At 43.1% G+C, this 276,245-nt stretch overlaps 1 protein-coding gene across 5 annotated transcripts; it reads right to left on the bottom strand.

The window, feature by feature from the left end:
• Window positions 1–483: 483 nt before the first annotated feature.
• On the bottom strand, window positions 484–228,612 carry LOC139352009 (interleukin-1 receptor accessory protein-like 1). 5 transcript variants are annotated; one of them, XM_070994005.1, is made up of 13 exons: window positions 228,057–228,517; window positions 211,535–211,628; window positions 209,666–209,797; window positions 144,159–144,438; window positions 127,355–127,541; window positions 124,325–124,478; window positions 89,424–89,498; window positions 29,018–29,150; window positions 18,790–18,935; window positions 15,229–15,372; window positions 8,493–8,663; window positions 5,634–5,678; window positions 484–3,074 (listed from the first exon to the last, which is right to left on the bottom strand). In XM_070994005.1, exons 2-13 carry the CDS (start codon window positions 211,614–211,616, stop codon window positions 2,347–2,349), a joined length of 2,277 nt encoding a protein of 758 aa, XP_070850106.1. In that variant the 5' UTR covers window positions 211,617–211,628; window positions 228,057–228,517; the 3' UTR covers window positions 484–2,346. The 5 variants fall into 5 exon arrangements, with proteins under 5 accessions (XP_070850106.1, XP_070850105.1, XP_070850110.1 ...); XM_070994004.1 differs by having other exon boundaries at window positions 15,229–15,375; XM_070994009.1 differs by lacking the exon at window positions 209,666–209,797 and having other exon boundaries at window positions 15,229–15,375; window positions 228,057–228,612.
• Window positions 228,613–276,245: the final 47,633 nt, after the last annotated feature.

Here is a 276,245-nt window from a genome sequence, read left to right on the forward strand (position 1 = left end):
ATTAAGAACATTTCAAGTTCACCCTGAAGTCAGCAACTGTTTTGAGGTGTTTCAGACTCATTTTGGAATTAAACTCTTTGTCCCTGTGGCGGTTATATTCTTCTGTCCCAGTGCCAGAGCGGCCAGGGCCCACTCAAAGTGTTCGCGACCGTGATGCGAAAGCCCTATTTTATAGAGAGTATCTCAACTGACAAATCATTTCCGTTGAGAAGGGGGATGGCAAAGAAATAACAGAGCTGTCATTTAGGAGGAAATGAATAACAGAGATAATGGTTTAGCCCTGGACAGCCTTGTTTGGTCCTACAGAGGAACCCAGGTACAGTAAATGCTTCAGGTGACACCGGATGTCAAGGCTCCTCCGTCTGTGCTGACATCATCGATAGTGTAGCTCCATCCTTGTGAAATAAACTGTGAATCAACGGACAGTCAGTCGTGGTGCCTTTGAAAGGTCAAAACTCCTTTTTTTGGGGGGGGGGGGGGGGCTGGAAATGATGAGAACACAAAAACTTTTGTTTTTTCTTGCAATATAAGGGTAAGACATTTAGTGAATGACCTATCGATTTTCGTGAGCTGTGCAGTTCCACGTAACAAAAACATTTTTTTTTTAGGTATATTTCCCCAATTCCTCATATCAGAAACTTTATAGGTATAACTTCTCTAAGCAAACGTCCCTCGCTTACAAAAATAGACTTTTCTTTTTTCATAAAATAATACACATAATTAATTTTCGGTGATATATTCATCTGTTAAGGTAAAGAGCAAGGCTGTTTTTTTTTTTTTTAAAGTAAATGTTACGTGAGAGAAACAGAGACATGAAGCCTAGCACCATATTCTTCATATCCCCCTTCACAGATACGATTTTTCCAGTGTTGGGGAGTAACTAGTTACATGTAACTTCCTTATGGCGTTCAATTACACAATAAATGTAATTTGTTACAGTTATTGAGAAAAATACGCAATTACATGAGAGTCAATCAAAATGTTGGTGATTACAAAGGGCTCACATCCACACGTGTTCTTCCCAGTGAAAGAACAGAACATTCATCCTGTCGCTTTGCTTCTGTCCGGCGTGTAGGAATGCTCTCCTTTGGCGTAGTTCCAGACAACGGGGCTCAGCAAAGCGGGGACAAATTTGAGTGCGACACCATCAGGGGCGGGATGGCTTCCGAGGAACCGCCTCCGTGTCCAGACGGGCTCCGTTCATTGGGCGGTACGCGCTCAAATCTCGAGCGCTGATTTGGATTGGTTCTCCTGTTTGAATTTGAACTGCCTCTCGGTTGCTAATCGTAATCACTGTTGACTATTGTTGTTTCTGTTGTTTTTAGGGCGTTTCAGCGTTATTGCCCAGTTTAAAATATTTGGTAGAAATGTAATCAAAAAGTAATCAAATATATGAAGTTACTTTAATGACGTCATTAAAATAGTTACAGTGCTTGTCACATTTTAAACAGGGTAACTAGGAACCGAGTACATTTGAGTAGTAGCCTTCCCAACACTGGACTTTTCTGAAAGCACTGGAATATGATCGGTTTGGAAAACCCCTCTTTTCCCTCGCTCTCTGGACACCATATTTTGCATATTCTGGTTCTAGTCCAGATTCTCAACCCTTACAGCAGCCGGTGGAGCTGCAACTCCCGGAAATCCCGACCGAATCGCTCTTGTCTCTCGAAGGCTGCGACTGTTACCCCGCCCCGCCCCCACCCCCCCCACCCCGAAAAAACCCAAAAGCTTTATAAACTACACCAGCCGACAAATGAACATAAAGGTAACGACGGTTTATCCGAAACGTCTCACAGGCCATCGCTTCACTTTTGTACAAACTGAAACAAAAGCAAAGAAAAAAGAAAATAAAAAGAGTCCCAACTGATGTTAAAACAGAAAAAGAAACAAGTCCCAAACACTGATGCTACAAAGAATTAGAAAAAACGTATGTACAGGACCCTGTATTCCTTGACTTTCTGGGTAAATTATCATAGGTGTTGGCTTGTGTTACGTGAGTGTTCGTACAGGCATACAAAAAAGTTCTCCTTGCTTCTTTTTTTCTTGTTCAGTTTCAATAAAAGCTCTTACTGGACCAAAACAAAACAAAACAAAACAAAAACCTGCCACCACCTCCATCACCAACATGTCCAGCGTGTCTGATGCCCCGCCCCTCCCTGCCCCGCCCCTCCCCGCCCTCCCCACCCCCCTGGTGTTTCCTGGTGCAAATTCAACAGCAGCAAGTAGCTTAGTGCCATTCGGGTCCGTCCGGCGCCGGTGCATTCAGGGTCGAGGTGCCAGTGGTGCGTCCTCCCTGCGACGGACATCGCGTAGAGCTAAAGTCTATCCCTCCCGGCACCGTCTCTGTCACCAGATGACGCTGGATATACTGGTCTCCCTGGGCAGCAGCGGCAGCATGGCGTTGTTGCCGTGGGCCTCCTCCAGGCTCTGCTGCCGCGGCGACTTGGACTGCGGCCGCTGTCCGTTGATGAGTGTCATGGGGATGTTGCAGTAGGTGTGCTGGTTGCCTAGCGAGGAGAGCGGCGGGAGCGTGCCGCCGGGCGCCAGGTCGTAGTCATAGCTACGGTAATAGTGTTTCTGCCTCATCTGGGTGTGGCAAGAGTTGTGGAAGGTCGAACGCAAGTCCGGGTGTGCCGTCGCCATGGCGGTGGAGGTGGCTGCCGCCATGGAGATTGCGGAGACGGTCTGGAGCTCGCTGAAGGGGCCCTGCTCGCTCACGTCCAGCACCTGCTCGTGGGAAATGCTCAGGGGCTCCATGCGCTTGAAGGGCATCTCGTAGAGCAGCTGCTTCCAGAACTTGGAGTTGAGCTTGTTGCTGGATGGCCCGCGCCACTTGATGACCGTCAGCATTTTGATGGTGTGTTTCAGGGCCTCCACTTCCTGGTAGTTCATGATGCCGCGTAGCTCGGCGCACTCGATCAGGATGACCTTGATCTCGCCGGTCACCAGCATGTTGCGCAGCCTCGTCTCCAGCTCAAAGATGCTCCACCCCCTCCGCACCACGTAGCTGGGCGTCATGACGATGATGAGGCGCTTGCTCTGGTCCACGCAACGCGCCACGTCCTCGATGTAAGCTGAATGCACACACAAATAGATAGATAGATGACTTGGCATAAATGGCAGTACACATGGAAAGCACGCTGTCTGTCTGTCGGACTTATTTCTACTTGCTTGAATATTTATTTACTCGATCGCTTTCACTGTACATGAAAGACTGTACGGAGCTAATGGCTGATGGAAATGTGACGAAACATCTCACACCAGCTGTTTCAAAGAACTCTCTTGGCCTCATAGTGACTGCTTACCAAACTACTCCCTTTTTATCAAAGTTTCAGACAACTAAATCCCATTAATTTTAGATGGAAAAAAAAAGATGGGAGCCCTTTAAATTAAACATCGGATGATTTATTCTACAGTCTGGCAAGATATTGACACGTAAAATGAAGATAAAGCACATATCGCATACTCTGACTTAACTCAACATCTAAAGCCTTTTATGCAACAACGTATTTGCACAGAATTCTAGACAAAGAGGATCAATCGGTTTTAAAACGACAATGAGCAGAAAACCCTCAAAAGCCAAACCTGATTCTTAACACCTGAAGATAAGATAAGCGGGAGTTTACAGTAAATACAGTATTGTGTTCTCGTCCCTAATGAGGAGCTCAGCTGCTTGTGTAATAATGAATGTGATTAACTGTTTTCCCCAGGCCTGTCCTGAGTGTCAGGAGGGGGAGGGAAGTGTGTGTGTGCGCGCGTGTTTGTGTGTGCGTGTGTGTGTGTGTGTGTGTGTGTGTGTGTGTGTGTGCGTGCTAATGCCTGCTTTTAGCCTTTCTTAACAGAGACAAAGACTGAGTGGCTCCTCAACAGCAGCTAGCCAGGATTAACTGGGCTTCAATTCACAATCAAAGCTTATGACCCTCATGTGTGTGTGTGTGTGTGTGTGTGTGTCTGTGTGTGTGTGTGTGTGTGTGTGAAGAATTGTATTTCTATTCTTCTCCGTCCTCCCCATCTCTTTAAGTCAAGAGTGTGCAAATAATATCGTGCAGGTCTTTCAGCAAACAAATGCCACATCTCCTCTCTGTCCTGCTCTCCATATCTCTGAGAACCAACTCCATCTGTCATGTCGCGCTCTGCCTGATGCTTCACTGCCACAGAGACCTGATTAGAGTGAATTCGGATTCGACGTCGCGTTTTACTTCAACGTGACCATTCAATCTCTTGGCTGTTTGGTAACTGGTCCTCATTCGTCACAATACGTCCCTGGAGCTAAAACCCCCCTGTAGGCGCAGAGCCTGCTCGGCTTAGGCCGACCCAATTGGGCAAAAACGGGTTTTGCTTTTATCTTATCGTGAATTAAACAAACGGGAATGGGTGGATTGATACTATATAATTAGCTAATGAGTCATAGTTTCATTTTATGTTTGGAACTGATTAAACTGAAAGTAAATCTGGCCTGTTGGGGTACGCTCTTGTAACACTTTATAGTTTTATGGATTAAATTCCTCCTTTCAGAGACCTCACAAGCTTCACAATCAAAGTGTTGCATGTGTAATTGATTCCGGTCTACATAAAAACAAAATCAACACTAAATTATATGAGGCAGAAAATCACTGTTGCCCTGCTCTCGGTAGTTTCTCTCAAACGTGTTAAAAGGGAAGAGCCTATTGTGACAGCTAATCGAGACTTGTTGGATGCCAGAAATTTCAGCTTCCTACTGAAAACATGAAGGCCTTGTTAGCGAAGCAGAATTAACACCCAGCATTATGCAGACATTCAGCACTGTATCATCTGAGAAGTCATTTGGATTGTAAAGTTGCATTTACAGTTCATTTCCTATGCTCGGCAACTACAATGGCCTTTGTGTCATTTCTGCCTGTCGTTCTTCCATATTTCATCTCTGGTTTTCACCACTAACCCACCGCAGTGAGGAGCCAATTAATCAGCTGGAAAATCCAGACTTCCTCCTTCCGCGCGGCAGGAATCTGCTCAAATTGAGCCTCGTTCCAACAAAGCGACGCAGCAGAGGAAGATCTGCCTTTCTTGTTGTGACATTTCACGCTCACAACTCTCCTGAGCCGCCGCACAGCAGCCTCCGAGATCCTCAGGAAATTCACACCGTCTCCGCCTTTCAGTCACGACTCACGCCTCTGTCATCCCGATTGGGTCTTCGTGTGATTTTTTGACCTGTAAAGTAGGGACCGTGCGTGGCTACGCTGGCGATTGTGAGACGCTACGAAACAATCTGACAATCTGTTTGAATAGTTCTGATTCAGTAAAGCCCTTGCATCAAATTTCCCAAACTTAATACGGTGAAAAAAGGAACAAATTATGGTAAAACATCTAGTAATTTCTTTTATCAAGGCTTTACGAGTTGTAAATAATGGCTTCATAAATGGCAGCCAAGCGACAGATTTTTCCACAACATGGCAACCCCAGACCATAACCTCATCAACCAGCAATAAAGCCATTAGTGACAACTCAGAAACCCTTACATACCCTTAACCCTATAAAGTGTTACCAAAATGACGTTCTACTTTACTGATTTTGGAGTCAATATCAGAGTGTGTGTGTGTGTGTGTGTGTGTGTGTGTGTGTCGGTACGAGAGTTCAAAATCTGGGGAAAAAAGTACCTCTAAGTAGTCTTGTGTCATCCTGGAAATGATCATTGGTGAAACCTAAACATAGATATTGGCATTCAAAGTATGATCAAAGGTTTGGCATTAAAAAAACAAAACAGTTTTGTCAATGTGGGGACATGGCTCTGGCATAAACTGTGTTTCTCCAACTGGCGTTCCACACTGGCGATTGCAAGACGGTAATCGCCCTGACCAGTTTATTCCAGTTTAATATGGGACATGTAGCATAAAAAAGACAAGGAGAAGCCTTTTACTTTGGTGGCAGGAGTTCAGCCAGGTTGCTGCTACGTATTCAAAAAATACATGGTAAATCTTCACTAGATATATGAGAAATCTATCGGCGTGGTGAGATGTTAAAAATAATCTATCACACTGTGGAATAACACATAGGAGATGGATCATCGAGACACGCTGAAACCCCAAATGGCCAAACTCTTTTTTATCTATAGCCGTGGATTATGCTTTATTGTATCGACTGTTGAGATGCTAATACGTTCCCAATGGGAACTAAATGTTTATGCGTAGACACAATAAGCCAGCGAGCTGGAATAGTGACAGACGCACTTTAGATTCCTCTTAATCCTTGCATTTTTATGCCATTTTTCCCATATTACAACAGTCCCCCCGCATCGAGCACATAATCACAGCAAGGGAGTCAGTTTATAACCTTGGCACGATGCCACTGAAGAGGAACAAAATTAGTAATGGCGGTGTGTGCGGGAAGACGGGCAGATGCATATATTCAAATCGAGTCTAATAACATAATGATATTATCAAACTCATCTGTGTGATGGGTTAATCAAAGATAAGCATGGGGCAGGTGAGACGCTCCATTAGAAATATACTGTGGCAAAACATGCATTAATATCCATGCGTAAAGAGCTTTTTTTTTTTGGATTGTAGAACTGACATCATTACACAGCAGCATGCAGAAGTACAGTTTGTATGGAGCTGGATCAGGAACATGGATTGTAATAATGGCATTCGCCCTTTATACCAATTACCCCGCATATGTAAAATGGGCAATTATGCCTCCTGCTGGCTTCGTACAGCACCATATAATGCACAGTAACTTGAGCGCATAAAGAACCAATTAAGAAGTCCAGATGTCTTCCAGCTGAGTATTTTTTAAAGTACAATGTTATATTATTCCTTATTCACCGCTGCAGGGACCAAGCAGCTGCTAAAGAGTAGCTGCCTCCTTTCTGTGAAAGTGCGGAGGTGAGTCATAATTTGACTTCACGTGCTTCTGGGGAGTTTAATCCAGAAAAATGTGCCATGTTTTATACGGTGATCAAACGCTTGATATGAAAAAATGTGGAGTTAAGAAAAGTACAATGTTCCTGCTGGTGCAACACTTGAATAAATGTACTTTAGTTACTTTCCTTTGCTTGTAAACTCTCAAGCAAATCCATAAAAAGTTACTATTGGTCAGGTATGACTGAGACTTCTTTAATCAGGTGATTGGAATAGATGAGTTTGCAATATTTCTTTTTCAGCGTCCAATTCATGAGGCATTGTTACATGTGATCGGTCGCTCTTCAGCTTCTTCTTGATATACGGCCTCCCTGCACAGCATGCGCACTACTGCAGGGAGGAGGCGTTAAAACAAAGCCGAATTAAACTTCAGGGGTTCTTCAGAGGCAAGAAAGTTGGGATACTTGAGAAGACCCAGAAATATTCTTATTATGACCTGAGGTTCCTTGAGTAGCCATATGGATGGATGCTTTGTTGCAAGCGGAACCATTGTTTGGAGACTTCCAGCAGTGGTTCCCAACCTTTTTGGTCAGATGTACCCCTACAGCCCAACGAGATTAACTTACGTCGTAGCCCAACACCACACATGTTCCGCGTGTGCTCATTTGAACTGGTTGTTATTTAACTCCATTAATTATATGAAAGTGAATGCTGACTTCAGGACTTATCTAGTCCTTCCACTCTTTTTGCTAACCATTTCTCCGTCACTTATGGCTTACTGTCTTAACTGCTTTTCCATTATCACAAGCTACCTATTTTCACGCACACTCAGTCACAACCCGCGGTGTTCAAGTTTTACGGCTGACTCGATATGTGGATATATTTTTGGAATCGGTTACTCCGCAATCTTTCCACATACCCCCCGGCGCGTGCGGAAGTATCAGCCGAGTGAAACGAGTAGCCGCACGGCGCTGTCTCGTTCCCAGGCTTCACCTTTGCGGTCGAAACGAAAGTCCATGCAGAATTCGAGAAGAGAGGGAACAAGAAAGCGTTGTGCCGATACTGTTTTGGCTTTGTTTGTGTTGCTTGCTGTTACCCAACACGTGCAAAAAATTTAGAGTTGCGTAGAAGTACCTCTGGCATAAAAGCACCTCTGGTTGGGAATCACTGCTTTTAGGACTGCAACGCTTTAAAGATGTGCATTGTCTTGGCATGTTTTTCTCACGGTCACGTGATGTCTGTTGCCATGTGCCAAGATTTCCCCCTTTAGAAATAATGCTAACAAGCAGGTCGAGATCAGTGGAGACCGTGATCAGCAGTTGCGCTCAATTAACTGCTGAAATGAAAGAAATCATGCAAAGTGATGACGCTTTTGTGACCTATTCTTGACCACAGAAATGTAAACTGAAGAACCCCTAAATGCCACCTTTCGTCAAACTGATCCAAGTCACTTCAGCCGGTGGTTAGAAAAAGCTCATTTCACAATGGTCGGATTAAAACGATGATGGTCTTACAGGTCTATTTTGCGCCACGACACAAATGCATCACAGAAAACCACAAACAAGGCACGTCACCGATGCACTGACAACACGAGCAACACCAAGAGACAAAACATTCGACACAACTTGACATCGCCGTGAGAGAGAGAGAGCTTACTTCCTGTGGGGATCAAGTCCCTGTCTGGAATGAAGAGTTTATACCCATAATGCTTCTCCAGCACGTCGGGGAGGATCTCCAGGGCAAAACGTTCCTCCTCTCGGGTCTCCTGGCTCCACTGGTCCGGGTCCACTTTGGTGTAGGACAGGTAAGCGTCGTAGTCCTTGTTATCTGCAGGCAGAGGTGGAGGGGGTGGGGGGTGGGGCAGATATGGAGATGTTTGAAATATCATAACTGCTGTTATCTAGCAGGAACGCCAGCGAGGTTTGCAAGCATAGTCTTAATGGTCCTAACATCCTTCAAACCTATCCATTTAGTTTTACAACCCCTGCTATCAAGCAGGTGCAGAGAGAGAAAATAAAGCCTCGGTCTGAACCGAATAAATGAAAGTCTGTTCCCTTGAATACTTGCATCACTTCATGTATGGGCAGTCCAAAGCTCCCAAAACCACTCCGCTTCAATTAAATGCGTATGTGTTTTATGATTTGGACATAATGTTTCCTGCTTTGGTCAGCAAAGCTATGCGCTGCTGTACCCCAGATGCTCACAATCTATTTTCATACCGTAGCCCAGAGAGCTATTCATTCACTGGGAGAGTTCATTGAGACAGGACGCCTCCATTACGCTGACCTCTGGGCACCTCTGCCCATCTGAGTGCTTTTCATTACAGCTCCGTCCCCGCTGACGAATATTACCTTGATAGCTACTTTGCCCACTGCGAGCAAAACAAATTAGACTCCAGCCTGAGCTAAATGCCCAACGCTGCCTGCTCGGCCGAATGCGCGGCACGGCTCCATCACCCATGTGAAAGCTCCGATTGATGACTGATTCGAGAGGGCTGAGCGCAGACGGAAAGTGAGAAGTGAGGGATGGACTTTAATGTTTCTTCTCAAGCCGGAGCACTTCTGGACAATGAGTCAGGAGGGTGGAAATGGAGGACGTGCTGGCGCGATATCCCAGAGCCTCCGACTACTACAACGGGAAGGAGATAAAAGCTTCTGGCTGCTGCGGCAACGGATCAGCTCCAATGTTGCGCTCGAGCCTGACTGAATGACCCAACTACTTCATCAATTAGAGTGATTTGGCCCTCGAGCTGGACTTTGAGGCTCTTTTTTTTAGACACTGCAGCTACATTTCAACACAGACGCTCTGTGGGTAAACTCAATAATTTTTCTGTTTTTTTTGCCAGTTTAAGTGTGAAAGAGGTTGATTGAGACATCCGCCTCTACTTTTAACCGGAACGACTTTTTACCGAGGAAACAGCCCCGATAAAGCTTTCCAATGCAACATTTCAATGCTTTGAGAGGCTCAAATAAAAATCAGTTCACCTCATTTGGATTTGGGTGGAGGTAAACGTTCTGGAAGGGGATGTTTCAAATTCTCTGTGCATCAAATGGAAACTATCTGCAAGCCGTACACCACAAGGTTTGACGGATGAAGTATGTTTGTTTGCTTTTTTGGGTAATTTTGCCAACCTGGCCCTTTGAAATCACAACCGCGCTGATCTGCCAGTCGTGACTGCAGTTACTCAGCCAAAAATCAGACGCAAAGTGTGTCATATTTTGGGGTCATATTCATCAAAAAACCAAAATATCAGATTCTACGCGCTTCTTTATTCACTAAAACCCTGATATCTGAACCACAGAGGGAGGAAAACATCTGAATTGGAACACTCTGAGCTGTACTGTGAACGCGGCCTTTGAGGTAGACTCAGCAGAGACACGAGCAGGGTTTGGGTCTGCGGGTCCTCGTCTTCATTAGGGCTCTGCTCCCTTCGCTTTATAGCGGCCACCTGCGGTGCAAGAGCCGCGAGGTGACGTTTAACCCGTCAAGGCGCCGGAGAAGAGGAGCGTCGAGGATGAGAGTCAGGTCAGAAAAAGAAAAGAGCAGACGGGATTCAAGAAGAGGGATTTTGGGATCAGTTCTCAGTACAGTATCTCGTTTTTGAAGCCTTTAATATCCTCTCCGTTTTACACCCCTGTCTCTGTCGGGGCTGTGAGACTGTCAACAAGATTCACTCACTTCCCGGTGGGTAATCTTGGTATTTGGCAAGTGCTCGCCACTCTTACGTGACACCATGTAATTAATCTAATTCATTTTTTGAACGCGCAATTCATTTTAAAACATCAGGGACATGTGAAAATAATTGAAACGTAACCTCACTTAGTATAACTAACTCTGAGGGCTTACAGTATATTCTTCTTCGTGGCGACATAAATCTCCCTCTCTGTTTTTCTCTGGGAGCTTTTAAATGAAGGCTGCGTGGGCAGATCAAGGGCTATTTCATTGGAGGTGATTCACTCGTCTGTGGTGAGACAAGAGAGAGGAGAGAGAGGCAGTGGGTGGATCTCGAAGGCGGAATGACCCCTTTTGCATCTCGAGGAGTCACTCCTTACAGGGGACCGGTGAGGTGAACCCGAGGGCGCAACGCACCTCTGAAACTACATTCGGAGCTCTTCCGTCCCACACGCTGACTGCAAAGGGAGTGGCTTCACTGGATGGGGGGGTGGGGGTGTGGGTTAATATATGCACGTGCATAGAGAGTCCACAGTTAGATTGTGAACTCTTGAACTTGTGGTGGAGAGCGCCATGAGAGTTGGAGGCGTAATCTCTGAGATATCTCTGGGCTCCATTGCATTTAATGGAGAGTAGATTACAGGTAACACACATACTTAACTCTGAGGCTACAGCAGCACATGGGGTGGACTGCTAATGAGCAGCTGAGCGCTAGCTTTTTTTTTTTTCTTTTCCATAATTGAATTTAGTCAGAGGAATGTGGCCTTGCATCAGACAGTAGAGTCCTGTTATGACACAGTCAGATTTTCTGTGCTCTGCGTTCGTTGTATTTAAGCATTTTCTCACACACGCTCACCTGTCGGTTCGTTCGGTGCACGTAGCTAAAATAAGCGCCATCTGCTCGGCTCTCATTGAAATAAATGAGGTACACTGAATCTTAGAAACCTCTTTCAGCGCAGCACAATCCAACCGCAGCCAACAAAATGACCATATATACCTACAATTAATAGTTTAAACAAAAAATTGAACACGGCGAGGTCGTGCTGTTGAATTGCGTTGCATTAGTTTTAGCTAAACTGCCAGCTGAGCGCATACAGGGCTGCGACTGATGATTATCTGCATTGATTCCCGGAGAGTATTTTCTGAATAAAATGTCACATTTGACTACACGCCAGCATGCAAGTCGACATTAAGCAGATCGAGTTTTCCGACAATAAATAAATGATGTCTAGTCAGGTTTAATTGGAGCTTTTCTTTCAAGGAAACTCACATGTTCTCTGTAATGAGAAGCAAATTACTAAGGTCATTTAAGAAACAGTCCAAAACCCAAAGGCGTTCAGTTTAGAGTAATATTAAACAGAGAAAAGCAGCAAATCCCCACATTTGAAGCAATAAATGCTTGGCATTTACGCTTGATAAATGCTTAAAGATCAATCGATGGATTTGACTCAATTCAATGCCAGGTATTTTCATTACCTGAAGATATGGTGTGTCTGCATGCTTATCCGTGATGATCGACGTTTCACCCTCACAGCGGCCATTTAGTGTAAACTGTGCATTCTGTCTTTTATTAAATCTGACAAAATCACTTTGCAGCAACAAGAAAGCACTTGACCTTCTGATTACAAATAAGCTACTTGGTGCATCTTAAATATGCAGATGCAACGGGCTGCATTACAGTTGCCAGACCGAGAAACTATTAATGCTCGGCATGACTAAACGATACAGAACGCAGACGGACGGAGCATCGTGATTCCACGCCGCGCCGACATTTGTATTTATGGCCCAGCGTCGATGAGTTCCCGCCGCCTTGACAAGCTCGCTCGGCTGTTGTCATCATGAAGCCTATTATTGATTCCACTGACACCCACACAATGTGACAACTGAGCGGTCTTTAACTAAATTGCGCCGCTGACAAATGGCTGACAGTCCCTCCTTTTGTTAAGTAAAGCTTACAGTTTTACATCTGGCAGAAGAGGGAGGCAGGCCTTCAATTAGTTGTTCGAGTGGCCACAATGAAACAGAAGCGCTTTTTGGCAGTCTGTGCAGATTTATGTTGGGGGGGGTGAAAAATCTCGGTGCATCCGAGACACTGGCTTAAGGGCTTTATTAATGAAAAATGTGTGTGTCTGCAACTATATCTTACATGCAGCTACTTTTCCCTGTCAGTGCAGCGGTTGCCATAGAGATGGGATCCTGGTTAACCACCTCCTGCCAATGCTGAGCGACCGTTTAGCCTCCGCTCAACTGGCAACCATTTCCAGTTTGGCTCCCGCACGTTCACCTGCAGCGCGCCGTCACTGGAAGTCAGATGACGTGTGAGGCGCAGGTGGGAGCGCGTGCACCTGCCGGCGGTGGTGGCGAAGTGATCTAATCGACCGCGCCGTGGAGGAAAGCATCAGGGGTCTCCTGAGAGCTGCAGAGGCAGCGTGCTGTGTCTTATTGAACCTGATCCCCTTATACTGGAGAACAAATTGAAAATCTGTTTCTCTCTTCAAGCACTCACTCGGGTGGCACAATTAAAGGAGACAATTGCTGTTTGGCATTAAGTTCAAGGCCCGACGTTTTTTTCTTCCCTTTTTCAACGCAACTGCCTCTGGGCCATCCATTACGGCAAAGCTCCGCTTTCCGGGGGCCCGAAGCCCAGCACAGCCAGAGGTAATGACTTTCAGTGAAATGTCTGATGTAGCTGCCATCGCAGTTAAGCAGAGCTGGAAGTGTACGAGGAGAGGAGCAGGGAACAGAAGACTTTTTACCTTTTAACGCTCATAACTCTCTTGCCGTCTCTCTCTTTCCGCTACGTACAGTCCCTCAGCCCCTCTGAACTAATCTCATTCCCCCTGAATTCACTGCTGCGCTGCTACTTTAGAGACTCATTATGGGGGAATCAAATTAAAACTTGCTCCTTGTCTCAGTTTGATGCATTCTCAAACCAAGACTCATCCACCAGACCCAATCAGAGCTGTTTTCTTTTTTTTTTTGCTACTGCTTATGGGGCCTCAGAGTTAATGTTTTCATCTGGCACAGGGACCGCATTTTGATTCGCTTTACAGAAATTGTTCAGCAGAGTATATTGTCCTTTCACTCTTGTACTGGGTGCAAAGGTAGACACACATACATACATGTTCAGAATCCCACCCCGGCCCCTCTGAACTTCATGTTTTTGCCACAATTTTGTTGAGAAAAGTTGAGAAAGTAAAAAAAAAAAAAAAAAAAAAAAAGTTACTGGATTCAGCAAAACTTCGACTGCTGTCTGCTTATGATTCTGCTGTTTACTCTTTACAATAGAGAGCAAAATAACTGTTGGCGTGAAAGCTTTCCAGGGTTGGAATATTGTGCTCAAATAGGACTTCCTTCCTCCTCGTCCGTAAACAAAAACTGGCAGCTCGTTCGGGTGCAACGAGCGGAGCAGAGGCATTCGTGCAAGGGTCTTCTCCTTTTTCAGCCCCAACTCTATTGCGGTGTAGCAGAACGGGGTTAGCGTGTGTTCTGTGAGTGGCTGCTAATGACAGCATTGTGGGCTAACTATACTGACAGTGGTCTTCAAATTTGTAGGTCTTTTGAGGCTATTGTCTGGAAAATGTCTCTCTCTAATGGATTTCCCTGAGTATGATTGAAGCCATTGCTGCTTGACTCAGAGGCGCTGACAGCAAAGCGTGATGGTTTGCAGCTATTAAACTCCATTGTTGCTGCTCTGGAAATACACAGGCGGGATGAAATAATATAAACACCTCAGAGAAAAGCACTTAAACTCTGCATTGCCTGATTTAGGATCTTGCATTTTGCGCCCGATGTGCTTCATATTGGCTCAAATGCCAGTTTGCAGATATCTGGCGATCGACACTTTGTATGTATGTATCAGACATATGTGACATACGCTCTGCAGCAAATATGGCAGCTTGTTAAGTAGAATGCATGCATGTTATTTTGTTTGCCTGTGTTTTTGCTGGTTATCCGCTAGAAAAAGACGAAGAAAAATGCACAGCAACCAAATGTAGCCTGAAGTACAAAGCACATCACCAGCAACTGCTGTATTCACAGTGGTTTACTGATCAAGGCTGCATTTTTCTTTTAAAGCTAAACTTGGCAAACTTGCCTGTTGGGGGCTATGGAACGCAGCGAGAGGGAACTGTTTGAAGAGCTGAGCTTCATTACCTAAAAGTCGTGCATTGTGATGTCAGGAAACAGCACCCAGCACGAGCAGTTTGCGAGGCTGGCTTGTGATTAGCTTTCACGAGGATGCAAATGTGACAAGAAAAGGACGCGCGTCAAAGAACGGCGAGCCTGTTGCAGCCGTTTAGGAGACAGTTTATGGAATATTTTGCATAAAATGTTTTGATTTAGCTCTTCAACCGGGTTGAGAAGATTCCCTGAAATTGACAACAGAATTTCTGAGCGAGGAACGACGGGAGGCTCTTTCTGCATCGCTGCGACTGATAAAACAGGTGCGTATTTACATAAAAATAGTGCCACGTGCAGCTTTACGGTATGAAAAATAGCCCAGGTGTTTTCTGAGTAAAAATAAATATGCATGCAGAGCAGCACTGATACTGCACAGGTTTGGAATTTGATTCCTACAGAGGACAGAAAGGATGCTTTCACAGCAGTGGAAGGCACTTTAGAAATCATCCACTAAACAGCAAACGCCGTGGTATCACAGATTTTGGAAGATTGCGACGGTGAAAAGTAAATGACGTCTTTCACCCTTATCTCATCTTACCTCCATCTATATCCTCGCTGCCAAAATGGTTCCTGTAGAAGAGCATGAGCTCGATCCTGTAGCACTTGTACAGCGTCACCAGACAGATCAACAGCAACAGGATGGCTCCCAGACCTCCAGCCAGCTCCACCGTGTACATCAGCTCTGCTAATGTGGCAAACGCAGTGAGAGGGAGACAAACAAGGAATGGTTAAAGTGGTGCCAGGGAACCTGTCAGTCAGATAAAGCACTCAGTATGAAAAAGGGTGTATTATGGGCTGGGATTTCAATATTTGGTTGAATGAATTTGTGAAAGATGACCCTTTTGTCATGTCACATTTATCACTTTTATGGCTATTTCTGGTCTCACAGCAGACATCTGATGCTGTTGGATTACATTTATTCTCTTCTTAGAATCTACAAAATGTAAAAGAGATTACACGTCACAATCTATCTCTCTATATTATATGTAAGCTCTTATGTGCATTAAAATTGACATGCATCCACAGGAGTCCGAACGCCAGATTACACCGTGAGCAAAATATGACCCCAGAACTTCAAAGCATGTGAAATAATGCACGATGCGGTCAATATGGACATGAAAAGTTGCACTGCTGTATGGGCTTACATACGTCTGACCACCGCTGTGGCTGTATCCATTCAGAGCATAGTTGAATTTTTTCAGTTTTCCTCTCAATCTTTTCATCAAACTGCCACATTTATGAAGATCAGTTACGTGTGTGCGGCTGCAGAGAGGCACAAGGCGAGGAAAAGATCCCGGCTGTTAGCCGAACGGACTGTTCGTCGACAGATCGAAACGGTCCACTCTCCCCCACCATCCGTCATCATTGTCGCCTGGCATGAACTCATAAGAACCATCAGTGGGAGCCAAATTTGAGGGACTGCAGGACTTCGCTGTTGATATTTCAGTTTTACGCCACAGATTATTCTAAATTGTGTTACTTGTGGGCCTCTCTTAAAACACCACAAGACAAAACTATTAAGTAGAGGCCAGACTAGTGGCGTTATTGAGGAGGATGAAAGGTGATATTTTACACTGCAGGACAATAGACTCAACCATTATGCCTCCATGGTCGAGTAGCCTAACTTTCTTTGAGAACCAAGTCGTTTGCTTTGTCTTTTCATGATCTTGTCTCTTCTTCAAGGCTTTTTTTGTCTTCTTCTTTTTTTTTACCGGCATTTTCTGTCGGATGTCACTCCATCTTATGCAGTTCAACATTTCCTCTTGGCTACGCCTCGCAAAATCTGGGTGGTCAGCCTTCATTGGCTGACTAATGGACGACAGTAAAAGGCTGGAATCGCTGCAATGCCGCACGCACACACATAAACGTGGACGGAGAGGACTCGTGCGCATCACCATCCATCACCGATGCACATTTAACCTCGTCGGAGTGCGCGATGCCCATTCCGTTGCAGTGGCCATCGGGCTGACAGCTCCCATGATGAAAGATGATGTTCTGTAGAGCTAACGAGCGTGGCCCGCGCCGCTTCATCACGCCTGTCTGGGCAACGACCTTCAGCCAAACCTATGGACGGACGGTCGGGCATGTACCAAAACAAAAGAGCAAACAAACTCAGGGCAGAATGAACACAGGTTTAACCATCGGGCCCCTGACCACCGCCTCCTCTCTCACTTCCTGGGAATCGTCCAGAATTAGTTTACTTTTCCGAGAGAGGTGCTGCGGCTAACGAGCCCTGCCAGAAGCTGCTTCCGAGTAACTCCCTCCCTTCCACTTCAACGTCCCGTCCACCTCTGCTCTGCCCTCTTGCCCCAGTGAACACTGCGCCTCTCCTCAGATATCTGGACAGTGTAACGAGCCAGCTGCTCCTCAAGCAGCAGAAATTACGGTGGAGGAGGCCAATTCTTCTCTGCCTGGCATCCATATTGTAGCGGCGCTGCGGTGGGACGGATTAAGACAAATTAGCTTCTGAAGACTAGAAGGCTGGATTTGATGGAGCCACATGGCATCTGGCGATTCATCGCCCCTTTCTCTCCCTCTATTTCTGTATCTCTCTCTCTCTCTTTTGTCTAAGGACGGAAATGAAAAGACAGACGAGGAAAAGGCAGAGCAGGGCACGGATGGTCAAATAAAACAGGAGAACAGCAGTGAGAATTGTGGAGGCTGAGTTTTCTTGCGGCTTCCCATGTTCACAAATCAAAAATCTTGTCTGTACTGTACAAGCAGCTGTCTCCAGACTGATGTTGCTGCTGCTGTTATGAGAGGAAAAAAAAAATCTTTGGATACGTTGCTGCTGAAAAGAAGTTGGTCACTTGGAGAACCGTAACTTCTTCAATACGAGAAGCGGAAATAAGAACGTGCTAACTTTACATAAGAGCGAAGACATATTCTGATTGACGCTGCGCTGAGACAACCGAATTCATTTGAAGTGTCATGTGCTTGTTTTCACAAGCGAGGAAGACTTTGACGCACTTTGAAAGGCAGTGTAAACACTGACTGGCCTTGTGCCGCACACCACACCACGGATGCAGCAAATAAAAAACATGGGAACTGGTTGATTTCTCGGAGACCCGCAATCCTGCGAGGACCAGGCTAATCTTCTCTGGTTTATTCTGAGATTCGACTGTGCGGCATAAACCCCTTTAATATAGCAAATTGAGGGGAACTGGGCTGCCATCAAAGCTGGATCCAAAGCCGCGAGCTTAAAAGTGAGGAAAAATATCTTACTATGTAAATGTATTCAACACTGACAACTTTAAGGATGCAGAGACCCTCCCCGCCCCCCGCCTGCTCCTCTCCCCCCAGCCTCACGAAAACATAAAAAATCTCACTTATATAACCGCACTGGAAAGTGTGCATCTCTATTTGAAATCATCACAAAATCAACTTTCAAACAGTCACCCTCAGTGAGGCGAAATCAGAGGAGAACCTCTAAAATGTTTCCTTGAATAAAAAGTGGTGGTGGAGAGGGAAAGGCAACAGTAGCCAACGATGAGTGATGAGAAAACGTCTGAGGGGGATTCGTGTGTGTGTGGACGTGTATTACTCGCTTTGCGTCACACTGTGAGGACTCGCCTTCCTTATGAGAACAAAACGCATGTCAGTCATTAAACTAAAGAAGATGTGAATGCAAGTCTATGTAATGTCTCCAAAAGCGATGACAACACAACTATGACAGCTTGCCTGCATCATAACACCAAAGGCTGCCTCTCTCTCTCCGAAAGTGCTTTTTTTCCCTCTGCAAACTAATACTTCCTCGGGCTGAGGTGGATGAATAGACTTTCTGCACTATCTACAATACTGTCCCATTTTTTTTCCCCTCCCCGAGGCAAGAAACAACTGGTCAATTCCCACAATCCCACTAGTTGTTCTTCTTTGTACTACATAAATTGCTGCGAGAGATTCACTCTGTTGTCAGAGTGAAGGCCTGCAGTATTAAATGGTGTTTTTCACCTCCAAAGCTGTAACATGCCATTATTAAATATCAAGGCTTCTATATCCATCAGTTGGATTCATGGTAAAATACTGTATATGCTTTAAACAACTGTTTTTTTTTCATCTAACAAATGAATCCCGGCGCTTGTTCGTGTGCTCGCCTCACCTTTTTTGGTGAGCTGGATGTTGGCCTGTCGCCGCCCGTTGCCGTTCTCCACGAAGCAGGAGTAGTTGCCCAGGTCACTCTCCTCCAGAGAGTCGATGGTCAGGGAGACGGAGATTTCCTGCTCCCCCAGGTGCTCCCGGATTGTCCTGCAGGGGTGGCAGAGAGCACAGAAACAGGGATGCGTGCATGCTCGTGGCAGTTGATCTATTTTCAGTGAAAGGCCAAAACCCCAATGGCTGACTAGTGAACATAATGGCGCATTTAGCAGCTAACACCTTCAAGTATATTTTGTTTACAGCTTGTTGTGCTGAACCCAAGTGGCCAAAAACCAATCAATGGAGATTAAAACTAGTAGAACAAGCAAAACCCTTTGCATTTAACATGTGTTGAGACACAGCAGACACAGCAGCCATGTTATCATCCAATCATCCAACATTATCGCGTGTTTCCGTCTGCTGAATCCAAGTCTATATTCCCTCTCTTTCTGGTCCCTCCAACCGATTTCTAAGGGAACTTTCTTGCTCTTTAGCTGCTACGTGTTCCACTTTCTTCACTTGCTAGTCTCCAACTTTGTACGTCTGCAGCTCGCTGCTGGGCAGGTAGCGTTTTCAGAGCATCAGAGCAGGTCATAAAACCAAAACAATGAGCAAAAAAAGAGGCCAGTATGCTCTAAAGACCTCGGTAGAGCTAAGTGGAAGTCGGATGTTTGGAAGTGATAAATGCTTGCGCCTGTTTCAATGTGAGGCAGCTCTGAGATAAAATAGGAAATGCATGAAGAAAGTGGTGTTACAAAGCAAGGTAGACCTTTGGAGCAACCCCCCCACTGAAGTTAAAATAATCTCCTTTTTGTGGTTTGATTTGGATGCAGACAGATCAGAAAACACTGGAAATACATGGTGTTGATGAAAGGAGGATTTACTGTTTGAGCCAAACATGTCGAACATGAAGTGTCTGATGTTGGACAGGGGCCATAAATTAATCAGCAATGGTGCATCTGCAACTGCTGCATCACTGTCTGCTCGAAGCCCTTAGAAGTTTCTGACTCTTCGTTGGTCAAACAATACTGACATACAAACAAGCATTCGGTAACAGCTGAACACAGACATGACGTCAGTTGTTGAAACAGTCCAACCTTGTCATTACTGACTGTGAGGTGTACATCAAAGTACCTTCTGACTATTTTCGTTTAAGAAGTCTGATTGGGATGAGAAAAAAACACACGTAGACGTGAACGATCACACTCCGAGCATCAGAGAACATTAGTCAATTTTGTAGCCCCAATCTTTTGGTATGCCGCGTTCCATATAACAATGTCAGATCAAATTTTCTGAATCCGTACCAAGAAATACCTGAATAAATAAATAAATAAAAACTACTGAAAACAATAACTTTAGACTACAGGCAGTCGAAAAAGTCATAAGTAGAGAGCATTGGCTCAAATAAAATATCGGTTTTTCTGACAAAAAAAAAAAGAGTTTGCCCCAAGGAAATTTATGTTATGTCTGCAGTATGCATCCAAAAATCCATAAATCATGACCCTGGGATCATCTGGGTGAAGTGCAATTCTGAGACACTGATGCTGACATGTTCTGGGTAAAACTACTTTGCACATTACGCCTTTACGCCATTCCTTTCTCCGATCATGAATATGCAGATAACTACATCAGACAGATCCTTAGTTCAAGCTCTACGATCTGCTGACATCTGTGGCAGCTTTGACTTTTCAGAGGTAACTTTTTAGCTCATCAGTTCAACAAAAGTACATTACAAAGGTAGGAGGTGACAGCCTGTGACTGACAAGACGCCAGCATCATATGAGTCATGACAGATTTACCCCATGAAAAATACTCCTTTGTTGACTCACTGAGGCTCTTGATGTCTATTGGTTGTGACATGTTGGTACAGGGATAATAGGGTAACTGTCATGATGCACTACAGCACCGACCTATCACACAACATTTTGCCATGAGGGTGAGTGAGAGGGAAAAAAAACAGCTTTGAGGTTTTTGTTTCATGGTATTCAACCATTTTCAAGAAATCGAAACTTATATGACAACAACACATGCAAAAGACACATTTGACTATCTGATCACAGTGACTGGACTGGGCGGGCACTTGCTGCTTATTTTCCTTCACTGGATACTTGGCAGGACAATGTGTTCATTAGCAAAAATGGATTTAGCTGGTTCATTATCAGTGACTTCCTCATTTAAATATGCAGGAAGAACAGCATCAAGCTGTAGCTAACTGGCTTCAATGAAATACGCTGACAGTGCTAACAAGCCATCAGGAGGAGATGGCACCCAAACCTTCAAAATGTCAAGAGTATCTCTTCAACACTTTTGAACAAACTCAGTACTTTTCAAAAAAACTTTTCCTTACAAGAGCCTGGGTACCATTAAAGAGTCTGTGGTCAAAGCTAAAGCCTTCTTCAGCTTCAAAATCAGACAGCGTGGCTTCTGTCAGACAACCAGTAAATTTTGATTAGGCTGACCCGATGGTGAATTTGTTTCAGTGTTGAAGCTCAAACGGTAAGGCTTCTGCGCAGAACAAAGCAGAAGTAAACGGAACTAAACTCTTAATGTGGAGACTGTAGAGGTGCAGATCAAAGACTACATAGTTTGCTGTTTGCCTCCAAGAAAACAGGTAATACTCAACATCCAGAACATAAAACAGGACCGGATTCTCTACACTGTGCCTGTATATGACTTCCTGTCTGGCTCAAATTGCTCTGTGAGGACGTTAGACATTAACGCCATCCGGCTGATGATTAATATTAACTATGTTAGCTTAGCATGTTAGCATGCTCAGATGAGGCTTAAGTGTGGGTATGTTATTTGGGAAAAGTAATTAATCAATAGTAGTTGACAAACTGACAAAGTCCAGTTGCGATCGATTGAATGCCCTGAAGCCCAATAGTAGTTGAAAAAAATAAATCATGAATAATGACTCAGAAGGACATAAAAGGAATGCTGCCTTTTTGAAGGTCCCAGCCGTAGCCCACTATGCCCCAGAATCAGCTAATGCTAGACAGACCCAGTCCTACTAGCTTGCTTTTGTAAGAAACCCACATGACAAAAGAAGCACAACATGAAAGCAATGACGTTTAACACAGCTGAATCTTTCCCGCTGGGTTGCTGTGCAAGAGCAGGAGTGATATATGAGCAGATAATCTTTTTCAGATTACAAAAATTGCAGCTGTTTCAAAGCCCTGTTTAATGATGCATGGGACTAATAGCGCGAAAAGGTACGAGTGCCACTTGGGCATTCGTCTGCTGCCTGCCGCGGGGCATCTGAATATGAAAACTCATCTAATTCTTGCTGATCAATGAACAGACTAAACAAAGCAGATTGTGAAGTGCTGGGCAGAAAAAGGCAAATGACAATACAACTGTGGCTGCTACGGCAATATCCTACGTTACCTTTACAAAGTGTGGCTAATAATTGGTGTCCCACATAGAAAATATCACATTCGCTGTCAAATTTCTTTCATTGACCGTGCACAATGAAGACCCATTAGAGGTAATCATTTTGTCATTATATGGACTAGCTGCCTCATAAAAACTAAATACTTTTTAAGGTGGTCTTCTGCAGGGAAGCACAGAGGTTACTTCCTGGGTTGAAGACTTGTAGACTTGTACGAATATGTATGTGAGAGGGAAATTAATTCAGCCTTTTTTCCTAATTCCTGTGATCTTTTCTAACACTCATCCTTCTCCATTGTGCTGCCCGTCATGCAGAGACACAAGGCTCTGCAAGGTTGGGATATAGATCCGTGCTGATGGCTTTTTAAAGAGGTGGCGTCCATGTGTGACTGAACATAGACTGTGGGTGTTGGCAATTGAAAAAAAAAAAAAAAAAAAAATCAATCTTTGTTTACAAAAAGAGTGATCCATCATACTTGTTAGTGGAAGTTCTGAGTGGTGGAATGCCTGTGTTTGTGCATACAAGTGAGGATTTGTGTATGTAAGAGAGATAAATATGAGCTGGAGAAAGCGTGTGTTCCTGCAAAAGAGGAACCACAAAGCGTGAACACGCCCACGCAAGCATCTGACAGGTGGTGCGCATAAAGGTCGAGGGCAGCGGTAAACTGGTGCTGCGTAGCTGGATGGAGATGAAAGTGCACCGGGATCCTTGATGCTGTACACAGCGAGGAGGCAACACAATGACTCATTGAGATGCTCAAGGAAACACACAGGCACACACCTCAGGGTAATCTCAAAAAGCATCCTGGCATTTGAGGTTGGTGTTGTGACTTCATGTGGTAAAATAACGCAAGATCCAAGATCAATTCCACTGGGAATCACCTGATGGCGGAGCTGTTTTCTAATTTGGGTAAAGTCAAGAAAATCAGACCAGGATTCTTTAGAACTATAGCAGGGATGAAGGCACCCTGCTCTGTAGGTAGTTCTAATATTACAGCATCATTGTTCACTTTAAACAGGAACAAACATCTCATGTGATCCTGAAACCTTTGATTGGCCCAAAACACCTCTCTTGAATGTGATACAGCAGGATATAGGATTAGATCACTATCTCTAAACGATGTAGTCATAGTCTCTCCAAGGAGCCTCAACGTGACACCTGAACTTCTGAACTGCACCGTGTTGTCATGCTTTGCTTTAGTTCTACATGCCTCCCTGGCTGTTGCTTGTTAAAATGTATTTGCCTGCTGTCTACACCTCTCCTGACGACACCCAAAAGATAGATTTGAGTTAGATCAGAGCAGACGCTCTTGCAAACATGCAATGTATTCGATGACAGATGACCCAGAAGGCGTCAGCTTGGAATTAGCGGCTGCATTAGTGAGTCGTTGGAGTGTTCCAGTTTTCAATACAGCTTTTCAAAGATTCGGGCCATGTGTCTGACTTGTGCAGCAGACTGCCAAAACGGTAAAGAACTCTCAGGTCCTCGAGGACTCCTGATTTTCTGATACATTTATCTTCTGACCTTCTGACCTTCCATGCACCCGGGGGACTTATTGGTTGTTGTGAATAGGGCGCAGCCCAGAAAACACTGAAGGGAATATATACACACTTCAGCCTGGAAATGCATGAACAAGCGCTTGAGGCACTGGACAAAGAAGGTTTAGAAAGGGATGTTCAGACTGCTGCGCGTATCCCTGTTGCTCCGTGACCCCGACCTGAAAGAAAGTGGATAAATGGAAAATGGGCATGCTGAGAATGCCGTGTGTTGCTCAAGGTAAAGGTCAGTGTGGGTAAACAGTGGGTAAATTGTGTGAAAACAGGCGATACGGTGGAGCTAGAGAGTTTGTTCTCACTCTCGTGTCTGTATCTAAAATATGAAGGCGGACTTAGCGTAGCTTAGCATAAATACTAAAGGGCAAAAAATCGGCCAAGTGCTAAGAACGACAGATTACATGCTACCTTTGGACAAAGTTTGTCCAGCTTTGTCTCCCTGTTCTCAGCCTTTATGCTAAGCTAAAATCAGCAGCTGCCGGCTCCACCTTCTTATATACTGCATAGGCATGAAAGTGGAAAATAAAACTGTTTGTTCCACTCCTGCAAAGAGCGTCTCCTTTCAATGCCAAATCACAAATAGGAAAACCACAGCAGTTTTACTGTGTATTGTAGATTATTTGTCATTGTGGCATCAATGTAAGACTGTAAAATGCTGAGAAGTACCGGGTTTGCAGGGCTAATAGATAGGGAAAGCATTGTTGGACTCTCTAAGTACTCTGATCTTCCATGAATATACGTGTAAGAGAATTAATTAGACTTAGAAAATGAAATTTTACACTTGAACTGCTGCTCAAAAGGGTGCTGCACGCCCATGCACCAGGGACTGAAACTTCTACTGGTTCTAAACTTCAGCAGCATGGCCTTTATGTCTGTTTTCCACGCTGCGACTTCACCTCTGAGATCCATGAAGTCTTGTTCTGCAGCCACAAAATTTTATATCAGCCCGGAATCTCAGTGGTGAAACATTGTGCCAAAAGCTCCATTTCATGTATTACAGGCGGCCCTTCAGGGAATACTCCTGTGTGATTAATTTCCATTTCAAAGCTAAAAGCTCATGGAATGATGTCAGGGAGTGGGTTTGAAGTGGTGCACATTCAAATGGGAGCAAAAAATAAAATAAATAAAAACACACGGGGAGACAGTATCACGCGGTGGCGCACAACCAAAAAATATGCACTTGAATGTGCGCGTACTGTGGGCACACCAGCCGCCTCGCTTCTGCCCCGGCACACACATAAACACACACTCTCTTTCAAAGTAGCTCAGGGTCACAGTTTTGATCTCTTGGCTTGTTACTTCATTGGACTCTCATGTGAAAGACGCATTTCTAACGGCATGTAACCCTCCTCGGCATTCTCTCTTCTCATCTTTATTACACCACCAGTCCAATGCCGCCACCTGTCGCCCCCTCAATTCCTCCACCCCCCTAAATCCTGTAGGCTCTAATTGGCCTGGTGTCCTTCACAACAGAGAGCGGTGCTGAGAGCTGGATAGAGCGCGCTAGAAGGCTAATAGAGACATCTCGAAATGCCAGGTCACTGACTGGGCTGCTAACTCTCCACCAAGCCGTGTCACGCTGCTTACAGTTAACCTTTTCATTAGACAGCATTTGTCGACAATAGGGATTTCCTGGTTCCTAGACTTCCTCGGGGTTTGTCAAAGGAAGTACAGTGGGACTGAACATGAAAGGGTGTGTGAATGTGTGTGCATTTCAGTCCACACACAAATATCTGTTTGAACAAACAATTAGTTTAATTCCTCTCTGCCAATGTTTTGGGGCATCAGGTATCTGACTAATGGACGTCCTCTAGGTGCTGGTCATTGTTAACAGTCTGATTAGCAAGCTAACGTTCAAACTCGACGACAACTTCACACTTCGGCTAATCTCTATGAGCAAATATCTGCATGTGAATGCAGAGGAATGAAAAAAAGCTAATAAAAGGCCAAATCATCATCAGACAATATCCAATGGGTTCTGAAATCCCAATTTAAGCTGTGTGTGGCAATCAGAGCCTGCTCAAACATGACTGGACAATACTACTCGGAATACAAATGGAAACCAGAATGCTTCCAATACTAAAATCTTGGACCTAAATGTTCTCAATTCTAAGTCTGTTTATAGAGATTGACTATTTCTTAACACTTAGAATGATTTGGCAAAACACTGGGTAGCTTTTAATGTGAAGGTGTCACAGGAAATTCACTGTATTTGCACTTTAAATTTATTTGTTTTATTTCTCACTAAGAAGCCGCACAATGAGTGTTTGCTGCACCAAAAACCATCAAATTAATTTATAGGTACTAATAATTTCTCTTCTCTTATAGGGTTGGTTTACTCAGTATACAAAACATCATATATTCTAACTGAGCCCTTAGGTATCGAATCATGCAAGTAACTCAGTTTTACTTGCCCAAGTTTGGAATATCTGTCCTAGAGACTTCTGCCTTCACTGGAAGACAATGGAAGTTAATGATGGAATTAAATTTGAACAGCTTAAAATGCTGAAAAATGGCATTTAAAGTTTCAAAAGCGGCATCTCTGTGCAGAAACAATGTCTTGTTACACTGGATACTACACAAACATCGCTGGGAACAGCTGGAACAACTGGACTTTCTGCCAAAATCAAAGACAAGGTCTCTGTGAGAGTGGTTGTTAGTGAGGTCTGTGGATATCCACAGTGTATTTGTTCTGGAAAAAGATATTGCTGATACATTTTTCAATGCTGTTTGCACCACAGCTGCTGAGGTGCAAACAGAACTCACACACATCTCAAAACCTGGACAAATAATGCAAAAGCTACTTGCACTGCTAGATTCCTCTAACCCCGGGACACTTTCTTATGATTTTGTTTCCTTAGTTGATAAATTTGATACCCTTCCTTCACATTATTTTCAGAAATCCCCCGGTGACAACAACAGTGCAAAAAACACATTCTTGAGGATCAAGAAATTCTCTCTTAGTGCTAAAACTCAACATTACGACATCTGAGAGGCGGTGACCGCACTGCTGCACTAATACTAATACACGGCAGCACCGTTACTTTATGTTCATTTTGAAGCGACACCTTTCCCTCGTGGATGTCTGTCAGGATATGTATTTTCATATGTTGATTCAATTTTCTAATCCTCTTTCCTTCAGGAAGTCTTTGCTTTGTTCCCATTTCACCCGAAAATCAGATCATAAGCAACCTATCTGCGTGGATCAGGGTGAAACGTAATAAACAACAGACAGTGCTTGTATGTTTTTGATCAGAGACGGTTAAGCAGTTACTATCTACCCCTAGTATGAGTATCCATTGTTTCACACACATGTGAAAACACTGAGGAGTCTTCTATTGATGATCACGATTGACTATCCCTCTGAGGAGGGGCTCATTTGAGGATGGGCACTCTACTCCGGCTTAGATTGACCTTCACTGCCTGAATATCAGCCCATCATCTAGAAACAAAATGTGGGCCAGGCACACTGTCGCTCCATTGTTCTGCTCTTGTCAGAGCACCAAACAGAGAAACTGTGACCTTTTCCAGATGGCCAATAATTATAATAAGTGAAGATCAAGGACCCTGTGTGTTTGGTAACAAATCACACGTGGTATGACCCGCCAATCATCTGGGCCAGTTAATCAATCAAGTGCAGATATCAAATAATAAAGATTGCGTTTAGTAGTGAAACGCTCTTCATATTGTGATTATATTATTAGCATTATTATATTCTATATAATAATGATAATATATCAGATATGACTGGAATGGCTCTATGGATGGCACTGCTGGTTCACCACTTCGGTATAGAGAAAAATGCCTCATCTCTTATGACAGATCAAATTTTGTACGGATATTCACGCAATTTTATATAGATATATATTTCCCATAAGGGAGAATTGTGATAACCTTGAAGGGAGAGAGAGAGAGGGAATGACACACAGCATAGGGCCCCAGGCTGGACTCAAATCCGGGCCACTGCAGCAAGAACACAGCCCTGGACCGTGGTTCAAATGCTCAGGCAGGTGAGCTACTGGGGCGCCCCAGTTTGTTCATGGTTAATTTTAATTTAATGAATAAAATTATTCTGGATGAGTTACCTATGTCAACGTTTTCAAAAAGTAAAAAAAAAACCTCACTTCGTCCTTCTCTTCTTCCACTTTTTCCAATATGACCTGAATGCAGTGTGAGCCAAAACAAAGAGCCCCCACTTTCAGAAAACATCGACTTGTCATTCAGCCAAATGCTGAATGCAAAGTTGGAATAACCTGGAGCTGTTTCCTGCACAGTCTGACTTCTCCTGATCAACATTTCTTGACTTTTCTTCACACCAAACATTGCTGTTTCAACCACAAATGAAAAATCCATGCAGCTACTGGCTGACATGAAATTATACATGAAGTTGTCATCAAAAAAGACCAACTGTATGTGAGGAAAAGGATTAATATGTGTGTTCCTGTGTGTGTCTTCCTGTTGGTGAGTTCAATAAACCGGAGATCGCATGTTTTGTATAGCAGCGGAAAGTGGAAGAAAGCAAAGTTTTCACAATATAAACTTGTGTTGTTTTTGCAATTACACCTGAACGCATCATAACCAAAAGCAACAAGAGCTCTTCTTTAAAAAAAGCAGCTTCCTACCAACCAATTAGACGGCACTGCTGGATGGTCCACCAGCTCCAGGCACTGTGTGTCTGGCCGACAGGTTTTCACCCGATTTAGGAGCACACAGACTGTTTCCAGTGATGAGGGTGAGCCAAAAGATGGAGGTCACCCAAATGGAAATGGTTTGAAAACACGGACATTCAATTGGAGTTTCCATCTGCCGTTACTGCCTCCGCTCATATTTCAGTGCAAAGTAATCGTTGATCACTGATGGAGCAATGCTTGACCTGTGCATATATATTGTGCATGATAAAGAATGCATAGCTATCTACATTATTAAACAGCCACATAAAATATTTATGAATATCATTTAAACGACAGCTTGGAAGTGAAAAGTTCCTTTTATTGTTCCGTCTGTTAACTGATGTGTGGTCACACAGTTGTGGTAACTGGGTTTAAATACGTCTGTATTAGTTTGCTGTCATTTGCTGCTTTTGAAGTACCTCATAAATTTGTTGTAATGTGTGCTCTTCTGTAAACTTAACAGGTTTCGAGAACGTGTCCATTCAGTGGATTTCGAGCATGCCATATGTTCATCTCTTAAATCACAAACGCCTTTAACAGACCCATGATCAGCTCAGGTGTGATGTCTGAAAGTCTTACTTGATGTCACTCTCCTGAACCCGCTCCTCATCCAGATCCTCAATGAACTTCTCCCCCTTCATCCAGTAGATAAGCGGACTCACTTCTCCGCTGTATCCAAAGAAAGCTCTGCACGTCAGGTTGACAGGACTTCCTGTTGAGGCAAGAGACAAGATATGAGGCAACACCTGGTGTTGTGGCTATTTTCTGATTCTCATATTTATAAATTGCCAGGTTTTTTATGCAGATATGATGAACAATTGTTGATATACAACCATCACCAAAGCCGTTCTTTAGTTCCCCCGGAAGTCGGCATCGGCCTCGTACAATGCAGCCATTGTTTTCATTGTTAGTCCGCATACCTTTGAAGATGCGTGTTAATGCATTGATATACACTGTCCTCATGTTTCCCAGCATCAATGCACATCAACTCATGGGAAAAACTGCACACTGCATTGCATTTATTTACTGTAGATGGGATATCATCTTGTGGGTTGTGCACCGCCATCAAAATCCGCCATCTTAAAAATGCTCTTTCTGAAAATGAAGAGGCAAAAGCTTCACAGTAAACGCTTTTTTCCCCGCATTATTCCAGCAAGCAGCGTTGGCTGGACGACAGGTGTTGCTTGAAACTTACCTGGCCCGCACAAGGCCAGCTGCAGCAGATCAAAAAATAAAAGATCACAACATCTGTAGTTTTCCACTGTGCCCTCAGGTGGTGGACAGCTGATGCTGAATCAGTGAGTAGCAGCCCTGAACACCAAGCCTTACATGTGCTTCTTGTTATTACATCTATTCTTTTCCAACTACAATGTTTTGCCCTTCCAAACCTCCATAACTACCTCCTTGATCGCACCACTTCCTAAAACGGTCCCTCACTCTCCAGAGGTACCATCTTGAAACATCCGAGACCCTTTTTTAATTCCCAGACGGCCTCTTAAACTTTAAAACACTCTCTTGAACCCTCTTTCACGGTAACTTCTCGGCACTGCCGTACCTTCATAAAAGCTCTTGTACTCTTCGGCAGCCTCATTCTCTGTCAGACCCTACTTTTAAATTTCAATCACTATCTTCTGCAGGAAGTACTTTGGAAAAATTTTAACATGAAAGCACGGCACAGCTTTTAAGGACAGTGATTTGTACAATTAATGAATTCCTATAGCTGATGTAGAACACTCGGTTCAAACTGATTCCTCCCTTTCCTACACACACTATGCAGTAGTTCAAATTGCACATTGTCAACTCAATTATGATTGGAAAAAGTATTTCTGGTGAAAACAGATGTCAAATGCTACAGTATGCACATAGCTTTCAGTGTACATGTGACCTCTGAATAAAAATAGATGGAGATAAAACAGTTAAATATTTGAAAAAAATATTCACATTTTGAGCATGCATGTAAAGAAGCAGGATTTGTAAAGCGGCATTCTTTTTTTTTTCCTCTTGGGGGGGAGCGGAACAAGCTCACAAAACCTCATGAAGTTGTTGAGTGTGTGAGAACACAGTTGCCATGAACAGAGCAATATTAGCATTCATTTGTTCTATTCAGTGTTTGGCAGTTGTTTGGTCTTCATTAACCTCTTAGGGAAATATCTGGCTCTTTAGCAGCTAAATGTATTCATGCCAAATGTTAACATTACAGGCTGTAAAACCAAAACAATGAGCTGAAAGAGGCTAAAAAGCTCCATTACTGAGGGGAACTGCACAGTCGAGTGATCATTTAATCAATCTGATCCATCATCAGTTGGTCATTTGATCCATTGCTTCAACAAAATTACTGATCAGTGCAGCTTTAAAGTCTGAATGAAATTTCTGTCACCCAAGTACTACACATGCTGCGGCAGTCCTCTTCGTGCAAGAGAGGAAGAGAAAAGTCATTTGAGGTCATTTTTCTGTACTAGAATGCAGTGTGATGTATAGATAGGCTTCCTGGGATGATGAGAACTATGAGAACAGAGGGGAAAAGTGCACAGACAACACATATGAACAGACCAACTCCCTGCCTGAACATCAGCGGAGGTTCTCCTCTCTGCTCGGCTCACTTTGAACACACATCCTATGTGACTGCAGACAGATAAATCTCTTCAAAACCTGCTTTCTCTCTCTGCCGTGGATTAGAGACCTCTTATTCTTATCACACGCATGCTAGAGCCGACGGCACATCCACGAGTGTGTGGCCTCTGCTGCGACGGGCTCACCGGGGGGAATAAAAGAACCATATCATCAAAGCCTGGGAATGACTCTGATCTATAAAAAAAAAAAAAAAAAAAAAAACGGCCGATGATCAAGGGAGCTCCACCAGTTGTGCGTCCAGGAAGGCAAAAAGGTGATTCAGCATCTCTTCATTAGCGCTCCTTGCTCATTGGCCCTGTGGCGAGGACTCAGAAGTCTGTGAGATGGGAGATAACTGTGCCGTATAATTGGGGACTTGCTAGTTCAAAGATAATAGGGATTTTATTTTACCAAGGCCTGCTCTAATTTTGCCCTCTAGTGCAGTCTAGCATGCTCAGATGATAGCTAAAACGTTAACAGGGAAAATCTGGTCTGGAGATTGAAAAAAGGCCCCGAGTTGGAGGACGGTTTTGCATTTTTTCTCAAGGCTGAAGCAAAATGTTGCCCACAGCTGAGAGACAAGGTGTGTGTGTGTGTGTGTGTGTGTGTGTGTGTGTGTGTGTGTGTGTGTGTGTGTGTGTGAGGGAGTAAGAGACAAAGTGTTTTGAGGATGCTGGGATCTGTCCTGGACCACACACATACACATATTGCTATACTTCCCACTTCCACCAGGGGTCTCTGTGGTGCTACAAAGCAGGAGGGCCAGTGTGCAGGAGGAGCACATAAAACAACAACAAAAAAAAAACAACAAAACACACCATTTTGACAGGTGCAGACAACAGTAAAAGGAAACACGGATCTTCTTGTGTGCCACCTTTGATGTCAGGAGGCTTCACCCATGGATCCGAACAGCATGTTGTGTTGTAGTGTTGACAGCTCCACTGCTGTGCTGAAAACAGCCGCGGTGTCACTCTCCAAGACTTATTCTGAGGGCCTCTTCGTGCATATGGCTGCGTGTTGTTCCCTTAACGACGGTGTGCTAATTTGTGCTGGCTTTACTGTGAGCAGCTAAGCATAAGCGTACAGAGGATGTGTGCTCAGTCTGGGAAATGCACCAACAGCCGTGCAGGGATTTAAGTGGAAGATTCAAATCCCAACCTCTGGTCTTGGTCAGGGGGGTAAAGTGAGTCTTAATGCGATTGTCTCCTCTCTCTTATCTCCCTTCGCCTCTAAAACATCTCTCGGTAGCTGGGGCTGCAGGACGGAGACGTCAGCAAAGATTTCCGCGGCTAAGCAGACAGGCTGGAAGCTATGAAATCACGAAACACCACAGAGGAGTGGAAAACCAGGGAAAGGGAGACAGAGAAGGACAGAGAGAGCAGGCATGCACGCATTTCTGCATCTGCGTGCATGTGGCTGAGGTGTAGGCTCGCGTGAGAGAACGAGGGCGTATGTTCATGTCAGAGTGGATGTGAATGAGAAAAGCAAGGAGGAATCACACACATGGGAGGGAACAAACCATTCCTCATGGAGAACTGAAACACTTCCCACACAAAGTGAATGGAGCATCCTATCACACTTGTGCACTGAAGATTACATAGATTACAGATCAGTACATCCGTATGCAGTTCGTGCACCATCCATGTCGAGTTAATCTACCGGCGTTTCCCAATTCAGAACCAAACAATCCAGCTCTTGAGGAGGGAAGCCTTTCTTTCTTTCTTTCTTTTTTGTTTTTTTGCTTTTAACAGCCTTGAATAAATTAAACCCTACAGTACAGCTAGCAGGAATAATACTTCAGAGGGAAGAGACTAAGCTTTTCAGAGTTTTTTGGGAAAGGGCATTTGCAATCGTAACAGGAATGAGGACACAAATAGCTTCTGTTTAATGTTTTTGGTGTAATGCAAAGCAATGGAGTTCCCAATTAATGACAAATCATGCTGCACAAGAACGGCACCCTATCTCAATTACTGGTAATCTGCAAGCAAGTTTGACTTCTCTGCAAGATGGCTTTTATACTATATTGGTATTAATGGAGGCGGACGGCTGCAAGGAAGATTGAGTAAGACAAACACATGAAAAATTAAACTTCATTCTTGCAGCTGACAAAAACAATCTCACTCCCACCTCTATTTCTGTTCTGGAGCTTACAACCATATCAAACGGATGAGAGGTCCTTTAAGTGCTCAGAAAAATATAAATTTGAATGCACAGCTCCTTGACAATTGGGCAAATCTGCTGAGGAAGATGGAAGAAGAAGGATTTGGTGAGATTTAGTCAGCTGAAAAAATGCTGGTCCATGGTAGTGTTACGTATGCTTGACTTATAGCCAATGCATTAAAACACCCTTCACAGTCACCAGATCTCAACCCAACTGTATACCAGAGAGAGACTTTGGAGTTATGTGTTGGACCGCCATCTCCACACACAAGGTGAGGTTCAGCCCTCCGTTAGAGTTCCAGAAACCAGGGCAATCTAAGCCAAGCAGCAGTGAAGCTGTCCTGGAGGCTCATGGTGGTCCAAAACCTTACTGGGACACTTTAATTTGTTCTTTCATTGAATCTGTCTGTACTCCTGATTGTATCAAGGTAGAGTGTCAAAGGTATTTCTTCAATCGTAAAAGGCCTTAGCCTTTTTGCTTTGGACAAGATAAACAACATGTGCTTTTAAAGTACAAACCAAATCTCTTTGCAAAATGCCAGAATGACATTTCTGTCACTTCTGGCATTGGTGGAAATCTCCTCTTTTCCGCCTTCATCCAGCCGAAATGATATTCCCTCTACTCTCTAATTAGTCCTTCCTTTAATGCAACAGTCTGGGCTCCACATAAAAGGACTTGAAGATTGCCCTGTAGCTTGTGATCAGCAGGATAGCGAGCGACTGATCTGGACTGAGAAGAAGGCCAGGAATTGAATCAGTAGATAATATGATTGTCGATGGCGAAAGGGGGTTTCCCAGATTCAGCGGGGCATCTGGGCAGCGTGAAGCGATTCCAGAAAACATTTTTACAAGCTCTGAGCGAGAGCGCACTTTATCTTCATCATCGGCTCCAGCGCAAGTTCCAGGCACCGAAGGGTTACACAAGCGATGAAGCAATGTAATTGCAGAGGCTGGGTTGCATCGGCATCGCCAGACGTGGAGGTTTAATTGTCTCCCTATTCAGAATTCACTTTGTTTTGTTTACTCCAGCCTCTCCAATCAAGCATTGTCAGGCAGCCATTGACTGTGCTGTGTTCAGTGTTCATTTAACTACGCCCCCCTTGAATATGGTCAGTCTCCTTTCATTCATAATTGGCTTTGCGCCTCATTATAGCTGAGCAGGCAAACTACTCCCGTGATTGATAAATGCAGGTCAAGCAGACATGAAGAGACACAATGTTTAAAATGTATTTTTGAATTGTGTAAGCATGTTAATTAACATGTGGCAATCGTACTAAGAAACGCTCAAAGATGTGTTGTGAAAATGCAACTGTCTCTGCTCCGCGTTACTCCGAGGTTGTTTCTACAACTGATATAAGGTGGTACTGCTGAATATTACAAGGCAGTAGGAAACAGGCAGGCTGGGGGTTCGGTGAATAACAAGTCCAATTTGAGCCCTGTGGAACAGAGCATGACATTTGCAAAGATCAACACCCACTCTTTGCATTGATGTTCTCATAACACAATGTTCCTCAGCACAGAAGCAGTCCCTATTATTGCCGCCCAACCCGACGGGGAATCATTACCAATGTTAAACCTTGTGTTTCTTATAATCTTGCGTGGAGAAGTCACAGTTGAATTCTCCTAATGAAAAGCTAATTGGACATTAATGAAACACTTAAAGGGTACTTCAGAAAACATTAGACAAATGCCACGCTGAATGGAGGAAACACGGTTACAGCGCAGTGTGAAAGCTTTAAGTGCTGCACCTATTGTGTCTTTACTGGTTGTTGTTCTGCATCAGTTGTTTCTAGTATTTCCTATTAGTCTCTCATCCACCCATTTCCTGATCCAAATGCATGTACTGAGACACAGACTCTCAGTCTTGAATGCAGATGCTGCTGTTAGCTGAGAATTAAAAAACAAGCTTCCCTCACAGCATGAAGACAGGGACTGGATCCCAGCAGGACCTGAACGCTTCCTGGGCTTTGGTGCAGGACTATGCAGACGGAAGAGGGGCTCCTGGAGGGCTGATTGCAGAATGACAAAGCCATTCAGAGAATCCCAAAGCGGCGCCATGTAGTTTAGCTGATGGAGGGCCAGAGAGTTGGGGGGATTTTGGTTGGGAGGCTAGCAAAAGAGACATAGACACAACCAGACAAAGACAGGCTCCTCGAGGCCTTGCTGGGTCACCTTTGAAGCGTGCCCGCACCCCCAACAGTCCTATTTCCTTGCTAAAGCTCCCCGTGGTTAGATGCTCAGCTTGGGCCCGCTTTAGCAACACTTTCAATGAGTTCTTCCCTGAAGTATTCTCTACCTCCAGCATGCTACAGGACTGCAAACTACCTCTGCTCCTGTGAAAGGTAGGTTGTCTGCTCAAGAGGTCTCCATCCAGCTTTGCTTACGTACACTGGAATTTGCTTGTTGCTGACGAAATGTTATGACTCATGGCAGGAGCGTGGCTGACTCTCAGGAGCTGCCGAAACTATCAATTGCTATTTCTAGCCCCAGTCTGGCTCGCTCGTGACAAATTACAGCAGTGTAGAATTGTGTTACTCACACCGACGCATGCTAAAACAGGCCAATGCACTCCCAGCGAAGGGAGTCACTTCATGTGCATGCACCTAAAAATCTCATCTTACATTTCAGATGCTGCATTTGGAGTTGTCTTTATGCTGAGGTCAGATGACACAATCCCTGTGGAACTGACCTGATGCATGATGCCATACTGGGTTTTGGATGTGCTACATACACGTTACATTATATGTCTTGTGCCAAAACTATGGGTGTTAATCTGCTGCCATAACAGTCTCCACTCATCTGGAAAAGCTTTCCACAAGATTTTGGAACCCGGTTGCCGTGATTTGCTCCCATTCAACCATAAAAGCATGAGTGTGCTCGGGCATGGTGGCTCATAGTTGGCGTTCTAAAATCATCCCAGCTGTGGAGAGGCCTGCAAAGTTCCTCCACGCCAAAGTTTGGAAAGCATGGCTTTCACCAAGGGGCACTATCATGTTGAAACAGGAACCAAAGGGCTGTCGCAAAGTTGGAAGAAACACAATTCACTCTGACCATCATCCCTTACACTGTATGCTCACATGTTCAGGGGTTCACAAAAGCATTGACTGGATGTACCTTATTGCAGTAGCGTGGCCCCCACCTGCTAAGCCATCAGTGAGAAGAATCTAGTCCCTAAATGGTCTAGTGGAGCAAACTCACCAGGCAAGATCAAGACAGCTTACCGAGCTCAGTGAGTGAGAGAGAGAATAAGACAGAGAGGGAGAGAGAGAGAGAGTAGTGAGTGGAGAGCAAGAGAGTGCTGCTATATCCATACTCTCTCCTGGGGAGTCCGTGTAATGAAAACAGGACACAGCAGAGTGGTTGGGTCTGTAGGTGCTTTTCCCAGCGTTTCAGCAGGGCACCGCGTTGGATATCTGCAGCGCGTGTGAGCCGAATGAACAGGGAAGTCAGGAAACCTGAGTGAGGCAGCGACGTGAAGGGAATGAGAGGAGCAGCTTTTTGAAAAAGCAGGAGGAAAAGCTACTGTAACTTATCGCCACGAATCAAGCGGGAGGAGAGAAAAAAGGGGGGAGGCGGTGTGAGCGGGTTTGGAAATCATTGCATCACATTCCTCCAGGGGGACGAAGGGAAAAGTGGAGAAGTGGGTTTACATGGTGTGACTGTGGCACTCCAGTGGTAGGAACGCATGTACTGAAATGTTCTCAGAAAAACACGTGTGGAGATGAGATGTCGAAGCCGCGGCACATTTTCCTCGAATTTTTATTTTCCCTGTTCCAGATGTGCGCGAAAGACCGAAAAACCGCTTCTCCTTCAAGCCTTTCAAGTCAGATTTGCAAATGGCTTCACATAGATTTTAAAGTAGGTACGCAGCAGCAAATGGTCCTTTAAATTATTGATAAAAGCGGCACTTATATTTTTCTCATGTTTACAAAGAATCAAATGAATGTGTAATGTGAAATGTGTCGCTGGTTGTGACAAACATAAATATCACACGACTCTGCGCTCCCCTGCTGTTTTTTTTAACCTCATCCTCAGGTCATTATTTTGGTTTTATCCGCTCATTGACCTCATATTCAGCAGCACAAGGCAGGCGCCTCTTTTAGCAAAAAGCTCTGCTAAACCCACAGCGTGCCACATGTCCAGCAGCAGACAAAATGAGCAACTAGCTGCTGAACGAAGCCAAACGTGGCGAGATGAAGGGCAAATGCTCTGCTCATGTTTCTCCATGTCTGCTGCCTGTTGGCTAACATGTTCATCATAGAAACCTCATGAGGTAATAATATGTTAGATGTTGGGTTTTCATGCTTGTTGTGCACTTTCTAACCCTTACTAACAAAAACAGTTACATCAGCTTTATTGATCAATAATGATTTTGATTCAATGTTTGACTTTTTCCTGTCGATTGACGAACTGCTTATTTGACTTGTTCTTTCAGCCCGACTTAAAATGTAGTGTTATTTATAGGTGCAGATGCTAACTGTATTGTCAAACATCAATAACAACACGTCGGCTTTTCTGGCTGCTCCATTTATTTCATTGTTCATTCTTCTCTCTGATCTCTGCTCATGCTATTCGTCTCCTCCTGCCTTTGTCTTCTCCCTCACCTTTTTTCCTTCTCTCTCGCACCTTGCAGCACGTCTTGGGAGAGCCTCGTGCATAAACAGGTTTCTGTGACGGGTGCCGAAGCAGGACAGGGACAAACAATGGGACCGCGTGACAGAGGGGCCGCGAGGAAGGAGAGACTCTGCGGGAAGGACGCTGAAGGAAAGGTTAAAGCTCTGGTGGGAGCAGGCATCATCTACACAGCGTCCTGCTGCTTTCTCCCTGTCCGTCATGTTCACAGGAAAACACAGTGTGAGATGTCTGCCTTTGTGTGTGTGTGTGTGTGTGAGCGAGTGTGTGGCGTTCTGCTGCACAGGCAGGGTGTGTGGGCTGATCTGTATTATCTCTGCTTCTGTCCTTCCAATTTGCATGAACATATGGAGGTAAATAAATTCATGTTCGCATGTTCAAAAAAGCGCATTTTGGGCCATTTGGGTGTTGTCATGCTCCAAGTCTGGCAGCAGCGCAAAACTGATAATGCGTATTTAATAAATATATGATGAGAAAACATGTTTAAAAACCCTCCATGTATCCAGCTGGATAAATTACCATGAGATTGACACGAGTGTCTGGGGACGACAAAATGTCATCATGATAGCAAATATCCGCCAAGGAAAAAAGGCGGCATGATTTCTCCTTGGGGGCCGCTGACATGACTGGTTGAATGTTCTCTTTGCAAAATAAAAGATTTTATGTTGTAAGTTCAGGAAGGTCATCGGGCCGTGATTGTTGAATGTCAGATTGCCACCGGAATAAAATCGGAGCCTTGTGAACGGCTACCTACAGCTAATAACCTTTGAGGCATACTCTCCAATGACCTGATATATGGGGAAATCACATTTAACGCCAGTCAGAGAGAATAAACCCTCGGAGTCCATAGCTCACCCACTGATTATTCAGAAATACATCTCAGCTTGGGCTGTGGATAATCGAATTGATTTGCTCCTTCCCACCCACGACTCCTTCCTGCAGTATATTTTCCTTATTAAGCACTCTGGTGGTCTGACCATTCTCTTGCAAGGTTTGTGCTGCGAGGAGTGGACGACGTGCGTGCACAGGTAGTGGAATAAAGCAACTAAAAGAGACAGTTTGAGAATTTTTAAAACTTTAAATTATCCTAATTTTTTGGAATCTTGTTTCAGAAGGCATTACTTGAAGAAATGCGGTTTGGTTTCTTCTGACAGAAGTGGTGCTGCGCTGAACCCGCTGTGACGCCATTTAATTTATAGTTCCTCTTTATCAGGGTGAGCATATCTCTAATCCAAGGCTGTTTTTGTCTTATCCTCTATGCCAGACTGAGAATACACAAGCCAGTCTGCTGGAGCCCTGAATCTGTGGTGTCCTGATGGCTGTGAAGCCTGCATGCACCGCTACCAAGCCGTCGCTTTATTATCCCCGTTCTTTCCTTCTAAAGGTGACATTTGTCTAACTGTTCAATCCCTCTCACACACAGCGCAGCAGTTTGGGACCTATTCAGCTTTACGGTCCTGCTTTACAGTAGGTGTGCACTGAATTTTGAATTCAGATAAGAAATGGCACGTCTTGGAACTGCTGGGCACTTAACCCCCCTTGCCATCCATTTAATTAAAAACAATACAATAAATTACAAGCAATGCTATCAAGAGGTGGAAGGGAGGGAGCGAGAAGAGGAAGTAACTGGAGGCAAAGTAAATTATGACCTTATACCGGAAAACATTATAAAGGGGGGAAATCGTGGTGTGTGCATAAATTTAAATGTGCAAGTGCTGATCTGTCAATCATGCAATGTTCCCTGGATGCAGCAGTAGGGGACTGGGAATTAGCATGCAGCCATATTTCATGGTTTATGACATGCTTTAAATACCACAAAAATGCAGATTTGTGCATATGTGATGAATGAGACTGAGAATGAGATTTCTAAACACATGCGGTCTGGCCCAGTGGAGTATCACACAGCGACCTTTCACTGATCGTATTGTAAGATATGAGAGGCAGAATAAGTTAAGATTAATGGTAAAGATGTGGGCCGATCCGAGAGGAAAATCAGCCCCGCAGTGTCCAAAATGGTAAAAAGCATGTCTTTCTAACACAGTGACGTGATCCACACTCGTCACTGAAAGCCCTTTATCGCTGTGTGCAGCCACCGTGTTTCACCACCAAAACAGACTGACAAACATCTGTTATAATCTGTAAACCAGCAGGCACATTAGGAGCTTTTGGGCTTATTCGCTTCATCCACTGTAAGACTAGTTGTGTCTCTACTGTACAGACTTAAGCAGTGCTCCCAAATCCACCGTGTGATCGGCGCTCAGTGATAATCCGCAAATGTATCGCAAATGCTGTATCAGCACGATTTACAATAAAATATGAAATAATGTAACATATCAGATGCTCTGTTCGAGCCCACGTAATCAGTTTGGATGATGCTTTGAGGGCAGAATGAAATGAGTCAAAATGAGTTATTTGAATTAAAGGGGTACTGCACTGCTTTCACACATAAATCTCATTTTGTAAATCATCAACAGTAGTGCTTGAGTTGCATTATGGGAGTTGTAGGATCCAGGATTTTTGGAGCTTGATCCATACTAGGGAACAAAAGTCTGGCTTGGCCTCTGCAGCATCAATGATGGCAAATGTTAAAAAAGTAATATCAGTGCTAATACAATTCCCGACGTCTAGTACCAAAACAATACTTTTTGGATATCTTAGTTTGTGGAACATAAACAAATTTGAAGCTGTTTTTCTAAAGAAAAACATGCAAAAGTGATAACGCTCGGCCCAAAGAATAAATGAAAAGCAAGAAGTGTGCAAGTAGACATGAGAATAACTGGAACGAGTGTTGATGAGTATTAGGACAAAAGTGTGCGTGTGCATATGTGTGTGTGTGTGTGTGACTGGGAATGCTGAATCAGTAGCTTGATGAGCATGACGGAGTGACTGCATGATTACATTAGTCTCTTGCTCGCCTATCCTGACTGCCACCCTTGTGTAACTCGTGCACGCATGTGTGTGTTTGTGTGTGCAGGGAGGGGCGGGGGGCATACACGAGCAGCATACTGACGAGTTCCCGGCATGCGCCTATCAAATTACACTGCCTGCTTGTCTTTCCCCTCGCTTGTCTTGCAGTCAATCTGCCTGTTGGCCCTCCTTTGCCGTGCGTCTCTCTCTGCAGGTAAACAAATGCACTATTCCACAGAGTGATGCTTCTGACCGGCTCCTGCCACAGTAGTGGAATTCCTGATGACCTCAGAGCCCCGTCTGGTCTAGAGGACAGCTATCAGATGCACCTTGGCGTATGTTCCTCAATCAGAGATACAGCTGCTTAAAAATACACCCAACTTTTTTTATATGCTATATTCCTCTTTGCCAGAATCTGATGCACACCTGTATCCTCCTGTAGAGTTAATCTGGCTTTATGTGTCTGGAAGCTTCTGGATCGCAACTTTACTCCTCTACAATAACAATGCTCTGCAGTCAATGAGCTAACAGTTAATGCAAACTCTGCCAGAATGAAACACTGCTGTTATTTTAGGAAACTTGGCAGTACTTGCTCCCATTATGTTGTTTTTCATTGTATCATTTCTGGGCACCACTCACTCTGGGCACTTTATTTTCATCTTTGTCATCTCTGTGTTGATATGTAATATAACTAAACGTGTTCGATATTAAGAAATTAAGATATGACGAAATAAAAAAAAGTCATTGGGATAAATAAATATATAATATGACCGTTAATTAATGTAATAATCCAAGATCTTCCTGCAAGTCAGTCCTTTTCCCACAGTTTCTTCCCTCAATATAAGAACATACTGTATTACTTTGCATTGCTGAAAAGGAGCCCCTGCAGAAGCTCCAGACCCCCCTGCCTCGCTGAGGCTGCAGGGGTATATACTTTTAAAACCCAGCTCCGAGTGCCACTGGCACACCTCATTCACATCACTTAGACAAAGTGACTCGGGGATGATGTCAATTAAAACTCGTAAAGAGAAGAAAGTAAAGTAAGACGAAGGGAGATAAAACGAGACTAAGAGTGCACAGCTATGCTCGCGGCTCCGTGAGGCTGTACTTGAGGCACAGCAGCGCTTTCAGCTCACATAAGAATACCATCATTCTCACAATGACAATGAGAAAATTCTGATGTTTGCAGGTACATTGTTTACAATGTTTATTATCTCAGTTTAATGTGTTATGTTCCTAATTAGCACTTAACACAAAGTTCGTAGAACGTCCTCGTGAAGGCTCTGTGTCGAAAGTCAAATGGGGAGAATCTTCTCTGCCTTTACTTGAAAACTTGCCTTGCGCTACCTTTTTTTATTTTTGAAAATGCTCACAAAGTTAGGAGGATTTATCATGAGGGAACCATCTGTACCATCTGTATCTTGTAGATGTTGAGATATTTCACTGGATAAACAAACATTTTGACCTTCTGTTGGCACCCGATGAAAAGCCAGGGGATCAGTAAAATCAGGATACTTAATCCTCTGGATACTGACTGTTTGTACAAAAATTCATGGTAAACCATCCAGTAGTTTTTGGGATATTGTGGTCTGAACCAAAGCGGTGGACCGACCGAGCGACCGACCGATGTTGCCGTCCCTTGAGCCAGAGTGGCTGACGAAAAAGACTCTGCTCTCCTCCTCTAAAAGAGAAGTGAGAGAAGGAGGGATAGAGCAAGAGAGACTGAGTTAAAGCAATCGATCGATAGCAGGGAGTGAGACAGCCAGAGTGAGAGAAGAAAAGAGAATCCATAAAACACAGATTATGCTTCCTAAACCGCTCAAAAAAAGAATCTTCAATATCAGTTCCTGTGCAGTAACACTGACGTGCAGAGTGGAGGTAGACTCCTGCCGGGTCTCTTCACGCACTGCGAGCTGGGATACCGAGCGCTTGCTTAGAATCGGTGCGCACCGGCAGACGAGATGTTGTTCCGAGTGCCGATTGGCTCAGAGCAGGGCTGGACACCGGGTCTAGGTCAAACGCTTTCAGCGCAGTGAGGCGCAGCAGGGCTGGTTGACCAGGACGTTGAGAGTGGAGGCAGAGGCGAGGTGGAGTCAGAGCATGGGAGGAAAGTAAGCGGGAACAGCTGTCCTACTGGCTGCACTGTGGGAATTTTTAGAAATGGAGCGAGGCCCCTCTGCGGGGGTCCGCTGCATGTATGACTTCAACCAACAATTTGAATTCATTTCTCTAGTCTGTAAAGTGTCAGCGGCGACGTCCTCTAAATATTGACTTTATAGCGCTACTGAAAAGCCCATTTGTCGAGCTGGAACCAGTGAATATTTGCCATCTTTGCTTTCTAATTGACTAAACAACAAATTATCAAAACAAATTTTCTGACAAGTGATTAACTAATGAATCCTCAAGTTGTTTCAGCACTAATTGCATGTCAGGCGGGCACCTCTGTTGCTTCAGCAAATGATTATAAAGGTTACTAAAAACACGGGAGTGCTTCTAATGTTAGGAGGGACGTTGTGAAATTAAAATAATGCTAATAATGAAAACAAACAAACCTGCCAGCACCCAATATGTAACAACACTGTTACTGGACGGTGACCTTTCAATGCTACGAGCTAATAAGTTGCACGTGAAAAGAAGAGGCACCTTTGAAGACATCAAGAGGACAATGTACAAGCATTGAAATCAAGAGGCTAAACAAGCATGGTGAAGCCCTGAGCTGAGGCAGGGGGGTGGGTGGATGAATGGAAGGGAGGGGGGGTTGAGGGTTAATCTGACGCTGGGCAGTGAGGCAGTAATGCCAGAGCTCATGGGGAATTACTGGAGAGATTTGGAGGAAATCTGCTGGCAGCAATTTCCCTGTCGCTTTTATTAGCCTAGATGTGCAATTTGCTGCTGGCTGCTTTAATATGACAGGCTACGTCTTGCTTGTTTTTTTAAACACGCGCACACACACACACACACACACACACACACACACACACACACACACACACACACACACACACACACACACACACACACACACGCTAAGCTGGGTGATGAGTCAAGTTCAGAGTTGCACAGAGAGAGAAAAGAAAATGTGTCACTGTATGTTTGTTATGTAATACAATATGATACTGTACAACCCCCCCACAGGGCACTTCCTCATTTGCTCACCCTCTTTGAATAAGTTCACAGGTCAGACCCTGGTATTAAGTGTCTTGCTCAAGGGCACTTCAGCAGGGTGAATCCTTGAACTTAGCCTGCGTGATCATAACAAGGCCTCTCTGCTTTGTTTCTAGGCCACCCTGCTGCCATACATCACAACCAGTTTGTGTGTGTGCGTGCGTGGCAACAAACCGTATCTGCACCGACCCATATGCCCCCCCATAGGATGCATGCACACATCAAAGCATCCCCCTGGCAACATGCTATACATGCACCTGAGCACATATTGTCTTTGCTGTCACACTCACATTGTCCGGGCCCACAGGCAGTCTGCTGTTTAGTATGTAAAGGATAAAGAGGTGACCGATGCTGAATGCCCGCAGAGGAGCGCTGACAACATACAGTAACTCTCACAGCTAATTGTAACACATAATGGCCTAAATGGAGGGTAAAAAGCAGCAGACTGGCAGCAGGGTAACCAGGTGTGAATGTTTCTGAAATAATATTCAGGATCTGCTGACTTGCTTAAACATTACTTGTGGGAAAGTCAACAGCTTCAGATAGAGAAGCATGCTGGAGCTTAATCACTAAGTATTGTATCTTGCTGAGCCTTTCAAATTAAGTTTGTTTCATTCAAAGCAAACACTGAGTGCAGCAAATGATTAGCTATGTGCAAAGATGTGAACGCACAGAGGGTACAAAGCACATGTGCGGAGTCCTCGTTCTGATTGCCGCCTCTCATTAAACTCGCAGATAAACAGCAACAAGATTTCACTCCCGACAAAACTCGGAAAGCAAAGCTGACGACGGCGGTGAAGCCAGAGACGCCAGAGACAGAACTGCAGGGGATGATGCGCAGGAGCTGCGCCAGGACTAGTGGGAGTGAAGGTGGGAGGAAAGAGGAGCCGCAGCTCATAGCATCGCTGCGTTTCTATCAACAGCGGCTTTGGGTTCTGATCCTGAGTCGGAGTCGGTATGAGTAAGTGCAGACATGGAAGACGGAGAACAGTGAAGACTATACACATGACGGTTATAGGTGGCTCACGTATTTGTATTCTCTATTCGCAGGCATTCAAATACTACAAAGTCTTTGCTGACTTTGTGTGTAACTCTTCACATTTGGGGTTAAATTGGTTGGATTTTGTCAAAATAAGTAACTGGCGTGCAAAACTGCATGATGTTCACTGTTGTGTAAGTTATATGAGACATAATACATCCAGTGGAGCACATCCCACATGGTCATGACGTCACATCCAATCAGGTAATAAGTGAAGCTCTGACCATGATGCCGATCGATCCTTTCATCACAAAACTCCTGCTTCTGGTGTATGCAGAGGCAATAGCATGCACATTCATGTGTGGCTCTGCGATAAAGCCAAACCTCATGGCCAAACGTCCCAACCGGCCCCCAGCATCGGGCCCCTGGCGACAGCATTCAGGCCTCGCTCCAACAGCTTTCACAAGGACGCCTCCGACATCTCCAACGACGCGCGTTTGTCGCTGCATTCGCACGCATCCTGCCCAATTCTGGCTCTTTATGACCGTGCCGCTCCGTCAGGCGCTGTTTGATGCGACCACACGTCTTTGGCTCTCAACAAAACATTCAACAAGCGAGTTGTCTAAATTAGAGGGGGCCAATTAAGAAAGCAATGGGTGGTAAACACAGTCAAAGGCAACATGTCTGCCATCTAAACCCATCTTCAAGGCATAATTCTTGAATACCTAAAAAAGATTTTGCTGTTTATTTTGTTGCAACAAGAGATGAGAGAAATCCCAGTGTGCACGCGTGTGTGTCATCACACTGGAGGAAGTATCCAACTGGATTTTAACAAACAGCAGTTGCTGAGAGGATGTTTCCCGCTGTGACGAGTCTCTTATTTTTTTTGTGCAGATTTCACAAACGCCGGTCGTGAAATCTGAATATATATGAGGAGGCAAGCTGGATTCCAGCAGAGTGAGAGAGAGACACACACACACGTACACACACGCACACACACACACAGCTGCATGCATGATTCACCTTTTCTCGGCAGACAAGGCGAACTGAAAAATCTGAATTTGGGGTTTTTCCTCAGGTGTGTATTGCACTGAGTTTAATAACAGAAATTCCATTTTTGCCAAATACTTTGTTTAATGTACAGACTGCTGTACTGGTGCGTGAAAAATAATACCTCTAATAACTACCTCTGCTAAAGAGATGATTTTGCCATTCTCTATTCACACAATGGAGTTTTTTCACATGCTCAGTCACGCAGATCCAGCTATTCACTCTCCCCTATGGATAGTATTTTCTATTCTGATGTAAAGGCCCTGAGGGACATTGCACTGGAAACTGTCTGTGTGGCATTCTTTGGTCAAAAATGTGATGTTAGAGGCGAGAAAAAAAAAGAGAGAACCACAGAAAGGTGCCATACCTTGAGGGACAGAACTAATGAAGCAGATAATGAATGAACCTGCTTCCTAAAACATCAGCTAGCACAGCTGGAGTGTAATGGACTGCAAAAACAAATGAGTCACTTATCAGGTAGGCTGCGTCTCGCCCACTGATGTTGTTGGCGTAAAATACCAGAAACTATTAGTGTCCAACTCATTATAAAAGAAGACAAATAACTCTTTGATAAACAGAAGCAAAGGGGTGGCTGATTATGGAGCGATTGAAGATTACAAATGGAAAAATTAGTCATTTTTGCGATAATGTTCTTGGAGAAAGTGGCTGAACTGAGTCTCGACACGAGCTGTCATCCAGGAACCTGATCTGCTTTAACTGTCGCCACTGTGAATACTAAGTTCGTAGTTTAAGGCCAAGAAGTTAAAATCGGTAAAATTCCCACAATGCAACTCTACAGCAGCTTTTGTTGGACCCTGGTAAATCTTCATCTTTCAAACTCCACGGCTCTGCCATTGCAGTCTCCAAGCTCAAAACTGATAATTATTAATTAAAATTTATTTCCTCTGGCTTAACAAAGCTCCTCCAGAGCTATAAAAGACATTTTCCAACAGTTTTCTTCTCAAGATGAAGAACACTGTATGTAGAATACAAACATGCAATGCACGTATCTGAATACGTGCAGTCTACTCGCTGAGCAGCCATCGGAATGAAGCCTGAAACTCCCAACAGAAACGAGGCAAAGAGGAAAGAAACCAGGCCGATTCATCACGGGTGATATGGAGTGGCAGGTGGCCTCCCTGCTGGCCCAGTCCCATTGTCCTCTGGTGTCCCGCTGTCCCCCTCTTGGCCTGATACGGCTCACCCGTCTGCTGCCCTTCTGGCCTCAGTTATGCCCCATCGAGCTGGGGAGCCACAGAGAGGGGCCTGGACCTCCAACACCCCTGCCTGAAGGATATATGTATGTGTATGTGTGTGTGTGTGTGTGTGTGGGGCTGTGGACCATAAGGGCGTTTCCACGTCTATCAACACAGCCCCCGCTGAGGGTGACACCTGCGAATAACAGTTTAATAGCTGAGTAATGTCTCTGGCCTCCTCCCCAACTGTGCTGGGGCAGCCTGGTGGGGCATGAGGCAACTGAAAAGCCTTTTCTCTCTTTAGTGTAATCACGCGGACATGTCCCCACACACACACACACATGCACACACACACACACGCACACACACGCACACACACACACACACACTGTATATGTTTTTTTGGATGTATAATCACAATGATGCGAGCTGATAAACCAGTCAGGAGGCTGTAAAACTGGGGTAGTGGGGTATTGCTAGCAGCCGGCCAGCGAATGGGCGTATGCGTCATATATCTTCAAACTCCTCCTGCTCCTGATGCTAATGCTTCTCCCTCCATGACGTGTGTCCATGGTGGTGGGAATTATACTGTGCAGTACAGTGCAGTCTCAAGATGTGCAATGTCTGCAGACGAAACAGCTTTGTTGTGGTGGTGAACATCCCAGCTTCACAGTTTTTTTTCTCATATTAAATCCATACTTTTTGCAGAATGGGACTGTCACAGAAAAATGCTCCTGCCTGCGCTGAATATTGATTCTGCAATCTGATGAAGTATTTCTATTCATAGAGCCCTCTGATTATTCACCCAATGAGATTATCAAACAGCCAAAGTCAACTGTACACAAATTCAAGGGATGCTGTTGGATAAATATTTAAAAGTATGAAATTAAAGATTTTCAATGGTAAATTGCCCACAGAGGCATGCGAGGCTGAGCAGAAGCAGGTTTGCTCCTATTCGGGTTCTGTTTGCGTCCAAGGCTGCATCTGCCTCTCCAACTGCGCCGATGAAGCTGAATTCATAAGTAAGCATTTTATCCCTTGCCCTGCACATGCAGCAGATATTTTATCTTAGAGTACACAAAGTTTAAATTGCCCTTTCTGTCAGCATGTGAAACTTGGTTGGGGGATTTTAACTGCGTCCTGGCAGACCAAAACTAAAAAGATACGGAGCACCGAGCGCTCCTCGGAGACATTGGGGATAAGTGAAGATGTCACAGAGAACCTGCCAAATGAAAGTAATGCAAGAGTTCCTGCCTTTAAGAAAAAGAAAAGGCATCTGCCACCTCTTTAGCACATAAAATCTCTCCCATTACAGAGACAGTATTCAACTTGATTGATCCAGTCTCTCTCCCCACACATCAATACATACTGTTTGTAATTCTCCTCATTAACTCCCGTGATCCTGAGGTCATTCCCCTGAACTAAGAGGAGCTTTCACTGCATTTCAAACTAAACATGCTGTGATAAAGGTGCAACTTCGGGCGCAGCGGCCACTGGACGTCCCAACACTTTCTGCACCGACAGCCTGAGAGTCTGGGATCGTGCGATTAAGGCTCAGAGGCAGGAGATCAATTCCTATTTGGGTTCCCCCTCTCTTAAACAAAGTAAGCAGGTTAGAAACCTTGGGTGTTTTTATGAATCATTAAGCGTCAAAATCGTGGCATTTATCTTAACATCTACAGACAACCTGTTCTCACTCCCAGTGTGTCAAATGACAACGAGTATAAAGAGTGACAAAACTCTGCATTTGGAGGAAGGTGGGGTGGCTGGATGGACACAGGACCTTCACCCACGAGACCCGGCGTTGCACATTTATCATTGCTAACTTGACCCTGCGCATTGAAAAATGATGCTTAAGGCATCCAGAGTGACACCAAGGGGTCCTGATCAATCGTCTGAATGTGATGAGTTTTTATAGAGTGAAAATGCTGCAGAAGTTCCTGAGACTCAAACTGATATACAGGACAAGAAAATGTGTGCATATTACTCCTGCCATAAGATAACAATGGGGAACTGGGCATTTGATAATGGAGAAGTAGAAGAAATAATAGGAATAATAATAATAATATAATAATGATAATAATGATAAAAAAAACACTCAAGAACAATGCATCATCAGTGTTAAAATATTACTGCCTCAATCAATCAGTGGCTACAAACCCCTCAGCTCATCAGGCATCAGGTGTCATGACTGTACTTACAAGAAAAGCTGGATCTGATAAAGATGCATTTAACCACTACAGTCCTACTTTCTGGAAAAAAACTGCATGATGATATAATGATGTCTTGCACAGCAAATGCAAGACTTTCTCATTTTGTGCATCTTTGTGTGTCTGCTGTGCATATAGCTTTGCTGTTTTCTGCGTGGGTCAAAAGGAGCTTTCATGCCAAAACCTTTTGCGTGGTTCAAACTAGCTCTGGTGCCATTTGCTATTTGGTTCAGTTTGTTAAAGAGGAAGTCTGGCGGCGTGGACTTAGGAAGATGTGAGCTCACTGGACCTCTGGAGCCTGCTCCTTATCTTGCGGCTTGAGGTGACATTACCCGCTACAAACATAACAGAACTGCATGGAAGTGCACTGTTGCCGGTCGAGTTGCATCATGCAGGCAGTGGGTTTTGACAATGAAGAAGAACGCATGGAACAGAAAAGAAATGAAAGGAAATGTCTGGTTCTGTCGCATCAATTTTCATACTTAAAAAGAGCTGTCCATCGCAATCTGACAATGTTAGAGGAGTGCAATGTGCAAGTGACGGAGGACTCTGTTAAAGCTGGTCTGAAAGCTTTAACTCTGGGCCGGACCAAACAACCACATCACAGCTGCCTGTGAAGCGAGGGCACAGGCTTGGTCTCAGCATTGGCAAAAATTTAAAAAAAAAAAAAAAAAGTGTTGATTTAACTATGCAGTGACCTCAGAAAGGCTAAATAACAACTGCATCAGGGTGCATGTCCATATAACGTTTTTCTCTGGCGTCGGCAGAGAGCTGGGATGAAGTGCAGAGAGAGAGAGAGACAAAAGAAAATGCTATATGAACAAAAGCTCTGAGGCTACTGTTTCAACATCAAACAATATTAATCGGAGCACTCACATAAGAAAGTAGCACCAGCAGAGCTAAATATCCTTTGAATTCATGCAGGATCCTCTGTACAAATCAGCAAGCAGAAACAGCTGCTTGCAGCTCGCAACACTGTCTCTCTTAGCGCTGTCCATGGTGCTGAAACAACAGCAGTGCTGTCCATTGTTCTGAAATACCAACTAAGCAACGGTCACATGCATTTCCGCCATTTTATTTTTCAACAGCTATCACTGATAACATCTGAAGGATGAGGTTTTGGCCAGTGCTTGAGGTTTAGACTGACAGCCCTGATAACTCGCTGGTGTCGGGACATGAGGTCTCACCTCCGCCATGTTTGCCACTTGATAACATCAAATAGCATATGACGAGAGCCTTCAAGCCCCCCTCCCTTTCAGCCAATTAAAAGCTAGCATAGCATGCCTCCATTGGTCGTCTTGGAGATGTATCCTGTGGCAGATATCTAATGAGACTTCACTTCAAACATAATTTTATGGACACGTCTCTCCCATCCATCTGCAAACCTCCACCCTTCCAGAAATGGTGGATTTCCGTCATACTCTGGAAATTGGGTTGCACACAAATGGGGTCCAGTTCCAATCATAATCCCTCATCAACTTCCACTGACTGTGGAAGGCGGAAAAAAACGCTACAAGTTGTCCTAAACAGTCTGTGGGATGTGACGAATGATTGACTTGTTAGTGCATTTGTCCTAAGCCGCGCTCCTCCCTGCCCCATATGTTGATCTGTGAGGATTTATCCCTGAAGTCCAGCTTTGTGACGAGGATTAACTTGAATTAATAATAATGAGAATGTGACTCATCTTACTGCACGCAGGATAATGGGCTCTCTGGCATTTGCCTGCATAATTTCTGCTTTCTCAAGCAGTCAGACAGACATCAGCGTTTAGACTAAAGAGACAAAATGCTGGGCTCACCCATCTTGCGCTTTGCACAGAAAGAATATCCATCCAGCAGCCTAATTATTACTGACAGATGGATGGCAGGGTCACAGCAGATGCACCCACTTAGTACTAAAACCACCACTGCACCAATTGATCTTGATGTTCTTGTAATGTTAAAACCTTAGAGGACTGAAATGAGAATGGCAGCAGTGAATAATGGTGGAGAGAGAGAGAGAGAGAGAGAGAGAGAGAGAGAGAGAGAGAGAGAGAGAGAGAGAGGAGAGCAGATAACGTACTGACCGAGCAGACTAATTAGCAGAGAGAGAATGAGTAAACTGGAGGAATGAAATGGGTTTGATAGCTAATCACAAAATCTTGTGATTTCCAGCGAGTGATAATAACCCTTGGTAATTTCTCCAAGCTGCATGTTCCTTCAAAGCGCCGCGGAGAAAGCAAAAAGACAGAGAGAGGCAGCGGGAGCGCTTCTTTACATCTGTCAGCCGTGAGAGCTGAGTGGCATTCATCCTCCTCTCTGCTTTCACCGGCCTGGTCCGTAAATCACAGTTTTTTAAGCCTTTCCTGCCTTCTGCTGAGGTCAGCTCAGAGTGGTCCAGACGGAAGGAGGAGGCATCCATCACCTTTTTATACGTCCAAAGCCTCGGCCGCTTAATGCAGCCTGAGATAGAGCGAAAGACAATCCAATCAGCCGGCTGAGATTCAGTCCTGCCACATTCCCGTGATTCCGCTATTTTAGGACGGAAAAATGCAGGGAGTTGCAGAAAAGGGCTTTTGAAAAAAAAAAAAAAAGATGCAGAGACAAAAACAGTAGCTACGCAATGCTTGAGTCGATACATCTGGGATAGACAGAGGTAAGTATGGCCAAGCTGAACACAATGTTTGTTGAGAGGGAAATAATTTCCCAGGAGAGCTTGCTTTAAAGTGACTGTGATTCAAAATAAACACAAAACTGATGAGCGCTCTCATCATGTCTTGGTAAAGAATTCCCCCTTGCATCAGGAAGTGGAGCAAGATAAATTTGGAGCCATTTTCTGGAAACAGCCTCTCGAGACTAATAAGACGTTCTCAGAAAGAGAATTAATGTCCACTGCATCGTGCCCCTCATTCTTCAGACGTGTGCGTATTGTCAAAACAGGGAACAAGAGAGTCGGTATAAACAGATTAGGCCTGCTGGAGACAATGGCGGATAGCCGACGTTATGCCCCAGTGCCGAAAAGAGCCTATTAACCTCCGTTTGGATGCCAGGAAAGCGGGAGATAATCTAGTGCCTCACCAATTTTAAATCCTCAAATCCTCACAGCTGATAGCTACCTTACCTCCGCTTGGTTGTCCAACACTGGGTGGTGGTGGAGGTGGCAGCTCCAGCCTGATCCCAGAGAAAAGGACAAGATCTGGGAGGATAAACTGGTCCAGGGCAGCCCCCTTCGAAACCCTGCTCTAAACGCCACCTGTGTTACCGGCCATTAAGTTGTTGCCAAGGTATAACACAAGCTATAAAGGTTGTTGTAGATGCCATTATAAATTCATCAGCCTTAGTGCTCTGAACTGGGACCACTGGGATGCAGAGCTGTGAAGCAGGCTGGTAACGAAATGTCGCATCATGATACATTTGCCAGAAGACCCGGTTAACAAACATCTGCATTGTTTTGTCTGACGCTGCCATTTTCAAAGTCCATCTCTGTTCACATTTTCAAGTCTGCAGACCACTTAATGTTTGCAGTGTCATGCAGATCGGCCTCAATTATGACGGCCTTCAGTGTTTCAGTTTGTTTTCCTCCTGGTTTTGCAGCTCTGCCCTTTCATTACAGCCACCTGTTGGTTTGCAAAGGGTGGTGAAAAAGTGCCATCCGTGCCTGAATCACACGTTCTCCGCAATGGTTAGTAAGCAACATTTATAAAAGTATCGAGCAGGGTTATCTAAGATCAAACTGCACTGCTGCTCCTCTCACTGAATCACCATCCATTCTCCAACTCTGACTTTCAGAGAGTAGGAGTCGAGGAGTGGAGTGTTTGGGGGCTGGCTCTGCATCCATAATGAAAGGCTCCAGAAACAAACCAACACAACAAAGCTGATATGATAATCAACATCATTTTTGATTTTTGTTTGTCCTTTCATCTTAAAAATGGAGTATGCGCACGCACTGAGAGGCAGCGTTTGCCCGCATGCACTTGTTTGTATTCTGCCGCAAGGACATATTAAGATTCAAATCATGTCAGCCTCCCATCTTGATAAATGGAAAGAGTCTGCAAAAACTTCCCTAAATGGCCCTCTGGCATGGCTGGGGAATAAATTGAGCTAATCAAGGGTGGCCTCACAATCACTGCATCCACAAAGTAATCAAAGAGCTGAAAAGGAAACACACTGCGCATGTAGATGTAGGGGTGTGAGTGGATGTGTGTCAGAGTTAGTTTCAACATATCTCCTCATCTGGGCACCAAAAGCCAGTTTGAAGCATTGGGGCCATAATTGGTGTTTTCCCTCCATTCATTGTACATGTGCGTTGTCATGGCGCATAACAGCCGCCGTGTCAGAGCCTTACGGACGTGGTAAGCACACAGGCAAGTGTCTACATTAATAACCGCCTCATTCAGTTGACAGGCTGCTCGGGGCGACCCCGGAGATGTAGATGTACGCAGCCGCGGCAGAGACGCATGGTAAACTAAATGTTGACACTCAATAAAAACGAGCTCTTCTGCTCAAATGGCTTCTTCATGTCAGGATCCAAACCTCGGCGGACGCAAACAAATGACTGAAAGGGTTGATGACTTTGCAAAGTCCCTGTTAGCTTAACCCTCCTCCCCCCTTCCCCGCATGGTTTTTATTCAGAAATGAAACAAGGCCAAATAACAATCTATTCCTCTGGGCCTGATGACCGTGGAATAAATCCTGGGATTTGGGCAAAACAGTGCACCTGCTTTCCTTGCTAATGGGCACGCTCGCACTCCCTCCAAAAAGTGTTTCCTGCAGCCAATTTAGTCACTGGCAAGGATATTCTCAGAGGTGGCTATCGCAGCAAACAAACAGCGTGTGTGTGTGTGTGTGTGTGTGTGTGTGTTTCTTTGACCGGCTCCCCCTGTGGAGATAGACTGAAGCCTGATGGATAACCACTCGGCGAGCTGCTGTTCTTTTCTACGGGCCCGGGTCCAGTCCCGGGGGTGTTGCTACATAAAACTAGGCTGGAAAGGCAAATTCCACACAGATTCCACCTGATCATCTCATACATTTTGAGCTTGTGGCTCTGAGTGGCGCTTCAGTTCTAAAGTCTACTTTATCTGCAGGCACAGACTCACTTTTAACACTGTGACAGCTCCTGCTTGTTTTTAAAACGCCACTTATTAACCTTGTGTCAGTGTCTATGCAAATCTTTGTTATTTATGCTCATTTCCTCCAAACAGGGCCTTTTTCTAACATGCACAAAAAGCAACAGCCTGAAGCTAGAGCACTCCGTAAAGGTGAATCGGGTCTAAAGACACATGAGAACATATTAAAACTGTGAGCAGACATTTCACACAGAACCAGAGGCAACACTGTCCATTATCATTCAAAGGTTAGGGTGCTCTTAAGTGCCTGCTTTTGCCAGCATTACAATTTCGCACGCTCACTCCGACGCATTTCAATGCCCTTACTTACCACCAATGTTAAGCATCGACTAAATATGTAAGTCACCTTCTCAACTGTCATCAAAAAACAATCAGTTCCACTAAACCAACAGGCAGTGCTCAGCTGCCGCATAATGAAAACGTGACATTGAAGTCTGACGTGGGAAAAGTCACAGAAAACTGAAGCAAATCGTACTGTCTATAGGAAGGACAAATGCTAATGTCTCATTTGAAATGGAAAGTATGTTTCACCTGCAACCTCCAAATCTAACTCGCCGAAGGAAGGCGAATGTTTAACAGCTTTCCCTTAACCGTTCTTTATCAAATACTCTTAACATCCCAGCAGGATCCTGTGACTCGCGCCGCTGTGCTACCAAAGGGCACGCGTGGATCGGGTCAAGTTGACATCCTGTGAGACGCAAGGACACGAGTTTCTGCAGGTGGCGCAACAACCTGCCTTTCTCACGCTACACGCAGCGGCCTAAGTGCTCAGTCAGTCTGTGGAAACAGCCGCTGGTGAGCTGGTGTAATGGCTCCATGATGGGAACATTACTGAGGGGACAGAAAGAGAGAGGGCTTTTTCAAAAGGCAATGGTCCATAATCCCTCTGTTTGCAACAACAAGAGGGTATATCAAGAATACGTCAGACGTCCCGAAACAACTCTCTCGTCTTGTCCGCCTCTCTGTGAAGAGCTCTTGTAAGAGGCCTGCTGGATGGAGGGAGCTGAAGCGAGGGAAATAGACTACCATTTGGAAAGGAATTACGCAGATATCCTTGTGGATATCCAGAGCTCAGAGGGCAACCGAAACTATGTTTGGATTAAACGCGACATACCTTCACAAATCTCCTTTGAATTTAGCAGGGCTCCAGATATTTTCTCATTTCTTTTCAAATGCAGATGGATAATTTGCCTGTTTGGGACATTACATATTGTGTTTTCATCCCCGGGTGCAATCATAGATGGCCACTGGCAGACTTCAGGAAATACAATTTCCTGTCTGTTACTCAGCATTACCCAGCCAGGAAAATGAACACGGTATTAGATGCCTTTGATTTACAATGAAAAGACGAGACAGTGATCGGCACGGCGCTCACACAGAGGTGCCCTCGCCGCTCACCGACCATGTTCGATTGTTCGCGCTCCTCGCCTCGTCCCCCTCCCTCCACTCCATCCTCCCTTTCACCAGTGCCCGGTGCATCTTATCTCTGTCGACCCATGCCTCCCCAGCTCGCGCGCCGCTGCCTCTCCGGTTAAGAGGTGGGACGGCTGTGAGTGAACAGGCCCTTCCTCTGCGCGACGCTGATAGAGCCTTAATCTGACGACTGATGCTCGGGAAGAGTCTGATTAAAGGGGAGGGATGAGAAAGAGGCAGGGCCTTATCACGGTGAGTGAAAGCATCTTAACTCTCTGGGCTAATTGGCCGGGGAGCGAGTGGCCAGCTGCTGGGCAGAGATTGGGTCACCTGATGGCTCTCCCTTCACACTGTCACTGGGTGTACTTTTACGCACTCTCTCCCTCGAGTTTGCTCCCGTTTAATGAACTCGGCCCTGTGATCCGCTGAGCTCTCTCCAAGCTGGGCTGCTCCGGTGAACCACCACACGGGGAGAACCTGGGAAGCCTGAAGTCATTTTTTTGAAACCCCAACTCAAGCGGGGGGGAGAATGCAAGTTAAAAGGATTAATTGAGCTCAACAAAAGGTGCCGGTGAATGACTCAGAGGATCACTGGTACAAATGCCTTGTTTACACAGGAACATTTCCTCACGACACCCCCTTGATACAGGCAAAACTGCTGAGATAATTCAAAACATGTCCAAACCTTCAGGTCTCAGGATAGTTGACTTGGACAAGAACTAGGGCAAGAAATTAATTACTTCTTTTGGGTTGGGGGGGCTCCAAGCATCCTAGAAGAAAGGCCTCGATGCAGTAGCAAGAATTGAGCATGAGAGAAGTAAGAAATAATACGTTTTCACAAGGATACACAAGTACGAGTGCATTGTTTTTCATTTTATACACGTGTGCTCATGAAGGTAGAAGGCACTGCACACAGTGCACTTCTGTCTTTGTCCATTTTAGTCAGAGGGAAGGTCAAATTTGCACAAAAGTCCTGTTTGAAAAAAGTCAACCTGACTTGACTAATAGGTTATGTTAATTGGTATTTATGGTAATTGGACTCCTTCTGTGTTCCTTAATCTATGTAAATTTCACTGAGATATGGGGAAAGACAGGGAGCACATTCCTTACAATCTCTCCAACCCTTGTACTTTACATTGTTACTTTCTGGCAGCTCGTGTATAATTAGGCCTTAAAAGGAGCGTTTTGGACATAAAATGAAATAGCTTAAACCTCAAATGAGGCGAAGAGCTCTGCTCTACATGCTACCAGTACAAGATGTCTGTTGGATAAATCCTGGTCCCCTTGTCATCACCCCTCTCCGCCTCCCCCCGCCATCTTCAAACTGCTGGCATTTGCATAAAACTCTTGTCAGACAGCGTGCAGGATTTCAGCAGAAGTGTGATCAGAGAAAGAGGGCTTCTCAAAAAATATTAAAAAAAGTGAAAAAAGTAAGATTGCCAGACTAGCATCGGCTCGGGGGGGGGGGGGGGACTCATTTCCCCAACCCAGATCTGCACCACAAGCAGAATGAATGTGAAGCCCCTTAAACGTTCATGCCCATTTCAATATTCGCTCTTCAGCAAATCTAATACCTGTGACATTAAAATAAAGCAGCTTTCGCCGGATTTGTGCTCCAGCTTCGCTGATAAGATCAACAGGGCAAGGCAACACTTGAATACTGACAAAGAAAATTGGCTGCGAGTGCACTTCAAATCCACATGAAAGCGAGACCAGAAACTCAGTCCCCTTGTACACGCAATTTTGAGCATAAAATCATTGTAAAAGTCTTGAACTGAGAACTGATTACTAAGATTTTGCTTTATCAGAGGTGAAATGAAAGCACTTGTCAGCTGTTCCACAAAACAGTGAGATACAGGAATATGATGATAAATGTATGAGGCGACTATAGCTGGGATCATTACTGACATATGAGAGTCTCTGAGGTACGAAGCTACATGTGCTGCATCCAGTCAGGGTTACATCTCTCGCTCCATAGCCTTACAGTAGGTGATGTGCGGTGTCGTGCTCAGTACGGATAAGAAAATGAAAGGAGTGCTTTACATTACATCTGCTGACGTGGTGTTATTCTTACGGTGTGTGCTAAGACAAACCCCAACAATTCCCCGGTCGAAGTCGAAAAGTGCGACTCGGCAGAAAAACCCAGAAGAAGATATCAAAGATGAAACCGTCAAATTTCTGTGATTTAACAAGCGCACTGCTGCACGGAGCCCCTCGCCAAACCTGACTGATAGCTGGTGAATAAAAATTATGAAAGGCATGGGGGTATCCACAGAGGTTTACACGGCCGTTCTGTATGCACAGAGGCACTCAGTGCTCACAAGGAGGATCATCCCACATCGCACTCACATTGAACAGTGTATTTATGCGCCAGCCTGCAGAGCTTCCTTTACGCTAAAGATAACTGAGTCTGCAAAGAGAAATGCATCACCTGACAGGTAAACATTTGCACACAAGCATGCTTGTTATCAATCTATAGGTGAGTCACAACACTGCCCTCCCTCTGTATCGCAGTCAGTGTTATGAACCTTGAGTGATTTCTGATGAACATATTCAAAAATGACACCACTGTGATTAAAGAGAACAAATAATATCGGATCCTTTCAAGGCCCGGAGCTTTAGTTGAGGTGACAGAGAGCGAGAGGCGCTCTCTAAAATGTCTCTCTGAACTCGGCTGTTTCAAGTTTGCAGTTTTTCTACCCCGAGGCGAACTGAATCACTACACTGGAAGGTCACAACATCTGCCAGTGCCAGGTAAAAGGTTGCCGTCAGATTCAAAGTTTTCATCCTCAAAATGTCAACTTTTTCAGGATTCGAGAAAAGAAAAAGAAGGAAAAAAACAAGACAAAACCTGACACCAAAGGAGATGTGGAATGACGTTATTTGCTATACATAGTTTCAATGGGACCTTCAGCTGCAGCACATCCTGAGGACATGAAAAGAATATCTAAAAAGTCAGTTAAAGGAATTGTAACATATGCATTGCCATTTCTGTAATAACTCAAGAATTTATCTACTGCATGTATTTCATGTTTTTAGCCAAGGACACTTCATTGGTGTGAGCACCTGCAACGACAAGACAGGAACTGATGATATATTTTAGTTATCGCTACTTATTCATCAGGAGGATCCATATTTGGTCTGAGAATTGAGAGCTTGCTGCCAAAGCTAGCTACTAAATTTGCAATATTATTTTCACCTGTGCTTGTTTTTGGTCTTTGGGTTTGCCATAACATAACAGAGAGAGGCAAGAACGCCAAGGCTGGAGATTCCCAGCAGCACGTGAACACACCGCGCCAGAAAACATGTCAAATTGGTTTGCGCATGTATCTGCAGAGCAATAATGGAACAGGGGCAAAAACAGAAGGCGTCTCTCTGTGGCCAGCTGTGTTCCATTATGCATATTGGTGTGCGACTTGTAGGTTTTGTCCGTGCTACAGGAGAATCACTTTCTTCCACTGCACGTGCCTCTGGTCAGCCTCTGCTCTGCTGGAGGCACCCGCCTGTTAAAAAGGACTTTTTCCTTGCCATTGTCGCCATGAGCGCTTGCTCATTGTTGGGTCTCTGTAAATAATATTATCAAGAATACGGTTGAGATGTGCTCTGTATGAAAAGAGATAACATCCGTTATGATTTGGGGCTACATAAATAAAACTGACATGACTTGGGCATCTTGAAAGATACCAAACATATTCAGGTTCTTTCTTGCCTTAAAATAAAATGACATACCAGACCCTGGCGACATAACCAATCACCCTGGCTGACTCTTAACAAATGACATTGTGACTCCTTGGCGCGTTCGCGGCAGCATGTTGATCCACCATGACATTAAATGATGGTTTATGCAACAGCGAGTGAGGAACCGGCCGCGGTCAAACGCGCGTGTTTTTGTGTTTCACGAGACGAGGGGAGACAAGCTGCGAGAATTACAGGGGCAGAGACGCTGAAAGAGACAGACATTAAGAATTAGAGGTACACAGAAGCTGAGTGAGACAGAGAGGGAGAGCGAGCGAGGCTTTGCGTGGTGTAAATCACTGGGCCTGAAGCGTGGTGCCAGGCCTGCCAAGCAGCTGTTTGGTATGCAGTGTGTAAAGCCTGTTCTCTATCGGAGCTGACATCCCGGGCAGAGGAATTATGATGAGAGATGATTGTATCATGACTGTAATTGTAAATGTAAATCCTGCAGCGCGGCCACCCTCTTTTTGTGCATAACGATGAGTTGCCCAAACAAAATTTACATTCCACTTCATATCGTGCGGCGACTGCATTACTTTGACAAACAATAACCATTGACAAATGAATAACATAAAAGGAGATGATTAACTCCAGAAAAGCAATCTGGGCGGATAATTTACGCTGTGCGCACGTGCTGAAGCTTCCCCAGGCGGCACTTGTTTTTTCTGTGGCTGTATGTGTATTGCTATGGCAGCAGAGATTTATATTGTGCATGGTTGACGTGCAGGAGGCCCACACATTCAGTTATCTCTGTCATTAGAGCACTTTGAGCTTCGGCCTCAAATTAACAAATGCTACACTGTAGCTGGTAAACTTCAAATGTTGAAGTTTTAGTCTATTTAAAATGCCACATGTGTGATGGAACAGCTGCTGATTTCTCTCATTATCTAAAAACCCCCCCCCCAGCAAATATGTGCCACAGTAATTAGAGCGGTGTAATCACTGGTCTGTGGTGATTATACACACCCACAGACAGAATAGAAGGTGTATGGTCTATCGCCTTCTCTATAGGACTCCAGAGGCATCCGTCTCATGCAGGCAGCGCAAAGAGACTCAACGCTGCATTGATACAACAACCGCAATTAGCATACACAAATAGCCTCTGCTACTCGTTTTTCATCAGCCAAAGAGGTAAACGAGCTAACAAAGTTAGTCAAATTAGCCTAATTAAAGAAGCTAATTGATGCTACCTCTCTTTACACTGGTCTTCCTGTCTGTGGATGTTTGCGCACAGCTCGACATACAGGCTGGACTTCACAAACAATGCTGGGAACTGTGTGTTAAAAGGTGAGTGCGCAGTGTCAAACCATGGAGGTAGCTTCTGTTTTATCCTCTCTCTCTTTTGCCTGACAGAAACCCAACACAGTGGAGGCACAGGGACTTTAATTCAAGCTGCTCACAGTATAAAAAAAAAAAAGACATTTAAAACATTTCCCCTAGAAACAAGGTGTGTTTCTTTAATACCACAAACAAAATTGGTTCATTGTATTGGGGTGGCATCAGAAATTTCAGGGACAAATATCTGGAAACCTCCACAAAGAAGACCTGAACTATGTTCACGGACACAAAGAGCAGGTGGGAATATAAGTCAGCTTCAGTGTAATCAGCTTTGGTGCAAGTTAATCTCTGTCGGTGTGTCACATTATTGAGGAAAAACTGTGAGTGTACACAGCTCCTACTGTACACTGCTATATAGAATTATATACTGCGATCAAACCAAAAAATAAATAAAAAAAATAAACTGGGTGATCATCCTACAAAGGATTATGGCCACTAAGAGCACACCATGACATGCAACATCTACAAGCAGGTACAAATAATGTAGAGTATCTGCAAACTGCCATTTGCCAGTGTGAATACGGCTTATGGCTTGAGTGCGCTCAGTTAACCGAAAACACTCCTTTTTCCTTTTCTTGACTCTAGCTAACTAATTAGCCAGTATTCTAATTGATGAAACTGCTACTACCAAAAGTGTAGCCGGAAAATGATCGACTGCTGTGAAAAACATTTAACCCAGAATTTTCATTTTGGCTTTGATGACTAAGTTGCACATTTGAGGGGGGGGGGGGGGGACAACTCCAGAAAACTCTCTCTGTGTTACTTGAAACCTGCTACCTATCAGACACCACAGTCCAGGCAAAAAGAGACCCCTTCCATTTCTCCACTTTACTTTCTGCCCATATCCCCTCCCAATGACGTGATTGGCACCTCTGGTTTAATCTGCGACGCAGAGTCCAATTACATGGAAGGGGTGTGAAGTATATGAGTCCGATTACGGGCCCATCTTCCCCGAAATAAGGACTCTGTCACCGGGGAGCTGTGGGCCTCACAGAACCAGCCAAGCCTGGCTGCAAACGAGAGTGGTATTCTCTCCTCTGTCACTTTTCATTGTTGTGAAGCAGCTGCTCCACATGCGAGCAAAGTAACCTGCAAAGGGGCAGCGTAGCAGAAAATGCAAAGACATAGTCTGGTATTTACACCGATCAAACACACACGCATGCGCACTGACCTGCACAAGCAAAAACACACACCACGAACACCGTTTTTTTCTCTCTTCCTCGAGTGAAGTGCATGATTGCACATCAATGCATATTTGGACATTAAGCAGCCTATTTTTAAACATTAATAAACTGAATTCCAGAGGAGCTCCGTCTCACATCCCCAAACACAACACTAACATCAATAATGCAGATCCCATCACAGTGGTTAGTCTTATCTACTTATAGAAAGCGAAGCTCATAGCATATTGCACCAAGAATGCTAAAAAGCAATTATTGCTCTCAGCTGTGGTGAGCATCAAATTAATGAGGGAGAGTGAGACAACGGAGGTTTGGGTAAAAAATCTGCAGTTGCATTTGTTTAGAGCGCTTAGAAAAAAAAAGTTCCAAGAGTCTAGTTAATTGTATTCTTCTAGTAAAGTTGGGAAAGTGCAAAGGTAAGAGTGCCCCTGGTAGAGAGGGACCCAAATCTAAACGTGTGCAGCTCTTTTTAAGACCGCAACATTCATTCTCTTTAGAATTTGCATACAAATGATACTGTTGCACTCAATTACGCAAGCAGGTTCTTATCTTTCTGCAGAGATGCCAGATGAGGCAGCAAAATATGTCTTCATTTGAGAGGTTGCAAGGAGAAAAAAAAATATGGTTCTGGACTTAAATGTGCCAACAAGTTTGCATGTTCTGCTGCAGTGTTTGGGAACATTTTCTTCTCCTCTGCATGACCAGATAACGATTGCTCTCCCCTTCTTGCTGACACAGGAGTCAACCTCTCAGCAGTGAGAGTAGCTCCCATACTGTGCTACCACTGGGGCCAGAGGAGGCTGACTTTCAAGAGGGGGCATCAAGTCAGGGCTAAAGCCTTCTTCGAGTCCCCTGGCTCTGAAGCTTAGGCTGCACACGCATATCTGTGCATGAGTGAGTGAGTGTTTATGTGGGAGGGGTGTGCATTGAAAGGTCAAGAATCAGCCCACATCCTCCCTCAGAAGGAGGAGAGGAGAACAGAGGAGAAGCTGGGTGCTGGGCGTGGGTGGGCAACTGTATAAATACTGTAAACAGCATGACTGTTCTCTAACTTATTTATCTGCAATGAACCTGTATATATTGTCAATGTGTCTTCATTGGTTTTCAGAGACAGAACAAGAAACTGACATTTGACACGGTTGCATGTAAGAGCAATAAGCAAAATGTGTGTCCTCCCACCGTTAGAATGAAAACTGCAGAGATTGTACTTTAATGAGGACCGCATGTATCAATAATGGAACATGGGAGTCCATTCTTACACTCATTTGTGATGCAGTAATGTCACATAAATAAACAGCAACCTCAAAAATAAATGAATACATAAAATAATGCAATTCAAGGCCCACATAGTAGCACCCTTTTATAGAGCCTACGAATGCATCTTTATCAGCGGATGGAGCTAGTGGGAGAATCCATGTCAACAGAGCAAGCTGCATCCATTGATGAACACCATCAGATAATAACATTTTTTTCCAATACTTATCGTTCACACTTGACACTTATAAGAAGCTTACATGCGACAAATTAATGTTTGAGGGATAATTCTGGTGATATTCTGTATTTATTTACATTGACCAACAGTGCTTTTTTACTGCTACTACAGTAAGTATTGTCCGTATCACCAAACCTTAACATAGCTCATTCCTGGGTGCCACAGAGCTCCCCTGAAAAACCATTAAACACACCATTCTACTGCTGCAACAGACAAAGCCAAAGGCCTGCTGTAGCTTTCATTTTTGGAAAATCACAATAATCTGCATTGTATTGGGGTTATCTTAAGTCAACTATCAACGCTGCTCGATTTCTGTGATTTTGTGATATGAAAACTCACATTTCCACTTCCGTTCAAAAGGGCATCTTCCATCGACAGTTGCACTTCCCAGTAAAACGGCTCAGCAGGCATGTTGCGTTACTCTGCCTCCCGTCTCAAAGCTGCCATTACAATAATCTACTTTCTTTGGAGCAACTTTGTTTTCTCGACTGCGTCATAATCTCTGCAAAGCAGACTCCTACTGTATATCAATGCCACCCTGCATTACGCCTAACGCTCAATGGTGCTGTGGTAAAACATGAAGTATTGCCTCATAAAGGTCTTATCAGCCAGACAAGTGGACCTTAGAGTTCCAGACGAGTGCGCTTAAAGGCTCATGGTGAGTTTAAAGGATTTAATGATGTCTGGCCTTAGAATAATTTTAGCTGGATGCAGGCTACAAGACTCTTTGGTAAGCAATTAAACACTTGGGCTTGCCCTCCGGTACAGTTGCTCGGTAACACGTATTAATAAATGTGAACCAAATACAAAAAACATGTAACCAGATTTTTAGGGTTTTCTATACTTGTGCTGGATGGGATAATTCGGTTTAATGTGAATCCAGATAAGCTTCTCTCATGAGATCAATGCTTGAGTCAACAGCAGATTAAAATTAGGGTGCTTCTTTATTTTAACTCATCTATTTAAATCCGGGCTGTAATGATGAGAAGCCTCAGCTGCCATCTCACTTAGCACATGAGACAGCTTTCAAGTGGCAGAATTCAGTCTCATTAAACAGTGGACGCAAGCTCGGCTCCTGCTGTCCGACTGTTTGCTGTTTACCTGTCCTCTAAATCAACTTTTATTCATGTGGACTTTTCCAATAATCACTAATGCTTGTTTATCCCATGCCTTACCTCCCACTTCCCCACTCAACAGGCACTATTCAATCAATTCACCATGAGGCAAATTAAAAAAGAAACACAATTACTACTCACTGGGGCAATGTTCTCCTCTGCTAATGGTTTGCTTTAATCCTGCACGTATCTGCTCGTGACAGCTACGCCATAAAGTTTTCTCTCTCTCACACCAGTAGTCTTTACTGACTAAAACGCCTCAGCAGTGACGTTAAAGTTGCGATGCTGCAAGGTGAGTGAAATTACAAAAGCAGCATTGAAATCGTCTCCTGTATTGCATAATTAAGACTGACACAGCAGCCTTTGTGTTCCCTTTTGTAAAGAGAAAACAAGTTCTGCTCCAGCTCTGGCCTCGGGCTGCCAACATCAACAGTGTGACAGAAGAATTCGTGCTGATAAGCAGGTTGACAATCCTTGGTACTACAAAGCATCATTAAATGAAACCTTGATCAGTTTTTAACGCTGCTGAAACTCCTATCACAGGCAAGGTGCTCTTAGTTAAGGAAATGATGGAGCGGGAAGAAAGTTGGCTCTGCTATCACTGTCTTATCACACTTATGCTGCCTTCCAAAGCAAACACCATTTGTTTGTAGTCACTTAAAGCGACTAGGAGTAAGTTCTGCCCAACAGCGGCGACTGTGTTCACACGTGGGACCAACAAGACTTAAAGCATGTTTCATTTCCCTTCATTTCCCAAGACTCTCTCTAGCCTGCTGTTTGAAGCACATCACCGTTAGACGGCTTGACCAGCAAGTGGACCACAAGCAGGAAAGAAGAAGCATGTCTCCTGAACAGGTACAGTGTGTTAACTCTGACTTGATACTAGTTCCAACAGTTAGCCGTGACATGCTAAAATGTGGTTTAACAGCAGCACAAACAGAAAAGTCATGCAACAAATACAGTAGCTGACTGCAGGTTGTGTATCAATCGATTGCATTATAGTCAACATTCCCCCTTTTAAATAGAATATTCATTTTTTTCCTTTAAAAGTTGCACAGTCTTGCTTTAAGCCATGGTTTGGTTTAGTATATACATTTAAACAGACACAGACGTCTCCCATGTCCATACAGAATTACTCCCCATGAGCATTCTTTGTATACATATTTGCACTCCCACAGTCATTTTCATGGCATGACAGCAAAGTTAAAATCCATTTCACGTTCACAGTAGTCCATTGTTGTTGTTTTTTTTTTTTTTTGAGCTGAATAGACACAGTGTGCAATGTCCGCACATCAGCTCAAAAGCTTCCAAAATTGCTTGACCCACAACCTAGTGAAAATTCAAACAAACTCCCATCTGCACACATGCCGTCTGCAGGCTACAGTTGCAACACCTATAGTATAATCTGTTAATTGGAAATACTTTTGTTTGCGCCCTATCTCCAGAAAAGGTTATTACAACAAGTGTGGGCTAAATTATTGGTCTGGTCGAACCCATTGAGCCCTTTGCATGCTTTATTGTTTGAGAGACCGCTGTGTAATCAGTGCCTGTGAGGAATTATTCATTGTCACTGAGTCTGTGCTCCATAATAAGAACTTTGGCCAAATTTCACTGTGCTGCAGCAGCGTTTATGAAGAAACCAAAAGGGGCTATCCAAAAAACTGGGTCACTTTGAAGTTCCACATTTCCAAAGCACTAACAATCTACTTAGGCCATAACTTCAACTCCCCCCCCTCCATGCCTAAAAGCAACCACTGCTGACCAAATGCATTCCTATCAATATGGATTTCCTCCAAGCACCTCGGGTGTTGAAAAAGAGAGGAAGTCAAAAATGGACAGTGGGGGACTTCTGATGGGGACAAGACTGAGAAACATTCAGTGTGGGTTTCAATACAATATTCAACAAAGGCTCTAGTGGCCACTTCATAGTGTTGATTTGATAAATAATGATGATAGAGTGGTCTACCTCATTAATATTGTGAAAGGAAGGCTCATATATCTTTTTGATTAGAAAGCAGGGCCAGTTGCTGAATACTCCAAAAGTATCAAAATACTCACACCACTGAAAAATGCAAACAGCCCGTACTCAGAAACTGCCTTTAAATGAGCCGTCAGACTTTCTGTAAAGTTGCAAAAATGTGGCCGTAGTTGCAAAAACACCAGCAGAGCTGATGTAGTAATACAGTGCAGTACTGCACAGTATTAAAAAAAGTGTTATTTGGACATTAGGCATGCAAACATCTACGAGTAGATGCACAAAATAAAAATACGAACCAGAAAATAAGCATAATATGGGACCTTTAAATGGAGATTGCACTGCTGTCGAACCATTTAATGAGGGAAACAGTCTCCCAGCCCTCATCCACTATTGCACAGGACCCTTGAACATGCTGCATGTCCCTCAACTGCTGCAGTGGGGTAAATGGAAAACACTGTAGAAGACTTTGCTTGTAAAAGTCAGTTCCCAGGTGTGAAGGTGTATAACAATGAATATGAAGCAGGATGCTCCGACAAAGGACAGGCTGAATACAGAACTGCAAGCTGGCCTCAAGAATCAATGACGCACTTCTGGCCTTGCTGTTAAATAGAATACAAGAAATAATATGGGCCTGAGGAAAACTTTTGAAACTTCTTGTGGTCTTTCTCCTGGTGGTAAGTGACAGGGTAATGGATTAGTCAAATCTGAGGAAGAAAATTGGGAAAATTTCCACCATATATTATTGGATCATCATTTGGTGGAATACACCTCATAACCTACTGTGAGGCAAACATTTATTTGAGTCAATCCTTTGTACTTTTATTTCTTAAAACGAGAGCAGAGTATCAGATCAAATTACTCATGGCTCATACAGCTGGCAGACCGACCTCAGGCACTACTTCACCCTTATCACTATGAATTACTGCTGTACTGTAATGCAACTGTAAAGTGTGGACTGCATTAGAAGGGGAAGCCATGAATGAGCCATTCCCCCTAGGGCTGAAAGATTATAACCCCGTTGCTAAACCCAGGGATAATCAGAATTTTCTGTCCTTGGGTGTTCTCTGCTCGATAGAAAAGTCCTTCAAATCCCGTCAATCTCTACCTGTGGCTATAGAAAATTCAACAAAGTTGTCACAGCCCACTATAATTGCTGCCGCTGAACCACACTGTGGCATGTGTGTTTCTGATTTTGAGGTTTGGCAGGGAAGAAGGAACTTGTATGCAAGAAGAAACTTGAAGATAAAGATGCCAACCATGTTAGCAACATGTCAGCATTCAGCTGCGTGGGTGTGAATTTGGGTCTTACATGTGGCCAGAAACACTCCAGACGAATGCTGGGGTCTCTGTATGTCTGCTGGATATGGAAATATGACAATTGTTTGCTAACATGGTAGCTGTCACAACGTCATTTGTTCAAGTGTTGTGTTTTCAGCTTGTTATGTGTTTGGATTTGTAAACCCATTGATTCTTTGTTTGTGCTAGAAAAGGGTCGACTTTTCCCCAAGTTGCAGTTGTTGTTGACTCTCCTGCTTGTATATTTATGTTTTATATATTATGGTCAGTGAGTTATGACCTTGATCCAAGGCTGAGCTCCATCTCTCTTGGCCTCGTAGGAGGAGGATGCGCAGAGCATGTGACTGACCTGGATGCTAAACGGAGCACTAAATCTGAAATGATGTACATTTAAAAAAAACAACAAACTGATGTATCAAGAGGCCCACTGACATGCGTTAAAAGAGAGGGAGACTGAGAATAAGCGATGAAAATGGAACCGCCTTTCGTCCCAGGTTAGTGGATGATTTACGCGGCACGCCTAACAGTGACAGCTGAAACCTCGATCTTACAAGATCACACACATGTCCCACTGGGTCCTGGTGTGTATCATAACAACACTGATGACCAGATTAATCTCAATCAATACCCATAACGAGCCTCCTCAAGATCATTTAATCGTTGTCCATATTCATCTTCGACGTGAACCCATAACCACAAGTTTTCTTGCGTGCTTGATGAATGCTGAACGCCCTCCCTCCTATCACTCTCTAAATCAGTCGCTATTGTGTCCTTGTGATGCACGCACCCGCCCGAACACCTTGAATCGATAACCTTGCCTGTGTTTTAGCAAAAGGCACGGAGACTGTAATGATGCTTAACAGCCCATTAAGGTGATGGAGACCTCCAGTGTGGCGTGGGTGACATGTCAGGGATGAGCCGTGGCTCTGAACAGCAAAGGGAGGTCATGTTCACAGAGGCAAAATGAACTTTACTTTAGATACATTTGTAATTTGAAAGGAGTCACTTCTAACCTCTTTTATTTACACTTGATTTCACAGCCTTTAGGTCAAGTAGGAGAGTTATGTCTTTAAAGACAAAATTGGCAAAATGGCAATTTTGGCAATGGCAAGTTTAATTGCAGAGAAAATAGGTAATGCCTTCTCGGCATACACACAAGGTAGTGATGATCTATATTTAGTAACTCATAAAAGAACTCTGTTTCCCTAGAAACTAAGTTTCTTTTGTCTTTGCTCTATTGTTTCGTGACCTCACTTGTATAAGAGGCTCGTTCTCCCTTGTTTGCCTATGCGGTGAAATTGATTAACACTGAGCTATAATTGCAGCAAAGATTTGGAGACAAACATTGGGCACCATTATCTTTCGCGCTGTGTGACAAAATGGAGCCTTAATTGCTATCAACCATTTCAGAGAACAGCGCGTCTAAATCCGGCTGAAGCGGTGTCCATTAGGTTGTACACTTATTTGCACTTGCATGCGTAATTGTTGATTACCCCATGCTGATCAAAAGGGACTTATTGTTGCAGCAGACGGCAATGACAGAGGAGGTAGAAGAGGCGGTGTGTGAGCCACGCTGCGTAAAAGCCAGAGAAAGAGCACGAGAGTGTAAATATAAGGTTAAGAGCAGGCATAGTCCAAAGTGAATATTCGTGTATGTGAAACAATACGTTTTGTTGCCTCATTGTGAATGAATAGGCGCTTCTTTTAAACTAAATCGCTTCAGTTTAGGCTACACTCATGCATGCGTCCAGATGCGCGCACGCACACACACACATGTACATATGTACATTAATATATACAACGCACACACTTTATGAGATTACACAACACAACATTCAACTAATCCCACATGACACGAATACATCTGGCCGACAGGCAGATTTCACAGCCTTCAAAAGCCTCACTGACGGGGGGGGGCGACACGACAGCACGCAGACCTTGGATGTTCCTTTGAGTGTTAGCAGCCAAGTAACACATACTGTAAATAGCACCCATTTATTTCCAGTCAGCACGCTGTGTGGGTCAAGACTCGTATAGCATAAACCAGATGTTTCAAAACTGGCTGTCGACTGTCAGCAAGGTGAGGTGAAGGGGGGGCTGAGTGCAGAAATGTCTCAAAAGTGCACATGCATTTCTGCACACAAACACACACAGATATACAAAGACAAAGAGACTCAAGCAGTCTACTGTGCCACTCTATGCCTTTATGCAGGTTGACACACTCGTTTCGCTGCTTCAGGCCCTGACCGCATTTCACTACTGGGAGAAAAAAAACACAAAAAACTATCTCCATGGCAACAGCTTCTGCAGTTTGTAGGTTGTAATGCGTGTGATGACATCATCCAGACATCATCCAGCAACGCAGATCAAACGTACCTGCTGAGGCGCATCCCCACGCCAGTCAATCAAAACCTCACGTGCCTTCAGACAAAAAAAGACGGTGAGCAAATCCACTGCAAAAAGAGATATCAGCCCTCTGAAACAAAAGCTGATATTTTTGCCAGATGAATCATGCAATGAGGCATTTAGTGTGGTGTGCCAGATGTTAAAAGAAGCTCCTCTTTTCATGCAAACATTTGCCATCAAAAGGGGTATTAAGTGAATGTCAACACTCGGCACAGAGGCATGCCAATGCTCGGCCTTAGGTTCTTAAAAGGGAGCGCTACCAGGCAAAATACGTTTTCATACAAACAGCCCGTACCTTCTGCATTGAAAGCTCCACTAAGGAATGTCTGACCACTCGTGGGCAGAAGGACTCCACAGCAAACTCCACAATTGTGTCTACATATCCAGCAGACACAGAAAAACATGCATACCTGGTCAACCTCATTAACAAGAAGCCAGAGTTTTTCCACTTTGATGCAATGGAAAGAAGCTGTAAATACAGACATACTGACATATGGCATATCATTGCCTCCTTTTAGAAATGGCAAAATTATTAGCAAGAACAGTTGTCTCAATAAGAGGCAAGAAGTAATTCATCTGCTTTGTAACCACATCATTTCCTGTTAATTATGCATGAATGAACAAGATATTCTGGATGTTTTCCAGTGTAAGAAGCACTGGACCCTACAACAGGTACACTCATTCATTTTACCTGAAGGAAATCATCACTCCCAGGAGGACAACAGGCACATTACAGGCACACATGGAGAGTAATGGTTGTCAAATGCTACTGGAGACAATGAAAGAGAAACTATGAATGCCTGTGAGAAAGGAGCCACAAAGGCTGTTAATGATTTGATACAAACATGGGAAAGGCAGCAAAGGGAACACTGCACAAAAGGGAGCAAGGATAAAATGCTGGGAGAGTTGAGATGAGAAGAGTGAAATATGGCAGGGAGGGAAGACAGATAGAGAGATGCCACAAGCATGAACAGATGGCTGAGGAAGGAGTCGGAAAGAGAGAGAAAGGGAGAGAGGGAGCGAGAGAACGACAGGCAGGCAGACAGAGAGAGAGAGAGAGAGAGAGGATCTGGATCAGGCTGAAAAAGGCCTCGAGTTCACTTTGGGGAATGCAGTAAGTAGGACAGGCAAAACTTAAATTCCAAAAAATGAGACCCAAAAATAACCCAAAGGAGAACAAACCACTGAAGCCTGGGAGCTATGTTAGATGGTCAGTCAAAACAGAGCTGCCTCTCCGCTTTGAAGAACCATCCTCTCTTTAGGATTCATAATCTACCTGAGGATGAGCACAAAAGGGGGCTGGAATCTTAATGGTAATCTATGCAATTTCAGCTATGATGGAAAAATGATAAACAGGGACAGTGCAGATGCAAATTAAGTCTCCTAAAGGAGGCAGACTCATCCATATGGATTTGACAGGTGCAGCTATAGCGTTCTCCTTAAGGGACCCCTCACTAAGTGACACATTTTTTGGATATTTCACGCTATATTCAATGCAGTACAATAATACTATAGAGCAATTGATAAACACTACACTTAACCCAAATGGTGAATGGAATAACTGTAGGAAGTTTATGTAAAATGAGGAATTTTGAGCAGATTATTTCCTGTCATGTCTTCTGTAGAGGAAGGAGAGACTGGGGACTCGGAGGTCGATTCATCCATCACCTGGGCTGAAGTCACTGAGGTAGTTTGCAAGCTCCTCAGTGGCAAAGTACCTCAAGTCTCTGGATGTTGTAGGGCTGTCCTGGTTGACATGCCTCTGCAACATCGCGTGGCAGTCGGGGAGGGATGGATGGATGGATGGATGGATGGATGGATGGATGGATGGATGGATGGATGGATGGATGGATGGACGGATGGATGAATGGATGGATATTTCCTGTGAATATCAAAAAAGTTTTCCAGATATTTTTTAACTCTTTATACAATTCTCTTTTCTTCTCCCTGACACTTGTTCTAAGAGGTCATTGCTTGTTTTAACTGCGTGCTTTTCTAATTCAGGACCAGGCTGTTGATGAAATGAATGTAATACTGAGATATAGTCCTACTGCACACAGGGGGTTGCTCTACTGTGAAGCATTGGCAATCCTGAGAATGGGGTTGCAAGGTTGGGAACCAGTGCTGTATAAAACTTAAGAATAGAAAGAGTCTGAAGAAATGATTCAGAGTTGAGTTGGACTTCTTGCTGCATTGTCTGCAAACCAGAGCTTTAGCTTTGTCTCTGCTCCACCTTTTTGCATTCAGCCAGTAAAGGAACAATCTCTATCCTCTTTCCCTCATGCTCAAGGCAATGGCAACACACAGTAAGAGCTAGTCATTAACTCAAGAATTCCTTTATATCGTTTAATTCCTGAGAACCCCATTTGAGCATATGGAATGATGTGACTCATTAAGTGGGTTGAACCAATACCATTATATTGTAATATGAAACCAACCCCCATGGCCGATATAAAGCAGGCCTGTGGCGGTCGTCTACCCTTCTCCACTAAACTCTTTTCCTATCTCTTCTGAGAGTGCTCCACACTGCTCCATTACGCAATGTCTAACCCAGTGATCTCACTCAGGCACACACACACACACACACACACACACACACACACACACACACACACACACACACACACACACACACACACACACACACACAGCACCCCAGGAGGTAGCATGCATTGGTATTCTCCACCAGAAGTGGGATGAGAGTGGAGAGGCTGGCAGATTGACAGCTGTTGGATGAGTGTAGATACACTGCATGCACGACATGGAGATGTGAACATGTGACGCTGCCATGTACTTAGGCAGCCGTCTCAATTAAGGCGGAAACCCTGCAGAACGCAGCGAACGTGTGCACACACCGACGGCACGATGCAATTTGATTCTGTGTTTGCCGTCCGTGCCTTTGGCGATGTGCTGGCTCTGCCTTTCACCTGATGAGTCATCCACTTCTGTGGATAGAAAATAAAAAATGACGTCGTGTTTGAGCGCAATATGATGTATGCCCTTGATTTGTATGCCCTCCAGAGAAGATATACTTGTTTTAAGATGGGTTTCTTTGATGTGTGCAGGATGTGAAGGTTTCGCTTTGTTCGTTTCGGTGCTTTATTCTCAACAAAAGTTCAAAATGTCAGGTCACTACAGACGCATGTTGATATTAAAGTGGCTTGCCCTGATCTTTGTCCAAAGTCCACCTTAAATTAGGATTCTTTCAGTCAGTCTTTATGAATGGGAACAGCTCTTATCCAAGGCCAAACGGCGACCAGCCAATCCACAAGCCTGTGTCAAATTTACATGTGCTGATTCATTGCTATTTAACTGCTGTATAGATAAGTTTTTATTTTAATTTTGCAACCAGTTCTGGTGCAGGTCTATGCTTACGAACATGACCATGAAAGCATGTTAATATGTAAAGCCAATGAAGCATTTGGACTGGGCTGCCTTCACCCCGACAAAACCTTCTACCCTTACTCCAACCCTTCTTTTTTCAGCATGACTGACGTTTAGCTGACATTATTGCCCACCTTTGGAAAATGAGCAGGAACATTAGCTGGTAAAGGCCAAGTTCAGATGGTAACAATCATGACAGCCCGTCAGAATGTGTCTACTGGACATCCTGTCTGACAGGGAAAAATCAATACAGCAAAAGCCATAACCTATTGTCAGATTTTGACAAATTCTGAGGAGAGAGAGAGAGAGAGAGAGAGAGAGAGAGAGAGAGAGAGAGAGAGAGAGAGAGATTTGGCTACCTCTCAGTCAGCTGTCAGACATGCTACCTTCAGGTTATGTTGGAAATACAGGAAGTGAGAATATATGAACACCTAACACAAAAGTAAGACTTAAAAACATATCTAAATCAACAGCAAGCGGCACATCATTAAACCACTCTCTGTTCGATGGTATGCAGCCTACTTTTCAGGTCAGATTAGATGTCATTTTCGATAGCTTGCGAATAATGACAAAGACATCACAGCACCTTTTCTGTTGGAACCAATGAATGCAGAACATGCTAGAAACGACTGTACCATGCTGTGAAAATGACAACATATGTTTTTGACTACTTTTTACAATTAAGCCTTCAGTGGACACTAATGCACTTGGAGCTCAGTGCCGCAGCCAGTGAGAAAATATTGAGAGCCAGACGAACGCATTGTTGGTTTTCTCACAGGATATGTTGACAGTATGAAAAAATATTGAATCATGCCAGCCTTTTCTTCTTACTAAAACTGCTGTTGGTTCCAATCTGCAGCTGTGGTCCATACTGGACTAAATACTACAGGGTACTATACAAAATGCTATATGAAACCATAAAAGGAAACCTGTGATGCAGGTTATACTAGCAGTTCCAGTATATAGCTTAAGCACGCACTGAACAGCTGCCTCATTTAAGGGAAAAATACAAAATAATGCAGAATAAAAATAGATCAGACCCCCCTCAGGTCCCTGTGCCCAGTTCTCCTTGCTCAATGATCCATCCATGTGTATACATGACATTTTATTTTCTTGCTGCAAAGGCCATCAATACAGGTTGCCACAATCATCATCATTTCCAGTGGTGTAAACTGGCACTAACTGGCGTTGCGTCCGCACCAATAAAGCCATCATTTTTTGAAATATCTGACCCTTCATAGCAAAGTGCGTCTCTATTAATGTCCAAATAATGAGGGTGAGGCCATTTCAGACTGATGCTACACACACGAACATCCCATAGCAACAGGAAATACATTCAATTAAGCATGTTAAGATACTACTTCATCCTCATTGTGTCAACAACTGATGCTGAAAGCGATGCATTCTGTTGTTGTTTATCATTATGGCTAAGTAGCTAAATATAGCATTCCTCTATTATCTTGAATTCCATGCTGGAATGAGTCCAATGTGCAGAAATTGGATTCCATTATATTTAATGGAGTTTTCTGCAGGACACTGATAATAATGTAAACTGTATTTAATGGTGACTAATGAACGATAAGCCCTGACTCAACAAACACTTAGAGCAGAAATTAACATAAATTATTGTCCCTGTTGCTCCTGTGGCAGCCATGTATGTAGCATCAACATCAAAGCATCAAACGGAACGAGCGTGAACATCAGTTGGCAAATCCGCAGCCGCTCATCACATCGCAGCTCCGGCACAGCCACGGACATTTTTGTCAGGAGAGATGTGACGGCTGAGGACTGCTGAGGTTACACGATTTACATTTGTGACAAAGGATAAGTGGAAGCTATACTGTTCGAGTGTTTATCTGAATGCATTTGCTGCATCAATTAATGGTGTGTGTGTATATGTGTGTGTGTTTACAAGGGCACCAGGTACAGTAGTTAAAACAGTAACACAACTGCCCCCATGGTTCCTCGTCACTCTTGCTGTGCTTCATTTTCCCCTTTTCACACACATCAAAAAGAGTGCGCACGCACCAAAATCCTGAACACATAGTGGCACAGAGAGTCATGCAGGCATGTTGTCTCTCTCTCACACACATTCTCTCTCTCTTTCACACACACACTCACTCCCCCTTTGCCTCCTGCTTTATTAGTTGATGAGTCATAGCTGTGGGTCTTCTAAACTGGGACAATCCACACACTGAACACACACACAGCTTATACAATACAGCACCGCAGACACACCTACATGCACATGCAGAATGCGCTCCCTAACACACACACACACACACACACACACACACATACAAAAGGGTGACTTGGCAGCTACCAGCTTCACAGCCCGGGGACTCTGAAGCTGCCTGGTGTTGATAGGTTAGTGCTGTTTTCCTTCCACACATCCAAAAAACTGAGAGCGCTAAATATCAGCGCCACCTGCTTCTTCCATGAAATGGGCTAATTAAGTTTATCCAGGGAAAGCCTCACTTATCTACTCGACCCACCGCTGAGTGGAGACATGTGATTGATTGCGCAAATGGACTACAACTCCGCATTAGGAAGCGGACCCAAAATTTAGGTGTGAATGTCATGCAAAAATACATTTCCCCAGTGGCATCAATACAGTCCAAATTTTGCTTCAGTGATGCTTTTCCTCTCGAATTTGATTTATTTATGATACTTTGATGCCGCTTTGAATTTATAATCTGTTCGTCTGTACAAAAGCAAGACCACAGTGAGACAGCTCGGCCAAGTTCTGCTTTTAGTTGCCAGATAAACTAGACATTCGCTGGAGTAACTTTGGAGCGCTGACTTTCACGCTTTTTAGTAAAGCTGCGCTGGGCACTTTTGCACTTTGACAGCCCCAAGTGGCAGCGAGAGATAACTGTTTGAATCTCTGAAAGCTGGATGGACTTCATTACCAGGAAAAAATGCATGTGGTGTCAGGAAAGATGCACATTCTTAAATCTTTAAGTTTTCTCTTCTTCGTGGCTGCTAGGGGAAGAGACGGAGAAGAAAAAGTGTTTGGCAGCGCGCTAAGCCATTGTTCTGGTGAGTTTGGTGTATTCGCTCTTTGACTGCCGGATTGGGGGAATGTTTTGTATTTTGTTCCATAGTTCTGATCTATCAAATCCTGTGTGCAGATTTCCTGACAGCACCCCTACTCAACAGCCAAGTGTTGATCCAAATAGATAAATAAACCAAGTTTACTGCAACAATGGGAAAAGCGGTGACTAATAAACCTTTTACATCAAGAATTACAACAAGCACCATTGAGCAAGTAGGAAATCAGAGGATACCGGTGTGAGTGACAGCACTGGATCTGGACGATAATGGCTGCATGGGGAACAATTTGCCTTTTTCTGGATATTATAAGCGTCAGAGAAGGTAGGAGATAAAAAACAAGAGATGGTAAAAGTGCTGAACAAGCACATGAAGAAGTAGAGAGAATGAGTTGCTTGTATGACTGTCCTTCTGTGTGTTTTTAGGTCTCTGTGTCCATGTGCAAGGATGTAAAACTTCCCCAGTCATAAAAACACTACACTGATCCTCGGTAAAGCAGTTCATGGCTGCAAACTGGCAGAAAAAGAGTGAATACTTGGATGAACCTCATGGGGAATCATGCAACTGTCACCATGAAAACGACCTTATGCCTAACCTTTACCGAGCAGCTTTATTTGCCTACAGTATACTCACCCATACCGCCAAGAGGGAGCGTTCTTATGACTTCTGCGTGGTTTAACATTTTACAGTGGATCTGTCAGGGGCATGTTCAAAACCTGAAGACACGACATGTGGTGGACAATAGAAAAAAAAGCCCAATCCAGTCCTGTTAGGGGACAATTCAATGGAAACGAAAAAGAACATTTTGAAAAATCTCTTGATGCCTTTCCAATAGCTGCAGCAACTAAAGGACCAGGGACCCAATGATGCACAAGACCTCTCAAAAACACTCTGTCTTAACTATGTCAGTGTCATAATTGAAATCAATATCAACCCTCTGTCGCAGCATGGAAGGATGCTCAATATCTTCTGTCTAGCCTGTGGTTGGCAGGGAGAATAAGTAGTCTGGAGTGTTTGCTAAAGGAGAGAGGGAGGCCTTCATGTTCTGGTTAGCCTGAGTCTCAGAGATTAAACCCGAGTGCTGCCAAGACAGCTGGCACGGTGGCTGTGGTTTCTCTCAGTAGGCACCAGGAAAAGAAATTAAATCTTTCTACAATAAAATATTTTCTGGGCACTTTGGTTTCATTGTTGGGAACATTTAGGTCCCATCCAAAAGCAATAGGTTGAACTGTAAAGTAACAATTTTTGAGTTCATGTTGGCAAGCACATCCTGTGACTCTCACCCAGAATGCTCGGGGAGGAACTGCCTGTTCGTAAGCTTTGTCCCGACTGCACACGACTCCGTGTGGTGAACGTGTTCAGCTGTGTGCTAATCGTGAAAAATGACAAAACTGAGTACCCCTAACAATTCCGGTGAGCATGCAGAGGAGTGATGATGGAATCTTTCCTCCAACGACGCAACTTGCAACCGCAAAAAACAAAGAAACAAAAAAAGTAATTTATAACATAATTCTTATTAATACTTACACCACTCATCACATATATTACAATTATCATTTGTATGACTCTGATGCCAGTCAGTGCTGCTAGTGTGTGGAACTTGGGTACAGTGATAATGTGGTGACTGTGAAATAATGCATTTGTTGTGTTGTTGCTATGGTGGAGGTGGCTTACACTTTACAGTTCCACAATATACCTTTGTAATAAATATAAATGGGACTTGGATACAAGTCTAACATCATACCTGTGCCTGTTCTTTTGGGAAATGTCCACGTTAAACCTGCCACTTCTGATCCCAGATTTTAAATAAGTGGACAGCCCTCCACATTTAAAAGAGCTCCAAATAAGGAATTTAATTGCAAAACACAGCATGACTCTTGAAATAAATCATAGATCTTGAAATAGTTTCTCTTCCTTTCCTATCCTTTTTTCACTATAACTTTCTCACAGCCACCATTCATCAGAAAGTATCAGACGAGCCTTGAATGACAATACCAGAGAAGAAGTGCAAGTTGTAATCATTAGCTGCAGCTTCAAATATTTATAATGCAAGTAGTTATCGAGAACCTGTATTGCTCCAACTACACCAGTTTGTATTTCTGATGTGCATGTATAAGAACAGAATCAATTAACTGGCTAAAAACCATGAATGAATGAATGAAATGAGAGTCAAATACAGGAAGTCTTCATTCCTGGCGCATTAAGAACAAGGGCACAATAATTACAAATAAACAGCAGAAACGTCATCATGTTGCATATCAGGAGGCTGCACAGATGGTATGAGGACAGCACTTCTCTCTACTGTATCGTGTCTGTTCTATTTTATTCTATTCTGGTCTGCAGAGGTCAGCGCCTATCTGAGCGTGTCGTAATCCCTCCCACTGCAGAGGAAAAAATACCTACCTAAGGTATAGGAACAAGGTGTTGCCTGACTCATAGCGGTTATGAGACAATATCCACAACATTTCATCTGACACTTTCATATTCCCTGTTACACGTCCGCCCACGGACCACGCACAAGACCACAACTGTAGATACAACGGGCCGGCGCAAAGTGGACGAACACTGTATCTGTGTGGAGAAAGACAAATATGACCATATCAGATTGCTTTAGCACATACAAATCCCTGGAGGTGACAGTGTGAGGTGGTAAAAGCTGCATAAGACCTTTTGTGCATGTGAATGTGCGGCCGCATGTGCGAATGCTGAGCGTTTGTTGGTGTTTCTGCTTGTTTGAAGAATATTGCATTTTGCCTGTATGTGCACTAATCTGTGTGTGTGTGTGTGTGTGTGTGTGTAGCAGCTGTATCATGACATCATAGAGTAGATCTGTACTCTCATGTGTTCTTATGTGTCACTTCCCAAAGTTTGTTGCCACTGCCATCTCCCTCCCCTTTCGACCGTGATCCTGGCCCGCTAGCTCTCTGGCTAGACATCAGAGGCCGCTCTATCTCTCCGTGTCTCAAACACACACATGCAAACGCACACACACACACGGCGTGTGCACAATCAGAAGTTGGCCCAAAAGACCACTGTGAGACCAAAGACAGTGCAGACGGAGCAACGCCAAACCAAGGTCACGCTCCGGGCGGAGAGGAGACACTGTCATCTCCGTCCAACCTGGATGCACAGTCACATGAATGCAGCCAGAAGGAAACCAATATAGCCACCTGTTTGGCTGGAAATTAAAAAAAGGGCAATTAGTTCAACCAGGCAACACACAAACGCTGCCAAGGGGATGACGAGGAGGAGAAAGTTTGCAGGGTTTGCATTTTGGCTGTGGGTTCAGCTGCGGAGTTGGCTCTGCGGGAGATGCGGATGAATTCTTGAAAAATAAAAATTCAAGCTACAGCGCTGCTCTCGTAGCATTCAGGGGCAAAAAGCTCAACACAATCCAGCCACTAAAAAGAGAAATGCCTCAAACAACTGAAGAAATTAGACAGAGAAGATTTTCTTTGAGTCACAAGAGCAAATTAATGTCTCCTCTGCCTGCTAGCAGTAGAAGTTTGTGAATAGCGGCTCACAAAAGAGCAAGGTGACACCGCCATCTTCAGGTTAAACTGAGGGCTAATCTAATGGCTGTAAAAGTTGCACTGCTTAACTGCCACACTAAAAGGTGAGTTTAATTCTAAAGCAGGTGGCTCTTGGGTTCCAAGCTGTCACACAGTGCCGAATGAGTTGTCGAACGAGGCTTCCTGCTGTTGGTAGTCCATATGCCAGTATTTGAGTCAAGTTGACTATCAGACGGTGTGCATCGCCGCTACAGTGCAGAGCTACTGATACATGACAGGATTGGAAGGAGCACAAGAAAATAGAAACGAGGCAGTGTGAGTGTGTGTGGCGGAGGAGGAGGTTTTTCGATTTTAAAGCACACAGCTGGTGATGGAGAAACAGCTGGATGGATGCAGCACAGACAGCGCGCCGTTAATATGTGTGCTGTGGGAACCGTGGAGATGGGGGTCAGAGACAGGCTAAATAAGGCAAAAAATCAAATGCTAAACTTTAAAGTTACGCTGAAACAAACCCAACAGCACCAGAGTAACAATCACAGAACAAGCGGCTGAAGAGGCTGTTGTACTGAAACGTAAGGTCCAGCAGACACCACCACTGCAGTTCTGACAGCCTGACAGCCCACAGATGTTAAATCTTTGAATGTGGTGAACAGTAATTTATAGTGTAATCCAAAGAAGGAGGCAGAAGTCAAAATGCCACCAGGACTGTGGTAGTATCTCACTTATACACTGAACCCTGCAGCTGTGCAGTTTTCACATTCACCATTTAATTTGAACTTTTTTGCAGCTTTTGCCAAGAAATGAGTCCATAATATCTTGTAACACCTGCAGCATTTTGTCATTGTAATGCTGCTGAAACAACAATAAAGCAACAAAGCATATTTATCTGATTTAATTGGACACCTAAATATCTTTGAACTCGCCAAGAGCACATTGGACTCCCCTTTATCGGCTTACCATTGGGCTGTCCAGTATCCCAATGAGCAAACCTATATTCATATTGCAGTGCACAGTTTAGGTCCAGTGCCAATGTTCAGTGTGGGTATGTAGCAAAACACAATATCTTGTTCTCTGTCCAACAATCCAAAAGTTTCATTTTTTTTAAACTATAACCACAATCTTTCCGTAACTTTAATCACATTTTAGTTGCTATGCACAAACAATGCAGAAAGTAAGTATCGTCATTGAAAGTAATCCAGGGATTTGCAGAATTCGGTCCACACCCTCTGTGGAGATCCACATTCTAACTTCAATTAGCACTGTCGCATCCATTTTTTTTTTTTAAATAATACCCACTTTTACACTAATCTTGTAAGTAGAATGATGATGAATCTACATTCACTACATTCATCCATTAGAGCAATCTTATTTGCAGACAATCAGTGCATCCATCCTCGCTTTCAATCGGTAAAAATAAGACAACACAACTGCAGTCACGGTGATGTCAGGAGGCAACGCAAATCAGCTTGCAGGCTAACCTACAGTCAAAAGAGGTCATCAAGTGTCTTTCTGAATTATCCACATCACTTGATTTGCACAGCCTGTGCTTGTGTCAGGTGGCTGGTAGCCTTCCGTAGACAGTTTCATAATCTATTGATTTGTTAAGCGATACAAGTCTGACAAAGGCAGAAGGTCTTGTGACCTTCCCGAGGGTGCGTGCAGGTGCAAGGCAGGAATGCTTTATCCCTTAAACATAAAAATAGAAAACAACAAACCAGACTTTCTCTAAACTACATGCCAAAGCCCAATTTATGATTAATAGGTCTACCCAGAGACGGGAAGCATTGCTGGCACAGACGAGAGGCAGTATATCTTAATACTCAAGTGCCTTGGCCGGTTCTTGATGCTATTTTCTGCGAAGGAGAGCAAATGCCTTCAGCCATTTTTCCTCTCAGTTTGCAGAGACAGGCACAAGGCTGCAGGTGGGAGCCGCTGACAGGAAGCACAGCGGGGGAACGGTCAGTGTGGGATGATAGCTTGACTTTTCAGGTCAATCTCCATCTAAAACGTGAACCTGGTATCAGCCCTGCGGTCACACACTGGCGAGCTTCCTCAACTGTTGGGTAAAATGATCCCCCTTTGGTCCAGTGGGCCAATCAGGCATCATGAAGCACTTGTACAGACTCTTCCCCTCATTACAGTACTTATGTAAAACACTAATGGGAGCATTTCTTTACCAGGAATCCCTTCCAATCACCACCTCCAACCCCCCCACACACTCTAATATGACAGTCAGGATTTATGGCTCGGCACTGCAGGGCATATTAACCATTTGGGACGGTGCGCTGTCTTGTATCCACTTTCATCTGTAATAACTCAAGGTAAGACGCCATCGTATTTCATCCCCTCTGTGAATCTTGAATGATCTTGCTCACTTTTTCTCCCCTGCTCCAACTCTTCGTCCAAATTCCCTCTACCTTCATTTCTCTCTCATTCTCTTCCCTCCTCTCTCTTCATCTTTATCACACTCTGTCTTCCTCTCCCTCCAGGGCCTTGGTGCTTGGTGGAGGCTTGCCAGGAATGCAGATAGGATCACTCGCAGATGTACAATAACTTGAGGGGAATAAATAATGCCCTAATTGAGAGAAATGATGTAATATTGATCCAAGGGCCTCTCAACCTTTGGCATCGTTGAAGCGTTCTGCCAAGCCTGTGACATTTAGAGGGATGAATGGTGTGCGTGTGATATTCGAGATAGGTGTTGCTGAGGCTGTGCTTTGTGAGATGAAAATGTATATTGTGGTTTGATGAGAACTCTCCGGCTCAAAAGCACGAAACGACCTGAGTGCGAGCTAGATGGTGACGCTTCCCTGTACCAGCTATAACAGCGAGCTGCCGCACCGTACGGAGTGATGCTTTGAAGATGCGTTTAATTGCAAACTTGAGTGGGAAAGTATCAGCGTGTGGCGCCTGTACCTGTGCCATAAAGGCTGGTGAGTGGCTTTAACACTCGCGTCTGGTTCCAGGCTGCCTTTGGGGTTGAAGTGAAAACAAACACAAGAAGCCTCATTTAAATTCTGCACGCATCCAAGCCAAATTGTGTGGGCTTGAGGTTCAAATGTTTTATGTTTTCATTTCAAAGTTATTTTTATTGTACCATTATGTAAATGAGGCCCAATAATTCTAATCCATGTCCTTAGCTGCAGACATGAACTTGACTGAAACCCTTGGATACCTTCACACCCATCCTGTCGGTTCCTGCTTTGGTTGTATTTGTTTAGGCCGATAGAAGAACCGTCACTCAAGCGCTGGTGCAGAGCAAATCGCCTGAATGAGATGGCTTGAGGAACGCTGTCTCTGTTCGGTTCCAAACAAACATGTGGCTCTAAAACTAAACAAAGCAAACACAGGATTTCATGAGTGTATGGCATTTTTGCATCTCCTCAAAAGCGAAATCACTACTATACCCCTCTGTCAGAAAGCAATCCTCACAACTGTATAAGGACTGTTCATATTAATGCTAGATTATTTGGTTACCATGGTAACCAAATATGCATTAGCACAAGTACTCCCTGATCAGAGAGTGAAAAGGGAAAAAGGGGGAAACTACTGGCATACAGAAACCTTAAGCACTTCCAGGAAGTACGAGGGTCAATATCTGGTATCTGTCAATTCCACTGTCAGCTCTGCCGTCCATGTCAAAATATGTCAGGGCTTTTGCATTTTGACATATGTTATATTTATTTCTCTTTTTTCTATTTAATCTCTTCTAAAATCTGTTCATCCTCATCATATGCTTAATGTTTAATGCTGTTTAATGCATTACGTAGAGCTCTTTCAATTGTCTGTTTGAAATGTGCTTTATAAGTTGAGCTACACAGTGGGTAGTTGTCATCTGAAGACCGTACATGATGTAACAAGTGAGAAAAACAAAAAAAATCAATAAACCCTCATGTGATCATTATGTCTTCCCGGCGCTTCGACGTTTACATCCTTTCTCCGGGGCCTCTTGGTATTTACCTTGAACATGATCCATCACACATGTCTCCTTATCTGTGGCACGGTGGGCCTTTATCCCACAGCAGATTGTCAGCAGGACAACCAAGGCATCGATACTAATTGTTAAATATTGAAAATGGTGCCTGGATCAATGCGACAAGATCCTAAACATCACGCCATCAGGAAATCGAATCCATACAGCTACAGGAAGAAATCTGCTCCAGGATAATGGGAAGATCGACATTCATAGACTGATAAAGTCAAGTAAAGGTTATTCATTTCAAGACCATCTGTTGGACTGACTTTCAACCACATTCTAACAGGCTGAACAGGGGTCGGGTGAAAGTTGACATTTTGCCTGTTGCTGAAGTGCAGTTCATCATTTCTTCGTAATGGTGCTCTGCAGAAAGCAGAAACATATTTACAGCAGCATCTGAATTCATCACGTCTCTGTTTAGATTTTGAGCTTAATGTGAGGGTTTCAACGTCAGCATAGAGGAAATTGGAGTCTTGCAGCAGCCTGACCTGCGCCAGAATAAGAGTATACTGATGTGGCTAACCTCATCATTACCAAAGGACTGCAAATTATAATTTGTTGTGCCTACCGACTCCAAGCCAATTCTGGATAATGACGGTTTTGTTCAGAGGTGTCCTCAGTTCATTTCATTCCACAATGTAACTCCTTCCAATGAGTGACTGAAGAACAATTTCCCGTTTATACTGTTATTATTCACCAACCAACAAAGGAGGAAGCTCAACCTCTGAGAGGACAGCAGATTGTTGCAGAGAGGCAGTGTGGAACAATGAGCCATTCTGAGAGGAAGTGATACTGATTTTCAAACTATGTAATTAAAAGAATGCCTTTTGTATTGCTTGGTAGCTGTTCAAAATCCATCAGAAACATATTTGTCAGCATGTGTGTATCACCAACATGATATGAAATCATCATTTCTTTGCTAATTTGTTTGTAATACTACCCCTAATCTCCACTAATTCTGTTCTCATAATCTCAAAGTAGGATGATACTAGAATGATGACCAAAAGCATACTGACACCCTAATATTATACCCATTTTTGACTGTTGAACATCTCATTTCAAAATCCAAAACATGCTGTAATAACAGCCCAAACACTTGCAGGAACCTGCAGGGATTTGCTCCCAATTAGCCACAACAAGATTAGTGAGTTTGGCGAAAAAGACGGCTTTCAAATTCACACAGACACAGAAACAGGGAGCACGCTTTTGTCCAAGATATCATGGCAGCATTTAGAATTCACTTCACTGGAAACCAAGCTGTGTCCACATGGCACCTGAAGCAAATTTTACATGTGATGTGATTGCACACAACAAACAATGGAAAGAGGCTAGTGGGCGTGAACAGACGCAAGCAGTTCAGGGCGACACAAACGCTTAACTGAAAACAGGTGCAACAAGTTCATTCTAAGAGAAGCAGAGATAATTTGTCCCTGGACAGCAACCCAAACGGAGGAGACGGCTGCGCTTTGAGGTCGGGGTGTATGTGCGACCTTTGACCACTTACTATGTTCACAACTTGTTGCTGAGCTAGTGCCCATTTTTGACTGAAAACATCAAATTCACTCCCTTCCCCTACAGGGTCCCATGAGGCATTGTGGTAAACAAAGCAAATCACAAACTGAGGCACAAGAAGATAAAGACAAAGACAAAGCCATTAAGTTAAAGTAATTAAGTTAAAGTGAGCGTTCTAAATAAATAAATAAATAAATAAATAAATAAATAAATAAATAAATAATAATAATAAAAAAATATCAATGCAATTAGTCTGACACAAATAAACTCTTTGGATGATGCATAACAGTATGACAGAAAGGTGTACTATATGGCCTCTTGAGGTAAAGCATGCATACAAGAGCTGAAAAGTGAATTGTGGAGGAATCTGACACCACCACCTTGTTGTCTCTCCACTGCAATTTCAGAAAACTCGCTGCGGTGTCGTAATGTCAAGTGTCAGGGGATGAAGTGTGGAAGGAGGCAGTTGGGAGGGCTTGAAGTTTTAACAGCCAATCAAGATCACAGGGGAACTTGCTTGGTGCTCCCAGAATGAACATCACAAACAGAGCGCCACAACGGTCGCAAATTCAATCTAACAGGAAATAAAATGTCAAGATAGGCAGACAAGGAGGGCCGCGAGTGGCACGTCAGCTCTGCATAGAAAACAGCATTAAAACAAATCAAATCTGGCAGCAGAATAAAGGTTAAAGAAGCAGGTTTTTGTCTGGAAGTTGGTCTGAATCCCTGGTTGGGTTGCGTTCAAGAGCACAGAAGGTTCTTTTTGTGCATTCATTCATTCACCGGGGAAAACACAAAAATGTGCTCATGCATTAAGGAACGAATCACCCCGCTGTCAAACTGTTTACAAATCGCACACATTAGCACTCGGCTAGAAACAGACTTGCGCTGCAGTTAGTCTGCTTACCGTAGTCAATTATTCTCCATCTGCACAAGACAGAGTGAAGGCAGTGCGCATTCAACTGCCAGACTGAATTACAGACCCAAACTGTATCTGATCTGTCCCACGGAGAAAGCAGTGGAAAGACATGCCCGCTGAGAAGTGCATGTTTTAATCAAGCATTTTTAATGTAATCAGTTATAACTGAGCAGCCACATCCATTAGAAGACAAATAAGGGAGGGGGCCTTGGACGTTGAATAACTGGGACCACCCATTTACAGATCCCTCTGTTCTGTCTGTTCATCCCTTGAATTCCACAACAAGAGCTTGAAGAGTGTCTCTCCACGTTTGCCTTTCCCCACTCCTCTAGTTTTCTCCCTCTCACCTGCCTAATTAACTGTCAGCCCGTGCCATTTGTGCTTCTATATTTCGCGTGAGAATGAATATTAAAATTCAGGTAAAACTGCCACAACCCTCAAAGGATATGTTGCGTTTGACTGGGCTCTCTGCGGATGACAAGAGCATGCTCGCCAAACACTGAGAGGAAGTGATAGGGGCTTGTACAGGCAGAGAATCAAATAGATGTTCATATATTATGTACACAGAGCTGCTGACTCCGTGTGGAATATCAATGGGCGCAGAGGTGGAGGGAGGAGTGTAAAAAACACAGTTCCTACTAATCCTCGTGCACTGAAAATCAAAATGAAGATGAAAATTCAATCTGATAGAGTTACTGAAGCTAAGGGGATGAATGTCTAGAAAGCTCAACAGACTGAAAATCCCAGACAATGGAAAAAAAAAAAAATCCAGCAAAAAATCCAGTTAAAAAACAATCAAAATAAACACTGAATCAAGAAAAGTAACATTCTTTTTCTTTTATTTGTACCATTATGTCATGTTCTCTCAGCTTTCAGTAATGGGTTTTGAAAATCACCATCATCCACAATGAAACGCTTAATCAGATGAAAAAAAAGCCAGAACAGCTTTTACCCATCATCAATTTAAAGCTACAATGATTTGCGCCTATTTTCTGATTGCCACCTTTTACCTCTGCAAGCCAGTTGTGTTCATCGTCCATGACAAATTTACTTCAAAGGAAGCCTTCATCATGACCCATTTTCCATTCCACCAACAGCTGAGCTCTCGCCCAATAAGGCACAAAGCGGGAATTTTCCCATGAGCCCCTGTGCATCAAAAGCTGGTAAGGCAAACGAAAGACGGGCGTTCTGAGGCAGCCACATGAGGCAGGAACGCAGGCGACCATTTGAAGTAATGCTAACATCATAAACTTGAGGGTAATGTGAGGGACAGATGTATGGTTTCTCAGAAGTGCCACTTCGATTCATTACGGACTCATTACCTCGCTGCAAGATAACCAAGATAGACGTGATCAGTGTGATTATAATGGAAAGGCACTTCATAGGATAGGAGGAGAGGAGGCAGCAGGCATGGCTTTCATACCCACTGAAAGGCTTACTTCTTCATACACAAATGTGTCGAGTGACTCATTCTGTCTTTCTTCTATCATAATGAAACCTCAAGGTACATTCACATAAAAGGGCAGACTTAATTGAAAACCCTGGACTGAACGCTGTTTCGTTACTTTAAGTCAGATCTGAAACACAGGTGAAACTCATCAGAAGGTGTAGGACATGAGTACGGTCCAAAGCTATGTATTACAAGGTTTGTGATACAAGAAGTCCATTCACTTCCACTGTTTTGGGGTGGAAGCATAAATCTAACCTCTCAAGACCCGTGCAAGTGAAAACGATACAGTGTGAAAGAAGATACAGGATGTTTCTTGAACTGAACTTTTCTGCCTAAAAAACTAACATTTTAAAATTCAGCGTTGCAGAAAAAGCAACCAGTCTGAATAGTGTTGTCTGACAGCATTTGCAGAATTTGCATTCCAGTACCAACGACCAGGGGTATCACATAGCAAGGTCAAAGCTTGTATTCACGGAATATGCAAGTCACGTGGCACATTCAACATAATCTGTAATTCTATAGCAATAATTCCATTAGCACAACAACAGAGCCATGTTAACCAATCTGCCTTTGTAACAGAAATACGGTTTTCACCACATTATTTTCTTTCGCCTCTACTTTGTCATTGTTTCACTTGGATTTCAGCCACTCAGTGGAACTCAACACTTCCGGCAGATGTCTCGCATTAAAGACCTGCTAGGAGAGGAAGTATTACTCAACTTAGGCTGCTGAAAGCCTTTTATATGAGATATTGGTGCAGGAAATGTTTAAGCTTAATGGTGATAAGAAAAACATCAAAGTAGAAGCCATTAAGCAGTCCTCAGAATCAATACGTCTTCCAAAAAAGACACGAGAAGCAGCAGAGGGGGTGAGCATGACACGAGTATGTTGTTGTGCTGATAGAATTTGTGCGATTATCTTGAAATTATCAAGGAGATCTGCACATCTGCACATCTGAAACTCTCTTGCTGAAACACTGTATAAAGATTTCCACCATGTATGCACAGCAAGGAACAAACTGACATATATCGGTAAAAACAAATCCACATTTAAGTAGAACAGGACGTACTTTGAAATGGCTTTGATCAGCTAATCTAGAAATTTGAAGCAGTGCCATTGTGACAAGCAGGCATACGCCACAAGTATGGCGGCATCCATTGACGGACAGAAAATAAAGCCATCAACGCAGGGAAGGAAACATGTTCCCTTACCTATTGCCATCTCGATGACGTTCATTTGGCTCTCTGTAGGGAAAAGGATTTTTGGCGGCTTGTCTGTCAGGGGAGCTGTGAAAAGACAAACAGAGAGAAAGGAAGAGAACATTAAATTCCACATCTGTCTCCGCCATGGACAGTGGGAGTATGATTTATTCATTAAAGACCCCAATAAAGGCTGCATTAAAGTGGGAACAAATGCATGGAAATATAATATTTAAAGAGTGGACAGAGAAAACATGGATAAATTACTGTGACTCTGAATTACCCAGTCAAAGCTTGAAACATCAATGCACATGCTTTCAAAGCAGCAGCTGTTTCAATGCTAATGCTATTCATTCCTTGTAAAAATGACTGTGTTAAATGATGATATGGCTTTGACATGGACCGCAATGCAAATGGCACTGTATATACAGCAGCTGTGTAACTAGTCAACCATTTCTGAATATACAGTATACCCTAAGGTAAAAATCTTTCACAGCTGCAGTGGGCATGGGAAGGTTAAGAGCTGCTGCAGGAGATGCACCATTTTCAGCCATGTATGGCTAATATGACAGGAAAATGTGAGTTTCTTGAAATCTTTTAGAATAGCAATAAAAACAACCCTGAAACAAAAACCTCCGCAGAATATATATTGTCAAAATGGGCAGCCACAAGTGAGTTATTGATTGGAAAGGGTATCACTGTTACATTAGAACAGCCTTCGTCCCAACTCCCTTTGAAAATACACCAACTCCAATTAGACAGCTGCTGCGTAACAAAGACGTGCACTTAGAGGCTCCTCATTATAATGACTCCCTAATTGGTTCTAGTCTTCAAAGTGGCATCAGAGAGGGTTTTCTATCTGTGCACACTTGGAAATATTCGGAGGGATGAGGCTTGTTTCATTACAAATGACTTGTGGTTTGACTGGAGCAGTGATCGATGAGCTGAACCTCAAAAAAAAAAAAAAAAAGGGCCAAGTTACAGTGAGAGGAGCGACACTGTTCGGAGGGAGGTTTTCCAAGTTCACAATGAGCTAGGCTCCTCCACACTCCAGCTCTCTTTTGATGTGACTCACCACAGAAGCGAGCGCTAGCTACAGTTGCATGTTGATAATTGACTGTTTTGCTAAAAAAGCCTTCCAGCTAGTTATCATCCCAACAGCTGCAGATTAGCAGAGCAGACTTCAGTGTTCCTGAATCTCTCTTTTCCTAGTCTTCCATTTAGATATTCGTTATGATTGTGCAATACATGGCGGCTGAGAGTTTTATGATGCGACAGCAAGACCCTTAAAATTCACTTTTCTGGCACTGAGCTGGATTTTGTAGTGGAGATTCTCTCTTGACAAGGCCAGTTAAATGCAGTAAAAAAGTCAGCCGTTTTGGCATCAATTGTGTTTTTCCAATACCAGCTAAATTTTGTGCACATGAAGCCTCCTTATTGCTCTCTCAATCTTTGCAAGGACTACCTTGCAAGGACTACCTGCACTACATTTGCACTTCCACTTGCACAACAAGTCCACCAAACTAAATGACAAGTGGGGGTAATAAGTGTCCAACACGCATTTCCAATGTAGCTATTCACATGAAATTGAGACCAGAGATTTGTATTAATATTATAAAACTACAAATATAAACAAATGGTAACATTCTAATCAATAAAAAAGTAATAAATTGGAATGATACAGGAAAAATGGAGTACAGTAAGAAAAAACACTAAACCAGCTGATTCCACTTGTTTTTTTTTCTTTTTTTTCCAACATTATCTTTATTGGGTTTTCAAAATGCTTCCAATAGTATACAAAAATAAGAGTGCTCTCACACCAAAGGAAACATCAAGAGCAGCTAAATTATTGTCCAGCATTCAAATCATCTTTCCTTACAAGTCAGATATCTACGAGTTAACAGAGCAACACTTTGCTGAAAGTACAAAGTTTATGAAAAAAGGAAAGAGAAAAAGAAAAAACAAACAAACAAACAAACAAACAAACAAACAAACAAACAAACAAACAAGGAAAACAAAAAACAAACCCAAAACAAGGTTTCTCTATTTTATCAAGGGTTAGCCCAAATTATTTCACAATTGTGCATGGTTCAGAAATACAAACTCAAATTCACAATTCACACAGATTAAAAAAAATCAAATATTAATTCCTTTTATGGAATATATGGAGAGTGTGGATTTAAGGGGTGTGGGGAGTGGGGCGGATGAGGCGGATGAGGCGTAGTTACCAGTGATCCTCTGCAGTGTCCTAAAACAATTTCTTTTCTTTTAATATTTGATTCCACTTGTTAGTTCTCCTTCCTGTGCTAATTAGGATCAACTGGTAGGCTACTCCTTCCACTCTCTGAAAAAGGGTTACCCACCTCGGAATGCAACAAAACAAATCATTTGTTACGAAGACGTCATGTAAGAAGCATCTTGTGATGGGCACAGCCAAAGACCATTGTTCAGCAACATAGCAATGACACAGGTGACTGGCAGTTTTCTCAACTCCTTAATGTTTCTATAAGCACCAGAGGCTTCCATGCAAGTGGAAGGAATCTCACTCCATCATCAACCAACCACCAGGAGCTCCTTGCTCGATCTCAGGTTGGGCAGTCAGAAAGTTAGTGAGAAGGGCAGCACAAAGAGCCAAGGGCCACTCAAAAAGAGCTCCAGAAAGACCTGAAGCAGCTGGTACAGTCCATCCATCCATCCATCCATCCATCCATCCATCCATCCATCCATCCATCCATCCATTTTCTATACCGCGTATCCCTTTCAGTGTTGCGGGGGGTGCTGGAGCCTATCCCAGCCGTCAACAGGTGAGAGGCAGGGTACACCCTGGACCGGTCGCCAGTCGATCGCAGGGCGCTGATACAGTCGTCAAAGAAAAAACATTAGGCAACGCTCTCCAATGCCACAGTGTCCATGCACAATCACCCCGGAAGACACAATAACTGAAGTGAATCCATGTTGAACCTCTTGTAATCTTGGCAACAAAACCTTTGGAGAAGACTGTGAAGTACTGGGGGAACGTAGATTGGATAGATAAGACAAAAATGCAACTTTTTGGCAACAACACAACACATCATGTTTGGAGGAGTTTGGAATTCAGAGGTGGAAGCATCATGGTATGGGGCTGTTTCTCTTCTCATGGTACTAACAGAATCCAAATTATCAAAGGGAAAATGAACTGAGCCATGTACTGGGACACTAAGAACAATCTGCTGCTTCCACCAGGATGATGAGGATGAGACAGGAGGAGACCTTCCAGCAGGATAATGATCCAAACATACCGCAAAGGAAACTATCAGTTGGTTCCAGAGGAAGAAAATAAAATTGCTGAAATGGCCTGGTTAATCACCAGACTTTAGCTGAAGAGAGCACTTGAGAAAGGAACTTCTGGGCCCCCAGAACCTTCAAGATTTAAACACTGTGTGTGGAAAAATGGGGCAAAAGCCACACCGGAACAATGTGAAAGATGTTTCTTCTGCTGCCGTTGCAGGCACAGACTTCTCCACTGCTTTTCTGCGTCAATACACTTGATTTCACATAATTTTTTTATGAATTGAAATGTAATGATTTCTTAATTTGTTTAGTTTTATTGAGTGAATACCAATGTCTGGTCTAGATTTCATATGAATAGCGCCATTGGACATATGCCAAAGGAAATAAATACTGTCATGAATGCTTATTTTCTTCACTGTACTGAGTGTACTTGGTTGAGGTGAGGGAAAGATTACAGTCATGGTGAAAAGGAACTGACATTGCTGCTGGTAGGAAATGGGATGGGAGTGACAGCTGGGTCAAAGTCACGTGATTTGTTGACCCATCCATCGTGGTTACACTGCTTCTGACTTTGTTCCTCACATAATTTACATGATTCGCATGGTCTCTAGAAGTTCTTGGCAGGTAAATCTACACATAGGCCAATTCAGGCATTTGAACAACATTTTTTGAAGCTCTGCTTGTAATGAAGAAGCACAAATGACTTGATTGGCTTGATTTATTTTTAGACACCATGTAATCAGGGGAAGATGTCGAGATTTTCAGCTTTGCAGACAAACAAGTACTTTTTAAAAGCATCACAGAGAAACACCGAGCAGACGTGTCTGATGAGCAAATCAACTCAAAATGTCAAACGCTGTTGGTGAAATATTGCAAAACACTTGGACCATGTACAGTGTGTGGATATTCTGCCCCCAGTTTTCCTCTGTTGGCACCAGCTCTTGGCTCATTTACATCTACTTCTCATTTCAAAAGGTATTCAGCCAGAGATACAACTTTCCTTCCATGGTGTCTTCTCAATTGTGCTAGTGAATAATGGTGATATTGTGTTCAAGTAAGACTCCTACAAAAAGTGCACCCCTATGCTAGAGAAGTGGTTACAATGGAGGGAGATGAAAGAGGTGAACAGATTTAAGGCGTTGAGTATTTCTTGATCTTTTCATCTAATAGCTGCACTATATTTACTAAAAAGAGGGTAACGCAGTCAATACGAGTTTCACTCTTTTAAATCTAAATTGTTAAATCTTACATGTGACGTTACCTGTCGCATGTTGGTATGGGCAAATGTTCTGTTGCCTCTCAAGGGACATGTATGATAGCTAGGTGTTGCACATTAAATTATTGTTAAACGCATAAGGTGAGCTGGGATGTAGGCTATATAATGTGTATTAAGCGTAAGACAACAGATCTGTGTAAGCTGTGTAGTTTGTAGCATTGTACTATTTGAAATACAGCAAGGTTTGTGACCGCCATTCAGAGATCTGGTTAAATTTATGTTGGCGTATGAGACAGTATTGAATGTACATATGTTCCTGCACTGTGCTTAACCTGCCATGTGAATGAGGATTATGGGAAGAGCCTTAGTGGGTTGCATCTGGTGCATTCTCAGAGAGGAAGCTGTTCATGTGAGGGTGGATTGATGTTCATTGCCCTGTTGTGTGCTGTGATTACAGGTATGTTGATATTACTCACTGTTTCTGAGTTATTCAGTTATTTCTTACCATGCTTCTTTAGTGTACCTAAAAAATACATATAATGTAAAATACACAGACTGAGCCTGGATATCAATTAGTAAAACACTGAAGGAGAGCTGCGTGTCCTTCGGGTTCTTTATCAAACCACAACAGCATCGGTGGCAACACTAATGAAAGAGCACTTCCATCATTCTTATGTCCAATCAATTGACAGAAAAGGCCATGATGTGGTCTCAAATAAAGGATTGTGAAATTTATGAAGAGGTGCAGGCTGAAAGCAGGGAAAATAAATGCCAATGTGCGCTCATTAATTACAAATTCATAAAAAAAGAATCACAGCGAATTATGCCCTTCCCTGTGCCTGCCATGTTTCAATGCTGTGCAAAGAAATCTCATTACCTTAATTACCTTTTTCTTGATGAAATATGCTTAGATTATTTTGTTTCATTAGGACTTGAAAAGGAAAATAAGTTTTTCCACTCTGATGGTTTGGTTTACACAAGACAATGGTGAATTTGAAGGGAGAAAATGATGCACGGGCAGGGATGTGGCTGCATGTATTTATAGTAACATGAAGAGAGAACTCAGATGGGGATACTAGCATCAAACATGGAGCTGCAGCACGTTGCTTATACTGTTTAAGTCAACATTATATATTTGCAGTGGAGCAATGAAATTAAAATAGAGCAATTGTGATCCACCTATATGAACAACTGCATTTTCTCAGTGTTGAAGGGACATTTTAATCACTCCCTCTGTTCAACTGTTGAGATTTGATCGACCAATATTATAGAGAAGCATTCCGAGCAACTGCCTTCAGTAGCACCTGAAGATAAGAAAGCATGATAGTGTTTGAAGTCACACAATCGACTGCCAGGATGTTAAAAACAGGAAAATGGAAAATGTGGCACAGGTTGAAAATAACCTGAAAGCTTTAAAGCTGTTCTTTGCATCTACTAAACACCGAATACCAATAAATGTAGTCATATGCTATCATACAAGACAAATGACCAGCACTTTTGTACTGACCAAGCTAACTGGCCTCTGATAATTTGTATATAAGGGAACAGAGAAAAATAAGGAATGAAAGAAATCTATGATTAATTTGTTTGTTTCGACATGTAGATTTCGAACTTGAGCCTTGCAGAGTACAGGCTGGATGGATGACAGTGGCATTAAAACCAGCAGTAAAACAACACAAAGGTGAAGCTATCAGGATCTGCACAAACAAATCATATTTACCAACTGGAGAAACTTAAGGAAAATGTATCCATCATATTAAAAATAGGCATCTCCTTCACAGTCAGTCTTATCTGATCTCACTCTCACTCAATTTCGTTTGGAAAAAATAACATTGCCCGGAGATGAAAATTGTTCTTTTTTTTTTTTTAACTCTTCTATGTCTCATGTGAGCAGCAGATGTGTTATATAGTCTGTCTGAACTGCATGTAAAAGTGCATGCATGAGGGAAAAACCATCGACTACATCAAATAAACGTGCAACACGCTGAGTGCGCAGATTAAATCTTGACACTGGGAACACATCCAGTCTATGTAATATATATGATACGAATAATATTTATATATTCGCAAATTAAGGATTTTCAATGAGGGAGAAGGATATGATGTAAGTTTAAGAATTTTTAAATGACATCAGACACAAATTATTATTCAAAGCAGAGTATTTGCATATGTCTGAGGGGTTAGTTAGTACAGGCACAATGGAAATGAGGGTAGAGCAACAAGTATGACACGCAGCCAAGGTCCTTGGCCAGAATCAAACCACAGACTCCACTATTCAGCTACCAGGGCGACTGCAGTTTTATCCCTAAATGGTAACAAATCATACTATAAAGTAACATGCAACTCAACAGTGGGTTCATGATTATCAGTATTTTCTCATACAGTTTGTGCACCCTGCCTAAAGACTCTCCAGGCATCACATCCAGTTTTCATTAAAACAAGAGGGAACACACACTACTGCTGAGTATCTGCTCGTTCTGCCATTTTGCCATCCTTGAAACTGGCCTCGGCCTCCCGTGTCCTTTGCCTGTGACAATTTCCACCTCCAGAAATTCATCTGAGGGAACAGGATTACTCTATTGAGTCTCAATTAAAAGGGCATGACACAATGTTCGCTGAGCTCACCTCACTTTGCAATCTAAGCAGAGTGTATTTCAATAAGAAAAAAAAAGAAAAGAAAAAACAGCCATACCTGGACAGGTACCAAGAACATGAAGGCTCTCCCTCATTCAAATGTGAATCCTTGCTTTGATTTGCAGGTTGCACTGAGCCAGATGAAGGTGAAATCCCAAAGTTAGGAGGTAATCAAAGTTCTGGCACATTTTTTAAAAAGCTCATTTTGAAGCCTCACGTTACAACACAGGAGAAAGCTGTCTAACTCTGGTAGAAATACTGCCCTTCATCCAAATCAAGGGCACGCTGCTGATATGCTGTTCATCAGTGGGATCCCAATATGCTGGAAGGCGTGCAAACACACACATTCACAGACTGACACACACATTTGAGATGCATTAGTGATGCTGGCTGGTTTTCAACTACAAAACCATAATTCTGTGATGGGTTATTATGAGTGGGAGTGGGCAGGCTTTTCGCTGAGGGGCTAGCAACACATCCAGCCTGACCTGCTTCCCTACACATGAACACACAGAGAGTATAAGCACTTCACACACACATACAAACACACATTCTTGCACACATAAAGATCGAAAAGCCTGATGTTGGTATCAGCTGGGGAGAAAAATCTTTAAAGTGTCCCTCATAGGCCCTGTGATCTGCTCTCACTGTGATCACATGATGATGGATGGGGAGATGGAGTAATGAAATAGAAAAAAAGACCTCGTTCTCTCCCATTAACTCCACCATCGCCTTCTCTCTCCCCACCCCAATCTGTCTGTCCCTGGCTGTACGTCTTTGTCGCTCTGTCCGTCTGTTCCTGACACTCTCAGGGGTGAGGGAGAGGGAAGATGAAAAGGGCGAGAGAGGAGGAGGGAGGGAGGGAGAGGGTTGTGGTCCTCTGTTCACACCTCATTAAAGACCACTTCAGCAGACATAGATTAAGAGGAGTAGTGTGTGCGCCTCTGTGTGTGGGAGCATGAGATCGTTAAAGGAAAGATGCAGTGTAAGTTCCATGGGAGGAAATAAATGAAAGCTGTTTTAGAGCAACTTGAGAGGCAAACCTTGTTAGTCATACTTATGCAAAAAAAAAAAACAAAAAAAAAACCTATTTGGTGCAGGCTGCTGCTATCTTACAAGGAACATATTCAACCCCGTTTAGTTTCTGATTCAGTTTCTTCAGATCAGAAATCACAATCAGACTGATCCTCATGGCTCATACAAAGCTAATTATCATTAATGCATATACAACATATATGTGATCAACTGGAGCCATGGCTGGATTAACCTTAGGGGCCAAGTGCAAATTGTTTTGCAAGGCCACTGCTGACCTAAACTGAATTTGGGGTTGTTTGGGCTCCTAGGGAGCTGGGATCCAAGGGCAATGCATCATGAACAAAATCAAAAATTTACCAGATGCTGAATATTGAGATAGTTCAGCTTGGACCAAAGGGGCAGGTCAATATTGGCACCCGCAGAGGCATGAAAATCAGACAATACGTACCTAAATGATTGAAAATAGGCTTATTACCAACAACCCCCAAAACGACACAAGTCATCAATGGAGAGCTCCAGGCACACTGGACCTACTCATACGGGACCTTCATCCTCATCTGGTTAACATGCGAACATGTGAAACAGTCACAGCTTACTTAGTTTTAGGCACTAAAACTGTTAGTGACATCATGAGTTCAAATAGGTTTGTTACTGTTAGAAATGTCACATAGGTTAGAATGGGTCGGCCTTGAATCTTGCTCTTTAAAGTATGTGACCTGACTTCTTCCTTTCCTCCAGTCATAATGAGGACAGCCACTAGTGGCCACAACCTGACAATGATGCAAAAATGCTGATCTCACTTCAAACCTATGGCCTTTAAAAGTGTCTTTTTTCAAACAGAATTTGTCATGCAGTAAAAGTGCAGAAACCAACCCAGCTGAGACCTGATATATTAGCAGATATGTCATTAAAGTGAATCCGACAGACAGTGTAGGGCTCCAGGACTTTAATGTGTTGGATAAGTTGGCAAGAATGTTCTTAAACTGGACGTAAGCCGAAGGGAGCTCCTGAGCACTGGGAAGGAAAGGAAATTTGTCAGTAGCTGTCAGGGACTGTGAAAGTTTCGAAAACGTAACTGGCTTCCTCGGGGCATCGGGGATAAATAGACCACGATTCCGGATAACCAGCAAATTAAACTCACTAAGTCACTTCGTCAAATAGTTTCCACTGGTAGATAATATAACCTCTTGATAATCAAAAGGAGGGTAAATGACTATAAAAAAACAATAACTGAGTCAGTTTCTCAAATTAAATACTATCAGTTATTGAACATTACAACATTCTGTACTTACTGTGCTGTTTTGGAAGTCGATTGTGTTTTTGAGAGGCTGTCATCAAGTACTCACAAGCTTTTACTGTGCACTTTTCTTTTTCACGGCTAAATATACAGGTCAATAGACTGGAAAAATGCCATTGTAAATTCTTAATGTGACCTCAGCTGAAGGAAAAGTGCTTTCATTACCATACAACATAAGCGGTGCTATGTTCATTTGGCGAACAGATTTCATGAACAGCAGTGTCTGCATAAAACGTGCAGAACATGTCCATGAGATCAGTGATAGTGCTGGTGCCTGTGATGACACTGTGTAAATTTGACATTTTATAGCAAAATAACTGTTATTTTAGTGGGAGGATCTTGCTGCCGTGAAACATCTGTCTGAGGTTGGCGGCTGAAATGCAGCAGTGGGTATGAATGCAGTCTCTGATGAGCTCTCTGATGAAACTGATGGCGTTATACTACTTCAAGAGGGAAAGTTATACAGGATATACACTGTGCTAGAAAGATGGATTTAGATTCCTTCAGAATCCCAACAATTGCTGTGATAGCAGCATCACAGATGGGGCGACAGTCAGTGGCAAGCCTTACTGGTCTTCAGCTTTGAGGCAACAATAGCAGCAATCAGCTGACCAAATCTCTGAACATGCAACTCAACATTGTAGAATCATCAGGGAATACTGTATATTAGAAGCAGGTTGGTGTGCTGCCAGAGAGCCTTGGTTGAAGACAGAAAGTGCTCAGGGCATTCGATGTGCTTGTGAGGCAGCTGGATTTGCAGGATCACAAGATCACATCAGATCAGGCGAGCTGGGAATCCATCTTGCCAGGCTTCAAGTTACATGCCTGTGGACAAATGACGGTCGTTTGGACCAATCAGCATCCTATGAAGAACTACTCTGACTACCTTCGACAAGGGGAGCAGCTGAGCAGCTCCTAAAGAGGCAAGCATAGATGCTGATATAGCATCAGTTATATCAGAACAGTAGAGTATTTCTTCATTGAAGGAAGCGCATTGAAGAACTGCACTCAAGGCTTTTCTCAATGGAAATGATGTTTTTGCTCTTCTCCCAACTGGCTTGATCAACATTATAAAGTAAATCCATTTGATTGGTTGAAGTTAGCCCTTAATTAACGTCGATAGACCTATCTGTAGACCTATCTAGTCATATTCACTTGCTTGTAGCCCTTTGTTACTATCACTAAGGCAACATGCTGCACAGGGGAAATACCATGATGACCAAAACTCTCAAAAGGTCAGACCTGTACAGACACGGCACAAAATGCTTTGGCTCAGGTTGCCGGATTCATTGCTTGTCACCTGCCTTTCCACCTCCCCTCAAACCCCCTGGTCCACCTCCTGCCAACGCTGTATTGGCTTTAGATCTGTACACTGTTTAAGTTACTGGGGGTAAACTGGATATGCTGTCATGTTCCTGGAGCCGTCCAGAGATGATGAGTGCTTTGTGACATGGCAGGTTGTACTGCTGGAAGTATCCATTTCCTGTGCCCACAAACACAGTGAGCAATATTATGAGTAAGCTGTGGCTTTCAAATATGGCTCAGCGGGCTTTGAGGTGTCTAACGTTGGCCCGGAAAAGTCTCTTCGCATTATTACACTGCAACCATGAGCTGGTGCACAATGCAGGATACTTGCACAGATTTCTGCTTTTTATGACAGCCTACAATCCACATAAATTGCAACAAAATTTGTCCTACAATGCTGTGTTTTCTTAAATTCAATTGTCCAATTGTGGTAATGGTTTGCCCACATGTTCCTCTGCACACCACTATTATACTGTGCACTCATTTTAATATTTTAATGCCTGGCCGAACACCTCTGACCTTGGTTTCACCCACAGGACTGCTTCCAGACACTGAACACACCATAGCTGTTCCAGAGATGGTGCAACCACCATGTCTGGCGCCAACAGTCTATAGCGTGTAGATCAAATTCAGTCTTGCCCATTCTAATATGTAGTCTAAAATGTAACTGAGCCGTTCTGTGCTTTTGTTGAGCTGCAGCCACTTGTTATGATAGATATCTTTGAGCTGCAAAGGATAAATCTTGCAACTGAAAGAGGATGCCGCTTGTTAAAAATGAGCTAGATGCTCCAGGAGACTACCGGAAAGCACTGGAAAATAAACTATTGGAAAAAAATGAACCCTAAAGAAATGACAATGCAACACTCTCTGAGGACACTTGTTGAAAAATACCAATATAGAAACCCTGAACAGAACACAATAATGGTATATTTTCTTATTGAAAAAGGTGTTGTTTTAGAAGATCCATCAAAACAATTGAATATAAGATGGGGCGATACATTCAGGGGAAATCATATAAATCATATAACTGCAGGCATTGGGAATAGCTGTGACTTCCCTCTCCAGTTGAAAAATAAAGGCACACCACATAATTACTCAAAATAGTCATACACTGCATGACGCAATGAGGTTTTTGCTGTAATGAGATCTCTCTTTGAATCTTTTGAACCTTAAGCACCTGTAAACATTGGCAGTGCTGAGCAGAAACTGTCCACACGTGGATCATGTGCGACTAATCATGCACGGTTGACAAAGAGTTGCTTGTTAATTAGAGAGGCCTCTACTCATTGCTCACCTGTTTGCTCAGTGGGGGCCACCCGCCTCAGAAACGTGTTGTTAGCTTGGTGATAAGGAGGGTGGGAGGTGGGGGAGGAGGGAAGGAGGGTGATTTGTTTCGAGCTGCCTGGCCTAAAATATCCCTGAGGGGAGGAGTTGAGGATGAGTCAGAGAGGAAGGAGATGGTACTGGAAAAGAAGAGGAGCTGCAAGAAGGCTTGGGGTGCGGATGGAGTGGGAGAACGAGCTGAGAAGCGAAAAACGGACACGAAACATCAACATGTAGAGACACTAATTGCTGCTTCTTGAACAACAGGGGAAAACGTGCGTGTGTGTGCGCGTTGGGGTGAAGTTTGGGTCATTGAGTGTGAATGAGTCAAAGGGGCTGGTTTAACATGTGTACATGCATCTTGCTGACAGCTTCCTTGCTGATTGGCGTCCTGTCATAACCACAAGCTGCATCTGAAGCGATCAGTTCAAAGCAGGGTGAGGGTAAAGGTCGGCGGTCTTCAGCTGACTTTGCTTTGTCACACTGTCTAAAAGGAATGTTTTCACATTTAAAACAGGTTGTGAATGTTTGGGGGTGCGAAAGAAAATAATGATAGTGATTAAGATGATTAAAAAGTGCCTGTGGAGCGAGCACGGTATGGAATAACAAGAAAAATATATGGGGTCAAAAAAGTGTCTGTGCTCGGGAAATGCTTTGCAAAACTGATTTATAGCCTACATTTTAGTGCGCACATGATGCTATGTGAATCATTTGCCCCCTGATTGGATCATACAATCTGACACACCATAACTAGACTGTAAAGCTTTCTAATTGGCTGTTCATAAAACAGCATTCTCATCGATTGACACTGATTTGCCAAGGTTAAGGTTAGACCTTGTCTGACACAAATTAGTCTTTAGTTTAAATCGCAAGAAACACTGTTGCTTTGAATCTTTACATATATATTTAAAAGAACCATCTCCTCTGAAAGAATATAATTAAATACAAAGTTGTTACACATAAACCTTCGATTGCTGCATTGCACAAACTCATGTTCTACCTTGATGCATGCCTCCGCTTGTGTCCCTGGTTTGAAAAAGACATGCTAGTTTGAGAGGAGTCCTTGCAGGAGTCATAAATCACATGCGATTACATGACACCTGGTTGAGCGCTGTCCTTTGTGGCGTCACACATCACTTGCGAGAACGTGTGACTTTTGACTGAGGGCTTAAATGCCAGCTGGCCTTCATGAATGATGACGAAGCAGCAGGAGTGATGTTGAACTCTACATGCAGGTTATCAAACATTCCGGATGATTCATGCTCTTTATACGAAATCCGACATTTTCACTTGAAATAGATTCCTGCAGATGGAAGTTGAAGTCCGTGCTTTAACAGACCACATTACACTCAGGAGATTTTCGCCTCATGCTCCGCAGCACTTAACTGTGTTAACACGCAGGTTTCTGCTTTTTGCGCAGCCTACAAAATACATTGACATTCTGGAGAGCTTTTTCCTCTGCAGGGGAATTGTATTCCTACTGCATGAAAACAACAGACAACCAAGATAATTATTATTATTATTTTTTTTAAAAGACAGAATGGAAATTATGTACAGTAACAGAAAACACATGAAGGGGTTGGTGTACGGAATAGTCAGCTTGACAGCTTATGGGACGGATTCATACAAGGCAAAAAAGGGAAAAATGGAGTTAAACCACACGCAGAAAGCAGTTCTCTCTCCAACTTCCATTGAGCACGAATATGCTTCGGAACCTAATACAGACGCCGGCAATTTCTATGAGGCAGAGTCGAGGAAAAATGTACTATTGATTCATACACTTTCTTCCATATACTGCGTTCTCAGCAAGCATTGCTTGCCGTTTGTCTTAGCTTTAAATTTAACCACTTGACAGGCAATACCTATGTACTTCCCTGTAATTAAAAAGTGAATTAATCTTGAGCGCTGGCTGTCATAAATTCCCCCATTTTTCCCCCAGCCTGCTTTCCGGTTCCCCTCAATAAATATATTCAGAGCAATCAATAGAGGTATTACTATGTATATATCGCTGTGGGAATCAGCTTGGCAGGTTGCCTTTGGCAGTGCTACACATCCTGCTTTGCCCATGTTATCCTTCAAAATGGCCGTTCTATATGAGGAGTTTGCTGCCGTTGAGGGGATGGTGGGAGAAACAAGCGTGGGAGCGTTTGAGCAAAAAGGGCTGTTTGGCTGGAATTTGCTTGAAAACTGTTTGAGAAAAAAGTTGAAGAAACAAAACTGCAAAAAATAGACTTTCAGTGCCTGTCTGGGCAGGAACCCACCAGAGGAAAAGAGAGGAGAGAAGAAACACCACTAATGTGACAAGTTCTGCTTACTTAAACATTTGAAATAAAGTGAAAGAAAGTTGCAATTAGGCAGATGTGTAAACCGTGGCTGTGTGCTGTAATTAATCATGATTGCGTTAATTACACTTTGTTTTTGCCGTAATGAGGACAAAAAAGAGATGAACAGCAGAGGAAAATATAGAAAATGAAGGATCTTATGCCAAATGACACTGCCGCCTCACAGTTGCTATATTGAGATTTCATTGCTGTGGATATTAAAAATGCCAATTCTCTCCCCGCGGCAAATAAGTTCTCTCTCATTCCAGCTACCCCAGCATAGTGAATTATTTCTCTGCTCTGTCTGTAAAAACTTGTCTTTTAAGTCCATTATTTCTCTATTTTCCATAAGCAAAGCCATGTCTGATACAATCTTTTAATTAAGATTTTACAAGTTGCTTCCACCAGCTCAAAAAATGATTTTTTTTTTTACTGCTACAGCACGCTTCCCAAGGACAAATTATAACATCTTTGTTTAGCTTGGCAGATCACTCATCTTGCAGATCTCATCTGCAACGAGGACTACTTTTTTTATTTACACTGTGCTGCAGAAAGTTCACACTGCACAGAGAGTATAATGAGCATCCCTATAACCCGCCATTGTTTAGAGGGACAGTGCTTCATAAAGTTGTTATCAGTGTCATCGTACATTCCAACTGTGATTACAGATACAAGCTTGGCTGAGGTCGTTTTTTTGAGCAGTCTGCATTACGCCCAGCTTCAAACATAATAAGCGACGATCCAAATATCATAACGCTGAACAACTTTCACATCAATTGTTCCATTCATTCACAGACCAATCAAAGTGATAGTGAAAGTGAAAGTTAATTGTGCTCTTAGAAATCAACAGAATAATTTACAGAGTCACAGAATTCATTTTGTGACTTAATTAGAAGAGCTGTGCAAAACACTGACTCTATTTGGTATTCGGATGCAATTGCCACTAATTCACCATGCACCGTCAAGTCAATACCATGTGTTCAGGCTATATCTTACAGTATTATTTGCATGTTCAGTACAATTTGGTCCTCAAACATATGTATACATGTTTCTTTTTTTATACTTAGTGCTCTAAATGTTCCAAATTTCTATTTTTCAATCTTCACATATACCTTCTTATAAAACACCTTTGCACTGTTACAGCTGAAGAGATAAAAACACACACATATAAATAAAATAGTAACACTTTCACAGCACAATTAGACCACTTCTATTTCTCCTTTTACTAACAATTAATAACAAAAAGATGTGGAACAAGAAGAAAGACATCTTCTTGGAAAATCATTTAAATGCAACTTGATGTTTTTTGTGTGATCATGAGAACTATGAGACAGAGCCACTGCTGTACCTGAAAAGGAAATGGCTTTGAGAATAATAAACTGGCAACAAAACTGTATTCATTAATAAAGCATGAAGCACATGGAAAATTATTCATGGCACAAGTGTACAAGTTATTGCTAATGCCAAGTTAGCTTCAACTATTCATCAGACTACTGTGCTAATCTGTTGCAATGCCACATCTTTTCCCTCTGCACATGCTATACTGTTTATCTATAGTTCATATATTTCACTTGTCAGTGATTGCATAAATCACCTTCAGTATGTTAACCTAAGTGTCAGCTATCAGTATGTGTCAGCTTAGCTGGCAGTCACCACTGTTGTGAGCTTTAAAAGCAAACCTGATAAAAAATGCATTTCATGTGGCAGAGGGAGTAGTCCGCAAACTCATTGCAGTAAACACTCTAACATGGACAAACAGCAGCCATGGGGGAAAAAAACAACAACTGAATAACAGGTGGAAAGAAAAGGTGGAAATGTATTGTCTAAGCCAAGTTCCAACCGTGGCAGGTGAATGTTGAAGTCAGTAGGGGAGATGCTATCAGATGCAATTCCTATAGAGACTGCTAAAAAGCCCATTGAAATGACTGGAAAAAAACCCCATAATTTGTATCCATTTTGATGGTGCTTAGTTGTTGGAAACAAACCAACATTTTATCCACATGATTTAGACCACTTCATTTGGGGGCCAAACCAAGTGAGACCTTCCAAAATCAGTATTAACATCTCAGCAATTAACTCGGTGTATGCAATGTTTTTACTACAATAACAGACACACATTTTAACAAGGCAGAATAATTGTCTCACGTCTGTCAGCTGTTAATCTAAAGTCTTCTTGGTGGCACTATCAAAACATTTTATTTCATTAAGGGCAAATTAAGACTGGGGTGGTATTGTCTCCCACTGGAATCTGACTGTCCAACCTTAGTGCCCTTGTACCAGATTCATATTATGTTAGGTAATTGGCTTGTCATCGTTAATGGAGGAAAAACATGTTGGCCCAGTGAGAAATGACCTAAGTTCAAAGTTGGTTGTCAGCCTTCAATAAAAGCAATTACTTTGGAACATTTGCAGGATACTGTGCATTGCAAAAAGCAAAATAGGTCCCAGTCATATTCAACCCTTGAAAAAAGTGGTCCAATATCTCTCTCAGCGCAGTTTAGACTTTGATTACAGCAATCTATCTACCTCTTGTGTGTTAGTGACCACTGTATAAAATCCATATTACGCTTCAGGGCATGCTTAAATGTGATGGTGATGCAATAGCTACTCGGTGCAGATAAGTGTTATTGCTATAATAGTCTGTACCTTTTGTAATACAACACAGTCGGTAACAGCCTCTTTCTCTGCAGTCCACTGAGCAAATCCAACCAAACTGGACCGAAACAAACATATTTCCCTCCCAATGTTCAACAAACTGGGTTGATCAAATATTGGCATTTGACTTTAACCACTGCGAGGTTTGATTGCTGATGCCTGAAATGATTTGAGCCAAAGTCTTTGGCACTCAGCTCAGCGCTCAAACATCCCTTGGAATGTGCACTGAGTATAGCACAAACCCTCTGCATTATTCATCAAAGCTGCCTCCAACATACCTCTGGAAAGAAAAATATGATTAAACCAGTGGGCTTAAGCACTTCCATAAACAAGGATATGATCGTCTTTAATAATAAAAAGCTCTCAAATGGATGTTACATAAGCAAAAAAGAAATTCTTGGCCAGGCGACCAGTGAGGAGGCTTGCATCTCAGAGGTGGCATGACATCATCTATTGAAAAGAAACCAAACCCTGCTGGTCCCATCAGTAGCTATTGTATAGTGATTGATACAGTACTACATTCATTATTCAGTTTTTGAATACAAAGCTGATAACTGTGCAGCTGAATTTACATACTGACCTTCCTCCTCACAGAATATTCTAACAACCTTGTGCAATATGACTGATAAACTTGACAGAATCATTGCGATCTGTGCAGTGTGAGTTGAGCAGATAGCACCTCTCCAACAGTCTCTTTCATCTCTCTCTCAGCCTTGTACCCTCGCTCTAGTTCGACCTTTCTCATCACAAACACAAACATCTGACCTTCCATATAGCCCTCTGGCTGAGGACCGTCATATGAACCTGGGCTGTCATTGACATTCTCCTGCATCATCATCGTGAGCTCAAAATGACACTGCGACCCGGCAGGTACATGATTGTGATCAAGAAACATCACAAGGAAAGGCTATGACCGTGAGATAACAATGAGTTTACCTCCTATTCATTCCGTCACTGCCAATGCACAGTGTGCTGCAAGGTCGAGGTCTTAATAGTTCCACTTGCTTCCTAGTGACCAAGATCTGGTCATTTCCGCTCGATACAAAGCCCACTCATCTGACAATCCAAGCTCTAACTCTGCCCCTGAGATACCCCAACTCCACCTCCAGCCTCCAGCCACTTGTCCCTCTCAACCTCTTGCCAGTGACAGCTTAGTTTTGGTTAAACCCCTGCTGCAAGCTACTAAGTGCTCCCTTGTGTAAGTCAGTAACCTCCCTCACCCCTAACACACAGCCTAAAGCCCCCAGAAACACAGCGCCTCCTTTCTTCTTGATGAAAACAAAACAGTTGACATAGAGGCTTCTCAACGATCTATTTATTATTTGTCCTGATCACCCATTCATTGCAGTCGCCAACCAGAGTGACCCCCTTAACTGGTCAGCCCCCAATTAAAAAGTGTGTCTATTTGACTTGAACTCTATTCCAACCTCCTCCTCAGCTTGTTGCCAGTGGCCTGTTTAATTCCTGCTCAGTGCCATTTCTGCACAGTGGTCCCCTATTGCTGAGCTATGAATCCCTTCTCCCAGCTCTGCCACCATGCCTCCCATCCCCCTTTCTTCTCCCCTCCCCCACCATCTCCCCCTCTTCCTTCCTCTCAACCCCTTTGCCAGTGGCCCTGCAAATCTCCGGAGGCAGTCAGTGCCAAACGTTCCAGCTGTTTAAACAGGTCAGTGGTTGGTGTTGTGTGCCAGCAGGGGTAGCTTTGCCATTGTGGTGCCCTACATCGCTGGTTTGTGCTAACCCCCCCCCCCCCGAATCTGTTGTCCCCAAGGGAGCTGCAGGGCCCAAACTGTACCAGTGTTCAGCTGGGAGATGCTGGATTATCTTGCATTTTATTGCCTCAGTCCTCTTTTATGTTTCCGACTTTTGCATTGTTGAAAAGAAAAAGGTTTTAAGGCTTGATGAAGACAATCAGAGCTTTGTGTGAACACTAATTTAAGCAGGCGGCGTAAAACCACTGAGTGTGCAAAATGTTAGGTCAGCACGCTCTTTCCATGAACTAGAATGATCCAGGTGAAAGCTATGAACTTTCATTGATTTCACCTTTTAAATCTACTACAGTCATTCAGTGAAGATGTGCTACGCATAGATGAGGGGAAGAGGGAAAGACATTTATGCAAGATTCAAGCCTGTGGAAAACTGAGACTTGGGTTCTGCAGAAAAAAATAATGGAGAACAACTCATTACAGTACAAGCAAGGCATTTCTGACATTTTTCTTCACAAAATCACATTGTTATTCCACCACGACATGCAGTCAGAACAGTGAAAGACTGGGGAATCTCTGCAGACTGCATTTATTCCACTTTCCGTTTCATTTAGTTTAAAATTTTTAAGATCCCCTCAAATGTGGAGTTGACAAAAAAAACCTCCTGCACACCATTCTGAGGCTTTCGAAAATATTTTTTTTTCTCTGTCACATGACAGCCCGACAGAGCACTTATTTGCAACACTGATGGACAATTATTTTTTTCTTTACATTTGTGATAAAAAAGGGACAGTTTTTTGCTGGCTCTGTGGAGCTTACCAACTTCGCAAAATTGGACACTAAAATATCATAAAGGTAAAAGTAAGGGTCACTTTTTATGTTTGAATTAGAAAGTAATGTACTGTGAGGCTGTGCAATGAAAGGCCTTAATAATGTATAGTATTAGAGTTCATGGCAAAGTCAGAGTAGCCTGCACATGCAGGCAGACCGCACATTGATTCTGCAAATGTAATGTTGGTGGAGAGCTAATGAATGCTAACTAAAACATATTCTTTACATGTATATAAGATGGGCCTATTGAGATGCTATTTGCTCAATCTTCTCATTTCGGAGATGACTTGATGACCGCAGAGGCTCTGATTGCTTTTCTTTTTCAAACACAAATGTTAAAAAAACAAAACAAAACAAAACTGTTGAACTGGCATAAATAGGGCTAAAAGCTATACATGGCCTCGAAGGGAATTACATACAAGGATTGTACAGCCAACATGTTTTTCAGTGGAGATATTCAGCAACCCCTGCGGGCTAATTAGCACGGAACACTACTGCATTCATGCTGGGGGACAAAAGAAAATCAGTGTTTTTTACTGAACATACTAAGATCTTTCATTTTTATTGTGGCATCTCTTTCCAATGAAATCTTTTTTGTTATATCAAGACTCTTTGCCCTAATGAACATCTCAGGTGAACTTTTATCACTGCAAGTTCTTCTCATTCTTCTTGCTTTAATTTTTCCAGCATTTTTTTTTTAAGCTAATTTGTTACAGCTCCTTGTTGATAATTTTCCTGTGATATTACTTTTGTTGATATGAGAACTTCTTGTGTTGTAAAGTTTATCTTGTAAGAAGAAAATAAGAAAAGAAAGTGAAGGAATATGTTACACAATGAGCGAACTATTTGACATCTCTTTTGTATTCTTTTTTTTTTTTACATTTGTATTTTTACTGAAAAATAAATAAAATAAAACCTGCTTTATTCTTTAACCAAGTACTTCCAGAGCCAAAACCAGACTTCAAAGCTGCACTGACTGTTTTTAGCCACTTGGGGGCAGCAGGAAAAGCTAATAACACATCATTTGCGTTGGCGTGTTAGCAAACAATTGCCTGCTTAGGTAGCTGCAGTAGGTTTTAATGGAGCGTTTTTCACTGAAAACAAGGCTGATGAGCGCTGAATTTGTAGACCACAAAACCAAAACAGTGAGGAAGAAGAGGCTAAAAAATTCCACAGAGCTAACTCTAAGTGGGCTTATCACTCAGAGGGACCCCTGTCACGCTACAGATATTCATTCAATAAATTGCTAGTGTAAAAAATATTGACAAGTGCAGCGATAACCACAGAAATGGCACAAAAAGTTAGTCACTGACAAATTGAAGAAAACAAAAGAAGGACAAGAGCAGCTTTCTAATGTCACCAAGGGGGGCACTTAGAGCTAATGATAGGTCTACCCTTGTATATATTGCAAGAGATAGTTCATTGAAATTACCATCTCATTTAGACATGCTCCAGATCTGTCACAGAGGGAGCTGAGATGTATTAAAGCTAGCTCTATAAGCCCACAATTCCATTTGAGTTGAAAATGAATTAAGGATATTTGAAGAAGACGAGTGACTCCTCATTGAGTGTATGGGGGTGGCTTCTTTCGCTCTCTCTCTCTCTATCTCTCTCACACACACTCCTCCTCTCTCTTACTCTCTTTCATATCTCTGCATGTGGCAAACACATTTCGCCCACAGAAGCAGCTGACCAGCCACCTCTTTCCCCCTCGCGGACCTGAGCCACTCGCCCGCAGACATTCCACATCAAAGTTAATTTCCGGACTTGTTCAGATGATCAAGCAGTGTGTGAGCGAGGTCTTGGCTCTGCTGACCCATGTGATGAGGCTGACCGCTGCTCACGGTGGACCCTGACACCCCTGCGCACGAATGCTTGTGTTTGCGATTTTGCTCAAAACCTGACTTGATGCCATCGTCAATGCCGAGCACCACAGCGCCACTCCTTGGGGCCAAAGCACAAGATCGGGTTTTCACAATCTCAATCAATATGCCGCCTGCACATTCCGCCCAGCTCATATATGTGGTAATGATCACTCATGGTGGGTGTTGATGGCAGTTTCAGCCTGGGCACGGGATTTTAATTGGCTGCTTTAGCTGTCAAGGAGTGCAGGGACCTTTGATTTGGCCAGACTGTCACGCAGCGAGCCTTAATTGGCCTGCGGACAAAACATGAGGGGAACACATTACTTGAAGTGCTCATGCATGAGCCATTGTAATTTATTACTGAGACATTGCAATCTGAAATGCCATTAAACTCAAAATGCCATTAAACTTTAAAATAAATTAGGAACTGATTGTGTTATGAAGCTCTTAAGTACTCATCGCTAACTCCTGAATGTTGCTTGCTAAAAAGTCATTTTGTTTATCGTACAGCAACTGAAGAGTGGGAAGAGGAAAAAGCTGTGGGGAAAAAAAAACAGAGGAGAAAACAGGATGGAGAAGTGAAAGTAAACAGCTTCTGCAGACGTTTGCCAATGGCAAAGAACAGCAAAGTCTCCTCCAATAATACAAATGCACACGTCAGCGAGCCACAGACGACCTCCGCTCGGAGTTACCTGAATGCAACTTGTTGACAGGACATGACCTCACCTGTGGAACAAACAGCACTTCAGAGATGGCAGCAGGCTGCGGCCTCCATCTGTATTATTTTTGGGTATTTTTTAAGTCTACACAGGGAAGGGAAGAAAAGCTGCAGGCACAAAGAGAACCTGAAAAGTTCCGTCTCTCACACGTCCTGTGTTGCAACCATTACCTGTGTGAGGCCAATAAACAACAGATTCCATCTCTGCAGAAAATTTCTTTCCTCCATGCTTGGCTGGTTACTGCCGGGATAAATGGGCATATACAGTATATGGCCTGTATGTACTACACTGTACCGTCACAGAACTGACACCTGAATGTGCAGTGAAAAGCATAAATCATTCTTTAATTATAACTTTTGCGGCTCACTACAGCCACTGCAACCACTTCTGAGGTGCTAACTCTCACGCTGGCAGGAAAATAGCTCTGAACCGTCACCCCCGTCACCCGTCCACCCCCATAATTTTCTTCTCACTCTGTCATTGTAAACTCCTGGTCTTTATTTTTTCTTGAGAGACACTGTGCTATCTCATAAATAAATAAAACGCCTCGCAATGCTGCAAATATGCCCCGAGTCATTGTTCTGCCACCGCCCCCCTCTTTTTAAACTTCAACATAAGCCCGCTTTAGTGCCATTAAAATAACTTGTCATGACAGCGTAGCCTGGGAGCAGTGCAATCAATTTCCATTATATCAAAGCCCAACTGGGCATCGCCACTGAACTAAGTGCTGGTAAGCAATCTCCCCGACCGAGGGCTTGTGTGGTGGCGTGTCTGTGAGTGTGTGTATGCAGTATAGAGGGTGTGTGTCACGATGTGAAGGGAGCAAGGGGATTTGCTTGACTAACACAGGCTTTCATTTTCCTTCATAAGTTCCATGCCTTACCAGCAGAGGGACAGATTTTTCTTTCCTTCTATTCAGAGGGACCATTTTGTCTTTGGAAAACATTTTAGTCACATTCTAAATGAGGAAACAAGCCTAATTTTCCATCATAACATCTTGTGAAATTATCACCAGCCGAACAATTCGGTCTCGCCTCGGCGCAGCGAGTCTTTCCCTGAAGTGATTTAGAATGCACCTTTTGTAAAAGACCAATCTGCAACTAATTAACATCAGAGTAATTTATGCCACAAAATTGATTTTTGCTCACTATAAATTATGCAAGAGTCCCATCCAGCGTCCCTCCCCACCGTCTTATCTCTCTGGTGGAATCAGTGGAGTGACACGTGGCTGAAGTGTCCTTGATGGGGCATTTCTACAAACTGTCAGAGATAGCGAAGGCAGGAAAAGAGGTATCTTCACGGCTACAGACACATGTACCCGTGGCCTTGACGGGAGCTATAAATCATTCAAAATCAACATAACAGTCAGAACAGATACTTAAACACAGCATTTAAGTCAAAGAAACACTTTAATGTGTGTCTGGAAAATGCAGATACTCCAAAAATCTGACAGCAATCAGAAATTCTGATTTTCCACACCTCTTACTTTCACCCCTCCATCCCACCGTGGTGTGGAATTACATTTAGCACAGATTTTCACATCTCCAAAGCAAAGGCACTAAGTGAGTGCTAATTAGTAGAGCGAAGGCATTAATTATGTAACACGTCATCTTAATTAGCAATCCCAGATGTACGGCGTGTCAGAGGAGCATTTGTAAGCACAGTTTGCTAATTGATAGATATTTGACAAGATGTATGACAGCAGCCTGCTGCAAAGGTGACAATCGGTTTGGGGAACCTGAATCAGCAGGAATAATAATGAACTTCTTTGTTGGCAAATCATTTTAAGCTGCTGTTGAGAAGATTTTTTTTTTCTTTCTCTATTACTTATGTTGGTATTTTTTTTATTTGCAATGCAGGAGCAATGCAGTGCATCACTATAGTAAGTGCATTTATTTCCATTTCAGACTTTTAGTTCATTTTCAGCTATCTGAGAAAGCAACATTCATCACAAGCATGAGTATACCTGTCAGGCCATGAGGAAATAGCTGCCCACTGTTAGTAATTAGGGCCTATAAGCTCTTGATCCCACTTTCATGCAGGGGGATTATTGTGAGGGATTCTGTCTTTCTTAAAAGAAAAAAAAAAAACCCAATCAATGTGCTGCAGTCACAGCACAGGCACCAGACCACCTGACCTTTTTGCATTTTTGAACCATCTGTTCAAACCAGCATCACATCTGTTGCTCGGTTTCACCTGCTCCACAAAGACCCCGTCTCTTAGGGAAAGAGGTTTTTGTAAATATTCACTCAGAACAGCCCTGGCATCAGATTTCTATCTAAGGCCTGATTTAATCACACCGTTCACAAATACCAGCACGAGCAATGTGTCAGGAGGACGCAAACAATGAGGGCTAACCAGGCGCGCCCGCATCCACGAGCACCGGGGGCAAAAGAATTTGGCAAATGTTAATCATACATGATGAAAATGGCTCAATATACGAAGAGAACCAGGTTGACACCAAGTAAAAGGTGGTCAAAGTTAACATTCCTCCAGAATGCAACCCACGTTCTGCTAAATCCAACGTTGTATTTCATGCTTGTGTTTTTTGCTGTCATCACACATTTGTGGCGTCAACACACATGCACCCATTGCTCTTTACTGTATGTTAAGCCACACACCAGTTGATGGACGTCACTCCTCGTTAGGATTCTGTTCTCCTTCCCAGAGCTGACAAAAAGCACTCATTTTTAAATCCTCACTATTGCACCCTGACAACCACTTCTTTCTGTATGGCTTGACACGCTCACTATGTGTTGCACTTTACTTTCTGCCTCATCACATAAAGGGCTCACTGCTTCCTACACTGCAAGTGGGGACCGCCACTGGATGTTAATCGTGCACTGCTGAATTGCCCGACAAGTTTCAAGGGATCCCGGGTGTCGTTATGTGCCGTGTACTCAAGTGATAAGAAACATGGTGTTCAGTCCACTTGTGTTGCTTCCACAGTACATGCAATAATGACGCCACTATTACCAAAACTGTGTGAGTGAACAAAGGAAGTCAGTCAATTTACTGTAAATGACTAATTCACCAACTTCGTGGTATCTCTATTTAGTGCAAACACCAACAAAAAAACGCCAACCAATCATGCAAAATGCATGTCAATACAGAAAACTCCAGCGTGTGCGGGATGAGGCAATCTTTGCAAAAACAATACCTTGTTTTCCCATTCCTGGCAGTGATTTGTACAGCTGCACAACTCTAACTGTCCAGATATTAAGCACTAAAAATGCATTAAATCCTCCACTCCACCCTTGCTAGCCCTGTGTCCTAAATCTTGTGACAAAACGCCAAGGGAGATAGTCCTTTGTTTGCTTAAAACAGCATTTGTGCCCAGAAAGTGCCACCTCATCAAACAAGGGGACACTGATCAAAGTCATCTCACCTTGTGGAAAGCTAGCCAAGTCAAACTAATTCCTGGAGCTCTTCCTCGGCTGTTTGTTCACAGGGCTCGGATCTGCAGGGCCGAGCCAGAAAAACAAGCAAAACAAAAACACACACACACACACACACACACACACACACACACACACACACACACACACACACACACACACACACACACACACACACACACACACACACACACACACACACACACACACACACACACACACACACACACACACACAGGCATCCAGGAAAAAATGTTGCCAATTACCTGTCACTTTCACAGGAGCAAACAATATCACACAAACACTGTGGATGACCACAGGATGCAGAGGGAGACAGCTGGAGGGAGGCAGCTTTCCCAAAGCTAGAATCCATTCATTCTTTATCTCAGGGATTCACAACTAAATCATCAAGCTAAAACCTCCTTTTCTGTCTGTCACTTTTATGAACATACATTTCAGTAAAATTACAGCCTGTGCTGATATACAGTAACTAAGTAACCACTCCAGCCTGAGAGCGCTGTGCTCTGCGCATGCTTCATGCTCAGATATTTTCCCTCCTGCTTCGCCCACATCCTCCCCGGCTGTAAGCTCCGCAATCACATCTCCTGTGTGCTGCTCCTTTGATGGCGCCAGCAGGTAGAAACCCACCGGGATGCTGAGTGTGCACTACAGTGCGCACACGCCGCCGCCGCTGCTGGATTGATCAGAGCGCTGGGTTGAGTTGACTCGCCGGGTTGGGTAGCGATGGCAGGGGAACGCATAACAAACAGCCCGCCAAATCACAGCGGGGGGGGGGGGGGCATCGCTGAAAGCATGGGAGTTATGGCAAACAGCTGGACACAGTGGAGAAGTACAGCATGGATGGGGAGAACTGTAATATGTGGAAAATCTCCAGAGTGAAGGCATCCTTATTTAAACCAACTTGATATAAGGTTTGTAAATTCAAATTAGCTGAACTAACCCCCTATGACTGAAACTTCTGTTGACAAGGTTAATATATGTATGAAAAAAGACGAATAAGTGCAATTGGAAGACATCACCATCAGCTCTGGGAACAAGACTCTCTGATATTTACAGACACATGTAATGTTATTTGGAAAAAAGTTCCTATCATCATAAGAAATGAGTGTTTGAGCAAAAAGCTAAAAAATGAAAGATGCACAATGGGACAGGGAACATTTCAGTGATCATCCTCAAAGCAGTTTTGTTAAAAGATTTCTCCGGCTGAGGTGCCTTCAGCAAATTAAAGCAGCACCAGAAACGTTTTATCTAAAAATACGCCTGCTTCATCAACCTAAATCACAAATAAGAGCTGCAGCAGCGAAGAGTCCTCATTCCCCACCGTAAATGAGACCCAATTATGTCATAAACCCAAATTAAAATTCTGACATGTGGTGTGGTCAGTGGTGGGAAATCTTCGCCGGAGCGCAGCGAGCAATAAATTGAAGCTGAGTGAAAATGCAAAACTTCCTTGTTAATGGCGGTGAATGAGTGAGCTGGTGCGTGACGCCTCTGTGAAAATAATTTGTTCATAACCTCTGGCCTTTGCAGCCATTAAGAAAATAAAATGTCAGTCATGTGACCTTTAGGTGATTCCCACACATTGTTTCAAGGATAGCACTCGCTGCCATTTGGGCTTTCTAAAGAGCAAAGTGGCCCAACAACGGTCTCAGCAAAGTGGAAAGCTTTCACTGTTTTCTTACACTGCTCTTAGTTGTGCCAAAGACCATCTCTACAAGGTAAGAGTCCTCTACTAAAGTTGTCTCTGTTGACCTCTGCTGTTTGTCTCTGTCTCAGAGGAGGTCAAGGACAGTTTATTCAAGGGAAGTAAGATGAGGAAGAGGTTGCTTGGAAAAATATCCTCTTGCATTGTGCAGATTTAAGGACTTTTTTTTCAGTCTATATCTGGTTCAGTGCCAAAAGCTGAGAACTTTCAGCATCTTAAAGCCAAAAGAACAGGAAATCCTGAATGATGTTATCATGGTTCTGTCCTTTCTCAATGAGGCCTTCAATTTGGTGCAATACTCAACTGCAATTTAGATTGTGGAAGAAGAAGAAGAAAGAAAAGGCCACTGTCGAAGCCCTCTTTGAGACTTTTCATTATTGGCTGTAAAGGAAAGCCTCGGGTTCTGCCTCTCACCTGATTGATATTTGGTCTTGGCTGGGGTATGAGAGTATGGCAGGGGCGGGGTGTGACAAATGGCGAGACAAAACAGAAAAAGGAAGTGATAAAAAAGACGTTTTTAGATTTGGTAATTTATGTCTTTTGCACATTCTTGCTGTTTATTTTGGTGATTTAGAGCATTTTTTTTTTCTAAGACAGACAAGCACCCTTATCCAGCACTCCATTTAAAAGAATAAGCAGAAGGGCACATGAAAAAAAAAAAAAAAATCCAATTGATCAAAAAGCCATCCAACATGCTTTAAGAGCTCTTCACTTAGTTTGAAGTACATTTCGTAACAGGCTTCCTCCTAGCAGAGATTCTGCACGCTGACAGTACACACTATACATCTCGCTGGTGACCGTTCTCCCTCCTTTCCATCCAGCTTCATCATTTATCGCTCTGTCGCTCATTTTTTTGTTTCAAGAAAAGCTCACGTTTTATGTCAGGTGTCATATGTATGCTGCGTGACAACATAATTTCAACTAAACTCCCCGTTTTCCAGCTTTAAATCTTCTGCCAATTGGGACAGTTGTGCAGAACTCATGTAACAATAGTGGTCGTATGCGGGTAGAAAGCTCTCTAACAGCTGGTAAAGACAAGATAAGTGCATTCAATATAAAGGTGCTGTCTATGCATGACTGAATATTTGCCTTTTCTTTTGAGGTTAAACATAATGCTATAATCAATATTTTATGTTAACAATGGATCAAGTGATTACGTGTCAAGGTTGCTCAGTGACCTGCAGAGCTTTTCAGCATCTTTCAACTAATTGTTTTGGTTTTATGGCCCATGACTTCACTGTTGTAGTTAACTCTCACTGCTCTTATCATTCTTCCCACGCACAGCGCAAAGTTGCTTTCAGCCAAAAAGCTTGATAAAACCCACTGGATGCTTGTGAATGCTGGATGTGTAAATAAAAGGTGATAACATGCCAGCGTGGGGTTTATAGGTTGTTTCTGCTGCCCTCAAGTGGCCGTAAAATTAATGTTCATGCAGATACTGTATTTTCACAGGTGCCCATTTTCATGTACTTTTCCTTTTGGAAAGCATATTCGTGGCATATTTTAAATGCAGCACAATAACCTTTTATCAGTTGGCAAATGCTGTAGTTATAGTCATGCAAGACACTTCTTTTTCTGCAAATTACTTAGCAAATGTAATTATGGAAATACCATTTAAAAAGCCAAATAATTCTAACAGCTCCATCACCCACACTGTTAAAATAGGTCTGCCCGTTCAATATGCTTTAGTAACTGCAGTGTGAGCTTTACAGTCTGGCAGGCATGCACTCTTCACACAAACATATTGTGTCATTGAATCCCTTCCTCCTCCTCCTCATTTTCCCATCATGCTATTCTATGTCTCATCAAGAGAGATAAAAACAAGCCAGGGTCCAAGCAGCCATGGAAAAGGTTCAAAAAGTACTCTAAGGTGCCAGTGCTACCGCTCCAGAAAAGTGAACCAACCACTGAGATCCGCCAGATTTCTTTGAGGCAACTTAGGCACAAACTTACATCTAATGGCTACGACACAAACAGTAAACACAGAAGAAGCTTTAAGTTTTGCAAGTTAACCATGCCCTGCTGCAGTGAATAATTCTCACTCTGGAGGATTCACAGTCGAAATGCACCACCAGCCACAGCAGGAGGCGATGAATTCGAATCACAGCAGACTTACAGAATAATGACAAGCTTCATATTTATTTATGAGGGCGTTCTCTAATAAACTGACAAAATATCAAAGGTAATGACAAAATGTATAAACCTCATCAAACACCTACTGATTACACGGTGCCTGAAAGTCAAAAGAAAAGATTTCTTTTTGAATCCACTCGCCGTCTTCACTTTTCCACCGGCACCTTGGCCAGATTAATTATCTTCCATCAATTAAAGGACCAATTATATTCCAACCTCCTTCATATGCTAACGAGTCAACTCTGGGATGAGACTGGAAATTGATAATGGCGACCAAATGGTGCTGGCAGAAGAAACGCAGAATGGAGGCATAAGAGAGGCGGTGGTGTCATATTGAGCTGAAGAGGTAAACAGTTTATTAGGATTAACAAGGACATAGAGGCCCTGTTAACATTTTAGTGTTCACCAAATGAGTTCATACTGTGCACGATTTAATACTGGAGATCTGGAGTGATTTAACTCTACTGCTGGTGTTGTTTTGCCACAAGCTGTCTGTGTTGCTCTCACTGCCACCACCAAAACAAATGCCACATTTATTTTTACTCAGCAAAGCTGAAGTCATTTAGCAGCTCCTGGGGAACAATAGACTAGACGGAAGCATGAAAAGATCAATATGTTTCAGCTTTAACAGCATTCATCAAGGCGTATATTATTGGCAATGACATCCCAGATGTGACGGGTCAGGATGCAAAAAACAATGACTCCAAAGAAAACAAAGAAGAGTTTACTCGAAAGTCTGTGCTGTTCATATTGGAGGGATGTTTGTTGAGAGAGGCTGGTTGAGTTTCTAAATGATGACTTACTCTGCGTCACTGTCTTTTGATAATTCCAGCTTGTTAACTCGCTGACATGGTAAGCTTGGTCATGGCAGCCGAGGAATCACTGCCATCACTTTTCCCAAAGATCCTATTTTCCCTCCATATTAACATAAAGCGCCTGGATATATGATCTTGTATTCTTGTTGTCTAGTTTCTATTCAAACTGTAATTGCATCCCAAAACGCAAATTAGACTAGCAGAACAAACGATGTCTCTCAGGTCAAAATACTCTCATGGAAAGTCCAAAATATAAAAAAGTAAAAAGGGAATCAGTGCTAAAGAAGCTTTTTAGCACTTGTACTAGCTTAGCTTAGCAATTGCCATCAATCACATGACCCTTGTCCTGCAATTTGTAGGGTCCCTCGAGAATCACCTGAAGTGTAACCGCTCAATAATCTTTCTGTTCTATCTGTGGAGCTGCTTTTTGACAAGTGACTGCCAGCCAGACCCCCTCCTGGTGTGGTCTGGGTGATCTGATCGCATTACCATTACAAAGCACTGTGCATGCCTTTAAACCTTGCATTAACATGTCTTTTTTTTTCTGATTCAGATGAGATATTCAGGTACAGAGCACGTTAATACCACATCAGTGTGGGGTCAGTGTGCCATGATAGCGCCCAACCATAACTGAACATTATCTCACCCAAACATGTTGAAATGAGTTTTCTGATCCTAATTTATCATGATGACTAAATGCTGTGTTATTTAAAGTCCCCAGTTTGTCCTTATCCTTGTAATGTTCCTGAAAACTCAACATGAAAGCCACAGTCGTGTTCTACCCTTGAAATCCATGTTCTATACTTGTACTGCGTTTCTGTTATTCTTTATTGTCTACATTCGCAGAAAATAGCCTCTAGCGTACAAATGCACAGCAGAAAACACATATCAAGGGAAAGGTTCCAACATCATTCAAGAGCAGCGGTTGAGCTGAGGAAGCAAAACACTTTCCCTTTCATTTCCAACCAGTCGAGTCGCTGTGCAATAATATTCAGTGGTAAGCAAGACGCTAGAAATAGAATAGTGCTATCCAGCAAGAAGCCACTGTTCACTTTTGACTGTGGCAGACTGAAAGACTGTCGGAATGAGTTTTGCAACGAGAATGACTTGAAGCCACAAAGCTACTGGAGTATCATATCTGTCTATTTAAAACGCTCAGTCTCAAAGGACGTGACAAATATCAGTTGAGTGCATCAGCCAGTTGAAAGAGGAGAGCAGAGACGTTTTATGTGGAGAGATATTTTCACGATTGTTTTCCTCCTCTCAGGCTTTGCGCTTATTTACATACTCATGCTACATGCCCTCCTCTTCCAAACACACCTCATTGTGCGCTGGTTCAAAATAAGAAAAGCAGGTTAACAGCATCAGTCCCAGCTCATTAGCTGCACTGACAGTCTATTTTACACACCAAAGTTGCTGCTCCCCTGTATATCTATTTCATCGCTTCTCCTTTATTCTGTGGCGTTTAATCTGAGACATCAAACGGCGCGCCGCACAAAGAAATCGTAAAACTCCAAATTTCATTTAAAAATGAATGTCGCTTCCAATTACCCAGCGAGGGAGCTCATTATGATTTTAGCGGTGCTCATTATAATCAAATGGAATCTGACCTTTTGTCCCATTGCACTGCTGCGAGAGGGCCTGTAGGCTGTTGATAAAGACGGGAGTGACAAGGGTTGGGACGGTGAGCTGGGTTCATCTGTGGGAGGTTGATGAAAATATTACATAAAGGTTCATGTATACTTAGTCCACAATCTAAAAAAGACAGTATCCCACATAGAAAGGTCAGGCCTGAACCACAGATCTCTATTCCTTTCCCCTGCAGGAATGTGATTACTGTCATATAAAGTATTGTGTAGGATTTATCACAGGTTCTGCTTCCATTTCTACTCTTCTCCATCTTCTTTAGCAACAAGTTCCTGAAACTAAACTTTTTCTCAAGTGCAGCTTGTGATTGGTCAAGCGGCCCCTTCATATCACAATATAGATGACTATAACAAACACGACTTAAACACCATTTTATGACTGCTTCTGTGTCGACAAGCACAGCCAACAACTCAAACGGCCAGCGCTTGTCGGACAAACAAAAATGTACCGGACCCTGTGTGGTTTTCAGGGAGAGAAGAAAAATATGTTCTGTCATTTTCAATGGCATATACGCCAAATTTCCCACCTCACAAGTTCCCAAGCATTGTGTTTAGTATATTATGGTATTAGGGGTAACGGCTCACTCTTAGTTAGTAGAGCTTTTTTTTTTTTTTTGCTTTTGTGATGTTGTGCTTTACTCCTTTTTAATTGCATACTTAATCTATGTAATGGAAATACATGTTGGACAATTTCCTAAACAAGTGAACCCTAGAAGGCTTGTTATGCTTAATTGAGAAAATTAGACAGACTTGAGTGTTTTGCAAACACACAGGTAGTGAGTGCGTAGTGAAGATCACTGAAACTGTAATCCTGCAGACTGACCGGGTCACGTGTCTTTAATTGTTGATAACAAAACCAAGTTCAAGGTGTTTAATTCAAGAGCGATTTGCCAGTTCGTGAAGGACACCATGCGGAGGAGTTCTTTCCAAGAGTGAAATCTCCTTCTTTGCAGGGCGTGATGTGCTTAGTGTGTACTGAGGTGGCAACAGCGGACAGAAATAGAACAGATCAAAGGAACTAGGTAGTTAGCATGATGAGTACAGCTACCGCGGCGGCACAAAAGAAAACACCACGCACAAAAAACTCCAAACTTCCTCACCAGAAAACAGAAAAATAAAAGCATAAACCCAAAACTCAGAGGCCGTTCTGCCTAAAAGGAAAGCAACCAAGCCAAGTGAACACTGGCACTGGTCTCCAAAGATAAAAAGCACTCCAAGTTCACAAAGAACAATGAGAACTTTCAAACAAACTTCTCTTACCTCGAGCCAAAATTGCACCTTGTAACTTACAGTTTAAGTCAATTTTGGTTGAAACTATATATTTGCATCTGTGCATCATAAAAGGTACAAAGCATACTAATAAAGTACTGTACCACTATGTAACCAAAGACTCATTGCATTATTTTAAAGTGCCATTTTCTCTATAAAAGTAAAAGAAATTATAAGACTGAAATTCTGCCCACAACGAGCAATCGCTTCCTTTCCTTCACACAAACTGACTTCATCTAAAATCAGGCCATCAAATGCACTCACATCTGCCCATCCATTTTCTGGACTGTTTAAGGATTCTGAGGGCTGAGGACTGGAGCCTGTCCCAGCATGCACTGGGAGAGAGACAGGAAACATCCTGGAAAGGTTTCTGGTCGATGAAAAAGCTAAAAAAGAGACGCCTTCACACCTGCAGGCAGGCGGGATGTGGGAGACAACCCACACAGACACAGGTGGAAGAGTATATTTCTGTCTAAAAAATGATAAATGTCGCCTCTACCGCCGTTGCCAATCATCAGTCATCTTTTGCCACCTGTTTTAAAATGCTGAATGTCTCCAAAGTAGATAGAGAGATTATGACGATTCCCCCAGGATGACATTTTCAGGCTGGTGAGAATATGATTTACGGCTTCGCACGGCCTTCACCGGAGTCTGTCTTTGTGTCTTTAAAGGGACTATAAAGTGTAATCAGGTAGCAGTTAACAGCAAACACTTTGTCTGAACCTCACACCCACAACGTGCGCTGGCAGCTGCGCTGAAAAATAACAGCCCCGCTATCCGTCCATAACCTCTCCACTTCTGCTTCAGCCTGCGTCCGCTGCCGACGTGAGCCACCACAGGAAATGTGAGGCCCGACAGAGAAGTCTAAGAGAGGAGGAGCTGTCATGTGAACTTGTCGGAAGCAGCAGAACACTTTCACTCCAAAGAGCCTGAGCTCCACTTTAAAATGACCTTTTAAAAACAGCATATAATGGAGGAGATTGGTACTGTAATATATAGGATCATTTTAAACTGTCCCTGGTGCTGTTACTATTTAAAGCTGGGTAAAGTTTAACTAACTAGAAGCATTTTGACATCAATCAGGTCAACACTGAGAACTAACTCCAATCAGATACCCTCAAAAAAGGTAAAGTTGCTGCTAATTAGAGGTATATTTTGGGTTCTCCCTGCCCCCAGTGCCTGTTGTGTGAACCTTGGCTGTGACAGCATCAGTAGCAAGCAATCTGTCACCCACTTAGGATTCAGCCTTAAATATTTCAACAGCCTTAAGAAAAAGTGGCTCTGTGTGAGTTCCTCTACTTAGCAATTAAAGCAGCCCCGACGTCACAGAGACAACAACGCTATTGACTGCGACACTTTGGTGAAAGGTGCCGTGAGCAGCTTTAAAAAGCTGACTTAAAAAACACAACAACAACCTGAAGCCACATTTCTTTTGCCAGCTCACCATGTAAGAAACGCAATCTGCGGAAAACAATCAGACGGCCAATGGTGCACATGAGCAGCAACGACGATACCAGCCTTTTTTGGAAATGCCTTTGTTTTGAAAGGGATTAAATATAAATGTATTTGCACTGAGGCTTTCGGTGCACGCTTACTGACATTCCTTTCTGCTGTCGCAAGCACCGCGGAGGTTCAGGCTCTCTGTGCCTCTTCCTGCAAATGCCAGCGTTTTAACAATTCAACACAAGCAAGCAGAGATGATGGTGCCATCATTTGCATCATCGAAGAAGTGTAGGTTTTGTTCTTTACCTGTGACGGAGAGTTCAGTCGTCCTCCGTACCACGAAGTTCCCAAACTGTAGTTCGCAGGTATAATTCCCAATGTCATCTTCCCGTACTTCCTTGATGGACAGAGTGTCCCTTCTCCTTTCTATGGTTTGTCTCCACTGCTTTGGCTTGCATTCCTTTATTTCAAAAACAGAAAAAGACCACAAGGGTATGGAATGTTAGAATAAACTGTAGTGTCACTGTCAGCGTTCAAGTGTAACCATTGCTTCAAATCAACAAGAAACATGCTTCTACTTGCACATCTCTAATCATTACCAACAGAGAGGAGACTTTATACTTTGTCTTATCTTTGAACATATTGAATGAAAACAAGCTAAATCCATAGAGAGCCTCTTGTTACTGAACATCCTTTGAAAGAACTACAGCAGCTTTCCACACAGTTACATCAATACACAAACTCTCAAATTATGCCAGATTTCAGACAGGGGTTTGGTGCGTCCCTGTTGCACAGACACAAACGCTGTTTTAAACTGTGATTTATGGGATTGGATGACTGTGGTCACAAACAAAAAGCACTTTGGTTAATGAGAGATTGTGATCGCTGCTGACTTTTTCTGTATTACAACAGACTATGATCTTTCCCTAACATTAACCAAGTGCTGCCAGTGCATAAACATGACCATAAAAAGTTGAATTGTGCAGTATATTTACAGTACAGTATTTGCTGTTGTTAATTAGTTGCATATAAACACAACTTCTAGGAGGCATGGCTTAAACAGGAAGTTACTTTAGCATCAAAAGCTGTCACATAACTTCCAAAAGAAACAGTTTTAAGAGGTCGAATCATGTATTAGATTTTTTAATCCTCTGGAAAACTGAGCTTGTTTCATCTTTGCATACATGGAGAAAGATCTGTGTCAGAGTTAAATATATAGCAACAATCCATCTCTTTTCAATAAGAGTATAAGCTAATGAGACAAATCACATCTGTGTGGACAAAGAGCAGAGGTGGACAGAAGGAAAAAGAGCTGTGCAGCGGTCGTATGCGGTATTTTCCAATCTTGAAAGGTATTTTTGGCTTTGCAGATCACGTGTAGAAGCTGTCCTCATGTGTGTGATGAGGTGCAGTTTCATAAACTGAACACCAGCTGAGAGGCTGTCGGTCGTTTCATTCATGCTTCAGTATCTGTGCCTTGGCTGTTTTGAGGAGGGCTGATTCGACGTCGTCCTCAACATAGCTATCGTATTTCTAATGCCTGTAGTCTCTTTCAAAACTCCTGTCATGTCTTTGGGGCTGAAAGCTTGTGTGTTGTAAACCGGCGTGTGTGTCAGCATAGCTGTTGTGAGTACTTGCAGGCCTTAATATATTTGTCATTAGGTATGAGAGTTTATCTGTTTAAAGTTACATATATATTATTTTTGGAAATCTTAAACAGATTTTAACCCTTTTGGGAAGGTTTTGGATAGGTTTGGTACACATTAGGATGCCGTTTACCATTTCAACCTTTGTATTTTTACATACTTATCTGAAATGTGGTACACTTGTGGGAACCAGGAAATATAAAAGAGAAAAGAAATGGTGTCTTCTGTGGCCTATATTTTCTATATATATATGAACAGATGATTCCCATTTTTTCATTACCCCTCTGTCTCTGTTGAGGTACCTAACACACTGATCTGATATCTAAAGGTGGAGCTAGAAACACTGCAGTTCGTTAATCGGAGCAACCGGAGACATCTCATCGTCTGCTGTCGGATGTCAGATTTCCCAGTTCTCCTGTCGTTCAGCAGTCTTTTGTCTCGCTGCCTGCAGCCTCTTCTCAAACAAAGCTTGCCTATTTGTTGTATTAAACAAACACATGTGGAAAACAAAAGAACACGAAACATTAAGTGTCCTCCATTGTGTTTGTGTGGTTGCAAGAGTAGCTTAGCTCAGTGCTTCGTGCGTGTGTGTGTGTGTGTGTGTGCGTGTGTGTGTGGCAAGCTGTCAATCTGGCAGTAAATGTACAGCATATGCTGTAGGCTGCATGCCACTGAAGATCAAGGAAAGTTTTTTCTGTTGTTTCCCAACAACCCTCCGTACATTTAAGAGTATTGTGTGCGGTGGAAATGCAAAACAGATCCAGGGTTTGGTACATGTAGGTATGGGATAGGTACAGGTTTCCATACCAAATACTTGGAAAGCTTTTGCTGACAACTGCTGATGTATTCTGAAATGTTTCAAGGGAAGGTTGTGAAAAGTTTAGATTAAAACATCACAAAGATTCACATGAACTTCCACCTGCACTCAGGGGACTCTTGGGTGGAGACTCATATTCTATGTTTCCACAGCATACTGTCATGTAGGTGGTGAATATGAAGAACTGTAAGCATAGAATTCTAGAAACAGCCAAGTCCTTTCAGCTTTTGGGCCACAGAACACCTGAGGGAAAGGAAACTGGGGCACTGTGGGTTTGGTTTGTGGTCCAAGACAGGCCTCCAAGAATTCAATCAGCCCCCACTGACAAAGCAAGAGCCAATAACTGGAGGGTGTGGAGCCCACAGTCATTATCTGCTATTTTAATTTGATTCAGTGGGAAACCGAAGACGCATTGTGGCCACCTAATCCGGCACACTTTCCCATTTGATGAATTGGCCCCCAAGCGTCGCCTAACAGCTCTGTCAAAGTGGCCTGTCAGGCGCCGGAGGTCTGACTGGGTCGGTTACACTGTGGGCATCACAACTCTCCACGAGGGGGAAGAGAAAGTTTGAATTCCAAATCAATTTATTTTCGCTTGTTATATGTTTATTTAGTTGATGCTAGTTTCACAAGTTTAATTAAATCTGAATATAGCTGACCTTAATTCAGATATTCTTCAAATACATGAAAGAACTTCCTGTGAAGAGGCTTTTCAATTTTAACTGAAAGGTTCCATTTCTAGAAATGTGCATGATGGGTTTCAGGTGTCAGACAAAAGTCTTTGTGTAGACTACATCTTGGACCTCTTCATTTAAAAAGATATTAAATCAGTGACTTTTTGTGCGGACAGCAAATAAAAAAAGTGTTTCTCACCTTGTACCACACAATATCAGGCTCCACTCCCGTCTGTATATAATCCTCAATGCCTGGACAGGTGATGTCTTTGCTTTTGCTTAGTTCTGCCTTCTCGAAGAACCTCATTTTGGAGTTGTAGCAGAGGTCCGTGTCATTCTCCGCCACCGTGAGAGACATGGACACCTTCATGCAGTATGTGGAGTTCCTGCAAAAATACAAATTTAATGAATCAGTCGCAGAAATAAATGAGTTTGGATCATAATGAAGTCTTGCCAGATGCAGCACAGCAGTCCATCTCCAGCTTCGCATTGGATTCCATGCAGCAGCGGGAGACGGAAAGAAACATCCCTTCCAATGGAATAATAAAAGTGCGTATGTATATGTAATGTTGTGTGTAGAGACACGGGCAGTAATATGGAGCAATAGCTCTGAATGTCAACACCACTTGAAGATTGATTGAGCCTTTTGTTTTCATCTGTTAAGCAGATACAGTTGGAGCTAGCAGAAAATTACTTGCTACAATTGATGTACTGTAGCTGCTCAGGTCATACACATAAAGAAGAGAATTTATAATGCAAGTGAGAGGGGGCGTAAAATGCTAGATTACTTGTGATGTTTGGAGACTACATGCTTGCCTGGGCTCACAGATACTGGTGAATATTCATCCACGGTGGAATAAACATTTCTTTTTACTGCTTGGTATTGCAGGATACAGGATTCAGTGGATTTGTGTTGCCCTGAACTCTTGTCTCGTAAATACTGAACCAATCGAGCGCTGTTGTGTGCGTGCAGAACCATGCAGGGATCCTGATCAGATCTACTCCTGCCCATACACGAGAGCCATGCTCCACAGCCACAGGAGAGAAAAAGATACAGCTGCTATGCATGTGCAGCTGCTTAGTAATAATAGAGTAATTCTTAACAGAACATGGGAATCAATGAAAACATTGATTGAGTGCGAACGTTGTGCAATTGAAGGAGGGAAACAGAAGCAAAGGTCCTTGATGATCAATTAATTCAATGAGAGCACCTTTTCTTTGCCCAAACTGGCTAATAAGACTGTCAACAATTGACAAGTCCTCTGGCCTGACTGCAGCAAATCCCTCCTGGTTAAAAGACCAAACAAACTGGCAGTGTTTAGGAAAATCTCATTGCTAATTTTCCAACTAAAGCTGGTTACACAAATTGAGCTGAACCAACAAACAATTACAAACATGTTAAATCCTTACATAATTGCACGGCATTAACTGCCTCGTGGATTAGCACAACACAGACTGGTCTTTGCTACAGTGTCGGCAAACAATCCCTCGGCCCCTCGAAATGGCCAGTGCAGCGCACTCCGCTAGCGGCAAGTGTGCCATTTTCATGAAGCCCGGATGCAAATGTGACATGATGTGGAGATTATCCCAGACAACTTCTACCAGATGGACACCTGTGCAAATGAGATCCCACGGGTGCGCTCTCTTCCCTGTTAAATATTCTGGGCAGCGCTGATAAACTCGCCCGCTGGTGGAGAGAGAGGGAGACGGAGAATTGTGTCATCTGCTCCGCATGAGTGATCGATGGTGTGGGCCAACACTTTGTCCTACGATGTCTTTCCAACATTTCACATCCATCACGCTGCCTTTTGAGCCTGAGGAGCCGGGTGATCTTTTGACTATTCACTCAGCAGGTATAATATTCATAAAGCCTATCCAAAGAATTAAGCAGGAAAATTATCCTGCTTCTGCACGCTCCAGAGGTTAGACAGTATTCTACGCACTGAGCATTCATCGTTGAACCCTCTGCGTACTGCAGATACAGTGATAACAAGCTAGGAGCGACTATGGCATTAATGGGCGAGAGTGTCTGTCAAAAGTGTCAAACTGAAGGGGATATGCAATGTCGTGGCAATGATAGATAGCATCCTTAATACATCATATGAGAGAAGTGCCAGGCTGACAACTACAGTATACAGCTGGAGGGCAGGCAGAGGACTTGAGCTGCAATATGCAACAAACGCAGTGAAATTATGTGCAATGGTCAGTTAGGAGTTAAGCACCTTGCTGAAAGGACCATGATTGGCATATTGTGGAGAAACAGCAGTTTCTACTTATTACAAGATACTCATGGGATTTTGCGTTGGTTATATTCGCTGGTTAATTTGGAGATGTATTTTTGCAGCACTTGCTGTTTTCAGATTTAGTGCTCTCCAAACCAAATCCATCCACTGTCTAATCCATGTTTTTCTGTTATTGCATCGTCTGTCAATGAATCTACCCCACTAGGGGTTGAAACCAGACGGAATCTGCCCTTTAAATCGCCAACTGTTCGCTCTGATATTAAATAATCAGCAGCAGAATTGATTTGAAATTCTCCCGAGTATTCATGACACCTGGGGGAAATTAATGAACTCACTTAATGAATCTCTTAATTAAAATAACTCCCCTCTAATAGAAACTGGATGATGAAATAATTGCTGATCACTCATTACAGCTTACTTTTGGTGGACAATGACGTTCTACAATGCACGTACTACAAGGCCAGAGGTCCAAAGGTTGATTTGACGGTAACCTCGGCGTAATGTCATGAGAGGGCAGTGAAATAAACCCACCACAGGGATTAACCCTGCAGAGAGTTAATACAGCATGCTGACCTGCGCGTGTTAACTCAGAACATTATGAGCATTTCAAAAGGGGTGACTGAGCGCTACGTGAATGCAGGTGTCATACTATGCTCGTCATTTTGTAATAAACAATTTACAATAACTTTAGCAATAGCTGGAAAACTAGCCTATTTCGAAGAAGGCAAAACATCCCAATTTCTCCATCCAAGCAGCCATCTTTTCAAAAACGTCCCTGCAAATGTCCTCCTCTGATCAGGGCATCAGGCTCAGAAAAGATGTTGCTAGCATCTGCCAATTCATAACAGTGTCCCTCAGCAGAACACTGGATGTGAAAATTTTTGTATGTGTCTACAGTATACAGCATTGCAGCTGACTGTAAGTCAATTCTAAAGCTTCAAGGCCATGTTACACTGAGCTGCAGCTAAAGGAAGGAGTTCAAACTACCACCAAAACAGGCCTTTCACGACATATTATGAAATATGGGTAGAAATAGAAGCTTTGAAGGAGATTTTGTGCTCAGATGTACCGGAACAAACAAGAAGTCTGGCTGCCCAGAAACAAACAACTATCTGACCAGACAGGCTAGTTGGGCATAATTATTACCACCTAGACTGAGGACTAATCTCCTCAAATGGGCTGTAATTTACAGAGCCATGCAACTCGAACCGAATGCAACTCTTTACCAAATCGTGTTATTATTCTATAAAGGAGTGTTTAATACAAGGAATACATAAATAAACAGTGGATGACTCATGTTGCTTGCACACAGGATGAATCTTTGTGAGTAATGTGTTGTCAATGTATATAATGTGTATACTTGTATGTTAAGCAAGTGATTTCTGTGTCAGGCTTGCTGACATCATGGCCTTAGGTAATGGAGATCCTAGTTTAGAAAGCATATGATTCACATTGCCTCCCTATTGAAACCATTGAGTCCTAATGCACGGCATGGAAGCATCTGAATTTGTTTCTCAAATCATTAACCAGGTTTTCTACTTTCATTTGTCACCTAATGACTAGATCCATTTAATCTTTATATGAAGTTTTCTAAAGTGTGTGCTGTGCTCTAAAAACCCATCACTTGTTTCCATTCCTTTCCATTAGGCTTCACATTGTACCAGCTAAATGGAAACATATCAGCCCGAGCATATGAGTGACATCATGCGTACTATCCATCTTGTAGCCCCTTGCGTCAGCGTTTACCTGAGATGAGCTCCGAATGTCAACCAAGCTTACGTCAGGATGTGGAGGGCAGATTTAGAGCCGGCCAAGAGCTTTCCTGAGAGAGCACATACGCAGCAGTTAATGCAGCCTGGCATGATTGGATGTGCCACATCCCTTTAGTGACGGATGTAACAATGGCTTTAGACAGGCAGGAAAAAGTCTGGTCAACGTCAAATAGTGGCTGAGAGCAAGACAGGTCCAAGTCCGAACTGGCACCAGGCTGAGAAACGTCAGAGGGGTCAGAAAAGTGGTCTTGACGCAGAGCTGGAGACGGAGATACGACGCAGGTATGAACCTACATCAGACCCCAGCACTACCTCACCTGTCCTCCGAACCAAGATTAACCCAGATCAGGATAGGGTCGGCCCAGTTATCCTAAATCGGTACTTTATTGTCCCTGCATTATTTATGGAGAGAGCGAAGGTCATAGTGAGCAGTGGGAAGAGTGGGGCTCCCACTTGTAGCGCCCGCTCATAACTCACCTGTCAACTCTTATGCCGAGCCCGGGATGATTAAGCACCCCAGCAACCTAAATCTGACTGTGGGCCAACTTGCACCTACTTAGCCTCTGTCTAAGAGTGTGGCACTTGTCTGCCATGCTGGAACAATCGACTCCTGCCTCAATTATAACCCATCCACCTCTTCTCTCTCCCTGTCTCTGCTTGTGGTTTGTCTTTGTCCCTGCCTCCACTTGCCCTTTTCTCTCTTGTCTTGTAGTGCACAATTTCTCAGGGAGTAACACACACACCTCTGTGGTTAATTTAGTTTTGCCACACTGTGTCCTCAAATACGAGCATGCACCTGCAAATGCTAAATAAAGACAGAAAAGCAGTACCTCTGCCTTGTGTCGTGTGTAATCCTTACAAGCCCAGCTACAAAGAAAGAAACAGCCTGAACTTCACACATTCACACACTAGTTTTTATGAAAAAATGAAGTAATGGAAAGTAATATCAGACAAATATGACTATGACTAATATGATTCTAAAGCTTGCTTCACATTGTACACATTGGCTTTTTTCGATCAAGAAATTCAGTCACAACTTTGCAGGAGATTAAAATATATCTCATTGTGCAGCAAACAGACTCTTTTTTTTTTTTTTTTTTTTTAACCAGATGGTTAGAGGAAGATGGAGGATTCAGATAAACAGGGGTAAATGTTGTTTAACAATCTGGGTTTGGATCTGCAGGTTTACTTTTCAGAAAAAAACAGATGCTTAGCTTTGTGACTTAAATGTAATGTAACACATGAGAGACAAAAATTAGGGCTGGCGCTATTGTTGAATTTAAAGGCATCTAACAAAGCTGAATTGTTTTGTATTCTGTATTTTCATTGCAATTGTTAGAAACCAATGGAAACCCCTGGAAGACCCCACACTGTTAAAACTACCATTCTACAAAAGCACAATGCAGTACATACATGTACCGCTCCAAAAGCAATCATCTCATCCCAAAAACCTACATTAACCCAAGAACTTATTTCCTATCAAGTCTCAGAGTTCCTCCAAGCCTTCCCTTGAGCTGCGCGTCTCAAACTGACAGCAGCACTTCTCGTGTGCAAACGCATTAGTCAGTCATTTCCCTGCCGATGCCTTCAGGGAACTCATTTTCCATTCTGCGACACCCTCAACTCATCGTTATGCTAGCAACCTGATTTCATAACAAGCATAAACAATTTGTCTCCACTGTATTCTCTTCTAACTCCGTCATGACCTTATTCATTGGTCCCCAGGCCATCTGGGTGTAATGTATGAGCAGCCATACCGCTATGCATATCAAATACAAAGCATCTCATGGAAGCGATGCTGCTGCTGGAACGGGCTGTGACACTGAGGGTCAAACAGCCTTCCAGAAGCTGTAGTGGTGTAGCTTTACCAGTGGCTAAGAGCTAGTGAAGAAGATACAACATGTAAATAAAGCACGCTTTTCGTTACATTTTAGAGTTTTGCTGAAAATGACGCCATGGGAGCAGTAAAGCTGCAGCTGGACAGCTAAACAATGAGCTGAAACTCACCATGAAGCTCTGCAAAGCCAAGGGAAGCTGATAATTCAGGTGATCATCGCCACAGATGACCCCTTTCACACTGTCACACTTTTTTCTCACTGTTAAAAAATATCAATTATGACCATTGCAAAGGGTGCTGTGTATGCTTATCAGGCAGCAGTTTGCTCATATTTTGCAGCAAAAGGTTGCTCAAAGCATTATCAGAGAATCTTCATGGGTGCAGAACTTTTGGACTTCATGGAGTTTATAGCGTAATTTGCTTTTGAAAAATAAACGAAAAGCCAGTCCAAAGGTGATGATTCCTCTTTGAATGCTTTTCAATATACAGAATCAGCTCTAAATAAATGAGCTTTTTCAGTTTTATGAAATTCTGGTGAAGTTTCTGTCCCAGCCACTTTCCTATTCTACCCTCACCCTTAGGATTCAGGCGAGCTGTGAGTTCTCTCCTGTATGGCAGTTTGACTGATAGCTGCGGTATTGCAGATGTCTCGCTTGGAGCTCCGGCGTTCACAGTCCACAGGGAACGGGGAGGGACGGCAGCGTGGGAGGGGGAGGAAAAGTTGGCTGTGGTGCCAAAATGATTGTGCTTGGGGAATGGTATTTCTGACATTTGTCTGGCAGATAAAAACCACCATCAGATATGAGGAAGAGAAGGTCAGTGTCCCTGCTATCAGATAGCAATGGTTTGGCATCTTGTTTGATGACTTCCTCCACTCAGTGTGGACCAGGAGAGCCAAGAGGCTGGATATATGGGGAGGCGACACTGAGGATATGACTGAATAAAATCTGTGGAAATATTTAACCTGGATGTTATTTTGCACTCCCTGGTGTGTTAAAAAAAATGAACTGAAATGAATAAAAATCTTCGAAATACCGCATGAGTGTCTAAAATAAACAGAAGATGCTGAAAATAAATAAAATTGGCCATATGTGACTTTCTGCTCAGTTGTCCTGGTCAGTCATGCAGATTGCGATCTCAGACTCAAGGTTTCCCAGAAGAAAATATAAAAACCTCCACAGCCAACCTTCTCCCTCTTTGCTCCCTGTAGCCAGGAGCCATTTGAGCTCGGCTTAATCAAATGGAATCGAGCATGGGACAAATGTCCAATCAGAGGAAGCGTGAAGGGCATGCACTCCAACTGGGTGAGGCCATTATGCAGGCACATGGCGGATTACACTTACATTCCAATTTCTCCAAAGAGCACCCAACGAACATGAAAATTGCTGAGCAATTGAATAAATACGGCCAGTATCGATTCAGTATATTTGAGTATTATATATTTTGAGTTTTTGACTTGATCCATAAAAATCCCCTTTTACATATTGACACATGTGTAATGTACAAATATTTCTTGCATGTTTTGTAGTGTTTAAAGAGACCAATAGCACCAATTCTGTATTTTCCTTTGGACTATACATCATATTTGTAATTGGCACATAAAGGAGAACATAGATTTGTCTTCCAGACTGTGATTATAACCAGAAAAGGGACCATTATTCAAAATACTACATGCATCTAAGCACAGCAAGTAACACAACTTTGCAGTTTGGGCTTCACCTCCTGTATCTTGTTAAGCCAAAAAAACAAAAAAACAAAAAAAACCCTAAACAAAACAGGTTTTTGCTGCCAACTCTAAATGATCTGCCTGGAAATGAAAGAAGAGGAAGCACCAATGTTGATCTTGTCCTTCACTTTGAATAATTCAGTGTTGTGTCTTCTTCACATTGACAGTGCAAGCCAATATGCTTGCCTGGGTCTTCTAGAATATATTAAGTGTCAGTCAATGTTATGGAACAGAATTGCTCCTCTGTGGCATGCTAAACATCTGCAGTTTCTGGTTAATTCAAATGCTGAAATGTCCACATTAAGGGGAAACAAGCACTACGGTTCGAGCATGAGGCCTTAAATACACTGGAGCTGCCATTATACAAGCAATGAATGTGGGTTACTGAGCACCCCGTGGAGAAATGAAACAAAAACAGAGAATGGTTTTTTTTTGTGGCTATAGTGTACTTCCTGTTATAAGGTGCAATCGTTCTGGCACTAAAAGCACACATTAATGGGGGGAGCATCAAAGACTGGGGTGGAGAAATGAATTGATTGTGGCTGAATGCAGCAGGGCAAACATTCAATGTATAATTGCAAAAAACTCTGAATGCATGTAGGCAAAATTATTGTTAGGCAAATGAATATGAATCCAGCCCATTAACTGCACGTATGGTACAATAGGACTATCCACTCACTGAATCAGCTTCCTCTTATTATAGCCTGTATTTGTTACATCTGTTGGCAATACAGCAGTTCATGTGTTGATGACACTGATGTACTATAATGCACACATGAAAGAGTTTGAATGCGGATCAGCGAAAAATAAAGAAAAAAACTTTGGATTCACTAATGAACAAATTAACAGCATTACAAATGCATTCAATTCCCATTTGAGTGCTAGATGAAAGTCTGTAACCATCCAGCACCTGGCCCCAAAACAGTTCCATGTGCACCCTCTTCTTTGACACTGCCATTGTAGCGTCACACGTCCAGAGAGAATATCTGGCCAAGTTCACACCGCCACATCACACGGCAGAATAAAGCATGGTGTGAAAGGTGGACTGAGCCCAAACAGCAGCCCATACATCAACAGACAATGGCTGCTGGAAAACAGCTTCTACTAAACCGCATAGAGCCAGCTAAAAGGCTGTCCAAACACTGTGTCGACAGAGCAGTCTCTCCATACAGGTGTAAAGAATACTGAATATAGGGGAACATCATCAATAACCCCTGGCTTGTGGATGAAGCAGCTTGGCAAATCCATATCACACAATTATCTAAAACCCCACCTGGGCACTGTGAATAACTGCTGCCAGAGATTTGGCACCAACTCTCTCGTAACCTCTTAAAGCAGTAATGTGAGGGATGCTCTTTTCTCTCATCACTCACTGCTGTGGTGAATCTGTGCTGTACTACTTTTTTTTGGATGATCTGTTGAGGAAGTTTATGCAGCTCAGGCATCATGGCTGTCACAGCACAGATCTTGTAGATGTATAAAAAGCAGTACCTTTATAGGTTAGCAGTGATGCTCCAGGGACACCACTTTGGTTCAGACTGATCTGTTTGACTGTCACGATTTTTTGCGTAGTCCACAGAAATCAAATTCTAATGTCTTTATTGATATTTGTTGAACCCTTCAATTACTTTACTGTTATGGCACCATGAGGTTAAAGCTTTCAGTTATCCATTAAAATATTTCTACATCCACTTGATGGATGAAATTTGGTGTAAACATACCTTCACCTTAACCTAACACTTTGATGTAAATACATTTATCATCGTGAAAATTATGTTCAGACAATTTGCTGTGGTTATGTGTAATCCAATCCAAGTCCTGAAAGTCTCACGGAAATGCCATTTCCTCTATGTTTTCATAACTTCCCATTTCTTGGTGAAACTGGTCAAAAGTTGGAAAGAAATTCTAGATTAAGCCAAAAGGTAAATTGGGGGCAGGGTATGTCTTAAATCTGGTGAGATTATTGGATGAAAAAGTCTTCCTTCCTTTCATTGTGACTTTAAAAACTCATCAATATGTGCACCAGCACTGCACGGCACTTAGAAATAAACTCCATTAATAAACATCCATCAGGGTGCCATTGTTATAGCCCTCTTCGCCGAAGCCATTCCACAGAGCAACAGCTAACTGATTGTCTCCTGCCAGGTAGCTTATAACACAAACACCATTCTTATATTATACATCATCCATAACCCCTGGCAGCACAAACCGTCCCTGCCGCTCCTTAGTCTAGCGTCTCTCATTGGCTTTGACAGCTGGGCTGGATCAATTGGACAGGCCCTGACTCAGGCTGAATGACAGAGTGTTCCAGACGGCCCATTCTGACTGTCACTTCCCTGAGAGATCACCAGCCACTCCTGCCCACGAATACTAACACAGTCAACATGGCTGCGGTCTGGGACGGGTGGGAAGCGCTTTTTAATGTGTGTGTGTTCCCCGTTCGAGTTCTTGGTGTGTGTGCGTGCAAAGGTGCCAGACGAGGTGCAGGTTCGTTATCTTCCCCTTCCCGTTGTCCTTTGCTTGTGACAGCCGCGGCATTGCAGGACATGCAGGAAACCCATTAATAAGACCAGGACAGTGGCAGCATACCAACGTTGGTGAAAAGGGTCAAAGGTGAAACATTAGCTACCTGCCAAGAAATGGGATCCTCCCTGTGCTGCTACATCTGTCCTTAATCTGACACTGTAATCCCTGCTCTTTCCACTGCAATCGATGCGCTGTGGATGTCTGTTTTGCCATTTGTATGCCTATAACTGCTGAATGTGTGTGCGGCGCGTGCTTAGGTCTGTGCTCGTTTCTGCTCGAGTGAGAGGGAAGGTCTCTTTATGTGCTGATGCAGCTGCTCAGAGCGTGTTAACTGTTGTGAAGCTAAGCCTCATTTGACCTGCTGCTGTCATCTTATTTTGGAAACTAACAACTCAGAATTCAATATATATTGAACAGTCCATGAGTGAACAGCTAAAGATTCCAGAGGAGCAACAACTAACAAGCATCAAATCAGCAAAGCTATGCTGCGTTTGAGCATGAAAGGTGTAGCAATGGTGAAAACGTGCCACATTGGGATCAGAAGGTGGATGGAAAGATCACGCACAGAGCGGCCAGTGAAGGGACTTCATAAGCTTGAGGTGAAGGTCAGGTGAGCTGTGGCTCTGCACTGAAAATCACGATGAACTTGGTTCTAAAATAATATGCAGTCACTTGCAGCACATTGCACCATTTGAGCGCTGACACACGTCACACGTCGACACACTTAGGATCTATCCAAATCACATACTTTGAGATCACTGGTGAACCATTTCCAAACATCTACTCCATGTTTTTCCTTTATCTTTTCATGATTATTAACCAGACCAGCTTTTACTTGGCTGTCTCTGCTGTCAGTGAGGTATAACATAGCAGGAATTAGGAACTTTGTAATGCAAATAGGCTTACAGAGACACTTGCAGCAGCGCTGGGGACTTAGCGGTGTCCTCTCAACACCCGGATGGCCTGCGCGCGAGTGTGTATGTGTGTGTGTTTTCTGTCTCCCTACAGTAAGTGACACACTCCGCGACTGCAGATGTTTTCGCTCTGCATACGGCAGAGGTCCTTGGGGTATAACATCTGAGACACCTCGATTTGACACACACCGCTGCTCATCTTCTCCTCTCCACTCCCTTACGATACAGCATGCGATGATCCCTCCGTTATATGTTCGTAACGCATGTGGGTCTGTGTGTGTGCACATATGTGTTTGTGTGTGCGTGTGTGTTTGCGCTCTGCAAGAGAGCAGGAGAGACAGGCAGGCATGCTCAGAATGTTGAGTGTGTGTGTGTGTGCACGTGTTGAAGTTGGCCTGCTTTTACATACGCATTGGAGTTCCTGTCAACAGCAATGACTTTCAGTGGAGTAGAGAACTGTCACGCTGGTGTTTGTGTGTGTGTGTGTGTGTGTGTGTGTGTGTGTGTGTGTGTGTGTACGCTCCCATATGACGATGCCCTCCGACTCCCTTAAGTGCAACCAAGCAAATACACAAAGATGCAAGAAGTGTAGGCACACTGCTGTATGCGTGTTACGAGAGGTAGGACGGCCACAAGTGTAGGTCATAATGCAAAACATGAAACAAGGGAAAAGAGCGCTTGCATTTGCTTGTGTGACAGAGTAACATGCAGAATGAAAGAACTGAAAAACAGTGGGAAAAAAATCCACCCTATGAGCAATTTCATGTCATATTTAATCTGCTGTTTTAAACAAATGACAAACTGTACCGCTCTGAGATCGCTCTACTTCACAGCGCTCGCACAAAGTCTTCAAACAAGCAACAAACAAGGCAAGTCGACTCAGACGCTTTTAATAACATGCCTCTTGATTAAGATAGCACTTGCAAGTACATGATTTGAATTGGAAATAATTGTGTTTATCTGCACCCTGTTAGCACATTCCCCCAGCTGCTTTTCAGGCTCAGAAACTTCTTCACTAACTGCAAAACTTATGAATATGTTTCCGCTTTTTGTTTTTTTTCGCAGTGCAGATGCGACTCTGTCATCTGTATCATGCCAAACGGTGTTCAAGCTGCTCACAAAGCCTACTTCCATTATACTTCACAGGGTTTTCTGTCACAGGGGCAGCGCGCACTGACATAGATGCCTGTAGCTGTGTTGCTCATGTGACATTTGCTGTGTCTTTACATTTGTCAGCCTGGCATTAATAATGGTTCAGGCAGAACAATGCAGTTCCTTGGCTGAAAAGACTGAAATTGTATTAATGTGAAGATTTTTCTAGAGATTTTTCTATAGCATATAATGCTGTTATGTATTTAATTACAGTTACCAATGAAAATGTTGCCGATTACAAAGGGGTTACATGCAAACATATAATTTTTGCTAAAAAGCTAGAGTATAGCAACATTCATGTTGTTGCTTTGCATCCTTTAGCTGTGCAGGAATGCTTTCTTTTGGCATATTTCGGGTCCATGGAGTCACCATCAAGGTAAGGATGGCTTACATGGAGCTGTCTCTACATCCAGAAAGGCTGCAGCTACTGGGCAGCATGCGGCCTTGAGCCTTGTTTTTGACTGGGTCTCATCTTCCAATCTGCACTGCCACACATCCAATCAAATCAGTGCCACTTGACTCTGCCATGTCTTTGGACAACAACACCTTTCAGTCCTGGAAACTCGACAAACACTGAAATGCTTGATTTTTTTTAAAATTCCAGTTTACTTTGAATCATCAACAGAATTTCACTCAACAATAACACACTGGCCTCCAAGTGTCATGGTAAACTGGCAGAAGCGCTGCAGCAGTGTGTGTTGACTGGCTGCTGTGGGTGTATTATGAATATTCTGCCTAGTGCAATAGTACCTGCGACAGACAACTGGCAGACAAATGTTTTCCCTGGTATCTGCAGAGCCTGCAGACATGACTGCCAGTCCTTGTAACACTGATACCACATGAGAGTCATATCAGAAGGTCACGGTTCACTGGCTGCAGCAGAATGTATGTTTATAAATGATATGATATTGGTATTGTTGGCACTGCATGTTTACTTATGATATTCTGTTCTACACAACCCTCACTAGACTGTATGATAGTGGGAATAAAGCCACAAGGCCACAAAGAAAATACTGCAATATTTCAAAATGTTATAGTGTTAGAAATTAAATTACATTAAATCCATAAGATGTTAATTAAAGTCACCAAACAAACCAGATGTGTTTCAGGTCCCTATAGGGGTATTGTGGAATTATTAATCAAGGCTTGAAATGAGGAAATCTGGAACATTAGTCATCTTACCACACTGTATTTCTTTCTATTCATTAATGAGTATTTGTTGACAGCGTTTCCCACCTGCATGCATTTTTAATGCAGTCTGTTTAACACATCCCCTGCCGCTTCGTGACGGAGGAACATAGTCTATGCCAAATTTTACTTTTGTATGTGCAGGAAAAAAGAACGTTTAAGTACTGCCTGGCTTTAATCCACACACACCACAGTGATTCTTGAATAGGAAATGGTAAATGATGACAAATGCAACGACAAAAGAGAGTGAAAAGATCCTTTCTAGATGTTGTTTGAGGACAAGAACTTCAACACTCATGCGTAACATTCTTGGGTACACTAAACTCTATCAATAGTTGCCTTGAGACAATAATGTCATGGGAGCCCATAGTGACTGGGATTGAATTGTTGTAACATGCTCAAGTATGAAATGCATCCAGTGAGAGATGATTTATTGTTGTGCTGTGATTCATTCGTTCCACCGCTGAGCGCTCTAATTCCCTCGGTCCCTTCATGTTTCAAAAAGGGTGAGGATCCTCAAGTAAACACACTGCCAAGAGCATAATCCAAATGTGATATGTTAACATATGCAAGCGCCGATCATCTATAGGACCCACACTGCTGAGAGAAAAGAGCGGAGCAATCCTCTGATTTGGCTGCAGGGACTGGAAATTGAAATGAGTCACGTTGCCGCTATGTGGTTGAATCCGTTCCTGCAATTTTGAACACGGTGTCAGCACTCAGGCGAAAAATGGGCAGAGTAGGACAAAAGCAAATGCGGTCGCAAACGTCATACTGTAGTCAATTCCAGGTTAATAGCTCAGACTTTAAAAGCAATATTTCAGCCGTACTTTGGAGTGGCTCTCTTTATTGGCTGGCCTTTGAATTACATCCGGTGATGTGCACAGGTATATAACGCATTTTCTACCATGAATAGATTCAGTTTTGGTCCATAGGTGGTACGGGAAAGCAATCAGAAGTCTGTTACCTTGAAACCATTGCTCTGTCAGTCATCTGAACTGAGCACTGGCCTTATTATTGTGGCTCCACTCAACGGAACTTGCAGTATATGCTAATACAGGGCTATAAATCATAGTAATTTGATGGTCCCATGTGGTCAGTTCTGATGCATTGCTATGCACTTCGGAACGCTGCATTAAACTAAACATGTGGCACACACACACACACTCACACACACGCGCACTATCCAATAACCTAATCCTCCCAAGCCTTTTAAGCACGCCCATCCCCCTGTTAAAAGCTACCGTATGTTGCTGTATAGAGTTGACTAATGAGCCAGTCAAGGGAAAACGCCCTTTACCTACAAGGTTAATAAGTTATTACTATATAATAAAGCATGTGAAATTCACATTATTCACATTACCGAGCTTTTTTCTTCAACTCAACTGATGTAAAACTGACAATAAACACCTTGTGACAAATGGATGTTTTCCCCTTTATTTTTTGGACTTTTGGTGAAATTATCTTAAAGGAAATCCAATGTACATTTAGTGAGGCTTGATTGATTAAAAATTAAAAATCGCTTTTTAAGATGCAGCAATCAATATTTACATATGAACAACTGGCCGAATGGCAGCGCGCAATGTGAAAGGTGTCATTTTTAAAACAGTTTTGGTGTATTTCAGCTCTGATGAAGCCACTATTCGCTAGCTGCCCAGCACCAAAGACTGAAAGACAAGGTTAGCAACTAGAGAGTCAACACAGTGGAGCACCTAGCCAGCTAAAAAGCTAAATATTTCCCTCAGGAGTTGGTGGAGACCAAAACAGAGCTGAAAGGAGAGTCCAATCTGTCAGGTGGCCGGAAACACGACTCCAAATGAATGCGACTTTTGCTCCATGTCTCCTGGGTGTGCAAACAAGCCACAGCCAGCAAGCATCTTTGACAAGATCAACTATAGAATAAGCAAAATAAAATAAAAAGTAAACTGAATATCTTAAGTTTTGATGGACAAATCAAGCTCTTTGAAGATGTCATCGAGGGATTTTGTTCCCCCTGTATTTCCTCATTAATTGACAACTAGTGATGGTAAACATGGTGGTATTTAACAACAATTCATCCACATGCAATCACATCATGGTCTTACTGCGTGTGTGTGTTTCTATAACACTGTGTAGGTCTGAAGACCCCCTGCTGAGTCGGATGCCCTGATTAGTTCTGAAAATCAGAGGAGCTGATTGTAGAGTCAGTGCTGGCATTGTAAATAAAGGTCAGAGCTGTAAATATTCCGTTTGAGTGGCAAATATTTAAAGTTGGAAGTTGAGCATTGAAAGTAAACATGCCCGTCCTAACTCTACAGGGTGAAAACAACTATGAGCAACAATAGGCCAAAGAAAAGCCCGCAGAGAGAAATCCTGTGCGATTGAAAGAAACTCTGCATTTGGAACTATTGTTATTTCTCTCCATGATGGGCAAATAAGTGTTGCCCCTTAATTTGGTTCTGAATGATGGAAACTGGCGACAAAGCAACACCACTCGTCCAAATCAAACCTCATGGCTCTACTTTCTGCATGATTACACAATAACTCTGAGCTGACTGATTGTCTACCTCCAGAAAACGCTGCCAACGTCGTTGAATAGAGCCATGAGAATTGCTGGACTGGTGCTGCCCGCTTCTATTCATGGTGGCCGCCACAGCAAAGGGGAGGCTGCTAATGGTGATGAATAGTAATGGCCAAAACCTCTTAGAACTGAGCTTGTGAAACACAAGGAAACCTGTGCTGAATGCAACTGCTCAAGAGTACATTATTCACCCTTTTCTGTCAGTGAAACAAGTGTCCTAAATCGTTTGTGTTTAGGCTGAAATACGCGGGGTTCAGTGGAATTTCCTGAATTCTGGAAAGATTATGCTCATATCTATCAGGACGATTTGTTTCAAAGTTCCCCTCATCCTGTGAAAAAGAAATTGTTATGGGCTCTCAGACAGCGGCTTTGCCTTTTCTTTCTGACTGGCCACAGACAACCTCCACATTAATGAAAGCCTCTGCCAGTATGAGCGAGGAAGCCAGAAATTTCACCACATTATAGAACTCATAAATCAAACAATTGTCTACCTCCACCATCAGGCAAGTGGAAAAGGGAGATAGTATGAGTCTTCTGCTTTTCTCTTTTTATCTTACCTGCCTATTCCCTTTCCTCAATCTTCCCGTGCTGAATTACTGGCCATTCTCTTTCATCTCACTGCTCGCTCTTTGGTGTTTTCTGAAAGACGGACTTGTGAGGGCTGAAGAATTATGGATTTACCAATCGCACCTAATGGCTTACTGTCCCCCAGAGGAGAATAAAGAAATAATTTAGCATATAAAGGGAAGCAAAGGGGCCTTACACTGTAAAGACGATGCTCTGAGGACCAAGGACCAGTGCTCTTTTGGCCAGAGATGAGAGGCTTCATTAGAAATCAACAGGGGAGGACTTAAACATAGCTTTCCTCATGCCCGCAGGGCTACAGAAAATGTTATTTACCCCGCTATTTTACAGACACACTGCTGCCAAACAGCTCCAAAACGTTGGAAAAGTTTATGATGGATGCTTGCTCCAGTTGAAGGCAAAAACAATAAAAACAACAATTTGCATTTGATAGCAGTGAAGACAGCAGTTTACAGTATGTCTCCAGGTAATGCCTTTCTATAAAAACGAGAGGAACTTACCTTAATACGCAGGAATAGTACCCCACATCGTCCAACTCTGCTGGTCGGAACCATATGGCATCTTCCTCCTTGCTCATTCTTGTGCCGTCAAAACTGATGGGTTCCTCAAAGTCCCCGTGTCCTGCACTTTTGTACCACATAAGGCTAAGTCCGGCGCTCTGTGCATGGGTGTAGTTGGCCCGTATGTATCCATAGAATAAAGCACACTTAATCCGTACAGGTTCCCCCACAAGCACCTTGTATTTCAGGTAGTCCACTGACCAATCTGTGCAGCCTTCCACTGAAAGAAAAAGAGGAGAGAAAAGGCAAATTAAGAAGGAGTTACGAGAAAAAAGGCCAAGGGGAGGAAATTTGCAATCATGAAAAAGGGTGTGTGGCGACCAGGACAAGGCCACTTTCAGCGCTGGCATCAGTCTGTCTGTTCATGTGTTTTGCCAGCAATGCCACAATCAATCAAGATGCTTGTTTCTTCCATGCAGCACTGATCTCTAAAATGTCTCCGTTTTGTGTTTCGCAAGAACGTGCAAACCAAATGAGGCCATTGGTAGCAAGGATGGGCGCAAGGCCGGGCTCAAGTTGCCCGAGCAACAGCCCATTTGCCCTGGTTGGCTGAAAAAAAACAATTTCTTTTAGTTCTGCTGCATTGTTTAAATTGTCTGCATTGCATTGTGGCTGCATGAATAAGAGTTGAGCTACCACATAGGGAGCACGGTTAAGGTTATTTTTTTCTGGTGCATATACACACCTATGACATATAGCTTTCAATATGTATTCACTGCAAAGTTAAACTGAGCTCTCAACATATCAATTATTGCCTGGCCTGGCCTTCATCTGCAAACATTACTGTGTTTGGATTTGACCTGTGTGTCACCTTCTCATACATACATTTACAGTCTACTGCAAATAAACTGTCCATAAGCACCATCACTATACTTTCAAATGGCAGCGATCATTGACATTGTACCTAAGAAAACTGGAATGTGCTGTGAGTCTGCATTTATAAATGGAAAAAGCGACTCGTCTCATATTGCACCGCTGCACGCGACAAGGCTGAGCAATCGGGCTCTTCCTGTTAAAACATCTAATAAAGCCCACAAACTGTCAGTCAAACAAGTTTCAAAGATCGAATAATAACTGCATTATTCATGCACTGCAGGCAAAGGAATGGTTCAGACTTTTTTTCCCATCTTTGGGTGCATGTATATGAAATGGATGAGAAATAGCAAATATTAAATTGACACTTAATCCTTATCAAATTCTCACACACCAGTGAAAACTCACAAAGGCAACACAAAACTCCAGCGTTCCTGATTGAGACTTTAACACAGAGTGACTTGTGTAAAGAGGCAGAGGCACAGTCAGCAACACATCTGGGTTTTTTTTTTTTTTTTTTTAAGAACAGCATTCTCACAGAAATGGAAAGAAAGTGACTGACATTCAGGTGACGTATCGGGAAGCAAGACTCAGGTTTTCTGTTTCATGAGACTGGCTCAAATCGCCATGGTAGACAAAGCTGCAACACTAACCTGCAGGCTCCATTCAGCGGATCTGATCAGCGCCTCCTCAGACTGACAGCTTTACAGTAAGGTTTGCAATAAAATGGCAAATGACTTCACAGGCACAGTTGGCCATGATGACAGTGACTGGTGATTATATCTGCATACAGTAATTGCCCTCACTTTCATCCCCAACTGGATTCCTCACAGTGATTCTTCAGTACAGATAGCTTTCGTACTCTTTTTCCACCACAGCTCAGAATAACACAACATGATTTTGTGATTCAATGACTTGATTATTGTGAATGAAAAACAAATACGGACACTGCATTAAAAGAAAAAATCAACTCCTATCCACGTCAAGCTTTAGAAGCTTTATTTCAGTTATACTGTCTTTCTGTTAGAATATCCACTCTAAGCATATCTCTTGAATCTTAAAGAGCTTAAAGAGGCTTTTGCTACCACTTATTATCCAACATGCGTCTCTACCAAATCAAAAACAACCTCTGCTCTATCTTCCTTTATCCACTTTTTCCCTTCCTGTTCCTAACATCCTCTTTTCCCTCGCTTCACCTCGCCGCATCACTCTTCCTTTAAAAACAGCTGGCGAGCACAGCTGCCACGGACTCAACAGGCTTCGCTAATTGAGCCTCTATAAATGTTTTATTTACCAAAGAAGCAACTTGGCCGCCAATCAGCGAGGTGCGGTGCACGCTGCGGTCGCTGGGGCTAACCAGGGGAGGGGTGTTGGCGGGGAATTGATTTAAACATGCTGATTTGTGTTATTGTACTGCATTGTGTGGAACTGTAAGGGTCATGCTGGGAGCGGCGGCAACAGCGCTCGTGTGGGTGCTTTAGGAGCCGGAGAAAAGATGAAAAAATGGAAAAGCACACTCAATCACTTGAGCAGTGAAAAATGAGGACGATATAATGTCACAGTGAGATGCTTTCAGGGCAGCTGCAGTGGAGTTTAACAGCAAAAGATTTGGCGGCTACCAAAAAAGTGGTGTCAATCCATCAGAAACAATGATAAAAGTTTAATTGTCAGAAATTGTGTGGAAAAATCCATCGCTGAAGACAAGAAAAAGAAGCCTCAATAGACCAGATTTCAACGCAGTAACATGACATGGTGCCAGGTATGTGGTCTATTTTGATACATGTGATTCATTCCACTGTGTACCGGGACAAGGAGCCGATTGGTTCACTACTACTGGCTCCAGCTGGTGATTGGCTCCCTGAAGATGGCAGCTGACTGTCTGTAGTGAGCTGCTGTAGATGGTGCTGCTGCTGCTGCATGAGGGCTGCACTTATGTAGTTATAGCTATATAATCATGTGTTCACATGTTAGCACATGATCACACTGTATTTCATTTAGATTTTAAAGCGTCCCGACTTTTTTTTTTTTCAACCCTCACTTTCACATGTAGCCGTACTGAAGGCGAATCCTCACATTCATTTGGAGCTTTTGCTTGATAAACAACAGTTGGTGATTACTTTTCTGTTTAGTAACTAATCATTTTAATCTATTATCTTGAGGTTGTCGAAAGGTTTTCTGGGTAATACAGGAAATCAGTTTATCGGATGAAGTAGGTCAGAGAAAAACTGGCATAACTACAGATAAAGTGCAGCACTTCAACATAAAACTGGGACAGGAATCTTCCAAAAATGTAAAAATATACAAACTGGTAGTACTTGAGGGTGAACGTCTCCTTTGAGTGTACTGAATGTGCCATTAGGTAGCGCCTTTCCTGATCCAAACTGATCCGGAATCAGCAACAATAAGTCGCTGTCTCCATTTAATGAGACTTCGAATGCTGCGTTCAGATGCAACGCTCTTACATCACCCTCTAAACCTCTTTTTCATTCCTTCAATTAAGCGGGTCCTCCCAGGGGCAAGACAAAACAAAAAAAACAACCTAATTTATAGAAAGAATGAATAACTACAAACAAAATGAAGCAAACACACACGCTGGAGAAGGCAGTGCAGTGCGCTAACCAATGCTACAGTCCTGTCACTGCCACCAAGTCAAGCTGTTGCTATAGCAACAAAGGGTCAAACCTCGCTTATCGAGAACTTGCTAATTAGTTTGTGGACGATAATAACTTGAAGGCTTAAGGTAAGACAGCCAGGATGGTTTCACTTCTAATCATGTGTCCTAATTGAGACTCTGTGAGTGTTTTACTCTCACCACTAAAAAAAGCAGCAGTGGAGTGGAAAAGGTCATGGAAGCAGGCGGCGGCACAAACGGAACAAGATCGGTTTGGCAAAAAGTATGCATGAAGTAACGACTGATCTGTCTCCTCTCCGAGGTCAAAGACATTCAAAGACAGACCCCACCTGACCAAGCTACTGTCGGTCAGATGAACTATATAACTCTGGTTCTATGAATTCTGGATCAACACCAGAGCGGATGCAATAAAATGGACAAACTTTCTCTAAATTCTCTCTGGAAAAAGGCAAAAAATGCCAAAACAAAACTATTATTGCAGGAAAAACAAGACTGGGAGCAGAATCAGCTAGTGTGGTAAAGTACATGTTAGGTCATGGAGCACAAATTCACAGCTGAGCCCCTGCTGGCCCCCCTGCCTGCCTCAAAGTCCAGTCCAGCCAGTTGCTGCAGTCATAGTGTGCTTGAAGTGAAGTAGTTGGAGTATTTCACACTGTGATGTAGGTATGTTTACTTCAGTAAAGGATCTGAATGCTGAGGATGATGTATCAAAAGGTATATATGCCCCACTAAATCACTCTTAGCACCCTTAACATATTCTGGCGGCCCAGAGAGAAAAGAAAGAGACAAATTTCCTCACAAGTGGTTTTCACTATGGCCCCACAGACTGGTTTTGCTACCAGAAAAAAACACAGTGAATGCATCACCGCCCAGCATCAGACAGCCTCGCTCTGTCACTGCCTTTCCCATGAGCACTGCAAATAAACACTCGTCTATGTTTTTTGCTTTGTTTTTTCTAGTTTACAGCAGAACATTTCCCCTCTTAGTGAGGAGTTATTCTTACGTTGTTCGAGGACCACTGCTACTACAGTACAGTATATTGTATCATGCAAAATAGCACAAATGCATCTGCATATGCTTAAATGTGGATATTACAATCTCTGGGCTATATAATTAAATTACATACATATTAGTATGCATCTGATTAAAAAAAAAAAAGACAAATAGAAAAAATGAAAAGTGATAAAAAGTGAAATGGATGATTCCTGCTGAAAACATATGCAACATGGAAGAGTGGGTCTCTTCAACAGCGAAATTACTGTCAGATAAAAGATGCTTTTTAAACCACCCGGAGGCATTCGGTTATTGCACAGAACTTTGAAAATATCCTCAGTTTAACAGAGAAGTTAAAGAAAAAATAATAATAAAAGCGCCTTAATTAATTTCCCTTTAATGGTGAACTCCAGCCTGGCTGTTTCAAAGGGCCTGCTGCATTTATCTCCAATACCGCCATGAGGAGCTTGCCAGCGCCAATATCTGTTATCTTCCACCTATTCACAAATTGCCCGTTTCAGACTTTTGACAGAGGGTTATCGTTCATTTCAGCAAGTGAGGGTGGGGATTCTGCATAATCCGTTGGCAGGAAACAAACATGGTACAAAGCCTAATTGAACTCGATTAACATTTCCCTGCTCACCAGATTTCCATTCTGCTGGATCACAATTGGTGAGGGAATTGGCCAATCTGCTGAGTGATAATAACAACTCCGGCAGCTCTTCAGCGCCTGGGACCATCAAGCATAAGCAGCGTTCGCGGCTCCGCTACACATGACCCGTAAGTAAGAAGTGGAGACTCCCCTGAGGGCGTCCAGCGTCCAACAATTCTGTTTGTCAGCTGGGAAAATGACAACCGGTGACTGTCAGCTGTCATGGTTTGCCAAATGATCACAGAACAAATGTTTGCGCGTCACTTCGCATGGAAAGCGGGATTTAATAGAGGCACATTCGCTGACACCACATCGAAATGGGGTCCTCGAGCCACATCTCGATTTAACCACGCCATTAAACAAAGGCCAGGCCATTTGTCAGGCCTGCCTTGTTTTTATGTTTGTCATGTTTGTCTCATTTGTCCAACTGTGTAAAAGACGGAGCTCTCGTTTATAAAAAGGCTCTTATCCTCACGTTTTATGATTGTCACACAAGTAAAGCAAGGATGTGATCTATGTGAGGATGGAAAAAAAAGGGTTGTGATGCTGAAGGTAATTAACTGCATGGGTGTTGTTTTTTTCTGTATTAAAATGCATTTGTGAAAGTTATCACCCAAGGTTTAAATGCAAATATAGACCACAGTGCACACTGAAATCAAGGTCAAAGAGGTCTTTGGAGTCTTAAAGCTAATTATACTTTCAAAATGGAAACCTATACCATTATTCAAAGCGTTCCCTCTCACTGAAATTCTTGTTTTAATTTTACCTCCTCTCTTAAAAGAAACAAGGCCTCAAGGCGTTTCCCACTTATCGACCGAAGTAGTTTTTTCTGAATTTAAAACGCACTCCGATGCATTTCCTTTTTTTTTTAATTCCTTTCCTCTTTATGTGCAGCTTCTTCATATTGAATATGTAGGGCAGGTTATGCTGAAATATATTCAAAAAATAAATCTCGTGCGCAGCTGACTGATGAAACGATGCAGCACAGAAGCGATGATGCATTGGGGAAAAAAAGAAGAAAAAAAAAAAAACAGCACGATGAATTTCTGGTTGAAAGGGCACCACAATAAAGCTAAACAAATGTTATGTCATCGTGTTCCCGCTACGTTTTACTGTCAATCGGCAACGAGCATGTGCTCGTCCTGCAGAGAAGGTGATCAGCTCATAAATTGGGTTACAGGTCTGCTGAGGGGTAATCGTATGCAGATTGAGTCAGGTCGCGACTGAGACTCCCACAAAGTGTATATTCACCCATAAGCACTCAAGGAGATGGTTCACTAGCATTTTTCTCTATAAAAGCTCCAGTGTAATTCAATCAGAAAGGCGTGCATGCATTAGGCCGGGGCTGATTGGATAAACACGCAAGCATTCATACACACACCTACAGACGCACACAATCTATGAGGGGACGCAACATCAACCTTTACTTGCCCTCATGAAGTGTAGTGTCCCAGCTGGCCTCGCTCCAGGGTCACTAAAGGAACTTATCAACTTCACAGCCACTTTTGCCCAGGGAGGGAGGCAGGGGAGAAGAAGTCTTGAAATCTTGACCTGCCATTTTCCACCTTGTGAAAATGCTGTCGCAGCAGAGTGGGTCTCAATTAAGGGGAATATAGCTCTGATGTGTGGGAAAGGTAACCTCTCGGCTGCCGGCGTGCGGGAGGAGATAACCTACTGTACGTGATTGAAGTACCTCCAGCAGGTTGAAGAGTGAGTCATCAGCCAATAAAGCACTCAGTCATGGTAATCTCCATGTGAGAGCATGTTCTCACACACACACACAAAAGAGAGAGACTCAGGTCTTGAGCTTGAGCAGAAAGCTTCAGCTGAGGGAGGGAAGTAAAGGGCCGTATGCTGTGGGTGTAATGGCACTGCAACAATAAGGAACTACAAATGCTCAAACTGGAGTTATGAGCCATACGGTGACATAAAGGAGAATCTAGAACCACCTGGATGTGAACAGTAGTCCATAAATACAGTATATGGAGAGGCAGTGAATGTTAAGGGAATAGGCCTCACTTTCTTTCTGAGACTGAAGTAAAACGCTCAACCAAATGTCCCCACATTATCTGTGGAGCTGGGCTAAGTACGTGTTTAGCTTAGCTTAGCATAAAAACAGGCGGCGGGGCAAACAGCTGATCTGGCGCTGTCCAAAGTGATAAAACATGCCGGCAAACTCCTCTAAAGCTGGCTGATTCACTGAATGCTGCACTCACTGGCTGCGTTGAGCAACCTGAGCTGCAGCTGAATGCACGGACGGCGAAACTGAACCCAAAACCACAACTTTTCTTTTGAGATTAGGGATCCTCAGCGGCATTTGCCCAAAGGCCAGAATGTTTCTAAGCAGACCAAATGAGCCCATTATTGTTTCATATTTTCACATTTTTACAAAAACTGTCATCTGTATGTAACCTATTAGTGTGACAAACATGACAACTAATGATATCTATATTTAACTAGAAAATGCAATCATATCTCCACCAAGCAGGCAGTTCACTGAGGAGTTAAAACATTTTTCTTTTTTTGAGAAGTTATGAGTCACACGCGGCCACCGACTCTCACACAACTGATTTTCATTTTCTCAAGCAGTGAAAAAATAATAACTGCTAACAACACGAAAAGAAGACACCGGCAGTGCGTGGATGGGCGAGAGTGAGCCGCTCTTCTGGCAGCAGCCGCCTCTTAATGTGCACCGTGCGAAGGCAGGCAGGAGTGAAAGTGAGCAACATTTCAGTTTAGTTTGAGACTCAGCGTTGGCAAAATTGTTGCATTAGCTATTCTGTAACAACACCCACTGCAGAGGTCAGGGTCATAATAATTGTGTCAAGTCAGTAATCATGGTCGATGATGAATAAGTATGGTTGATCAGCACACTCGCCGACCTCTAGACAAATCCCCAGGTACCTCATCAGCGTATCAGGGGATCCTCCAAATTAGATTCATGATTTTGCAAACTACAACCTGATTGCAGCTCCGAAGTTAAAGGAAAACGACGGCTCATGTAATAACCGTAGACATCCAAGTTTACTGACTGACTTCCTGACTCAGCTTTGACTTACCATATAAAACCATGCATTCAGTTTTTGTGTGTTTACTGCAAAAGCAACCACATAAGTTAAGTCATGAGTTTGTTTATTTCATCTGGCAAAGCTGTCGGCTTGTTTGCATGTTTGTCTGACTCCTCATGCCTGTCGCCCTCGTCGGACCGATTCTCTCGTCTTCTGCGGAAATCGAAAACAACTCTTCCTTGAGATTCAAAACAAAAGGAACTCTACCTTGGCATAATTTTGCCTTGTTTTCAGAGATGACAAAAATGTAGGATTTAATGGAGATGACAAGATTGATATTTTTGCAGGGTGACTCCAGCTGCCCCGCTTATTTCATGATTGCAGTGACATTTACCTCCCATCCTCCTACCCGCTCCTCACAAGCAGATAAAACAGCTCTATCTCTCAGCCTCGCCTGCACTTTACTCTCATGACACTTCATCTTCATTTGTCATTTGTCTCTCTGTGCCCAACACCCCTCTTCCTTAACAGCCACCGAGCTGTCATTTATATGCAAATACTCATATGTGATTGGGGGAAAAAAGGAAAAAAAAAACAGCTTTTCTTCCTCTCGCAAAATAAACATTGCCCGCAATCTTGTCTTGCTTCCCCCCTCTGTATCAGATTCAGCTCCCCTGATTGGACACGGTCTCCAGAGAGGCCGACGCCCGCTGTCTACAATCATGGGTTAAATGCTGACGGGGAACGGGAGCACAGAGAGGTGGCTGATGGGAAAAGGGAAAAGTTGACTTCGCCAGGATGGACCCTTGCAGGGAAGAGAATAGGGAAAGAGGTGGAGGGGAAAGTAAACACACACACATGCACGCACGCACGCACACGCACAGGCAGGTCAGATTTGTTTGGCAGAATTATTCAGTTTCTCACTTCCTTACAGTTTATGAGGGCAGTTTTTGTGGACATTTGCAGCTAAAATGCACCAGAAAAAGCAAGACAGACACTGAATTTAACTTCCAATTCCAAAAACAAGACCCTGCTGTGTTCGCAGAGGCAAAACGCAACAAAATAGGACATGGATCTATGTATTTCACGCGCAGGTTTCTGCAAATAACGCTTCACAGACATCAACTTCTGGGATGTCTTTGTCCCATTTACACTTGGGAGGGTAGCGCTCTTTGCTCAGCGACAGTGGCTGTCACTGCTCTGGCTAACCTAAATCTTCCGCTTGTTTAAAAAGGGAAATGCAAAACACATTTCGTGAGAGGACTATTTAATGGGAAGCATTTAAAACAGGAAATGGACAAGCTTTCATTGAGTGCTTATCGACTGAAGCCCTGTTGCGCAAACTGGCAACAGAGCAGGAAAACATTACACATGAAACATTCTGTAAATATGACTTTAAAAGCCAATAGATGTTTCACTAATTTCATTCCATTCAGTGCATTACGAGGGTGCAGAATAGTAAGCGACCTCCTAAACTGCATGTGAGTAGAACTGCAGCCAACTGCACAGACACATTTCTCTTCAAAGCAGTATGGAAATCAGCCTGTTTGACTCTATATAGGTGATTAGGCCTGTTTTTCCTTTCATGCTCAACAGCACCTGCACCAAATTTGTCACCTGGCACTCGTCTACGTCCAAATCTGACAAAGTGTCTTATGGTCCCATCGGCGTGAGGATCGGTGATGACTTCTAGTCTGACTTTAAAGGGGTGATTATGTGTCGGGAACAGCTTTTTGATTCTCCTGGGCAATCAAACCATGAAAATGTTCTTGTATCCATATGTTTGCTCCCAGTTCCTGCCTATTTCAGGGGAACATTTGACAAGGAGCAGATGTAAAAGTGATCCTATTATGGCTGGGGTGTCTTCTCCAGAGAGAGCAGTATATAATCAGAGAATCATCCTTCTGTTCCCCACGGTGCCAGTAATCCTCTCATCTAACAAACAGACAAACAGCCTTGGGAGGCGTGGAGACACACAACATAAACAATACTGACTCATGAAAAAACACCCGAGTGCTGCATTGCAGACATGACTGCGCACATACTGTAGGACAAGAGTGTGGATAAGATGTTTTTTTGTTTTTTTTTTTTCCCCACAAACTCTCACCCACCCACACAGGTACAAAATACACAGCGAGAACACACACAGAGAACGGGCCACACAATCCACGCTGCCTCCGCTGGCAGCCTTGTCAGCCTGTTATTCTGTGCTGTATCATGGCGGTGTGGGCGCACTAAGCCGGTGACTCAGACCCTCGCCGGTCCACTACAGACACCGACACACCATTTGGGCGTTGTGCTCCGGTGCCCCCGCGAAATGAGCGTCGGTGAAAATAGAGCGTGCCCAGATGGATAGAGAGCCTTGTCACATCAGCCTCTGCGCCAGCCGTCTGTGAAATGATAAGATGGCAAGAATATGTAACAAAGCAAGCAGCGGGCACCATCCTGATGGGCGCTGGTGTCAGCTCCCATACGTCAACTCTGACCTTATTTTCTGTCTCTCATTTTTTCCCACACTGTTAACTACCAGGGCATCGTCTCTCTCTCGTTTTGCCTTTGTGCTCCTCTGTCTCTCTTGCCTCCTCCTCCTCCGTCTCTCAGTCTTACCCTTCCTCTATCTCTGAGCTATTCAGTTCTTGCACATAGGAGTGGGAGGGTGAGGGGAGGTTATGTCGGCAGTTCAAAGAGAGAAGGAGAAAATTATGATGGAGAAATGACTCAAACTGCAGATCAGCATGGACAGTAAGGTCCCCCAAAAGCCACGCAAGGGCGCCGGGGGTTGTAAATCACAACGCGATCGGCAATCGCCAATAATTCAGCAAGAGTGGACAGTGGCTCTGTTCTTCTGTTCACTTTGTCAAGGTCGAGCGTATTGTGAGGAATAATGAAAGGAATTCAAATGTGAGGCGGCAGAATGAACCGTATCTGCCTGGCAACCACAAGCTGCACATTTGCACACGCTTAAAGAACACACAAACATGGCAGCGTATCTAAATTGCACAGCATCGCGCACACACACATGCACGCACGGTAAGTCACACACTCACGCAGGCAGCTAGGGATCCAGGGAAACCTAGTGGCCTGGAACAAGAGTAGAGCCAGAGCTTCCCATTAGAGGACATTACTGTCAAACACTGGAACGAAAACTACCTGCTGTACACTGATTACCAACCTACCTCCCGCTACAATTCAATTACAAACTAGATAATATGATGCACTGCAGTCATTCTCTGTGACAGTGACATGAGGAAGCGAGGACAGCTGGCTGAGAGGATTCCTGAAAATGCTTATGCCTGTTTCTTTCACATTTCTGCACCAGAGGGGGCATTTTTGGCTTTGTCTTGCTGGCATGTCTATTTCCTCTGATTGAATTTGTCTTGTCTCCCAGCCCATGATGGTGGCTAACAAGATTTCCACCTTAAGTAATGTAAAAGGTGAAAAAAACAGGATATTAAAATTTGTCATTTTGCTTGCTTGTTAAGCCCCGGAAAAGCTGGACCAAGGTCACGTTTTATTCGTCAGACTGAAGCGTCATGAAATGGGCAAAACTAAAAAAGAAATAGCAAGAGCTGAATTGTCATCAGCAGCAACATTGCAAGCCTTTTTTTCTGAAAAGCTTCCCATCTTGCCCAATAAATCCAGCATGTAGAAGGTATATTAGTATTGAGTGACGCAACATTCGTTTTCCATAAAAAGAGCCAAGAAACAAAATGTCAGTGGGGGCTTCGAGATCATTTCAATTAAAAGTCAGAGGCAATTAAAAGCCTGTTGACACTTTAAATGAATGTGTTGAACTGAAAACAAGTGAAGCTTTCTCCCAAAAGGCAATTTCAACAAAAATCTAATTTCAAATGATTAGTTGAAGTGAATGTTGTTCGCAGCAGCCTTCGTATTAACGGTTTCAGGGCACCTACTGATGCAGGATGCTGTCAAAGCCCTCTGCAGGAAGCCAGTGAGGGATCATGTCCTCGTCACGACATTGGTGGGCTGCGTATATGGTGGTGGGTGGAACCTGGAGAAGAACGCGTTGACTTCTGGGCTTCTCACGGCAGGCCAGCAGCGTGAGGAGGTCCAGTCATTCCAAATCGGCAGTAATTGATAGAGAGGCCATTAGCAGACCTGCACAGGCTGTGCCACAAGTCAATCATTTCCAATTTTCTCTCCACACAGAAGATGACTAACAGTCTGAAACGAGCCTTTTTCAAACAATTCTACCTTAGGGAGGAGATTCTCCTGACATTATAGCTCCAATTATAGAGCAGACTGTGGAAGAAAGCAAATCACATATTAACTGATTCATACTGTAAATCCAGAGAGGCAAGCCAGTCATTTATTGTACCAGTCAAGCTGCCAGCCTTCAGATAATGAATTATTAAGTTGGTCTCAAAGTAAACTGTTTCAAAACAGTGACCAACCTAAAGCAAGTACAATACAGTAGAGGGAATAAAACAGAATATGATTTAAATTTTTCCTTCATGAAGGAAATTATAAATGAGAAATATGAAAACACTGCAAATCATGAGGACTAGTATTTAGGTCAGAAATAGCTAGGAAACTAATTAAATAAGAGATAATGGCCATTTAGAGCAACTTTTTATTCATATAAGGCTTACTTTAGGCCACACACACACACAGCTATATGTTTTGCTCAATACACAAACAAAAACAACTCCCTCAACACACAAACTGCAGTTCCCTTATCCCTCAGCCAGCTGGCTGATAACAAGCAGTTCATTTTCCTGATTCGAAATAAGCCACCCTCTTCTGCTCCAATTAGAAGCTTAGGAAGATTTCCATTACCACGTGCCGCACCCCATCTCCTCCAACCAAATGCACCCAACAGTTCAGGCATGGGTGGAGGGAGAGCAGTTGAGGGTGCTGAGGGGGATAACAGTTTTAAAAAAATGTATTCATCCACGGTGTCAGCAAATTAGAACCTTAATGCAAATTGAATTTACAATAAATCCACCTGGAGTCGCCTTGAAGGAAGAAGAAGGAAGAGAAAAAAAAAAGGAAAGAAGAGCCAGAGGAAGGAAAAAAGCCAAGAAAATGAAAATGGAGATCCTGGCACTACGAGCACACATTTGCATATACATAATTAATTAAACCGGGGTTCACTGCTTTAGATGGATGACCGTCTGAGGGGAAACCGGGGAGCTACAGAAAGTAGAACAGTAATAAAAAGGTGAAAGAAAAGGTGATTCTTCTTTCAGGCAAGGGAATAATCCGCAAAATTCAACTCACTGACTCATCAGTGTTGATGTTTACACACGCATGCTGTATTATCTGTACTCTAGGTTTGTATGACCCCCGCCTCCAAAGACATAGATGAACGTCAATTAGTGCCACTCACTCACTCAGTTGGCTTGACAAGCAGCAAAACAAACCTCAAGCCTCGTCTGCCGCCCTCCAGTGAAAACTCGTTGGGCTTGTTAGCGAGAAATCCCAAATTCGGGCAAGGTAACAGTGGGGTAATTCAATATAAACAAACTATCCGCAGAGGTGGTTGAGTACACTAAATTAATGCAATTGTTCGTCGGCTGTTCAGATCGGCTCTCTCATTTGGTAAGTGCTCCCACTGCAGCCGCTGAGTGTGGGCATGCAGAGAAGTGAGGCCTTTGAAGGTGTCACCAGCTTCCAAAAAAGAAAAACAAGAGCAGAGGGGTAAAAAAGACTAATTTTTTTTCAGACTTCCTTCCAAATGTGCTGGTTTATATTACAGCTGCAGGAAAAATGCTGCGGTGTTGGCAAGAACTACGAGACTCCTCCAAACAAGCTCCATTTAAAATTCACTTGCTTCAGATGTGAAAGCCAAAACAGGAGATGCAGCATTGAATAAAGGTGATGAGTTAATGTGGAAGGGGTTTGTACATTTGAAGCACTTCGAAGAACATACAGAGCGACTTACCATCTGCCAAAGAGGGCCGATTTTTAACGCGACAGCATCAAATCAGGATCAAGCATCTTCTGATCTAAACATCACTCTTATCACAAACTGTTAAAAATGCTGAAATATGGCAGCTCTGCAGGAGCTGGAAGAAAGGGCTCCCCTTCAGAGGAAAAAGCTTTGAAAAACAGCAGATAAGTGCAGCAGATTTTAGACACCATGAAATAAATAATGTGCTGGATACATACACACAAAATATAATCATGAAGTTGTGAAAAAAATCAATTCAAACTCATTATTACAACTGTTATGGCATGAAAATTCACCCCTCTCTTGCAGGTCATTTTTATTTCATTCTGCAGTTTTTAATTTCAACGCGTCCTTTTACCTACCCCCCCCCCCCCCACCCCCCGCCCCGATGCATTCCTTTCCGATGAAATCTTAGATATCCCGCCTGTATTTCATCATACAATCATTTCATTTATTTCAATGCCTTGTTTTAACAATTCTGGGTGCCCGCAGTTGGCTGGCTGCGATGGCATACTGTAGATGTGTTAACATGACTTGATAGAAAGTGCTGGTTGTGGCTGAACTGTTTTTTAAGAAACAAAATATGATTAAATTCACTTATGTTGTTATTTACTTTACAAAAGGCTCAATTTTGATGGAGTCTTCACCCTCTTTTTTTTTTCTTTCTTTGCACTCAGTCCTCATTTTCGAAAAAAATAAAAAAAAACTATTGGCCATGAAACACCAACATGGATGACTGCACAAACATCCTCTGACCTTGCTGTACAATGAAGCTGTGTACATCTACAAAAGAAACGTGGGAGGGAGAAATTGCACTTTCCTTCTCTGGCTAATAAAGACAGATCATTCGAAATCTAGCTGCTCAGACCTGGAGAACTCCCTCTTTGCACCCTTTGGCTGATAATGCTGGAGAGGCTCAAGGGAGGGGGTCGAAGTAAAACAACTACAACTACAGTATATCTGTGCAATAGCTGCAATTGGATAAAAAGCAGCAGCCAAGACATGGCATCTCCAGTATATCAATCAAACCAGCCCAGCTCTGCTGTAAAGCCATCAGGGTCAGGGTTAGGGTTAGGTTGTTAGGGTTAGGGTTAGGGTTATGCCTACCTGGATTGCAACTCCAACACATTTTAGTCCTTTTTGATATCCCTGGCAATATGAAGAGTCTATTTTTTTCCCCTTTTTTAATCTGCTTCTGTCTCATTTATCCTCCCTTGGCTGTCCCTCTGCCAGTAATCAAGGAAAATCAAGGAGGCAATGCCCTTGGTTGGACTTTCGACAAAGGAAGGAAAAAAACATGATAAAGGCTTTAAGCTGTAAGAGACCTATGAAAAAAAACCTAATTCCCCTGCTGAGATGAAGGGGATGTCATAAAGAAATTGAATTAGATTTTTCTTGCCATTAAAAGGCTAAAGAGGTCTGATGTAATGAAAAAAGATGGTCATTGTTAACATTTTGACAAAGCATGAGGCGAGCACTCACTCAAACTTGGACAGAGAAAGCCATCATTTCACAAACTGCATTGATGTTGAGAGTTGGCTTTCATTAGAAATGAATCTATGCTGCAAACAGTGAACACGCATTCACCGATAAAACAACTTCCAAACAGCGTCTTTCATATGAACGGGAACTTTTGAACTTCAAAGGACTAAAACTTAATCAGGATTCAAACAAAAGCGCTCGCTGGAAGATTACTGCAGATGTCAGTCACACCCTCATCATTCCTTTTTTCCTGTCAATCTATTCGAGTTAAAAGTCCGTGCAAATGAATTGTGGTGGCAAGTTGTCATGTCCCTTTTCCCCTGCAGAGAACATTAGAATATGATGTGCAGCATCAGTGCGTTTTTGCCAGAAAGTTGCAGCTCGCAAACCGCTGTCACGTCCGCCTGAAAGCCGTCTGTTTTCCCACCGTGTGTGTCGAGCAGTGTTGTCGCGTGGCAAGTGAAAACATCAAACGATTCTCAATTCCAGTCTTATTTCCTGCTTTGGAGTCCTTGAGCGAGACTACGGCGCTGATGCATTGTGGCTAGCCCTGACCTCTGACCTCGCTTTGACAGGATGCTGGCAAATCAAGGAGTCTGACCGCGAGGCATCAGGAGCGCAGCGAGAAGAAAAATGAACATCAAAGTTTGTTATTTGACAAAAGGCCGCTGTCATTCGTCATTCCTCCCGTCCTTCTATCTCCCTCTGTCTCTGCCATCTTGCTCAGCTGCACGTTATCTAATAAAGCAGAAATGCCATAAAAATAACCTTAAAAACCCTTCAGCCTGCCAAATTCTGACACTGGCGCAATTGAGATGCCATCATAAATTCTGAAGTCTGTGATTCTTTTATAGACAGTATGGGAAGAGGTGAGCTAAATGGATGAGACAGATGGTTGCCAGTAATGTATGAAAAAGGGAGGAAGGAAGGAGAGGAAAGGCACAAATGCAGAGCGAGGGAAGAGTGTGCGTGTGTGTGTGTGTGTGTGTGTGTGTGTGTGTGTGGAGGGGGGGTTACAAAGAGACAGACGAAAACAGACTCAAAGGCTGAGAGCCCATCTCCTAACTGTGTGCATATTAATGCAGCACTGCGGAAATCCAGCCAGCCAGGCGGCAGCCAAGGTCACCAAAGATTACCAGGACCATGACTAAACCGGCTGGCCGCCGATTACCTCCTGCACCCTCCTCTCCACTTCCCATCATGGCCCTCTGTCCCCGGCACCTCTCTTGCCCTGCGCTCTGTCCGGATCTGGGTTCAACCCGACGGCCAGACGCTGATAAACCAGCAAGTCGCCTCTTTTCTTGGTGATCCTCGGGAATAGGAGGCGGGCTGAATGCATGAATTTTGATCAGGGTGCACATAATGCCAGGGGTTGCGATGATGTAACAAGACAGACTTTCTTGCTTCTTCTCCACCGTCTCTCCTGCCGCCACCCTCTCCCTCCCTTCCGAATGCTTCCCAGCAGTGTGGGTGGGAATGACAGAGCGGAAGGAGGTGGCAGCGGGGGGGCGGCGTCGAGTGATTGCTTTTGCCACCAATCGTGGATGAGCGGCCGTCCACCCACCCAAAGCCACGCTTCCATCACCTCCATTAAACAAGCTGTGTCATTAATGGGCTATTTTAGGCCGAGGAGTTCCATTAAGCGCTCACTGTGCCCGCTCGTCTGAAGAAGCAGGTTTGGATAATATACACATACATATCACAAAGCATTGTGGGGAAGAGATGCTGGCAACAGATGGGTGGTCACACGCCATATGTGAGCCTTCAGAGAGGCTCTGGGATTGAACACACACACGCACAGTTACAGATGTACTGTGCAACTCAAAAAAACCTGATATGCTCACATGTAGACACTGATTGGAGTGGTGCTACAAAACGGCTAAATGTCCACTGACACACACACACACACACACACACACACACGCTTCCAGTTTCTTCAGACACCCTCGGCACACGACTCCCTTTCGATTAACAACCAAAGTTTCGCGCAGAGGCTGGACATACGGCTCCTAGCTGAGCAGCTGCTACACAACCGATGCTACACTTTGGTGATCTTCTAATGAAAGCAGTTTTTTTGAATGCAGATTAGAGACCGTCACTAGCCTTTTCTAAATGTCTTTCCTCCTCCCACTTTACCTGCAGTCCACTATTTAGGAAACCAACAGCAATAACAGATTCCACACTAAATTATATCATTTGTCAGCGGCAGGAAACTCATTTCTGGCTTATTTATCTTTTTAATATTATGCTGGAAACTAAAGAAACAATGTCAGACTAGTTACTGCTGATATACTATCATATGCCCGTTAACCAGTGCTGTTTGCTTCATCAGGGCCTTCTGACCCAATTAATGACACATCACTTTTAAAGCACACATGGAACACACAGGGAAGAGGAATTTAACCAGCGACACTGCACAGCCAATTTTCTATGCAAATGAAACCGGTTTTGTGCTCACTCACTGTTATTTCAAGGTTGGAACCATTAATAGGAATCTTCCTGAGACAGAGCCAAAAAAAGGCATGTGAAACAGCACTCATGTCGACTCATTGATGGTACAAATTCATTCACTTAATGGTTTGGGCGAAGCAACAATCGAAAAGGAACGTTGGACTGAATGAAGTGAAATTAAACAGCATTTTAGCAGTAGTGGAAAATACTCAGGTCCAGTATCAAGAGCAATTTTGAGGTAGTTTGCATGAGTATTTCTATTTTTATGCATCTTTTATGATGGGTGTATCTGTAACTAGCTGCACATTAGCATGTAAATTAGCATCTTATTGGCTTTTTTTTGGCACTTGATCTGAATGACCAACTACGGGGCCAGTAACTAAAGGTTTTCCCTCGATGACCTCCTAATTACTACTTATTGATATTAAGTAAGGATGCCAGTGTATATGATCTGGCCCTTAATGACCCTGACCCATTAAAAAGTGCTTTATAATGACTGAGAGAGCTAACATGCTACTAATATACATGCCAATGAGCAGCTAGTTAATGGAGAATATGTGTAGCTCAATACACAGTGTTGCCGTTCTTCTGTGCACTACAGTGGGAGCTTGTTGAAACTTTCGGCACAGCGGCACCATTATTGTGCACAATATAAGCCAGTGGCCAGGTGTCACATTTTCAGGTCAGTATGCCAATTTCCACTGGGATGACCAATTTTATTGCATTCAAATTTAGCACCACACCATTTTTTTTCCCCCAAATAAGTTTCCCACTGGGGTATGATGACTATAACGAGGTCCTGCAGTACATTTCAATTTCATTTCTTATCCCTTGAACCTTGTAAACAGCTTTTCAGATCAACACATTGACAAGTCGAGCTGGCGGTAATGACTTCTCTCTATTTTTTTTTTTTGGAATTAATCTGTCTTGCAGAAAGTTGGAGGAGATAATTAACTGGCGCTTTCATCTTCATTTTAAGTGGCATGTTCATTAACGTATTTGCCGTATCCGTTAAGAAAAGAGACCTAATGTTTCTGTTAATGAAAATAATCAAATAAATTACTTGGACCAGAGGCAATCAAGTTGAGGCAAGGTTTTGGCGGGGTGACAGGTATCAAGGCGCGCTGAGCCAGCTTCATTAGCTGGAATAGGGCAATCATGTAAGGATCATGGGTGGCACGGATGTAATGATCATGATAATGTCAGCAGGCGAATAACAAAATAAACAGGTCCCCAAGGCTGGGCTGCTAACACTTTATCATTTAATCCTGTCTTCATTACTTCCTGTATATGCTGACATGGAATGATGATCAGAAAATGATCGCTTTTCACAGCATTATTTCCAGTGGCTACTGTACTGACACTGCGCAGCCGAAATAGCTCGACATTTCAGGAAAACAGGAACTGCGTTTTCACATTAAATATTCCTGAGAGAAGATTTACAACCCGTGAGGAAACGACAGGACTCTTGGGCCCTGAAATACACCTGAAAAAAGTCAAACTGACTCTGTGACATACCTCGTCAGATGACTTATCTACCCTCGGTGCTTGCCCAAAACCCAATATTGGGTAATGGAGCCCAGCTGTCAAAGATGCTTAATCTTTCTGTCAAGAAGGTGAATATATTCTAAGGAAGGAGAACACATTTTCCTTATCTATCTCCCGAGTAGCTCCTATATCTCTGCTCAGGCAGTCAGAACCATATTTGAAATATCATATTAAAATAATAAGGACGGTTAGATCGTTAGATGGATGGCTGGGCAGAATTTTGAAAAACAGCACACAGAATGGATGCGACTCCTTTAATTTCTTCTTATCATGCTGTTCATACTGATTTTTGTTTTGGACTTAATGTTCTCACATGTCAAACTTGAGCTTGTTTTTCCGCTGCGAGAGGGCAATTCACTGCAGCTTACAGCAAACATGGTCCTCTTATGATGAGGAGGCTCAAGAGATGCTTCGAATAGAAATGCAAAAAAAAAAAAAAAAAAAAAGGTGCTAATTATGCAGCCGGAGTTCAACACAACAAAAAAGAACAAAAGCTAAAGAAGCTCTAGATATGTTTATGCACAGTAAGTAATAGTTTCGTAAGGACAGTGAAGCTATTTTAACTATTTTTCTTTTAATGTTTAACTTTACATATATGGCTGGCATGATTTGATGTTTTCCTTCTCGTCACTGAATTCCATAAAAAGACCAACAAACAAGGCGCTAGTCCGCCTTTCAATACATTTCTGACTTCCCTACCCAGGCTCTGGCACTCAGCCCCAAGCCTATTCCTTCCCACTGATGGCATAAATCTTTAAAAGTGGCTCACAAATATAAAGAAAGAAAAGGCTCAGTTACTTCCTAAACCAGCTGGGCACTGTAGTATTTAGCTAACATCACTCAGGCAAGAGCAAACGGTGCATTTGTCAGGAACTTTTCCAGCTGCGGATTAATACACATTTGGTGCCCTATTAGCATTTACTGCAGCAGCATGGTGTATGTGGGATTGACTGAAAATAAACTACAGTGCCCATGGTCATTGTAATGAAGGAACATGTCACCCTGTGGAACAGTGTGGCTCACTGATGTGTTTTTAATAGCTTTTGGACAACAATGGAGCTCTCCGGCACAGAGGAATAAGCCATATTAGGCTTTGATGCTCAACAACACGACCATTTATTCCTGAAAAGGATTTGAGCGCGAGGAAATCCCACAGACAGGAACTTCAGTCTCTCTATAAGCAAAATCTTAAATCTGAGGTCCTGAAATGTCTTACTTGAACATGTACCACAGGTGCTCAATGGCGATACCCAATACATCACACGCTATTTTTGCTGCATATACAATCAGAGTTACATGAAAGAAAGCATTTGCATATTGACTTGTCCAACCTGCAAAAGCTCTTAGCGCAAACTGAAAAGTTGGTGTGCTGCTTGGTAGGTTCCCTGTCGCACTTTGAGATAGCTTTTCATACAATGGTACGGGCTTATCGCCTCATCCTCTCTTCCTCCCTCCCTTTCCCTCAATCCCTCTCCTCCTTTGACTCGCCTTGCGTCCCTCCCTCCTCTCCTCTCTGTAGCTGTACACATTATTTGTATATCAGTCGCTGAGGAGCTGTTTCTCTGGTGGCAGCGGTTGTCGCCCTAGAGTATTCTTGTCTGGCATCACGACACAACTCGGAGATCAGAGCGCCGAGCACTGTGCCTCTTAATGGGAAGATCTCCCCCCACAGGCTCCTCTACCGCATGCATTCTCTCCTGCTTTCATTTAATCCTCTCTCCTCGCCTGCTCCTCTTAGTCTTCCCTCCTCTCCCTTCCGCTCTCCCTTCTGCAATCCTCTCTCTGTCGTTCCTTCTCCTCCTCCTCTCCAGTCCCCTCCATCTCTCTGAAACCTCTCTTAACTTTTACCCCCCCCCACCCCCTTCTATCTCTTTTCTGCTCTCTTCCTCTCGTGTACTTGTTTTGAACACACCAGATCCAGGACATGGGTCTCTGGGGGTCCCGGGGCTTCTTATATAACATTCTAAAAAATTCACACATTGCATGTTCTTATTACGGAGAAGATGAAGAAAAAAGAGGGAGGAGAACATGGTTGATGGGGGGGCGGGGGGTGGGGGCTGCAACCACAAATTAAAAATAACTTAGGAGTGTTGAGAAGAGGGGTGGGGGAAGGGGAGAGGGGGTACAAGTACAAAACAGCCTTCAGTGCCATTTTGGCAGGCGGGATGTTGAATCCTGCCACCACGCATGATCAAAAACAAGCTAGCCAGCCTATAAACCGCCTGTGAATTACAGCACAGGAGGGAAGAAATGCTGCACAATTCCTTTTCATATCCACCACATCTACATAATGCGCACTGCGTTGCACGGCCTAAACTCATTTCTTCCCTATATTACTTCTCCGATGGAGGTTTCCTCATGAAAAAACAATACAATTACCTTTAAATTGACGCCTGTCATGCCACGGCCTTCTTTCCACATGATCAATCATCAACGGGGAGTTATTGGGAAGCGGCGAGGATTCTGGTGCCTAATGGTGCACCACTTACAATTTTCCCCTCGTCGACAGAAATGAAAGGCATTCCAAACAAATATCAAAACAAAGTCGAGCTCCCCACTCGTGAGGCGACTCATTTTTTTTTGCTCGCCACAACAAGCTGAATCGAAATTGCACCAACAATGGAGTCATTGGTCATTTTCTTTTTTGTGCAGGCATGTAATATAGCTGATTTAAAAGCCATAAAAGCCTGTTTACCACTGCTATTCACAGATCATCTGCAGAGCATGAATTATTAATCGACCAGAGTGTCTCTTTCTCCCTTTTCCCTCTTCCTCTCTCGCTGTTTAAAACACCATTTCGTAATGTCACGAGGAGGCATTAGTCATTACTCAACTACCTGCTGGGGAGCGGAGGACTCTGGGTAGGAACGTTCAGCGTGAACCAGTGCTGCCAAATCATTTGACTCTAATGAACATCTGCAAGGTCAAGTCAAATAAGATGGAGAGAGAAAAAGAGAAGACAGGCAGGCCTAATGTTGAATTGTTTTCTTTCTCTGTCCCTTCGCTGTATCTGCCTTTGGCTCACACCATCGCATCACCTCCCCCTCTCGTTCTCATAGTTTTCCTCAATCCCTGGATTTTTTTGTCCCTTGGGTACAGTTAAAACTCTGCCTTGCTCTAAATGTGGCCTAGCATGGTTGTTTCTTAGCAATGGAGCCCTTATGTCTGCAATGTTAATGAGGAATTATCAGAAATTAATTAAGATTAAAAAAGGTCCCAAGGTGAAGGACTTGCTTATTACAGTGCCATGTAAATCTTCTATAATCCGCGAGCACAAGAGTGAGCCAAATGCTGCGAAAACTGTGAAAATGCGCTGCTCGACTGCATTGGTCCCTCCAATGCAGACTGGTATGTTGTGCATGAAAAAGCCATTCAGCCCATGCATCCAGTCAGCAGTGCAGGACAGTATATCTGCATATACTTTACAAATAAGCCCAGCTGTTGCTTCCTGCACTCACCACACAGGCTCACAGCAGTGAGACGTGCAGCTGAGAAAAAGGAGAAGCAGCTATGGGAAGATGGGACACGCCGCCGTCTTCTGCTAATGAACAGGTGAGGAAAACAGCGCCGGCACTGGATTACACGGTGTCACGCAGGGCCACAAATCCCGCATTAGCGATCCATCCTGCGCTGTGTGCTGATTTGTTGACTCGTGGACGGGCGCCAATGACACGTTTCGCAGTCGCCTCCCCGCTTGTATCATTTGCTGCTTCGGGCGCTGCTGCTTTCGCCGAGCCAAAAAAAAAAAAGGTCACCGCATTACAGTTAGACTGACGACCGCCTCGTGCAGGGCTTTTTAACTAAACAAATGCACGCTGGGCTTCATGGCGAGGGCTTTCCTTCCAAAGTACGGTTGTCATTATTCAAAGGTGAAGAAACCTGCTGTGTTGCCACAATGGACGGCAGCTCAAGGTTAATCAGCAGATGAGAAAAAGTGGCCCTCCCATGGAATAAGGGATATGCTTATTTCTACCCGACTGGTGGCGCATTATGTGGTAGTCACCAGCGGAGCGATGTGACAGTTTACATCAAACATCTCTGTCTCACCCATTATGCATCTCTGGGGTACGGGCCAAGTCCTCGTTGAGATCTGGATGCCCGACATGGAGTCGACAGCAGCTCGGGCTCCAATCGCACAACAGAGTCATCTCTCACAGACGCATGCACACACTGACACAGCAGTATTCTCCGTAATAAATAAGAAATGAAAGCATGAACTGCTGGCTGGCTGGCCTCTAAAAAGTTCAGCATCAAAGTCATCTACTTCTGTTTTTTTTTTTACAGCCTTTCTTCACTCTTGTTTCTCGGGAGGAAGACGTTTTATTGATGCTGACAACATGCTGCAATGTAGGAGGAGTGTCCCAGCAGGTAGATGAAGGAAGTTTAATACCCAGGATCTGTCCAGTGGCGTGCACCGATGAAAGGCTCCAGCGTGAAGGATGTGATGTCAGCACGACAAAGTTTCTGACGGTGTCCCGGGAGCATCTCAGTTCAAAAGATGTTGGCCGCATCAGAGATTTGGGTGACATCTCAAAACCCACAAAACAACACAAAAAACACCATAATCCAGAACTTTATATGGGGGTTACAGTGTTTTAGTGTGATTACACTAACACAAGGACTGTACAGTTGCTCTTACTGGCAGCAATTAGTCATGGAAAACAGCCTTCCATGACGTTACTGTTCTTGTCCACAAAATATTTGACCTTCCTGATGCTTTTTTTTTTTCTTTATGAGGCTGAATGGCCCACATAACAAAGCAATGATGTCAAAGTGCAACAAACAGGAAGTTGCGAAACTTCATTGCACTGCATGGCACAAATCCTGCAGCTTTTTCCACATGCTACTCCTCCACTCCAACACCCCAAAGCCAATAAGGCTTCCATTATGAAGAGAAGGCATTCAGTGGAACTGGGTAATACCAGAGCAAGGCATGTTAAGCCTGTTTCTAAAATGGCTGAAAGAAATGTTCTTTTTTTTTTTTTTTTGTGCTATCTCAGTCCTGTTTTAGGAAGCAATCTAGCGTTTGGAAATTTGCATTTCTTTGCAGGAGAGACTCATTAATTCGGAATGATTGTGGAAACTGTGTCATTTGTTCCACTCTTGTGACTTTTAATGCACCAGAGAAACAGGGTTGTAGCACAGGGGAATGATAATCTGAAACCACACTGTAATTCTCTGGTTCAAACAAAAAAATTCAAGCTGCTGCACACCGGCAAATGTGCACGCATGCCTGCCTACCTGATAAGAGCAACACACCTCATTAATGCATTTACAAGGCCACTTATTAATTATTTCCCCGAGATCAAACGCTTGAAATACATTTCAATGACTTACGGAAATAAGTGATATGTTTACTTTGTATTTACCAATCACCATTCCAGGGAATTGATCTTTTAATAGGCAGAAAAATTATCAAATGAAACCTAATCAACCAAGCCTAATGAAGACTAACATGATTTGAGTTTTGACAACATTAACTGAGCTCCAATATACAGAACAGGCTGCAGAAAGGAAATCCATACAATGGACTTGGCTCCAGGAACGCATTGAGCTGTGCTTAACAAGACAATCAAATATATGCATAGTTCATGTCCTGAACTTGAAATTCATGGCAACAGAACATCAAGCTTCTTTTTGGGGAGAGCACCAGTGGAAAGTGGATCAGCAATGAAATATAAGTGTACAAAAGTCATTATAAGTAAACATTTAATTTCTCACACATGGGTGATAAAATACAACTGTATTGCAAGTGTGTTTTGAATGTTCATGAATGATTTTCACTGGTGTACTTCAGTGCACTGAAAGCTTGTAAAAACATGACAATTTAGCATATTATTTCCACTTCGGTGGACTCAAGTAGTCTTTGAGAAGTACTTAAGTATACTTGAAGGCAACAGAAATGGTGTACTTACTGCAATTTCAGCTCTTTTTATATGTAGTTCACCACTTATAGGAGAGAGGAAGTAATTGGCTGAGTGAACCAAAACTCAAATAATTCTAATGTTTAATATTTGAGATAACATCAGCAGACACCTGGTACCTTCCACGGCGTTCTCTTCATACTTGTTTCTGGCTCCTTTTTGCTTTTAGTCTGGTCTTCGGCAGTAAAACTCATCAAGAGCTGGACTCAAAATCACCACCTTCACCATGGAGTCATTGTTTCATGGAGTCCACAGCCAAAACGACATCACCATCTTAATACTTTCTGCTTGGATTGCACAGTATATGCGTCTTAATGAGAGAAACACAAATAGAAGAAACTTGGCCAAAAGCAACATAGTGTGTCATATACAGCAGGTATGCACGTCATATAGTCCCCAAACTGCAGAGCTTTGAATTTCAGCCAACAGAAACCATTTAATCTTTGGTGTCATCAAAGCAAAGCAAGGAACCGGAGAGGCCACACAGCGTCTGTGTCCAACCAATTTACCCACAAAGCTACCTGAGCTGAAAATAGCCCAGTGAAGCAGATTTTGCTGCTTAACTACACAAAATAGAATATTCAACATATCACTTTTTTGATATAGGTGGCAAGTTATCAAATTACCCTGCCAGCCTCACTGTATTTTAAGTCACTGAATATTATACAGCGAGGCAAATTGAATAATGTGTCCGTTTATATTCAAGTCAAGGGGAGCAAAAGCAATTTATTCACACGGCATGAAAGCAACCCCAAAGTCTCTTTGAATAGAGGGCGCTTTTCATAAGGACAAGGATGCTTTTTTGAAAGCTGTAAAAATAGCTGTGTACTAAGTTAGGCATTTGAGAAGTCTATGAAAACATAATGTGTTGAAAAAAAAAAAAAAGCACTCCAGTCACTGGGCCTTGAAAAGGCTCGAAAACACAACAATACAGAGCCATTCTCCCTTCATGATCCATCCAAAAGTTACTGAATTACAGTTACGTTCAAACAAGAAGCACTGCTTTACCCTCCATAATGAGTAAATGCCAAAGTAAAGGTTAAAAAAAAAACACAAAAACCCCTCAGCCTTGCACACCCCAATGAAGCCGAAAAAGAAATGGGGGGAAAAAAAGAAAACAAAAAACGGGGTCAAGCTTGTACAGTCAGCTTTCTTCTGCACGGAAATCTTTTCAGTCTGGTATTCTAACTAGATACAGTTTGAATACACAGTAGGATTTCAGCACTCTGTCTTGGCCCTGATCCATAATTTAACTAAGAGCCGATTCAGAGCGCAACTTAAGAACTCTGTATAAACTTTTATTATTGGAACACAGAATAAAAGGCTGTTTTCTCCCTTATGTTCAAAACGCTGAATAAAGTTTTGCTCGGTCGTTAAAATTCTGTTTCGAGGAGTCGACAAAACGGCCTCGCTCTCAGACGCCTCTTATTTTCTTGCCAGCCGATGTTGCCTGCCATGTTGTTGGGTAGAGAAGGACTCTGTGTGTGGCGGTGACGGATACGGCTCTGAATATAATCATCGCTGACAAAAATCAACCGAACCACACCACAGCCATAACGCGGCGCATTAAAACAGTAAACAAACCTTTGCACCATCTTGAGATAAAAATGCTGATTCAATACACCCTTCCAGAATTGTTTTCTGCCAACTCTGCAGGTGTGTGAAAGATTCTCATTTTTTTTCTAGGCCATTTAAATGAATCAGTGTCATGCATGGCTGGCGCCATCAAGACTCGATGAATACTTTTTGCACATGAAAAGCGAAGGTGGGGAAGAGGCGGCGGTGAATCCATTAGCCTTGCTATGTCTCACTGACTCCATTGTTTTATTCTGTTTCCTGGCAGCAGAGGATTCACCTCCGCGATGCTGCCGCAAAGAGAAGAGTGGAGGCGATGAAAAGCATGAGCCCGGGCCACACACAGATCCAAGCGGGAGGGCAGGCAACACGGCGAGGAATTGAGTGTTGGTTGTGTGTGTGGGTGTGAGTATGCGTTGGGAGGGTTTAGGATGTATGCATTGTAAGCTGTAATTCACCAGTGGGGATTTAGCTCACTGTGACCTGAGACCAAGCAAAAAACCTAAAAAAAAAAAAAAAAGAACAAACAAACTAATTTTCATCTATTATGAATGAGCACAAGCTTCCTATAGCTTTCCAAAACGGTTCTATTTAATCTAAATCATTTCAAACATTTGTCTGTGCAGCCCAGCGTCACTGAGAATCACTGTGCATTCATGCCGGACGATTCTGCGGCGCATAATTTAAATCCGGTGCCAACGTTCTGTGCCAGTGCAGAACGTGGCGTGACCTTTATGTAGTTAAGCGGAAAGCGAGGCCGGTGGCGGTCGGGGTGGTGGAGGGGCATGTCGTCCGCCCAGCTATCGTGCAGCACACCAGATGCTGCATCCTGTCACTCTCTAAATAAACATCGAGAAAAACAGCTCATGTTTGCTTATATGACAATAACCAAAATCTTTCCCCTGCCAGCAACCATCTGTTTAAGCATAGTGTATTTCCTACAATGTTCCCTAACCTGCTGCATGTGTTCTACCGCAGTTTCAAAGCACAAATATTGGAGAGGGAAATCATTTTAAAGACATTGTTGGGAGAAGACTCAGGGCTCTATTTCCGATTCTGCTGCCGGCGGCGTAGGTGCGGCGCAGTCAGGTCTGCTTCACAGATGGGGCGTAGCGGCGCAGACTTTGGTATTTTCATGCACTGCGCTGCCGGCGCATCTACTCCCCCTTCTTATCTCAGTCCCACCCAGCGGCGCAACTCAGAAGGAGGAAGGGGAGAAGGCGTGGAGTGAGTTTGACGCAGCCGAGTCCAATCTTCACCAATCACAGCAGCTCCTTGCCTCACCTTTAAAAACGCCGCTGGCGAGGCGCATGGCAAGTTTCAAGGATGACTGAGCCCACGCAGGAAAGTGTCCGACGCCCAAACTTCTCCCAGGAGGAGACTGACGTCACTCATGTCTAAATATGAGGTCCTTAGATGGTAAATCCTCAGCCTCCTCCTCCTCATCCCCCTCAAAGCAATGACGTACTCCATCTTAGTAGATAACGTTAAGCATTACAATGATTACATTTGTATTTGGAATGAAATAACGTGAGTAATAGCGGACAACGATCATCACTTTACGTCTCTCTCTGTCTCTCGAGTGCTCTGAGATAGATGCAGTATATAAGCTCTGTAGGATGCCACGGCTGTTTCTGGTTAGCACAGCGACGTTAATTGATTAGTTCGCATCCTGTTTCACCTGTGCACATTCGGTCAGGTTGACTGACCATTACACATGCTGAACATGCTTGCGATGTGGTCAGATGAGATACTGATCAAAATATATAAATTTAGGTCTGACTTTATGTGCTGACTAGTGACTGACTAGTTGCATTGAATCGCGGCTGTTGCTAATTATTGATCGCAGTGAAATGTCAGACACTGTGGAAACCTGCCTGTGAGGTATTTGTGACGTTGGCGCACAACTCCACCGGTTTACGAAAATCCACTTGCCCAGCAGTGCGTCGCCGGCACACAGAGTTGACCAGGTCTGGGGTAGTGAGCTTTCAACGCACTTTTACGCCACCGGCATGGACTGAAATGGAACAAAAATCCAAATCTGGCGGCTGATTATGCCGACACCTCCCCCTACTGCGCCGCAACGCCCATCCTGTCGCACCTCTGTGCGCCTCAGTTTACCAAAATACCAAGTGCGCTAGTGCGCCTGCCTGCGCTGCACAAAAATACCACTGCACGGGGTGTGCACCCTGCGCCTCGCCAGCAGCGGAATGGAAAATAGAGCCCATAGTGTCATTCATTGTAATCTGGGGATTCTACAGAATTGATATATCAGCATTGTTTTCAAGTGATACAGTTGATGCTCGGGTCCGGTTGAGCAGTACTGGAGCTTTGGAAAGCAGTAGGAAGCTTGCACAGTTGCAACCCAGGTTGACAAATACTGGAATTTTCCTTCGAGCACAAACTGATCCTAAGATTTCCAGAAGTTCTGTCTGTTTATCTGAAACCAAACTGCACCTTCATGTATTTATTTTCATCTTATCTTTCCTTTAGAATACAATTAAAATGATTCACTTGATTCAGAATGAAAACTAAAACTAATAGTCAAAATTATACAGAAAACAGTTTTCAAAATTTGCTTTCCTCAATTTGATATAGACCCACTTTAAGCCTGTGACACCTCGGTCTGATCAGCCTTGATATCATCAGCTGCTCAAAAGTGAAGGCCTCAGATCAGGATCCAAATCAAGGGCGGGGGGATCCCTGATTTTCAAATGACACCTATCAACTTCTTTGGTGAGCTGAATTCATCCGGCAACAGGGAGATTTCTCTTGAGGCAAAATTAAACAGCCCACTCGCCTCTAATCTGCAGCAGTGGAACACCTCTGAGTGAATATGTGCTTCAACACCAACCGCATTTACACCGCATTTGCCCTCCGACTGCGATTGCCGCCATTAAGAGGAAAATTGGTAAGAAAACTCCAGAATGATGCATCGGGGCAGCTTTGTTCTCGCACCCACTGTGACAGGTTTTAAGGAGGTCCTCTTGACATTTATACTCAACTGAAACACTGATTGCAAATAATGGCATTAGAGTCACACGCAGATCCGAGTTGGACAAAGTTAATGATAGCAATGTGGGGTAGTGTATGCTCGTGGAATGCCGAGGACTTCAAAATGTCAGCGAATCAGAGAAGAAAGAGGCTGGTTATAAATATCAGAAAAAAGTCAAAGAGATAATGAAAAATATTCAGATTAACACACTTTCACAAAGATGACACTTGTAGCAATTCATTTGATTATGAAATTAATGTGAGACCAGACAATCAAAGCCATTCATCATTAAAGATGTGTGATTAAATGAATTTTTCCGTCAAAAGCTGTACGAGGAGTGATGGTGTTATGTAGTTCTTCATTTGAGCGATGTCCTCTTGCGCTGCGCTCACTAATCTATTCAGTGGCTTGCCGGGGACAGATGTAACAAAATGAAGGCCTGATGAGAGCGAGCAGTCGTGATGCGTGACTTGTGGAGCGAGGGAAAGGTCGGCCAGAGTGATGAACTCTTCGGGTCAGGTGGCATCAAAGTGAGCATTGATCACTGCCGTATGGATCCGTGTAATCAAGCTGGTGTCTTTGCTTAATACACCTATTTGTCTACACAACATTGCTGATGTCTATAAAAAGGCAGGAAGTAATAAGCTATTCTGCAATGTTGTATGCACATGCACACACACACACACACGCACGCACGCACGCACACACACACACACACACACAGGCCATTGTCCAACCTTTAATGAGGCCTGCAATCTGACACACTAGGCTTTACTGCTGAAGACTGCAGCTACAGGATGGGTGTCGCAGTCCTAAATGAGTCCAAGTGCCCAAATGGGAAAACTGTGGATCCTAAATGAGGCATTACTAAAAGAATTTGGATTCCTCCCACTGCACACACAGAGGCTGGAAAATAATATTTTATTTAGAGTTTAATTGCAGCTTGTGGCCCTCAGTGCCCCATCAGACAAACTATAATGGAATCTAATATGATCGTAATGGTTACTGTCTTCACTCTGCTTCTCTGCATGATCCTGGAGCATATGGCACCGCAAGCATTTGTCCTTTTCTCTTACAGAAAAACACGACGGCTTGCACGCCAGTGAGTGGGGCACTAACAAGACAGATGCATTGTTAAGTCTTTTAGATTATCTCGGGCTCATACCCAAAGCAGCACACAGCAGAGTATCGGTTAATGCAAGATAAAGGACTTCAAATACTTTACTGGCTTGAATCCGGCTGTGATGCGGCCGCCGGAGCCGATCTGAGCCATTCCGGACAACTCTTGCGATTCCACCAGAAGCGCCCCAGCATGTTTCAGAAGCATCCAAGAAGCAGATGTCCATTTAAAGTACGCGCCAAGTCTATTTTTGCTGAGAGCCACGTCAAGATGCACAGAGCAGACTGAGCCGGGCAGGAAGTCAAACACAAGAACGGCATCGAAAATCCAGTCAATTTTCAAAATAAAACATCCTGTGCAGACACATGATGGGAAATCAACAATAAAAACAATTAAAACAACAAGCCATCCAACTGCATAGCCCACTTAATCATGGTAGAAGCACAAACACTGAGTAAAAATGACCAAATCAATAAAATCTGAGCAAGTCAACAAAATCGGGCAGGCAAAATGCTCTGTATCTGAAATGCTCACTCTGGGGTATGAAGGCATGACGATGGAACCAAATCCCATCGCAGTGGACCATGAAGGGCAAAGTGTCATGTCAACAGCAGTAATGTCTGTCAAAGTGAAACATTTTCTTGGGAATGCAAATAAAAATAAGTGAATTAGCATTGAACCCTTTGTATTCGCACATAGGTCAAAGATGGAGTCGTATTCTGCAGTCATGCTTTCTTTGGAGAATAACATAGGCATTTTTTTTATCTTATGGAAAGTATAACATGCCAGCCACTTTTCAAATTATTAGGAAGTGAAATGATGAGGAAATATGCTAGATTAAGACCCGTTACAATTTTAATAACTTTTAAAAATGCATTGAGGCACCATTTGACCATTTGTACCTGCATTTATATCCCTTGGTCACTGCTTCTATTGACTGGCTGATGGAACCATGAGCCTATGGTGACAGGTAAGTCTATCCTGCAAATAAATGGCCAAAATTGCTCCAGCACCACGAAAAACCAACTGCCTTCTCAGCTCATTATAGTATGTCTGACTGTGAAGCCCTCAAGTTTCACTCACAGCAGGATTTGTCATGGGGCTGGTGTCCGCTTGCTTCATTTCCTGCTACAGTTGTGAAGAATTCATCACAAGAGTAGCCTTTGACTTCACCCTTTGTTAGCATGGAAAGAGTTGGGATAAAAAGGAAAAAAAAAGGGTAAGCGCATCCAGGACCTTGAGGGTCTAGTCAGGATCCCGGCAAAAGGATCCCGAACGCATCAAAAGGTCAACGTTGCAAACGTAACATGAAAAGAGTGTTGTTTTGACATCACCCTTTTTAAAGTGAGTCTCATCCATTTTATTCACAGAGGAAAAGATAACAATGCCAAGAGACAAGACCGCCCGAGAAGTGATTGTCAGGGGGAGGGAGGCATGTGGCAAATGATATGACACACTTCCAAAGGCATGCTGGCGGAGACAACAAATCCACCCACATCTTTATCTGTGATCAAAGAAAAGATTTATGGTTCTCTGCATTTGTAGTGCACCCTCCTTCCCCACATCTCCCTGCCTCCTCGCACATTATCTCTCCAAGTTAGGGCTATCAGAATGAATTTGCCAGCTGACATTTTTGACCCTCCACCAATGCGAGGACGAAATTTCCCCAGAGTGACACTTTCATCGGGCCACTTACTGTCTTGACCTTCTGCAACTTTGCCCTTTCTGTGGTATAAACATGGCTAATGCGCGTTAGCCTCAGAGTCTCAGGGCTATCTAAAGATGCATGGGAACACAGGGCATATGTCGGAGTCACAGCTCGTCTCGCTCTCTTCTCTGGACTGACAGCCAGCCAGCAGGCCGAATGGATGCTAGCATTGGCTGAGAGAGTGACGGGTTCACTCGGATGGTGATACTCAAAGGAACAGCTGTGTGGAGCATATGGAGCTAGCTGACATTCTTGATCTGTCCGTTTTTTCCCTGAACACCATGATGGACGCTGGATTTGCCCAGAGAGTATGGGAATGAGCTGGTATCAGAAATCCTCAGGCGATGACACACAGATACAAATACTAGCTCAGCTCAAATACAGCTCAGCCAAGGGATGACCTGCCCAAGTTGTCTCATTTGGATATCAGACGCTTCAAAATATTGGATTAAAAAAAACAAAAAAAAACAGACATGATACTAAGTTTTCTGCTCCATTGATCATCATCTGAGTCTCATGAGCCCCTTGAATGTTCCAACCTTTAATTAAGAACATAACAAAGCACCTTACCAAAAAACAGAATAGGTTGTCAGTAGTTTCCAAAACACATTCTCCTCTTGGGATACTTCTATTTTGCCCCACAAAACTGTCACTTACGCTTTCCCATGCAGTCACAGTTCCAGCCATTCACAATTCTCATACCACAATGTCTGGCCAATCTCCATTCTGCCCATCTTCCTTGTAGCTCTTTAAACACCACTGCAGTCCTATCATCCTGCCTTTCAGACACTACTAGTCTGCAACCCATCCCCTCCTCCATCGCCACAACGATCTTCCGGATGTTCAGCATCAGAGGGGGGTCCATCTTTCACCTGCTGACTCTACCCCACCACGCCTATCTTCTAGACTGCAGGAGAGAATCCAGTCTTCTCTCTTATCTTCATGGGGCGACGTGTAACGATTATGCTTCATACTGATGCAGTCCAAAGGCCAAAATCTTTCAATGCTGGTCCCCTCAATAAATATTGGTAATCACTTATCATTTCTCACTGCTTATTTGTAATACCCATATGACCATTATAGATGACTCATATGAGCTTGTTCTTATCTGCCATCCCTGTTCTTAAGGTCTGGTTAAGTTTAGGCAATTAAACCTGCCTGATTGGGGTTAGAAAAAGGTTGTAGTCATGGTTAAAAAAAGAGGTCAAAGTTGACTGTTCGAGGAAGGCAAAATGCAAACCACAGTCTCTGATGCTGAAGTCATGAACCCCCCTCATTGACCTCCTCCCCACTCACACTTTTTCAGCATTTCATTAAATGATGAAAGTCATTGTTTTTCTGTCAAGCACGATCTTTGTATATTAAATATGCTTAAATCTGTCTGCATTTGTTTGCACTGATGGTTATGTCCATAAAAACAGATTATCAGGATTAAACATGAAAGCCAAAGAAATACATTCATAAGTAGCACATTACCCTAAACAGAGTTCTTTAAACCCACTTCGCCTGAACACCTCCCCAACACACAGTGTATTACCACTGTTGTTTGAGAGCTGCCCTTTTCCCTGGTGGACAGAATAGCTTATCAGCAAGAAATGCATTAGCGCAGCTAATAAACTACTCGCCTGTAAGAAACTTGGAGTGACACTCCGCTGCCACTTTCTAAACTTTATTTAAGCGGGCAGGTTGACTAACAACACACCTTCATTCACTGTGACAGCCTGGCTGAGCTTCCATAGAGAGAGCAAGGCGTCCACTACTGCTCCAGCTTCGGCCACTGGTACCACTGGGGTTAAATGCCTTGCCCAAGAGCGGTTTGGAGGTATAACTGTCTGAGGTATGAAGGGAGCGTGCAGCATGAATTTCAGTTCTTGCTTGCAGACTTTGCCTCCTGCTTTGGGGATTTGAAAAAGCTACTCTTTTAACCACAAATACACTTCCCTTTCCATTAGACTATCGCTGCCCCAAAACTTCATATTGGTTTTCTAGCAGACTGGAACCAATCTGCACGACAGGAAGCCTTCCCCAAAGCTAGTGCCAGACTATCTCTGTCTCACAAACAGCTCAACAGGCCTCTATATGTGCCTCTATTTCTGTTCTGCTGCTGCAATTGCATGTTTCTTTAAGCAGGTGATACATGATGTATACACATATGGAAAATAAATTCACAGCAGGCATCTGTAAGGATTGCAGACCAAATTGTGGGATTGTACAGTAAATACAAGAGCATACATTTATGGAAGAAAATTATAGCACTTTTTTTTTTTTTTTTTTTTAACCTACGTGGCCCTCAGTGTAGCTCTCCCTGAATGAACAGCCTCTGAGGCAGGTAAACCCGATTCTGACAGTGATGGCTTTGTTCAAAAGGAGGCCTGGGCCCAATGTTTACGGGGCTATCCTCCAAAAATGGAGTATGCCATGTGCTGCAGAAATAACAATCTCTCCCTGAATGTGGGGAAAACAAAGGAGATTGTTATTGACTTCTGAAGAATCCACACCCAGCAGCCCCCACTTAGCATACACGGCTCTGCTGTGGAGAGGGTAGGCAGCACCAAATTTCTCAGTGTGCACATCACAGAGGACCTCTCCAGGACATCTGCAACACCCGCCTTACCCACAAAGCAATCAGCACTGTGGGCGACTCAACCCATTCCTCACGCAGCCCCCTCAACCATCTGGGAGAAGATGCTGGGGCCTATCCCGCCCCCTCCTCCTCATCACACACACACACACACACACACACACACACACACACACACACACACACACACACACACACACACACACACACACACAGCACCAGCCACTTTATATAAAGAAACTATAAAATACATACATACATAAATCTGCCGCTATCTGTGCCTCCACTATGGACACACTGTATTTGCACTCTTTATCCAGACACTTTTTATGTGTCTTCTGCACCTCTGTATTTAGTTTTCAGCACTTGTTGTCCTGTTTTTATCTTTAGTGTTGCATTGTTCTTGTTTTTTTTTACCTTTATATTTTTGCACTCACTGTGGGACTGTGAAACACATTACTTTGATCGCTCTGTATGTCCTTTGCAGATGGTGTAATCAGCAATAAAGTTGACTTGAAGTCACATTTGTATTATTCAATTAAAGTTTAAATCTGTATGTATTACGGTTATTTTAAACCATCCTGCCCATTTGTCCCTTTTCCTCCAAAGACAACAAGATGAATGTAAATAGGATGCAAGCGTTCTCGTGTAGTACACAGCACATGCCTATTATGTAATGCTTCAATGCAGAACAGAGATGTTGCATAGGTTAATTTCCCCTCTGGCTGATGAATAAAGGATTATCTTCATGGATACGGAATGTGTGTGAGAACCAACAAACACTATGTGGTGGCTCAGGGTATGATCAAATCAAAAAACATATGACAAGAGCAAAAATGAGATCCAAAGATTGAAGCATAAAAGAGGTTTGCAAGTTAATACTGATGTTGCTGAGTTCGCTAGATGTACTGGCTGTGTCGAGGCAACTACTCTGCAGCTCAGAGAGTACACTGCACACATTTCTTGCAGAGAGGTAACAGTGAGTTACTTTAAATCAGCAGTGCAGATTGTCAGTGTGTCTGGTGCTGCAAGGATGAACCGGTGAATGGAAAGAAACTCAAGCGCAGAGGAAGGGACTGAGGCTTGGTGGCTGTACTTCAAAATAAACATTTGACAGATTGGACTTTGAGTTATTTCAACATTTCTCAGAGGCAGGGCTGCTGTGGAGGATGAAATGATCTGAATGCATTTGTTGAACCTTGCTGAGAAAAAGGAAGCTCAGAGTCAGCTCACCGGCAAACACGAATGTCCAAGAAAGGACAGGTAAATTAACGTTAGGGGGACAAAATCAAAACAGTAGTTTTAAGGCTTTGCTGCATTTTGGCTTTTCCAGCTGAAGCTTTCATCAGTCAGGCTGACGGAGGTGAGAAAAGCTGCGGCAGATCAATTGAGGTTTACCACTAAAAGCCACAGAATGGTTACTACAGAACAAAGGAAAGAGATTAGCCAGCAGCAGACACCGGCTTCCCCCTTTAGTCTCAATGCTCCACCTGCAGTTGCACAGCATTCACTTTAAAGCAATCATTCCTCTACAGGTCTGTCAAGAATTCATTATAGACATGGGCATCACAGAAAGTGTTAACAGTCTTTTGATTTGGTTCATGTGGGCAGTTGATAACCCTGCAAATTGAGCCTGTGTGATGCTGAATGACCATGTTCACAGGTTTGATTTCCAGCAACCTTTTGCAGTGCATGTAACAAACGCCGCCAGTGAGAAAGCTCTCTGGTGAAGAAGCCTGAGGAAGAGAAGAGTGCCGCACGTCATGTTTGAGACCTCCAGTATATCCATGGTGACGTCTTGACTATGCAGAGCATGAGGATGCCTCTTGAAGTGAAAATGTGAAATCCAAAACAATAGGGAACGAGCCTGAGATGCAAGTTAGGAGCTGCTCGTGCTGTTTTAGCACAGGCAGAGTGGAGCTGCAGCCAGCTCAAACATAGACTTCGGTATCCCGTCAGACCACGTTCATTCCTTTCATAGAATGCATTACAGCCACATCACCATGCCAACAAAGGTCAAAGGTCTGTAGATAATAAGAAAAAACTCTTCCCACAGAGCAGTATATATATATATATATATATATATATACGTGTGAAAGGGTTAATGTGACTGAGAGCTGTGGGTGAGCTGTGGTTTAAAGTGGCCTATGGAGAGCTAAGTGCTGAAGGGAGAGCTTAGTGCGAGCATATCAGGTCAAGATGGCTAACTGAGACTGTCAGCGGAGTGACTGCGCATGTCCCGTCTGTGTTCATGGATGTATCAGTGCAACTCAGATTGCATTAAGCGTGTGACTGCCACAGCAAAGCAAATGTGTGACTGTCATTTGGACAGCTGAGACCCGCCGCGTCCTGATGTTTGCACAGCCGCCCACTCAAATATGTCTGCGGAGCCGTGTGGAAGCTGCTCAAAGCGCGCAGAGAAAATATTCAAGGAAGATGTCTTCCACGGGTAATGATCCCTGCTTGTTTAGCAGCTCAAAAGCTCAGAAAGACACACTCGTGCACATTTACAAATATATATGTTTTTAGGAGGACATAAAAAAAGCACAAACGGATATAAGGACGCAACAAGTGAGCCTTTGCTCACCTAAAGTACGGCTTTGAAGCATTCGCAGCCAGTTTAGGAGAGGTTATCATTTTCCTCCAGCACGCCGCAAGCAAGAAGTCCTGTGTTTTCACTCTTCTCGTCTTATCTGACATCAATATACTTTATTATCTGACACCTGCAGCTGCTCACCGCCTTGAAGAAAGTGAGCCGTTCAAGAAAATGAACATTTCTGACTCGCGGCCATTTAGGAAGCAATCACAGTGAGCATAAATGGACCACTGACCCCTTTAGCTTAATCCAAAGAGGTTAATGCATTTAAGATGGAACATTTCCAAGCACTAAAATGCAAGGGCATTTTACTGAAGATTTACTTTTACTTTGAACACTTAAATACACTATCCCCAACACCTCAAGACGTACTTGTCCAAATTTTGAAAAGAGAGCTGTAGCCACAGGATAATTCCACCAGAAAACTTTTCAAAGAGTCTGAGCTTTGACTTCCTACTTAAATATTACACATGCACTCACACTCAAAACATCAAATATCTTTTATGCCATTTCCAGCCGAATCAAAGATAAATCAAAGAATAACCTGAATACAGCGGTGGGAAACGAAATGAACATGCGACATGGACAAGGAGGCTCAATTGATGTTGATTTTCGATCAAAATGGCTGGAGGAAAGATCAAAGTGCTGGCTAACGGGCCAGTGTAACATGCGGCTGAACCAGGAGGGACAAGCCATTTCTAACTGAAAGGTGAGGGCTCCAGAGATTTCTGGAAAATTTGAGGAAGTCAATAAAATTCTGGTTGGCAAAATGCGCCGCTTCGGAAAGCTGTACAGAGAATGGAACAAATCTGTGTTACAGATGTGACGCCATAGAGCCCTGCCCATGGGAATCAGGCGATTCCTGAGACACTTAATGTTGGTTTTTCCTTTCATTTGCCACCAATTTGTACATCTCTGATGTATACTGGTAAGAACTCACTCAAACATTATGTTAATGTGCAGCTGACTTCACTAGTTCATCTCACCAGTCTCATTGCTTTGTGTTCGGCCAAAACAGGCATCTGAAAGACAACTGTATGCAGCATGACTCCAAATAAATGCCATAACAAATTGACAGCTAATAATATGTCAGCGTTATGTTCAGAACTTCTTTCCGCTGCCCTCAAGTGGCCAAAACAATCATATATTTCAGGTTTAAGGAAAACAAAAATTAATTTACATTAATCAGCAAAGTTCATCGTCGGCGCTAACTTGTAAGAGGGTAAAATGAACAATGAAGTAGTCTTTCAGGCTGTCAACAACTTTGCTGACACATCAAGTGTATGTTCAGAGTGAGTTTAAGCCTCCATCCACAGCAGCCTTGGAAGACCACTCAAGAAACATTTCCATTACCGGAGAGAGCAGCAGGGCACGCTGGGGGAGGATCGCTGAGGCAGGAATGTATATTGAATCAATATAAGTCTGCACAGTGCAGCTCTGCAGGGTCTGTGACAAGCAGCGAGCACATAACCACAATGGTCTCTGATGTTTAACCTGCAGGAACAGGGTGGGCAGCGGATGCAGTCAGATGGAAAGGAGTGTGTGTATCGGATGGGGTCACAGGGAAGGCCAGGTGCCACAAACTACACGACACGCAAAGGGTGTCGGGACAGGAGACACATACAAAGATATACAGGATAGAGAGCAGACAGGGCTGCGCGTGAAGCCTTGCTGTGATTGGTTGAGAGAGGAACAAACGTATGCCCTGTCCCTGGAAGCAGGGTGGCTTTGGTGACTGGAGCCAGCGGCAGCAGATGAAGGAGCAGGGGGCGCTGGAGCTGTCAGGCACATATACAGCCCTTTGTGCTGCTGGGAAAGCCCTATTTGTCACTAGAAAACAAGGCTGTGTACAAGATTCCAGTTTTGAATGCGCAAATGTACAAAACGTTCACAGAATGCACTATGTTAGAGCCTTGAAAGGCCCATAGAAAAGCTATTTCCCTTTCAGTTTCGTGTTTATTTCACCGGCTGCTGTCAAATTTGCCAGAAGATATTGCTCTCCTCGTGTTCAGGCTCACGGGCTTTTCTTTAGGGGAAGATGTCAAGTATTATCTTTCACACTGTGGCGATCATTTGAGTTGTGCTGCGATGAGTCATCTCCATGTACAACGGTATCTTCGCATATTTTAGGGCACTCCAGTATTGTATTTGTTGACTTTGCCTGCATTTCCAACTATACTTATGAGTGTATGGCCAAATTATGAGAGGTCTGAATGCTGATTTTAGCAAAAAATACGGATGCATGTCATCACTTACTTCAATTGTTTCCTGCAGCATAAGCAAGTCCAGATTCTTAAATTTACAAATATTGTTTTAATTTAGGTAGTTTAGCCCTTCAGCCTTAGACTGCTGGATATTAGAAGTAATGTTTAATACATTCTAGGATTGTACTGTAATTTCTCTATATCTCTGACACTTAAAGATTTAGCTTGACTGTCTTGTGTTCAGCTGTGGAGTTTTACTTCGCATGTGGGTGGACGGAGCAGCAGTGGTAGCAGAAGTGGGGGAGGAAGTGAAGGCTCTGCTTGGGAAAAGGTGAGGGGTGGCCACGCCGCCGCATTCTCAAGTTTTCAGCCTGCTGTCAGTGGAGAAACCGGTGCCACATCTGCCATGGAGTTCTCCCTGCATGATGACCGAGTGTTAGTGCAAAATGCTGAGACGCCTCTTTTGGAATCTGAGCCAAAAACGCTTCTGCTGTCAATTGCTGTTGTGGCTTCGCTGGATGTATTTGGTCATAATGTCATGTTGCCTGTTGTGGCCACTTATCTACAGACAGAAGAAAACTACACAGCTGCCAAAATCAGAGGTGCAGGGGACATCAACAGTTATTTTGTAACAGTTTGAGGTGAAGCACTACATCTGCTCCGCCAAGATGTCACTGAAGTACTCCTTCATTAAACCTGTTGGAGACGGTGTTGCAGAGCTATTTTGGGTCCACAGAAGTTTTCCAGTCACTCCAGAGCCAAAAGTCTTGCTGCTATTCATTATTCAACGACTTATGGCCAAAACCCACAAAGCAATATTATTAATCCTGAGGAGGAGGCTAATTTATTTTCTCTGGCATGTAAAGATAATTAAGCAGGGGGGTGGATGGGATTTTGAGCGCGCTCACTTGTTGCCGCCTCACATGTCTTGGCATCATTCCCAACACTTTGAGTTAATGTCAAAATACAGTTACTCACTCAATAAACCACCTTCTGCTCCTGTGGGAAGCTCTAATCTGCATTATGCAATATCACAGCTAAGATGCATTTGAGTGAGCGCAGTATGGACATTTGTGTGCAGTTAAAAAGCAATGAGGCGTCTTGTAAAACCAATGCCTCCATGGAGTTTCTAGGAAAATCTCCCATTTTTGGACATCAGTACTCACAGTTCACAACAGTGTGTACAGGATATGAATCCGCCTGTGCTCCCATGTTAAGCTTCCATGTAATTCCGCTTAAACTAACCTTCAAATTTCATTCAAGCGATGAAGAGTCCCTCTTACAGAATGAAGAGAAAATGAAACCTTTACTTTTTTAAGATCATACTGGACACTCGCAACTGAAAAGGGTTCAAATCCCACTTCTGATAAAACCTTTCGCCTCACAGCTAGAAGGTCCCAGGTTCGATTCTTGCCTGGGGCACTGGGGGCGTGTCCTCCACCATGCCCTCGGTGCCTGCTGCTCGAGGAAATGGGCCTTTCTGTGTGGAGTTTGCATGTTCTCCCCATGTTCACCTGGTGTTTCCTCCATAAAATACCCCCATCAAAAACATGCAGGAACATGCATCCCCACCTGACCAATGGTGACGGAAAGGAACTGGGTCCCCGGGCGCCGCTGTCGGCTGGCAGCCCACCGCTCCTGGTCTGCCGCGGAGGAAGACTTACCAGGATGGGTTAAATGCGGAGAAAATAATTTCACGAAGCATGCCGTGTGTGCGGTCTCCTCCCTGTAGCGTGTGTGTGCAGTGATCAAAAAGTAATCTTAATCTTAATCTTACACATGAGCACACAAAAAATAGGGCAAGATTTCAAACTTCAAACCAATAAAAAATTTAAATACGTGTGTGTCGTTACATGACATACGCGCTGCATTACAACTGCGAAAGCTTCAGTAAAATGAGCCCAGCCAACAGACAAGGCATCATACAGCGTGACTGAGCCCAAAACCAAGGAGGCCCGCTATTGGCTGATGGCGGTGACATTACCATAGATCATACTTTGCAAGATATTTGGATGTCAGCGTTTGAGAATCATACTCAGACCTTGCCAAAAGTTATCCTCTTTATACAAAGTGTCTGACTTTCTGCTGTTGGAGATGAAGACGTTTCAAATGTGCTGGCCCTGATTTTCGCGTCAGAGATTTGATTTTCGTGAGAAAACATGGGCTAATTTCTCCTTTAATAAAGACAGCAAGTGGGTGAGCGAGCACAGTGCTGCGCCGTTCAATACTATCTGATAACAGTGTCTGTTGAGAAAACACCGCCAACATCCTTCACAACAGCTTGAAGGTTTGCACTGTGCCTTTGTTTCCCATGCTGAGGTATCATAGGAATCCTATCACTGTCAGCGGACATGCTGGCAGTGTGTCGGGTGCACTGTGGCCCGCCTGGGGGGACACTGACTTCCCTGCAGCCGTTCCCTGTCACAGTATCCCATAATTGGCCCCCTGCTTTTCCACAGAGATTGCGTTCGTGTGCGGCATGTGTGTGTGTGTTGGTGCGCGTACTCGCAGGCGCCTGCGCACTCGCCTGTCAAAACTCTGGGATGACGCACGGATCCATGGGCGCCGAGGAGCCCTGAACTGCTATGAAGACATTCTGTCAGCTTAGAGATGCTGGGAACTGCTGAGATAGTTCAATCTGCAAGCCTTTTCACAAGGTTAAAGTTGGGGATTTTCGGGAGGGATGGGCCATATCTGATCGCAGCGGAATAGTGCAGAAATAATAGATGTATGCTGTGGAAATGCACCGCAGGGAGCAAGATTTGGCCACAATGGTGGAAATGTGATACAGAGGAACAATCCTTTGCTATCAGTAGGAAATGTGAGGCTGTGATGCTGAATGAAACAGCTCGTGCTAAAGTCGTGACTTTAATTTGAGGCGGGTTTTCGAGCGGAACGTAGCAGGGATGTGAAGGGCAGGACTTTGCTTCCATGTAGACGGGCCTGTACGGGAGCTTGTATGCAACACGGGAGATAAGAAAACACAGCGGGCGGAATTCAGGCTGGATTCAAAAGTGTGTTTTCTGAAAACACAAACAGCCCATTAAGCTCCAACCAAGAAAAATACTCTGGCACATTAAGGTCTCCAAAGCGGCTCAGAGACTCAGCACTAAATCCACACAAGCCCGATACACGACACAACCGCATGACTCCAGCACAACTACACTCAGCCAACGGGGGCGGGAATCAGAGGGTCGCTCGCCGTGTGATGTTAGCACGACAAGTTAATGCCTTTTTAGGACTTTTCTCACGTCTCTATTCTTGTCAAATACTAAACACGTCTATCCTCTCAGCCCTGCAAAACATTTTCAAATGAAGAAAGAAGGAAAATACTCTTTGGTTGACTGATATGCAACCTGTGGCAGGAGATTGTAATTTCGACTCGTCAAAGGCAGAAGAGGTTGGAACTTCAAGATGCAGGTGAAACAACGTAGAAAAGAGAATCATTTTACCCAGCTGGTTAGTAATTAGCAAAAATACCAAATCCTGCGGTTGCTAATGAACTCTCTCTCTGTATCTACCTCATCCAATATGACATTTTCTGGCTTTTAGAGTATCTGTGATCCATGATTGTCACTAAAACTAAAGCGAAGACACAAGTCTTTTTAATTAGCTCTGACCACATCAGTGTCTACTGCATGAGGTTAATGGCTGATTATGGAGATGAGATAGCTAGCAGGGACGTCTGTAGTTCTTAAAGCCTATTAAACATAGCGACAGATGAGAGGAATGTGTATTAGCTCACCTCCCACCAGCTCTCTGGTAGCTATTCGGTGAGCGGCCAAGATTTACTCCTTGAATCAAAACACAGCAGAGCATGATGTTGCTAATAAAACCACAATCTTATTTTAGAGAGACACTTTTGGCCTATTCCTTCCTGTCTCCCTACACTCATCGACTCAATCCCACATCCCTCTCCTCTCGCCAGCTCCCTTGGGGTCAAACAGTGGAGGTGCTGGTCCTGTTGACAAGTGAGGCCTGGGGGAGATGGTGGGAGCTAGTGAAGACCTGTGATGTGTCTGTCCTCCAGAGAGGTGAGCCTGACAGTGAGAGGACCTATAAGCGGAGGTGCTGTCAGATTATGCAGCAGCCCTGAGGTGCAATGCATTGAGTTGGGGGGGGGGGGGGGGGGGGTACATGCTCAATGATAACTGTTTGAAAAGCTGACATTTGTGCTGAGCTTCTGAAAAAAAGGGTGATTTTGAGCATATAGGCATACAGAGTGTGTTTGGTATCAAAATCTGAACTTTTTTTGGCAAAAAAAAAAGTTTTCTGTGGGGGGGGTGGGGGTCACATCAAGTCACCTGTTGAGTAATATGCTTGTGTGTGCAACAAGGAGAGCCAAGGACAATGAAAAACCTTGGAGAATGCAAGCCAGAGGGGGAGATGGGAGCAAGACAGGAAGACAAGAGTGAGTCATCACAACACTAAAACTTTACAATACCTCAATCTGTCCCAGTAAGCACATCAAGTCATAATTTTAACAGGACTGTCAGCGCGGCAGCATCAGGTTAGTGAGGTTGAAACAAAATTTAATTAAGAAGAGCGTCACCGTTATGAAGAACGCTGCTCCGCTCGGTGTCAGAGGGCTGCAGAATGCGAATTGTAATCTTTTTTGATTGCAGTGACTTACATTAAGATGATAAAGACGGGCGGCTTGTTTTCCTAATTTCAGGACGTGAGCAAGAAACCATTAAACGATGAGCGCTTCAGCTGCCGCGCATGCCTCTACATTGTAATGCGGGACTGTGTTAAGAGCGGAGTTTGAAATAATACAAAGCAAGTGGGAGAATTACACATTTCTGGTGTGTGGGAAGGCCACAAACTGGCACAAAGCGTCAATAAACACCATGCTTCTCGAACAACAAATCATGGTGGCTTGATTCAGAGATGATCAATGGAAAAAAAAAAAAAAAACAGAACTATAAATTCTAAGATAAGCCATCAATAATTCACTGAGTTACATCAGTTATTCCCATTTCTAGGCTTCAAAAGTTTCTGGATGCTGCTGACCTTATTCAACTTTTTCAGACAGCTGATGTTTGGAACAGTTAAAAAGAGCTATTCTAAAGGGATGAAAGTTTTATTGAAGTGTTTTTTTATGTCTTATCGGCAGTGGCCATATCCATTGCCTGCTGGTGCACTCCTGTGGGCAGCTCCTGAAGGTTCACAGGCTAATCTCTCTCACCCAAAAGTGCCATTGCACCGCCAAACCTGCCACTGAGCACTCCCACAACTCTCCAATCACACAGCAGACGCAGCATTCGACGGAGGCAAAGAACCCCCCACCTGAATAGATACAGGATTCAATTTGTCAAGTGGTGTTTTAATGTCATACATATCTGTAATTCACCGCAGACTTTGCTGCAGGGGTTTGCGGAGGGTGAACCCTCAGCTCACTTCTGAGGAAAGGGGATAAAGTCATCATTTTCTGATATTGTATGCTGTTACAAAGTTTGTTTGTATGCATTTTCACAAACAGCACCAGGCTGATTAAAGCTGAAATGCAGTGTTTTTGATCAAAATATATTTGATCGCAGGCTGGATTTCATGGCCTAGCTGCCTCTTTTTCTCAGCTTTACTGCAAGACCAGAATAAGGAAGACTTCTAATTAGCTAATGCAGTTTAAGAGGAATGATTTATATGATCTTTAATGCACTGTCAATCATCAGTGATAGTGTTAGGAGTGCGCAGGAGACAGATGGGGATGAAGTGGGGAGTAGGCGTACAGAGGGGTGGAGGCAGGATGTGTCAAAACAAGCTGAGAAAGTGTGGAAGGTAAAGGGGACAGGAATGGAGGCTCTGAGAGGCAACACGAAGAGTGGAAGCGATGGGGCGAGAGTATAAGGAATAAAATGGGGAGGGGGAGAAGAGCCATAGCAGAGATTACAGATTCGCACGCAACCACTCTTTTCAGCTGACACAGGAGAAAAGCTACACTGTAGATTCGCATAACGAGACCACTGGACCATCATTAAAATCCAGAGGCCGCAAGACAAACCGAGCCCCACCTGACTGTCGGCTGTTGTTGCCCCCCAGAGAAACGCGCCTTGTTGAACCTGCTCCTCTTCTGTCAGCACTTTCATAAATAATTCACCGAGCACTCTGGGGCAAGAGAGCCATAGAGTGCACAGTGCTTCTCCCCTGTCTTCCTCCGCATTATTTTATCGCCCTGTGTTTGCACCACACAAACAAGATGCGCTCATTTGCATAGTTTGAGTGGACCGCAGGCTGCAGGTCATCGGAACCGTCCATTCAGAGGGAATCTAAAGCGGGTCACGTTGGAACGACGACGCTGCGTCTGTGCTGCAGGAAGTTTGTGAGATGGGTTTTTTTTTTTAACGCAGAGTTGAGAGACGTCCAGCTGTGCTTCAATATCCTCATCACTAGATTTGATATTTTTAACAGCAGAACAGAGTCAGACACCAGGAGAGAGCGTAAACAGTCGGGAGATATTTTAGAATACCCATGAGTCCTCCCCACCATTACCTCCGTCTCTCACACTTCCTCACTGGTTGCACAGAGGTCCCTGCTCGCTGCCTCATCTACATAATCAGCCCTTAACAGTGGCATCAGACACTTGTTAAAGTGACACCGAGGCAGTTGCGACAACCTCTGCTGCTTCAGGAAGTGCTAAAAGGGGCCTTGTTGAATGAGGGGAAAAAAAGCAGTGTGGATATTAACGATGGCAAATTTTAACGTGTGCTGTTAAACGCATTTCTCTTGTTCTTATACTTCGGTGCCATTTTGACAAATTTAACAAAACTATTAGGTATAAGTGTGGAAGGAGGATGCATTCGGGGAGTGAGTGTTTTCACGGCATCTTGAGAGCCATGAAGATTAGACACATTAGACGGTATTTATCTGTGATGTGACAAGACAACAACAGAGTCGTTCTGATCCTTTTTCCAATCTGTTGTCGTGCAGCCGTGATGCTTCAGTGCATGCTGAAACAGAGATGCGCAGAGGAGGAGAGGGAGCCGGAAACAATGGCTCATGCACTCACTCACAACCACGAGTGTCGTTCAGTTCTGCAAAGTCCACGCAAGGTAGAGCAGCGCCTGGGCCAGGCTCCTGCAAAAAGTTCTTAGAGTTGAAGAATTTTTGCAAATATACGTAGAAGACAAAATGTAGCACCTGATGTGGTGAAGAAGTCAAATCTAAAACACACACACAGAAATTCCCTGTAAACTCTGTGTAAATTGCCACTCGCTGCCAAACAAATATTAGCTTCCTCGCCTGTTAAATGTGCTTCACATCTGCTTGTCTTTTCATCCGCAGAGAGTAAAATGATTGAATGGCTTTCCAATGCAGCAGTCCAAAAGATAAACTGGCTGTCTCTCTGCACAGCATGTATATATATTTTACCTCTCGCTGGTACAACGCCATCTCAGAATCAGTTCTCAGTGATTTCGAGAACGCTGACGGCCTTGAGAGGGAGCAAAGGAAGACGTGCACTCGACAAGCATGCGGATTCTGCTTTGAATGTGCGCTTCCACAGCGTGATGCGTTCAAGTTGCTGCATAGTGAATGCTTCTTTCATAAAATCTACAGTATAACCCAAACAGCAGTACACACTATAAGCTATGATTGAGGTTTGTCTTGCACCTCAAGTAACATTAGAGCCTGCTGAGAATGACACTCCCATTATTGTCACATGATACTATGTGAGCAGACAAATTCATGAGGGCGTTAAGAGAGTGAAATGGAATCTCTTGCCAGGTATCAGCATCTGTAATGTCATTTCTCACCATGGAACTGGTTTTATTTCTTGCAACGAGGCCTGCATCAGAAACGCCGGATTCACCAGTGCGCATTAACACGCATATAAACGCCGCGTCGCCATTCCAGGTAAGAATTTTGCAAGCTGTTTACCCGGAACATTTTAGGCACTTCAGTTCTGCAGCAAGCGCATGTCAGTTTTAGTTCTATCATTTACCAATCTGCTCTGAAACTGGGTCATGTGGAGCAAGAATGGCTTTATCAGATGAGAAAGTTACTGAACCGTCCGTCCTCCCTGTCCTTTTTCCTCCCAGAATGCACCTCTCTCGTTTCTTTTTTTCACATCTCATCAGCCTCTGCACACATCCTTCAATCTCTCCTCCCCACTGACCCGCCCACTGCCACCCCGCTCCCCTCTTATCTTCTTCACTCCCTCGCCCACCGCCTTTATTCTGACGGTTTGAAGGAAAAAAATCAGTTTCAGTTCAGACATTTTTACAACTGTGGAACTCTGCAGAGGTTCAGGATTCAAAACTGTTTAGAGTCGCCATAATTATATCAAACATGTCTGATCTGAACATGATCCTGGTTAGTGAGGTTTATCTTATCACATTGATTGTCTCCTGCTTTAGTTGTTGAAAGAAAGACAGTTGTTAATAAAATGTCTGATGTCTGAAGTGGTTTTTTTGCAGTAAACCGACAGATAAATTTAACCCAGCAGGAAATGGGAAGTCGAGCCCAGTAGACAATCTTCTCCATGTTCCAAAATAGTTGGACATTGTGCAAAATGCAAATGAACTGTGTATTCCGACAATGGTTTCACTTAGTAATATTTCTATGCAATCATGTGAGGCTAAAAGTGTGTGTGGACACCTTGTCATTCCACCCATAGTGGTGGCTGGACATCCCATTCGAAAGCCTTGGGCATTCATTTGCTGCTAACAACCTCTACTGGGAAAGCTTTCCTCAAGAGTTTACAGCCTGGTTGCAGGGATTTGCTGTCATTCAGCCACAAGACCTTTACCGAGGCTGGCTGCTGATGTTTGCAGTTAAAACCTGGCTCACGGTCGGCGTTCCAGTTCATCGCAAAGATGCTGGATGGGGGTTGAGGTCAGTGCTCTGTGCAGACCAGTCAATTTGTTCAACATCAAACCGGTAAAAAGCAATCCACACCTTTCCAAAATTATTGCCAGAAAGTTGGAGGCTTGCTGATAGCTTAAATGTCACCACACAACCATGAAAAACAGCCCGAGCCACATTTACACAAAAGAATGTGCGTCCTGCAGTATCAACTAGCATCTGAAAATGGTTGTTTTCTGTGATGACTCATCAAGGTCTTGTTGAAATCATCATACAATGCATTTAACATTAGGAAAGAGAAGTAAATCATGTCTAATTTTCTGTGTTGTCTAATATCTGGAACAATAGAAGGCCCATTAGGCCCAACGCAGACTCATTTAATCACAGCATATGATGAAGTGAGACACCATTTAAGACAGAGGAGATGGAAATTATGAGCATTTACATCTATTTCAGCCGAAGAATCAAATTTGCCCGCTCCTCTGGCACTGCTTCAGCGCACTTACAAAAGAAATAAAAAGCCCTCGGTGTAATCAAAACCGACTTATTTCTACATGAGAAACTTTATGTTTGCGTGTTCTCCAATCACCAAGTGTGAGGTGCACTGTGATGTTTAAACGCTGACATTTGCATATTCTGAGCAGCTCTCCTTGATAATCTTTCATCAAACTGATGAATGGTTGTCATAGTATGCGTGATTTGTACAGACGCTACACAAACGCCTGACTGCAACACATTCTTTACAGCAGCGACCGCTCAATGAGAAGAACCAAAGAAACCAAAGCCTTACTGGTGACTGAAAGGTAATTAGGATCTTGGTGTTCTGTGTATTACAAGGGTAAACTATGCTTCAGCTGGTAATGATGAGCTGCTGAGTGAAGACGACACAATTCCTTTGCTGAGCTGCTAATAAGCCGGAAAACAAAGAAGAGAATTAAACCAAAAAGTCAGGAATGAGAGGAGTCAGACCACCGGTGTTTCTGCCCTGGAGAGTAATTCAAGAAGTTAATACTAACAAGGTCAAAACGCAGATACACAGCACCACTCCCCCTTCCAGGTCTTATTACAGTAATGCATTTAGACAACTAGCCTCGTTTCTCCAATATGAGCTCATATATCCCTGTAGCTGAAGCCCCAGAGAGCCATTGCAGTTTACCATGTAGGGTTCAATTCCTTCAAAGAACCACACAGTGTCCTCTCTTATCAGCCTCATATTTTTCGTACTATAGCGTCACCCATTCCTGGTTCTTTTACAAGCGCGAGCAAACTGTCCTGTTTGTTATCAGGTCAGAGGTCTGCAGAGACGCCGAAACAGCTCCGCGGCGAAACCCAGACAAACGGCAACTGGGATTTGGTCTGATTTCATGGTAGAGCAGAGGTGACTGACAACTTGTAAGATTCATCCCCGCCGCATGCTAATGGAGGCTTGGAATATGGCAAAAGAAATGAATTGGGTCTCACAGGGCTCATGTTTTTTTTTTTTTTTTGGTGAATTGCTTTGAACTATTCTTAAAAGAAAATCCCTCAAGTCATGCTGTGAATATTTGCTGTGGCATCAATGGTCTTACTCAAGTGCACTATAAGTGTGTTTCCATACGCCTGTTTTGATGTGCTTTTTGAATTTGCGAGGAAGGGGGCATGCCAGGATTTTGTAGCTCACAATTGAATGTAAATTCATTTGCTCAATACTGCAAAAATGTTCTCTTTTTGTGCTTGACAGTTCACTCCTGACCTCAAAAAGTAGCAGCTGACAAAACACCTTTTAGTTTGTACTAAAAGGCCCCCTGACTGTCTTATTCTGGAGCTTTTGACCACACGGTCTGCGTCAGCGGATTAAGCTGGTCACTTTTAAAATAACATGGATCAAAAGTCCCAGAGGTGCTCAGAATCATTGAACGTCTGAACACCTCATTTCCATTAATTTCCATGCAAACTCAAAGAGTCAGAAGCTCAGCAACAAGCGAGGAAAGCCGACCTTGAGTTGGGATTGTTCATTCATGGAAGCATGTTAAAATAAATGTATTTCACGGAGGATTCAACAATGAATTGACCCGTTGTTGCAGTTTTGCATCAGATGTACGGGCATTCTTGTGAGTGTGTAATCTCATGCTCTCTTAAGAATATCCACATCCTTTAATTTGGCACTTGTTCAGAAATTCAAGCCGGAACAGCAACACTGAAAGGAAACATAACAGCAGCCCAAGTGCGTTTGCTCGGAGAACATTTTGAGATGGCTTAATAGATAAAACCTCCAGTTCACCCACTGCCACTGCTCTCAAATGCCTCTGTCAAAACAGTTCCATTAGTTCAGCAAAGGAAAAAAAACAACAACGACCACTTCAGGGCAGCATCAAACTTTAGATTATTTCTGGACAACTGGACTGTTTTTGCCCAAGGGGTGGAAAATCCTTCAGGTGAATCCCTGATCCTCCTTATCTCTTCTTTTAGCCTCTCCAACCAGGTCTTATCGCCTCGTGGACAGTAATTAACAGGAATTACACAGAGCTCCTATCTGCTGAGCCCACGTCGTTACCGCAAAGAGCCCTTTCCCATTTCGGGCCTGTCCGCTGGGAGATTACCGCTGGAAGAGGGGCTCCTCGATCAGGAGGCGCCACACGAAGACACACACTGCTGCGCATCCGTGCCGAGCTCGGTCACAGCTTCGGTCACTTGTGCAGATAAAGGCCAAGGTGGGTGGATGGCTAATTCCAGTAATGTCTTGCGAGTGGTGCTCACACACACACACACACAATAACAAACCCTAATAAGACATTGTGCAATGGATCTTTTCCTGAATTCTCTAATAAGCCATTGTTAGGACTGAAAGTAGCACCAATACTATTTATATTCTATGTGATGTACACCTCACCCCTACTTCGGTATTAAGGAGATACTGGCAGAGTTAGCAAATGTAAAAATGATGGCTTTTGGGAAAACGGAGGTTTGTGAGCTGTAATTTCAGAACTTCCATTTTTGTTGCTCCGTTAGTAGAAACGGAACCTTAAACTCAAAACCACATCGTGTAAATTCACCCACATCACCGATTACACGTGTAATTGAAGGACGAAAAAGAATACAGATGAAAAGATGGACAATGGTCCACAGCACATTTCTTCCACTGTCTCATTTCTCTCTCGCACTCTGAAAAGAAGAAGAAAAAAAAAAATCCCTTCACACTCTAAATGTTTAACAGGATCCTTGAGAAAAGCCTCTCCACTTCTGTTTCCGTGGCAACTGGCATGCATTGGATTTGATGACATCTCCTGATCGCCCACTTACTTTGCACTAAAAACGCTCTGCCAGTGAACTTCACTGATGCCACTTGCCTCGCAGAAAGATGACGCCGCTTTTCCCACAGCAGAGGAGCGATGGAAGGGAAACTGGGGGTGGGTGAGGGGGTGGGGGGGGGGCTTTCTGCAATACATTTCCATCCTATCTGTACGCACCAGCGAGGTTGAAAGAGGACATTATTTCAAAGTACAAGTGACCAGTTCTTTAAATAATGTGTAAGGAGATGGATTTAGGGAATGAGACTGGTCAATCTGTCTAACTTTAAAGGACTCAACATGACAAGCCTAACAGGGCCTTAATAATTCATGTTCTGCTGAGTGCCTGTGGTGAGATTTGTATACCTCACTTACCTATGTGAATCAGGGGCGCGGCTGATGAATTGCCGTCCATTTAGCTCAACCTCAAAGCTGCGAACTCATTTGAGAGAAGTAGCGAAACTCTGTCCATATCCAGACCATCTAGTTAAATGTTTTTGTCTAACAATGTCCCCATATCTCACACTTTCATTCTCTCCCTTAATTAACATAGACGGGCAGCCAGACAGCTCCGGAGGCCAGAACCCGTAGCAGGACCGCTCACTGTCACCTTGTTACCACCTTAATGGGTTCAGACGAGGTCCCCGTGACACAGGAGAGGAGGGGAAATGAATTCATGAAGAGCCCGGCCTTGCGTTGCCTTTGTCTCCCTCTGCCCTTCCTCCCCGCCCACTCGCCCACCGCCACAGCTTTTTGTTTTTAAACTGTTGGCACCATGCGACAGAGAGAACATATTCAACATAATCACGCCGCACGCACCAGCAACTCGATGCACAATTCATTCAGCTTCATTAAAACCACACACACGTGCGCTGACAGCAAATTAACAAACACATTCCTAGAGTGTCCATTAAAGTCTATTCATTAACTCTGAGCCACATTTCATCCGCTATTGGTTTTGTTTATGTTTACAACTCGACAATAAAAATGCAAATACTCAAAAAGCGGCCGGGAAAGTCAACAGCGGTCGAGGCGCCTATGATCGCTTGTTTCAACATCCGCTCAAGTGATACCGCCTTCGACGGCCAAAGGACTGTGGAGGCAGGCCGCTCTGTCAAAGAGCTGGATGTCATGCATGTGAGCAAGAGGCAAGACACTGTGCCGTCAACCCAATTAGGTTGCTCGGGCACACACTGACTCCATTCTATAGGCTTGAAAGAGGTCAAGGAACATATAAAACCCAGGCATTTCCCCAGCTCCGCAAGACTGAAAGGCAAGAATGTTCTTTATGCTTAAATCATTACGGGTGGTTGTACACACAAAACCTCTGAGGGGAAAAATGTCTCCATACTGGCCAATTAGGAGAGGGAACGCCATTTGTGAAAAGAGATAATTGTCATGTCTTCCTTTCAGTTAAAAACATCTCGACAACTTCTCAAGGCCACTGCCGGGGCGCTAAACTAATTTTGTCTAAATTAGTTTTAAGACCTGAAATGCAAACAGCTCGTCCTTCAGCGGCACAAACCGAGGAAGTGTTGCGGGCGCCTCATTGTTCAGCACGCTAATTTGTTTGTTTAATCCAATTGTTTGGTGACTCCATTCTGCAGATTTCTCTATTTCCTTCATCCCAGTCAATAATCCTTAACCCCCCTCTGAGCCAGTCAGAGAAGCCATTAATACCCACAGGGTTGTCAGTCCCGAGCAAATGTACTCTGATCAATTGTACACGGTCAGCATGCATGTTTGATTGGATAATCTGCGCCTCACTGTCTCACACGTGTCTGTGTGCGTGTATGTGTGTGTGTGCGCACAGAATCAATAATTCCAAACAACAGATGTGTACGTAGCTTGAGTGCTGATTTAATAAGCGTGGTGAGCTTTCAATCTAAATTGAATTTACTTCATTTCAGAATAAACAAATAGCTGCGCTGACCGACTTCGTTCTGAAGAGCGCTGAGCGCCTGCGAGCAGGGGTTCCGTAGCATGTAGCGAGGGGGGCTCGCCGGGTCATCATGAGTGAGCCCAGTTTAGGGTCACTGAGCAAACATGCCTAGAGGAGGTTGAGACCCTCGAGATGGTGCTCAAGATGTGTGCTTGGATCCATCACGAGCTCCCCCAAGAGCATTCTGAACACTCTGACGCAGCAACAACCGCAGAGGCACCCCACACGCCAAAATTAGGTCATTTAAATCACTCAATTATAGATGTTGACATTGCACGCGCATTGTATAGCTCTAATGCCGGGATCACAATTCCATGATATAAAATGTTTCCTAATCCTTCCTCCTCCCCTCTGCACTGGAGATCAAAAGAAATGCTGGAATTGCTTCCCATGGCACATTTGAAATGGTTTTCTGACAGCGTAATACCAAAGTCATTTACCCAGCTGTGTTTGGCTTTTGCTATGAATTGCAGAGATGTAGTTTTCCTATTTTGTTTGGTGTGCCTGAGCCATGCATAGAGAGTCATTTAAATTCCCGAGCAGCTCAAATGAAATACTGACACATGCCTTTGACTTAAATTAATAATACTGAGTCATGTCACTGGAACGCTGTATTTTTCCTGCATGGAGCTGCTGGAATCTGGTCTGGAAGCTGGAAGTCTTTACGCTACATGTTCCCTGCCGCCATGCATAGCTCCCTTTCTTGCTGAAATGGTTAAGTCAGATCCTGAGAAGGGGGGTGTGGGGGGGGGTGTCAACGGTTAGAATCACCTCCTGGTAGAAATAACCCCCATGCCAAACAGTTTCCTTCCAAAGCTAATCTCCCATTTGCATATTAAAGGCTATGAAAGACACATACAGAACCATAATCCTTAGCTGTCCTTGTGTTTTTCAAGACCAGGCACTTGGTGCACAAAAAAAAGTGACAGAGAGCCTTAGAGAGCATTGCGAACAGCAAAAGGAGGCCCTGTAAAAGCCTATATCACACGATTAAAAAAAAAAAAAAAAAAAAAAACGCTGAGGGTGGCACGCACATTAAACATTATAATCAGGCCATATTTGAATTTCAATGCCGAGCAAATGAATGGTGCTGGAATGGGATTTGGATACTTCTTTTTTGGAGCTGCACTGAGTGTTTAAGGGCTGCAACTCGGAAGGGGATGACTTGTCAAAAAACGAAAATGGCATTACCATAAACTGCCTTGCTTTGTTATCCTTCACCGAGCTGCACCGTCATTAAACCTGGAGCGATAAACAAGCCGCAGGTTGCAAGCAAATTCAACAGCTTAATGATTACCCATAATTAATCACCACCATCTCTTGTTAATGAAAGGTACGGAGAAAATTGAAAGGTCCGTGCCCTTGTAAAAAGGGGTGTTAAGACTTCATCAAGCCATTTGATCTGTATCATTTGACTTGATGGGAAACGATAGCATCTCCACCACTCATTTGTGTCCATGTGAATGGGGAAGAAAATGCATCTTTTGTCAAAGTGCAGCCAGTAGACTTTACAGTTAAGCCCTAATTACAACACTTTACGAATCAAACTTAATTAGCTGCCTGAACATTGCGTTTTTATACAGCCATTTACTTCAAGTGTTTTTGAGTCCAGTTGATATGGGGGGGGGGGGGGGGGGGGGGTGAACAGAGCAAAAGCAGTTTAATTGCTCTGTGGCAGGGTCACACGCACAACACAGGAAAAGGTTGTGGGAATTTTTGGCCGCATTTGGAGGACGGCGGCGTGTGAGGGGATGCGCTGAGAGCGCAGAAACAGTCAATTTTGCGATGTGTCGTGTTACTTGGCTACTGGCGGGATGCAGAGATGCAATGCCTGCAAACATCTGTAGTTCCTCTCTGTTAGCGGAGGATGCTAACAGAGCCTTTACGCTGTTCGGACGCTGCAGTGTCTGCCCTGTAACAATGACGACAAATTCCATAGTACCTCAGCACCCTCCAACCAGAAATCTCACGTCGTTTTGACATAAGAGGCTCCTTCTGTCATGACAGCCACCCTCTCCACATGTCTCTTATCTTTTTAACACCTCTTTTCAGCTCGAAGAAAAAGGCATCAGAAGCAAACCGTGTGCGTCCTCACGACTGAATTGTTCCATGTTTGCGATGTCTTTTATATATGTTTTACAGGTTAATAGAATCTAATCGTTTCAGAGGGCCACCAGGGCCGTAAAAGCATTTCATGGCTGTTTGATCTGCAGCTGAGAACTTTCCGCATTTACTGTAGGTCATATAAAAAGAAATAAATGAAAGACACTTATTATAAATTACAGATGATGATGCTCCCTCATGCCTCACTGAGAAATATGCACTTTTAATGCAGCACCTCTGCACGTGCACATGTTTGTTGCATGAGTGCAGGGGAGCTGTGGGGGAGGCTGTGCAGCCACGCGCTACACTGCGATTGGCCAATAAGAGAGCGGAGAGTGGCTTCTCCCTGGGAAGAGGCCTTGGAGATGACAGTGGAACTTAATTGATATGTAGAATTTATTGATCATTGCACTGCAGGGAAATCAGCTGCCATCTTCTGCCATTTTTTGGGCCCTGGAGGATCATAAATATGAGGTCTTAAATATTTCAACCACGCAACACATCAAACGCAAGCAATAAACATGACAGGAAATATGTGACGGAGTTCTGCGGTAAATTATGCCAAATGAAATTACAAGGCGTGTTTAGAGGGAATAGTTACAGCGGATTTTCAAAAGCAAATTTGGTGCATCTTAATTAAACTAGCATTTCTCTCCCCAAACAATAGGCAATTTAGCTTTGGATAAAATGACAGTTTCCTGAGGGGGGAATACCAGGTAATTCCCTGCTAATTATAATAAAAATGCTAAGCAGTAGGATTTGAATGGGACCTGCTTGTATCTTCAGAACAGTGGTAAGAAAAGCAACCAGGGCCTGGAGAATAGACTCTACCTGGTTTCTTTCCAAAACTCCTGCAGTGCGTCAGTCTCCTGCAACCAACAAAGGCGCACTCCTCAGCAAGCGAGCTTACATCCTTTTTTCCCTTGCAAACAAAATAAATAAATAAATAAATAAAACTGAAAAGCCCCAAACTTGGCAAGATTCCCTTGAGACCTGCAAAGATTCCCTGTGCCTCTGCTTGTTGCAGAAATAGGTTGACTGTGCTTTGACCAATCCCAGTTTGACCGAAACAAAGAAAGGAAAGAAAATGTAGAAAGGGAACAAGAGAGTAGTGTTTTTTGTTTTCAGCTGTCATTGAGCGATGGGGAGACTGTTGAACACAGCGAGAGAGGATGTGTTCAAACTTTCCAATAAAGGAGCATTGAAAAAGGCCACACGCTGAGTGCCTGGCTGACGCGACAGAGCCTGACAGCCTCATCAAATGCTACGTTGTTGGGAGACTTCCTGCATTCACAAAACTTCACCTCTCAAGCCGCCACGGACTCATTGTGCAGAAAGGGCTAATTAAAAATCGCAATTCACGCTGTTTCTTTCACCACGGCAACACTGAAGGCTGGAAAAGGCCACAAACTTCCCATCTTGTGACATTATCAGCTGTCTGAGTTTTTCTACTCCGCTCCTAACAAGCAAATAATTTGTTTACAAGGTCAAACAGGAGGAATCGTACAGTTTTTCTGCTTTTCTTTATGTTGGCTGACAACACATGTTCATGAGATCCGACTTACGCCGGAAATTCTGTCTGCGTCTGGATACGTCTTCTTAATAAGCATTCTCGTTATCTGGCGTCTGCCCCCATTGTGATCAGATCTGAATTCGGCAGAGAGAGACTTGTGGAAAAAACATGGGAAACACTTGATATGCTATGACATGAAGTGTGAGGGTCACCTAACAGAGACAGCCCAACGGGCTATACTGGGAGCCAGCGAAGATGTTTGCTGTCCCTCAGCGGCAAGCTCTTGAAAAAACAGATTCAAACTGGATGAATAAATTTAAATCTCTCCACGGGAGCTTATTAATCACAAGTAATCAAAGAATTGAGTGAAGGTTGGCTTTGAGGATCCTTCTTGATGTGTCCACATTTGAATGAGGTGATATTTCTAGGAAGGAAAATGTCCCACAAGCCATTTAATTATATAATACAGGCACTTTAAGGGCAAATCCACTCCCTCACTCTCAGTTTGTGGACGTCCTCATGACTGTATTGAACAGTTGCCTGCAATCCACATCCCTGCCCAGTGTATGAGTAAGACTGCATTAGAAAGCTATCGTCCCTGCAGTATAAATCTTTCAATTGATTCACTTATCTTTCATCACACATCATTCCAGCACATGGACAGAACCTCCTCAAACTGATATATATCTTATTGTCATGGCACAAAGCAACGCATATTAACTATCGTACGTGCAGCAGTGACAGTTGCATGGGAGAATGAGGGAAAAAAAAGAAAATCTCATCGTTCATCCCGAGCCATCAATCAAAAGAAATGATCCCTGAGTAAAGCTATAAGTCATTGGTTATACAATGCAGTCTGCTGAACACAGACGGCTAAAACAGTAACGCTCTTCATACCGCAGGAGGAATACATTTCAAATATAACAGTAGATGCTTTTTTTCTTGAAAGTTATGTACCTGAAATGTAATTTTGCATGCAAATATCAGTAGTGATGTATGAGAAATGTGTTTTTTATGCTATAGGCTGGTTGTGCTTCTGAAATTCCCCTATGGCAAGTTGGGACAGCAGCAGGTGAAGCGCGAGGCCATTAATGCAGGCTGATAAAGTTGGAAAATGACAAGGGACAGTGTTGCCATGCAAATCAATGATCTCCCCTCAGAAATCAAACTTAACTGAGTTGCTTCGGCTCAAAACAAAGTTAGCGCTTCAATCGATGGAAAACCAATGTACTCTCGGAGTCTCAACACTGGGAAGGAAAAAAAGAAGAATCGAACGTCTCAGAGATTGCAGAGGCTGAGACAAGTGGAAATCAAATTACCTGTTTGTCTGATTTCCACAAATGACGGGGGGAAAAAACCCTCAATGGTTGTCTTTTTTCAGAGTGGGAGCGCCTGCTCTCATTTCTCCAGCTAGACCTTTTATCGAGGAGGGATGTGAGCTATCATTTTGCACCATCCTACCCCACTCAAACAGATACTGCAGGTGTGTAATTTAAAGCAAAGCATAGAATCTGGTCCCCACTCTACATATTAGGAGAGGTGGCATTTTCAAATTAGATGCACAAACTGAAATCACAGATGCCGCCGCTGCAAAAACGTGTTCTTAGATGAATCAAAGCAATCAGGTTTTTGGTCCAACAGCCTCTCAGTTCGAACCAGTTAAAATCTAATGATGATTATGGGATTAGGCATCGGTGTATTGCTTTAATTATTCTGCGAGACATCTATCAGACCCCTCTGTGATCCCGTCTGGCCTGCAGGAGAGAGTGGGCGATCAATAGAGGCATTAACCATCACTTTCTATGCGCAGGAGGTTGAGGGGAGATGTTAGGTGAAATGTAAAGACAGGCGAGGTAACCGAGAGGAACGGCGGAGCGATTGCGAGCACCGCTGAGATGAAGGAGCTTTTTTTCTATTTTTGACATCTCAACTGTGACAGAAGCAGGCAATGGCAGACATAAACAACTGCATGAAAATTGTGCTAAGATTGCTAGATAGACATACAGGCAAAGAGCGACGCGCAGTGAGGGGGAGTACCCACAAGGATTAATCATGCAGGCGCAGCCCCAGGTTGCGACGTGTGATATTTTTGGTTACAGTCCCATCACCGCCTCCAGGCCATTTGCATAGCGCTGAGAAACTCCAGCTTCATTTCTCCCCGTTGATGAGCTTCGTGAGAGCCAAGCAGTCCAAAGGAATCAAAATCCACGACCTGTGTTTATGTCTAAATTGCCCTAACCATCCCACAAATGTTACTTATTTACTCTCCATTTTTCTTTTCTTCGGGGAGTTTCTTTTTCCTCTGAAGTCCTCTTCTCCCGACCTGAGAGCCAGATTTTCTTAAATTAAGCAGTGGCCAGCCTTCTCTGTGTTTAAATCCTCTTTCGGACTAAAGCTCATTATCATCCACACATATAATCTCTCAAATTGGTACCAAATGCCCCAGCTGGTAAAGTGGGCTGCATAATTTGCTAAGGGAGCCCGAAATGAACGCATTATCTTTCAGAGAGAAATATTAAAAGTGGAGATAGGAGCAAAATATTGTATTTAATGCTGAAGGCCTGCAGACAGTTGAGGTTCCAGGACAATGAACAGATAGAGGAAAGCACAACCAAAGGAGGCAGGAAGAAAACTTGTACATATTTCCCATCTCAGCCCTTTAGTTTTCAGCTTAAAGTTTAAGAGTGTTCCATTTTCTAGCTTTAAAAAACGACCACAGCGTTCTTACTTGTTTACAGCAACAATTACGATTACTGGGAGCAAATAAATCTGAATTCTTTCAAAGAGGCAGACAAAATATACATTTTTTGGAAGCTGCCAGCGTGAAAGTGCCAATAGTAAACATGGTGTGTCATTCAAAACACGATCAAATGTGACAGTGGCAGACCAAAACAGAGCAAAACTGTTTTTGTTGCATCCGAGTCTGAAATAAAAGCTTTTTTTGAATGGTGACAAATAGAAAGCTTTTACAGCAAAGGGAGCATCATGGTGCTGCAAAATCAATAAAAATGCAACCGAAAACATCCTGCCCTGCTCATACTTGTACATGTTAAAAGCATCAGATGAGAGTGTTTCTGTCAGATTACCATAACCACATCAACACCGATTGTACATCCTTGATTAGCCATGTGTATGTAACATAACATCCAATGAGTGAAGCTTTAAAAACAGTCTTAGCAGCAATCGCTGTAGCTGACACGAACATTTAAAGAGTAACTCAAGCGTAAATCCACATTTTTGAGTTCAATCAGGTGTACGTATACTTCATTATGAACTGACGCTCCAGTGAGTGTTAACTTTGTCCTCCAGACCAAAAAGCAAATCAGTGTTCTGTTGCTCTGAAGTGCCTGAAGATGCAGTTCCTCTATTGGCCACAACATGCAGATCTCAATCTTGTATTTGACTTGATGTCTTTTGTAATTTTATAAATGATCACTACTAAATTACATACATATCATACCTAAGAGAAAAGCATGCTCGCAGGCATAGCTGCTTGATCGACAGGTGTCTGAACGTATTAGTCTCACTCACACTTCCACCCCACTTGCCAAATCTGGATTTCAGTAAACCCAAATCCAATCATCCCACAGGCTTTCACACGCCTGACATTTTTCTACAGTCATCGCCTTGAAATGTGTCAAATAAATCGAAACAGCTGTAATCGGCTGCATCTCGGATCCACGCACAGGAGCACTGACAGCGCACTTGATCTTCCTACATCTCAACCTATAGCTACACACCCGCTGCAGCCCTCTACACCCTTTCCTGGCATTTCTCTCAATTGCTGTGGTGTTGTAACATGATTACAGGTCAGGAAGCAGGCCACAGAGAGACTATTCCGCTCATAAATCAGGTGATTGATTGTTACCCATCTCGCACAGGCGACTGTGGCATGTGTCCGCAACCTGGAACACATATCCATAGTACTCCAGTTGTCAAGAGGCCTCACACTTGTTGCGCCTCTTCTCTCTCCTTCTCCCTCTCTCTCATCCTCCAAGCAGCGGGAGGGAAAACAACTCTTAGTGGCGAGCCATTTCATTTCTAATATCATGTGTGTGATCAATCTCCTCCCGCAATGAACGGGCGGTGCAGTGGAGGCAATCATTCAACATTTGTGGCAGGTACGTGGTATTGACTGAGGGAAGATGAACCGCGGGTATTCACGCATGTGTGCCTCTGTGCGTGTGTGTGTGTGTGTGTGTGTGTGTGTGTGAGACAGAGAGGGAGGCAGAGAGAGAGAGAGAGACAGAGAGAGAGAGGAAGCATACATTTCAGCGTTCGGTTTTCAATCTCAGCTCAAGGTTCCTGAATTCGTCGGGGAAAGATTTTTAAACTTCATTTGGAGTCTTTGCATCCGAGGCTGCTATCACTGACCACCTCAAAGCGATGTCCAATCATACGATCTGTATGAATATTCAAGCGATGTTGCTTTTTTTTTACCTTTGCAAGAATTATCTCCGTTCAGTCATTTCCCCGTCTGATAAAGTGACACAGCGGCTCGCTTTGAGGGAGGGAAGGGTCGCTGCTGCTGCGCCCCTTCCCTCCCTCAAACTTCTCGCTGACAGCTTCCTGCCATATTTAACGTCCTTTAATATCAATTACAAAGTCAAGTGGCTCTCCGTAATTGAATTTGTGCCGCACGCTGACGTCCCCTGTTAGGAATCACTGTCTTGTCCAATTAAGAGAAGCCTTATTATTGGCCAAATTGCGAGTAGCCCCGTTAATGCGGGGGGAAGATTCCATCCTTTAACTGACGTATTAATGTTGACATCCTCTCAGAGTTGTGCGTCGCGATGGGTGTGAGGACTGTAAATTTTACTGACTGTCAGGATGTCCTTGATTCTTCCTCCTGCAATAGCAGAAAGAAGTCGGTGAGGAGATAGGAAAATATATGTTGTGGACCTACTGTAGCGGCAGTAGATAAATACACGGAGAGAGACGGATGATGAGCGGCTGCTCTCTAATAGGAACCAAGGTCTTGTTGCAATGGCATGTTTTATTTACAGCTACTCTTCATCAGAGTGACACAGGGCCCTCGGACCATCCTTAATAGAAACTACAGGCAGAGAAGAGATGCTGTACTCCATTCTCAAATGGGAACACATGTCGGAGACCAGCTCTTCCCACATGCATGAGTAACAGAATGATGCGTTCACTGTGAGTGAGGGTTATGGGTAAAATATTGCTGGAATTACTGGGAGACTGTGGAAAGGTAAGCATCATTCGTCTGTGGACTCATCAATGTCTGGCGAAGAAATGGGGACTAATGACTGTACAGCAGAGGGGAGGACAGAGGCTAAATTTGTCTCAATCAATGTCAAGGAATGCGATTGTGAATCTACGACTGTCATCAGTGTTCACTGAGGGGGGGCATGTGTTAACAGTTTTGTTAAGGGGTGACTTTTAGGGAATATAAAACAGAAATGTTTCCCACACTGCAGCAAGGAAATCTGAAATGCCGAGGCGAGCGATTGGTGGACAAAAACGCTGAAAAGCTGCCTGTTTTCTGAAAAAAACCTGCGATTGTTCTGAATGGATGGAGCCATTGTCCCCACTGTGTCCACAGGGTAAACAGCCAGTGGCTGACGGCGATGCTGTCCCCGCGTTGCCTCATTTTAAATCAACCATGAACAATAAAAACTCCTCTCAGCCCATTTAAAATGCTTTTCTAACTGCTGTGTTGATCTGGGACATAAAACAGAATCTTTTGGTTTTCTCACAAATCCGATGAAAATCAGTGGAAATTCACTGAATATTATTGAAAGTTTGGCCAAAAAATACAGAAAGCCAGTTCATTGGAGAGCTTAAATGCTGGCCTTTTGACCCCCCCAAGGAAAGACAGCAGGCCCAATCCTCAACACAGCAAGTGTGTCATCAACAGACATGCTGTAAAACTGCTCCTAAGCGAGAGGCATCACAGTAAATCCCTGGGGATAACAGAATCTCCTGATGCCTGGGAAATACGGGAAGCTGCATGGAGTACAACTGAATACCAGAGATAAGAAGACATAGCAGAGTTCACGGTGCATTGCAGATGAATGGTAACGAAACATTTCCGAAAACTGTTACAGTATTTCGGGAATGTTCTGTTTGGTTGCTTTTACAACGTGTGTGTGCCCTTTTTATTCTATTCTGTATTCAGTGCTGCCAAAAATCATCCTCAGTAACCTCTGAAGCTCCTTCTCACTCTGATTGTAATCCATGTTCAGAGGTGAGAAAAGGAATAAATGCATAGTTATTACATCAGAGGGTCGAAAGCGAGCCCTTACATGAACTTGTGAGTTTCTATTTCATATCAAATAAATTGCAGCTGTGTGGTGCACAGAAAGAGGATTCTGTTCTTTTCAGCTCACTGCCAAGTAACCAAACAGGCATATTTAGAGATTTCTCGCACGGCTCCTCCAAGCATCTATTGTGCAGTGTGTGGCACAAGTGGCTAACAAGGGAGCCGATTGTGGGTTTAATACAATAATATAATAATAGCACCACAACCCATTTTGAGTGAAAAGGACTTTTTTTTAATAACCAAGGATAGCAAGTTTAATAGAAATAGACAATGAGAGCAAGACGTTGTCAGTGGATCACTCCAATTGAAAAAGAAGATAGAATTAAGTTTTGATAATGCCGAATCCAAAGTTTTGCTAATTAGTATAATTTTTCTAGCAGGCTTTAAAAGTAAGTATTAAAGCACTCATGTGATGATTGATGAGGTGAGGGCGAACCAAAGACATCAGCAGCTGATGACCCTGCAGTTTAATTAGTCAGTGGTGCGTCCATAAATATTTGAAGTGTGAAAATATCTTCAAAACATCAGATTCACACCGTCTTTCAGTACACGTTCATATATGTAGGAGCTGCCGTGGACAAGCTAAGGGCTCTAGTGTTGCTCGACAGAAAGAAGCAAATCATCGTTAAGCGTGAAGGTCAGTTTGAAAGCATTTGTGTCACTCGTTCACATTTCCCATCCATGCAAGATTAAAACTATGCACGAGCCGTCTTTGCATTTCTGGGAGCATTGTGATGCGAGCATTGTAAATACATTGTGATGTATTTACAGACAGCTCGTCATATAGCAACCATAGCATCACGCAGACTCATGCAGAGCCCCTCAAGAGGAAATCTCTTGGAGTTCCAGTAAATCAGATCCATTTCAGTGTCAGTCACATCATAAAGCAAAGAGCAAGGAGATTATTTCTCCATTTATTTGATCATAAACAACAATTCCTACATGGACAATAGCATCAATAAAACAAAACGCAATGCCAGCCTCGCGACGCCTCGCGTCAAATAAACGGCATGGAGCTCAAATGCAAAATAACTCCTGGAATTATCATGGACTGAGCATCATCGGCTGATAGTACACAACAATGTAAGGACATCCAAGAGAGGGGTTTTTCTTCCACATCTGACTTGATGTGCTGTATTAAGCAGAAATATACTCAATTATTCTGTTCGCCCAACCATTCAGGCCGTATCAGCATTCTAACAAAGAGGAACCACGGCAGAGGACAAATGGATAGATTCTCCTACTTATGCATGCCGAGGATTAGTATGGCAGATATGCATTGTATGTTTTTGCACTGTTCCACCCCGAGTACAAATGCAGACAAAGCATTACTCACAGACAGGTGTTTTGAATTTAATCATCTCCTGATAAGAGCAGTGCGCATGCAGCAGGGGGGCGCAGGGGCTCCTGGAGTTTGTTTGTGTGCCCAGTGAAAGGGAAAGGCGGTGAGATAGTGGCTCCATTGTCCCTGTGGGAGTCAATCAAGTCATTTAATTTCCTTTAATGGGTTGACACTCACAGGTTTGATTGTCTACAGTGAGTTTCTCTGAACAAAGGTATGAGAGAAAAACACTACAGTTTGGAGCAGCTCAGTTTGTCTTATTAGAGATTCAATTGGTAATTTGTTTAATCAATTTCAATTGGATCCAAACAGATTTTTAAGATTTTAAAATGGAAATAATGTTGAGGTATTTGGTGCTGATAAGGAAAATACAAACATTATGAGTACAACCTTCATAGCTATATGACCCAACTAAAACACAGTGGAGAATATCACTTGGAAGTAGCGCCAGGTGAGAGCTTTCTGAGACAAAGCCACACTGCAAAATTAAATGAGACAGCAACACGGGTTTTATCCAATCTGCAGGAAAATATGACCAAATGAACCGCAAAAGGCTTATCACATAAACAAAGGAACCTTAAACCTCGAAAATCGCTTCTTTGAAAATATACCTGCTCTGACACTGGGATACTCACCTTCCCATCCCCGTCATTTCTTTCCATTCCATAAAAATGAAAGCAGTGCAGTTTCAAACTGGCTTTCATTGCCCTGAATCCCTTTTACAATGGCGCTCTAACTTGCAACCAGCGTGGCTTCTAATAAAGCCGTACAAGCCAAAACGGAGGGAACAAAGGACGGAGGCCTGGCTCAGATGGGGTGTTCATTTATCAGTGGACACGTTTCAAATCCTTGCCCCAGGCAATGGCTCATGAAGCATCGGAGGAGATAACCCGCAGGGACTTCTGCTGGAAAAGCAAAAACCCTCTGATGAGCCGCGGGCCATTTCCCGCACCTGTGTCTAATAGCATGGGTAAAAACCCAGATGCAAGCAGCCGCTGGGTAATAATAATAAAAAAAAAAAAATCATTTAAAAAACAGATTGGCAAAAGACTTACTTTATGTTTCATGTTAGCCAATGTGGATTATTCCTCTGGCTTGCATCTGCTGCATCCTTTTGTAGAAAGTCATTATTTTTGAGTCTGGAGAGCAACGCAGTATGAGTGCCAGGACCGAGCAAATACTTAAATTCTAACAAAAGCCACAGCTGCATCCTTAAATGAAAGAAAATCACTCCCATACTGAGTTTATTTGTTCACTCACCCAGTATGTTAACCTTTGCATGTGGCAGGTCGAACAGGCATGGGAATGTTGATACACATCCGTGACACACATTAACAGATCAACCAGGAGAACAACTTCACACACGAACCATCCGAGCATGCACACCATAGACGGGATTCACAAAGTTTATGTCATCTCACGTTATTGGATTAAAACAACGCGATTGATCTGCAGAGATCAACAATGAAATATTCCATCATCACTCACAGAATCTCAAATTGGATAACTGAGTGTTTGTTGAGCTGGAAATAAAGCTGTTAAAACACTGGACACCCCTGTTGTTCATCGTGACTGGTTGGAGTCTCCGAGCACAACAGCACGAGGCCATGCGATCCCCTCACTGTTGACTGAAACATGGTTTGTGCTTTCAAGCAAGAAAAAAAAAAAAGCAAAAAAGAAAGCCCTGAAATCTCGGCAGGTTCCAGGGAATCGAAAATGTACCAACAATGGAGTGGTAGGTGTTAATTTGCCAGACAGTAAAATATGTTTCTGTGGAGGATTTTTCCCCATCGGTTTTCCAGGGCTGTCCATCATCAGAACAAAAGACAGAAACAGCAGTTGAGGTAAAAACACAAGACTTACCTGAGCCTCTCTTAGACACCACTTTCAGGCAATGGACCACAACAGCATGAAGCAGGATCACAAGAGGAATGGGAGCTTTCATTTTTCACGAGTCCTACAAGGAAACAAAACCTTGAGTTATTTTTTCCGTATGGACACATGCTGTGGATACACTGAATCCATCCAAAACATCAAAAAAAAAAAAAGAAAAAAAAAAGCAGAGCTAATGATTTTGGCGGGAGATACCTGATCAAAACTCACATATAAAAAAAAAAAAAACCCTGCAAGTTCTGAGCCAATAATTGCACAACTTTTACAAGACCTAAGGTCAGCTGGAAACAATCCAACGCCCCTATGTGCAAATACTGTTCTCCAAAGTGTTTGTCTGCCTCTGCTTTATTTATACCAGTGACCCTTGAGGGACAGACTGTATAATCAGGAGGGGGCTGTTGATGATACTAATGTCGAGACAGATCTCTGTCAAGGCAAACCTGGCTCTGCAGCTTTGTCAACTTCCTACAACGCTAATACAATTTCCCAACCAACTTGACATAATCAGGTGCCCACTTATATCAGGATGTATCTCTGTTAACGTGCACAGTGACGATAATGGGAATAACATCTCTTCGACACTGATGTCAGTCAAACGCAGTGAGTTTAAAGTGATGAACACAAAAAAATCGTATTTTGGGATACTTTCAAGAGCAATTTGTGATCAAATAGGAAAAAACAGACTGGCCTGTGAATGGGTTGATCAATATAATCTGATTACACATTATTGGCTAATATGATGGCTGTTAATAAGAAGAAACTGCAGTGTAGAAATACCAAAGAAAGAAATGCATTTTAGAAAAAGTATCACCAGTAAATAGTTTCTCCATCAGAGAGCACTCACTACATTATTTTTCTATCCTGCTCAGTATACATCTTAGTCAGAATTCCTCAAAAATACAATTAAGATATCCATATTTGTTTTTGTAATGTGTAAAAAGAGTCGGCCAAACTCAAGTGTTGGTCAGACAGAAGTAAAAGCTTGTTTTAAACACATTTGTTTTTATCTCTAAATGTTATTCCATGACAAGTCGAGCAGTTATTGAAAATGAATGTGTTGTCATGCGTTATATGTCATAACAGCATAGGTTGAAGTGGTTTATCTAGACTTGCATTATAGCCACAAGACAGTATCTTTGTTTGCCTCAGAATAAATATTAGTTTCTGCACCAACAAGGTGAGGCCATATCCTAGCAACAGCTGAAACTGTTTCTAGCTACGTGCAGCTATTAAGAAAAGTAATGAAGATGCAACTTGAGAATCATGTGCTGCATCTGATAATAATGCACACCCTCTAGTCAATCAGAAGTATCTGTTAAATGCACTAGGACAAAAAATGCTCACTGGAGTCAAACCTTAGCTAATATAAACTAGGACTAGTCTAAAGTTCATTAAAGGAGATGTTTATTCAGAATTTGCCCACAGCTAACAGCACTTATTAAACCCATGTGACTGTATAATTCTTTTTGTTGCTCTTTTCCTTGCTGGAGGCAAAAGTGCCATCACTGCTATGGCGCGACAAGAAGTCCATGTACGTAGGCTACAAGAGTGCTTCCATTGGCATTTCAGTCACGACAAAGATGCTTCACATAGATTCCACAAAGCTGCATCAGAAAGCCTTTGAGGGGAAACCCTGAAAAGCCACAATAACCCTTGAGACACTCACAGAGGCATGCGAAACTGGCCAGCAGCCAAAGATGGCGACATTGCCGTGTTCTCCTCGTCAAAGGCCTATTGTTGTCAGCCCTTGCTGCCTGCAACCAATGCCACCTCAGAAAAGCTACACGCCACCACACAAAAATCTTATCTTTTTAATTAGTTTTCCATGTTGGGCGACAACGTGCAACATTCACACAAAAGCTATGGTCTCTTTCTTTGGTTCGAACAGCGAGGAAACGAATGAATCGCCAGTTCTGCTCGGTCTCTGTCTGGCTCACAGTGATATCCTGGACTACTAGACATCAAAGCAAACACTTATTATCATTGAAAAGGTTAAAAAACGTGCTCTGGCAATGCAGGGTAATTCATTTTTTTTGTTGGTACCAACTATACTGATGAGCAAATACAGTAAGTCATCTTCTTTTGGGTACATTGATCATGCACTATTGCTTGCATATGTTCAGAGAGCTAAAATAGTGGATTATGGGATTAAATATATTCAAGAGTGACAACTGAAAACATGACATAGTGCTTTGCTATAAGCAGCTGCTGAGAGGAGAGCGATTTCCAAGGACAGTGCTCTCAGTGCTATTTTTTTTTCTTGCACCAAGGTTAAATATGATATTTGCTTTTGAAATATACATACATCATGGGTTATAGATAAATATAGCTAAATAATAGAAAAAACTAATCAACTTTAAATTTAGGCTGCAGATGCTCAGTGACCTTTATTGGCTAGCTACAATCATGTAAAATGCCACTCAGTTCATTACAGTGGCACATGGCTGTATACAATATATTATGGGATATATCAAAAGGAGCAAGACAATATTGGTTATGACGAAGAATAAGGGAAAGAAAATGTTGTTTAATGCTTAATTGTGATTTGAAAAGAGGAATTACCTGGAGCAACATTCAGATACATGGAACTAATAATTATTTTCATTATTGATGGATCTGCAGAACCTGCAGAAATTTATCAAATAATATTTGATCTATAAAATGTCACATAATAATAGAAATTGCCCATCTCACTCTGCTAAAGCCCAATGCAATGTCTTCAAATTAAGATTAATTTTCTGGCATTTGACTACTTGTTTCAGCTCAAGTTCAGTATTGTCTGTTACCAGATGTGAGAGCAGAGGTAGGTGAGATGAGTGGTGTGTGGGAGGGGGTCTTAAAGCCGAAGGGGAAGAAGATGCCTTGTGTATCACCTGCCAGACAAGCAGGAGGGTGAACAGATGCAGACTCGACGAGATGATGTCCTTAACTGTTCTGTGGGCTCTGCACATGCACCTCAAATCACCAATGCTGGAAACGATGATTTTCAGGGTGGATTTCAACATCCTCTCATGTGTGTGGTGCCAGGTTGTCATCTGAGGAGTCAGGATACTTTCAATTACCCCTCAGTGGAAGTTTGAGGGAACCCGCACTACCCAGTACTTGTATTTAGGAGTATTTTGTGGAGGTGAGCCAACCAATCCAAACTGTCAGTGGCCTGCAAGTGAGGAAGTCCAGAATCCAATTACAGTGGGGAGAATTCAAAAGAATGCTGAGCTTGTCAAACAAGATTCAGACATCGGTGCTGTTATTTTTAAGGTGTGAGAGCTGAGTGGAGATGCTATCCTGTGGAGCCTCTTGCGATGCAGTTGAGGATCTCTGACATGCTGCACAACAAGCTTCATGAAGCACTTCATAACGATGGTGGTGAGTACCACAGGTGGGTGATCGTCAAGGCAGGATGTTACAGACTTCTTTGAGAGAATGGTTGGTGTTTGGAGCTTTCCCCACAAGAGTGATGTATCGAGACATCAGCTAAATGTTGAACACATGTTATTAGTAAAGCCTCACATTCACACTCCTCCTCGCGTTCAATGTATACACCAGTGCCAGGTCATCTGAGGGAAGGGGAGACTGCTTTAATGGCAGGCTCTATTCATGAGATCAAAGGGAGCGTAAAAGGTGTTGAGCTAATCTGGCAGCCATGCACGTATTGATGCAGGCATTCTTGCCTTTGTAGTACATGACTGCCCACCACATGTCCATTTTGCTGTTATTGTCGTTGAAGAGCTCTACTTGAGGCCACTTTGTGTCCATGATGGCTGCGTTCCATCTTGCTCCTGTGTTGTGATACACTGCTACCAACTCAAATGAGAGCGACTGTTTTGGCTCTGGATAAGACCCCCACCCCAATGACTTTATTGTCTTTGTCATCGCAGCATGATCAGCTGATTAATGATGACGCTGTTGATGCATATTCCCTGTGTTTGGAATGATTTTCTTGGCAACTGCATATCAGTCCCTGTGCTCAATCTGGAGTGCTGCTTCAGTTCCATCAGTATGGAATTTCACAACTGAGTTTACTGATGACTTGAATCTCTTAATCAGCCAAGAGTAAACTGGGCAGAAAAGAAAGGGAAAACGGTCTGATTGTTCAAGATGGAAGCGGAGGGGGCTTGTAGCCAACAGGAATGTTTGAAGACACATTGCAGAAATCTTTCCCCAAATACAATCAATATTATGGTTAAATCTGAGTATACATTTCATTTTTGATTGCCTGCTTCTGCTGCTGATGGCATGCATATAAGAAGATGGCCACCTGTCTAGAGAAGCAAGCCACTCAAGGGTTTATCAAGGTCAAACACTCAATTTGTTATCAGTAATCATGAAAAGGGTATCGATGTATTATTGTCGCTATCATCTTACTTCTTGGCACATGGTTATTAGCTAGTGAGAAGTGAAAGATTCAGAGCGGCTGTCAAACTGTCAGAGATATGATCAGGAACACAATAGAGCAGAGAAAAGCAAGAAGAGTGATCCCCTTTCAACAAATGAACGGATGCTGGATGTCCAAAGAAATATGAAATCTTGGGAGAAAAAAAAAAAAACATCCTCCCTTAAAAAAAAATCCCACAATGAAAGCTGATCCTGTCAAGCATCTCATTGTGCGCCATTCTTTAAAGAAAAGCTCATCCGAAAGGTGCTGTCACCTGCCTCTCATTCTTTGATTGTTTTTTCCTCAAGCACTCACTTTCTCCCCTCCCTGACAGTGTTTCCTCCTCAGCGGATTCATCCAAAATTCAATTACTTTCGAGGAGGGTTTCGGCAAGAGAAATGGGGCACTCTCTCGACGCTCTCGGGGCTCGGAGTTGGCCCTGAGGAATGCATCTTCCTCTCACATGCACACACAAGCAATTTCAGCAATCGGCGACTGAGCCTTCCGTGCTTCACTCCAGCTCGCCAGGTGGATATTGAGATGATGATTTACACAGATCTCTCATTTCAAGTCTCTCTTGCTCTGCCGCGCACTTTTTCGGACCGTTCACACTGATGACCCCCCGTGTTCAATCCTGAAACGCTGATTATATCTGATGTTTCTGGATGACTGTTCATATCTTTGGAGGATGTTGCCCCTATCAGATACCAATGGAAACAGACAGCAAGAAGCAATAACAGACATCCGTTCTGGTGCCTATACTTGTCCCACGTGTTGAGAAAAGGTTTCAGTTCTAACCCTGGGTGTTTTGATTGGTATAAAACATGGACATTTTGCTTCTTTTCATTAGCATTGAGTCTTGGATCTCTAGCTAGGCCCCTGATCTTGACAAGTTCTGGTCTCAGCTCTATCTGTTACATGCCTTGAATCACACATGCAAACTGCGACACTCTCAGTTGCTGTATGAATGCACGCCTTCCCTGTGTCTACCCCCCCAAACCACCCCTCTGCCCCCTTCCTCCTACCGGAAAATTGATATGTACTCTGCTTGGTGAGTTATTAACATTTCTATTTGTGAGGAACACTTTTCAAGCCCTTACACCCTTGGCTGACGCACACACACGCCCACACGAGTCTGTGCTCTCCTCGCAGAATTATTCCATTTTAGATTATCTAATAACGCTGCAACCACAAGCCTCCATGTTCTTGACATGCACGCAGGAAGTGAGAGAGGGATGAGGATGCTTCGGGTGCAATCGCCATCTCTACACAGGTTTAACACCAGCAAATGTCTTCAAAGAAATGTTTCATCTGTGTTTTAGTGCGAAAATGTGCACACAGTCCACTTCCTCCCCGGCTGATGAATAAGGAACAATGAAAGGCACATGTTTTGTGGGGCAACATTACGCAATAGTGTATTTTCAGTTGCTAATTCACAGGGAGGGTGAAACAAAAGATATGTCCATGTCATTTCAGAAACTGTTTCAGGAACAGCTTTTAGAATTTAGGATATTTTAACTACTGGCTATGACCTTCATTTAAAATGTGATATTCTTGGTATTTACCCATCCAGCTACACTGTGTGCCACATTTCTCCTCTGCAGCTGCAGAATTATTAATTATAGTAGTCATAGCTGTGACAAAGCAAATCCCTACACCATGGACAAAATGCTGATTCAAAGCCACAATTGTTGGTAAGTATTGGATGTCAAAATTTGAGAATGACTGCAAAACCTGATCAGGATCAGACTTAATTATGGCAATGCTGACGACAACAAACAACCAAACGAACAGCTTGTCTTTGACTTAAACTGAGCTATTAGCTTGCCACTGACCCCAACAGTAAGTAAGCCATGCAGAGGTGACAAAAACTGCTCTCTGTAGGTGATATATGGCAGATACAGTTTATAATGTATGATTTATATTTTTGGCCTTGGAAGCTAACAACTAAAAAATCCATTTTTAATGAATTCAGTGGATGAACACAAAGGTGCACACGCAGACCCGTGAACACACATAAACTGTCTTTGCAGTCACGTCCACTTCTTGGTCCCATTACCTGAGCTGCCTGCTAACTAGATTCTTCATCCTGCCTGGCTGTCAGGGAAATAAGGATGACATTAAATGAACGGAGCTCTCTCTTTGGAAATTCCACGCCAGGGCTCTGAGAGGACCAGCTGAAATCACTGAGAGGAAGGGGTGAAAGGGGAGGAGAGGATGAATGAACGCTGGAATGCAGAGAAGAGGAGATGGGGAAAATGAGGCAGCATCATGAGATGGTGCCAAGCAGCACAGCACTGAAACACTCAGAGAGGCTTATAATTGGGGGATAGCTTGGTGCCTGTACATTTCTATGTAAACTATCCATATGTTGACATCCGAGTAATTAACATCTCAGTTTCACTGAGTTGACTGTCCCCATAAAAATGAATTGATGTGATTTAAAAGATGAAAACCAATTTTTAGCCTCTCCAGAGCAAATTTTCAAGTGTTAATAGATGTTGATTTTTCCAAAACACAGACAATTATTGGGGTTGTCAAAGAGTTTGTTCACTCACAGCTGCTATGGGCACTAAAGCTGCTCTTCAAACTGTCTAGAAGTTTTAAATTATCTCCAGTGAATATGGATTTATAGCAAAAGAGCAGAGTGATGATTCACACGCTGTTAAATATTGCTACATCGCAGATCATTTAGCGCCCTCTGAAAGGGTGCTATCAGCTTCAAAACACATTTCTTCGAAACATAAGCAATCAATTTCCTAGATCCATGTAGCTGGGATTTTTTTTTTTTCACCTCTTTATACAATTATCAGAACAGCCAGGTAAAAAGAAATATCTGACTCATCCAGCAACTTACAGTAGCTATGTGAGGAGATCTGTTTCGATTGATTTGGATTAGCTCTTTCTCGAAGTTACTTGTGTAACAGAATCCAGGAAGTCGGTTAAGCGCATGTCCTCCCCCCGCCCTCCTTCCCAGGCTTCATCTGTACTGCCGGCGTCAATCAAAGTCTCAAACATGATCATAGCTCAAGGTATGAAATAGGATTCACCTCGAGAGGAAGCATGCTCCACCAGCTGCTGAATGGCACTTGTAAAACCTCGTGCTGCAGGGTTATCTGAAGTCTAACATTAGCTACATCTAACTATAGCAGCAGTAGGTGTTCTTCAGAGAAGCATCCCCAACGCAAAACAAAATGAAAATTCATCAAGCCGAGGCAGCAGCTCGGAGAAGCGTTTCTCTCTGTGTCGCTTTGGCACACAAACTCCAGCGCACATTTTTGCTCAGCACCTAAATTTAAATCTGTGACACTGAAGACTGATCTCCTGCTGAACCGACGAGTCTCGAGCTAACTCTACAGTATGCTAATGCTATTCATTGGAGAGCATCAAAGTCTTCAAGGAGCTCTGACTTTAAGAATGTAAAAAACACTGCATAATTTACAGTACAAGAGTGGGAAAAGATTGCATTGAATGGGTCTTTTTGGGGGGGCTTAAAGCGGTGGTTCTCAAATTGGGGGGCAGGGCCCCCTAGGGGTGGCATAGAGCCACTGCAGGGGGGCATGTGGATGACCAGGGGAAAAACATGTTCAATTCATATATTTATGAAGGGAAAATAAACAAACCTTTATTTCACTGGAATTCACCTTGGGTCCCATTTTATTATTTGCTTCCCCGACAGTCCTTAATAAAACTGTGGGGTGTGTGGGCATGAACCTTTTTCGGCTTCTGAATGCCAGAAAAAAATCTGAGAACCGCTGGCGTAAAGGAAGCAGGATGGTTGGGATCCTCCACAGAGCAGCTTTTTATGGATGACACTGACAAAATAAGGGACCAATAAAACGTCAAGCATAAATGTTCTTCAACCATAAAAATGTTAAAAGTTAAAGGAATACGAAAATGAGAAATAATGCCTTGGCAGTTTCTGTGGTTTGCCAGATCACATCAGCTGAATGTGCCGCCTTGTCTTAGCAGCAGAACTGTGGGCTGATTTAAGGCGGAATGAAAGCGGATTGTCAGATTATTAACACAAGTTAATAAACGCCTACCCTACAGCGACTATCATCATTAAGGCTGCTAAACATTTATCTTGCTGATTTTTCCTTATCAAATCAACCACTAGAAAGAATCAGCTTGAGCCAAACGCAGAGCACTGTAGAGCAAAAAGCAACAAAACAAACAAACAAGCCTTTGAATGAATAAAGTCTTTCTTCTAACAGACAATGTGATTATAGTTGTACGGTCAAATTATCTGACTGTCTGTTGAGGCTGTACACTGCTTGAAAGCACTTCTGCTTTTATTACTGATGAATGCACCATTCTGACCATAATGATGGATGTACCGCATGCTTTCAAATTATTTGATTGGAATAAACAATATTGTGCAACGGCAGGCAGTCTGTGTCTTTCTGATGAAATTTAAACCAGAGCAAAGCATACATCTCCTCATAGGACAAGTGCACAAACAGCACTTGGCAAATAATTGTCTACATTTTACATATATTCAAGGGTTCTGAAGTACATTGCAAAAGTAGACAAACACAAGCCTGTCAATGCGGAAGCTATTTGTCTTCACTGCACCTTTTCTCTGTAAGCGTTCCTTACATGTTTGAACCGAACAGCCCCGCAAGCAAAAATAAACTTAAGTGCTAAGGTGAGCAGACACGCTGTAGTTACCACTGAGAGCTTAACGGCGCAATGCAAATAAGCTTTCACACAATAACAGACGACCCACATCTCCATGCTAGGCAGCCGAGATTCAATATCGTAGGACAAGGAGTGCGGCGTCCCCAGGCCCTTCTTGTAAAGTGGCCCATAAATCAAGAACCCTGTTGAGAGCTGGTCTCTGTTGGTCTGGTCCGGCAGGGGGGAGACAGAGCCGCGCTCTGGCTGGGAAAACGGCGCACCAGGAAGCCCCTCGGCGGTGATGCAAAGCATGTCTCAGCAGCATAAAATTATCACCGGTATTATCAGACCTGGGGGTTGGATAATTACTGGACTTGTTGTGTTTGAATATATAGATCACGCTGAGGCTGAGTGTTCAGCCATGCATGTAACTCAACTGGATCAAACTACATATACTTATTAATGTTGGTTTATATTTCACACAAGGAACTCTAGAAATGGGGCTAATGGGAAAAAAAAAGGATTTGAAAGTCAATTTGGTTACATTTTCTAAACTATCACTACAATACCAATGAGATCCCCCCAGAAAACCACAGAGCTGTCCGGCCAAAATTCCTGGCTCCACCTTGGCAGCGATGCACTGGATCATCATCTGGCAAAGCGCTGCATCAGCGAATCAAAACTGCGCATTCCAGGCACTTCGTAGCAGGCGTGAGATGAACTTTCAAGTTACACTGAAATGCAATGGCGTGATGTAAATCTAGTGCACTAGGGGGCAAATGGGGAGTCACTCTGGACACTGTCTCAGACCCATGCTGTAGCAGAAGCAGGTTGACTGTTAGCTGTAAATACAACGTCGCCCCAGGTCTCATGCGCAGCAGCTTATGACAAATGAACTGTTAATGAAGCGCTGCTTGATTTCACTCGCTATTAATCACTTGACGTCATTCTATTTAAGATCCTGCCTGGCTCAGATTAGGGGATATGAAATTAGGGGTAGGGGTAGGAAAAGGTTTGAATGATCTATTTATAGTCTGTGTTCATGGATATGTGCAGGGTTCCCATTGAAGCAGATGCTGTATGTAACACAATGAGCACTTCTCTCTCAGTGAATACTTAAAATCCTTTGCTGAGGCCACACCATCTCACATTGGCTTGTAAAACGCTATGCTGAATTACCTGAATATCTCAACACCAGCCACTTAGAATACAGGTCAAAATGTGAATAGAGATTGGTCGTTGTGATGTTGTTTTGATAAGAGCTGTGCTCTCTGTGCCGCTAACCTGGAAAAGCATTTGCCTGCCCAATAATGTATTCTGGGTCTCCTCTTTTTTTCACCCCCCACCAAATAGCAATTGTGCATTTTACAACAACATATGGAATGTCACAACAAAGCCTTCATGAATGAGTAAGCACAGATCCGATGAAGAGAGGAGGGGAAATGGGAGGAAAAATAGCTCATTTTGCTTCCCCTGGCATGCAATTTCCATCCTCTATCCACATCTCTCTAAAAGCTATCTAAAACACATCAACTTCATCTTTCTAGGCTGGATGGGCCTCAGAGGATCACCTCCAGACATGTCGCGATGATAGTGGGGCTGAAAAAGAAAGGCTGAAAATGATAATTCTGCCCTCTTGCTTATAGCAATGGGCTTCTCATTTTACTGCTGATTAAAAAGGGGAAAAAATTCATTTTCAACGTCGCTTGCCCCAAGCAAAGAAAAATATTGTATATTGAGGTAATTGATCATGCCTCAGATGGCCGTTTCATCAGAGGAAGTGCAACACGAGTATTTCATCACCTCATTCTTCATTTTAGCCGCGTTGCAATTGACCAGCGCAACTTTTAAGCTCCGGGGCGTCCTACACTGTGGCTGACCTCGAGTCCCTTTATTTTCGGCTGTAACAAATGGGAAAATAATGCGCTTTTAAATTGCATTTGATTCTGGTCAACTTTGTGCTTTGATCCCCTCAGAGGCTCAAACACACACACACACACACACACACACACACACACACACACGGAACAGCTCTCGTATGTTTTTTTTTCCAAGGGCAATGTAAAGAGACAGTTGGAAATGATGCCATTACCACCTTTTATTGTGGACAGCAATGCCATCACATGCAGAAAGTAAATAAAGCCAGCATAACAGCACACTCGGCTCACTTCCTATCCATACATGAAGGCATTAAGATCAAAGTCTGAAAAATAAGTGGCCCATGAAAATGATTTGCATGGAGGACCAGTCTTTTTGATACCTCTCCAGTGGATGGCAATGGGGAAGAGTGCACAGAGAGCTCAAGGGCCACGGACTGAATGGGTGGGTGGGGGGCATTTTGAAGGCCAATTATTTTTCAGTCCAGCCTGCTCTCAAATCAGTGAGTGATCGTGGTTGCTGTGGTTCTCTGAAAGGGACACAATGCTTGAGTTTCCTATTTCTGCAGGGAAAAAAATTAGAGAACAAAGCCAGCTTTCCCTGTTGAACTCCTGATCTGAGTGGTTGACCGATATGGGTTTTTCAGTAGCCGATATTGAGAGAGCAAGCCGGTTGATGGCTGATATATAATGCTGATATCATGTTGGTTTGTTAGAATAAAACTATTCAATAATACTAACAAATGAAACTTTGCAACATTAACGCTATTGTCTGCATTCTCTCAGTTTCAGCACACTTATTTTGAATTTAAAAAATGCATCAGCTGCATTAATGTCCACAGATAATTAAAAACGGAAACTTTGCAAAACAAAAAAAAATAGTTTTAGTGCACTTAACAACAGCATTCATCAGCAGATCCTTGTTTCTGAGAGACAATGAAAATGTGGAAACTAAGAAATAAATAAAAAATGTTAATGCACACAGGAGCACCCAGCAGTGTCTCTTTGTTTTGGTCCCAATGAGCATTTATTTAACACTGATGAATTATTCACTCGAATGCTTGAGAAAAAAAAAAAAAAAGCGCATTATTTCTGTCATGAGTTTTTTTGGGTTTCTTTTAAGCTTGTTTTGCAACATGAGCCACAATGAGCCAGTCTAGCCAGAGATATTGAAGAGACAGATCCCACGGTCTAAACAGTAAGGCAGACCTCAGGTCTGCAGACAAGTTATATGGTCATATCACCTACCCGTGTAGAATTCATGAAAATGAACAAAATAAATTTACAACTGCACCGGTCAAAGTGGACATGATCCCAAAAAACAAATAAAATAAAGCTTCAATTTTCATCATCAGGTGGCCTGTCCATTTTGATTTTTACTAAAAGGTTAAAAAAAATGTGAAAAATGCTCATCACAACTTCTGAGAAACCCAAGGTAATGTCCTCAAAAACTGTTTTGTCCAAGCAACAGTCCAAAAGTGGAGTGAAAGTTGGACCTTTTTGCTCCACTCAAAACATCCAATGTCAAATTAGTAACATTCCTCACTAGATTTCTGTCCAATGAGCCATTCTTTAAATCAGTTAACCTTCTTATTCTAGCACAACATCATCAAACACAAATATTTAGAGCTGTATCTCCATAAAGTGTCAGAACTGCTGCTCCTACTAGCTACTGCTCTGCTGATTCTAATCATTATTAAGAATATTTTTCCATGTTGGGCCACACATTTGCTTTATTCTTGGGATGAACTGATTCTGATATTGGTATCGGTCCCGATATTGAAGAAAATTCTAGATCGGTTATCGGTGTCAATGGACCCGATACATACAGGCCAATCTATTCAGTAATGCTATGCTATGCTATAGGTGCTGTGACTGGCGTCATGCACAAGCAACACACAGTGCTGAAGCGCACATAATGTAGACTGCATTGTTTCCAAAATAGAGCGAGCAAACTTTTTCAAACTATCTGAGCCTACAAACTCGATGGCTACTGTCAATACCTGTGCAGTAAATGTTCCGAGAGGCGATGGCAAAACGTCAAGTTATAACACGACCACCTCCAGAGATTTCATGACAGGGAGCACGCTGAGTTCACTGAACTGAATAAACAAAAAGGAGGCAGCATGACGCAGCTAACTTTGAAGGAGATGAAGGAAAGAGGTGAAAAATTTAGACCTAACAGTGTGCAGGCAACAAAAATCACGGAGAGGATGTCCCGTGTCACTTTTAAGTTGAACTGCACGCTGGCTGGATGAGAGGTACTTGCCACACAGTGCAATGCTCAATGCTACAAACTTCCGTGGGTCACACACCAGCGACGCGATCGCAGCTACCCTGAAGGAAATGTTTGACGTACATTGAGTAAAGTCCACGTGATTCTGAGGGAGCAGCATGCGAAAGGCGATGGACAGCATGAGAGTGCGCAGTTTAAGTTGCGTTGCACATACAGTGCAGCTGGTTGTCAATGAGGGACTTTTATCACAGCACTGTGAATGATGCTGCTGCAAGTGGGAGACAGATTGTTGCACACTTTATATTCCTTTTATATTCCTAGTTGCTCTAACTGAACCAGTTACACTTATTCTATTTTTTTACATGTTGTTTGACCAAGCTAGAGAAGCAATTGTTTTAAGATTGTTGTACTGGTGCATAGTTATTAAATAAATAACTCAGTACATTTATATCTGTTTGTTTTTTGTTTTGTTTTTTTTTTAAAAAACAAAACAAAACAGGAAAGAAATGTTTAAGTCAAGTCTGATGCACAAAAGAATGATCCCAGTCTTTTCCACACAATGAAACAAACCATTTGTCAGTTAATTCAGCGCTATCTTTCTGGATCTGTATCGGATCGATATGGGCTGATTACTAAACCTTAGATATCGGTATCGGAGGTGAAAAAAGAGAAGTGGTTCCCTAAATCTTATGGCAAGGCACAAGCAGACGCTGCTTCTCTTTAAAGCTGAAACAATGGATGGAAAGCTGAGAAGACTTTTTAAGTAAAGCCTGAAAACGCACAGATAGATTGAAATTTTGGTATTCACCCAGAGTAGTCATGATTCCTCTTTGTATGGGTGAGGCTACATGCCCAGACATATTGTAATCTACCTGATCTACCATACTTGTCAATTCATGACATGATGGCTGCAACAAAAATAAATAGCTTTGAATCAGATCGATGCCCGATGATTGCAATGGAAAATGGAACAAGGCATGGGGAAAGAGGAATCTCATCTTCACGGGAATTGGATTTTGAGAAGATTTAACTGAGAGCGCGTCTGTTGTGCACGTAAGTCCGCCGCTTCTAATGCTCAGACTTCACAACACAGTCGATATGTCAGCAAATCGGTGACGGGAGGGAATGGAAGGCGCTCGAGATGAAGTGCCATTTTTTTTTTTTTTGCACACATGCACATGGTCTCACGCACACATGCACATACCATAAACTCACATGCTGGATCACCTCTCAGTATTTCCATTTCCCCTTGAGTCTTATAATGTAATCTAATAGACATGATTAAGGTGGCCGCCTCTCAACTTCCTCTCCAACATTCCTCCTCACAAATCCTCATCAATTGCTCCAATCACTCCTCACACAGAGCCAATATTCCATGGTGAGACAGCCCTGATTTCCCACCGTATTAATGAACTCTTGCATTTGAAAGTCTCTGACTGCGTGCCCCTTGATTGCAAAGCCAAGGCCAATAGGCCTTGGTGACAGCTCCTTGAAAATTAAACATATCAATCAAGGAGAAACGCTAGTGGTGTCTTCAGATCTCTCCATTTACCCAAGAGAGTGCGCTGAATGGGGTCAAGCCGGCTTTGCAAATTCTTGTCATGCTGTGTTTTAGTAGCAGCTGAGTGCCTCGTGAGATAGAAAAACAATATTATTAATATTAAAATTATTAGCATTTTCTGGCTGTCAGTACATTCTATGACACATCATATTGTTGCAAGTGCCATATATGACAAGTTACTCATTGTGCTCAGGTGCAAAAATTGTCGAAAAAATTCAATGATTGGGTTTTTTCAGAAAGGCAGGCATTCAAATATGCCTAATATATGATGATATATGATGAAGTACTCTAAAATAAACCCGCCATTGAAACAGTGACTTTACTGGTGCATTAACATGCCCTTTAAACCTATACAATTCATCACGGCGCAGAGGAGGAACGCAATGCCTGGGGGGTAAACTTGACCAGCATGTAAAATAAAGTGCCAATGCTGAATGACATAATCTCTGTCTAAATCAATTTCTGTGTGAGAGCACTCGACTCAGCTCAATATGTAGCCGCAGGGCTTCTGTTAAGTGGCCACTGCCACTTACCTATTAATTCATGTGCCGCTTTTTTGCTCCTGTAGCAAAATCTTAACCCCAGATTTTGGAGATGAAGCAAAGTTAGAAAATAAACAGCATAAACTGAGAAGATATCACCTCCAGCAGAGAGTGTCAAGAAGAAATTGGAGTGGAAAGATTTAGAGCAGAGCATGATGCAAGTAGGATGTGGAGCAGTTGAAATAAGGAGCAAATCTCACTGTTGACAAACTTAGGAAATCATATGTGATTAATGAGGTGTTGGCTGGTTGTCAGGCTTACAGTACTTGTGGGCCTTGGCCTCAGGAGGTTATAGTCTGTCACAGATTTACAAAAAGGCATCACGAAAGAAGCATCTCTGCAGCAGCCTTTGCTTGACAAAATGGTGAGATGCAACTTTCAAGGCTACAGTACCTTCTGTAACTCATCTGAAGCAAGCCGGGAAGATTTTTTCCCTCATATTTTAAAGCCAGCATCTGATCTAACTTTACATCACTAACACTGCCTGATTCCCAAGTATGTTGGACTGGCAATCCCCTGTCTGCTCAGGGCCAGAGTGGAGCTCTAAGATCCATCTGGGCAATCAAAGGCCATCATCCATCCAAGCAGGGGAAGGACGCCGGAGAGAGGAGAGGAAAGATACTGAGGAGAGGCACACAGAGAGCTGACTCGCCGCGCAATCGCTCAGCAGAAATAATTTGAAATAACTAAGCTCGGATTCTCCTCGTCTCCCCTACTCTGACGCGCGCGCTCTGGGGGGTGGTGCGCGCACAAGGCGACACGCACATGTGCATCAATTCATACACCCACTGTCGCACGCATTCGCGCTTTCCGCGCGCGCACATGCACAAACCCACACTGCTGACGCACCGGAGCGACGTGCAAATACGCACAGTGTTACACAATTAACGTCGAGAGAAAATAATGCGTAAAACGAGCGGCTCGTGTCCTGTGGCGCGCTGCAAACGCTCTGCTTGGATAATTAGGTTTTACTAAAGAATATAGAGGACTACAACAGTCCGCTTCAATGTCGTACTGCAGCCGTGGACACTTCGTCCGCAACTCAAGAGCGATGAGGAGACAGGTTCGGTCCAAATGCGCATTTAAGCGCCGCATATTTGGCGATCATGGATTCGTTTGGTAAAGCGCGTCGATATATGATACGAATCTGTGCAGACGAAACGGCAGCGTGATCCAGATGAATCAAACTGGCTCAAACATGCCTGCAGAAGGCAGCGTGAGCGGCTAACCAACTTTGGAGACGCTGAGGTGAAAAAAAAAAACATGAATGTAACTTACCCACAAGCAGTTTCCAAATGATAGCGTGCACTCTGCTGTCAGTTCTGATAGCCCCACACCATCACGGTGTATCAGAATCTGTTCGGGTCGTAAAAGCAGTAACGTTTTTCAAAACCAAGGAATCCCAGCTGTGAAATAGTCCACTTCTCCCGAACAAAAACAAAGAGGAATAAAAAAAAAAAAAAAAAACCCGCAGCGTCTATCCCCAAATTACATATTGCCAGCACTGACTGGCGCAAATCAGAGCACAAAAAACACCTGCAGCCGGTCACTTTGAAACAGCAGGAGAGAAGAAAATGAAGAAAATCCTGATGGTCATTAGGGAAATGGTCGACAGAATCAATGGGGGGCTATATCAGAGGAGGCAATTAGTCTGATTATCCTGTTAAATCAGTTGCTTGGCCGCTCGCAACCGCGCAGCCCAGCCAGGTGAGCGCCGCGTTCAGCAGGACTACACGAGAGCAAATTTCCAAAGTGATATGCACAAATAGACACATCGGACGCCGTCTCTCTCTCTCTCTCTCTCTCTCTCTCTCTCTCTCTCTCTCTCTCTCTCTCTCTCTCTCTCTCTCTCTCTCTCTCTCTCTCTCTCTCTCTCTGAGTGCCGCTGTGTCAGCGCGAGATGCGTCAAGTGCGCACAAGTGGACCAAGAAAGCACAGGACATAGGGGGATTTCACGTCAAAATAAAAGCAGACCATTTGCCATCAAACTGAAAGGTCTTGTTAAAGGCAGCATCACTTGTTTGTACAATAAATCTGCACAACGCTGGTGTGTTCTCTTGCCAAATGCGTTCATATTTCATGGGTTCCTTTTTGACTCGTTGGGATTCGTCGCTGTATTTTCCCGGAGGGCTTTTATTCTGAAGAAAACACCACACGCGTGGTTTTCTTATTCTGTCTAGCTTGGCAGCGGTGACGGTGCGAACGCGCACACCACAGTCTGCGTTCCTCAGGAGTCTACATGGCGCACTGACTGAAACCTTCCCGACAAGCGCACATGAGGAAGCCATCCCTCTCGTGCGCATGTTTCGGGAAAATAATTTGCGACGTGGGAATGACTTTCACTGGCTCGAGAGAATCGGGTGCTGGAGAGAGTGCAGGCAACACAGTGCAGCTTAAGTTTGAGGAAAGACGCACTGCCGCCCAATGGAAATAACAGAAAAGGTCTGAAATGCTGGAGTCAACGCATGTTTCCTTAAAGTGAAATTAAAAAAAAAAAAAAAAAAAATCAACAAATTCCACACAGGACATGGAGGAAAATACATTTTTTTGTTTTTGTTTTCTCTTCTGAAGGTCACGAACACTTACTGTGTGCTTCCAAGGAATCACAGCGCGTATTTTCCAAACAAATAATGAACAATCAGTTGGTGACATAGCCCCGTTTTGCCTGGTTTCAATATAGTAGCTAGCGTGGAAAAATGCTTTGGAATCAAGATAAATGACTTCAGTTTGCAAATTCTGCTTGGTTTTTAAGGCTGATCGGAGAATAAATGACTTGTGACTGTGCATGAACAAAAATGATTTTGAAGATCTTAACTCATATAAATCTGGTGTGTTTTATGGGTATTTAGAAGAACAAATATAAGATTAATACTGTGGAGCTATACTTAAGTGCTGCAACAAGGCAGCTTGACCAAATCCCATTTAATTTTCAATCAGAGCTATGTGTGCACGTGCACAAACCAGACATTTTGAGCAAAAAATGGTCCAAATTCTATGCTGCATTCTCACAAAATTGTCTACTTCTAGTAAGCTTATGAAAACAATCATGCTTTTATTTTGTAACGCAAAAACATGGATGCTGTACTGACAGAGAGATCTCTATTGAGAAATGCACTTTTTTTTTGTATTCAAAACACACCGTACAGTGAGTGGGCATAGTTCACGTCACTATGCAGTATATCCACATCTGACACCAGCGTTCATGCCACTGAATCAACATTTATCACCATCTTTCTCCCATTCAATATCAACTGTGCACACAAAGATGAATGTGACCAGTGCAGTGAAATGCCTGAATGGATTTCAGTCTGCACATACCAGGTATTGCCAGTATTTATGAGTAGCCTAACCAAGGACTCTCATCCACTAGGCAGGAGACGAACTCCTGAATGGCTAAAGATGATGAATGGATAGTAAGGCTGCCTTCCCCTTTCCCTCAGCTGGAAAGGTGTGATACAGATTAAGGACTGGTAGGTAAGCGGGCCCCTCCGTCGGTCGTCCAGGCCGTTAAAAAAAAAAAAGGGAATCGTTTAATTTCCCTCTCACTGGGCTACCCCTGTCAGGACTTTGGCCTCTGGCAGAGCATCTCTGTGCTGCGAATGTCGATGAGGGGAGGGCTTTGAGGAGGAGAAAAAACACCCTCCTCGGACTGAAAATGTGCACTTGTGAGCTTCCTTTGTTGTATGCAGACCCTGACGTGAATAGAGGTTCCTTAATGAGCAAAGAAGTGGACAAACAGGCATTGATTCCCCCTTCTCTCTGGTGTTGTCGTCCGCAAATGGCCTCAACTCAATCAACCGGTTAGTGTGCAACTTTGAGGACAGCTGTCTCGTGATGGTTGATTGTTTTACGGGGGGGGCATTTTTGAAGGATTTGGGTGCGTGCCTGGAAAAGCAGCGGTTTGGTGTTAGCATAAATCCTCTGGCATGATGTAACGTTCAAAATTCATGGGCATATATTTCATATCTCACATGAGCTGGGATTTAAAATCCTGCAGCTGCTTTGTAGTAGATTTTGGATTGTTCAGTTGTGCTCCCCCGTGTGTTAATGATTTTATGAATCACTCTGAAAACCCAATTTCTAAACTCGAAAAGACATCAAAACAAGGCTGTTTTCTAACCTTCTGAAAAGCTGACAATTTAGGAGTGCATTTCCACTTGAAAGCAGTGGTATGCAGCTTTATACTATTCCAATTAAAAATGACACACTTACTGATGTGCTGTGTGGAAAACATGTCATCCGTTCTTGCAAAATGATTAAGTGCATGACGGTGAAACCCAGTTTTGTGAAATGTGGATTTTTTTAAAAACTGGAATGATAAACTGTTTTGATACTTTGAAAGATTCATTTGAGATGAACATTGTCTTGCACATGTGGAGAATTGCTTCATTAAGTTGTGGTAAAAACAGTATCTCCAACTTTTACTTGAAGTAAAATCTTTGGGGAAAGTTAAAAAAGAGCACAACATTATTTGCAACAATTAATAAAGCGGAGAATCTCAGCCAGATCTTGAAGCAGAGCATCTTAAAAGGACAACCTGCAGACAGTTAAATCTGCTCAGAGCAGCGCATGATGGTGTTCTCTCTGGAGCGATGGAGAGAAATGAGCGAGAAATGTTCTTAAAGCATCTGATTTAATGACTCAAAATGAATCCCAAACCACAAACTGGGCTTTTCAAAACATCTGCAGGACTGAGAATCTTTAACTGCAAGAACAAAAAGTATTGAATGGTGCAATCGCGCTCTGAGAAACGACAGCGTACACAAAACGGACTGTAAACGACGGTGAAATATCGTTGTTGCTATTGTGTAAGATGACTGTTGCATGCTAATCCTCAGAGTCATGTAAAAAGTTACTATAAAACACCGTCCTCATCCCTTCACGCTCTCAGTGTAGCAGACTCTAGATGACATATGGAAGCCTCTAATGGTCACATTTTAACAGTGGGGTAAGCAATTGAAAAGCTTCTTGCGTGTTTGCTAAATGGTTCAAAATGACATTTCGACAAAAGCAGCCTCATCATTTGGCCTCCATCTGACATTTCTTATAAAGAATTAAACAAGCCACCACTTTCCCCCTGTTTTTACAGTACAGGTGTGACAAACTACAAGTTGTGAGTATTTTATTGAAGCAATCCTGGACTCACTTGTTTAAATATTAACACGGCAGCAAGATAATGACACAGGACTCACACCAGAATTTATGCTGTGTATAATGACAGTGCTGAATGGCAATTTAAGGCTTTCACTGGTGAGCAAGAAACAACATGCCATTCAAACATCTCCTGAACAGCTCTATTCTTTTTGACTTTTCAACACTTATTTCAACTGGAATGATATTCTTTTTGGTTTACTGAGCGAAGGGAGAAGCCACTGCGGCAAACAGCCATATGTTCTTTGCCCGCACCCTCAGCTGCATATCTCAACCTCAGGAGTGATAATCAGACATCGCTTTGTGAGACGGACTGTTTTCGGAGAAGGCTACAAATTTAATTGGGGTAATGAGGTCACTGGAGGAAGCCTGGAAGCCCATCTCCAATTACTGCCTACCAAACAGAGAGTAACAACAGGGCTGAGTGGAAAACATCTCAACGTGACAAAGTTATTATAGTGTACCATGCAGATTAACAAAGCGTGACCCTTCCTATTAAACCAATAATGCATGTTTTAATTTGCTCCTGTGCTTGAATAATGGCCCAGGATGCAGTGGGAGCAAAGACATCAAACAAAAACGCCATTTTAACCTGAACCTTTCACAGAACTTGCACACATGCAAACATGCACGCACACACACACACACACACACACACACACACACACACACACACACACACACACACACACACACACACACTACACTGTCAGAACCTCCTACAACTGGGTTGTATGATTCGCAGCCAAAACGTTTTCAAGTGGATAATTTCTGACAATCCGAGGGCATAACCTCTCTGGAGGAAATGGTGTATGTGCGTGTGTTTTTGGGGTGATGTCATCGCACAGTTGATGCATAATTCACTGCTCACCTCCACTTCAGTTCAGCTCCCCGGAGGAGACTTAATGGGATATGACTTGACGTTAACGTTGATAAACGCAGGCCGAAGCGGAGGTGCGTGTTTTGGAAATTCACGGGGGGGGGGGGGGGGGGGGCACCGCTTTAAAGCGCTGAAAAAATTATTCATATTAAAGGCCTTTATTTTGCAACTTCAATGCAGCCGCACATTAATGCATAAACATATTCTTTCCAGGACAACAATGCAAATGTGAGTAAGCGATTTTCATCAGTGAAATGACAGCTCTTGGATGTGACAGCAGTGTACTCCCACTTTCACTCTGCTGCGCACAGATCAGATTTAAGTACAGCTGGAGCACCAAGTGGGGAGCATCTCCTGTCTGTGTGTCACGCCACTTTCAGCATGTGAGGGGAAAGCAACGCACTGGATGTTACATGTGTCACAATGAGCCCCCGCTGTGTCAACCAAAAAGGGACCAGACAATTTGTGCGTGATGGACATTGATTTCTATGATGGCACAAACCTCCGTGACATGTCAGCTGTGTGAGTTTTGTTAAGGCTTTTGTGGCGCTTGCTGACTATCAGAAGGAAAACGTTAGTCTGGTTTGCCTCTGTTATGTCAGGCCGTAGCAAATATCTTAAAAATCACGATAAGACGCACATTCAGTGGTCTACAGCGAAATCCCACCTGGACCTTTTTCCCCCTATCTAACAGCATTCTTCCCAGCCTTATGCAAGTAAGAAAAAGTCTCTGAAGTGACTACCTGCTTTCCTAAAATAAACAGTTGCACGCTCTGGCAGAGGTAAGTCTGGTTCCAGGTACTTTTATAGCTCTTCTGGCCTAAATCTGACAGCTCAAAACGGTTATTCTTGTCAGGGAGCCACTATTTACTCTTACTGCGTTTTTTTCCTTTTGAGCTTGTCTCAAAGGCCTTGTCTCACCTGCCCATAAAAATATCTATCTATCTATCTATCTATCTATCTATCTATCTATCTATCTATCTATCTATCTATCTATCTATACACAAATACAAAAGGAAGGAATTTGGGGCAAAATGCCCGTCTTGTACTGCACCAGATAACTACATTGAAATGTAGGTCTCTGTTTTCTTCAAAGTAAACTGCAGAGATGTTCAGAAGGAGGGAGAATACACTCTGAACCAAAAAGAGAAAAGCTATTTTGCAGGTACAAGGCAGCTGTAGTCACACGTGCAAAGTGTGGCACAACAGAATGAACCAATGACACATTTAGTGCTCGTAGTTAGCTTTTCTGACAGTCCCTTCACGGGTATGGCTTTTCATGCTTTGCCCAAGATACAGACACTTAAATCCAATTTGCTTTTACCCAAACTCCAATGCGACTTTTGTTTACAAGCTGAGGTACACTTCTAATTGGGCTGCATGAACCTAATGAAACTAATTACAGAAATGAGAGCAAAGAAATCTTTTACATCACGGTTCAAACTAAAGAAAACAAACCGTAGCGTCGGCAGAGCCCCGCTGGGCCCTCCAACCCTACCCACATCCCACCAACCTCAACCCGTCTCTGCATGGCGACATGAAAGGTCTACGAGTGGCTGAGAGATAGCTGCTATGCTTAGCTGGAAAATGATGAAAGCGCTTTCTTTGACTGCAAGTGTTTGAAGATCTCTCTACAGTTTTTTACTTCATACAGAAGCGTACAAGCTTTAGAGTAAAGGGATGAGATAAAGAGAGCAAGCAGTGTGAGCGACCTGCTAACCTTAAAAAACCTCAGAACCTCACGCTGAAAAGTGTGTTAAAGGACTGGCCCTTTTGTCTGGCATGTTACATAATTGGCTTCAGTTGCCTGACCTTATCCACACTTTAAAACTAGTCACTATTTTGCAGATAGGTTGAATATAAATATTTTGTCTGCTGTGTTGAAGAAATAAGCAATTCAGCACTATGCCATAGATACATTTTAAAAGAACTTGAAGCTCTCTATGATAATGGAATTCACTTTTCAAAATAGAGTTACAAAGTACTTTAGAAAATTAGACATGAGGGTCAGAGGCTGTGCCCTGACTCATAGGGCAGCAGCAGTTCACCAATGTAGCTGGGAGCTAAATCATGAAGCGCTTTAAAGGTAATCAGTGAAATATTAAAATCAACTCTCAAACTGACTGGCAACTAGTAAAAAGAGGATAAAACAGTGCTGACCTTGTCCTCAAGCATTTATTATAAGCTGAGTGGCTGTACTTTGTCCTAGCTGAGGGAATTACAACAATCTAACCAAGATGAAATAAAGCATGGATGACCTTCTCGAGATCAGGCCAAGAGAGAACAGACGTGATCTTTGCAATGCTCCTTAATCGAGAGAAACATGATGGAGGAACATTTGTAATTTGTTTTTCAAAATAAAGATCACTGTCAAATATTACACACAGGTTTCTGGCTGCAGATTTCATATTTAAAGACAAGGATCTGTCAAATGGGGATGCTTGGGGGGGAACAAAGAGTTATTACTGATTTGTTTGTGTTTAACTGCACTGCACTTTATTTCTGACAGGTAGAATAAAGGATGATTAAAACTGCATTCTTCACAGATTTTTAGGAACATAAATCTGTGTGTCATCCGCATGACAATAGTACTGGTTTATGTTGTTTACGATATGTCCCTGTGGCAGCATGTATGTCCTGAACAACATGGGGCCAAGGATAGAGCCTTGGCTGCTGAGACGGTCTTCATAAAGGTATTCATAAAAAACAGCAGCTCTGGGTGAACAATCTTCTCCAAATCTTCTGATGAATAATCTTGAATATTCTTTGGGGTCTAAGTTTTTGAAAAATTGGTAGGGTCAAGGCTATGTTTCTGAAGGTTGCACTGCTGCATGAGGCAGGAGGGAGCACAGCCAGAGGACAGAGTGCAATTTCCAATTGATAAAATAGTTGGATCAACACTGTTGAAGGGCCGAAAGTTATTGAACAGAACAGATTCAATAGTTTTGAGGAGCATTCAGGGGTTATGGCAGTTTGTTGTAATGATGTTAGAGGAAAGGAGGACCAGGCTTCTTTTTCTGCTTTCTGGGAGGTCGACATAGTTATTTCATAATTTGATATGAAACCACCTGACGGTCCTTTTTCTATAGCTGCTCTGCTTGTCTGCATCTTCTCTTTATTTCTCTGGTGTTATTATTAAGCCACGGTGTGCCAGCGGTTGTTTGGATCTTCTGGATTTTCACAGGTGCTACAGAGTTGTGTACAGATTTACATGTCAAGCTGAAATTTGAAGAAACCAGATTCTGCTGCTAAAGAGTTGCATAGAAACAGAATTCATGGATGTTTGCAGCCCTGTAATCATATTTTGATGATGCAGCTCAAGAAGAAAATCAGGCCCCACATACATATTCACTGGGGAGGGAGGAATGAGCAGCACGTTATCTGAGGCAAGTTGAGATATGTGCTTAACATCCTTATTCAAAGAGTATGTGCGACTTGCCGTGTTGGTTTTGTTGTTTAATCCTGTCCAGATGTAGGCAGCAGTGCAGCACAGATTTCCGTGCCCTGTGCAAAAGCAGTCTCTGTGGACTCCATCACATCTCTTTAAAATAAAAAAAATAGGTTATATAACATAATAATAATAATGTAATATTATATAGTTAACGTAAAGAAGACAGACAAATTCAGGTTTTAAATTGTTCATGAGATCAGTTGTTAACTTAAATTTTAAATTTTAAAATTTTAAGGCCGTTTTAGTTTTTGGTGTACAGTACCACTTCTGCCATTTCGTCTGCATTTCAAGTGGGGCTCATCAAGCAGACTTACAATCAATATTAAAATGCAGAATATGTTCATTCTTGATGGTTGCACAGAAACAATGCAGGCCATCAGGCACTGGAGCATTTAATCAGAGTTATTGTAACTGGTTTCTCAAAACCTGTGTCAAAAACAAGAGACAAAAGTCCAATTTTAAAACGGATGGACTTGTTTAAGGACATATCATTTATCAATGCCTCTACAATTTGGTTCACAACTGTGGCATTTGTGTGTTTAAGGGAATGTGGACGCACCAGGTCTGATCCACACACAATGTCCTGCATGTTTCCCCGAAATGTTTCGGGGGTAATTGAATGATATGAATAATAAGTGATTCCCGGGGAGCTCTGTTTGGCTTTGTAGTGGTAACCAGGCTATCCAGGCTTTGCACTTTGATTTGTGAATGATGCGTCAAGAGGTCCAATCAAAATATTCAGTACCCTGGAACGAAAAGGCTCTGTGCATTCATTTGGACACCACGCTTCACTTAATTAATGGACAAGACACCTAGGTGGTCCACATGTGCTTGATGTCAAACCTTAGATCATATTTGAAATGCGGACCTCAAGATGAAACAAGGAATATTCATTAATACTGACGAGGAACGAACGAGCTGCAAGTGGAGTGCTTAATATGGATTCGAGTTCATTTGGGGGCATAATGAATGGGCAACGCTCCCAGCAACAAACAATAAAAGCCCTGTTGGTACAGGATTAGAATAATGTGGGCATCTCATGTTACTACTAAATGACCATTTAACTGCTGTTTCCTAAAATGCATAATGCCTCCCACACAGCTGGCAGGAGAGCTTGATCTTACCACATCGCTTGCTACTGCTCAATGGGCCTCAATATGGAGGAGTGCCATGCTCTCATCCAAGGGTGTGAGGTATAGGATTATCCAATTTAAGATATTATGCAGGGCATCTATGAGCTCCGGTGAGACTGTCGGAGATGAGTAAGAGCCACTGGTTTGCGTTGGCATAAGAATGGGCAGGCTGGTGCATTACTTCATTTATTTTGGGAATGCCTTGCTGTAAAATTATTCTGCTCTGAAGTGGCATCTAAAACGTAAGCGGTTCTTGTCTTCAGAGCCAAAATTCTGTATATAAATGCTGTTAATCAGCTATGGACACCGGCCACTCTGAAGTGACTCTTCTTAAGTGGAAGGCAGAAAGCTAATTTTTCCAAAGACATGCGATGGATGACCGTTTGGTCTTGATAGATACAAAGATCACAGCCAGCCTTCTGAAAGGAACTTACTGGGATTGCAAGGAAATACTTTAATTGTGGTGTCTGCTTGGCTTTGATTATTTTTGATTTACTAATGATCCTATAACCTGATTTATGCCACCACTCTCAACTCTCAACTCCCCAGTCTCTCAAAGTAATGAAAAGAAACCCACCAAAGAAGCCGAAGAACAGAGGAGATGTCAATATTTGGAAGCGTCTTGTGAGGAACCGGGAAACAGTCGAGTCAGTCTGACTGACTTCAATGATATAATCCTTTTCATTTTAGTACTGCTTGATTTGGTGACACCTGTGGCTGTGGTGTTAACCGTAAGTACAATTTAATACTACAATGCACACACTCCATAAAACAACCTATTTCATAGAACATCTTCACCAGACAAATGGCCATGGAAATCATCTGCGCATGTAGGTTAATATGACCCATATTCACTTGTACTGTTAGGCTGCACCCTCTTGTGATTGCAGTAACTATGACGACGCAAAGGAGGAAGTCAGGTGATGTAGTATAAAGCGTAAGAAAGCCTACATTTGGAGGAGGTGGGAATGGCAGACTCTGCCCCCAACTATGAAAACTACTCAATATAAAGGTACAAGACTTGATTTCATGACAACTTATAACTTTAAACTAGTCAGAGTGCCTTGCATCCTAATTGCTCCACTTGATCTATTCTGTCACCCTAAACCAAAACCCCCAAAAGATGGAAAAAGATGCAGAACAACATGTACGGCAACAATGATGTCCCAGCACATTTTAACACCTGACACCAGGAAGTGGACTGAAGTCCTTGAAGCATTAGTAGAACGCAAACTCCACTAAGAGCCACATTAGAATTTGGTTATGAAATACACTACCTTTGTGAGTGTCCAGAGAAAAGTGCTACTTCCAATTGACTCAGGTACAGTTGTTTTGGAGCTGCTATGTAACAGGCATTCAAGCAAGTGTATGTCTCTGAACATATTTACTTTAGCACTCAGACCTCGTGTTGGCAAAGAGCAGGCACCACCATTTATTTAAGAGCTAGTCAGAAAGCCTTCCTATACTCGACAATGAGTAAACCCACAACCTGTGCCTTGTCTCCATTAATTACAGCTTACACAATGCAGCAAATGATAAAACATTATTCTAAAATTATTCTGCAAGGTTGAGCACAAAACATTCTTTCCTCTGAACTACGCGGCTGTGTTTTTGTTCTTTCTTTAATGGGGTCTCGGTTCATTTGGACTTTAAGCTCATACATTTCTAATGGGAGCTTTTTATGTTGCTTGCAAACCCTCGACTAAAACAGAATGCATCTACGCTAAAAAAAAAAAACGCTTTTGAAAAGTTCTACAAACTAGTGAAGTCACTTTAGGCTCAAATGTTGTGTTCACAACTGGATTTGAGGGGAAAACGTAAATTTTGAATGCCATTATTTTTTCTCGGTCTTACCATATTATTGATTCAAAGGAATGAATGATTCAACTCTGAAGCCAAAGTGATTAATAATCATAAGAGGAATTACTTTAATTTGATTCAGACAAAAAATTCAAAATGCGAATTTGGAGGGAATGGCCTCGGAGAGGAATCCTTGCCAGCACAACATTATCGTTTCAACCAGCTGCCCTTGAAATAGGCAGATCGAGCCTTCAATAGTAGAACAAAGCTTTTTACCACAATTCCCAGGGCTATGATTACAGATAAGACTTCCCTCAGGCAATTCCGAGTGAAGGGCAGATGAGGAATAGAAACCTAGCATGTGGTCTAACTGTGGGCCAACTAATTGGTTACAAAGCCAGATCCAAAAGGATGATATCTCTGTATACATATGGTAAGATACATTAAAACACAAACACACAGAAAGATGGACAGGTTGCGTTTGCAGGGCTTGCGCCTATTCTCTGCATCAAGATCGACTCTATTCATCACTTCGTGGCAGCTCTTGGCAGAAAATGGCGATCGGTCTCTGATGGCATGTAACATAGCTTTGGAGAGCCATCACGCTAAAGGCCAGGTTTGTTTGAAGTTCGCTTTGCAATGCATCAGTGGGGATGACCTAGATTTCCTATCTCCCGTTCCTCCAAGAGTGCAGGGAGAGACAGCCTCGTTTCAGCCCTTTCCGTCTTCTAACTATGTCAGCTCGCCTGTAAACATTTGGCACAGAGTCACATCACTGCGTCTCCCTGCTTCCCTGCAGACGACTCCCTGTTCCTGGTGTCAACTCTTGACTCCCCTCGTGTTTGTCCCCTAGGATGGAGGTAGAAGGCTGAGCTGCAGCTAAGCTAAATGTGCTGGGTGATATAAAACAAACACATCATGACAAATGCGTACATCAAACTCTCCTGTGGGTGTGCGCCATCATTTGTCTGATCTCATAACATTTTTTTGTCTCTTTAAAACATGTCTCCCAAGATTGTGTAAAGCAAAATGAATCTCCTGGAATAATTCTGTGGAGATTTAGGTCATCCTGTTCCGGTTTTCTGGCTGCAATCATGCACCATCCCTGAACTTCTTGCTAGAAGATCATACGAGTTCTGACCCACAGAACTCAACACAGGCGGAACCCCAGATGCCCCCTGTGCTCAGCAACATTGCCTGCCTGCATGTCTTCCACTCCATCTTCCCACTCTCCCATCCATCTGCTTTCTTTTGACTCACTGCCTGACAACAAAAATAAAAACAAATGAACAAATGGCAAAAAAAAAAGATACTAACACAGTTGGGAGTTGGCTTAGTGCCTTTGAGGGACGATGTTTATTTTGATCGTATCTAAAAGCGGCAGCCGAGAAAGCGGCAGGCATTAGCCCGCCATTTCTCCCTCCTTTCCTCGCGTCCCTTCTTCCCCTCCTCTCTCCTCCCCATACACCCACAGGGGACAGTCATCAGTGCTGAGCACACTGGAGTGAAGGCACAAGAACAACGCTAAAAACTGCTTCAGCTCGACAGCGGACTCAACAAGCCAGAAAGAGTGTGTGGCACGTTTTTAATTATGCATGCTGCGCAGCATTACATAGCCCTGCCAGTCAGGGAAATTGCACCTTCTTTGCTATTTCTGCTCAAGTCTTATATTGGTTTCCTAGGTGACCGTGTAATCTGACATCATTAGACAAGTACTTTATGATAGCCAGTTGCAGGTGCCTCGTTCCAAAACACCCACCCTGCTCCTGCCTAATCCTGTCACGCCAACCGCCACTGCTACCTCTCGCCGTGCGGTAATTTTCATGAGAAACCTCGTTTGAACAACTCTGTCAGACCTCGGGATGCCAGTGAAAAACAGAGTCTCTGGAGTGGAGCGAATTAATGTTCTTTCATGGAAAATCAAGCGCACACTGTAGCCTTGTGTGTGGGTTTGGATTTTGGCTCGGGTCCTGGCTATTTCGCTCGATCGGCTCTGCTTCTTAATATCCTCTGTGTGCAATAGCAGCAGGTGCAAATATGAAAGAACAGTGGAAGATGATGGATTACTCAGCTTCCTCACAGCAAATGAAGAAGCACTAATAAAAAATTCTGTAAAGTAATAAAGTCCGGCTTATAATCTGTACGGATTCTTTACGCTGAACGCTCCGAAGTCAACGTGGACTCAGCGGTTCTGTTTGCTTTTTCCTGTTTGGTGCTGTAAAGAATTTTCTCTGAAATCTGAACCTGTGGCACATGTTTCAATCAATTTTTCATGTTAAGACTTTTTACAGCCCGGGCTCCCCGGGAAAAACACTCTTATTGGACAATTCTGCAGCACGAGTCATGTTGAAAGCCAAAGTTTCTGTGCCAGTGAATGAAGCAGCACAGGAGGTGTAAATTTAAGTTACACTGCTGTCGGGTTTTTTTCTGTTTAACAACCACTGTAGAGTTTTGGCTTGACTTGTTTTACAACAAAAATGGCTGTCACAAGACTGCATCAAACTATGTGAACCCAGTGCATATTTCTGGTGGATGGTGCTCTAGTTACCATAATTTGTAACTTGGTGCCAAATGCATATTCAGGGTCAGTAATCACATTTCTCCCCTACACCCTACCTCACTTTGGAGGCATGCTTTCCTCATTTTAACTGAGTCAAGACATTCCCTCCTGACATTGTGTAAATATAAGGATGCACCGCTATGTGTAATTACCCCTTTTTCCCGCTGCTGTCACAGCAATATTTTGCTGTCGGAAGTGTCTTTCTTGCACATGTGTGTGCATAAAAAAGCAGATTAGAGGCCTGGTTATGCATATACATGGCCAGCAAATCTAGCTGGGAAAATCAGGTTTTCCTAATCCGTGGCTGCAATTATGGAAGCCAGGTTTCTTGTTTGCGTGGCATTTAAGCTTTTTTTCCTGATCTGCCACCCTTATGGTTAAGATTTGGTGAACTGTAGCCAAACACACTTGTTTAGGGTCAGGAAAAGGTCATGGTCATGGTGAAAGTAACCCATCATGTACAGTAGGCTCTGTTGGTACATTAGGTGACAGAATTTGATGTTTTGTGGCACTGTAACAATGTCACACTCCCTCCACCAGAAGTTGGTCACTTTAAACTTGACAAAGACTCACCTTCGTCCAGTATTTAGCGAACAATGGAGCATAAAATGAGCAATAAGCAGGAGAAAGTGATGGAATCTTTCACCAGCTCTGGTGGCTATCATCAGAAAAGCCTGCACAACACTGACCTTTCGCTTCCAAACATGATTGTCAGGCTGAGGGGGAGATGAAACACTGCAAATGTTTTGAAGTGTTTTCTACGCTTGTGCCCGTTTGGCGAAGCAGACCTTCAGCATTGGTGGGAAAGGCCTTTGATAAAAAAGGAAGAAAGAAAAAATCCTCTGGATGAAAAGGTGATGATGAAAAATGGCTTTTGGAATCGGTAATCCACGATTATGGCTAAAAATCTTTGTAGTGCTAGTTCTTTTGTAATAAAGAAAAGCTCAATACCAGTATACCCAAGATTTCAATTTGCAATGTCTATTTTAGAACAAATATAATGTTTTATCCATCTGTTCGTGAAAACGCATTTATTGTGGATACGCCAGCAAGATATGAGTCAGTCTGAGGATTATGGGCATGTCTTCAAAAAATGTGAGAGTTTGTTGAAGGTCTGGCTGAGTTTGTCAAAATTATCCTCCTACAGTATTTATTATTAATGGAAACCAATGCTCGTTTCTGTCACTTCACTGTAATTATCAACACAAAATCATCAAATGTAAAAAAGATGATCACATGAGTCAGGCTACAGCTCCTTTCAGTTTTAATGGGTATCGGACTTTCAGGCTCTCTGATAAAAGCTCAGGGAGAGGAAGGCCATGTTTTATCTGGGCTTGATTATGACACGTTTTCTGTTGAAAGATTCAGCCTTTGCTGCATGAACATCATCTGACTCTGGCACAAACTGGAATGAAATATTTAACTGGATCTCTCTACAGAGTTTCCTCCCTCACTTAACAAGCTACATCACCGCGCAGCAGCTTCTCTCTGGCAAAATTTGCACTGACCAGTTCAAAAGCAACAATGCTCGAGACTTTGAAAAATGTTCCGGCTTGCGATTCTGCAGAATAATTATTTCTCTTTCGAGCCACGGTTATTTTGACAGCTGTGGGGTGGAGCTATCAGCAATGCAGAGCGCGCAGCTGCGTTAGACCCTCGGGCCTCTAGCAGACCCTCTGATATCACCTCACCTTTGAAACATAACGGCACTGGTGGATCAGTGCAAGAGTTACTGCGCTGAAGGACAGCTGAATTTGATTCCTGTCAACACAACAGTGCCTTCAATCTTCACTACAACACACCAGAATAACAGGTTTATGTGATCCAGATCTGTTTTATGTGCAACCCCTTTATGTACGAGGAGAGGGCAAACCAACAGGAAGCAACAAAGCCAAACACAGCTTAAAAAAAAATTAGATTTGAATTATATATTGAGCATAACGCAGTCTGCCCTACAGGAAACACTACCTACAAAAGGATTACCAGTACTACCATAAATAATACACATTGCAACTACAATAGCTGATAAAATATGGATGAAGCAGGTATCTAAAACCGCTGGTTAAGATGAGGGGAAAATGGTTAAAGAGGCAAATGTTAATTACAGGTCTGTGAAGGGATATAAACTCTGTGAAAACCAGACATGCCTGCACGCCCATACATCACCCTCACCTCCGCATCTTTACTGCCTCGCTACATAAAGGGCACCCCACCTCCTGCGCTGGCACTTGAAGCACATCGTGAGCTGCAGAACCACCCAACATGGCCATAAATCCTCTCTGGATTTTAAGAGTCATCTCTGAATGTTCATATTTCAATCAAAGCCACAGAGCGTCACATTTGGCAAAAGCTGTGACACGTTCTTTCTCTCGCAAAGGTTGAGAAAGAATCACGTCCTTGCTTCATTCAGCCTCACATGGCCTGGTCTGACCATTAGCTTGGAGGGTCTGATGTAAGTTAATGCAACAACGTGCAAAAGTAACTTAACTTCATTCAATTTAGCATACAATAGCACCCTTCATTATCTTTAAGCATATGTAACCATTACTTAAACTGTACATTTGAAGCTGCATTGAATGATGTATTCCAAAATCATCCACTAAATGTATGCATGTAGAAAATATGTGCAAAGCTTTAAGCACCTGCACGTAATTGGTTATGATCACCTAAAGTTTGCTTGCAAGCAGCTCAGTTTGTTACAACCCAGTGGGTAGAATGGTCTTAAAATTCGCTGTGCTCATAAAAACTCCTGAGAAGTAGAAACCGAGTGATTTTTATGTCCCCATGACATTTCATTAGCACCACTATCAAGTCAAACCTCATGTCTTTATATACTGTAGCTCCTCCGTACGTCACCCAGTTAGTAAAAAGTAATTTCTAAGTGGCCTCGGCCAAACTGAAATCTGCTGGGACCTCTCTCAACAAAAGGGTCACCCCACATCATACCTTCGTGTCATGTTTTTGTTTAATTGTACCCAATAAAAAGTGTCTGAGGATTTATGCTAGAGTCCTTTTTCAGTCAGCATGCAGTCCTGCATTTTATACAGATGAGTGGAACAAAAACCTCCAGCACTGCAGATCCTATTAACACCTGTCATTTGATTCAGACAAATGTGTTTAAGGCCACAGTACCTCCAGCAGCTCTTTTTAACCTTTGAAAAAGCTTTCAGTTGGCTCTGCTGCCATCCATCAAAGGCGATTTTCTATTCCTGAAATTAAATACTTGTAAATGCCCGGCGCTTTTTAAATGAAGCAGCAGAATGTCTAAATGAGTCCCTAAATGAGTGCGCTGGCTGACTGACATGCAGTGGAGAGTGAAAAATGTCTCACTGGCCTTAAATCACATGACAGACGGGGTTAGCGCTTTGTTTCCAAGCAGACAAAATCAATACTCCATGAGCAGAAACTGCATTTCATAGAGTAATTGGAGCCACCTTTAATATAGTGGACACTGAGCCAGACACAGCTGAGAAATGTTTTGGTTGTTGATATCATGACACCTCGGCTGCTGCATGCTCCCAACATGTTTGCAGGCTTTGGGAATGAACTCATTCTGTCTGGTGTTCCATTAGAGCCGACGTCTTGGCTCTGCTCTAAATAAAAAATCTCTAAGAATTTGTCCAAAATTGTGATTATCTGTGTGCAGGGGTACTGCAGCTACCTGTGGAGCATGTAGATTAGGTGCTCTACCTTTCTGAGGGTAATAAAGTGACACAAATACTGTGTAATATATATAGGAATGTGGAAAATAACATAGAAAAAAGCCTCAGCTCTTTGGCACAGCCTCAGTGTAACATGGGCAGTGGGCCACAGACGAAGGAGAACTGAAAAAGTCACTTATGTTAACAGTTCAGTAATGTGATGAGTAAAAAATAACCTCATACAATTTCTGCAAGCGAGACACTTTCAAGCTATTAATATGGCCCGTAATGAGCTATCTTCCCCAGAATAACATCTTCAATGTGATTAAGCTCAATGAAAATTGATCAAATACAGGTTATTCCACATTGCTTGGGATCCTTGGAGAATCGCGGTCTTGGTTCGAAGCCAAGTCGTTGCACATGGAGCCTACTTTCAGCAGAATCTCGGTTGGAGCTTCCTGAAGCTTTTGTTATCTTTATTGTCATTTTGCTGACACAATTCCCAACTCAGCACAGGTACACAGATACGGCCCTGGATTTGCGGATAACAAAGATTCCTTACAAAGCAATACCGGCTACAGGAGTTCACAGGGGGCGGCTCTCTAATGATTTAGTATCGGAAAAGTTTTTCAGACCTATTTTGGAGGGAACTCAATTAAATTTTCAATTCAAACCAATGACCTTAATTTATCCCAGCAGGGCAATATTCATGTCAGGTATAACCCTACATCTAATACATAAACACACAGCGCTACAAGCAATTACTTTATTTTAGAGAGAGCATTACTTAATCTGGAAGGAATAGCAGTATTTGTGATCTTCCTTGATTCAATACTGAGTGTGTGCTGTCATCTTCTCACACACGCCCACACCCACTCTGCATGCGTTTGCCTGCAGGCTGGTTAAGGTGATGCTGAAGCGGTCTTTGAATGGAGGAATTAAAAGGAGGAGAATGGCCAAATTCTCAAGAGCCGTGCCTCTTCTGTGGATTATAATGAGAGCAATTTGCAGAAAATTGCCTTCTTTTTTTTAAATTAGGAGTGTTGATTTCAGTCAAAGGTTTCTGTGCATTGATCGCTGCAGCTCCCGAGACATACTGCTGTGTCACATACTGTCAGCTTTGTATACACAGTCGCAGAGCATAATACAACTAAACACTCACAGGCGATGCATGCAGAAGGCGTAGCAGCACTGAGAAAAAACAAGCATACTAAAATCTAAATAAAGCTGACATTATACTTCGAAGGGCCCAAGGATCTGTGTGGCGTATCGTTATTTACCGCAGGGATCCTGTCTCTTTTCCTAATGAACCACTCTAAAGACAGGAACTATCGGTCAGTGTTTTCTATGCTGAAGTAGTTGACTGAGCAACAGAGCAGCTTTTGATCTGAAGTTTTCCAGCTCTCATTAACAAACGGTGATTTCATGACTCTCAGCATGTGGAGTTCTTTTTTCTTTATCCTCATGTTTTTTTGGGGTGGAGGGGGGTGGAAGCCAAACAAAAAGCTTGTGGAGGAGAAGGCTGGAGACACTGGCACCAGTGCGGTATGATGAAGAGGACAGTGCCATGGGTCTTTGAGCCAGATGATTTATGGGACAATACTTGAATGTGAAGTCCCGAGATCCAGACTGAAAGGGGTCTTTTTTTTTTTCCAAAGTGTTTGTCAGGGGCACCGTGATGAAGAGTGAGCACACGTTTAATGGTGGAATATTTGTGCTCTTTGTTCCCTTACTGTACCTCTGGAAATCATATCGGAAGATAGTTTTCACTTCATCTGTTTCTGTGAAATTTGTTCTAATTTTTTGTTTGCCATCAATATGTATGTGATATATATATATATATGCTGTCAATCGATTAGTCGATATTTATATATATGCTGTCAATTGATTAAAATATTTAATCACGGTTAATCTCATGAATGTCGCGATTAATCTCAAATTAATCGCACATTTTTATCTATTCTAAATGTCCCTTGAATTATCATTTTAATGCTCTCATCAACATGGAAAAGTGGATAGGCTTGCTTTGTGCAAATGATTTTTAATTGAACAAAAACAACGTGTAGTGTTATATTTCACACTAACATTGTCACTTTGAGCAGTCATTCACATTTGAATGAATCAAATCTCACAATTTAACACTGTCAATAAACAGATGACAAAAAATAAATACTTGGTTACAAAAAAAAACCCTTAAACAACCCTTTCTAAGGGATCAAAACAGGGTGATACAAGATAAAGTTACTAAGTGCACATTATCGCTATTATTGATAAACTAGGACTCAGGCTATAGTGCATTTAAAACATGGCTTAAACTTTCCTTTCTTAAGTTTCCTTAGAACATAACAGCATCCATATGCCTCTGTCCAAAGCCATCCATTGTCACCTGGTTATGATGAGGAGGCGGCGGAGAATTTGCATTCACTGTGTGTTTGGCCATCAAGTGGTATTTCAGACTGGATGTACTACAGTGATAACTCAGTTCATACCAACAATACACACAGATAACTTTGGTCTTGTCAGTCAACCCATCCGGCAACTTTTTGACACTAAACTTTCCATTCAGAATCTTGTTTGCATCCATTTCCGCGTTTCGCGCTGACATCCACACAAACCGGTAGCCTACTTTTTAACAGCTAGCAAGCAAAGACCAAACACGTGCGTGGGGCGTGCCTATTGTTTTGTTTCCGGTTTATAACCGGATCCTGTGGTTTTTCTTACGTTACTAGCAGTGGCCACAGCTTATAAAAAACTACAAGTTCACTAGGTCACAAAGAGCGTTAATCTCACGATAAAAAAAATTACACCGTTAAAATTGATTTGCGTTAACGCGTTAATAACACAATATTTTTGACAGCACTAATATATATGTATATATGCCAAACATCGATGTGTTGTTGAGAACAACAACGCTGATTCCAAAAAAAGTTGGGACTCTGTGTAAGACAGAAATAAAAATGTGTGTACCCACAATGGTTTTTCAAAGTGTTCCTGAGTCCATGTAGTAATATCCTTTTATGCAATCACTTGTTCACAAAGTGGTGAACCTCACTCCATCCTCGCATGTGAACGACTGAGCCTCTCCAGGATGCCCCTTCCATCCCCAATCATGCTACTATCATGCTACCAATGAGCCTCTTTACCTGTGGAATGTTCCAAACAGGTGTTTTTGGAGGATTCCACACATTTCCCAGTCTTTTCAATGAAGGTCAGATGTAAAATATATTGTCTTTGTAGTGTTTTCAATTAAGGACATGTCAAGAATTAGTAAATAATCACATCCTGTATGATTTCTTTTACACAGCGTTCCAACTTTCTAGGAAGCAGGGTTGTAAATCTGGAAGGAAAACAGTGAGGTTTTAACTCCAGCAGGTGTCTTCTGGTGTTTGATGCTAATTCTGAGCCGGCAAGCAGAGCTCTGCGTTTCTCTCTGTTTGATACTTCAAGCAACACTAAAACTCTTTTCAGCATATTCCGTGGGCAGTTCAGGGAAACTGAGACATTGTCTCTGGAAAGAGGTGCTTTAATTGTCCTTTTTCAACGCTGTGAAGGTGGAAAACAAAAGTCGGCTCATCTACATTGCAGAGTGGCAGCAGAAATGTCAGAAGCAGATATCTCAAAACCTAAACCAATAAAACCAACATTCTCTTCAGTGTTCTGAAAGGAAACTGTGTTTTGATTGCTCTTTTTGTGTTTTTTTTTTTTTTTTTCATGCCTATCACCTCAAAATGAAGATGCTAATTGGAAGAAATGTCCATCCTGTGGTTTAAAGTGCACACTGCTGATATGTAGAACCAATTATTGGCAATATAAGCAACTTGTGTGTGAGAAATACAGCAACAAGGCAAACGCGTCGATACCGACTTCAAAGTGCGAAGCATGCAACCTTGAGACCTTTACCCATGATGAGCATCTGATGTCCTCTGTGATACAAGATGAGAGCTTCCATGAAAACCTCTGTCAGATAAAAACAGGGCATGAGTGCGTCTCAGAATATCAGGAGGGCACCTAACAAGCTCCATTATTCCTCATAATGTAGGACTGAGGCTTGACTATAGCCATGAAAAATGAAGGAACATTACAGCGGTAATCTTGCAGATTACCACTTAAATGTGGACTCCAGTGAAAAATATTAACCTTTGAGCTGTATGAAACCGTAGTCTTAATGGATGTTATTACAGAGCTCCTTAAAATGCAGTTTAATTTGCACTCCCTCATATTCTAATCAGCAGAATAATCACAAATCTATGCAGATGTTCTCGCTTATTAAAAGCATTTTTCAGTGCGGTTCAGTTTGACCTGCTATTAACGGCTACCTGTTCTTCATGAAATTCCATGGAAAGGACGTGTGTTAGTCACACAGGTCAGGGCGGGGAAAATATCTAATCAATAAAATATCTAATCATTAATTCACTCGAAAGCTATGCGCTCCCGCTGATGGCCTAACAGGCGACTGAGTGAGGTGGAAAATAGGGGAATGTTACATCAGAGCTGAAGTTGAAAAGGGGGAAAAAAAACTGAGTGGGTGGGAAATCACATAGATCACTGCGGATGAATGAGGAGAAACCATGAAGGTGGAAAACGGATTGCACAACACCTTCGAATGAAATATGTCTTCTACATGCTTTATCAAAGCACCTCCAGGTATCTGACAGGTGGCACTATCTCGGTTGTTACTGGGAAATATTGTTGCACATGTTACCGTCCACTACAAAAAAAATGTCCATCTTACGTAGTTTATACATGATATTGTGAAAAACTGCAGATGATAGTGGCGATGCCCACAACCCATTATCAGCTGGAAAAAAGATAAAAGATAGAATAAAGTCGATGCAGCTGGAAGCACAAAATGCCTCAGATACAATAAACAAATGCGCAACCTAAACAACGAATGCCAGTGCCTTCTAAACCACAAAAATAATTCATGACAGCCTACTGATCTGCCACCTCTGTAGTTATGATATGGTTTGGTTCAGCTTCAATATTTAAAACGACTCGGTAAAGGTCAGGAAAGATCTGAGTTGTGCTTTAAAGGCTGCTGCTAGGAAACGTGATGCAAACCAGTGGTAAAGTCAAACCAGGAAGAGCTTTTGTGACTCTATAACATCCAACCATTTCTACCACAACCACAAGAGGTCACTTTGAGCATTTAAACAAATGACCCGTGCTATTTTTCTGGTGAGGCCTATCTCCAAATGAGAGCTAACTTATTTGCACGTACAACCTCCATGCATGGACCTCCTTTGTTCTGAGAAGAGCTAGCCTGTTGGCTATACTGTGCAGCAGCAAGACTGCATGCACATCTGCACTTCAAAGTGCTCTGCAGATGAAAGAACACAGAAAAAATGAAATGAAAAAGTTTACAACAGAAAGTGGAGTTCATGTGATCGATGAACAAAAAGCGTCTGAGAACAGTTTTAAGTCTAGATTTGATGCTGGCTACAGCTGGAGCACCATTGATACAATCAGGAAGTTGGTTACAAAGCTGCTTCCATCCTTAATTCTGACAGTCAGTGTGACCATTTCTCTCCATTGACCTGAGAGGTCGAGCGCGTTTGTACTGCTCAAACATATCAGGAATTTTGGTCCTGCTTATAAAGAAGCAGCAGCGCTCTCAAGTCACTTCTGTGAGTTACCTGAAGCCAGTGTAAGGACATAAGTATCAGAGTACTGTGGTCAATTCTTTAGATTTTCTAAAGAGCTCTAGCAGCTGCATTTTGGACAAGCTGAAGCTGTTAAAAGTCTTTTTTGAAGGCCTGTGAAAAGACCATTACAGGAGTCAACCCTGCTGGAAATAAAAGCATGTTTTCAATTCAGGCCTCTGAGTTTGGCGATGCTTTAGAGCTGCTAAAAGGCTGATTCGTTGATTGCTCTCACACGTTTTTTGAAATACCAAGGCTTCCCTTTCAGCTGTTTTGTGTCAATACAAATGGCAATCCTAAGTCTCTCCTCTGACTGAAATTTTGAGGCATTGAGATGTTGAGTTGATGGATGCAATGACAATGTCTTCAGCATAGCTGTGATAAATCTCATTGTCTTTAATGATTTGCCCAGCCGGGAGGTTGCAAAATAGAAGCCCTAAAATCAAATTCAGGTAATAACAAGCAAATTATAGCAATGACTAACTGATTAACTTCAGTGTTGCACTGAAAACTGAGTCGTACAATAGCCACTGTTATCTTACCTACAGACATCATAGCTGGTTCTAAAATCAATCAGCCCTGCATGACTTGATATAGTTGCGGTGTGTCATGTTCATGCGCATTTAACAAGTAGCCTTGAGACACATTTAATGCATTTACGTGCGCTAAAATCACTGAAACATCACAAAAAGAAATCATTTCCTTGGTTAGTTATGTTTGTCCTTGATTTCAGCAGCACCTGGTGGTGCTTGCAGTCCAATTAGAACATAATATGTTTTATTTTAGCCAAAACATATGAAAGCCCCATGTTTAAGAAGAGCTCACACATGAGTTACTATTGCCAGTGTTACTGTGTTTGGTAATCTGCACAAATTGTAGACTGCTACCATTAAGCAGGCAGCACTCAAGCGGGAAATGTGAGCACTTTGGGATTTTGGGAGTTCAGCGCAATACCATCAATTCATCTGCATACGGCATAATATATGTGGGAGCTGATGCTCTTTATTTTCTGATCTGATTAACTTCTCTGTCAAAGTCTTGTTGACCTTACTGGAAAACAATACTCAAAAGTGGACATTCAGCCTGCTAAATGCAGTATGTACAGGGGCATCTATTACATGGATTTTCCCTCCATCCCAGCAACCTCCATGAAGGGCAGATTTACTCTTCATTTCCTCTTTCCAGATATCATTCAGATAAAGTCTCTGTTAGAAGTGTCCAAGGGCGAAGTGGAAATACGTGACCCTCTCTCCTCTTCTTCAATGGAGGGTTGAGCTCCAGCACTGCTGCCAGTGTCAGATGCCAGCATTGATAAAGCCAGAGGCAAGATGGCAACTGTCCACCCTGGAGCCTGCATTTTAAAACTGCTCCTGCCTGCAGCTCTCAGATGGGCACGGACTGCATAGAAGAACACTGTCTGAGCGAGCCTTCCAGTCTGTTTTTTCTTGGGGTTCAAAAGGATTTATTTTACCTAATTTTCAAAATACTACAATAATACTGTGTTGTGATGAGTTACATTATAGATCAATATGACGCCTTACATGTGGAAAAAGTCTAAATGCAGATTTTTTTGAATCCTCATATTAATTTTTCTCAGTCTTATCAGGGCTGCTTTGAAGCTAGGTACAAACTGTCAAAGCAAACATTTACAGCGCAACAAATAAAGCCATTAGATGTCACAGACCTCAGCACCAATCCAGTCACACGAGTCACTCAGTAAACACCCCGAACGCGCCCACCAGCCGTGTTTCATGGTCTTTACCAACATCAAGATTGCAGATTCTTTATCTGCACAGAAACACCTGGGACTGTGCCTCAGACGAACTGCAGCAGCTGAGACTATTTTCTAAGTTTGCCTCTGAAGTGCCTCACATGTAATTCAGTGGCAGGATTAAAAGACAATGCTGCTGGAAGAAAGCGATGCCATGCTTTCCTGATGCTTAAACACACCTGCAGAAAATGAGAGCTGGAGTGGTATTCAGCCGAACTCAGCCTCCCAGCATGTGAGGCTGAAGTGTGTAGGAAAAGCACTCACAGAGGCCAGCACTAATTATCAGTGAGGTCACTGAAACGTCGTCCAAACAGGCTGCTGTTTCACCTTGTGTAGCTCAACCTGTGCTTCTCTCGCCGCGCAAATCATTTTCCTTCAACGTGATTTTAAAGCACTGACCTCAAAACTCACAACCCGCATTCAAAGAAACTTTTTCTTACTTTGAGGACTTGCTGTAATAACATTAATGTGGGAGTCCCCTCTGGCACTGTGCCATCTGCTGTTGAAACAGTAGCAATTAAATTCCAACTACTAATCCCACACCAGAGGTTTGAAAGTTAGCCATTAATGATCAGCTTGCTGTTAATTCTGATACAAGCTTTACAAAAGTCACTGCAAACCATAAACATGGAAACTTCAATTCTGTAAACATCTGCCAAGTAAAACCTTATCCACTACCAGTCACTCTTTGTACTGTCACTGCGAGCTGCAATGCTGATGTTTAGCAGGTATAATGTTTACCATGTGTCCCATCTTACTTTAGCATGATAGTGTGCTAGAATTTGCTCAATAGTGCCAAATACAATGTACAGCTGAGGCATTAGTTTTGCAGACACCTTGTTATGAACCAAAGCATTGGACATATTCAAATTTAAACTGGAGAGTCTAAGTGAAAAGTTATAATCCTGAAGGGAACATGAATGTGTCTACCAAATTTCATGGCAATCCAAGACATTTTACTTATATCCAGAAAAGCCAAACCTATGGTGGCCTAAAGGGACCTCAGGATTTTTTTATGGTTGAAAATCTGTGGTGTCACAAACTAAGTGGAGTCTCCTGCAACAACGCTGTTGCTGAGCGCACACTTTAGCTGTGGTCTGTGAAAGCAGCCAATGAAGACGCTAATGTGGCAAAGGAGACGCACATTCTGTCCTCTGTTTTCCTTCAGCTCTTTTCATCTGGTCCTCCCACGCTTGCATTCGCTGTGCAGAAAACATTCTCTTTTCTGCTCAATGCAACTTTTTCCCCTGTCATATAGGTCTCTAGCTACAAGGAGTGTCTCTTTATGTGTGTGTGTGTGTGTGTGTGGGGGGGGGGGGTTGGGGGGGTAGGAAAGTACAGTATTGCTTCCACTTTGAACTCCTCACAACGATGGCCAACCTAAGCTCTGATCTATAATTTATCTGCCATGAGACCTGTGTGTGCGAAGAGAGTGCAAGTGCATGCTGTGTGTGTGTGTGTGTGTGTGTGTGTGTGTGTGTGCGTGTGCGTGTGCGTGTGTGTGTGTGTGTGTGTGTGTGTGCGTGTGCGTGTGCGTGTGCGTGTGCGTGTGCGCGTGTGCGCGTGACGTGCCTTGTAAGCCATGCCAGTTGTGACTGATGAGAAGAAACTAAACTCAGCCCCATTGTTAAGTGACAAGCCGAAATACAATTTTTTTTATGCAGAGGATCTCGCAGCTGTGTTACGGCAGCCTTGAAACAAGAAAAAAAAAAGAAAAGAAAACACACTGTTCCGTCCATAGCATGTGGGCGGTGTGTGTGTGTGTGTGTGTGTGTGTGTGTGCATGTGTCTGTGTGAGTTCAATGGAAACGAAAGGAACACTTTACAGAATTCCTTTGAGATTAAAGCTGGACATTAGCAAGGGGGAAAACTAATTAATCCCAGTTTAAAATTGGAAATTTAGGACAGAGAGAAGTCAGAATTAATCAGTCGGAAATAGGTCTAAATTAATTTCAAATCTGAGAGGCAAATCTGGATGGACTGCGTGTATAAACTGGGTGAGGAGGTCTAATAAAGGATGCCATCAAGCTGCATTATGGGAAGTGCCAGAGCCACTATTTTTGAAGCTTGGCCCTCACTAGGGACCGATACATCTTAACGTCTGCTGCATCAATATTTGACAGTTCTTTCTGTTTTAAATGTGTCTCTTTTAAGTCCTTAAACTTGATGGAATTAGATCAAATTGCTTTAATTCTCGTTTCATGCTTCAGGAAAAAAATCCATGCAATATTAAGTAAACATTACTTTCAGAGGACATGATTGCAGAGGGTATTATGGATAGATCAGGCACACCGGAGGTTTTAGGGGTGAGACCCAGCTGCATGCATGTGATTGTCTTTGCACCACTTGATAATAATGAGCTGACTTCTGTTCCAGTAGCTCAAAACAAGCTGATCGCTGTACTGATATTTAATAACTTTAAAATTAAATTATCCCCATGCCCCTTCTCGAAAAAGCCAGATATCCAAACTCGTGAAGTGAGATTTTTTTTCCCACTCCCATGGTTGTGATTTTACTCTTCAAGAGAGAGAATCTCTCCGTTTAATTTTTGTACTTCCTCTCCTTCCTCCATGCCCAGCACGGCCCGATACGGCGCGTAATTAAGAGACGAAAACATGAAGCCAGCTTTGATCGCGTGGTGAAACTTTAAAAAAGCTGTTCTGGACAAGATTACACACAGAAATGTTATCATCCTGCATCAAAAAGCGCGGCTTCCTTGAGGCCGGCCGATTCTCTCTTTCCCCCCCAAATGAATTTCTGGTCCCAGAGATAATCTGATCTCTGCCCACAGGAGGTGGTAAATTGAAACTTCGTCAAAACTAAACTCTTAAGCAAAAGAAAGCTGCTGAGTCCAGCAACACCACATCCAGGCCGACCGGTCTATAGTTTACTGTCATGCTATTGAATTTCTAGGTATTAAAAGTTCCATTTTTATGCAGTGGAGATGCCAAATTATGAAATTGCTTTGCACACACATCTGAGTATTCAGCAGGGCAGTGAAAGGTGTGACAAATTAAACAGATTAGTTGTAACGACAACATATATTGTTTAATGCAATTTGTTCTGCATAAATTTGTTTGAGATGTGTTTGAGTGTCTTTTGTCTCTTTTCTCTTATCTCCGACTCGCAGACTTAATTACCCGTGTGAGTCCATGTGGAGCGTGCAACACTGAGAGGTGGTGCAGCACTTGTGCTGGTAATTATTTTGTACTTCACCGAGCTTGTAGACAACCCACTGAAAATGTAAGCAGCATCCACGATGACAAAGCGTCAGCAACGGGCTGCTCAGGGCTGATTACAGAGTCGTAGACTGTAAGATGGATTAAGCAGAGAGGGGGAACATTAGCCATCTTGACATAAAGGTCAACTTTGTGCTTACAGTCGGATGAGTCACATTTTCTTTCAACTGGCTGTGTGTTTGACTTTAATCAAGCAATTCCATCAGTTCAAATGAGAATGTTTGGATAAGGAATAAAGCAGCAGCACTTGAATAACTCTCATTTACACTGGAGGATGCTACATATACAGTGGCTGTGCATTAGAAGATCTGAAAGTAATGACGAGAGAGTACAACTGGATTTTTCCCCTGAGAGCTTATACTTGGTTTAGAGAATGGTAGTGACATTTTCTTCAAGTAAATATAGTGATTTTGCTTGTTATGTTCCAAGGTAAGTCGGGAAAAGAGTAGTATGTTTAAGTATGTGACTGCCACTTGTCTTTTTTCCCCTCCAAGGTTTTCACATAAATATTAATTCTGCAAAGGAACCAGAGGGAAGTGAATAGTTGGCTATTGTGTAAAGACATTGTGTAAATGTTCAAATTTGCATTAAAAGTGCAGAAATGTGTAGGATTAAATCAGCGCGTCAGTAAAATGCCTCTATGGTGATTACAGTTATTAGCATGCATGTAGGTTAACTCGCCGCTTGGTTGTGTGTAGTGTTGTTTTTGACGGCCTGTTTTAATTTTAGTCTTAGTCTAGTCTTTGTGTGAAGCTGTCATTTTAGTTTTTATTAGTTTTAGTCACGTTCATACTCTTTTTAGTCAAGTTTCAGTCGACTAAAAGTCTGAGCATTTTAATCTTATTTTAGTCAAAATTATCCGTGACTATTTTCGTCAACGATACTGCATTATATATTTAATTGTAATCGTCACATGACCAGCATTTACGTTGCGTCTCGTTTTCGTCAAGTGATAAAGGTTCGTTGACGACGATATTTAGTCATAATTTTCGTTGACGAAAGCAACTATAGTTGTGTGTCCAGTGCTGTGACACATTTCCACTTCACGTTGACTGTGTTTTCACTGTTACTGATATGGTGGCTGAGGCTGCTAATGCTAATTGTTAAGTTCTTTATCATCTATAAAAAAAGGCTCCTGCCACCCAGAGTGGTTGAGTCACACAAGGGAGAGGTTTCATGAGGCACTTGTTATTTTTCTGACTGTATGGAAATTTAATGAAATCGTTAAAAAGCGAGTCTCACAGGTGGAGCGTGCTACACTGCACTGTACCTCGGCGGAGGCCGTGAATAATATATTTCTCATAACTGCAGTGAGGGAAGAAAACTGACCACCCACACAGCCGAAGCGCTAGCACTGCTAAAAACTGCCATCAAAACTCATTTATGGTGTAACCACTGAGCAAAATTTCACTGTTTCTCTATTACCACCAAGCAGACTGAACATAACTTTGAACACCATGCACAATTCAGCTGACTATTTCCCTTCCCAGATATATTTCTTTCCAATCACAAAGCTATCAGAATGAAGGAACGCTCCGCTGAAGGTCATTCAACGATACAAGTCATGTTCTTAAATCAAGCTACTGCGTGAAATATTTCAGCACACAAGGTACATTTCCATCCATCTGGTTTTACACACATTTTCAGTAGAAATGCCAAAATTGAAAGAAAAAAAAAAAAAAGTTGCAAAAGTTCACATCTCAACAAAACATGTGACTAAAACATCCGCCGATGCCACATCAGACCTGATTCCCCGCAGTGGATGGAAACATTGTACTTTGCAGACCTACTTGAAATTCGATTAAAATTTGCGCCCCATTCGTCTATCTTGTTTTCTCTGTAACAATCCATGCTCCTCATTATGAGGTGCTTTACTTAGGCAACGGTTTCAGAACTGGCTGGTCATGCTGAGCTCTGCGTGGAGGCCAGGTGTCATCGCTTTACACTAGCATTCAGAGACAAGACCCCTCACTGTCACCAGCTGCTGTCCTCTACTCTCCATCCTTCTTGTCTTCCTCCTCCTTCTATTCTCTATCCTTCATCTCCTTTCGTCTCACTTGCTTCCCCTGCTCTTTTTCATTGCCTCTAATCTTTACCTCCCACTGTTTCCATGTGTTTGTACCTTGCCCGGCTGCTGTTGAGGATTGCAAACTTGCTCGGTAAACTGCTGTGGAAATAAAAAAAAAAAAAAAAAAAAAATGTGTGATGGGGTTGGATTTAAACAAACGCCTCCAGCATTTGCTCGAACATTCAGCGTGGTGGGCTAAAGGTCGGGCCTGACGCGTTTTAAAAGTTTTCTTGGGTGACTGAAAACCTGTAAGAACTTTTTTAGACTAGTTGATGCGAATAATTATTAATTGCGAGCTGTCACTGTCACATGTCCATGGGGTGGTAAAATTATTAGGTAATGAGGTATTGTCAACATCGAAAAGAGGATACTAGATAAAACACGGGGCTCTTCTTGACAACTGATGAGGGTAATTTGAAGAAACTGCACAAGGTTTCCTTAAAACAAAAGCAAACTGTTGCACCCATTCAAGCTCTAGAATCCCTCTTTTATGAAGCTTTTTCTTACAGTAAAACTGACAAACCCTGCTAACAAATAGCATCAAATGAGGAGTAGAAGTGCATTGTTAGTGTGCTAATCATTGTTAGGAGCTACTTATCAGCTTTGAAGACCTGTTACCTGCAGAATCTCTCCCTCATCTCCTGCTGAGCGAGGGCTGCTAATTTACCCTGAAGATCCGTGTGATCACTCAGAGCATCCGGCCGCGTGTTTGCAGTAATCATGAGATGTGAGCATCACTGTGGAGAGGGACAATCAAGGGCATGCAAACGCGGTACAACCACTTTGATGGAGCAGAGGAAGCTTCAGAATACCAGCTGTCATTCCTGCTCCATACGTGGCAACCTTGAGAGCCCACAGATAAGAAGGGGTGTGAGGAAGCCTTAGATAATGTGAAGATTCAGGAGATCTCACGATCGACCAAAGTCGAGCTGGGAACGTCTGTAACGCTGCAAGCTTCTTTTTTTTTTTTTTTACAAAAATTCAATAATCATGTCAGAACATAAAGTTGAAGCTACTCTTGGTGATATTTGTACAGTCGAGCTGTGATCGATCGATACATCCGCACCTCTCTTTCTATCATCTCTTCCGCTGGCCTTGTGCTTTGGGAATTACGCCTGGTGGTATATCAGCACCAGTCTGCAGTCATCAAACTGTAAGCATTACCGATGATTTACTTTCTGGGCTTGTTAAATACCGGGCTTCTAATCAGTGTTACCAGCTGGTGTCGGACGGATACGCCGCATGGGAAGAGCTCGGATAAAGAGGTGAAATGAGGTGGACTAAAATGACACGTTTTCTTTTTTCTACTCTTTCAATATCAAGTCATGTTTATTTGTACAGTTCATTATCGCGTGTAGTCACAGCAGATTTTACAGGCTTACAGCAGCACTGCTGGCCAGCTCCATTCCAGAGACAAGTTCGATTTAAAAGCACAAAAGCAGCTTTGAGAATCTCACAATTTGATTGTTTCAAGTCTTGACTTGATTCAGAATCTATTCCTAATCAATTCAATGTACAGATTCCACTCTAGATGCTGGATGGTGGAACGACTGTATTTGTAGGCAAATACTAAAAAAACAATACACATTCAGAGTCGGCTGGACGTTGAGAAAAGGCAGCGCAGCTTGCGTTAGTTGATGGGACATATTTGCGAGCCCTCATGTTGCCATATTCCCAAAATCCTTCCTTTTCAAGCTCCTCTCTAGAACCCAAACTGTGTCTTATCCTGAATGCTTGCCTTCGCTGAGTTGCATTTTGCTACTCTTCCTCCTCCACACTGCCAGCTTGAGGCTCCACAGCTGCACTTCCTCCTCAGGCCAAAAAGGTCCGTCTATCTTATGTGGAAACAGGCCGGCGACACAGAGCCGTCTGTCGGATTTACCCAGCTAAACGGCTTACAGGAGAAAATTGAAACCGGCGTTATTACATGACTGAAAAACTCAAATATAGACATATTTTTTTTGAATTTGTGACTCAATTTTGAATTGGTAAAAGAATTCTGTCTGATTCTTTTGTGAATTGATTTTCCCCACCACCACCCCGAATAGAAATAGATGCTTTATGAGGGACGTTCAAGGACGAAAAGGGTTTTTGATTGATTTCTCTCGCCTTAAATAAGTTACCGTCCCTGACTCGAGAATTGTATTGAGCAAACAGGGAGGAAACAAGGTAAGAAGGGCAGATTTTTCTCTGTTACCACCCCAGTTTGTGACCTACACTTCAAAGACATGCATTTTCACATTAAAACAATATATAAATATGTGTAGCTTTAAAGTCAACATTATGTCTGTCATCTTTCTGGCTCTGCTGGTCCCAGCTCTTCTTTTCCTCGGTGCATGCTGCATGTCTTAGAAAACAAAGAGACCCAGACAGATCTTGACACACTTCCTCTCACATCCAGCCTGCCTTCACTTCAGAGTGACTTATTATAAAGACCTCTCTCCTTGACGGTAGCGGGACGACTCCGACAGCAGTGACATAATGGTCCAGATTTAAATCAATTCAAATCAGTGTGGACAGCGAGTCTGCCAGCAGTGCTGTGATTTCATTTGTGAACAACTCCGAAGAGAAGCTATTCTGTATCGTACATTGAAATAAAGTGATGCCCGAGGCCAAAATTATCCTCAAATTGTCAGCAAGGGCAAACTAAGGATAAATCAGCCTAAATCTCCAGCGATTGTAGTGAGATTTGCATCAGCATGCGCTCAACTGCCCAGCACATACATTCCACATACGACCTGCTCGGATGTTGTTGACCGCTGCTCACTTTTGGCTCAGTCGGCTCATCTGTGGGAGCTGTGGCTCATCACTTTCCTGCATTTTATGTCAGGCCATGAAAATAATTGATTCCCCGAAGATAAGGGAACCAGTGACTGTCCACTTTAACATTAAAGCTGAGCAGCGACTTGATCGAGTGTCAAGTGGCAGCGGGACCTGCTTTGAAAGCGAACTTTTGAACGTTGGGCTGCTCAGGGCTTTAAACCTGCTCAGTCGAAATGTAAAGCTAACGTTCATGCTAGTCCGGCTGGTTGAAACGCCGAGTGTAATGTATGAAAAGAAGAAGGGCGCTCCCGTATCCTTTTCTTCCCTCAGTCACCTACACTCACTGCAATCCATGTGAAGCTGAATTATTGCAGCGCAGGCCTCACATCTCACTGTGTGCTCTGCGTGGGCGGCTTCCTACACCAAAGAAGATATGAAATTTGGCTTTGTCAAAATTGAAAATTATAATACATTTGAAATGTCTGCCTTTGCCTTTAGCGCGTTCTGTACAATTGATGCGAAACACTCAGAAAGGTGTGTGGGCAGCACATGTCTTCCTTTCGTGTAATAATAATTTGTTCTGAAAACATGGCAACCCCATTTCCATGTTTGGTGTTCACCTCAGTAAATACAGGCAAAGTGCTGTGCTTCAGCTAATTGTTTATAATAACCTACAGCGTATATTAGCATTTTAATTAGATACGGAGCATTTTTGACTTTGCATTTTTTTCCGGACTCTTCTGTTCACTTAATAAGCAATAATTACAGCACCTTACCATTAAACATTCATTTCACTCATCATTTAATCAGTGATTAAAAGAATATTCCCAAAATGAAACATTTCCCTCCCTCCCTCCCTCCCTCTCCTGTTTAATTTCATTGTTCACACAATGTTATTCCTGTGCCCGAGCCCCCCATCAGCATGGCACACAGTCAATAACGATGGCTTCGGTGAATATGAATTCCCGCTCTGCTATGATCCTTTCATTGTGACTCCATCTTGGCTGCTAAAAATATTCACCTCATAAATAAAGGTGGAGATGTGGCACAGTGGCTTTCATTATCCTTTATATATATATATGTATATATATATATATATATATATATATATATATATATATATATATAACAACCTCTACTTCCCCACACTGACCCGAGTAAAATCATAATTTGATTATTTACCTATTCTGCCAGGAGAAGCAGCATATTAAACCTGACTCAGGAAAACAGGCACGTGCACTTTTGAATGAAGTGGTACTGCAGAAAAAAAGTTCTACGGGCCCTCCATAAATAACATCCACAAATTCTCTTGACTCGGCAAGGACAGCCACACTATAAAATGTAAGTGATAGGGGTTTGATCAGACACAGAGGTTGGAATAGTTTTCTGGCAGGGCCCTGCCATCTGAAGTGGGCAGGGAGCTCCCCCGGGGCAAAGGAGATTATATTTGTTTTACTGAAACATCATTGTTCCCAGCAGACTCAGAATACACCAGGCTAGATAGTTATGTGCTCCAAAAAGCTGTGGATCATCAGCACCATTTGCTCAGGCCCTGTTTGCACAAATTCTCTGTTGTGTTTGGTTTGAACAAGCCCGCATTTGCGCGGAGAGGGAAATCAAAACTTGCAGCGAGAGGCAGTCCAGGCTGGTAAAAATGAACATGCTGCCTCGTGTCGCTCCTAACGCTGCTGAGCACTTATCTTTCCCATGACAATGATTCTGTCCCAGAGGAGCCATCGGGGTACTTCTGCACCCTCCTGAAGTAGTTTTCACATTCCAGTCTAGCACTTTTTTTCCCATTACTTTGCAGAAAAGCAATTGCTTATCAGCATGAGTGCGACTAGAGTGAACATCATGTTTACATGTTTAACATGCACGCTTACAAAGCTCCACTGTGCTATCATTGTCCTTTCCAGTTTAAAATAATCCAAAAACTATGTATTTACGGTAAATATCACGGCCTTGTGCACCATAATGGCAACTGAGAATCTTAATAATCATCTAAAAATGACTGAAAGAAGTACTTCTAAGATCGTATGTTTGATTCGTACAAAAAAAGGATAGGAATGGAATCAAGCTGTTCTCTGTGAGAGGAATTCAGCACCACAGTCGGGCGGACAGCGCCACCTCAGGATTTTCTGACAGCCCAAAAAATGTAATAATCATAATCATAACCGTAGACCAATGTGTGACGGGTTCACACTTGATTTGCACTGATGAAGCACTGCAGCATGTTCTACAAAGACAGAATCCCTGCCGAAATATTCCATTCAAAACATCCTAGCATGACTCATGCTCACAGGTGTGGGCTTCACACATCATCAGGCCATCAGAGGACGTCATCTTCCCGCGCAGCAGTGCCAGATTATGCGTGCGGCGCCAAAGCCCTGGGGAGCTCGACGTGTTGTAAAAGAACAGAAAAACTGTTGCAAGCATTTCGAGGGAAAGTATTTCAGAACAATTTTCCACTGTAGCTTGTTAGCCTTTCCATATTAGTGTTCGTAACTGTGGTGCAGATGCACTGCATGCCTGGTTGCGCGTTAAAAACGTACATTAAAGTAATTTCAAGCCGAGATAGACACAAATGTGGAAACTGCATGTGATGTCTGACGACAGCCCAAACGGAGCACTAACAAACCCATCTTTGTGAAATCAGACGTGGATATCTAAATCTGCCATGTGCCCTGTGAGCTCCCTCATTCTGCAGCAGATAATTATGATGCTTTTATTCTGCTCACTGTTCTCTTCCCGACCGTTATTAATCCATTTTAGAGAGAGAAGACATTATGACAGATGGGATACTTCTCATGCTCGTGTCCTCCCACTTTGATTGCAGAGACCCATCCATACCGCCCAGGGGGCCATATGTGCTGTACTCCTCCTTGAAGGAGTGCAAGGAAGGGGCATGGAGACTTGCCAGCTCGCTGTAGCCTTGTTTCCAACACAATGCCAAACATGCCAAACACAGGCTTTGTCACTATTCAGCACAATTAACCCGGCGTCTCTTCACGTAGCTTCCTATAAAGTAAGCAGTTTAGGTTCCAGATCAGATTTCTGTCAGGAACGCAAAATCGATCGTGCCATTTTGTACTGTATCCAAATCAAATATCATTTTCACATTTTGTAGCCAGAAGAGCTGGCTTAATAAGCAGTTATTGTCCCAATAAACAAATAGCAGGATCTTGCATAGCGGTAAATCACACCGGGCTGACCTCAGCCCTGACAGGCACCGCGGGGCTCCACTGTGCAAAAAAAGTGCCCATTGGCAAGACTCCAGGGCCACTCTCTCATGTCAGAAAGAGCTTTTATGGAACAATTCCAGCATCATTGCCATTTTCTATTTCTCAACAGACCTCAATAGTCACCTCCACTTGCAAGTGCTACCCCAGAGTGCTGCTATTGAAAGGCTAGTCACCCAGGTTGGCTGTTACCTACAGTATAATGTACAATATCTTAGGCTGAGGTGGAAAGAGCTGGGGGCTTGAGCAGGTGAATTTGCATCAGTCGTCTCGGGCTCGGTCTCCGCAGGGGGCCCCATTCAGCCTGCCACAGCTTTCCTTTCTTGTCAAACATCAAGACAGATTGGAACGAGGCGAGGAGGTCAGAGGAGCGACAAAATGCGACAAAAATACTAATTCTGCTTCGATTCACTTACTGAACAAAATCAGCACATTCCACTGAAATCTTGCCATTCTTAATAAATGCATCCCTTTGACGTTGGCTCTATGAATCTATCCAGACCCAGAAAGGATCACATTCAAGTTCAGAGCAGCTCCAAGTTTAATGTTTCAGCAGGGACACGGTACAGCCATGGCAGACTTAAAGCACAGCTTCCAAAAACCAAAGCCATTACAAAAACAAGACGAACATAAATGACCCTCGGTGGCTTTTCCAGTCTCACTTCATCAAGAGTGATATGAACAAACTGATCCAGTCAGCTGGGCCCACTGTGTTAGATGCCGTTCCAATTGCCTCCAATCTCGTCCCTTTTTGTAGAGCATGTACTGCCTCTGGCATTTGGAATCCGTCCACCATTCAGAATAAATGAAAAACACACTAATAATACCAAATAAACCCAAACAAAGCCAACATATACTCTATTATTGTGACTTTTTATAATGATTGGCACAGATTTGTGAATGATATAACACAAATTGATAAAAAAAACACTAAAGATTTGTGCAGAGGCAGTGAGTAAGGCACTGGTCGCTTTTTTTTTTTTTTTTGGTCCAGAAGGTGACAGTTATGTAAATGCAGCGTCCTAATCTGTCAGCTGCACTCCTCCAGGATTGATATTTTGACAGCATGACAGACTTGAGCCTTCTATTTTTGGGAGACGGCTTCAACTGTCACAAACACTGACTGCCTCGCATCAGGAGAGAGATTATGTTTTAGGGCATATTCATATTTCAGCTTCGAGCTCACAGAGAGCAGGGTCTTCAAATTGCTTTGTTTGGACCACTCAACAGTCCAAAATCTAAAGCTGTTCAATTGACAGTCACATAAAAACAGACAAAAACTGCAAATCCTCACATTTGCAAAAGTTTCTAAGTCAAGTAAGTGAGTCAAATTTCCTGTCAATTGATGAATTGACTGTTTCAAATGCCTATTGACGATCGACATAAAGTTATTATTTCAGGTTTAAATACACACATTCATGAGCATATGCATTTTCATGAGCATATAGCTTAAAAAGAAGCATAATGCATGCACATGTCAGCATGAGAAAAAACTTCCACCATGTTCTGTTTTTTTCAAAAGTAACATGACAGCTAATACAAATGGCCTCATTTCCAGGTGCACAACACCCCCTGCAAGTTTAGCAATTAATGCAATGCTCTTGACAAACTACCTCCTCAATGAACTTCTGGCAGACGTGGGCTTAGCACAAAATGGTCCTTTGATAATTGGAGGTAAGCTTCAGACGCAATTTATGGAAAGGTTCTGCAAAAAGCATATGATGATGCACAATTAGTTGGATGTCAGTCAACGCTTTCAGTATGAATGGGTCCGACCACGTGGAAGACGTTTTCATGTCACTATTTTTCACGCTGCACATAGCCAGGCAATGCCCACGTGCTGCGGCAGCTTAAATGCTCCTGGAGGCGGCCAGCCATCTGACCCAATGACAGCCCTTATTCTCCCTAGCAGATGCAGAGAGTGCAATTACTGCTCACACAATTACTGCTCCTCGCAGTGCACAGCAGGCCGTTAGGTTCAGATTCTGTCGAGCGCAATTCTCAAGAAAAAAACCCATCTCCAGCGCTCCGCTGAAATGAAGGAATGCTCCATGGGGGCATTTTAAGCCGTCACCTCGGAAAAGAATGTATTGGAACCCAGTGGAGGTGGCATGGAGATTTGATTTTATGATTGACAGCAGTGTGTATGCAGTCAATGCAGCAATGTTTACAGTTCGTATAAAAAAAGGAATTTGATCATTGGACTTTTCATCAGAGTAAATACTACTCTGGATTCCTGCAGCAGTCTTAATATGGACTCGTTTAAATAAGGAAATATAAAATTCTCCTCCCAATGAGCTCTGAGAGATTCAGGGCTATTTTTGGCTTTTATGGCTGGGCTCTCAGGTGGAAAATACTCTGGAGGAATGAGGGTTTTCTCCTATATTATTAATCAAACCAACAATGCATCCAAAGAAGCCACTGGCGCAGAATGTACTTTTTTGCCCCTCAACGACACTCTGCTGACCAATTTCCCATCACTTGCTCTGACTCACCCCATTTTGAAGAAGCAGCACAATGACTTTATTACCGCGGCACAGGCAGACGGGGACTCATAAAGCTGACGGGTGTGATAACTCGTTCCCTACCTTGTCATGGCTCGGAGAGGAGGATGGAACAAAGGTGTGATGGAGAAGGGCATGAAGCCATCGTCCCGCCGTGTGCTCAATGGGTTTTCCCAGTGACACCCTGTCGCTACAGATTTAAAGACTGAGGGGAAGGCCCAGACAGTGATGGGTGATGGAGTGCCGGAGATGCACACAGGGCCGATGCACCTCGGTGTTTATGTCTCGCTGTGCACAGCTCCTAAGAGCAGTTTGTTCTCTTGACTGAGGCACTTTTAATGGCTCAGGGTGAGAAGGGCATTGGTGCTTTCTGGCTTCATTTAAACCTTTTTTTTTTTTTCCTTTTTGCTCCTAGAGATAGATCGGTAAAGTGCAGAAGATTTTCCAGAAAAGTTCATTTTTAATGCTATTAACGTTAAAACATATCAATATTTAATGCGAACACCCATCTTCATCTGCTGAGTTATTCAAACAAAACATGCTCTCCACCTTCCCTCAGGTTTGATCTGATGTTCAGCACCATGCAAAGAAACCTTTACATATTCTATCTGAGGAATGAGCAGAGCAATAAAAAGCAAGCATTGTTCTTCAAAGCCAAATGATTAGCATACAATTTGCTGCACGATCATGCAGAAAAACCACAGATCCACCACTTCCCATACACAAACTGGCGTTTGTAAAAGACAAACCTGCGGTGAGCAAAATGACCTACCGAGACCTATCAATGCCATCGTTCAGGTTTGGTTAAGTTTAGGTAAATACATTAGGTTACGGTTAAAGAAAGCTGCACTGACTGTTGGCAGGAGACCAACTGGAAACCTCGGTCTCCCATGTGAAATCACACGCCTTGTTGACCCAACCATCCACCTGGAACTGACCCGCACAGGTTACGACTTGCAACTGTGCTCCATTATCTGCATGACCACTAGGGGTCGCTTCTCAAAAAAATCTAAAAAAAAAAAACAGTCATTAAGTTTTTTAACAAATTGTAGCGAGAACAGTCTGAAATTAAAATAGTCAAAAGGAGCATTGCTCACTTTTATATGTTTCCCCATTTCTCCGTGCCCATGCTTCACATTTTCCAGTTTATTGTTACAGAACCGAACACACTGCTCACTGTCAGAGTTCAAATCATGTGCGCTATAACCTAAATAATGCAAATCACTGCTGATTATCTTCATGAAACTTGATGATGTTGATTGAAATACAGTACATGTGATGTCATTCTTTTCACTGACAGCCTGGAGGAGCATGCAGAGGTTTGATTCATGTCTGTGAATGGACATGTCTATGGCCATATGTGGCTGTGGAGGTGGATGTAAGGCTTGTGCCTTACAATTCAATGAGCAAGATTTATAAATCATGCATTTTCACAATTTCAAAACAACAGTGACTGCATATTTCTGTGCTGGTGTTCACAGACTTTTTGTCTTGAATCTGCACAGTTTTGCACATCTGGCCTCAGGAACAGCATGAAGGACAGTGTCCAGTAAAACTTGCTGTTATTCCCCAACAATTCAGACTATTGATTTTGAGCACGGATGGTTTTTCCGCTGAGATAAATATGAATAAACTTGTGCAACGTGCGTGATTTTGGTAAAGGGTTCAACTCAGAGTCAGAGTATTTTGAACAGCCGAGCAGTTTAAGAGGTCATCACTGGTGGGAGGCTATCATCTCATTCACGGCTCCGCAAGTTCGCTCGGGGGTATCGTCGACCTCTGCGCTGACACAAACTTATTGCTGGTGTAAATCATGCTCCAGCCACACACCTCTCCTGCCCTCTCGCCATGAATATTTTAACAAGTATACATAGATACGTGCTGCCTTCCATAGTGTAGAATACCGCCTGAAGTACAGTTTGAATTAGGCCTTTGTCCCAGGAAGTGCAACTTTGGACATATTTGCTCGACATCTCCTGCATAAACAGACACATTCTGCACAATTTGATGGCACGCTAGATGAGAAAATATCCAAAACCTGCCTTGTGCACTTGCGTGAGGTTACTGGGGACACAGAAGTGACGGGGTGTATCCACACTAATGCATCTCTGCTCACAGACAGATGACACACCTCCAGACCTATCTGTTCATTTACCTCCACAATCAAGATTCACGGCTCTATTTTCCACTGCCCTGTTTGCCAGAGGTGCTCTGTTTTCCTCAGTGTTAAATGAATTAAATGGGCGGGCTGCCAAAAGCACTGCTCATTCCACATACCAGATGTAGCAGCGCGTCTGCATCTCAGGAATGTATAGATGGGAATTTGGAGTGGGTTTACACGTTGCCTGCGGCGGAGTCAAAGCGATGGATTTTGGTTTTGGAGCTTTGCACCGTGACCTTTATTTTTACAGGTCAAACTGTGTTAATGTCATGATAACAGCAAAAATATATATATATATATAAACACTTGCTTTGAGTTGTAATTACCACAAGCATTACTTTTAAATGCCAGTGCACACTCAGAAGTTCACGCTGAAGAATGTCACCGTGATGAGCACAGTCGCTGCGCCAAATGAACCGCTATAAGTCTCGTGCCTGAGAAACGGCGGGCAGCAGACAGCCGCGGCTCGGCTCCGCATGGCCGGCTCCGTCAACGGCAGCATACGGAGGCACGGCGCTGACCAGGTGGCTCCTACATCTGGCTCATTAGCTCTCAACCACTGCAATGACTCTCCACACCACTGAGAGCCTGTTGAAATAATATCATCAGGACCTGTAAGTGCTGAAGGCCGCCTTGCCCATTGCCTGCTCAGAACAGCGGGTCACAGAAACACTCTGAATCTGACCTGTCAAGCTATGAGCCCAGGTCCATCCCTGAGAGGAATATCCTGGAAAAGTGTGAGCACACTGCACTGTTCAATTTGTGCAGGTGTCAGATTAAAGCAGTAGGGGTTTGATCCAAGTAATGCAGCTTCATATCCTTGGAAATGAAATAAGTGTCGGTTAGACAAAGGGTTAGGGTACAGTTAACCCTCAACCTACATAATTGGACATAAGATCCAATTTTATTCCAAAAGTAGGCAGACTTCCTGTTGTGAGCATGAATAATGAAAAGAGCTTGCTTTCCTCATATGAAAGAATTACGGACCAACTCAGCAGGCTATTCCAAATGGAAAGGTTAGCAAAATGCAACCGAGAAAGCTTCAATTGGAGGGTCCTTTTCTGACCTGGGACGTCCAATTATCTTCTATTATCTATGATCCCACAATGGATTTTACTCAAAAATTTGATCACTTAGGGCTTTATGGTGCTCAAATTAAATAAAAAAAAAAAAAAATTACTCTTATGTAACACAAGTGCACACACAGGTTGCAGCCAGAAAGTGATTCAACCACATCCATTCAACATTTTAACAGTCAGAGCGCAACAGAATCTCCCATTTTGAGCGTAACTGGGGGATTTGATCCAAATAATGTAGCTTCATATCCTTGGAAATGAAATAAGCCTTCAGTTAGACTAACTCAAAGGGTAAGGGTACAGTTAACCCTCAACATACATAATTGGACAAAACAACCAATTCTAATACGGCAGCTTGGGTTCTGGAAAGAAGACTGAAATGATTGACCACGTAAAAAATAAATAATTACAAATCAATTGCAGCCTTAAATAGTTCAGATCAATATTTAGTGAAACAGATACAAAATGACATTTCTTTGTATTGCGTCTCGTTGAAATATCATTGTGGTTGACTGCATCTTAGAAATCTCCCTCGAGCCCAAAACACCACACTTCTACAAAGTTTTGCAAGTATTTTAAAATGCTAAACGGCGGCCTTGCTTTCTGTGACCGCAAGAATAATGATTTTTAACAATACAGAGGACCTGCAGCGCACATCTTTATGGATTTTTAAGACCAGCATTAAGTAAAGGTGCTGTCTGTGCTGCGAGCTCAGTCGTATTTGTCACTCCAAATGCTGCAACTGAGTTTAAATAATAGATGTTTTTGTCTGGGCCCTCAGCCGAGATAATCCAGAGACGCGTCCGTCTCTCGTGAATTCTGTGTCCCTGTCAGGTCACGGTAGTTAACGCGAACAAAGCAGCCAGGTCTTTGGCCTTTACTTTCCAGTCTCCAGTCCCCTTACTCTCAGGGATAAACCCCCGCCTCCAAAAGCATGCCTCTTGCCCTGAGCACTGCACCAAGTGACACATTCTATCCATCAACTGCTGCGCTGCAACATGTGAAGGGAAAAAAAGTGCAGGGATGGCGAATTTTTCATGCATATGATATTTGGGCTACCGCACATCCGCCTACGTTAACCCAGGAGAAAGGAAGACGTGTGTGTGAATATGGGGGGGGGGGGGGGTTGAAGATGGATTACAAGATCAAATCATGAGGAAAGAGGCTGCTATAAGCAAGCAGCAATTCCAGGAGAAGGCCCTTAGAGCGAGTAGAGAGCGCGGGGGAGGAATCCAGACGCTCATTTGGTACGAAGAGTTTATTTTCATGTCAGCTGAAGAATAATATGTATTAGTGCTGTCAAATACTAAGGCTCCAAGCTAAAAGCCACTCTTGTTTCTCATAAATAAGAATAAAAAGAGATGCCACAGCCTTAAATTTGAAATTATGGAGCCACTGACATATTCACAGATAAGTGGTGAGAGCGCATGACTTTTTGCTTTCTCCTTTTCGGTCGCAGCGATCAATTTTCGTGCGCTAGGCCGCATTTGGCGTGTTCAAAATCTTCGCTTCAGCGCCGTGTTTTATGAGCGCAATTCTATTGAGCGAAAAATTAAATGCATAATTCAGGGTTGAAACAGGCTGCCCGATTCATTTCACAAAAGGGGACACAAGCCAAAGGAAAAGAAAATGGCAATCTGCGGATTGTTCCTTAATTCATCATGACCGATCTCAGCGGTGATGAAGAAGGCAGGCTTGAAATGTTGCTCAATTTTTCTCCTGCTGGCGACTAGTCTGTACAAAAAAAACAAATAAAAATTTTTTAAACTGCTTTTTTGTCCTTAAATGACAAGGGCTTGCTGATGTAGTTGCTCCTAAATAAAGAAAGAGCAGCGTAATGAATGCCCGACCGCGCTCTTGCCAAAAACTGCATTACAGTGCTCCTAATGGCTTCCCTTGTCTGAATCAAACTATCTGCAGACGTGCTCCCAGCAAGAGTGAATTAAACCCCCGGAGAGGAACTGTGGGAGGGAACAGGGGAGTCCAAGGGTGGGAGGGAGGAAAAAAAAAAGAGGCTCAGTGGATACATGACCCCATTCACAAACTGGGGGCAGGGGCAGCCATTATCATAAGCTCTCCAAAATGAACAACAATTCATCACATTCAAGCTCTCACTCAGCAGCGCTTTTTCATCTCAAGGACAGCATGTGAGAGAACGTACAAAGACGGCTGTAACAGCAGTACGATTACACCACTCTGTAATTTTACCTGCAACTTGATATCATTTGAAAATGGCACGAATGAGATGAATGGATAAGGATACGTATAATACATACTTAGTTTGTGGCACAATGCAATTTCACCATGCTGCTTAAAAGTAGGCAGACTTCATGTTGTGAGCATGAATAATGAAAAGAGCTTGCTTTCCTCATATGAAAGAATTATGGACCAACTCAGCAGGCTATTCCAAATGAAAAGTTTAGCTAAATGCAACCGAGAAAGCTTCAATTAGAGGGTTCTTTTCTGACCTGGAAGTCCAATTATTCTCCATTATCTCTGACGCAACAATGGATTTTGCCTAAAATTTGATCACTTAGGGCTTTATGGTGCTCAAATTAAAATGGAACTTTCTTATCTAACACAAGTGCACACACAGGTTGCAGCTAGAAAGGGATTGAACCACATCCATTCAACATTTTAACAGTTAGAGCGCAACAGAATCTCCCATTTTGAGTGTAATTGGGGGAGTAGTCTGACCTAGATGAAGACTATAAAGTCTGTTTTCTGGGCATCCAAAATATGAGTGACAACTTCAGTGTCATTCTGCAATATATCTGAAAAGTTGGGACATATAACTGTGCCTGATACAGACTCTCATAAGACACCCCCGATGCCACTGGGTGAAGAAGACGGACAACAAGTCCTTCAAAGTTCCACAAAAGCTAAACTCAGATATAACTGAGCAAAGTCCATCAACTGATGAGGACAGGACAAGGGATAAGCAAGTAAAAAACTGGAAGAAGTAATCCACTTCCTGTCTGACAGAGGGAGCACATGCAGGTGGACAGTGTTGAAAACCTCCAGTCATTAGTCTGTCCCCTGAAGCATGCAGGTGACACCACCCTCACTGGGCTAAGTCTGTCTACAGGTGGGAGATTGACTGTCTGGTGACCTGGTGCAGGCAGACCAAGGTGCAGCTCGACACTGTAAAGATAGTGGAGGTTGTGGATTACAGAAAGAACCTTGCCGCCGCCGGCCCCCCGTCAGTCAGTCAACACTGTGGAGTCTCTCCACTTCCTGGACACCATCATCACCCAGGACCTCAAGTGGGAGCTGCGCAACAATCAAACCCAACAGAGGATGGACCTCCTGCGGGCAGTTGAGGAACTGCAACCTGCCAAAGACTGTGATGGTGCACTTCTACACCGCCATCAGTGGCTCCACCCTCACCTCCTCCATCACCATCTGGTATACTGCTGCCACTGCCAAGGACAAGGGCAGACCGCAGCGTATCATTCGCTCTGTCGAGAAGGTGATCGGCTGCAATCTGCCATCCCTCCAGGACCCACACACCTCCAGGACCCTGAGGCGAGCAGGTGAGGTTGTGGCCGACCCCTTTGGACCCCAGACACAAACTTTTTGAGCCCACCCCCCCCCCCCCACCCCCCCGGCAGGGCCAAACCCTCCCACCTCTGGAACAGTTTCTCTCCATCTGCAGTGGCTCTCATCAATAAGGCCTGGGACCCACTGACACTAATGTGTTACCTTAACACAATCCATCTTGCGCACTGCAAATATTCTTTAAACTTCATGTGAACTTCTATACATCCCCTGCTCATTATTTTGCACATTCCTGCACAAAACTCTCCAGCTCTTTCATTTAACTATCAGTCATTTTGTACATATCATTTTTGCTTTCATCTTTATTTAGATTTTCTTGTACTATGGTTGTTATGATGCACCAATACACCAAGGAAAATTCCTTGTATATGAAAACCTACTTGGCAATAAAGCTGATTCTGACCCCTTCACCACATGTCACACATGTCTTTGAGTTGTGAACTACTGAGGCCTTTCAATATTTTATTTGCTTAGCTTTAGAGGCTCAAAGAGGTACATGCCCCTGGAGATTAAACTAGCCAGGACAGAGAAAAAAGATAAACTGCAGAAACAGCAGCCAGAAGAAAATATGTACATTGTTTTGTTGCTCTACCTTTTTTCCCCCCACTGTCTTCTCTATCTTTTGAACTCACGACCTCTCAGATTTATCTGCTGACCCTTTAGGAGGTCCCAGACTCCATTGTCTAATGCCCACTGCCTGCATAAATTATTAATCTTAACTTCTACTTGCATAGTAAATTGGGTACCCCGATGCTGCGCTCATGGTATTTTGGATTTGCGTAAATACATCATCACTGATGATCAGGCCACTAACTCCAGCAACTTTTAAAAGAAAACTAATTTGAGAACGACAAAGCATTAAAATATGCAAATGAGAGAATCATTACATTAAGGAACACTTCTTGAATAAACTGTATTTTATTGCTTGCTCAGGTTTTAACTTGTACAGTCGCTCCCAGTGAGACCTGATTCTGGAGCACTGTTTAGGTCTTCAAACTGTGACTTCGGACCAGGTTGCACGCTCTCGGGTGCACGCTGCAAGTTTATTTGAATGCAGGACTTGAACTAAGCAAAGGAAAGAAGAGTCTAAATGCGTGGGCACATTTTAAATTGGATGATGTGGAAGATTTTAAATAACCTTGCGTGGCCTTGGCGTTGCTCTCTCTCCCTCCGGCTCTGTCCTTATTCAGACTTCTCAGTACTTTTCCCATTGTGTGATAACTGTGTGCCTTATATTTGCGTATATTTTAAATTTACATTTTTTTTCTGCTGATGGAGATCAGCGCCCTGCACTTCAGTGGCACCGGCTTATTAAAGTTTGACTTCAATATGCTGTATCTCATGGCTTCTTTTTTAGAGTTAAGGCACCGTGTCTTGGGTGTCTGTCTGCGAGAGAAGAACAGCTCTGAGCCTTCAGACTTTTTTTACATACAAATAATTAGTTTTGGGAGGGCAGAGCATCAGTGGCAGTGCCTCTGCAATGCAAAGATGATAGAACACTGGGAAAGCTGCTAAGCAGAAGAGGAAGAATACGGCTGAGGCACGTTCGAGGCTGAGGTTTGTGATGGGACATTTACAACCTGACGAGTTATAAGAATTGGTGAGAAGACGACGATGCGTTCAGAGGCCGTCTCTGCCAGAACCCTGTGGTTTGTCATTGGAGTCAGACAACTCTTGCAAGCTCAGCAAGTCAAGCCCCTGCAGCTCATTACAGCACGCTGGACCGCTCTGTCCACTGAGTCAGACTCCTGCAGCTCATCCTTTAAGGGCTGCCCATTGTTTAAAATAAATGTCACCTCAAAAATACACTTGCGCACTCCTGAGCTGCTCCAGCAACGCAAAGAATTGAACAAGCCTTCCTGCTGGTTCCATATTCTGAGTCCTTCGGGAGCTGAATCACTCCTACTCCATCTCCCACATACTGTGTCTATTCCATTAAGTTTTCTCGACACATAAAGTCTAACTTTGTTACAGCCCCATGGGAGCATTAACTCACCAAATGCATGTAGAGCAACTTGCTCAGGTCAAGTGCTGAAACAGTAGAGTGAGGGAGTTCTGCTTCCTTGCTTGCAATATCATCATTTCCTGTGATGGATGAGACCAGCAGAATTTCTTATATCTGATGGCAAATTCTTTCTTCCTCTCAAATCTGAACAGCTAAAAGGAAAAGTTTCTCACCTTCCAATGTGGAGAGTCTTACTTGCTGTCCACAGGACAGCTGAGGTGTCCTCGGCTTCTGTGGAAAAATGTGGACGCAAAGGTAAAGCCATCAATATACATATGTACATGTTTTCATCTCACAGAGCCTTATGGCAACATCAAAGCCTGGTAATAGAGGTCTGCATAGGGCGGGCTGGCTCTGTCCCGCCGGACTGACAGCAGATGTGTCAAAGATTTTCTCCTTTCTCCTGCGTGTGTGCAACTTGCAATGAGCTGGACAGACTCCTGTTTGTACACAAAAGCACCAAACTGCCATTTGTAAACACCTGTCACACTCAAACAGCATTTATTGGAACCTTTTTTTTTTTTTGCTCAATCAAAAGCCATTCTGTGAAAAGTAAATGGCGTGCGGCGCAGGTGATAGATTGCGAGCTGGCGGGCAGGCTCAATGCAGCGGATTGCAGGGGCCCAACGCACGCTGCAGAAAATCCTGCAGATGTGACCAGCTGTGCACGGAGGAGGCACTGTGCTCTTTTGAACATGGTACACGTCTACTGCTGCAAACTTTGTGAAAAAGAATAAATCTCTGCCTCACATGAGACTTAATTCCAACTGATCCACATGTCAAATTTGTTTAAAAGATTTTCTCAGTAGAATTAAATCTTTA

Source organism: Chaetodon trifascialis, chromosome 24 (assembly GCF_039877785.1).
Source record: "Chaetodon trifascialis isolate fChaTrf1 chromosome 24, fChaTrf1.hap1, whole genome shotgun sequence".
Lineage (NCBI taxonomy): Eukaryota > Metazoa > Chordata > Actinopteri > Chaetodontiformes > Chaetodontidae > Chaetodon > Chaetodon trifascialis.

Coding starts and splice junctions, on each gene's coding strand:
- LOC139352009 (XM_070994004.1), bottom strand. CDS start 211,616: ATGAAAGCTCCCATTCCTCTTGTGATCCTGCTTCATGCTGTTGTGGTC. Junction 29,151..89,423: donor CGTCATCGAGATGGCAATAG/GTAAGGGAACAT, acceptor TTGCCTCAACAG/GAAGTCCTGTCAACCTGACG. Junction 18,936..29,017: donor GTTCAGGAGAGTGACATCAA/GTAAGACTTTCA, acceptor CCACCCCTGCAG/GACAATCCGGGAGCACCTGG.